This window comes from Drosophila innubila, assembly GCF_004354385.1.
Source record: "Drosophila innubila isolate TH190305 chromosome 2L unlocalized genomic scaffold, UK_Dinn_1.0 4_B_2L, whole genome shotgun sequence".
Taxonomy (NCBI): domain Eukaryota; kingdom Metazoa; phylum Arthropoda; class Insecta; order Diptera; family Drosophilidae; genus Drosophila; species Drosophila innubila.
Window position 1 is genome coordinate 17,035,013 of NW_022995372.1, and position 287,475 is coordinate 17,322,487.

The window sequence follows — 287,475 nt, forward strand, 5'->3', positions numbered from 1 at the left end:
AATCGACATTGAAAATTTCATATCCAAATTATAAGAGCATTTTGAAAGCAAAATTTGAATTTTGCAGATGAAGATATAATTGTCCTAAATTTTGCTGAAAATTTCATTCTGATCGCACAGTAAATAGCGAAGATATTCAAATAATAAATTTTGCTGTTAAATTCGTTGATGGCGTTGGCAGTAATTAAAACTTGAATATCTTGATAAAACAAAATTTATATTAACATATTATATAACAAATTGGCGTCCAATTCAGACGTGAGCTTCGGTGGCGCAGTGCGCTGAGTCCGGAGTCGGACAGTGCTTTGGGTTCGAGTCCTGCCGTGGGCGAAAGATTTTTAATTTATTTGTTCAGAATTCAATTTCATTTTATATTAAAACAAACTCAGTGCTTATTTAAAATGTAATATTAAATGTTAAAATATAAATTATTTCTTTACTTTTTTAATTGAGCACTAAAACAAGCAATATGGCCATTTAGGAGGATAAAGACATAAGTGCGAGTGGCTCAACACTTTGAGCCTTTGTCTTTTGAAAATTTTGCAATTTTGTCGCGGGTTCGATTCCCGGCAGGACAACTTTTTTTCAGCTGAATTTAGCTTTTTTTTTTTAATTTTACAATTTATTGAAATTGTTATTTATGAATGTTATACTGACATTTAATATTGAATACATGTTTAAAAATTTCATTTAAATAATTTTACATTGGTATTTATATAAACGTTAAGTTAAAATTCTATGTTAATTTCATGTTTATTATAAAATTTGTGTATGTTATGTTTCAGCTAAATGTCTTTTCCGGTCAATTATTTTACATTGATTTAACATGCATGTTTAACATGCAGTTTTAAATTCTCTGTTAAGGCACTTATCTTAACATGCCAAATGATAAACGCAGTTTATATATGAGGCTGATTCGTGGCGCGTCAATATGTATGTGTGCACAGATCTTTGGTGCACATATGGAGTCATTTTCTAATGATTAACATATGTAGCCAAGACTTTAACTGACCTTTTCAACTCTGCGGTGGCTGTGCAGATTGATTTTGGACAGTCTCAATGATGTAGGTTGTCATACCAAGCCCATTTGAAAGATCCTAAAATTATATCGGTGTCAAATTCCGGACAAATTTAATATATAAACATGGTACTTAAATATTATTTAGTTTTAGATGACTGATTTTCATAGTAGATCTCCGATCAGGCTTCCTGTTAGCACTTTTTAATGTTGACTTTTAATATCGTTGCCATTTTAATTTTACGTATTATCTTAATTTAAGAATAATATCCTGAATACACACTTAAATAAACGTGCTAAAATAAAGAATTTTAACTCTGAATTTTAGAACGATTTTTTTTGTGTGTATTTTATTATACTCTTTGTTAAGAGTACAATTAGTATCTGCAAAGTATATAAGAGACAAGCATATATAGAACTATATATTCCTAATCAGAATCTATATAACCATTTACTTAAATTATATTCTGTAATAAGTTACGCATCTTTTTATTAATTAATTTAATATGTTTAGAAAATCGGAGCATAATTAAAAACAATTGGGAATATAAAAAATTCCCTTGATTACAACTATTATTTACCAGTTTGATGCACATGTTTGAGGGCGGCATTTTGGACAAGATGACAACGGCCGAATACGAGACACAATCGCGCATATTGACCAAGGATCAGGCGCAGCAATCAAAGGAATTGGCCGCAGCGGAGAATGCTAATGCGAACACCAAGAGCAATGAGGCCAAATCGCCACCACAACACGCCCTGGACAATGAGATGATCAGCGCTCTCAACCTTCGCATGCTTCAAGGCGCCTTTATTGGTCTCGCTGTCGGTTCCCTAGCGGCAGGTGGGGAAATAAATTCCAATAAATAAGGTTCCTCATATAATCCCTTTACATCTGTAGCCCTAACACTCATGCTGGAACTCTTCTATGGCCGCTTGAGTCTCACTCAATCGCTGCGACGCTGGCGTCTGCGCTGGCTGCGTCGCTGGCGCCGGCTTCAGCGTCTGCTGCGGCAACAAACCGTGCGAATCTTTGCACCGAATTTGGGTTGATTAGTTTATCGCATCGCAGTTTTTTATGCAAATCATCAGCAATGAGATTTGGACTTGAAGCTTACCTATTGATATCCCTCACAGTGGACAAAGTGTTAAAAAAGTATTCTTAAAAATATGTAGAATATTCACACAATTACTAATTATAAATATATGTATTTATAAATCCACAGCTCATATTTTTAATCATTTTTAATCATTCAATTTAAACATTTCGAATTTAAGAAACGTATGCTCAATTTCGAATAAATAGAAAAGACTTATATTGTGTTTAATCAATTTAGAACTCTTCTCTATTAAAGATAAATTTCAAACTTTTATTTCTTGGTAGCTACTTCTAAGTGTTTAAATATTTACTTTACTTTCTGGTAACTCTTCAAAATTCTATGCTATATTTACAATTTAGAATACCTACATAGACTGTTTTATTTGTGAACTAATTCCATGTGTTACCTAGCTCCACTGTGCTTAGTTGACTCCCGCGCTGACGTTAGTTGTTTTGTCTTTGGCATAATTAATGCGTTTGGCCAGAAGACGACAAGCTGGGCTGCTGCATGTTATAATTAATTCGTTGCTCAGATTCGATGCGGGCGCAGCTGTTCAGCACTTCAAGTTTGTGTCTTAAGTCTTTTGTTTTTCTTCGTTTTTTTTGTGTTTAAGTTTTAGTTTTTTCGCGTTGTGTGTCCCAATTTCCCAAGCAGTGCAACATAATTTTCGTAATAATTTCCCACTTCCTTTTCATAAGCCAAAATAAAGAAACGAACAAATAAATTTGCCCAAAGCCTTTTGTTCCGTTGCCCTTAAAAAATATAAAACGGTTTACGATTTTCATGCTGTAATTAAGCAAAAGAAAAAAAAATAACACAGAAGAGGAAGCAGCAGAAGAAATTAATATGAAACAAAATAAACCAACAAGCCACAAATTAAAACGTCGTCTTCTTCTGTGGCAGCCAAACCAAAAAAAAATGCGACAGCCGCTCAAGAAATTGACTTTTACTTTGTTTGCCCGTTTGCCCCCAGACGAAAGAGGGAAGTGGGAAGTGGGAATCGTTCATTGTACACGTAGAAAGTGGTTCTAGCCAGTTTGTGGTGTGCTGTTCCTGGGCCTGTTCCATCATCATCATCATCATCGCCATTAACCAAAGCAGCAGCATTACCATGCGCTCTTCAAGTATCATCTGGCGCAAAAGTCAATTGATGTTGTCTTTGCCTTAACACTATCAGTTGGCTCTCGACAGAGAAAGAGAGATACGAGTACAAGTATTCGAATGAATATATTCATTTCTTCTCAACACATCTGAACTCGGCTCGATTTCAGTTTCAAGAATCCCATATATCATTGTCATCTGTCATCTTCAGGCCTCCGTCTGTGAGAGTTTTCAGTTTCGTTTGCGCTTACTTTGCGTACATTGAAGCTTTTTTTTTGTTATCATCGTTGTTGCTGTTGTGGCCTTAGAAAACGTAACGCCTTGGGGCGTACCTAGAGCCATTACTAATTATATAGTTTCTATTTTGCTTTCCAACGGAAATTTATACCCAGCCTCCCAATACGCATTAAATGGGCTATAATAATATGCTGATCGTCTTGGCAAGTCACAAAAGGGAACAATTTCGGTCTTCTGATGCGAAGGTTAGCGGATCATGTTTGTCTGCAATGTGTGTGAACTGGCCAAAGAATGATTCAGCATTGGGCCAACAGCAGCTGTAATCCCCAATTATGTCCAATTTAAGGCTGAGCTTACAATGTGAGACCTTGTGGAAGGGATGGCAATTAAGGAAGTGCTCAATGTTGAGCAAATCCTAAGATACTTGAATATTTTCATAAGATAAGTGCTCTGCTGGAACTCCTCACACTCCAGATTCCAAGGTTTTAGTATTCAAATCTGATGTATCGGATAAAATCACAATAAATTACATCAATGCTTTTATTTTGTGTTACAAAATCGATGAATTGAATCTGACAATGTATTCATTGAATTATACTTATTTAAAAAGGAAAAAATGAATTCTCTTAAGTATTATGGTATAAAAAAAAATTTACAAAAGCCTCCTTAAATTGTATTTGACTGGGCTGCAAATTTTCTTACTGCATCCCTGGCTTATGCGTTAACTGTGCGGAGGTACATAATGTTAACAGAACATTCCTCATCTGCTGTTAATGTGACAATAGGATGAACAGAACATTCCTCATCCGCTGTTAATGTGACAATAGGATGAACATTCAACTTTCTTAATAACATGTTCTTCTAATGTTAATGTGACGCCTACAGATTAAAAAGTTAACAGAATTGGCTTGTACTGTTATTTGAATATGTGTAATTTCTAGTCGCCATTTAACTGTTGTTAGTACACAGCTTACTCGAGTTTCCCAGACAAATTCCTCAAGTCGTAACGGTGTCGCCTTGGATTCTTATCGGTTTTGGGTAATTCGCTTGCCTCGATGCACAATTGGGTCACATAATCAGTTAAACTCAAGACATTTACTCGTAAACAAATTCGTTGTAACGCTTCAGTAATTTGCACATTAAAGTTAGCTTAGAAGAAATTGGATGGGTTGGGTATGGAGGACACCATATGTTAAATGGAATACACCGCAAGTGACTGATGACTCTAAAGCAGGCGGTCAGGTCTCACCAGGTGGCCAGGGGCAGTTGCTTCCTGATTGGAAGCTTGTTGGGTGCGGCATGTGGCAATATGATGGATACCCGACAGATTTCCACGGGCATTGCGAATAACGTGGTCAAAAATTTAATGTGCCGTGAAATATTTTTGCCATTTTCACAATGAGATAGAGAGAGAGAGAGGGATAGCACGACATTAAGTAATAGGCATTTGAAGCTGGCCTGGCCAATGCTGCGTATGCTTAATGTGCAGTCCAAGCAGCTGCAGTCCATTCGTTGGTCGGCATGGCTAATGATCTCGGCCTGCGGCATCGGTGGCAGCAGCAGCGGCATCCAAGCGTCAAATTAAAAGAAAAAACACTTTGCCAATGCAATTTTGTTTATAAAGCTGATGCCAAAGCTGATGCTGATGCGCAATCCAGATCTTGGCGAACGAAATGAAAAGTCATCATAATCAACAATTTTAAAATATTAGTTTGCACAAAAAGTGCAGCGACGCCGACGGCCAATGATAGTGAACTTGATTTGGGGCCAATTTTCTCTTTCATTGGCAACGACAACCACAACAACAACAACAACAACTGGCAGCCGGTTCCCGGCTTAGCAACGCATGCAAAAATGCCAATTAATGTTGTTGGTGTGTGCTGCACTTGAGGCCGGCACAGTTTTTCACAAAGAATCTGCAGTTGTCGATGGAGCAACCGATGGAGACGATGGTAACCACTTTCTAATCTAACCCACAAGCTCTGGTAATCGCCGTCTCGTCTCGACGCTAACCACAATTTTTGGGCTGAGACTTTGGAGACGCTTCGACTGGCTTTTGCTATTTTTTAAAGGCGCACTTTTCATTTCTGTGTCGTTTTTCTTTGATTTTTTTTTCTTTTATTTTTGGCGGATGCGACGTCTCTGTGCTTGGCCACTTTCCCAGACTGAGTCTCAAATGCGGAAAAATAGCGAGAGTGAAAATTCGTTGCCGACATACATAAATTAACTGTAAACTCTAAACTGTAAAAGTGTAAAAATATGAAAAGCGACAGCAAGAAGTCTATTAAGCATGAGTAAAAGTGAAAACTAACTTCGGAATTGCTATTACTTGATTTTACAATTCTTAAAATAACAACACAAGTTTGCCTCATTTAAATTCATGCAGCAAGGGTTTTCAATCTTGTGGTTAGGGCTGCAGAAAATGGGACATAATATTATTTTGTATATATATATTAATTCCATTGCAATTATTAAAAAGTCTCTATTTTTGTATTTCTTTACGTTACTTAAAAAACTATTGTGAGGAATAATAAAAACAAACACTTTTAATGGTTATTTAAAGGCTTCTAAAATTTTTTGAGACTAATAGGCCTAATTAAAAAAATATAGAAGTCTCAATTAAAAATTTTTAAGCTGTGCACATTTGTTCTTATAGTTAATTCATTTCGATTAAACTTTAATTATTAACAATCAATCGAAAATATTATTGATGTGTTTGCAGCCCTGCTTGCGGCTATGTTGATTTCTTATGCGTATATGTTTGTGTGTGTGTGTTTATCTATTACAAAAGTTGACTGTGTGTAGAGTGAAAATTTCTCCACGCACTTGCGCTGATTTAGTTTGTTAGACAATTGCGTTGCTACAATTTTTATGGGCTTTTTGAAAGTGCTTACTGCTACAACAATCCGTACATAAAACGGCAAATGGTAGCACGCCATGAACTTAATTATAATACCAACAAACAAAGATACAAATGTATGTACGTAAAGACAAAGGCAATTCGTGTTTGTAGACGTACAAAAATTACATTAACAAATGGCAGAGCTCGCCGCAACAAATGTTGAAATATTTGTTAAAAATTTAACTTTAACTTACAAATTAATGCAATGATGTGCAACGAAGCGTGCAACATGAAAATGTTTGGGCCAAGAAGAACGTTGAACCAAAAAATGAATTTGCAATCTAAGTACACGGCAGTTATTATTATTGTAGTAGTTGTTGTTGCTGTTGTTGTTGTACAGTTAATTACTCTTGTGGTGGGCATCCTCTTCGGTCTCTTCTTCTTCTTTTACTTTTGCGTTTTGCAAACGCAACATCGTTGTCTAAAGTTTTGCGCTCCAAAAAGCTGCAACGACCATTGTTGCAATTAATTTGAGGCAAATGAATAAAATATAATGGAAATGGGCATTAATTTGAAGGCTGCTGTGGTCGCCGCCAGCGCCACCGACATGTCTACATCTGCGGGTGACCCAAATTTACCGTGAGCTTTTCCAAAATGCAATGTTGCAAATAATTTGAAAGTGTAATTTATGACGGAGACACGATGCTGGACTTGGACCTGGATACCAGACAACGGCAGCCAGTTAACAACTTTCAATGCACAGAAATCAAAGCGTAGGCGGTGTTGATACTTTGGTAAAACCGGCTGTATTTTCATCGAACACTCGGTTAATGTACATATATTTACCACAGCTCATGTCACGTGCATGAAAAAAAGATTTGAATTGCACAATTGTAATTTAAATTGGAGCCAAACTTTCGCCTGACATTCGCATCTTACGTTCATAGTACTATTTTATACCGATCTGGCCATCCCCAACAAAATTAATATGGTCACACCTCAGTAACTATTTATCGATATATCGATATTTACATATCGTCTGGTTTGAAACAATGATATTTACTATTTATGGAGCTTTTAATGAAACTATCTTACAGCATAAATGTTATTTATCATAAAATAACGTTCGATATAAAACTATTCCTGCATTTAGGCATTTTATATCCCAACAGATATATTGTTAGTCTGGCCATCCGTTATATGCGCAGTCTGGCAGCACAGTGCCACGGTTTATGTGATACTGCTCTCTCCCTGGCTTTCTTCACTCTCCGTCTCTCTTCAGCAGTCCACATTCGAACGTACGAAAGAACAAACGAGCAGAAGGTTTTTGTGCTGGAATTTAATTTGTTAGAGAAAGAAAAAACAATAATAAAGTTTTGCTTTCATTCCAAACAAAATAAAGTGGATAATAAATAGATAACCGGCCGTATCTAAGCCGTTCAACTAATTGTGCCAATTTAAATACAATTAAAACCGATTTTTGTGTGCTGCGCTGGGCGTGCTAGGCGCAGCAGAAACATAATTTTTTGTGGTTGGTTGCGTAAAAGGTAAATTGCCAAATCATGCGTACCCATGTAGCTGTACGCTATTGTACTATATGCGTGCTACTTAAATGACTTTAATCGCGTCTAAAAGTGGTGAAATTACAAAGTGGTCAGCGACAGATTGAATTTAAAGTAATAATTTTGTATTCGTTTGTGATGTGTGTGCAGCGCATACATATTTTTTGTCTCATCGTCGCCATTTTTAATCAGTCGTTTTTCGCTGACGTGTGTGCTATACAGTTGTCTCGCTCGTTCGCACCGTACTAGTGGCGTCGACAGTGTTGTAAAACAACGCGCATTGTGCATTTTTTTTTAAAACAAAATTTCGCATCATATTTCAATAAAATATCAAATATTTTGCACTAAGTGTTTTGCAGTGACTACCGCGAAAAATGGAAGACCTCACCAAGAACATCATATTCACTACAAACGCTATTAACGGTCAACCGGCGACCATACAGTACCAAACGGCAGACGGCACCATCCTCAAGCAACCCAAAATAGAGGGCCAAAAGGCCGACCAACAGCCCACCTTCTACTACACAACAAATGTGAGTGCAGTCAGCGCCGGCTGTCAAATGATCCGTTAATAATTAAACGCCTATATATTTGCAATTTGCAGGGCAATGCAGCCACTGTCAATTTAGCACAGTTGGCAACCTCGGACGACAATAAGACTTGCTACATTGCACAGCCAGTGGGCGGTTATAATTATGCATTGGTAAATGGCATGCCACTGAACCAGGGCACCGCTCTAGGAATTGCCACAGTCGATGCCCAGGGACGCATACAGATTGTCAATCAAAACAAGCCCATATCAGCTGTAAGTAATTGTGACAAAACTGATGCACTTAATAATACCCTTTCATTTAAATATTTATTATACATTTTTGTAATATTCACACTTGCAGCAGACAATTTCACCACTGCAAAACACAATATCGAACATCAGCTTCAAGTGTGATGTGTGCTCCGAGATGTTTCAGCATCTGGCGCTGCTCAACGCACACAAGCGCATGCACACCGATGGCTCAGATCCACAGCAGCATAATTCACAGCAATCGAATGACTCTATAGCGGTGGTCAATGCACAGGGGATGGTGCAAACACAGAACATCATTACCGGCAACGGTCAGATGGGTCAGATACAAATTGTAGCTTCCGATTCGCTGGAGCCAGTGCAGCAATCTGTCATGCAGCAGCAGCAGCAACAACAGGCACAGCAACAACAACAGCAGCACGACAACTCCAAGTCGAGCAAGTGCATCAATTGCGGCAGTGCTATCCACCAGCAGTCGAAGCGCAAAGGTCCCAAGCAGGTGCGCTGTGAATCGTGCATGCAGGCAGAGCAGGCAGCACAACAACAAATATTTGTAGCGCCCGATGGTAAGAGATTGCTGAAATATCAATTGAGTTACACTATCATTGATAAATGCTTCTTATAATTATCATATCAAACAGGACAAATGGCGCATCCCGTGCAAATCATATCAACTACACCACAAGCGCAGGCACAACTCCAGCAAATAGTTGCCCAGCAGACTGGCGGCACGACGCCCAAACGTGAGCCCAGCTCATCGTCGGGCCATCATCCGGTCAAGAAGCGCAATTCGCAACAGATGACAAAGTGTCAAAAGTGCAATGGATCCGGTGTGGTGCTTATGGGTCAACAGCATACACATCAATCCCATGGTGGGGCAGGGGGATCTGTTAAGCAGAACTCTGTCACCGTCAAGACCGAGTGAGTTTCTAAGCAAAAAAAAAAGCTTTAATACTCTTGCAGAGCCCTATTATTCAAATTTTAAATCCTTTTAACCTATGAAAGCTATATGATATAGTGTTCTGAATTCAATCCAACTTGGTCAAGAATTATCTCAAACAATGAAACCTGTCTCATAGTAAAAATTGATTTTCAAACGATAGTTGTACTGCAATAGAAGCTATATAATTTAGTGATCCGACCTGTTACGAGGTAAGGTTCTGACTTTAAAACAAAAATACCTGTCTACCAATTTGGCATATAGATAGCTTAAAAATTAAGCGATTAGCTCGCATTGTCCATCGTCCTGATGAAAAATACCCTCTGTAAGAGTATTATAAAACAAATGTAAAATGAGTAGCTTTATTAAATAATGTCTGAACATTTGTAGAAATCCCAGTAAACCATTCAGTTGCAACATATGTGGCGGCCTCTTTTCACGCTACTCCAGTCTGTGGTCGCACAAGAAGCTGCACAGCGGCGAGAAGAACTACAAGTGCACCATCTGCGGATTGGCATTTGCCAAGGCTGTATATCTGAAGAACCATGCCCGCATACACACGGGAGAAAAACCGTACAAGTAAGTGTAGAATATAAACTGGCAAATTACTATTTATTAATGGATTTCGTTTAAATTGATACTTGCAGATGCCAAACTTGTGGCATGCAGTTTTCACAATCGCCGCACCTGAAGAATCACGAGCGCACGCACAGCGGCGAACGTCCGTATGTGTGTGGAGTGTGCGATAAGGGATTTGCGCGTCATGCCACGCTGTGGAATCATCGGCGCATTCACACCGGTGAGAAGCCATATAAATGCGAAATATGCGGTTCAGCATTTTCGCAAGCGGCCCATCTCAAGAACCACGCCAAGGTGCACTCCGGCGAGAAGCCGTACAAGTGTGAAATTTGCTCTGCGGCATTTGCCGATCGTTTTGCGTTGAAGCGTCATCGTGGCATTCATCAGAAGTATGGACAAACAGCACCCAGACAGCCGGCAGGTGATGGCATGGTAGTGCACAAGCAAGAGTTACCCGACATGGATGACGATGCGCAGCAGGAGGTGATCATCGGTGGCTTATAGATAAGAGCAACCAAAGCCATTGCCAAGACGACCAGCACAGCAACGACTACGGCAGCGGCGGCAGCCTATCAATCGGGATCGGGTACGAGTACAGGCACAGGCACGGGCGCATTTCCAACACAGCCCTATCCAGGCTATTACTATAATTTGCCAACGGCACAGGAACGGCAGGAAGAGCAGCCGCAGCAAGGCGCCGCCTTTAGTGCTTCATCAAGCTACTGAGTCGGCGCCTGTACATAAACGGGGCAGAGAAGCATCGTCATCGTCATCATCACCATTACCAGCTAGGCACTATTAATGTTATACATATTATTATTATTATTTTTATTCTTTTTTTTAAATAATGTAGTTTTCTTGTAGGGCTCCTTGAATTGGGCTTGGGGCACTCGAAAGAGTGACACCATAAACGCTTTTTTACGTTAATCAAACAAAACGAATCGAACCTAATTTATTCATAGAGTGTAACATAGATATGGCGCAATGTGTGGTACATTTAAGTGTTATAGTCTATTTCCGTATACAAAATTGTAGCTGTAATTTACACGGATTTATAAGCGAAAGGGGGGCAAGCATTAGCCGCATCAAAAGCAAATACGTAAGAATCTACGCAGGGATGTACTGTATACATCCATAATACACATATATATATACATCATATGTATATGTATATACTTAATTCGATTAAAAACAATATTAGCGTTAAGTGAAAATGAAAACAAAACATTTTAAATACAATTTATGTAAATCTAAATAAGTATTATACAAAAACACTTATAACTTTAATAAATAAATCATATTTGAATAAACTTAATGCGACTTTTATTGCCTAATTTCAGATTTCAGCTTGCCGAAGAGTTAATTTAATTGATGCTTATTTGGAAATTCCATATTTTCATACTAGAAGCAGAATAAATCAGTTAAAATTGAAATTTTTAAAATTTAGCATACTTTCAGGCAGAGCGAGAATGACTTAACACCATTAAATATCCCATTAAGAACACAACTTGTAATTTCAATAATTTTGAATGCATTTTATTTATTGTTTTTCAAGTCCTTCTTACAAGTACTAAACAACTTACAGTTTTCTTTATTTATTTACTTTATTTTTGATAGTTAATGATGCATGATATATATGTATGAGTCTGCGAAATCGGCATTTTTTTGCTTTTAAGAACTGTATAATGCATATGTTAATACAATTAATACAGGCTTCTCCTTTTTTTGAGTTTTATTTACACACAAATGTATAAATTGTCGTGTTTTAGTTAAAAAATTGGAACTAGCAAAGGAATGGGTAGAATTCTCGATCACTAAATATTTATTTTAGCTAAAACGTGAACTTCAAAAATGTTTAATTGGGCAATATTTTTGTTTATCTTTTGATTCTCAACTCTAGTATTCAGTACATAAATTTAACTAATACGAGTAGATATATTTAAGCTAACCTAGATCCGCACTTCGACTTACACATAAATTAAAAACCTAATTTAAAAGGCTACAAAATGTTACTTCCTTTGGAGCGAGCAGAACAAATTCAACAAACTTTAAATAAGGCCGTAAGCAAATAATTTGCTTTTGTTACATTTAACACATACTAGAAGGAGATATACGAGAAACTTAATATATATTTGTAGTTAGTTTGTTACATTTATAGTTGTAGTTAGAGTTTATGATGTGTTTTGTGTTCAATTGCATTATAAAAAGTGAGGTTATGCTTCAAAATGCGCCTCAGCTCATATAGGAAATCGTTTGATGTTTGAAATGCTTGCATTAACTTATTTGTGGGCACTTATGCTATACTGTTGCTCAAGTTATTATTGTATTATATAAACTTTAATGTGTTTAGTTTCTGTCTTTTATATTTTTTTATGGAAGCTGCAGAATACATGTAAAGGGGTCCTGGTTATTTTACAGTGCTATCTATCATAAACAAAATTAAGCTTTTTATGTGTACCACCAGTGATGCACATTCTTAATTATTTATTATTTTTAAACTTTGTTTTATGTGCATTTGAGCTGATCTTTTCTTTTGCGAATTTTTTATATTTCTACCAATTTTTCAATATTTTTGTCTTCAAATCTATGCTGTTGTAACGGTCAGATTATTGGCAGCACTGTGTCAATTGTTTTTTATAGTTGTATAGCATGTAGCCTTTGCATGTGACCCTAGAAAGTCGCTTGTAAGCTCAGAGATATATTGTGATAGTAAAGCTTGACTTGTTACCGTTAGTTTTTTAAAGTTATGGAGGGTATTCCCCCCATTGATAATTTTCGATAGTTTTGAGAGTTATATAGCGAGTCGACTGACAATTTTGATAAGTGTTATGGTGTACCAAACAACGAGTGGAGGGCCCTACTGATATATGTACGAGTATGTATTGTATACTGACACGCCCCATTGCTTAACTGGTAGCTAGTAACTAGTTTAGTTAATCGAAGTAACAGAACAGCTGATTAACTAACATGCATATTATAGCGTAGAGAGACAGAGAGAGAAAGGGAGAGAAGCGACTTGATAGAGACTTAAGTGATAAACAAGAGCAAGGTTTGGAAGAGATTGAGATGCGCTCACATGCGAGTGCTCTCAAGGCCAGAGCCTAGGGAATCGCCATAGGCGTTCAGGACATGCGGAGGCGTGGCATTGCCGCTGCTGCGCCTAGTGTTAGTGTTGTTAGTGTTGCTGCTGCTCGCCTTTAATCAACTCGCTTGCGTGGTGCGTGTTAGGAGCTCATCATCGTCCAGCTGGGCAAGGGCGGCTGGAGAGCCGACGTCGATGGTTGTCACACGATTGCCGCCACCATCGGCCGCCGAGGGCAGTTTGATGAACTCGCTGTCTGTGTGCACGGGCATGATGATGCACACAAAGCTCTGGCCCGTCTGCGAGTCTCGCGGATGCAACGTCACCGGATTAAACTTGTCCGTCTGGCCCTCGGTGTAGGTCTGCAGGCGCTGATAAATCTCTGGATAATGCTTGCGCAGCAGTACACCACGACGCGACAATATATCCAATATATTGGACAGTATGAGCTCCCGATTGCCGGGCGCGGTGCGCAGGCCGGGATTGAAGGTAAGTATGAGGATCTCAGTGCTCTCTGGAACGGCCATAACCGCGAGTGGTTGTTGCAGCGCCTGCTGCTGCAGTTCCAGTTCGGCGAGCACGCTCTTGCAGAGCTTCAGCTTGGCGCAACGCGAGACCAGTTGGCGTTCCCAGCGCACAGGCGCTTGACCCATGCCCGGCGCCTCGGAGACCACACAAATGGCCACATAGATGAGCATCTTGGACTCGGGCTTGTACTCTGTGCTCAGTTTCAGCAACTCCGAATAGAGTTCCAGACCCATTTCAGCTGGCATGAGATCCGGCCAGCGAACATAGGATGCCTCGCCCATGCACTGGAAACCATGCTTGATAAATCCCTCAGCCGCCTCGGCGCTGCGGAACAGAACCCGGACAACCCCGCGTCCCTGGGAAAGGCTGCCCTTGCGGGCGAGCAGACTGAGGTGACGCTGCGAGTCGACGTCATCCTTGCAGGTGGCTAACACCTGGCGGCACAGATTGGACGCACGCGAGTGCAGGCACGCCTTCCGATGCTTCTCCCAGTGGGCGCGCCGACACTCACGTGAACAATATAAATGGGTACAATTGTGGCATGACTTGTACAGCTTCTTGGCATCGGCGGGCGTGGCACTTGCCTCGCACTTGGTGTTCCGACATCTGATCTGCAGTTGCTGGTCGATATTGCCGACGCCGATGCCGCCGTTGTTGCTGCTGCTCCCCTTGTCCTGGTGGGCGTTGGAGTCGCCCAGCGATACTCGCCGATTGCTGGCATTCGAATTGGATTGGCTTTGAATTGGAGCTTGTGACTGGGATTGTGATTGAGAATGTGAGTGGGATTGGGATTGACTTTGTGACTGACTGTTTTGTTGCTTCTGCTTCTGCTGACTGGGTGCGTCACCTTCGCTGCGACGTCGTAGAAGCTGCTGCTCCACCTCCAGCTGCTGACGACTAGCTGTTTCTGCTGTAAAGTATATCAATTTACATAAATATATACCATCTCTATATATATTGGCAATTTAATTGTGTAATTATATAATAACAATAACAACAACAATGAGCATTCAATGGAACTGAGCTTGATTTCACTCACATGCTGGGCAATAATGAGGGTAGGGTATAAATTGTAGCGCAACATCTCAAAATATATATGTATGCTAGTTTGTTTTGTATGTTTATGTATTTTTTTCTCAGTGTAATTTAGATAGAAAATAAGTGAACTGAAGAAAAATGTCTGCTTCAATAAAGTTTTCAACAAAACTACGATAAACTTTAAGAAGAATTGAAGAATTAATAATAAGATACAGTTAGCACTGAGTTATATTGTAAGCCGAGTATACGAGAATATATTAATGTTTAACTGATATATAGTAGAATTATGATTAAAAATAGCTTTATATGCGTACAACAAACAAGAACGCAAGTTGTTTCGTTTTTGCCTATACCCATTTTTCCATATAATTAAGTTGTTTTTTTTTTATTTTTTCCAAACATTTTATTTTGTTGTTATTTTTTATTATTCTTTTCTTTTTTTTAATTTTTTGGGTAGCGGTTATATTGGAACAAAAACTTACAGGTTCATACCTGTCGTCGAGGACCCTGCAATGGTCGCCGTAGTCGCTTGATTTCTGTTGTTGTTGTTGTTCTGGCTGTTGGAGGAGGAGGTAGTTGGCAGTCCTAAAAGTGAGGCTAAGACATCTTCTAGCGATGCGCTGCTCAACGAGCGTTCAGGCGCTTTAGATGCAATTCGAATTGGGTTTGTTTAAATATACATTTTTTTAAATGGACCATATTTTTTTGAAATGTTTTTTTTTTGTTTTTAATAATGCACGGCATAAAATATAAGAATACAAAAAAAATTGTTGTTAGGCTTGAAAAAATATATAGCGCATTAATAAATGTTCTTACAACTAAATGATTGTCATAAATCGCAATGTGATGGATTTGTTATATTTATAAAAATTACACTGAGAAAATGTTGTTATGTTCAAGCTAATTGTGTGTATTATTTACATACTATGCATTAAACAAAAAAAGCAGCTAAAAAATTCAAATGTTATATCAAGAAATAAACTACAAAAATTAAAACATTTTGAATAAAATATAAATCAGTTTTATTGTAGCCACCTTAAGCGAGGGCTGTGCCCGCCTTTATAGACATTTGTATAAAGCACTTCATATCGTTTTTAAAAGAATATTTTAAAAATATATTTTACAAAAATTATATATCATTAAAAGTAAAGTAAGTTATCGAAAAAATACATCATCAAATCGTTCGTTGCTTTTGTAATAAAAATAATACATCGTTATTAAATATATATATAAAGAAATTAAATTTATAGCACGCTTAGTTTTTTATTTTTAAATAGTCAGATTGTAGTTTTTGCTATTGATTGTTATTGTTTACTTTTGCTTTGTTAGATACGTGAATTTTTCTAGTTTTAAAAACCAAGCCTAAAATAGAAAATTCCAAAATGAAAATATGAAATATGTTATGAGAATTGCATTGTAAATGATTTAAATTAAATTATGTCATTAATCATGCATAGCAAACTTATGCGCAGATAAGTATGCTATAAATTTGACAAGAACAAAAAGGACAATAATGGATGTATGAATATGAATAATAATAATACATTTATAATTAACTGTATGCCATAGCTGTTTGTTTATTAAAAATTAATCATAAATTTAAATAGTACTTGTATATCATTTAAAATTAGTTTGTTTACACTAAAAATTACTTATTAACTTTTTTACTATTTCCGATTGTCAATTTATATTGTTAATTGTTGGTTGTGTCAAATTTTGTAGTATTTGTCGTAATTTACAGTCGATTTGAAACTGAATGAAATGCACTTTGCACCCTAGCATTATTACAGATAACTTTATTTCTTGTAGAAAATCAAAATTAGCTCATAATACAAATACAAAGCAAATGTAAAAAATTGCATTTCAAGCTACATCTGTGTGTGTTTGTGTATGTGTGTGAGTGTGTGTAGTGTACATCTATGAAAATCATAAAGGGAATCTCTCTTGCTCTACATACTAAGCATATGTAAGTTAATATACATATATGTATATATCTAATTAACGCATTTCTAATTTTGTGGTTCTCGTTTTGTGCACATTACAAAAACAAAATTGTGATATTGGATGTTCAAACAAAGAATATATACAGTGAGTCAAGTAATTGTTTTGACAAAGAAGAATTGCACATTGTTAGTTTTAATTCAACTTTTTTGATTAAAATATTAATAAAAAAAAACCAAGAAAAGGGTTGTTTTCTTTGCAAAATAAAATATCTTTGTCAAAATATGTACTTGTTTATAACTGTATATGAGAGTAGTATGTGATTTATCTAAGCACGCCTATTGCTGTCCAGCTACGGATCAGATATATATGGTGGACTCACCGCCACCGCCGCCGACTCGGCTAAGTCCGTTCATGCGTAGTGGCGGCTGTCCAGCGGCATCCAAGTGAAACTGCTGCTGCTGATGCTGATGGAGCTGCAGATGGTGTTGGGAAGCGGGCGGGCTGCTGCTGCTGTCGATGACCGGCGTTTGTGGTGAGTCCAATGGCCGTGTGCCAACAAAGCTGCTCTCCAGCCAGCACTTTCTGTGGATCCAACAATAAATAACACACAGATTAGCTAACGTTTAATAATGACAATAACAGAAAATCGAGTAACAACAACAAAAAACACCAGGCTAGTAAAATCAATAATGTGACGTCACAGGCAACTGTGACTCACTTGCACTTGTGGCAACCATTTACGCTCTATCGCGAGGCACTAACCTCAGACAACTTTTCGATTGTTATGCCTATGAAAAAGCTTTGACTAATTGGCTGAGAGTGCTTTCAAAAATGCACTTAATAATACACTGAAATGTAATTAAGGCTTATATAATTATTTTTTTGAATTTTTTCCTGGTTGCAGAGCTCTTTGAGAAGCGCTTGGAAGCAGACGTGGCACACGAATGAAACGTCGATGGATGTGAACACACACAAATAGCCAGAGCCAAAATGTGGGATCGAGAGCATAAAACTGAGGGGGTCACTTAGCTTTCGGTTTGGGGTGTCTATGCCAACAAGCGAGCAAGAAGCGCAGACAGCGAGAGAGAGCGAGCGAGACAGACAAATAAGCATACGCCACGTTGGCTGCTGCGGATGGAGGGTTGTTGCGGCCAAAAGTGGCGCCTCGCTGGCGGCCTGATTACGGAAAACATGAAAGTTCTTCAACTTTTGCATGAGAATCCGTACATACTCTGCAAAAATTCTATGCTAGTCTTTACTGATAATAGACAGACAATATTTAAGCTTGAAAATTTATGGAATATTCAGTAACAATTTAAGGAAAATGTTATATCATAAGCATCAGTGGGTATCTCTTCAAAATACAATCTAGGTCAGGTACAATCTAAGCGATAAAACAACGCAATTTATTTTTTTTTTTGAATAACTGTTGTTTAAGTAAACGCCTATATATTTAATACACTATTAATTAAGTAATACACCAAGTAGATTGCACTTCACCTTTCTCAAAAATGTTTAAGAAATATTAAAAAAAAGGAGGAAACGACAATATAATTATATATTTTTTTCTGTACTACTCTTTAGTACAATAAGGCAAGAATAAAGTTATTTTTTAAAGAATTGTCTTGTATCCATGAAAAATTAGGAATAACCCACTGACACACATGCATCACATGTTATTTTTGAGCAGGACACCCTGTATGCGAGTTGCTCTACTTTAATATTATTGATTTTCATAATGATTGGCACTGCCACAGGACAAAGTGGGCTCCACTCGAAACGTGTTCAAGTGTCTAGCGCTGATTGCCCAGGTATGTATATGGAATAAGGTTTGTAGCTGGGCCCGTCCAGGCATATCCTGGGACTGTCGCCCCTTTTATTGGATTGCTGACATTTACATAAATTGCATGCAATAATAAATTGAGAGTGAGGCCTCTATTGCGATTTATTAATAATAGCCCCGGGAAAGGTTCTAGTGACATCTATAGACTCGTCAGATTCTAAATGAAAGCGAAATGAAAACATTTTAATTTGAATGGTTGACTATTGTGTAAATGCTAACTGATTCTGATTGTATAAAGAACCCGGCTTTGTGTAAGATATAATAATCATAAGTTGTGTGGAAGCTGACAATAATATCAATAATATAATGGACTCTCCGAAACAACTAGTAGTCGATTTCTACAACAAAATGATATGCTTTTTTCGTTATAAAATATTTTTTAAATTACCCAAAGGTCTTGCATCCTAGTATTACCCTTACCTTTAATAAAAGGTTTAAAATTTTTCCTAATTTAAGTTTTCTAATTACAAGAATCCTTGTTTTGTGCTCTAAATTTTACATCCTAACATTTTGGTACTTTAAAATTTTATTTTTCCTAAGCAATGTTTTGTTACTTTGATATTTTCAATATAAAATTGTCTAAGCGCCATCTTTTGTTAAGTGTAAGAACGAACTTTTCGCTAAATTAAAGATAATTTTAGCTGGCGCCATCTGTGGGCGAAAACATAGTTGAGTCCAAATGAAAAACATTTCTTCCCCTGGCCAATTGCATATGCAAGGATCTGACCTGACCTAATTGTATTCACATAACTTGGCAACAATCCAAAAAAAAGTTTTCAGATGAAAGTTGTTGGTTTAGTTGTTGTTGTTGTTTTTAGTGTTTTAGTAGAAGCCAGCATACAGACACACACACACGCACACACACACACATACACTCATATAGATAGATAAAGTTATAATTATGACGTGTAAATTGTATTAGTCACTGTTGTTAGCCATATGAAGGAAGACGTTGACGATGAGGATGACAAAGCCCAACATGGGAATGTGGGGGGCTCGCTTACCTCTCACGGACATCGATGATAACTGGACTGTGTGTGGCAGTTGCAGTTGCAACTGGGTGACTTTACAGGTAGCTACGCGTTGTGTAGTTGCCGGAGAGAAATGAAATTTTTGAAATACCAGATACGAAATGAAGTGGACACGTTTTGAGGGTATAGAAAATCAACAGGATATTGTATGTATATAGACATGATGGATAGAGTAGATTGGTAATAACAACTACACACAGATGGGTGGTGGGGATTGGCTGGGTATATAGAAGGCGACTACTACAACAGCTTGAACTCAATATTGTATATTTTGATTTTGAATTTGTGGCTCGATGCAACGGTTTTTTGGTCGATCCGTTGCCTACCTCGAATTGGGACTCGCCGATCGGCTGCGTTGCTGTTGTTGCAACTGCTGCGCCTGCGTCTGATCGTTCACATAGTGCACTATGGCCGAGGTGACCTCCTTGATGGAGCTCTGTATCTCCGGCGTCACAGGCTGCAGGCAACGCCCTCCATTTGTTGCCGTTGCCGTTGTGGGGGATGTTCGTTGCGCCAGCAGTGAGTTGGCCAGCCTACAAAGAATATCAAACAATTATTTTCTGATTGGAATTAAAGTTAGTATCGTATTGTTGTCTAGATGAATATCACAAAGAATATCATATCGTAATATACATTAGTCATACCTCAATGAATATCAGTTAATATAATCTGTTTTTTTTTTTGGAAAAATTTAAGTTAACAGTCAAATTAATTTTCTTAAAGAATTGAGCTAAACAAACTAATAATGGATTTTAATTTGTAACGATTTAATACGGAATCAATTTTAATGGATATCAAAATGTATGAGTGGATGTACTTAAGAAGAGAACATCCAAACAGAAAACAACTTTAGAATACAAAATCTATTGATTATAATCAATAATTATCATAACTAATTAGAACTGAAACCTTGATTATATTTTGATGTGTTGATATTTTTACATCACAAGCACAAATGGATCAAAATTTGAAAATTGATTGAATATCAAATTGTTTTTTACGTAAATATCGTTCGTTTGTATAGAGTCAATATCGATATCGAGATTCCGATCCCGATACCGATTTATAATGGTAAGTTGCGCTTACCTTTCGTGTGGCGTGCGCTGTGAGAGCTTCTCTGTGCTGCGCCAGCCGAGATAGGGCTGACGATAGGAGTTCCTCAGTACGCTGCCTGCGCCGGCACTGCTGCCACTTGCCACGGACATGAAGCTGCTGTTGATGGGAGCGCCACGAGCAAAGCTGCCACGTTGCGAGACACTTGGCGATGTCTGCGTGGAGTTGAGATGTGAGGTGGACCAGCGTGTGGCGCCCACACCCTGACCTTGTCCATGATGACCCACTGCCGCACCACTCACACTGCTGCTCTGACCGCCATGATGACTGTGCGCCGAGGGACTCAAGAGCAAGGGACTACGATCGGAGCGCTGAGATCCCAGCGAACTGAGCGAAGTCGTCTTTGAGTTGAGACCCTGCCAGCGTCCTGAATCCTGTGTGCGTTTCCTTGTAAAGTTGCCCGGCTTGTAGCCGCCAGAGGTCGCTGCTGCTCCAGCATTGCCGGCGTTGGCGACATCTGGCGACCGTGCGGCATTTTGATTGTATTGTCGGAACCAGTCGGGAATATTAAGGCGTTGCAACGATGCCTGCACCCGCAACTGATGCTCGCTCAGGGCGGCCGAATTGTGATCATGCGATTTCTGTAGTTCATTCTCAGGTGGCTGTAACAGAGAGAGAGAGAAGGAAACAACTAGTTAGAGAAGTTGATAAGGATAAAGCTAAGATGATTCTTAATTTAAAATTAAATTTAAAATTGACAAAGTTAAAAATAACTTTTTATCGAAGTAGTTGTTTCGGGATGTATCGGAGCCAAAACCGGAACCTATATTTGTTTCGGTTTGATTTCCTGATTTTAACTAAGTTTAAGTAGAAGAATTGACAAGTTAAATAAAACTACCATAATATTTATAAATTCGTCCCTATCATTCTTCTGTCAACTTATATAAAATAGCGAGCAATTTTCGGCTCAATTAAAGATTTTTACAAAAGCATTAATTTTAACAATAATCTCATCTATCTCATATCAACTTAGAAATATAAAGGAAAAAGCTTTCAGTTCCAAACATAGCCTGAATATTAACAGGTAAATAAAGTCGAAGCTTTTGCTCTTTAAGCACTAAAGCTAATTCAAATGCTCAACAGTGTGTGTCAGTCGATGTGCGTTGAGTACAGGGCATAAATCAACAAATGCTTTTAGATAACTTAAAGCAAACTTTTGCTTTTATTTGTTTGTTTTTCTAAATGGTGTCACAATACGGCCCACCAAACTTGTAAACTGGACTACTTGTATAATATCCTCTTCCCCAGGCCAAAAAAGAAAGCAGTTGCAGTTCAAAAAACAATACAAAAAGGGTTGTGCGTCATTTCTGGGTTATGAGCAGCACAGTTTTAGGTGTGCATGTATGTGGCAGACCGGACAAGTGTGTAAATATTTTATAAAATATTATTTATGAAATATATTATGTACAATAGCATTTGAGAGTAGAAGCAGAAATAAATGAGCATGACAACTAGTCGGATATAAAAGTGTGTCTTGGAATTGGAGCAATTTCAAATGCATAGTTAAGCAGCAAGTTTACATAAAGAGATTTGATTTATTAAGTGAACCTTTCTCTAAATTAAGATTTATTAAATTATGTTTTGCTACTGTAAAAATCTTTAATAAATAAATTTAACATAAATATGCAAGAATATATTTTGGCCCTGTTTTTAGCGGCAGATTGAAGTGGCTAATAAGATTTAACAAATTATAAACTTTGACAAGGTTCTTTTATGTTTCAACATGCTCAAAGTTGGTTAGACGTCTTAGTCTTCCGCACACACTCACCCATAGAGACACAGTCTTACTTACACACACACACACTCACTCACAGTTATCTCCAAGGCAAGTGCTTAATAAAAGATTTCAAGTGCATAGCAAAAACTTGAGTTAGCATCTCAAGTGTAAACAATGCTGTGACTACCAACATTTTGCCTTGGCGGTAGGGACAATATAAAAAGACAAAAGCGCATACGAAAGAAGGCAGTGAAAGAGAGGTAACAAGAGGGAGAGGGAAGGAGAGAACCTGAGACAGAGACAGTAAGACAAAAGACTGACAAAAGTTAATCACAGTCGTCATACACGTATGCAATGGCACTTCAGCGACTGCAATGAAGAAGAAAGAGAGAGAGAATGCAGGTGAAGAAGGGAAGGAGAGAGGGAGAGAGGGAGCGAGGGAGGCGTTGCATTTACTGCCAAGTCGCTGAATGTCGTCAGTTGGCGTGGGGAGCAATTGTTATGCCGCAGCTGCAATTGAATCAACTATTGAAAGTGGTGCAATGACGACAGGCGGCAAGCGGCAAGTGGCAAGTGGCAACATTTGCCATTCTAAGCTTATTTGGGTCATATTCAAATGCCGGCGGTGGCGTGGACCGGATAGGAAGGGACGAAGGGAGGGAGCTAGGGAGGACTGTTTGGCAGCTGATTTGACGTCAACATGTGATGTGATTTGATATGATAAAACAAATTGTCGCTCTCATTTACCTGATCGTATTGCAGCATTATATTCAGCTCTTACTGTTTGCGATATATTTAAAAAATATATATTTATCTATTTTATTTTATATATTATTTATTTATTTATTTTTTGCTACTTTTTCTATGCTTGGAATTTTGAAGGAAATTGCAAAAGTGTTGTGTGTGAGAAATTTGTTAGATTTGTCATGGACACTGATACACACCAATACACTACAAAACACAATTAGCACACGCACACAGACACACACCAACACACACAAATTAACACGCAAAAGGAAGTCAATAAAAGTGCCATACACACACACACACACAAACACACACTCGTAGTATGGTGAAACTGCATGCCATAAAATAGGCACACCCAAAAAATGAATAGCAAAAATGTTGCTCGGTTACAAAATGTATTTTTATATATTTGCTTCCTTTATTTATCATATTTTTTCTATTTGATTAAATTTTGATTGAACGCGCGCTGCGTTCTCCCCTTTTTGTAGCCATGATTTGACCTTAAAATTGACAGGCAAAAACGAAATAAAAGCAGGCGGAAAAAAGTGTCAAACACAAGGCACAAATACACACGCATATATGTATATACATATATATAAAAATAATGATATATATGTACTACGATATATAAGAAATACTATGGCGCAGCGCGCGCATCAATTCATATTTTATTGTCGAGGGAACGCAAGTGTTAAATGTATTGCAAAAAGGGGAAGTTGCAGGAAGTTGAGGCAAGTTCAGTTTCAGGCAGTTTGCCAAATGCGTTTTAGGACACTTTTAAGACTTCTGATTGCAGCTGTGTGTGTGTGTGTGTGTGTGTGTTTGTATTTTCGCTTAGGCTAAATGAATTAATCAAATTTGGCTTTTACTTGAGCAAACATGGCGCGCGCGACTTGCAACACACACGCAACACACACACAACACACACACGTTGGAAGCGAACACTACGCGCCGTTTGCCATTTCCGGCATCGAAATGTATGCTACGCTTTTGAATTTGTAATAGATACTGAGCTGAGGGCCAAAACGAAAGCCAAAGTCATAGCCAAAAGCGAGTGTTAACCGTATTTGTTATTATGGCAGCTTTCGCGCATGACAAACAAATTGAGACGCAACAGCAGCGAGCTTTTTATGGCAACAAAAAAGGATGCAAGCATATATAGTGCACACACCCTGTGCAGTCGAAAACACCCTGTGCAGGCGCATAAACAAAACCAATAGCAACAGGCGTCAAACACAAACACGGCGACGGCTTTAGATGAGATGGCATGACAGCTGCCTGGGAGTAGAGTCTCATTGGGTCTACTATTTATAGACCAGGTCACCACTCATCCCAGCCGCAACGACAACACTCTAAACCAACAGTTGACAGCTAGTTGACAGCCTGTTAAATTACAGAAGATTATCGAGATCGAGATGATGCAGTCTCTGACAATTGTGTCAGTGGGTTATCTCCAACTGGAGCACAGTGGATTTAATTAATGGAAAGAAGAGGGACAACAAATAATGATTAATTTGTTTTTTTTTTATAATTGAAAAAATCATTCACTTCTAGTAACTGTAAAAAAACGTGAAAAGTACCAAAATTTTTGTTTAAGTGTAATCTATGCAATTTCACCAAGATCTTAAGATTTATTTATTTATTTATTTTAATTATTTTGCTCTTGAAATAATCATTATTTTTATGCAAATAAATGAAACTTAATAAATAATCATTATTTTTTAGCAAAAAAAATAAAACTCATAGCATGATGATTTTCTTGAGTTTTATTTTTTCAAAATTAGACTCAAGGTGTTACTTTGATTTTTTTATAAGAAATATATGGACAAAACTTATATACATTACTAGTCAGTAAAGCATTTTTAAACTAAAAAAAATTTAAAAGAAATTTATTTCCAATAATATAATTATTTAATTTAATTTTTTTATAAAGTCAAAATAGGACTGAGTTTTATTTTTTTGAAACAAAGAATCAAGAAATAAGTTTTATTTTATTGAAAACTTATTGAAAACTTATAGAATAATGATTATTTCTTGAGTTTTACAAGGTTACAAGCGATGGGAAGGTCTTAGATATTAATTAATTTAATCTGAATATGGATTTTAAAGACTCTACTTATTCGAACGGATTTAAGAACTCAAATTTACAAAACGCAAGCTCATAGATTTTATTCCAAGAGCTAAGCATTAAAAAGAATGTCTTTCTTTAAGTACTTTACAACTTGAAGAAAATTGGCAATATCCTGTAAAAATGATTTGAAGTACTTATATTAAAAATAATACAAAAAATATAAGTTATATTTTTAAGTAATGTTTAATATTCGAATGTTTTACAAACAAATCTAGTCTATATATAATGTATGATGTATGAGCATATCTTAGGAACTGTAAATTAAAGCCGAAGTCACTTCGAGTTGAGGAAATCACAAGGTTAAGTAGCGCAGGGCTTTGTCGAGGAAGCGTTCCTCGGCTGAACCCTGGCTGCAGGCAATGCCACGTCGAGATTTGGTAGTCAGATGATCGTACTGATGTTTAATGGTGCTGTTGAGCAGATGATCACAGCGCTCCGAGTGCCCCAATGTCTCTGCCGAGGGTGCCTTGGCATAATCCCGCTTTAGTACCATACTGATGATACGGGAGCGTGTGGAGCGATGCTTGGGCTTGGTAATGACCTGGGAACGTGGACGCAATGGTGGCGGGGATCCGGCATAGACACCCGATTCAGCTGAATCCGAGTCCAGACCAGAGTTGGAGACGCCGGCACAGCTGCAGTAGGTGACACTGCTCCTCGGGGAATGGTCAGCACTGCCATAGGCTTCATCGCCACAGAAGTCGTAGTCCGATGGACTCTTGCGAGCCACAGGCAGAGAATCGCTGACGGCATAGGGAATGCACTTGGATTCCAAGTAGATGTTCGGCTCATCGACAGCCTCCTCGACACTGGGCGTGGGACTGGGACACCGTTCACTCTCCAGTTCCGCAATGCGCGCCTTTTGCAACTTCTGTTGCCGCCGAAGCTGTTGACGTTCGTGTCGCTCCCTCTCGATGCGAGCAATTGTCTCCAGGCTCTCCATGAACAAGCACAAGTCGCGCTTCTCAAAGCGAGACGCGTCCAGGGTATATGTGGTGCTGGTCATGCCATTGACATAGCTGATGGGTGCGGCAAAGTCGACAAACTGTGTGCAAGTGTAACTGGCCATTGTATATCAGGATGTTGTACAAATCTTGTAGAGATGCTTCGATGTGTTTGCTTTGCTGGTTGCTGGGCAACTGTTGCTAGTCCTCAGCCTCAACAAGGTTTATATAGCACACGGGTCGTCTCAATTACCTGATCCCTGTGACCCTCGAAGATGCCTGGACTGTCTACCTGTACAGGTAGGCAAGGTCTACCACCCCCTTGAAAGAAATCCCTTGCGCATTTTCATGGTAAGTGCAAGTCTGGTAATTAGGCTGTGACTGCGACTGGGAAATTCCTTGATTGCTTTTTAATTTTGGCATTTTCCAAAGTGGACACACGTGTTCAAATCGGCGTCAGGTCTCAAGCGTCATCCTGGCTTTTATAGCTTCTCAATTTCATGTGTCCTTTTGCCACTTGGCACCTTTCTACCTAACAGGTTACCATAAAATCATTTACGGCTGACATCTGTCGTTTATAGTATTCATATCATTATATGGGTCTGCATAGCTTGTTTTAGTTGAACTAAAACAATATGTTGCTTCGCCTTTTGAAAATCAAATCTGCACCTTTGACTTAACCTGACAGCAGCTGACAACTCAATATAAATCAAAGTCTTATCAAATTCATCTATAGGAATTCACATTCCTTTTAACTACCAAACTTTTCAGCAATGTGATAAGTTACACGCTCATAAATTTATAAATAAAACTGACGGAAAAACTATCAATTCCAAACTGATAAGATTATCGCAGACTAATCATTTATGCTTTTAGTTAACCACACAACAAATAGATAGCAACTTAAACTAAAACAGTTAAGTTTGGTATTTCTTTTTAAAACAGCGTATTTAAATGTTTATCAAAGCAGCAGCTAATGACATAAAATATATATACAGATTTTTCAATTGTATAAAGAACAAGTTAAGTTAATTATAATTTAATAAAAAACGAGACTCACGATAAATGATTTAATAATTTTTCGAATAATCATGAGATAATGAGCTTCTTTTAAGTTCTGGCCTAAATAATTTATAGTTTTTCTTCAGAAATTAAAAATATTATATACTTAATTAAAGTAAGAATTTTTAAAAGAATACAAATTTACCCGTATATTTAACAGGATTAGACTATTATTATAAGATAAAAGCAAACCCAAGTTTCACTTATAAAACTTGTTCAAGTCTTTAGTAGTAAATTCTGAAGATCATTTATAACGTTTTCTTAACGGATTAGAAATGAAGAATTTGATTACGATAAAAGATCTCAGCTGGATGCTTTAGGTATATACTACAAAAGACTAGGACTGGACTAAAGTGGAATGGAATTATATAGAATATCTTAAATTTAGTTTAATCCCAGCCAGACTTAAATATTTGTTTTTTTTATCACCTTACTTAAGGTAAGCCAGCTTGAATTAATCCCTTCTTATCATAATCCACTTGTTACTCAGGTAATGAGTTTGACTTTACAATAACTTTACCTTAAATTTAGTCAGCAGTCGTAGAGAAACATAATTTAAGAATATATTGCAAAATATTATAGAAATTGCAAAGTTTTGTCATAAGAAAACTTATAAGTAGTTGTGTTATAATCTAATAAATCTGTTTTTGTGGTAGTCCATAGATAAGAGAATATATAAACTGTTGATTAAGTTATAAGAAACTTCATTGCTGAACTGTTTGCTGACATAGTTTAAAGTTGAGTAAGTTGCTTTATTAGTTGACAACATGTAAACATTTTCAAGTCATCAAATGTTTACTATATTCAAAGGGCCAGACAAGAGTCATTTGTAAGGGTTGCTGATAAATGAGTGTCGAGTTAAACTTGTAGAGTCTTGTAGTTTGCGTGGTCAGCCAAAAGAGGAGCTGAGAAGTGAGTTGACTCGTCTAGACAACAGACTTGGGCGCGACAAAGTGCAGGCGAGTAATTAAACTCAATTTTGGGACGCCTCAAAATCTGAGAAACTCAGATGATTAAGAGTCTTTGTTTTTGGCACTACTGCACAAAAGACTATGGGAATAGGGAAGTGGGTATGGAAATGCAGTTTGCAGCTGTCCCAAGCGAAATGAGATTCATTTGTAAACGGCAGATGAAATACACTTGAAATATGAGAGGTCTCTGGAGAGGAGGAGAAGGAGAAGAAGAAGGGAGAAACACTTCTTGTGAAGCTGTGCCGCTGTTCAAATCCATTGAAAATTCAATTAAGCACGTAGCTGCTGAGAAATTGAAAGAGTGGAAGTGTTGCGGCACTTAACCCATTGATGCCGTTGCCTTAACGAGCTGCAAATTGTTTTTGGCCACTTAACAGCTTTAATTAATTGCCTTAAATTAATAAAGCCAGGCCCACCCAACCAGTCAAACAATTAGCAGGCGTGGTGTTTTATAAACTGATTTAGATAATAACAAACCAGTTTTTGTACCTTAAATAAGTCAGAGAGAAAAGGAAGAAAGGGAGCAAATTACTTAAATTGTTTTTAGAATGCATCAATTTTATAGAGAAGCTTCAACTGCACCCTACGGAAATATCAATTTACAAAACATAAATGCCAATTGGCAAATGACAAGCCCAAGAAGACAGCTACAAATGCACAACAAGTGGGAACAAAGAGGGGGAACAGGGGGAAGCCTCCCCAGACATGTCCACGGGTTGTTTGTCGTTCCAGTTGTTGTGCTTGTTCTTATTCTTGTTGTGTCTTGGGTGTGCGTTGATGGACGCCCACAAAACAAACAACCAAAACTTCAATTGCTTTACATTTGTTAAAGACAAAGCAAATTGTAAGGCAGCGAAGACAGTGGCGTAGTCAAAGGGGGGAGTGTCAATGCAGATAGGGGGAAGAATGAAAGAGGCAATCAGCACCTTCAAAATTACGTATAGAAAATTAAACTATGAGAGGCTTATGTGTGTAATTGATAAGCAGACAATCATGTTAACTTGAAAATATAACTAAAAAATTAAAGAAAATTTCAAACTTATACATATTATTATGTTTGATATATGAGACCATGACCTCGCGTCAAGCCCCTTTTCATGTGGAGTACATACAGTTCCGTTGAAGACCCCACCACTGACCAGAGCATACCAAGAACTGGAACTCATCTCTGCTTTCTGCTGAGCTCTGGTATCCGTAATAGGGTCAAAATAATAAAAGCGAAATGAAAACAAAAGTTAAACGGCTGCTGGTTGCGTGCCTATCAACAGTCGGACTCTGCCTTGGGAGTGCCTATTTATAGGGCCATTGTAATAACTCCATTGGCAGTGGAAAGTGATCCATGTAGCTGCGGTATGCCAGCATATACTTCAAACAGATGTCAAGCCGGCGGTCGCGTAATTATTATTAATGTGCTGCTCCCTACCATTTCATTTAATTTCCAACCCAACTCAACCAACCCAACCCAACGAAACTCAACTCAACCCAATGGAACTCAGTGCACAACACATCTGATCTCATCTAGCAAAAATTCAACAAACTATGCGCCTCTGTTTTACATTAAAAGTTATGGCCAGAGATTGTTTTTTTTTTCGCTTTTTATAAAACGAGGCGTTTACTGCTACTTCTGGGTCTACTTGCTCTGTGGGGTTGTTGAACCCTCGGCCAACATGTGGGGCGGTCTTTGATTTTGCCCATGAATGGCGTCGCTTTGATAAATGAGACCCATGAAACCTAGATACATACTACACATACAAAGTTGGGCGCCACAAGTCACCTTATATGGCTTTCACTATGCAAATTCATTGTCACCGCTTTTGTTGTTCTAAGAATATTTTCTCAACTTGATGGTTGTTAGCTTGCACTAAGCTTTCTTCTTCACTGACAAATTGCACTTGGAAAACCCACGGACACACACTCAATCAACTGAACTGAGTAAGCACCACAGATAGATAAACCCGAGCTTAAGTTGCAACAATTGTCCACTGGGAGGGGGCGTTGAAATCAGCAAAAAAAAAAATGAAAACAAGACTAGAAAATTGCAAACTAATGCTGACAATATTGTTGGGATTTCAAAGTGATAGACGAGCTTGTAAAATTTTTCTAAAATTGGACGGGTAATTGAGTTAGCAGAGCTTTTCTAGTGATCATTAAATCATAGAAAATAATTTAAGACAAATCAAATAAATAATTTCAAGAAAAGAGAAGAGAAAAGGAAAATTTAAGTTATTTTATTTTGGTATATTTAGCTAGTTAAGGCCATTTAGTCAGCTTAAACCTAAAAATATGTATAACTCTTGAATATATTCAAAAATTGAATTGATATCTATGTTTGCTGTGTAAAAATGGTCTAAATTAACGGATTGAGCTGCCTGAGTCAAGTGAGCAAACTTCTGCATTAGATATTTAACGTAATGAAAAGTATTTGAGTAGTTGAAATGGTATTTGCAGACTTTAAAGATCATTAAAATGAAGTAAAACGGCTTGATAAATTAAAGAAAATTTGCTACTTGCTATAAGAGAAATAGTTAAGGTATTTGCTAACTGATTAGTAGGATTAAAGCTGCGTATTTCTACCAAATACGACAATTGGCATTAATTATGGCACATCTGGTTAGTTTAATTGGCTTTAATAATAAGCTTTAATTATGCGGTATTATGGCTAATGTCTGGCTGTCTGTCGACCGTATATCAACTGTCTATCGGGGTGTTTATGCAAACAGCCATCCGTCATGTGGCATTTGCCACAACATTTGATGTCGATAGACGCAAATGAAAATGAATTGAGTTACGCGAGTGCACAACAAATGCAACTTTTGGCTTTATTTTAATTAAATTAAATTTAAATACACTATATGTAGTTTTCATTTTTGTTTCTGTTGCCTGCTCTGTTAATGGCGTCAAAGCTGGGCAACCGGCCAACAATGAAACTGCTGTGCAATTAACTTTGAAACAATAAAAACAATGAGTGAAAAATGTGCGGTATGCGGCAGCTGGCAGACAGTATATGCCCCCAAAAGTGGGAGCACTCGGTCAGTGGGAGTTCGTAGCACCTTAACATTTGCGAGCCTAAACACTCAAGTAATCGCGGCTATTTAAGATTTCACATCGAAAACTGGGCCAAAACACTCTATCGAATGGCTGAGTCAGCGAACAGCGAGTCGAGGTGAAAAGTGCGTTTTGCATAATTTTCTGTCAACTTAAGCAATTGAATTTAATTGCCTAAGCATGGGCGTTAATCAAGCTAATTGCTTACATCAGCTAAGCAATGTCTCAGGCTACATAGAAGCGAGGGTTGCCACACAAATACACAGAATGATAACGAGAAAAGTGATGACATAGAAATATATCAAGTTAGATGATCTCAGTAAATGTTTGAGATTGGTTTAATTTGCTTCGTTCCATTTCAAATATAAATCTGAATCATTTGTGATGACTTATTTCAGAAGTTATTATAACTAACTAATCTGGACATTCACTGTTTTCAATGAAATTATGAATTTCGATACATAGTTTTTAGTTGAATCAAGCTTTCTAATTTAAAATTTGCTTTGTTCCATTTCAAAACTAAATCTGAATCATTTGTGATGACATATTAAGATAATCACAATAATTTCAGAAGTTATTATAACTAACTAATCTGAATATTCACTATTTTCAATGAAATTATGATTTTCGATACATAGTTTTTAGGTGAATCAAGCTTTCTTATTTAAAATTAGCTTCGTTCCATTTCAAAACTAAATCTGAATCATTTGTGATGACTTATTTCAGAAGTTATTATAAATAACTAATCTGAATATTTACTATTTTCAATGAAATTATGAATTTCGATACATAGTTTTTAGTTGAATCAAGCTTTCTTATTTGAAAATGTTCCTTACTTAAAGTAATTGCACATGTGTTAAAGAGCTAATTGATTGACCCTCTCACAAGTGTTCAAATTCATCATCACCCAAAACGTTGCGTAACTTTCGACTCTGACTCAGAATGATATCACGTTACGCCACAGAGAGACGAGACGAGACGAGACTGGAATTTCAATAAACGAGTTCTATTACAAAAACGCATAAAGTCAGCTTCGAGAAAGAGAAGCTCAAGTCGCCTCGGGGATTGTTTACAATGACAACAAAGAATACAAATAACAACAACAACAAGAGTCAATGCTAAGCGTTTTATTAATAAATATGCAATAATTTTAGCGCGCTCTTTGCTTTTATAATATAAACAAAATTGTCCGTTTTGTATGAACTATCTGTCGAGTTCGCAATTTAAATGCACGAGTACAAATATTTGATTGCCATCAATCATGCAGATAGAGCTATAGAGCTATGGGGAGATTGCCAAGTGTGGGGAGAGTCTGTCCAAACTATTTATAAGCCCAACCTTGAAACAGTCGCTTATCTGTTTGACATTTGACAGTCTGTTCCGCTGTTTTGAGCACCTTAATTTGTCCAGTCCAACGCAATGATGTTAAATAATGTGACATATGCCGAATCAAGTCCGATGTGGCGTGTTTTTTAGGCAACGGATGTATCTCTTGATTTCTCATATATATACATACATGAATACTATATAATTTGCGTAATTGAAAGCAACGACAGTTTTGATAAGCCATTGGGTCATCGGAACGTATGCTTAATATGTGCTAATAAATAAAACCAAGTGCAAATGTAGGGCAACAATCAAGAGACGACGTCACTGAGAGACTGTGCAATATATAAAAATCGCAATACTTGCAAATAATTGCGAAATTTCACAAAAAACTGTTCAAAAAAAGATTATTGTGAGATCATCCAGTCATAACGAGATAAGTTTTGTTAAAAACGTGAAGAAATTTTTATTTTTATGTACTAAAATCAAACATTTCTTGGGAAAAGCTTAAATTATGTCTTAAACAATTAATATTATGCAGTTCAAAGTAATGAAATTTGAAAGCGTCAAAGTGAAAAGCTAATTCTTTACTTAAAGGATAAACAGCAACTTATATTTGAGAAGAAAAAAGTAGCTAAGCTTTATCTTTAACTATAAAATGAGTACCTGCTAAGTATTAAATTCTTGATAAACTATAATTAATGTTAGAAATATTTTAAAGCGAATATCTCTAAACTTAAGTAAGAATTGCCAAACTATGAGATACATAACTAAAGTCGGGAATAACACAGTAATGAACGGTTTTATAACTACTTATTAGTTGTACAATTAATAAAATATGAAATGATTAAAAAGTCACGTTAGCTAGGTTAGAGGAAAATCCAAATAAATATTTACTAGTTGGAAAATAAAGTGTAAAAGCATGTTTTGCTTAAGTTGATATCAAAGTCGATTAGCTAACAGCATAATATAGTTATACTCCCTGTATTTAGTTGGAACCTATGTAGATGATATCTCTAGGAACAACCACCATCAATGACACGGTTAATAAACTCGGTTGAACCCCACGGTTAGAATGCAACCCTTTAGAACATAATTTGTAACATTTATTCAAACGAAAAAAGAACTTGGAAATTATGCATGAATGAGCGGAGTTGAGTTAAAATAAATTGAGAATGGTCAGAGGGCAACTGACTGACCAATAAACCAGGAGAAACTCCACAGAGAAAAACAGGGAGAGGTGTCTGTGGTCAGCTAAGCTGTGGGGTCACTGACACATGCCATTGGGGTAAGAGCTCTGTTTGCTTGATGGATTCACAAACTGTTGCAGTGTTGCCCTGGCAAAAGTAACAAAAATTCGTTGCTATTGATTTGCACAGGGAACCTTACTGAACCACCCTGAAAAGCAAAAGAATTGATAGAACTTAACGCTCGCGAAGCTTACGAGGTGACGTGACTGAAAACGGAAGCGGATGTGGACAACAAAATCGACAAAAATACACCCAAATTTGTTGCTTGATAAGAAAATACCCTGTAGCTCTTCTAAGCATCATTCAAATAAAAAGGCAGAGCACTAAATATGTAAAATGTATAGAGTTTATTGTATTTACTTTTTGGAGAACATTAAGTGCATAATAAACCTTGCAACTCTTTTGGGTGTAGGGTATTAAAAGGTTCTGACTATAATTATGAGCAGTGAGCTTATAGCGTATGTCAGTCATAACTGCATTTGTGCACTTTATGCTTCCTGTTGAATGCAATTAAGCGAGCATGTCAAGTAATTATGACATGGGCAGCAAAAAAGAACACAAATGATAGGACAGACAGGTAAATAACAGACTATCTGATGGGTTTTCTGTCTGTCTCTCTGTCCAAATGTCTGTGTGAAGTGGCATCTAAAGGCAAAGGGCTATTGTCATGCCACTCTCTACATAATGGGCCAAGCTTTGATTATGGCCAGGGACCAGAAATGTAAAACGAACTGTAATCAAATGGGAGCCACAAATGGCAACAAGCCGCTAACAGAAGTTGGCCAACAACCAAATCGAGTTCTGGCAACAATTCAACTAGACACAAACTGCACGTGCCTCGCATTTATCAAACGCATTTCACGCCACGTTGAAGCTGATATGCTTCGAGTTTCTTCCCTCCTAGGCTAATGAGCGACCCTGACTATATAAATATTATGTGAGTCTAACCTCCATATACTACAAATAATTTACATTTTATTTCAGTTCTGCTGTACGAATCAGCTGTCGCTGTGGAACGTCAAATTCCCCTCCCTCCCCAGGAGAATTAAACTAGAAATGTGAGCAGTAAGTGCATCACATAAACTGACCTTTTAGATGTGCCCCATGAAGGGAAATTGTGTGGCAGAGACAGCAAGCAAATGTCATTTCCATTTGCATGTGTCACAGAAAATAAAGCCCAAGGAAACTCTGGCAATGGTCATGGAATTCAACCAGAGAATGAGAAAGAAACGGAGTGAATAGTTCATGAAATATTTATATACTCTAACTTGGTGATTGAAAAATGTGAATAGTATGTGAAAGAATGAGAAGAATCAGTAGATAAATAAGAACTACAAATTTACGAGATAAAAAAATATGTATGTAAAAAATAAAAATATGTAATAAATTCTACAGTTCAAGTAAGAGAATATAATATAAAATCGGAATTTGAACAAGTAAAAAACCTTTAAGAATATTGCAAACAAAACAAATGTAATAAAAGCAAATAACTTTAAAATATAATTGGTAAAAATTCTGAATAAATGTTTAAGTTCATTAAAATTGTATTTTTAGTAAGAATAATACATTAAAAAAAATATACAAAGCAAAACAAATAATATTCAGAAAGTAATTGGAAAAGGAGTCATTGTTTTTTATTACATAAAAATACCGCAATTCCTGTAGTAAAATATCTCTATCGAATAACGAAATGAAATGGACATATTGAATTATTTGTTATATTTTTCATTGTCGTAATTGTTTTTATCTTAGATAATTCCCATTGGTCTAATTTATGTAATCTATTGTACTTTATTTTGCTTTCTTTAATTTCTAATAATTTCCAAAAGGTCAAAGACCAGCTCGAAAATATTTTCATAGCGTTTTGATTGATCGACTGTCATGCATTCGGGCATTTTTAACCTTTTTCCCATCCGAAAGATAACAAATACACTCAGGCTAGAAGGGTAAACAGAATGCAAAAATACCATGAATATCGTTGTTGTTTGCGAGAATCACATACATAATTATATATAGATGTATGTGAGCATGCATAATATGCATATATGTAAAATTTACATAACTATACACAGATCTTATATATATAATACTCTCTGAGCATATGCCACAACGAAAAGGTAAACAGAACGAAAATGCAGAGTGAAAACTGAAAGATGCGGCACATTAAAATGTGATTTATATGAAAATGCCAGCAACAACAACAGCAACAAAAGTGGGAAGAAGAAGAACAACAAGGTGTGCGACTATTTTTGGAATGCAATATGGTAAGGGGACGAAGGGGAAACGCAACGGAAAAAGGAAGTGCGCGTTATTTGTCTCTCTGCCTCCTGTTGTTGTTGTTGTTGTTGTTGTTTTTTTGAGGGTGTTCAACACGAACTCAACTCAGTGGCAAAGCAGGTGTGCATTTTGGAGGGGGATGCAGCAGCTGACACTATATTTTGTTGTTATTTTGTTGTGCGCGTGTGTATTAAGTGTGTATTTCAATCAGCATTGCGTTAGCCTTGAACATTGCTTGCTGGCTGTTAACTTAATTTATTTGCCATTGGCCCACACATACACACATACACACACACACATTTAGATCGCCAGACAGTCGGCGTCGGCTTGGTAACCCAGTTTAAAAGCCAAGCTCGTTTTTCAATTCCAATTAAAATGAGCTGCTTTTGAGGCTTGGTTCGGTGGACAGTCGGACGCAGTAGGCAAATTCTCAGATTGTCAAATTGACTGAGAATGTTATGCGGAGGCTTATGAATCTCATCATTCCGAGACAAAAGAGTGCAAAATACTTTGTAGTACCTCTTGAAATTGTGCTACTGTTTGTATTTTGCATTGATCGTGACGAGTTCATTAAACTCTGGAACAATAAACATTGAAGATTCGATGGATTCTTTGACTGAACAATGGATGATCAACAGAATTTTCAATCTTCGGTTTTCTATCTATAAATTACAGCAATGATGTCATTTATAGTTTCTATACTGTTATGTTGTTATGCAAGCTAAATATGTACATATTTATTATACTGTTATTAAGCACTTTAATTACAGTATGCAAAGTAATTGTTTTGACAAAGAAAAGCGCATTATTATAAATAAAATATGTGAATGTCTGTGTGTACACTCAGTAATATAAAAACCAATACAAGCTATTATCAAATCAAAATTATCAAACTAAAATCACAGTTTTTGCAAACCAATACATACGGACTTAACAGATCAATAACAGCTGTTCAATCGGCGCTAAACTTACGCTGAACTGTTAAATTTCTGTATTTCTAGTATAAATTGTTCTAAAGTGTTATACGTGTATTAGGTAAATTTTATACTGTCATACAAGTCGACTACTTCGATTTGAACTGTTTTATTAACTGTTATACGAACTGATATACAATTGCAATACCAACTATAAAGATATAGAATTATTTCTATTATCTTGTTGTTTATGTGAATGAAACTTGACAATTTAAGACTTTTCGCACTAAAAATATGTTTTCAGCTATCTTTGATTCTCTTTGCTATTCTTTAGTCCCCTTCACTGCCTTGGCAACCGCTTTTAAAGGCCACTAGACGCATCCCCTGCAGTGTTGACATAGACCGACCTCCCCCCCCCCCTTTTTTCCTGTTAAGCGTTCCAATTCTTTACTACGCGACATAATAAAGTCCTTTAACCTTTTGCTCGAGATTCCATTTTCTTTTTGCTGCATTTTGTTGTGAGCTCTTTTGATTTGAGGCAACTACAACTTCCGCATATCTTGACAGGATTCTTTTTTATCTGTGTCGTCTGCCAGCTTAGGGCCACTTGAAGTTAACGGCTTTAAAAGGCTTTCATAATGCTACAGAATTCTACAAGTTGCAAGGCAAATTAACAGCCAGTGAAATGTGGCATGTGATTGCCGACTGTGAGTTGCGAGTACTCGTAGTTGGGGTCTAAAGCAACATGCATTCACATATTTATGGTTCACAATCGCTATGAGAATGCGATTTGGAATGTTGACTTGTCGCCAACTCATAAATTACTCAGCATCACAACAAAGTTGCTTCTCTTGTGGGCGGTGAAAAGGCAATTAATACATACGTACACATAAGTAGATATGCGTATCTACATAGATTAGCCGCGAGTTTGACTAAGTAAACACAGCTGACTGTACCATAATTTATCATAATTTTTTATTATAGACAATGTCTAAAAATACGAGTCGAGTGAGAAAGATTCTCTTGTTAAACAAAGTCCAAATCCAATTCGACAATAAACAAAGAAAACAAGATGCAATCAGTTTAAAATTCCTGAGCGCAAAATAACTTGAAAAATATCTATGTATATATGTAGATACATATAACATGTATACAGTTATTAAATTTTGCTTTTCAAATTTTTGTATTATTTTTAGATTGCAAGTTCATTTTGCAAAAGTACAAATATTATTATTTCTCACATTTTCCGAAGCGGCAATAATTAACAGATCGTGAAAAGTTGCAAATCGTTAAACATTTAATTGCTGAGTTAATCGGAATGGAAGAAATTACAAATATTTAATATACATAATATATTTACATATATGCATGCTTAAATAATCTTGACTCATCAATGTCTCATCGATGAAATGCGAACGACATAAATCAGACGAATTCGGTGGCGTGTCAGGTGAAAGTGGAGCATGCTTTTTGCCAAGTTGCCAATCGATACCAACATTCAGTATATCATTCATTGCGAGTACCCAAAAAAAACATTTGGTTAAATCAGATAAATATAATAATGGATTTGTTTGTATAATAATTTGCATACTTTGCTGAAGGTAAATGGCAATTCGAGGTGTGAATGGAATTGGCCGAAAGCAAAGCAAACATAGATTAGATACAGAGTAATAAGAAAACAGCGGTAAAGCAGGCAAATAACTGTTTATGATGCAAATAAATACTATTTAAGTGAAGTGAGGTATATGCAAAAAATATTAAATTTAAATTGTTTTGAAAATAAGATGAAATTGTTTAAGAACAAATTAAAGAAAATAAATTAGTGTTGCCAGTATAAATTTTCATTATCATTTCTCTTCACCAATTAAATACTAGTGTTTATTTAGAAATACTTAGGAATTATCTTATATAAAAAGAAAAGAGCTGATTATTATTTCATAATTTAGTCTTGAGCACTAGTTCAAATACAATTAGGATTTTCCTCATACATTTCTCACACATTCTCTAGATTTTATGATGATTTGATTTATAAGATTGTCGAAATTTCATCAACATGCGCTTTAAATTAATTAAAATAAAAGACTCATCAATTAATTTCCACAAATTTCCAGCAATTATTTCTTGAGTTCAGCTGCACCTAAAGAGCAACCCACACATATACAAAGGGAAACTGAGAAAGGCACACCCACACATTTCCGACGATACACAAATCGATTTTCTAGTCAGTTTCTAAGTTTGGGAAAAAGATGAAAACTGCGAAATGATAAATAAACTTTGTTTTGTTTAAGAGTTTCTCAATTTTCAATTGTTTACGCAAAAAAGGAAAATTACACGCTGCGAAAAGAATGGCAGCGAAATTAAAGGCGTGTGAAAAATAAATTGTGGCCAGCAAGCCAGCAGTAACCTTAGTCTAAACACAAATGAGTTGAAAATAAACAGAAATTAATTAAATTTCCTGCCTTTTGCGCACTTTCGCCAAAGGCGTGCACACTGTGTGGGATGCCACTGTAGCAGAGACATTCCGCGCTTAAAGCACAGACTAAATACCGTTTTAATTTGAATAATTTACCGAGTCTATTAGACAATAAAAAATACTTAAGCCATGAGCTTAGCTAAGCACTTAGCTAAGTACTGAAGTATTTTAATTAGTTAAAGTTACTATTTCTGCAATGTCTGAGCTGCAGTAATTCAAGTATTTAAAAGAAAGCGGTTGTTTTTCTGGCTACTTTTTTTTTGAAATATTTTCAGTTAACTTTTTCCGCAACCATGAAAAGCAAGTTGCATTTTCCGCTGTTTTTGTCGCGATTGTTTTGACATTTTAGGCAAATGTATGACAAAGAGAAGGAGAGGGAGAGAGAGAGAGAGATGTCTGCTAATTATAGACGTGCATTCGTTGAAGCAAAACAAATTGCTACAAATATGGCAATGAAAAAATTGTTCAGACATTTTACAATTGTGGCCATAGATAAGCCACTGTCGGTATTGCCAAAAGAAACAGGTAGAAAATGCAGAAACAGAGAGAGAGAGAGTTGTAGCACTTGTAAGAGCTGCAACAGATGGCAAGAGCGCGAGATTGATCTAACAGCAGTCAATAACAGCGACAGGTAAAACCATAACAGACAACAAGCAGCAGCTAAAAATGTTGGGCCTGCATTGATCATGTAACATATTAGTGTTTAAGAGAGCGCTTTACAGAAAGAGAGCAACGGATACTCGCTCAGTTTGGCAGTCAGCCAAGCGCCTTGTGCGATGTTTTCTATGTTTTTACCGTCGCCCTCACCTTAAAGATTTACAACGACTCATAAAACTAAATGAAAATAATTGTTAACAACAAATATTTGAGGAAAATGAAATCTAAGCGCAGCAAACAATTAAAAGCCCGTTGGGCACATACACATTAAATAATCATTATGGTAAGGGGAGGGCTCTTGGGTTCTTGTACTTAGTTTTTGTATTATCAGAAAGTACACGCAAAGATAAGCAAATAAATAAAGTCGCAGTAAATAAATATGAGCATGTAGCTGAAGAAGAAGAAGAAACTCTGCCGCGGTTTTCTTTAAATTTTGGGGATTTTCAAAAGATTTACCAACTGCATTTTTGTCTTATCATTAGAATTTGCTTAGAAAACAAATTTTAATAAAGATTTTAATTTGTATGCTTGGAGCAACATAATATTCACTTTCTTTTGCTTTCATTTCTGAGCAATTATTCGAATATTTTAATTTTCATTATTATTCCACATGACAACTCTCAAGCGCAACGACAATGACAATGTTGAAACATTTCCGCACGAACAAACAAATACTTACTCTTAACAAGTACTAAAACTATATACAAGTATACTGTTAAATTTGAACGGAAATCAAGGCGAAAGTTTTGAATGTAACATAGTTAAAACGTAGGAGTCAAACTTAGCAGAAAGAGACGCCAAAAAAGGGCGCAGTTCCAATAACAATTTTAAAACTTAGAAAAAATGACCATGCAAATAAGGTGTGACAGCACTAAGATACCCTTTAAAAGGCAAACATCCACAAAATTCGGAACAAAAATGTTTTTTGTTAATATGATTTATTTAAAATGCTCAAATTTGTACTAAGTATGTATATAATCTTTTAGGTATACATCAAAAATATAAACATCTTGAGTTTTATATACATTTTTATGCATTCTTTCAATTTTAGAGCACGAGATTGAGTCATCTGTTAAATTTTATTTAAAAATCGTTCTATTTATAAACAATGTTTGCATATATCGTTGTCTGTTTAATTAAAACCAGAACATTTACTGCAAAATTTGCTTTAAACTGGAAACTTGCAAAAAGTAAATGGGACCAGGTTCGATAGCACAACAAAATAATAAATAAATCTAATTGAAATGATATAGATAATATTTCTACGATTCGCAACAAAGATTAGATACTATACGTATACTTTATCGAGTCGTAAGTGCAATTTATTTTTACAAAATATCAATAAATGTTTTTTTTCAATGGTTTTCCATTGATTTCTTGTAAAATGCACACTGTATATATATTATTAATATTAATCTACATATTAAAAAGTTTCAATGTCGAGCTCTCCTGAATAAATGATGAGAAATTTCTGCACACTGCTTTACACTGACGGACAAAATATGGTGCACACCATTACGCAACAATCTCAAATTACAAATTACAGAGCAAAAGTTTCGTTTTAATGGATTTATTTAATAAGATCAAATGTAAAACAAAAATGAATTGTTCATGTCTCACAAACAGAGAAAATACAATAACTGGACTAACTTTTGGGTCAAAACTTTTATTTGGACGTTTGTTAACAAATGCCAACCCCAACGACTTGATTAACATAATGGGAAAAAAATTATACGGACAAAATGTAACAAGGCGAAAAAGCCGCAAAAACAATGCCATTTCAGAGGAGGCGTGGCGGGGTAGGGGTCAAGGTATGGGGTGAATGAGAGGTGCCACATCATTACGCACATTATACAACTAAGGTCAAGTGGTCATTGTCTCAGTCTCTGCAGAAGATGACATTAAATTGCTCGTAATTTGTTGAGGAGACATAAAAACGCGTCTGGACAAATTAAGAGAAAATGCGAGGCGACAAAGCAACAACAAAAACATCAACACCAACAACAACCAAAACGTCATTGAAAGATGCTTCAAGGACTAAGAAGTAGATTGCGTATGCACAGTTAGTCATGTAATGGTTCTAACAAAGAAAAGAAAAACAAATATGTTTAGTTTTTGCTTATTATATTTTTGATTTTATAAAAATAAAATTATATTATATTATCCATTGGGACTCATTATTTTTATAAATAAACAACAAATATTCGAGTTTTTTATGGTGGTCAAAGCAATTACTGGACTTACTGTGTGTATAACCACATATGTATACCCATTAAGTAAATCACCTAATAAATCTGAAAACAACTCAACGCGTTATGCGGGCGTTTTTAAACGCGTGCACCAAACAAATCCGATTATCGGGTGAATTATGTATAAAAAGGATACGAATATTGTTAATGAATAAGCGACACGCCTTACAAGAGAGAGAGAGAGAGAGAGAGAGAGGGAGAGAGTGGGGGTGAAAGGGCGGAATTAGGTGGAACTAAGCTGTCCAAAGCAGAAGCAACGGAAAAAAAAAGAAAAAGAAATGCCACAAAATTCACAGTTATTGTCTGTTACGCGCGAATGAATGCAGAGAGTATGGGGGAGGTGGGAAATAACAAAGAGGAGAAAGGGGGTGGGGAAATGGGAGTGTGACAATCTACCGAAATCAATTAACAGCCATAAGGAAGATCAAAGTCGCGCTCTGACGCCATTCAAGTGGAAATGCAAGAACCAGAGTGACAGAGACAGCGAAAAAAGAATTATGCAGATGGGCGAGAGAGAGAGAGAGAGAGAGAGAAGGGGAGAGCAAATGGAAATCGCTTCGTATGCATAATTTGCACATTGAGGGAAAATAAACACGAAAAGGAGCAAAGAAAACGTAATAATAATATTGTAATAGGCAAAGAAGAAAATTAAACAAGTTGAACAAAGTCTATATACCCTATATAATGTATTACTAACCCATATTATTTATCCGAAAAAATAAAAAAGAAGTCTTTGAGTCTTGTGTGTGCCATAAATTTTGAGAGATTTTGATGACAATTGCTTTTGGAAATAAAAGATTTCATTTTCCGAGTCACAAAATTCGGCTGCCATAAATTGTGTATTAAATTTCAACTTAATACAATTCTTAAATACTTTTTATTTCGTGAATTTTTTCAACTTAAAAATTAAGTATATTTAATGCAATAAATTTGATAAATTTCTCTATATATTTTAGCCTTAGCAAATCTGAGATCGCAAATAATATTTAAAACATATTTACTATGCGGTCTGAAGAAAAGGAAAACTTTAGATCTCATCTGTTTTATGGATTGTTTTGAGTAAAAAACAAAAGTGTCTGAGGAGTAAAAACTTAGAGTAGCACTTTTATGGAATCTCAAAAGAATAACTAAATTTGTTTATATGTATAAAATTGAAAATGAATACTGCCAAAGCTGCAGATAATAAAAATAAAAGGGTCCTTCTTGAGGAATAACAGTAGAAGACAGATTAAAAATAGTCACGTCCTGATGTGTCCGACAAAAACGGTTTTTATACAAATGATGAGTAATTTTTGCGACCACTGTAATAAATTCTCAGCTTAACCTAAAGCACAGATTATCTCTCTGTCCAACTGACCCATAAAACGCAACGACCCTTTATAGATAAATAGTGCATCATAAGGGAGCGGCTTTCATGCCAACTGGGGGATGATGATGATGATGTTGCACGAGACAAAAGCCATAAAAACTACTATGTGTAAGTAGTTTACCAGCCAAACCCAAATGGGTCGGAAAGAAGGATTCGGGGTATGCAGGAGATTTTCCATAAATATATTTTTGGTACTCACCAAAACATTCTTTTGATTCTCTTTATCCAACAGAAATTCCATGCTTTTGTGTGGTCTTCGGACCGATGCAATCTGAACACCTCCAGCTTGTGACGATGTCTTGATGCGTTGCCCATTGGCATCCACATCATCATCATCATCATCGTCATCATCGTCATGCTCGTAGGCGGCACTGGTGACATTCAAACGCTTGACCAGATAACGCTTGTGGGGCTGATGCATTGGATTGCATGTGATGTCCATGAGGGAGCGTGTCTTGCCCGATATAACCGTTTCGTGTGTGTCCAAATTGGTTTCGATGAGGCCCATCTTATTGTCGAGCATTGGCGACACGGCAACTGGCACGGCTGTCACCATGGTCAGGGGTCGGGTGTTGGTATTGTTGGTGTTGGTGTTGGCGCCCAGCTGATTGAACATTTGCGTCTTTTGTGCAACGCTCGCGCGTGATGGTGATTCTGTAGCCGTTCCGGTTACCGCTCCGGTTTGCGACATGTCGCGCATTGTCGTTGTCGTTTGACGCTGGCCCGATGTCAACTGTTTGGCAAATGCAGCATATTGTTGCCGTTCGGCGTCTAAGAGAGCATTGCTCGCATGGGCAGCACTGCCGACAGCAGCTGCAGCAGCAGCTGTTGACTGATGGGCAGCACTGCCACTGGCGGCTGACGAGGATAGCGCATGCGCCTGACGTGCCGGCTGCTTTGGCAATGGAGGCTTACCCGTCACCAGCTTTTGCAGTGTTGACGTTTTTGGCAGCTGCTCCAACTCGACAGCAGCAGCAGCAGCAACAGATGTTGCTGTTGTTGTTGCTTGCCGGCTGTGCATGCTCGCTGTGCTCGCCTCAGAGATGTTGCTGTCGTCGAGCATGCCGCTGCGTGGCGGTTTAAGCGGTATATGTACGATATCCTGCGATTTACCATTGCTCTGTTGCTTAACAGTCTTGGTTGTGGCAGGCTTCTGTTCCAGTTGCTGCTGCTGTTGTTGTTGCTGTTGCTGTTGCTGCTTCTTCTTGCGGCGAAGGGAGAAACGGAAACCGTGCGCGAAACGCGATAGAAAACTCTTTGAACTTGGATGCTTCTCATCGGATTTATTGGCGCGCTGCTTTTGCGGCGACTCATTGTTGTTGCCACTGGAGTGGGAGATCGCGGCATTTAGTGACTGCGACTTGGACATGTTGCCGTGATCGTGAACGTGATCGTGAACGTGATCGTGATCGGTGTCGTAACGCTGCAGCAATTGCTGCGAGGCGTAGAGTATATGATGGGCGCGATTTGTGGGCGGCTCACTTAAAATTGGCAAGTGCAGGCTTAACGGACGTTGCGAATGTGAAACGCTTGTAACTGACGCTGGCACTGAAAATGCTGCTGAAACTGGAGCGACGTTTGCGGTTGATGAGCTCGCGACGACGCGCGTTTCAAGACTGACGGCAGCAGCGACGCTTGGAACTGAAACCGTAACGGGCGATGACGACGTCGGCGACGACAGTGACGGCGACAGCGACAGCGACGTTGGCGATGTTTTCGTTTCCATGCTGGCGATGTTTTCATTGTTTTCATCGCTCTCAGCGCTGCGCTCATCGATCGCAGCCGCAACGACGCTCTCTCGCTCTCGCTCTTGCTCTGGCGCTCTTTGCTGCGTTTCTCTTAACATTTGCTGCTCTTGCTGCGTTGCTCTTAGTTGCTGCTCTTCGTTGTAGCGCACTGCAATGTTTTCGTTCTCTTTGGTGTTATAAATAACAGTGGCATCGTTGTTATCCAACAGCTCCTCCTCATCAACATCTTGCTGCTCCTGCTGCTGCTCCTCCTCATCGCTGCTCGGCTGCTCCTCCTGTGGCTCCTCCGACGATTGCTCCTGCCAGCAATATTTACTCACCACGGGACAGAAACTCACCTCCTTGCTAAATGAATTACGTGATCCCGCTGGCAGCAGAATCCCCAACGGCTTTGGCTGTGTGGTCGTCTGTGGCAGCTGATGCATCGAATTGTGTGCACTGCTTACATATATATCATCCTCCGTCTCCTGGCCACCATCGAAGGCCGACAAATTGGGCGTGCTGCTGACCAGACTACGTTGCTTGGCCGTTGTGCTCTGAAAGCGTCGCTTGGGCAGCACACGCACCGGAGCAGTCGATTTCTGGCTGGCCAGCTCCGTGTTGGACACCTGAAAGTTGCACTGTTCCAGTGACTGGGCATAGGATGTCCTCAAATTGGTTGGATCCTGATCAAATGTTTTGCCAAAGCTGCTGAAACTGATGACAGCTGCTGCGGGTGGTGGTGAAGTCACCTCCTGGGACAGCACCACCAGCTCCTTGTGCTTTTGGCGAGCCGGCGGTTTGCGTATGGTTAACTGCACATGTTGCACCTGCGGTGGATCCATTAAGTCCTGCAGTGACTTCGGCTCCGGTCGCTGCTCCAATGCCAGCTCCTCCTCCACGGTTTTGTCATTGAGTATAGATGCATTTTTGTCATAGATCTGACTGAGCTCATCCAACAGAAAGTTACCCTTGCATATGAGATGCTCATAATCCTCACCAGAAACGACACGTGGTTTCTTATTGCCACGTTTATCCATGTCCAACGAGCTGCGTTTGCAATTTTCACTTTGATCCGCGTAATCCAACAAGGTTAGATTCTGATAGCTGGCATTCAAGTAACCAGCACCAGATGCTGCACCAGCTCCTGTTCCACTGAGAGCACAACGATCGTTCCAGCTGCAACTGCGTCGTATGCGCGGCAAACTGTGGCAATCAAACTTATCCAAATCCTCGCTAGAACTGTAACCGTCACTGCTCTGGCAATTCCTCTCGCTGCGATTGGAGCGACGTGCTCTTCGGCGTCTTCCCAGCTGCTGCAGCTCGTTGGGCACGCTGCTGGTAATGGTGTTGGTGTTGGTGTTGCTGTTGGTATTGGTATTGGTATTGGTGGCTTCTGATGTTCTTGCCAGCACAGGCGAGCACTCGGCAGAGGAGCTGCTGCTGCTGCTGCTGCGGCTGCTGTGATTGGTGTTGCTGCTGTTGTTGGCCAGCACGTAGCTGTTGCTGTCCGTTTGAAAATTGGGAGACGAACCTCGCGGCTCGCGTATGTCGGGCAAACTGTTGCGCAGCCAAGTGAACGAGGCGGCAGACGACGACGATGGAGACGACGTTGGAGACGACGACGGAGACGACGATGTGGATGCTGCTGATCCGCTGGGCGATGGTGAGTGTGCGCCGCTCTCGCAGCTATTAATAGATGATGTTGGAGAGCATAGAGAAGACGACGACGATGATGTTCGTGATGCCGTTGACTGCGTCTCATTTGTCTGCTCTATTTTTGTCTGACACAAATCATTGGAGTTTTTGGAATGCGTTGCTGTTGCTGCCGCTTCCAGCAGCAGCTCCTCTACCTCTACCTCTATCTCCACCTCCACCTCCTCCTCCTCGCACAGTTTGTCGAAATTCTTTGGTATGCTCTTCGATTTGGCCCGTCGCAATGGCTCACAGTATCCCGAATCCTCAGACAAATTCTCCGCCGAATTTAATGGTAATCTGCGTATGCCGCCAGCAGCATCTTGTTTGCCTGGACAAGCACTGAGCATGCTGTGTCCACTGCTATCACTGCTCGATGTGCTGCTCGATTCCGAATCCGATTTCAGTTCCGCTTGATGCAGATTCTTGCAGGCACCAAACAATTCACGTTGCTGCTCCTCAAAGTCTGTCAGCTTGTGCAGCTCGTAATATGTTTGATGCAGTCGTCCATCGCTGGATTCATAGCGTTTCAGCAGCGATGTCGCTGAGCCTCGACGACTGTCCGGATTGCTGTGACTGCCACCGCTTCCTCCTCCTCCGCTTCCGCTTCCGCCTCCTCCTCCTCCTCCTGTGCCGCAGCTGGACATTGTTTCACAGCTGAGGAGTGAGGGTGAACTATTGCCCAGACTGTTCATGCTTTGATGCTGCTCCTGCAGCGTCATCTGTCGCTCCAGCGACTCAAACTGCACCAAGGAGGAGCTGCGTGACAGCGAATGATACGAATCATTGTCGGAATAGAAGTCCTCAAAGGTGCCACGTCGACTGCCAGTGCTGTTCCGTTGTCCCTGACTGCCGTAGCTATCGCGAGCACAGGCCTCCAGGGCCAGAAAACGCTCCAGGCTGTTGTGGGCATCCGCATCATAGCGCGGCGGTGGCGGACGACGCAGCTGCACCACATCCTCCAGACTGTGTGGCTGCTGTGATTGTAGCTGCAGTTGTTGTTGTTGCTGCTGCTGCTGCTGCAGTTGCTCATCCTGTGAGCGACGTGCCCGCTTCGGTGGACAGGCAAAGTCACGTTCCGATATGGCGTCGATATCTGCAAGGAATGGGAGCCATTTATTAGAATATTTGAAATTTCGATTATACTCCAGACTTACCCTTATTCACTTCGACTCTTATGACCGAACCCGTTTCAGACTCTGCGGAGCTCCAGAATCCGCCACAGCTGCCTCTTTGCTCATAGCCATTCCAACTGTTTTGCGCATGCTCCTCATCCTCGGACGTCTCCTCCATGATGGGCTCCAGCATTTGACGCGAGCTGGACAAGTAAATGGCATCTGCAATAATTTTTTAATTCGAATTAGTGTATATGACATATGTGAATATTATAAGTGTCTAAGCTCTACAAATTTTTATAAGTTATTATAGTTTATTATTAGATTAATTTATTATTATTTACTGCTTTTATTAAATTAAATTTTCAATTCATATTAAATATGTATTTATATTATTTACTACAATAACTAGCATTTATAATGCATTATTAACTATTAACAATGAATTTTATGTTATAATTATTATATTATTAAATTTCAACGGATCATGAAATAATATTTTTCAATTATTCATTATCATTTATTATCTCATATATATTTCATCCTTTTTATTTTATTTTATTTTATTTTTTCTTATATATAATTTTTATTTTTACTAAATATATTTGTTATTAGTATTATTTATATATTTATTATTATATATTTATTAAGGCTGTATTATTAATTTCTTATATTGTTTATATTTGTAACAGTTATTGTTTATTTATTTTTCAATATTTATTGCTAATAGTTTTATTTATTTATTTATTTATATAATTTTGTACTTAGCAGCCTCGCCTGCCACTTGCGCATCTTTGCAGCACCGTCTCCAGCTGTGACTGCCACAAAACTGAATTGCCACCAAGCGACTGTCGACAGTCAGTGCGACTGTCTGCACAGAGTCAGCCGGCCCCAGGCACCGTCACCGGCAACCTCCCGGTCCTCCATTCCCAACAACTACAACAACTGCAATTGCAATTGCAACTGTTGCAACGATCTTATCGCAACGCGCCCGCATCGGGATCGCCTCAGACTATAACTCTGCTGCTGTCTCTGGCTCTGCCTCAACGCATGAATCATGCCGCTTAATTATGCAATTTATTAATAAAAGCGTTGAGCATAAAAGTGACCAGCTGAGCATGTTTGTATGCCAATGACACTAGCTTCTAATAACATTAAATTCGATTAAATGTTTTAGAGCTAGTTCTTCTGCTAGCTCAGCATTTCTTTAACAATCCCTAAGATACTGAAAAATTGAAAAAAAAATAACAGATCTGCAAATATAGCGATTCTTTTAGAGCTTCCATTAAAAACTGACGACACTAGTTTAATGTGGTATCATGAAGTTAAATGCAAAATAAACAGTCCATTAAATAAACAGATGTTTCCATTTTCCTTGAGAAAGACTTGTTAGTTAATACTCGCATTATTCAAAGCACATGTTTCTCAATCATTCTCAATCACAACAAGCGCACTTTTACAAATCGCTCATTTACTTTAAGACTGTCATAACTCAAAAACAGGATTTAGCAGAAATCGTGCTTAGTGAATATATTTAATGTATTAACACCTTGCAATAAAAGCAAGAAAGCTTTTCTTCTTCCTCCCTCTTGCATGAAGAGTATACAAGACCAAAATATAAAGTAATTGCACAATGTAGAAAAGAACATAAAAGATATTTCTGCATCATTAATTTAAATATCGTTTTTTTTAATTACGGCAATCTTAAAGTAAATTAGAGATACTATATGAAGCTCTAAAAGCACTCCATTCATTCAGATTGTAGCTTTGAAAGCACCTAAGCAATAATATTGACTATGTAATGTATTAATCTGTGATTTCTTGCCACTTTAAGCTATTGTCATTTATTAGAGTAAGACTTAAAAATTTAAGAGAGGAGAAAAATCATTAAATGACTTTTATTGTTTTAAATGTGGAGTTTATTTTATTTTTTATTTTTTTAAATGGCGTCAATCAATTACGATAGCATACTTTAAAGCACTCGATTATAGAATTGATTATGGAAACATAACTTTCTGATAGAAAATGCATCTTATGTGTTTAATAGGTTCTCTTAACAAGAATTACACTCACCTTGCTGTTCAAATGCGCCCAGATTCCAGTTAACTGGTGTATTCAGATAACCCGCCAGATCCAAGTGTTCCATATTGAATTTGGCAAGTCTTTTAGCTCAAGTCTTACAGCCGAAATTGTCTTGTAGTTTTTTTGTGCTATTCCTAAAGCTTTATCTAGTGCTAAATAGTAAACACTAATGTATTTATATCGTTGTTGCAATGCTTAGTCTCCAAGTATCACATCGGTTCGTTTCTGATTCTTCAGGTTCTCCTCATTGAATGCAACTGAGGCACATAGTACCATTTATTTTCAATTGCCTTATCGCAATTATTTTGAGTTTCTGTGCAATTTGGCGGCAGCATTCGGTACAGACTTTTGTTGTATTTTCGATAAGCGAAAACGATATCTGAAAGCAAAAATACCAAACAATGGCAAAATGAACGTTAGTACAAATTGGTGATAAGAGCAAAAGCAAATATAAACAACAAAAATAAAAAGCAGGGTGTGTTTATATTTGTAATGCAATACCTAAAGTGCAATAAATACATATTTAAAATATTTTAGCACACCTTAGTGGAATAAAAAAGTCAATATTCAAAGTATTTTATTCAGTTCCCAAACTTTCCAAAGTATTTCAAATCATTCAAATTTTAAACATCTGTATACCACACTCAAAATAACAGCAAACAATTTTAGAACATTTTTGACCAGCTGTTAGTACAGCAAATATTCAAATGCAAACAACTGCAGCTCAAGCTTATCATATTAATATTTGCACATTTAAGTAGAAGTATTCTCTTAGTCTTCAGTTCGACGCCCCCTAACGACTAATAGTGGGCACAATAAAAAGCTGAGAGTGTTTATATGCACTAAAAATTAACTCGAATTACACTGCAATTCAATGTAATACAGCTGTAAGTGAACGTACAAATTTTGTTTAACAAAAATTAACTTAAATAAATATGATATTTTGTGCACCTGCTTTGCAAACAGTTTCCATCTTAGAAATCATTAGAAACACTTAAAGACTATTTTAGTACAGCTACTAATAAATTTATAAAAAACGTATAAGAGAATTAAATATAGAAAGCGGCAGTTCAAGTTCAGTAAATTATTTTTAGCACAGTTTAGTACAAGTTTGTTATACTTGAATGTGCTCCAAGCTCAATTCACTATTATTATTGAGTCGTGGGCGATTTTAATTGCTCCAGCCGAATGCTAATATGCAGTTCTGTATGCCGCGCACATGGCAAATGTATAAATATAAATATTGTATAATGGAAATCGGCTCCCTTCAAACTACAGTACTCAGTGGGCGATCGGCAATCGTGAGTTGAGAGTCAAGAATCGTTGTTTGCTTCGTTTTCAGCTGCATAATGTACATACATACTTGTATTTATATGCACATACTTATATAGTTAAATATACAATATATAGATTTAGCTTAAAGCATTTTCACGCCAGACTGGATTGAGCAAAACAAGCGATAACCCAATTCTCTGCCTGCACTTTCAATGTCAAAAGGGGTGAGGGATGTATTTTTATTTCTATTTGTATTTAGTTTCAATACAATTCCAAAATATAAACAGGGAAAATTTTTTGCTCTAACATCACTTGGGGCATTCGACCTGTTGTTTACTTCGCAATTTGTGCTATGTAAACTCAAGTTATTTATAATTCGATTGGAAATATACATACAATATTGCACAATAGACATGCTTCCCCTGAAAGATTTTTACAAAGAAAATTTTTTTAACAAAAAAAAATAGAGTATTTTAAAATAAGCAATTCAATTGAATGCGATGCCAAAGATATGTCAAGGCACCGCCAGGTAAACAGTAAGCGACTGACTTGTTGTCTAAACATCAGCACAAAAGATTGATTACAAAGATTTGACAGGTATTGGCTCAATAGCGAATGATTTCTCAACTAGGTATTGTATAATGACTGCTCCAAATTAAATTAGATAGCGATAATAAGTCAAATTTAGATGTTTAGTACACTTTATTATATTTTTAGTACACATGTTGTTGCTGGCGTTGTTTTTAAAAACGCTAAAAACGATGTTTTATTATATTGAAATTTTTTACAATGGAGAACTAGCATAATAGTTAGTTTTAAGATATTGATAATTACGAAAGTAGTCTTTTTTTTACTGTTTAGTACTCTTTAGTATATTTTTAGTACATATGTATATTTATTTATTTGGGATATAGCACTCACAATTCAAAACTCAAAGTATTAATGATGTTGGCGGTATTTAGTATATATATTTTTTTTAATATTGCAACAACTAACACTTTCTTATGATCTATTTCATTCTTTAAAATAATTGTCCCGATCTGCACAGTTGTCTTATCAAAATAGTGAAATTTGTAGCAATGATAATTCTTTAAATAAAGCTGACCAGAACATTTAGCACATTTTTTTATTTTTTTAGTACATCTCAAAGTTGATATATTTGAATTTCCGCGACGGATTTAACACTGACGACAACAGCTGAACGATTATTTACCACGTTGGCGCTGTTTAGAACACATTATTTTACGTCATTTCAACAGTTTTCACTTTCTTGAGACTTTCTATACTAAGAAAAGCTGTCATAACTGCAATAAATCGTGACCAATTAATCAGCTCAATATTCAAAATGTTTTGGGCTGTAAACAGAACTCTTTGACAGCTGTCCAACACGGGAAAAATCGAAATACTTGTAGGGTATCAGATGCCAGTGCTAAATCACAGCAAGAGAATGACATCAATCTTATATCTGTGGCTTCCTCGACAGCTTATCGCAGAGACAAGACACAAATGTATACAATACAAAATACGTGAAGTTGAAGGCTGTGTTTTTTTAGCAAAAATGCTCGAAAAGATAGATAAGATAGAGAAGCTACAAATGAGTATACGATGTACACAAAGTTACTGGCTAGGGACACCCTATATAATAATTATAAATCGGAAGTTATTTACCTTTGGCTTTACCAAATGCATCCATCAACTTTTTGGCCCACTAAGCTCATTAGTAAACTTTGGAACAGTGCAAAAAACAACAGAAAAACATGAGGAAGCCAAATGATATAGCCATACTCGTAGGTATATGTACATATTTATATTTATATATTAGAGTGTTTATAGGGGCTTTTCATTGTACGCGTATGCCTAGTGATAATGCGTTGTCCAATTGAGAGAAATTGTCACATGTACTAAATAAAAGCGCACACAAGTCATTCACTCGAAATAAAAAACGAAAAGTCACAAAGAGTATAAAAATAAATAAATAAATAAGTTCACATGCCAAATTAAACGAAATGCGTCACATTTCGTACTCTTCTATAATTAAAATGCTTAAAAAAAAGGTCTAAGCATCAACAAAAATAATTTTTTATATGAGAAGGGCAGGAAAATGTTCTTAGAAAAGCATAAATTATTTTATTAGATAGTCTAGCTGCTCTCCTTATTAATACACACAGTGTGTACATAAAGTATTCGGTCAGAGATTGCGGAAATTTTAAAGCTCGCGGTGTGGCCATCTGGCCTTCTGGCTGGGATCACGCTCCGTCTGCCAGTTGCCAGCAGCTTTTTTAATTGCAAAAGTTCACTTGCCACGGAATTGTGCAGTTATAAATTGTTTCACATTTTGTTGATTTTTGTATACCCCATACTAATAACGAAGCTGATGCTGGGTATGCTCATATTTATATTATATGTTCTTATTTCCCTGCTTAGTTTTGATAACTGCAATAAGAGTTTTTAGTATCTATTTCAAAATTTTTGGAGTTAAAATGAAAATTGGCACGCTAATCAACTGAGTATTTAAATCAAATAAGTAACGGGTAAAAAAATTAAAAACAATATTATGTTCTAATTTTACATAAGATTATTTTCCATATTTTTTAATCGTTAGTAGTCATGCTTAAAAATTAATAAAGCTAAAGTTCTGAATGTGACTAAAATTCTTAAACAAGCCTGAGGTATCTTCTAGTCGATCACTTTTCGGCATTGTGCACACTTTCTTGTATGTTTTCCTTTTCTTTTTGCCGGCATGGCTACGCATTGTTTCTGGCTTTTTGCTTCTTGGTTTTGCTCTCTGTTCTACGTACGAGAATCTCTGTTTATTTTGGTTCATATCAAATTTGAACAATTTCTTGTTTCTTGTTGCCAGTTGTTGGCCTTTCATAAACAACAAAGCTCAGATGAATTATTGGATAAAGGGGATCTCTCTGTTTGCATCCGACAATATGAGCACGTTTGTTTTTGTGCTCTGTTTCTCGGTGCGCCTCTTGGACGCTGTCAAATGACTCACTTGTCTCGTAATAAGTATGCCCAAAAAGAGAAATAAATATATATATAAACACTCATATTTGTATTTGGGTCTTTAGTGGTATTAGCATATACAAAACACTTTCATATCGGAAAGGCGAGCTTATTTGTACTTTGGCTAGATTACAAAATAAAAGCAGTTCTTGTACGATCTGTATACGAGTATGTTGCAAACTTTATGGGGGCGTGAATCAAGTTTAACACATTTTTAGTGCGTTTCATTTAAATGCTTATGTATTCCATTAAGTTTGTAATTCGATGTCTTATACAATTTTAAAACTTTAGATCTATTTAGATCATTAAAAAGTTTTTAGTGCTTGTCATTATCTTTGTTTATATATAGTTGAGATTTACTTTGTGCACGCCACGCCCATTGGGTACACAAAGGTCTAAGACTTTCTCACCTGTGTTCGTTAAGAATCGGATGGTTCGTTTGTTGTATTTTGTGTAATCCTTTAACGATGTGCAAAAAACATAAAATTTTTAACACTAAGGCACTAATAACTTTATTTCATATTTAGCTCGAGTGTAGACAGAGTTAAATGTCGTTTAATATTGTTATCTTTCATGGAATTGAATTGAATAACATAACAAATTGTGCGCTGTGATAAGCATAACAAACATACACATACACACACAACAAACACAATTGTCGAAAAAATTTGGGCGAATAATTGAAACTTTCGTTTGCGAAGCCGTTGCCAATTTTCGCACTGTTCGATTTAGTACTAAAACAAGCGTTCATTTAGTTCGGTCTAAAGGCGAAAGGTAGGAAAGGTGTGCGCGACAGCAAAATAAAAAGCGAAAAGTGAAGGCAACGACTAACGACATTTCCGACCGCCGACCGCAGCGTCTGAGGTGCGCTTGAGTACTACTAAAATAAAAAAAAAACAAAATAAAATAAAACACAACACACACACACACTCCATATACACACAATCGCCGTGTCGACGGCGACACGAACATAATTCTTTTGCTTTTGCCTTTTGTATGTGTTTATTTACAATTTAATATTTTTCAACGCAGCGAATCGGCAAATCGTGCGACTGCCGAACGTTGCAGCCACCGTGACGCACAGATAATAATTGTAAATAAGTAAAGCTTGCTCCGGTTCGGGAAAAGATGCTGCAGATGCTGCTTACCACATTTATGGGGCATGACGCGCCTCCTTTTCACATGAGCTGGCAAACCAAACTGGACAGCCGAGTGGTCAGCACACAGTACACGCCAAATCACTCAATTCACACTCAAAAATCAACAACAACTACCATAATCGTAAAAGTGATAACGCTTATCAGACCTTAATATATCGCACTGATTGTTTTGCTTACCAGCTATTTAATACCTGTGGAACATTGGGCTCAAGGCAATTGATAAAGTGAACAATAAGCCGCTTAAATAGCAAGTTCAGTAAAAACTTATCTATTTTAGTTTTCCTCGCAGTTGTACTAAATAATTTTAAATGCAGCTAAATTTATGTGAGATTAAATAGATAATCAGTCAAAAATATTTACTGAAATAAAAAATTAAAATTGGTCCCAAATAATAAATGGAATTAAATGTAAAATCAATTAAAGGTAATTAAAATTGAAACCGGATATTTAATAAGCTTAGAGCTGCAACTATACTAGTTGATCTAAATCAAATAAAGTGTCGCAAAAATCTATAAGAAAAATGTGGCAGCTATTAGCTGAAAATGTGCCTTAAAACCTAAGGTAAAGCTTATGGAATTAATAATATAAAATAAAATAATAAAATTATTCTATCGGTTTAACCATCTTATGGTTACTGATATATACTAATAGTTTTAAAATTGTGCCAAACATACTGAAAAAGATTGCATTGGATAATGTGTGTTCAAAACATTTGGACTTCGCTAAGAATTAAATAAAACACAACAGAATGGTCGGACTTATTGATTAGAACTGTATTTCTACTGGTCAAACCGGGGCGTCTATAATTTAGATAAAGAATAATACTAGATTTACAAGAAATATCTTAACTAACAAGAAATTAAGAATCTAGATTTTTCAAATTAAAGAGATAACAATAAAGTATGTTTAATGCAGTGATAAGTTAAAATTGTTCACTGTACACGTAGTGGCAAACATCGAGATAAAATAAAGAATGGTATTGCGGTATAAGCATATATATAGTGCACTTAAATTCAGACACAATGTTCGAATTTTCAGTGTTGCAAAATACAATTGACAAATGAATCAACGAAATACAATATAGCAAGTCCATTACTTGAAATCTTAAAGGCTTTCTCTGAATAGTTGCGCTTGAAGCAATACCAAAATCATTAATTTCCATAAATACAACAATTAGTAAAAGTGTTAATTAACGATAAAAAAATAAACGGCATATAACAAGTGTAGAAAAGCGAAAATTTTGAATTTTTCAGCCATTAGACAGAGATTTGTAGTTAATAAATCAGTCAGTGTGATTGACATTTAAAAAGCGACAGTTAAAGAGTTTTCAATCTACTCTACTTAAGACACAATACTTAACATTAAATCCCAACTGAGGTTTATTGCTCATCGATATTTCCCTCCAAATGATCTCACTGCTCGACTGTGTATACCCTATGCATAACGAATTTATTTTAACACCTTTCGCTAAGTCTTGAGTGTCTGTCTGTATTTTCAACTGATTTCGATTGTAGTTTACATTTTGTTATCCATTTTGCTGTTACTGTTGATTTTGACTGACTGTATTTTTTTCGCACACTCTCTGCCAGGCGCCAGTCAAAGTTGAAAGTGTAATAAACTTGCGTGTGAAACGCACGAAAAATTTGAACAAAAGGTGCGCTCGCATTTCTATTCATACTATTTTGCACACACTTTGAGATAGATGATTAGACTTTCACTTTCTGTCTGGCCAAGTCGTTGTCTGTGCCTGAGTCAGAGCCCCATTTGATTTGCAGCTGAATTAAAAGATTCATTAACATTTTTGCTGTGTGTTTGAAAAGTCTTTGTCCCAAAGAGTTTAATGCAAAAGTGCAAACCATTGTCGACTAGGCCAAAACACAAACACAAACTTAAAGCCGATCTCAAACTCCTCCACAATACATTTTTACACAATTGCAAGCTTATTTTGGTTTTATATACCCTGTAGTTAATGGTTAGGTAGTTTTATTTATGAACTTACAATGAAGAAGGAGAGGGTTCAATATAACAAGCTTATTGAATAATTAAAAATTATTTTGAGAGTTGCCTATCATTTTTCTCTGATGTTTGAAGATTTTATAATTATTCAATCTTAATTAAAATACAGATTTTATTAATTTTTTTTATTTAGTTCAGAATTAAGCTGGTAGAAAATGATATGTAGTATTATATACGAAACTATGCCATTTATTCAATTGTTTTATTATAATTTGAGATATATTAGACCTTAGTGCAGGGTATCTATTTATTGTGCTCTGTCGATAATCAGCAGTTTTACATGCATTTTTTTCTTGTGAATTTAGCTATTTGCAATTGTTGCGGCTTCTTCAGGCTGCCTTTTGGCCATTTTCAGTTGCGGGAAAATTACGAAATTCGGCGTTAAAGGTAGCGTAGTATTGTTTATTGTTGCAGCTATTGTAGTTGTTGTTGTGCTTGTGGCATGGTTATTCTCAGGAGTTGTGCAACGCTTTGAGATATTTCAACTGGAAGTTTTCACCGTCGGCACATTGCAGGAAGTTTTGATACAAAAAGTGAATGCAAATTGTATATAGACTCTATCTACAAGACAGGGTTTGAGTTCATAATTGATCTCGTGCTTTGTGGCACGCCTTCTGTTTTTTTTTTTTGTTGTTTAATGCTAATTCGCTTAGCTCATTATTTATCATATTTTCTGCTCTAATGAAATGTTCAAAGCATTTCATAGCAACCTTGCGGCCAAATTGTTGTGGTCTAATAATTTGATAATACTAGTTTCAGTTTCTTTTCAATTCGATTTCGATTCCTGTTTTCGTAACTATGCCAAACATTTTTGGCCCCATTGTTTTGTTGCAGTGTATCTGGTGACATTTTATGGGCAACAAATACAAATCGCTAAATCACTTGAACAAATACAATAATAAAAACAAATCTCGTGGGAAAACCGCAAAACTTGTTCAGACATTTGTGTAGCAATCTATTAAGATTGTTTCTTTCTCCCTCTATCCCAACTCGACAAACTATATAGCTCATCTTTGTCATTGTCATCGTCATTATGCAAAAATTGAGATTTGCAATCGCTCTATAAATTCGTTTTGCTTTATTGCTGTTATTATTTTTGTTGTTTTTGTTAATAATTGTGTAAATCAGCGTTTATATTGCTTACATTTCGTCATATAAACTATAGCTTGTTCTTAATGCGTCTTAACAATTGTTCTGAATGCGTAATTCTGTATGAATGAAAATATCCAGCAGCTTATTGTGTAGTCTAAATATTACAAAATGTTATATACAACAGATCTATCTCGTGATTATATCAAAGTTCGGATGCTTTACATGATTTACATGCTAATTCTGTTAAATACTGCACTTTAGCTGTCAATTAATTTATTTATGCGGAATATAAAATATAACAGAAAAAATAGAATAATTGGCATTAATTAGCATTTAATAACGAGCAGATTTACTTAATCTTAATGACCACAAAAACTGGAAACAAAAAGTTTGATAAGTAACTTCATAGCATATGCAGATAATGTTTATTTTAATTCGAAATAAAAAATAGCCCAATTATGGTGTTTATCATTTTATAATCACATTTTTAGCTTAAGAGAGACGTGTCATCTAAGTATATGAAACACCCGAAATATGTTCAGTCTGAAATAGTTCTTAGTATAATATTTTCCAAGCTAAAACTCATTATTTTTTCAACTCATTTAAAGATATGTAAAAGAATTGCTTCCGAATACACCGACAGCAGCTATAAATCAATCTTCCCGGACTTCATTCGGAACTGGATACCGCCCATTTTGTACCAGTTATGCCCACGGAGAAGTACTGAGAGTATTTCTGTCATGCTTTTAATTTTTGCTGTATGACTCTACAAAAATTCCTAACTGAAACAGGCGCAGCGCAATTTGCAATGCATAAAAATGCCATTAGGCAAAAAAAAAAAAAAACAAGAAAAAAATTTAACATTTTGAATAGCAAAATGAAGATGAGGCAGCCAAACAGGCAGAACGGCAAACATTGAGGCAGTGCAGCGATTGGAGGGGAATGAAAAGAATACTGTGTGCCAAATTCGACTTTGGAAGTAGCACAAAGATCCGCAAAAATGATTAAGCACGGGAGAGCGAAAAGAAGAAAAATGAAAAGAGAAACAATGAATGAGAATGCAGAAGAGAAGTTTCAGCTTTAACTTCAGCTTAAAGATGAAGGCGATGCCACGCCTCAGCGCTTGCGCAGCAGCAATGGAAGCGGGAACTGGGAACTGGGAACCGCGAGTGGGAGCGGGAGTAAAGTGGCACTTAGGAACCCAACACTTGGATGGCCGTCAGTCAGGCAAGCCCGTCATTCATTCTAGAGATAAGCCCAGTTAGACAGACAGATTGGACAGAATCGGAATGACGCCGGGAAAGTAGGTGGGCGTTTAATCAACAGCAACAACAACAACAACCGCAACTGCAATGGCATGTGGATCAGATTGGGGCAGCTGGGAACGTGGGTGCAGCAAAAGACGAACGTGCAACGCTTGCAGATTTCGTGCTGTCTCTTCAGTTATCTGGTAATACGAAGCCGAGTCAATGGGAAGGTAGCCCATAAATTAGACTCCGACTTTGATTTGAATTTATCGTGGCTACCTTTTGATTTCTTTATTCTGTGGTCGCTTGATTAAGTTTTATTCATTTCTTCTCATTTATTCTGTTTTGCTTTTGCATTTAAATTCGTCGTCTTCCTTTTTTGCTGTTTGCGTTGCTTTCGTAAACGAGACGACACGAAATGAAATGAAATGAAATGAAACCGCACAAGTCACAAAAATCGTTGTCAAGGAAATTAAACATAATGAGGCAAGTGGCCAGTGTACAGTTCGGTGGGAACAAGGTCATACCAGGTATATATATATTCTATATACATTGTATATTCTGCGCACTTGTGGAGTTGAAAGCAAACTTCTTGTTCTCACTCTGCTCACTTGGGAAACAACTTGACACGGCCCTTAAAGTGCAGTTATAAAATACTAAGGCAGCGAGAACAGAGAGAACCTTTGTTAGGTCAACACACAAGGAGAAGATCACAGTAAAAAAGAGAGACAGAAAAGTTCGTACCAAGGCTATAATTAAATGAAGTTAATAACTTAATAATATATAAAATTTAATAAAGCAAAAAGTCAAATAAAATTCTACAAATATTTAATGCTATAACAGTTTGAAGATTTGAAAAACTTCCAAGTGCAAATTATGAAACAAAAAAATAGTCAGTGATGGGAAAAAAATTAATTTTACAATTTTAATGCAGAATCAAATAAGAAGCCAAATAATGAAATAATTTGCATTCCGCGAGAAAATTGGCTAAGATTTGACAAAGTTATTTTCGCTTAAATGTTTTAAATGGAAAACAAATTAAATTAACTCTATTGATCATCAAATAAACAATCGAGTTTTGCAATGTATTTTTACGTTACTCAAAAATTAAGCTCATCTGACAAATATCAAAAATCGAAGCCAAAATATATATATGAACTTGGGATTAGAGTCAATTTACCTGAGATATCATAAACAACATGCCAATATTTATTGCAATCAGAGAGCAAAGCAAATAATTTTCTTTGCCTCGGGCTACCCACAGTTTTCAAAGCTGAACATATATTTTGTTTATATTTGAATGAGAGTCAATAAAAAATGGGCAGAAATTACATAAATTATGCAAATTTAGGCCAAGATAGCCAAAAGGGGTAGTCGAACTATAAAAAAAAGACCAAAACAAAACAAAGCAAAATAAAGCCAAACAAAAAGCTGCTAATAAACAAAAAGAAATCGGACCGCGTCCAAGTGAACACCTACACTTTACACATAGAGTGTGTGTATTGCCCGTGTGTCAATACTTTAGCGGACATAACGCTAGTTTTTTTTTTTTGGTTTTTTGATTGTCACAATTTTGTGAGCTTTGTGGGCTTCATTGTCGGAACAAATAGTAGCATAATAGGGAGATAGGCAGCTGTAGAGTGCAAAAGAAGTCAAGTCACTTATGAAATTATCATTTATAATATCCATTTGAATGGTGAAAGTTATGACAGCAAAAGACTCAATCAAATGCACTTAATTGCTAACAAATTAACAAAATGAATTTTCAATTAAAGCCATTGTTAAACTGTAGCCAATTGCAAAGCGGAAGCTTCAACAAAACAGCACAGCAAACCAGTGAAAATTTCAAAAGAATCGAGCCCGAGGTTCATTCAACTCTGCAACTCCACAGGTCTACAGGTCTTCAACTTTACGTCAAGTCGAATGCTAATCAAGAGCTAAACCGAAACAATTATCCTACTATGGACAAAGTAAGAGAGAGGCACAAAAAGTCAAGAAATTAGTTGGCATTACTACACATCTATGTTTGGAACGTGTCGGAATGGCCAAAACTGAAAACGTTCATTCGGTAATTTGTGCGATTTGTTACGAATTTGTTATTGGCTGAAAATTGATTCGAGCTGGTTAACTAGAGGTCAGAACAACTTGAAATTGATTTGGCAGTAAATGCAATTGATCTATAGATTAATGCTCAAACGAACAGCTTCCTTCTCACCACCTTTATATACAAATCAAGATATATTGAGAAATATTGGCCATGAAATGTATTTAGTTTTTGTTTCTTAATTAAATATATCAGTTGAAAGATTGAAATTTATGAACGAAATAACTCATCCACTCATATAATTCTATTCTATTAAATATTTAGATTTAAATGAATAAATAAGAAAACCATAATTTCAAGACTATAGTAGTTCAAGTGACCACTCATTTCTGTATTTAAAGTAATTGAATTCATTCTGTATTTTAATATCAAATGTATATAAACATTTTTTTGCGAATAAATATTTATTATAAATGTAAATCTCTTCCCTTTTAAGACATACACTATTTATATATTTTAAAACAATTTTCAGCAGCATTTGTTGTTAATTTTTTCAACCCTACCATATTTAGTGTACGTGCACCTCTACCAAGTACTTACAGATAGACATCTTTCTCATTAAAAAAGATATCTGCACAGTTAGAGAAAGAGCCTGACATCAAACTTTATTTAAAACTAATTCAAATACTATCAACTAATCTTAGACCGGATCTGACTTAAGCATTTAATAATGGTTTCAATTTTCTGTAATGTGCGACTGCAAATGCAATGTGTGTACCATATTACTGAAAGAAAGAGAAAACCAGTTTCTGTTGCCGTTTCTCAAAATATAGTTAAAGCTCTGCTGTTGCCTTATAGCATGCAAATCGACAGCATTATTAGTCATTATGCAGTCTGTGTATATGCTATGAATTAGAAACGATGGCAAGACCCCAAGATTCGAGCTCCGAAACCAGAGACTAGAGACCCGAGCCATGTACCGGTTCGGCCTTCACGCTGCCCCGCAGAGACAGCACAACTCCAATTCATTTAACGCGCCCGGCCCAAAATGGGGCGTCGAAAATTGTTAAGTGATTGAATTTGATTTGCTTGCTAGTTGCAAGTTGGTGAGCTGCCTTTTCGAAATGCATAACAATTAGTTTAGAGAGCGCTTGTTGAAAGTTTGAAAAGCTTTTCTCCAAATATAGCATTAACATTAAGCTATTATTAAGCGCTTATTCACTCATTTTTTAATCTTCAACAATATTTACAAATATGAGTTAATACTAATGAATAGTTCCTTTCATCGGATAGCTCAAGTATCTATCAAGTTTTGCATATCGATTAAATTTGAGTAGACTTTCAACACTTAATACAGGGCATACCTTGAAATACACGCTTCATTTTTTAATTCAGGTAACTTAATACATTCAGAATGGTAAACAATACTATCGAACGAGTGTATTTAAAAATTCCAAGAACTTGGTAAACAAGGAAGACCCTTGAACATATTAAGTAAATTTATTGCATTTTCAAAAAAAATCAGCTATAAACAAATACATTTTTAGAAATTAAGCAATATTATCAAATATATTTAGATGTACCAGGTTTTTGTTTAATATAAGAAAAACACTCTTAATGGCTTAGTACTGGAAAATGCTTTAAGTTTACTGGAAACAAATTTTTTTACTTGGCAAACACAAGTTAGAGTTTTAAATGATGTAATGATTCAAAGTGACATTTAGTTTCTTTCTTCTATTTGGCTTGATAACTTCTTGCTAACAAATATAAGTTCATTTTAAACTTTAAAATTTCGAAAATTAATATAATAGATACTAGACTCTATTCATAATAAATTTAAAGCTCTTTTACTTACGCAACATTCTCAAAGGTTAACAATATCTACACATGATCTTTAGCTATTTCTCTTTTTCGTAGCCAAAACAATGGCATATAAAAATCGCCAGCGAAGCATCTCATTGATGTGAGAAGATTCTCAACCATCAGTGTTTTTTCATTATTTTTTTCTTCTCTTTTTCTATGTGGTTTTGTTAACATTTTAATTAGAATTTTCCACACACGGCACTGGCAAAACAACAGCAACAGCAACAAAATACACATAAAAGACAACAATTTCTTGCCGCTTGACTGTAAATTATTAACAAGTTGAAGTAAAAAGCTCATTTCAGTTGGACAAGCGACGCACGGCATTGTCATAATATTTAAAAACCTTTTCATAACTTTATTTTCATGTTTTTTTTTTCAATGAACTTTTAACAACACCTTTTTGTATGTCAAAGTTGAGAGACAGCTTTGAAAAAAAAAACTGGTTGACTTTTATTATTTTTCAATTAGAGTCAACTTCATGGGAACAAACACGTTAACCAAGCCCAAAGCTCAACCGAATAGTTCAATAAGCCGTCTTGGAGCTGGGGCCAATCAAATGTCAAAAAGGTAACAAAAAAAAAATCTCTTTGGGCCACTGCAAAAGAGAGTGGCGACACTTTCTACCAGACTCAGTGAGCTCTAAGCCTGGCCAAGTGTGCGTGCTGTCGCTAATCAGGTCAGCATATCTACGCCTCACTATACAGTATAGAAACATAAAATAAAGAAAAAAGAAATACAGAATTTATAAAAAATACAACAGAAAGAAAAAAAGTAACATTTATTAAAAAGTTTTGGCCAAAGGCTAAGCTTCGCTGATGACTGTTCTCACCGGAGTTTGGCTTAAATGAAATTAAATGAATTAAAAGAAGTTTGTATCTACTCCATGAATAGCTGTTACTTCGTATAATAGGGCGCCCGGGGCACCGACTGGGCTCTTCCTCAAGATCCACTACAAGTCGAATGCAAACTGGGTCAGCAGCTACCAACTCTGTGCTCAGCTGCCATTTTCTATCTGCGATTGAATTAAGTGTAACGCATTATAAGTAAATTGCCAAGCGTACCGCATATTTTACTTCATTTGTTGCCCCATGTTGGGCTGCAAAACTCAATTATAGATTTATGAGTGTGAATTAACGCGAGTTTGTTTCTTCAGTTAATAATTTGAAAGCAAAAAGAGAAGAACTTAAACGCTGTACTTTGGAAAACTTGTTGTACTTTCTTTTGTTGATTAGGTAAAAATACTATCAAAATTGCAAAAGTTATTTTTGATCACGGCAAGAGCTAGGATACTAAAAATTTTTGACTACATAGATAATATAGTCTTATATGTTTACTTTAAATCCGTTGTGTCTTCAAATTATATTACTTGTTATTACCAACTTGAACTAAGTTTTTATGATACTAAATATATTAAAGAAATGTTTATTGTTGACGCCCCCTTTTGGGCTAGCAAAGGAATCATACAAATTTTAAAGAATTTTAAATGGAATCTGAGCTAAGTAAATAACAGACAATATAAAAGAGATATCCCATTGCTTCAGTTTAAAAATTGAATATGAGTCTGCAATTTATTTATAATATTTTTATAAACAGATTAAAAAAGCATAAACAATTTTAAACAAATTATATAAACGGTGAAACGGACAACCAGGCAATTACCAAAGAGTCTGATTGTTTACGGAGTTGTCAAAGTTGCCACAACATAATAAGCACAGTTAGGTCTCAAATGGCTAGCAGTTTTAGGCAATTATCATGCGGAGGTTCGGCAACGTCAAGGAACTTGTAAGAACGAGCAAAAATTACGAGCACTTTGGATAGCTGCAGATATGGCCAAAACAACTTCTATGACGACAATAAAAAGCAACTTAAAAGGTAGCTGACATTTGATGGGTTGTGGCCCGCGACTTACACTGTGCCTACTACCGCAAATATGGCCAAGGCACGCGTGATTTATGGCCAAGTCGAGTGCGTTGTGCGTTGTCTAAGATCTGTATCTCTGTCTCTGTCTTGCTCCATCTACTCATATTTTTCTGGCATTGCGTGCGGCTTTTGAGGTGGCCAAGAATGTGTATTGTATGGAGAATCATTTGTTAAGTGTTTTCGGCCGGATCGGTGAGTTCAACGCCGCTCCATTGGGATGTTGGTTACGCTTGACGGCGGCCGAAACAATTACAACGAAGCGATGTTGCAGTTTGCAATTTGCAACATGCAACAGATCCAAGCGATGGTCTATAGTAAAAACAATGCAAACACCACGCATCGCATTGCCAATCAAAATTGTTAACATATTGTGGAAAGCAAAGCCTCAAAAGCCAACTCAACAGCCTGGTACAAAAAATCAACATGGGCTAGTTAAGCACAACAACAACAACTACAACTACAGCAGCAACCACAACAACAACAGCAAACTGTGTGCACTGTGTGAGAAATCGAGGTACGAATAGCAATTGTGATTATGCTACTCCATTGTTTTACAATATTGGCTATAAAAATGTGTAGATGCATAATCCTTAAAATCTATATTAGATAATTACATAATATTTACGTGTAATGTTATTTCGAATTAAGTAAATATGATAATGTTAACAGAGTGGTATTTATGAAAAAAAAAAAAGGAAAAAAGTGCCGTTTTTGAAATAACTGGTACTAGATTTGTATACTGTGTACAGAGTAATAATTTTTTACTTTTATTTCAATTTCCTTCATGTTTAAGCTAAGAAAAAACAAATAAAAAGTGTACCCGTTTATATGCCTAACATAACATAAACATGTTAAAAAAAAAAGAAAGAAAAGAGTTACTGCAAATTCTAAGTAAATAGTATAACAGATGTATCACAATGAAATTTCTCTACTTCTGCTCCCTATAATTGTAAGAATTTGAAAAGTATTGATAAATGTAGTCAGAGGTACTAATTGCACTAATCTATAATTTTTAGTGGCCTTGACTTTAATTAGCTGTAATTTTACCGAAAACAAATTATGTCTAGAACTCATGAAATGAGTCGACTAATTTATAATAGACATTTCTATAGATTTGTCATGCCTGTAGCTATTTTTTTTTTTTGTTATTAATTTTCTTATAGAAGGCAAGCAGATGATTCATTAAGCAACGCTTAAAAGCAAAAAGAAAAACATGATTAATAATTGAAAATCCAGGCTTGTCTCTATAATTTTGAAGCGCGCTGTATCGCTTACATATTGTTACCCCTTTTCGAGTTTTATTTAGGAAACAGCTGCCTGTAACTAGTTGCCACATGGCTGGATGCTGTCTTGTTGCAGGTTCAATCAACTCAGGCGACTGAGCCAGGCTCAAATGGCCTTGTCTTGCGCATAGACGGCCAAAAAAAAAAAAAACACTCATTAACTTGACTAAGCGGCTTGACGCGCCCCTCGGATGATCTAATCGTCAAACACTTAACACTTAATTGAGCGGCGACGACTGAAACGACTTTGGTAGTGAAATGCTACTGATGATAAATCCGATATAAAGCTGCAACAACGCTAATTTTCAATGCAGGCGTGTGGGAAGTTTAAAAATGAGCTACAACATTGAATTAGTTGCATTTAGATATATATAGTAAGCATTTAAATTATATTGAGCTGTATATCACAGATTTTGAGAAATTTGGATGACCATTGTTCCTGAATTCCTGAAATCTCAGAGTTTCAATTGTTTCGGATTTACAAAAACTTCCAGTCTTTTATTTCATATAAGTTTCAACAAAATTATTAAATTATTAAGCCCCGACAATTAAATTAATAATAATAAAAAATGTTAAATAATATAACTCACTTATTTAGCGTTATAGACTGAGGTATAACGTAAAAAATATTCCAAAAAACGCAATTTCTTGACTCGATAACGATAATCCACATAAAATGATTCCAAGGAATGCATGCAGTAGAGGGGGACGCCAGGAGGGGGAAATAGAGTGCGGAAGAGCGAAAGAGATAGAGAGCACACGATACGAAACTTAAGTTACTTTATAAACTTTTCTATAGCACACATTTTCTTTTTTCTTTACGTATTTGTTTTCTTCTCTATACACGTTTATTATTGCTATTCTATTATTGAAAAACTTTTTATGCCTAGGCAAGCACTTCTTTTATTCTTCTTCTTCTTTTTGTTGTTGTTGTTGTTGTTTAGCACTCGAGCCACTTTTTTGTATACTTATAATTATTTAATTTTTTGCAGAGTCGTAGCCCGAAACGAACGCGCATTAAGATACAAGTTGTATATACAACAAAAAATAAAGGCAACAACAACTACAATTGAAATGGACGGAATGTTGTTGTTGTTGCTGGTGTTGTTGTTGCTGGTGTTGTTATTGCTGCTGCCAGCTGCGCGATCCGCTTTGGTAACTGGCGACGCTGACGACGTATCAAAAGTGACTGAAAAGCGTCGAGCAGCGTCAAGCGCAGCGAAGCTGCAAACGTGTCTTAAACGGCCAAAAGGTAGGTAAACGAATGCCCAGAAGAGACAGCAATAGCGAGAGGCAAAAAACAAAACTCTGAGAGAGCGCACTCAAAGCAGGCTGACAGAGAGAGCGAGAGAGAGAGAGAGAGCGAACCGGCGATCGAGCCAAGTAAAAGCTAATACAAAGAACGCATATAAAGAAACTGGTTATGCTGCTTGGACCGGCACAATTCTATTGACTAGTACATAACTTGGACCCGTCTGAAGAGACCCCCACCATCCCCCCTCCAAGGAATCGAGGAGGAGCAGTCGCCAACACACACTGAGCAAGGTTAATAACATCGCAGCGAGACAACGAAAAATGCAGACGCAAACTGCAACTGTGCATACAAATTCTTGTTTTGTTGCTGTTGAAATGTGAGACATACCCATTGCTACTACTAGATGGCCAACTAAATAAATTTTCAAGCTGATGCAGAGCTATTGCTGGATTGGATTGAATTGGATCTGGTCTTGGGACTCCCTAGGGTGCGCTATTGTTTGTTCTGCCTTGCTGGCTGGCTCAACACTTCCTCAAGCGAAATGCAAACCAGTTTTTCATATTTTGCAATTCGGCTGTTATTATGCAAAATAAAAACAAGTCGATTTCACGACTATAAGATACCCGTTACTCAATTTAAATCAAGCATCCTAAATGACGATAATTTTTTTTTTTTAACAAAAACTCAATGATTAGGAATAAACATAAAAGAAACAGAATAATAAAAACCTTTCATTTTCGACATGATTTTAAAACTATGGTTTTTTATTGAATTTCATGATGATATTAATTAATTTGGAGTAATTTTATAATAATATGACTACAAAAGAACTTTTTAAAGAAACTTAAAAATAAAACCGAAAGAAATTACCCAAGTAAAAAAAAAAGCTTATATATTATTGCTGAAGTTTCATTTTTATTCAATTCGCGATGAATCAAATGAAATAAGTCGAAGATAATGAATATTTTCAATAGCTTTTATGACTTCGGTGCTTTCGTTGCAACGAACACAATATTCCCATGGACTCTACCAGTACCGGGTATAAAAAGGTACCCCAATTGCGACAAAAGTGGGCGGCACGGCAAAGTATTAAATGCATACGAGCATATGTACATATATTATATGTATTTCTGTTTTTAAGTATATGACGGAAACTGGAAAACTGGAGGAGTAAGGCACATAACCAAATTCCTGTTAGTGGCTGTCAAACGGGTGAGCAAGCTGTTGACCGCATTACTCTGGCGAGCAGTACATATTAAGCTAACGACAACGGCTACGGACAAAGACAACTGGAAAGGCTAGTTATTAATAGTTACCTCAACTATGCCAAGGCATTGCGGCTAATTGGCGAACATTGGCCATGGACCGGCTAGCAACAGGTAGTGGTCGTTCCATTTGTTCCATTTGTTGCAGGCGCCGCCGCCGCCACCGACTTTAAAACCAACAAAGCTGTGGAAAGTCAACATGCCCGATAATATCAGAGATAGAAAGGCCAGACTAAAATGGGTAATTAAAGCCAGTATAAGTGAGATTAGCAACAGTTGCCAACTATTTAGCAAACATACGCTGTCGAGTGACATTTTTAAACTGTACCATATGTTTCTTCATTCGATACAATTATCATTACACTTTTCTTTCAAATGTAAAAAATGAATAGTTCAAATTGACGCGCTCATTTCAAAGCACATGGTCACACTCATCCTTATAACAGCTGTTTAATCTTGGCGCGCACCCAGTGTAAAAAGTGCATTAAATTTGGTAGATATTCGTTCAGGTGGCAGCGCCGGGAGTATTGGTAAATGCTTTGGAGCGCAGGCATAGTTTGCAGCACTGTTAGCAACTTAGCTATTTTATAGCTTCTTCTGACAAATTTAGAGTTCGATTGAACTCGAAAACTCTTCTCCAACTTATCGCAACGCAAAGTTAAGGTAGATAAGGACTTTGTCCAATAAGACACAATAATTATATTTTTATATGCCTTCGGATGCCTTCCAGCTATATTTTCCTCCAAAAAGTTGTCAGCACTTCTTTGCAATCTCAACACTGACGGTCGCAAAGCTGCCAGCACTGATAAAAATTGCAAATTTAAAGTGAATAAAATTGATGAAAATTCAAAATTTGCAAATAAGATAAACTTGGGGATAGCATTTTACTGAAGGTTTGAAGTTCGTCAGCCCTCAAGGAGAGAAGTTAGAAATTATAATTCTAAAAAAATAGAATATCATAAAATCGGAAAAGTCTAATAAAACTTTGAAAAATTAAAAAAATTCTAGCTAAAAAATACAAAAAAAAAGATTTGGAAAAGGTACTAAAACTTAGAATAACGTTTTTGGAAAAACTACCTATTTCTTATGTAAAAATAATCAAACCAGATCGTAAAATTTTACTGGATGGGCAACCCTCGGCAACCATACAACATAAGATTTTCCAAAACAAACCGATAAAATAGGCTCAGGAATAAGATGCCTTGCTGGTATTATGACAAAAAGGAGCTACGTGAGACACCTTCGATACTGGATGGGGCTTCCTACGAGACAGAGCGGCGCTATCGAAAGGAGGGCGCACGCTTCATCATGGAATGCGGCACCAAAATGGGGCTCGGCCACAACACAATGGCCACCGGTGTCGTGTACTTCCACCGCTTCTACATGTTTCACTCGTTCAAAAGCTTTCCACGCTACGTTACCGCCTGCTGTTGCCTGTTCCTCGCTGGCAAGGTGGAGGAGACGCCAAAGAAATGTCGGGACATTATCAAAACGGCACGCGGCATACTTAATGACAATTACTTCTACTCGTTTGGAGATGATCCCAAAGAGGAGGTAATGACACTGGAGCGTATCCTGTTGCAGACGATCAAGTTTGATCTGCAGGTGGAGCATCCCTATACGTTTCTGCTTAAGTATGCCAAATGCTTCAAGGGCGACCAACAGAAGCTACAGAAGATGGTGCAAATGGCCTGGAACTTTGTCAACGATTCACTGAGTACGGTCGTCTGTCTGCAATGGGAACCAGAGATTATAGCCGTTGCTCTGATTCATTTGGCCAGCAAGCTGAGCAAATTTACGGTACTGGATTGGCTGGGACGTCAGCCGCAGCATCAGCGATGGTGGGATATGTTTGTATCGAATGTTACCATGGAGATACTGGAGGATATCTGTCACCAGGTGCTCGATCTTTATCAGTCGACGCAAAAGGAAGGCCAGGAGCCCAACAGTCCGCCCCAAAAGCCACCCAGTCGTGCCGACAGTCCCACCACAATCGTCAAATCTCTGACCCTCAATTCCAGTGTCGAGTGCCAACCGCCACCACCACCGCAATCTAGTGGAAATGGTGGTGAACTGAACAACATACAGAGCATCAAGTCACTGGCCAGCGCAATTCCCGTTGTCTCCATACCGCCGCCAAATGATGCGCTGCCTCTAACCGCACCGAATGCTGTTGGCGCTCCACTGCCGCCCGGTAGCTTGAACAGTAATGCGGCCAGCTATCACATGTACCATGCACCGCCACCACCTCCGCCTCCCGTTGTGCCTATGCCGCCGTATGTGGCCAACGCCTGGGCACAGCAGCCGCCGCCTCCGACGCACTACACCACAGCTGCCCCGCCTCCACCCATGCCGCCCAACATGGGACCCGGGCCGGGACCAATTGGCGGAGGAGCGCCGGGCTACTACAATTCCGGACGCCAGCAGCAGCAGCAACGTTATCAATAAATTGGCCTAAAACCTCAAAAATGTTGTTGCAATCAGTTGTCGATTTAGTTAGGAGAAGGAATCACGTCAATAATAATTAATATTAATAAAGCGTAATTTTATTAAAACAAAACATTATTCTCACCGTTGCATTATTTTTGCGGAGTAGGAAATGGAGTCCATAGTTTTTTGGATTGGACTGAGAGCTGAGATGCGTCCTCGTCACGAAATGTAATGAGCATGTGTGTGTGTGTGTGTGCGTTTGTGATTATTTATTATAAGTTTGTTTACACGACAGCATCTAATCGTGACTTTAAATAAGTTATCATAATTTAATTAAGGTAACGAAGTCGGTAAATGTTTACAATACGTCAATATACTCAAAAATGCATGGAAAAAACATAGTAGTTTGGAAACGTATTCGGGTCTTTCATAATTCTCTTTTTCAATGAATTTTGTTGATTTCATTTTTCCGAATCAAAATTTTGTGCTAACACAAATGTTTTGAAATAAGTACCTAAAATAAAGAGCTCAATTTCACTTCGTCAAAGCTTTTCCAGACCACCCAGTCGGAATCCATTGTGTGCCTAAGCGACCTAGTAATCTGCTCGAATTTTTAAACGATGCAAAGATTTCTTATTTTAATTTGGTTAATATGAATTAAAATCCCTTCCAATCAAGTATTTTCTTCGCAAATGTTTGACTTATCCACCTGTTGTAAATATTTACCATAAAATCTTGTAGTTACTGATCATATGTTATATGTATATATTTCAATATCACGATTAGTTCGCCGTGTAAGCGTTGAATGTTTGTTCGTGTGTGCGAATTTACTTGGCTACTTACAGTTTATAGTGTATTTTAGTTTTATTTTAGTATACAAGCTAAGCTATATACGCTATACATACATATGTATACATATATATATATTTAATATATGCATACTTTATATTGTGATATACGTTATGTGTGGGCGTGGCTGACACACATATATGGTTCTATATAAATATTGCAAATCGATTAACGGTTATTGTGAATAACGTTATAACACATACATAAAATACGCGCTTAACTTTAGCGACGAGACACCGCAATTTATCCCCCAAAAAAACCTCCCAATACATCGGTGATAAAACTATTTTAAAGGTTTATGCGTGGTCAATTAGCGTGAATTGTAAATTTGTAAATAGGCAGCTTCGGCATTCAAATGCAATTAGAATATGTGCTCTGTTCTGTTCCATTATTTATCAACAATTTTCCCAAAATTTCATGCAACAAATTGTAATTAAATAAAAAAAAAGTAAACGATATTTAAACCAATAATGTTAAAAACTGTAAATTGTAAAAATTGAAATAAATCTTAACTGTTTTAAGTTTTAATTTTTAACTGATAACATTTGCTGAAGCTATTTATTTTGGTTTTTTTCAGCCGATATGCGATATTCAAACCAATTCCGCTTAAACTTTTTGGAAGCGTTAAAACCAACAGTAAACAATATAACATTTATCGGAAGAATAATATATGTAATGTGATTAAATATATCTTAAACTATATGACAGCTAGGTGACATTATGCATAATTGTTTTAAAACGCATAATTTCATTGACAGAATTGGCTTGAATGTAATACACACCTATTTAACAAGCTAATGTTATCAGTTTACATATTTTTACTATTTATTTATATTTAACACAATTTATTAAAATCACGTCTTTGGTCGAAAACGAAAACGGGAACAGATCGCTAGCAATTGCAAATTTGCATTCTCAATTAATCTCTCAATTTAAATAAATCGACAAAACGCAACCACGCATAAACATTTGTTGTGGTGTGCTCGAGTTTGTATGTGTGAATGTGTGAATGTGTGTGTGTGTGTGTGTGTGTACGTTTGTGCATGTGTGTGTGTGGCAGCTTCTAACATTTTCGCGTCAATGTTAATTCACCACAAGCATAATACTGTGGTATCATTATAAACTCGGGCAGCGCGAGTCGCGTTGATGAGATTGAAGTTGATGCTGCTGATGCCGGTTGTTGTTGCTGTTGGGCCTGCCGCACAATATGTCCAATTTTACCTGAAATCGAATGGATAATTTACAGATTTTTTTTTAGTTCAGTGTTTAATCGTACTCAAAAATTATCGCCAAAGTGCATTTATTACGGATACTTTAGAATTTAATAGTAATTTATTTGTGTGATCTGAGTGAGACCTTATATTGGAAATATTGCAATTCGTTTAAAATAAACAAGTAAGTTTTATTTCTCGATCTATGTGAACAAAATTACAGAAAATAATTACATTTTGTAATTACAAATTTAACAAATAATACATCCGACACTTAGATGGTTTCTTTTTATTTTTAAAAATTGATAAATGATTATAAAAATGGAAATTTTAATATTATTTTGTAACTATTATGAAACTTATTTCTTAGGTTGTTATTATAAACAAAAAGTACATTTTATAATTAAAAAATAAAAATTGTTACGACCGAAATTGTTATTTTATGAATTTGTAGAATTTTTGTGCAACTAAGCGAATCATACATACTTCACTCCAATTGCATTACTTACCCAGAACATTGGCGCGATGGAAACGTGCATCCAATTGCCGCAGCACGTAGAGATCGGGATGGCGTTTCCAAGCCGCCAGAATTTCAGTTACCTTGACTGGCACCAACTCAGCATTTCCAGCGTTGCTCTGAAAAATATACCAACCTCTAAAAAATTTGTTGTTTTCAAGAATTTCATTTTCTAACCCGCTTGAATTGCACATTGAGTTGTTGTTGTTGTTGTTGCTGCTGTTGATGTGGAGGCTCCTGTTGCTGCTGCTGAGTGATCAACTCGATCAGTTTCTTGAGCTTGCGATGATTACACTGTCGCTGGGAGACATGCAACAGCAGCTGCTTCAAATTGCCAACATCCGCGTCCTGTTGCGGCTGCGCTGCCAGCTGCTCAAAGTAGCCATGCAGCAGGGATGCATTGTAGGAAACGTGAAGTTTGTCCAGCGCCTGCACCAGATGATCCTCACTCAGTTGCGCCGTGGACAGGCGCACCACCAGTGGTTCAGTCGAAAAGCTTTGCTTGGGCAGCTGTCCCAATGCAATTTCAAGAAAGCGATTAAAACAAAAATTCTTAAGTATTTTAAGATAAACAAATGTTAAATATTAGTTGAAAGACATGTTTGTGATACGTGCGGATAAACAAGAATACACTTTAACCCTGATACATATATTTTTAATTTTAGAAAAAAGTTAACATATATTGATAAACAACGAGCAATTCTTAATAAAATTGAACAAAACGTCACATAACTAGAACTACAGTTTAAAAATAATAAAAATCTGTTATATACCTGTTCTGTTTTTTTCTTGTTCTTTTTAAGAAATATAAAAATAACTTTTTTTTAGCAAAAATCTTATTTTTTCTAGTTCTGTTTATTACTATGTGTAGAGAATATCTAGGTACTTAGTTCTTACTTTCTTCAAATTGATAAGTCAAAGATAAGCTTAGCTCAAATGACTATATAAGGTGCATTTTCAACGGTTCGGCACTGTCATTCCTTTGATGGTGGACTTTTAAGTTGATGTTGTTGTTTTAGGTCTTAAGGATCAGATGCAGTTGGAGCAAATTGAAGACCAGTTGGTTTAAAAAAAATATTGGTATACTGAGTTTTGGACTTCTGGTATTTCTATTGGACATAAAGGTGTCTATTGCTGACGGAGCACCGGAGAGAAGGCTAGTTATCTTTTCTGGGCAAAGTATCAACCAAAACCAGTTTTGGACTAAAAGGCAAATGTCTTAAAAATAATTTAAGACTTTTAGATTTATCTTCACGTACAAGTAGGTATTTTACGCTACTATAAAGTCTACAATTCGCATAGAAAGCGGATATTTTTAAATCTCATTTTGCAATAGTAATACGAGAGCTTGACAAAGAAAAATGCTAATTTTTTCAGCTCACCTGCACGCCGCCAAAATTATTATCACACGAAATAAACCTTTGGTTGTAATGACCCATGTCGCCGGCGCCACCCGGCGGATTGTGCCAACTGAACAGGCCGCCAAACTCATCCAAATATCCCGGAGAGCCGCTGCGACAACGCGTCTGCTCGGCACGGGCGTAGAGAGAAAGACTGCTGCCACGGCTGCCGAAGCGTCTGCGGCATTTGGAGCAGCTGCTCAGATCGAGGGCCTTGCCAATGGTGTTGGCCAGGAACTCCTTTTCCAGACAGTCCAAGCAGGTCTCCTCGCCGTTGCCCAAATCAAACTGGGTCGAGTTGCTGGCCATGGCTGCACTGGCGGCCACAACGGCCGCTGCTGCCACAAGCATGGGCGCCACATCGGATTGATGTTGTTGTTGTTGCTGCTGCTGCTGCAGGGAGACAGCACGGAAATCTGTGCAGCTGTAGCAACGTTCATCGAAGCTGGGCTGTGAGCGACGTGACTTGGAAGAGGATGCACAGCTCTTGCCGGCGGATACTAACGATGAGGAGTTGGAGAGCGTACTCAGGCGTTTTGGCTTGGCACCCGTCAGCTTAGAGTTGCACGTTTCTTCGGTTGCATGGGCATGTTCACTGGGCACGCTGGTGCTCCGACTGAAGCTGGTATAGACAAGTGTGCTGGGTAGCGAGTGTGCGAGCGTTGTGGCATCTGGAGCGGCAACATCTGCATAATCTTCATCATCCTTGACACCACACAACAGCTCATCCACATCCACATCGGAGCCAGCATCTGCATCCGTTTTGATCTGATCCAAGTTGAGACTGATGCGCGCGAATTTCTTGCTCAAACGCTGAAGTGCCTCCTGTGGCGGCGCCAGCGCCAGCGGTAGCGCCAGCTCCTCAATGGGCGAACTGTACAGCTGGCGTGTCTGTGTGGGCGTGCCCATGTGCCTTCCACTCTGCAACTGACTGTAATCGCGCTGCATCAGCAGAAGATTAGCATGTCCCGCGGCAGCAGCTGCCTCCTGTGCTGCGTTGGCCGCAAATTCCAGCTCTGACGACGGATCTGGTTCGAAATCCATTTCCAGAAAGTCCGTCTCATCATCGCGAACCAAACTAAAGTCCAAATTACGTCCACCACGTCCGGTGCTGGCATCCAATGCAGCCATGTCGAAGTCAGCGGCATCGCCGCGATACGCATAGACACAGTCGTCGGAATTGAGGGATATCTCTTCGGCATCCACATCGTCATCGTCGTCGAGTAGTATGAGATCGTCGGCGTAGTAATTGTCGCTGGCATAGCTCAGATTCTCTGTGGAGTTGTTCATGGAGGTGCGACTGGAGCTGAGGCCGCCAATGGCCGCGTCGGTGGGCGAGAGTGCTGAGGCAGCAGCTGCGGCAGCCGCCAAGTCGCAATTGAGCGGCTGCAGCGCAGTCAGCGTGTAGGCAGCAGCAGCGCCGACGTCGATGCCATTTAGCTGAATTATAATAACAACAAACAATGAGATGTATAAAGAAATAAAAAGAAGAATATGCAAACATAAAGAAAATCCACTTGCCTTATCACTGGTCTCTAGGCCTGCGATTGCTGCAGCAGCGCAGTCGCAGTCACCGTCACCGTCATCGTCGTCCGCTGCAGCGCCGTCACTTTCATCTCCTCCGCCCTCATCCTCAATGTGTGCAACACAAGTGGGCGTTACAACAACAGCGCTTATTGTTGTTGTTGTGGCTGTTGATATTGGCGTTTGTGTTGTTGTTGTTGCTGCTGCCGCTGTCGTTATTGTTGGTGTGGCAGCTGCTGGTGCTGTTGTTGTTGTCTGTTTCTGTTTCACTTTTGCCATTGTCCTTTGAAGTTTTGCCTGCTCCTCGCCATCAGGGCTGACACAATTATGCGACGAGTTGCACTCCACAAGATTGTTGTTATTACTCAGATTTAGTCGCCACAAGCCATCGTGTTTCAATTTATTTACTTTAATTTTATCTTTGCCAAAACCAAAACGATAATCGTTATCGCTCATGTCTAACTGCAAGCTACACCTTAGAGATGGGCGTGACTTTCGACAGAAAGTATCTTTATGAGTTACAGTCGCAGTCAAAGTCGCAATGTAGTCGGAAAGTGCGATCATTCACTTAAAAATATTTTTCGCTGCTTGCTTGAATCGATATTAAATCGATAGTTTTTATTTAAATTTCAGCACTATTTACTTGGTGATTTAAGTTTATGAAAATTGATAAATAAATGCAATAACTTTGCAATACAATAATAATTTAATAAAAACTAAAAACTTAAAATTAGATAAGAACCAAGGTTTGCAGTCAAAAAATACATTCCAAAAAAATACTTGTCATAAGTGAAATAAAACGAAAACAAATCCATAAGAAATATAACTATCTTTAAAATATGAAAATATGCGTATAAAAAAAAACAATGTAAACAAAAAGTGAAGTGAATATTTATATTGAGGCCTTCTTTAAATAAGTTTCCCAAACACTTCCACGCTGCGATTTGAATAAAAAATAGAATCAATTTAGTTAAATGTAGCTTTAAAAATTACCCATAGATGCAAGTTGAATTGGCGCCATGATTTGAACTGAATATAATAACCAAATTTTGTATGGCATTATTGTTATTAACTTTATAAGTTTGTGTACGTTTCTTGGGCGCGTTTTCATATGTCCACTGACCCAATAGTTCCTTTTTACCGTTGGATTGCAATCCCTGTCAAAACAAATATTCAAGGTATAAGCACGAAAATGGGTGCAAATTTTAAGTCTTACGTAAACTTCAAAGTCCTTCGGTGCATTATCGACGCTTACCATGGGTGTCATCTCCTTGGGTACATGGGTTAGAGCTATTTCTTCTACAATTATAGTTTTGGCCAATCGAATAGAAACCGTCGCGCTAGAACCTTGAAAACCGAAACACGATCCCGGCGTTACGACCGAACGTAATAAATTTATCGGAGGATTCGCATTAAAATCTAGGCCCAAAACAGTCTTTAAAATGTTGGAGCCTCCTATGGGTTTCGCCAATACATGAATAATTCTTGCCCCCAGTTCGTCCGCAGCGTAGTTGACTCGAGTATTTTTTATGGCCACTTGATTACTATATGAACTTGACTGAGAACTACACCCAGAGCCCATAATTTGTTGTTTTAGACTATAAATATCATCCAGAAGGGTCTTAAGCTTGGATTTTACAATCGAGTCCACATAAGCCTGCATTTTTGGCCAATCGCAACCTATAAATGAAGAATCTCCTAAGGATCTTCCGTTATCACTTGTGATGCAATCGAAATCTCTTTTAGACGAGCCACCGGTCTTGGTGTATTCCTTTTGTTGATTCATTAGAACTTTCTTGAAAATATAAAGGGCATATTGTGTATTATATCATTAAAATTTACAATTTATTTACCGATAAGCAGGCAACATCTTCTTTTAGCCTCGAGAGTGAAGTAACGCTGTTCTTATTGCTAAACATAAGAAAAGAGAAAAATAAAAATAATAGCACAAATGTCACAATATACGTGAAACAGATACGTCTTCTGCATCGCTGTCTTGCAATGTCCATTTCTAAGTTCCTTTTTAAATTACAGTTTTGAAGTATAAACACGTTGAAGCGTAACTAAAGTCTACTGTGATTTCAAATGATTGAACATAATAAACTTATTTGGATGAAGAGGAGGGCATGGGCAATGTTTGTTTCGTTTTCCATTGCTGTTTTTATTCCACCAAATATTTATTAAATTTTTTGCAGAATTTTTGTTTGAATTTTGTCGATTTTTAGATACTTTTTTTTTTAAATTAAATTTGTAAATTCTCTTCCCGACGGGTGACGAGATTCAAATTAAAATTCAAATGAAAACCTTTATTTCATATATTTTAAAATTTAAGATTTTCTTTATTGGTGTGGAAGACTGCCACCCGGTGAAACGGCTGCCACCCTGGAAAATTTCCCGATCTGGCTTGATTTTTTGTACTTAAAAAAAACAAGTACATTTCCGAAATTGGGTGTTTTTCATTTTTGTACTTAAATCCGGATTTTTTTTTTTGCTGGAGTTTTAAAACTGTTGATGTCATTTTTTTTTTTTTTTGAATTAAATTTTTTAACTTCTATTCCCGAGGGCGGACGAACTTCAAACCTTCATTGAAATATTAACTTTAATTTTGTCTAATTTAGAACTTTAAATTTTGTTGAATTTGTTAAATTATTGCAAAGTTTAGCAAATTTCATAAAATAACATTTAAATTCATTGCTAAACAACAGACTGTTATGGCATTTTTATCCATAGATCCATGTTTGCTCGTAGTGCTAATTTTTAATTTTTATTTGATTCAAAAAAACAGTGCCAAAAAATCTACAAATTCTAAGAAGAAAAATTAAAAAAGGTGAATTTTCTTGGATGCAACCAATTTTTAAATTTGATTAAAATGGTACAAATTGCCAGATCGAAAAATTTTGCAAGACGCCATCATTTGGGACAGGTGGCAGCGTCTGGGCATAAAATAGCTAAACTGGCAACAATGGTAAAAAAAAAAGACGGCCGATTTATTCCGCGTGAATTTAATTTCAGAGCAAAAGTCAAAGTGGTTACTTTTGCACAGTTTTACCTAAAATTTGAATAGCAAAACTTAGATGAAAATATATTTAAATTGTCAGATTTCCAGCAAAAAGCAATTTTGAAAGTTTTCTAGCAGACCAGCTCTGAAAGTAGCCAGAACTAGCTATAAAAAAGCTGGATTGACAACAGTGCTTTCGCGGAGTGTACACAAAAAAGGAAAGACTTTCTATTCAGCCAGCTGCAGCAGTTGCACGCACAACAAACGCTGGGGCTGCAAAGGAACACGAACAACATTTCTACACTTCACATTCTATTTAAAATTGTCTTAACTGTTCGAATAAATAAACAAAATAAACAAAATTTTTACTCAAAATTTGAGTGCCAATTAAAGGGCGCATTTTGGCGCGTGTGTGTGTGTGCGTGTGCAACTAAAAAGTGCATTAGAAAATCAATTGAAAATTGATTTTTAACCAGTGCTAAGTGTGTCAACAACAACAACAACTGCAACAAAATGGTGCAAAAATTTCAATCACCCGTTCGCGTCTACAAATATCCCTTTGAGCTGGTTATGAAGGTGTGTATCTTATTTGCAGTAGGCGTGTCTCATATACCGCCCACGCCCCCAACCACAAACCCAAGACTGGGATTCAGTGTGTTAGAGTCTGTGTGTGTGGGTGTTCATGCGCCTGACGCATGCTTATGTTAATTCATTTCATATCGAAATGTTGTTTTTTTTTTCAAGTTGTTATTAATTACGCGCAGCTGTCATTGAGTTCGCTGCATTTCCCCAGTCATTTTTCAGCCAGCTGTTCGCTTCTTCCGCCTGCATTTACCTCTCCTTTTCTTTTCGCTGTCAGTTATCGTCTCGCATCGCATGCAGAAGATAAATAAAATTAACCTTGGCGCTCTCCCTCTCTCGTCTGCTCTCTTGCTCTTCTCATTTGTATCTTGTTCGCTTTGCTCTCGAAATTGAATAACCCGCGTATGTAATTTCATGAATGGAAGCCGCCTTTCCAGCCCCGCAATTGTGGGTGGTGAGTGGCAGGGAGAGAGAAGGGCGCTTAGAAAAACGGTCAGCTGCCTAGTTCGTGTTTTGCATATCAGACGCGACTCATAAAGTCAGACAGTGACAGGAAATATGCGATTATGGGCAATTGTATACAATAAAAAACAATCAACAAAGAGAGACAGAGAGGGAAAGAGAAAGAGAGTCGGAAATCCAGAGGTAGACATAGCACATGACAAAAATAAAATAGACAATACAATAAAATTAGAGCTTACTTTCGTATGCAAAATATTAAATGCCCTTAACTGACAGCTATGACAGCGATATGATATAAGACCTCTCCGTAAATTACTATCTATTGGGAAATATAGAAATGTATCTTTTAGCTTGTCTATTTTTTTAAGTGATATGTAGATAAAGAGTGTATTATAACTTTGTTATAATTTCCTTTTCGTGTTTCTTTACAGTTGCTTTAATATACTAAGAACAAGTTAAGCAATAGAAAAAGTGAGATCCATTTGGTTTAACAAATTTAAAAAAAATAAATTAATAAATGTGAGATATTTTATCTTTGTCAAAACAATTACTTGACGAACTGTAGGTGCATATATACATTCGGTCTGTTTGAGTTCTGATCTCATTTCGAAGCAGATATTATCACAAATTTAAAACACAAACCAGTCTCGAAAAAAATATAACCTTGAACCTACACAGTTATAAACCCTTTTTCAGAAGCTATTAGTGAAGATGTGGGACAAGGAATTAGTTACATAGTTTTTAATGAAATTTGGTCAGAAATTTTATATCACAGAATTACTGGTTATAGACGAACTTTCTGGATATAACACTGACAAACTACAATATCCAAGACTATGCCTGAATAACAGAACCTTTAGTAAGGGTATTACCCTACAGACAATTGATAAGATTATGTTGGGTCATTGAGCGCTATCCACTAATTGGGTTTATTTTCCGATAATATGTATGCAAAAAAAGCCTTGCAAACATTTTAGTTTTATCTATGTACATACATACATATATGTATCTATCTATATATGTGATTGTGTATTTTTGTATGTCTATAGAGGTGAACTTAATTAAATTTTCCGCACAAACTGATTGCGCCGACAAATGCGCATTAATTGAGTGATGCGCGACAGCAAACAAATTTATTTATTATTATCAATGGAATTAATTTGCTTAGTTTTGTATTTAGGTACAAAAGTTGTTTTATAAAAAAAAAAAACAAATGTCATTGACTTTACAATACAAACAAACAACACACACATACAGTAAGCCTAACTAATTGGCTCAACAGTAAAAATAATCGCTTTACTTTTTTAAATTTTCCTGGTCACGTTTTAAGTCGCATGTTTGATAGAACCGGAATATCTCGTACCAAATGTTTTTTTTTTTTAAAAGCTACAAACTTAAAGGTATTAGTTAAAGTTAAGGTGAAGGCCATTTTTTAATCAAATTTCATACATGAAACTGGAGGAAATGTATTTGCAAACCATATAAATTATGAAATAATGATTCATTATGCTAAAAATTTGTTTTCTTGATATAGACATCATTTTATAGCGAAAGCTATAGACGGCAATATATCTTTAATGTCAATGAAACTTGAGTCCAGAGTTCAAATTGTACTCCAACTGCTTTAAAAGATGGGAAAATACAATTTAATATCTTTACTTATTGAACTTATCTTGTGACACAGTACTACGTACTACGGAAATAATAATGAATGAATGCCATTCTCAGGGATAGAAAAAGTTTAACGATAATCGTCTTATCGCAATGAAACTTGGTGTGGATGTCTCAAACTTAGAATTAATTCAATTTCGTGAGTCTTATCATGGATCATATAAATAATACACTTTACAAACATAGATAGATAATAATAAACCTGAAAAAACTATGAAATAAGTTTAAAAAATTTAATTTTTATTCAAAAGCATTTTTAATGTTTTGTTATGATACAATTTTTATTATCATTTTTGAATAAACATAAGAATTAATTTAGTATTTCATCGTTTTTTTTATTTATATCCAAAAATTTAAGATATTTTTTATACCAATGAACAAATAATCAAAGTTTTCGAAATTCATAATTAAATTTTAGGGCTTTCAACTGTCTCAAAAAGATGCTCAAGTTTAGATTGTTAGCCAAGCATAAACACTTCTTGTATTATTAAAAGCTTTTGAATGGAAAACACAATTAACAAACGAAAGAGATGTTTTAAATGTCAGTTATTTTTAGAAAATATTATGTTTGTTTTTGTTGTTGCTGCTGTTGCTATTGCTACTGACGCAACAGCCACAAGGCATTTGGGTAAATGCAATTCTCAAGGCCGTCAACCATTTCCATTTCGAATTCAAATGTGTGTGAGTGTGTGTGTCAGTAAGAGCCGTCAATGAGATCCGTCAAAAGTGTTATTATGCATACGTCTCATGTGCCAGAGAAATTGCACAGTTTCCTATATTTGGAATGCAGACAATGCAAACAATGGGCGGTCCTATATATTTACAACTGTTACTCGACTATCGTTTAGTCAGTAAACCAACATAGTCTTTTAATAGGCAATTAGCATTTTATATGAGCTGGTAAAATGCGGACTAAGAACACAATTTACCATAGTGGCAACAGAGTCCATGTCATAAATCTGCCACTCACTCGGCTGCTGGGCTTTTTGCTTCTAACAAGCTCGTAATTAGTTCAACTGGGACCACAGTTGAGTACAACTCAAGTGGCTGTTCACACGCTCCGACCTCTAAATAATTGAACTCAATAAGGAATATATTGACTTAGGCGTCCACAACGACGACAACAAGTTGTCTGCAAGTTTGCTTTTTCCCAGACAAAAGCCCACACGTGCCTGGCACGTACTTTTCCATCTTTCTAGAACTTTTAAAATATTTATTGCGGCTGGTTTTTAATTATGGCTCGTAGCGTGCGAGAAGACACTGAAAGGCCAAAGTCTGGTTGCCATACACGATTTTAAAGGACACGCGTTCAAGTTCGTGTTGCTGGAATTTTAAAAATTCCTGCATAATGCCTTAAAGTTATAAAACTTGTAGAATACTTATAAAAAATCAATGAAGTCGCAACGTGAGAAATTTTTGGGGCACGCAGCACATGAAAATCCATTGTGAAACGCTTTTCGAAATTATTTATGACCATATGCTGATATATTGCAGCCACATTTGTTTAAAATGCGGCGTAGAAAGTGTTTTTTTCTTGCATTTGTTTACGCCTTTTATAAAGAGATAATGAGCCCAGAATTTAGCAATAATCATAAAAAAAGAACTTGGGATGAGTTTGTTTTAATGCCTCTTGGTAAATCTGTATAACATAATTTAGATCTTTTACTGTTTATCATTCATTAAGTGTATTATGAGGAACAAAACAAGGAAAAGATTTTTAGATTAATTTAACTGGAATTCTATTTTAAATATTTATTTCCTTCAAATGCTATATATAAAAAGTACAAGAGTTATTAGCGGTTTCAACTGGCAAGTCCTTGGTTTGTGTATTTATTATTTATTGCATTTTAATGGGTTGTGCAAAGATTCCTTTGTTTTAGTTAGTAAGTGATATAAAACATTTCTTTAATTATAATTAACTACTACTGAGAAATGAATACCACTTGAAATTAATTCTATAATATATTTATTTTATGATGCTTTAATTAGTAATATTATTTACTACATAAATATTGGAACAGTATATTAACGTACATTTGTGGGTGTCGGTCTGTGGTACGAGTATTGTCTATATCCCACAAAAAAACACTCTACACGAGGTAAAAGTCTAGTGACGAAAGCATATTCCAGCCCCAATTTTGTGTTGAACAAAATAATGTTTAATATAAAACTTTTAAATAATAATATAAATTTAAAAAAAAATAACACGAAAATGGGCATACTACATACATAAAAAATACTTTTTGCGCAGTGCCGAATGCCAATTTTCGTGCTTTTATTTAAATTTATATTTTTATAAAAGTACGCCATTTTGTAAGTAAGGACTTAACGTTTCGATCGGTATATAACTCGATCTGATCGGACAATCCTAGCAAATTTGCCATACTAGCTTTATAGATTTTTAGTCGCTTTTCGCACCCTTCGAGCTGCTTTCGTCACTAGTGCGAACTGCCGTCCGCAGTGATTTATCTACTTTAACTTCGACTTTAAATGAGTAAAAAAGACTATTGAATGTCTTCTTTTAAGCTGTTTCACTATATCTTGGAAGGCAAATAAAAGAGGCAGCTGCTTTGTAAATTGGCATTCATTTTGGCAAATGTCTGGTGTGACTGCTGGTGCGACATAAATACTTGTATCTGTATCTATATCTGAATCTGTGTCTGTATCTGTAGCTGTGACGACCATGGCCTTAGGCCAAGTTCATGTCATAAATTGGCGTCTGCTCAAGGACAAAGCCATTGGCATCAGCAACTACATACAATACACGTATATGGGTGTATGTGTATGCATGTGCTTGTAGTGTAATTAATCTGAATTATTTTATCATCATTAGGCCTACGAGCGTCGCTTTCCCACATGCCCCCAAATGCCAATAGTGCTGGACTGTCAGGTGATCAAGGACGAGTGCTTGGAGAATGGGGCCAAAAGGAATACGAGTCGACGCTGCAAACTGGCCGTAGATGCACCCTACATCTTTAAGAAATTGATTGGCGTCGATTTTGTGTTCTTTCTACAGCACAATTATCTGGATATGACGAATCGCACACTGAGCATTGAAGCAGTCAATGAAAGTTTCTCCTCACGCATCGAAATCTTTGAACGTTGTCGTTACTATGCACATCCGGATAATTCGGAATGGACGTGCTTTGATCAGACCGCAACACTGGATATTAAAAACTTTTTTGGCTTTGAGCATTCCATGGAGAAAATGGGCATGAAACAGTACACACAAACGACGCTTAAGGGTAAAGAGATCATTGAGTTCTTCATCCAGCAGCTGAAGGAGGAGGGAATTACGCATGTGGAACGCTGGGTGCCACCATTGAATGCTCCCAAATCGCCAATCACTGGTGAAAATCATGATATACTGCTCGATGGTGATTTTATCGCACGCAATTTGGGGCAATTGTCACCGATGCAGGAATCCAAACTGTTGGAGCTGCGAAAAATGCTCGATGGTGTTGATGATCTGGAGCGCATGCCCAGTTATCAGACCATCTTGCGTTTCTTGTCAGCACGCGACTGGCATGTGAGTCAGGCCTATGCCATGCTCTGTGATTCCCTTAAATGGCGTCGGGAGCATCGCATCGATGAACTGCTCCAGGAATATAGCAAGCCATCTGTTGTGATTGAACACTTCCCAGGCGGTTGGCATCATCATGACAAGGATGGTCGACCCATTTATATTCTGCGTCTGGGTCACATGGATGTCAAGGGTCTGCTCAAGTCCTTGGGCATGGAGGACCTACTGCGTTTGGTCAGTTAATTAATTTACCTCAACCAAAAACTGTACTCAATCAATATTCAATTGTTGTCATCCCTTTCACAGGCCCTGCACATTTGCGAGGAGGGTATTCAGAAGATTAATGAATCAGCCGAACGCTTGGATAAGCCCGTACTCAATTGGTCATTGCTGGTCGATCTCGAGGGTCTCTCGATGCGTCATTTATGGCGTCCTGGCATCAAGGCATTGCTCTACATCACCGAGACCGTTGAGCGCAACTATCCGGAAACCATGGGCCGTGTCCTGGTAGTGCGTGCTCCTCGCGTATTTCCTATCGCCTGGACAATTGTCAGCGCTTTCATTGGTAAGTTCAAATCATTCAAATATTCAAATCGAGGCTGCAAACAAGTTCTTAACTCCGTTCATTAAATAAAGGTTCTTTGTAAAAAAAAACTATTTCGCATAATTATTTTTATATGATGTAAAGTCTTTTATCTTCATTATAAAAAAATGGAAAACTTATAAACTTGTTATCAAAAGTAAAATTTAAAAAAAAAGTATGAAAATTAAGAATATTTATCACTGAGTTCCAAAAGTTAACCCAAAACCATGTATTTGGTTTAATGAGGTATTTTATTTTTGGATAGGGTACTCTAATAAAAGATACATTTTTATTTTAGGATTATAATATACAAAAAAAAATCTAAACTTTTATTTTGCATTTATTTAATTTTTTTAATTAAAGTACATTATTTTAATGAAAATGGTTTTAATTATTATTATTTATAGACGAGCATACGCGCTCCAAGTTCCTGTTCTATGGCCCAGATTGTGGGCACATGCGGGATGGACTGGCCCAGTATATTGACGAGGAAATTGTGCCAGACTTTCTGGGTGGTTCCTGCAAGGTAATTTAAATTCAAAATTAATCAACAAAATATACCAGAATACAGTTTGTTAAGTTAGTAAACCAAACTATTGTTTATATACTCAAATATTTTATTGTTATTTTTGTAAATTTGTTTATCCAATCCCTTCAACATATTGGGCGTTCCTTAGACGCATTTATCGCATGTGGAACAAGTTAATAAAAAATACTTCACGCATTGTTATTTAGCTCAATGCGATTGTGTAAGCTGCTTCAAATCTCTAATCCTTCATCCAAACTTAGCACAACATTACCTATAGAAAGTGCCGTTTGTTTTGTTTTAATTGTTTGGTTTTCTTTATTGTTATTGGTACACTTTGTTTTTATGTCCAATGCCTTTGTATTGCGAACTATGTCAAGTCCATAAATATAAATATATGCGTTTTTGTTGCTGCCCTGCTGTCCGTGTGTTCCTTTCACATTGTGTGTACCTTGAAATGAGACAAAAGCTTAGCCAAGCAAATGCCAAACACTCAATCCACTTATCGATTATGCTTACTAAATGTTATGCCTTCCTTTTAAAATAATAGACCATGATCCATGAGGGTGGCCTTGTGCCAAAGACGCTGTACAAAATGAACTCGCTGGAGGATCAAGATGATGAGACGCCGGTTGCGTCTCGTGCTGCTTTGGCCTCGATATCGGCCTCGGCTGGAGATGCTTGCAGTGAGGGCAAACGTTTGTCTGCCGCTCATCAGCATGATCACAGAAATCTCTATAAGAGCGTTGAACTGAAGGCGGGATTCACCCATGAACTGCTCATACGTAATTCGGATCCAAAGAGTGTGCTCACCTGGGATTTTGACGTAATGCGAAACGATTTACACTTTACACTCTATCGCGTTACCGATGAGTTACCCGATAAGCATGGTACGTCAATTTATCCACCTATCAAATAATTAAAATAATCTAATTCATTTTCATATGCTTTACAGATGCGGCCGTTTCATATTTTGATCTACAGGACTTTGTTGAGGGTGTTAACTATTTCAGAGAGGAGCCAACACTCATTTGCCGGCACAAGGAGAGCGTGCAGGGATCGCACGTAATGAATCATAATGATAGCTACCTAATGCATTGGTTCAGTCCATCGGGTGCCCAACTGAACCTGTTCTACGAAGTTCTCAGCTCGGCTAACTACAAAGGATCCATGACCAGTCTACAGTCGGCATTCTCATCGAATTCATCGGCGACAAGCTCCTGCCAGAGTCGATGATATGAGCAGAATGGCCAGAGTGGCGTTGACACCCAGGCGACAACGTTGCCCTGTGCTCTCGGTCTTAATGAGGAGCAGGTTGAGTTCGATCTACTGTCGGGTACACTAATGGAGAAAAGCTTGAATCTATTCGATACGCCAGATATATTTTTTTAAGCCTACCAAATTTGCTATCTTGTTTAATTCAATATAATTCAGTTTAGTTTAGTTTGATTTTAATTGTAATTAATTAGCCCCATTTTTCCGTTTGTTTTGTCTTTTTAATAGTTTATTAATATATTTATAACAATATTAAGCCAAAAGTGAAACGAAATTTGTTAATAAGGACTTTTACATAGATACATACATATAAATACGTATATATATTATATATGGTTGTATCAGAAGATTGAAATTCAAATATCACGCAATATTCCCATTCATTTCAATGCGTCAATTAGTCCATTTTAGCAAGTATATTATATATAACAGCTTTTACATAAACATATAAAACATTATATTCAAATATATTATAATATTTATAGAGCAGCTTATTTTATATGGCTTTTTATAAACCAAATCGAATCAATGCCAGAATCAATACTAGAAATCAAACAATGAGATTTACCAATATCTTATCAATGACTACATGTTACCTAATTAGTTTAATTCCGGGGTCTAAATCATATAACATTTAAGATATTGCAATGATTTAAATTTAAATAGAAGAAAACAGACAAACATACAAAAAACTAGACTACGAAATTAATGCTGCAAAATATTAACTTAACATAATTAGTACTAAGTGCATAAAAATGATAATCAATTATAGAAACAACAATATAGAGTTTGAATTAATTCAATAGCCAAGCATATGCAGTGCATGTTATCTAATTCTGTAAGTTTAAAATAAAAATGCAAATACATGTCAAACCTAACGTTGTTATGGATGGTTATGATGGATGGACTTTGTTTAATAAGGGTGCTTGGCAGCTAAGCGTCAAGAAAAATTAACTTTAAATGTATTTAAATGTACGCGCTCCCAGTGTGACCATGTCCTAGTGTTGTGATTGACACACTTTACAACACTGCAAATATCAACAGCTGATTTATTGGCCTATTGGTATTTGGCTAAAAATAGCCAATATTTCTTGTGATAGTCGGACAACAAACACTGTTATAGAAAAGTATAATCTTGGTCAATTCAGACGTCTTATCATGCGGCTTATCTTGCAGTTGACTGTATGAATTGGGTCTGGTGTACGCGACGACAATAACGAATCTCTATTGCCAACGGATACGTTAAAATCGGGAATTATTTTAGTTTTATTGTCGTAACAACTTAGAAACTGATAAGCAGTTGTGCCTTCAAACCATTGTAAATAGCTCAAACCAATTGAATTTTGAAACAGTTTAAGCGTAGCGCTGACCGTTAACACATCACAGTCAGTCAACAGTGTGCGAAAACATGGTTGCATTTCGAGGTGCCAAGTGAGTGAATTTAATTTACAGTACTTGCAATTAGAGTTGGGACTTTAACATTGGTGCCAACTTAGCTTTTTTCTGGTTGTTTTTTATATATGAAATGGCTGGGTTGCACCGCAAATTCAGCTATTCTTTTGAACGCGTTCAGCCACAAACAGCTTTTTTCCTCTTAAAAGTTTTCAGCACTGTTCACAACTCAATTTGCAATTAGTTTTGTTTTTGTAATCGCAATGGCAACTACACAAGTTGAAAGTGCCGCGACTGGAACTAATATAGGCAATATACTTAATTCCGTTGTGGATTATTACAGAAAGGAGGAGAAGAATGTCGAGGTGACAAACATATACGAGGACAAAAAGATCTTTCCCGACTTTCGCAGTGGACCTTTGGACGAGTATCGCGATAAGGCGAGTTTCTGTTACAAGCGCCTGAATGTACTGCTCGAGGGTGAAGAGCACATACGTCTTAAGGTAATTATGACAACATACAATTAATTGTCCGCGATTGAAGTGCTTAACACGAAATCTGATTAAACGGACAGCTTAGAGCCCGGTGCAAAGTTTAATGTAGCACATTTACGAATAGAAAAACCTGTTCAGTTAATCTGTGTCCCCGCAAGTACAGTAAGTCTAGTAACCATTTTGACATTTTTGATGTTAAATAATTAGCATACTTTTTGAATTTTAAATATTATTATTTTTATTTTACCATAGCTGTTTATAGATTTCGTAAAACCAGCAATAATTATTGTGTTCAACTATTTTTAAAAATAAAACATATTTACAGTTAGTCACGTAACTATTTTGACAAATTAAAAAATTAGTATTATGTATACATCTCATTTTGTAAACAAAAAGATTTATTTTAATTTTATCTTATTTTGTCATAGTTATACAAATTTGTTTCTTGGCAAAATAGTAACTATACATACTGTCTTTTGTTAATTGAAAACTAGTTTTTTTTTTAATTTTTATTAGCTTTCGATTACTTTATCAATTGATAAAAATCTTTGAACCTCTTCAGTTTAGGCAGGTGTTTCTATAATGGATTAAGTGTTTGCTTATCAAGTTTGTTTCAATTATTCGTTCTTATCTATATACATATAGTCTAATCAAATTTGCACTTCCTTTACAAACATCCTCAGCACAAAGTTTGGCAGTGGATGGAAAAACATCCAGATTTCCAGCGTGAACCGGAAGCACCAAATCTAGAGCGTACTCGAGAGGTGGCCAACAAGCGTCATCATTTGCTGTGGGAACAGAAATTCTTCGACATCGATCAAGTAAGATAATGTGATCGATTGAACTATTAACTTCTCTAACTACTCAACTCTTTCTAGTTTCTCTCAACGCCCCATCTGATATTAGCCTTTAGCCAGGCCATCTTCAGCTATGACTTTAGTTTTTCAGTCAAGTTCTCGCTATCCAATGGCATGTTTCCCAGCACCTTGGTCTCAAACGGATCGGAGCGTCTGGGCAAATATGTGGCCAAAATATCCGATGATCGTATTTTGGGTGCTTTTGCTTTAACCGAGATCTCCCATGGCACAAATGCAAATGGTAATTAAAATTTATATTAGTTCCTTTATTTATTACAAGCTCCTATGCGATATTACATATACATGAGAACAAGACACTTAACTAACTATATAACTATACTTAATGCTTATAGATACCATTTAAGGTAGCTGCTATTTTTAGCTAAGTAAACAAAGCGTACGCAAGCTTATTTATTTTATGATCATTTTATGTACAATGATTAGTGCTTATGACTAAGTGTAAAATGGGTTTATCTACTTATACAGAAGAAAAGTTTGCTACATTTTGTGATAGGTGTTAAAGCATTTTATATATTTTTAATTAGTAGATTTATGTACTCTTTTATTGGCTTTAGCAAGATGGTCAGATGATTGGAAATAAGCGAAATATTTTCAAAGAATATCAATAAGACTTTATCAGTAAAAAGCATTACATAGATTACAGTTGAGAATAGAGGGGATTTGTTGAAAATGTGTTTGTCGTCTAGGTTTTAATAAGATCTGAGAGTAAAGTTTTTTCTAGTTTGGAATTAATAAAGATAATACGATATGGTTTGATTATAATTTTATATTTATTTTTATATAATAGAAAATTGGAGTAGTAAGTGTAGTTTTCATTCGTAAATTAATTAATTATTTGAATTTAATATTTAATGAAGACACAGTCTAGTAAATTTAATTAAATGTATTCTCTTTATAAAATCCAGGCATGCGCACCACTGCAACTTATGACAACAAAACGCAGGAGTTTATCATACACACACCAGACTTTGAGGCCGCCAAGTGCTGGGTGGGTAATCTCGGTAAGACTTGCACCCATGCCATTGTCTATGCCCAGCTGTATGTGCCTGATGGCAAGCATCAGGGATTGAATGCATTCCTGGTGCCAATACGCGATGAACGTACACTGCTGGCTTTCCCTGGCGTTACCGTTGGCGATTTGGGCGAGAAAATTGGCCTTAATGGCATTGACAATGGGTATGAATACAGAAAATATATATTTGGAAATAATATTAATATAACTTGTCTTTTGCAGCTTTGTGATGTTCAATAATTATCGCATCCCGAAAGCCAATCTGCTGTCCAAGACGGGCGATATTGATGCCCAGGGTAATTACAACACAACCATTAAGGATGAGCGCAAACGACTGGGAGCTTCCTTAGGTGCTCTGTCAGCTGGCCGCGTTAATATTACAGCCATCACCTATGTGGCACTGAGCAAGGCCGTTAGCATTGCCACACGTTACTCGGCCAGCCGACGACAGTTTGGACCCACTGACAGTAAGCTGGAGTGGCCAGTGATTGAGTATCAGTCGCAGCAGTATCGCCTTTTGCCACATTTGGCCAACGCAATTGCGATGCGCGTGGCAACATTGTGGATTGGTAATGCTAACATGGATATGACTCTAAAGAATTTGATGGGTGAGGATACGTCAAAGGTGGGCATGGAAATACATGCAATTTCATCAGCACTCAAGCCTTGCACCACCTGGGCGGCTCGCGATGGCATTCAGGAGTGCCGTGAAGCATGCGGCGGTCATGGATATCTAAGAGCAGCTGGTTTGGGTGATTTAAGGAACGACAACGATGCCAACTGCACATACGAGGGCGAGAATAATACACTCATTCAACAGGCGTCCAATTGGCTCGTTAACTTGCGTCGCAACAATGGCAACTTTGTGGATGCTTCGCCTTTGCAAACAGTCTCCTTCCTCAGTGATATGAACGTGCTGCTCCAGCAACAAGCCCAGGAACGTAACGCTGCCCAGGCTCTGGATCCACACAGTGCGTGATTATGTCTAACGTGTGATTCCAAAAAACCCTTTTCTAAAAACGTTTTTGAAAATATTTTAGATTTGCTAAAGGCTCTGGATTGGCTAACCGCTTGGCAACTGGATGCGACAGTCAAACGCTTCGAACAGTTGCAATTCGCCGGAAAGGATGCATTTGAGACACGCAACAATCTTCAGGTGTTTGCGGCCCAAAAACTTTCAATTATCTATGCGGAGGTGCGTGCAATTTGTTCTCTCTCACTGACTTCACATTATTTATATATTATTTTACTTTACGCAGCGCACCATTTACTATGTATTCTACAAATTTGTAACCGGTTTGCCAGCCTCGGCTGAGCAGCAGGTGCTGCTTAAGTTGCTGTCATTCCATGGCGCCAATTTGATAACTAAATACTCCTCGTTGTTCTATCAGGGCGGCTATTTCCGCAATAATTCGCACATTGAACTGTATCAGCAGAGCATTCTTGAGCTGCTTCCAGTGCTGAAGAATGAGGCAATTGGCCTTGTCGATGCTATTGCACCTCCAGACTTTATTCTTAACTCTCCACTGGGAATGAGTGATGGCAATGTGAGTAGTTTTCAAATTGCAATTGATTATTGTATTTAATTTCTAATTTTTTCAACAGATCTATCAGCATTTGCAGCGCACTATTGTGTCCACTCCAGGTGTTTATGAGCGTCCCTATTGGTGGCGTGATGTCACCTATAAGAACTATCTGCAGCGCGCCAAGTTGTAAGATTATTAAGGCACACTAAAAGGCTAGTAAAATAAGTCTTATGTACTAATGCTTATTATTAAGTTTTATCAGCTGAGTGCCTTTAAAATGTCCATATATAAATACATATGATCTTGAAGTTCTGTTTCAAAACAGACGTTGTACTTATAATAGCTTCTTATAATGCGTGATATAATTGTGCAATATATGTTGAACATATCTTATACATATTCCAGCTTCGCTAAACAATAAAAAACTCTTCTTGTACCTACAAATATAATATTTTTTTTTTCAATAATAACTATGGCTTAATTGTTAAGAAATTTGCAGATGTAATGTTAAAAAATTTTGTTGTATTTTAGCCAGTTAATTTACAGATTAGTCTGACTTTGACAAATGTGCAACACAAAATTAGATTGTTATGTTTGCTGTATAAATGCCATTGGTATTGAAGAAAACACTTTCGATTTAAAATTTGCATATTGCTTTTTTTTTATTAAATATGCTATTTTATCTAAATGTTGATGGCATTTTTCAAATACATTTAATACATACATATATGTTTATAAATCAAATATGTATATACACAATTTTTAAAATATTTTTTTGATTTGAAAAATGATATTTGTTGTATTTTATCGACTACTAAGTATTCTTTGTGCGTTACATTATAATCATGCTCTCTCTCGTAGGGCATTTTGTTATTGATTTTTGGGTAATTCTTTTAACTTAAATACGATCACAGTCAGGCAAACGGTTTTGTTGTTGAATAAATTAGAAATATACACAGAATTGATGCTAGCACAGATAATATACAATAGACAATTTGGTAATTAGATTGAGCAACCATTGACTTGAGTGTCAGGGCGTTCCACTGGTGCCTAAATCCAATCCAGAGCCAGTTTCTGTCTCATAGAACTCTGAGGCGCTATGCGCAATATGCGGCTGCAGCTTGGCTAGCTCGCCGCCTTCGCTCTCCGTTTGTATGAGCATTGGTATTTGTTGCGGCAGATCGCTGGTGGCCCACAAATACAAATCCAGCGTCTTCTCCGTACAATCGGCAATGAAACGCACAAAAGGTCGTATGTCACCCTCGTTGGCCAACTTAAGGAAATGATAATATTTGCTGCGCTGCTGTTTGGGTATGATAACGGGTGGATAACCAGCGCGCATGAGGAGCGTGTTCATAAGAAGACGCGAGGTGCGTCCATTTCCATCAACGAATGGATGAATATGCACCAGTTTGTAGTGGGCAAGTGCTGCATAGCTGTGTGAATAGATTTAAACCATGAGAGAGGCACCTTCAAAGTGACAATTGGCAAACTCACTTGACTGGATGCAACGAGTTGCTGTGCTCCGAGTTAAGCCAACTTTCGAAACGTTGCATTAGAATGGCCAAATCTCCGGGACCAGGTGGCACATGTCCACCCACGTAGACCTGATTGCGACGGAATTCGCCGCCCTCTATGGGATCGACATGGCCCAGCACACGTCGATGCAGCTCCAGAATGTCCTTCAGTGTGATTTCCAATCTTCAAGTACACAAAATCCATAACACAGTTATATTTTTAAAGAGTTCTTATTTTAGTTTTAATTTAATTTAATTTAATTTAATGAAAACTGTAAAAGTCCACCAGAGATATTTACTTACTTTTGTACTAGACTGGCATTAATGTATTTCATGGCCAAGTCCATGCCCAGGATTTCGTTGTGTTCGTCTATGGACTTGCCATCGACGGCCATGCGGGTTTCCAGAACGGAGCGTGTCTGGGCCAGTGTCATGGTGTTGCCCTCAATGCCCACTGAGTGATAGATGTGCTGGAAGTAGGCTTCCTTTTTGGCGCGACGCAGTGCCGAGTTGGTCTCGTGGATGGCAGACAATGCATCCCGTTTCTTGTCCAATGAGACCAAGCGACGCTCGTCCAGAGTTTGTACTACATCGGCAGTGCGTTGACGATTGGCCAATGCCTCCGAGTTGCTTGGACTGATGCTAAGGGCTTGAAAGTAGTACTGATCTGCCAGAACAATGTTACGTTGACTGTGCTCCAGAAATTCGCCATAACGTAGCAGAACTTCCGGATGTTTCGGCGCCAATGCGAGAGCGTGTTCAAAAAGACGGGAAGCCTTGACATCCTTGCCAGCCATATACATGTCTTGAGCCAGACGCAGTGCACCCATAGCCTCTTTAATATTGGTCTGCTCTGCCTCCGAGAAACTGGCGCCGACACTATCACTGATGCTCTTGTCATAAAACTCCTTAAACGCATTTAGCTCATCCACCGAATAAACCGCAAACTCATCGCGAGTCTGCAAATAATGCGCTGTGGGCAGGTGATGCAACTGACGCAACTGAAGCCTCCAGCCCAACATGGAACCGGACGATGCCAGCGCATGAAAGGCAAAGGCTGCCAGGCTGCCAGCAATAAAGAAGAATGCAAAGCGATATGTTAACTGAATCGTTGGCTCCTTTTGTTTTTGTGCTTCCTCTTTCACTTTGTCCTTCGCCATCACCTGTGGAGAAATTTCCTTGGTTAATTTGTTTCTCTTCAGTTCTTTTAAATTGCTCACCAATTGTTTTCTCCTTCTAGTTGCGGAACTGTTTCTGCTTTACATTAGTTCTGCGCACTTTACAAGGCGAACACATTTTAGGTTGTTTGTGGGCGTTTTATCAACAAATTAACCACGTATTTATTTCATGAATACCATGGCATTTGCTAGTGATGGTCACCTTAGCTCATACGATATGTTTATCACTAGGCACGTACGATGAATATTGCCACTGTTTTCTTAATTTTAAATATAATTTAATAAAATTTTGAAATGCTGTAGCTTAACAACATTTTCTTGGGTATATGTATTTAGAATAACTAAATTATGTAGTTTGCAACCAATAACTCCGCCACAGTGCAGCTGCTGCTCACATTTCAACGCTTGCCAACACTATCAACACATTTGCTTGGCGCGCACGTTTCTTAGTTTTGATACTTGTCAATAGACGGCGCTGATAAAAGTGCAGAATTTAAAATGCAAATGACTCAATAAAAACGAATAGTTTGATTAAAATTTAAATTTTGATATTAGATAAAATTAAGGTAAACATTTTAATGAAGGTTTAAAGCTCGTCAGCCCTCGGGGAGAGAGCTTAGTAAAAATAAACATTGCGAAAGCGAAAGTGTAATTAATTAACAGCATTACATTGATTAATAATAACATCACATATTTATTTCTAAGAACACTCAAAATGAGTAACTAATAAACACACACAAATTTATTGCTGTATTTTCAAATTATTTATTTGGATTATTATAGGTAATTATTGCTGTCAACTGTCGCTTAAACAATATACAAATAAATATCTCTTCTTGCGGCTTTGATTTATTGCAATTAATAAATCTAAATTTTTCAATTTTCTGTGATCAGTGTATTTATTTTCTAGTTGAGAACTCTGCAAAATTTTTTGTATCCCTTTTTTTTTTTGTGATTTTTAAAATTTACTAATAATTTTGAGGTTACCCATGAAATGAACGAGTTTTAAATTAGAATGAGAAATCCATAATGCATGGATTTTCCCTATCGGTTTCGAATTCAATTGAATTGACAAAATTTAAAACTTCTGCGAGGTCAGAAAAATTTGCATATGCAAATAGATCGAGTATATCTATCTATTTTCTTCTTAATTGTTTTGAATCACTTTTAAATACTTAAAATACTTGTGACCCCCACGCAAATGACGCGCCTCCCTCTGCTGGTTATTGCTGCTGCTGTCATGTAAGTGCAACTCATGAGCTTATATGAGATCATATATAAATTTGTAGAGTTCATTAATATATTTTTAAATTTGATTTTGTATTTTTTGATCTATTGTCATTTGTTTTCACCGAAATCAAAGCGGTCAAGCTACCGGCTTGTGAGTCACAATTGATATTATGAGCTCATTAGAAGAATCCCATACTCCACTGTGATACCGGTTCTTCTCTTAATACTATGACGTTTAATATGATCTTTGTTATTGTTAGTAATCTTTCGTTGTTTTTCCGAAATCTATACGATTTCTGCTGCTTCCATTGATAACGGCAAGGCGCTCTCTTGAGACTCTTATTGTGTCTCTCTCCCTCTCTCTTTCTCAGTCAAATATTTTCTAATAAAAGCTTTACGCTACGCACTCGGCTGTCAGTTGCTGTTCGGCAGCGCAACGAAACGCATTGTCTAGTTTTCGGTCCAAGTAGCGGTAAAAGCGACAACAGTGAAAGTGAAACGGAGCTGGAACGAAAACGATCCTGCGAACTTTAATCAATTTAGTTAGTCACGTGTCTAAATTAACAATAAAGCGCAATTAAAACGCGTACAATAAGATCTTCAGTGAGAGTGAGTACAAAATATACAAAAAGAAAACGAAAACAAGAAAAAACCAATTAAGAATTGCAGTTATACTTAGTATAAAGACATCCAAAAATAGACACCGCCTGCATTCTGGCCAACCTAGAGTGGTCCCAAAATTAGTTGTTCCAGAAATAAAATTAAGTTTGGGACAAAACACAAATGTGACCTAAATGGAGCATTGTTTTGTTCTCCTTCAAGGTGTTGATTGATAGTGAATGAAACAAATCTATACATATGTACAATATGCACGTTGTTTTTTAAGTTTAAATGAAATCACCACGTCGTTTTTTTTACGACTTATTTGCAAACATCATACCAGATGAAAGACGAAAAAATATAATTTGTTGCCAAAAAATTAAATAAAATAAATTTGATTTAAATAAGTCGCTATTATAAAAAAACGGGAAAATGCTGCGTTAAGTAGCATTATCATTATCGGTTGACTAACCTTTGCTGAACCTCAGTTTGGTGATAATTTTAATATGTGTGCACATTGAACTAGATTTCAGTTTCAAGCGCTTATCAACGTCTCGAAGCAACCAAAAACTTGGTTTTTTAATCGAGCTTTCGAGGCACGGATCTTAATATAAGTATAGCATGCAATACTTATAAATATATTACAATTATGAACCCAATTACTATTTATGAATGACATAGTTTTTTTTTCTCTTTCTGATCTACGTTTTAGTTCGACACTCCCCGGAATGAGAGTTCTGGGTGTGTGTGCGCTGCTCTTGGCACTGCTTGCCAGTTGCCAGGGCTACAACAGCTTCAGAAGCAGTTATCGGACCAGTTCCTCATCCTCATTTGGTAATGGACAATCGCAAGCTCTGCTACAGCCAACTATACAGCTCAGTACCTGGGGTGAAATTCATAAGGTTGAGGTGAGGGAATTTGCTAATCGCTTGACTGAGGAATATAATGCGATGTCCTCTGGAGGCAGCAACAGTCTGGGACACTCCTTCAACTGGAGCCGTAAGTAGTCTCGAAATATATATACCCTGTATAAGGTGTATATATTGTTCGCTTATTTTTAGACCCCGTACTTAAAAAAAGTACAGGGGTCTATTGGGTTTGTTTTACCGAATATGTGCGTAACAGGCAGAAGGAGGCGTGGCAGACCTGATAAAGTATATATATTCTTGATCAGCATCAATAGCCGAGTCGATATAGCAATGTCCGTCTGTCTGTCTGTCTGTCTGTCTGTATGAACACCTAGATCTTGGAGACTATAAGAGCTAGAGACCCCAAACTTGGTATGTAGGTTCCTCTATATTGCAAGCAGATCAAGTTTATTTCAAAATTTGGTCACGCCCCCTTTATCGCCCACAAGTCAAAAAAAAAAATTTCATATCCAAATTATAAGAACAATTTAAAAGCTAGTGACACCACATTTGGTATGTAGATTCCTCTATCTTGCAGGCAGGTTAAGTTGGTTTCTTTTTTGAATCAGACCACTATATCATATAGCGCCCATAGGAACAATCGGTCGAAAATCAAGTTTTAGTATGAAAAACTTTTTTGTTTAATGAGATATTGTAACCAAACTAATACAATAAGCTTATGACTTGGTTTTATATATCCTGTCCAAAGTTGGATTAAATCGGAGCACAATATCATATAGCTGTCATAGGACCGATCGGGCGAAAATCAAGTCTTAGTATGAAAAACTTTTTTGTTTAATGAGATATCGTAACCAAACTAATTAATTATGTATAGCAATTGGTTTTATATATCCTGTCCAAAGTTGGTTCAAATCGGACAACTATATCATATAGCTGTCATTGGACCGATCGGCCGAAAATGAAGTCTTAGTATAAAAATCTTTTATGTTTTATGAGACATTTTTACTAATATGATAGAATATGCATTTAAGTTAACTAAATATTTTTTAATTTTTTCCATTATTAGTTTTTGCCATAGTAAGTACGGGGTCTCCGACAGTCGAGTATGCTCGACTGTAGCACCGGCCGACTAGTTTGAATACAAAATTGAATAAATAACATAACATTTCTACCGAACCGATAATTTAACTAAAAAGAATCAAATTTCAATTGGAATTAAAAAAAATACATTTATAATATCACTTCTTACCGGACGTTGTCTTCTGACACAGCATCCGTCCGTCCAGCTTGAAATTTTGGGGTCAAACTAACACCTTAATCGGTTCACTTAGAGATAACATAATTAATTGAGGAAAAAACATGACCATGTTCAACAACTTTTCAGTAAATGGACTTGTATATGTGTTATGAATATATATTTTATTAGGTTTAATATACATATTAGAGATAACTTTAGACTTCCGAAATAAATCGTGACATCATTATTTTAAATTGATGTTTCAACTTGCGTTGTTGCACTATGCGAATTTACTTTTCAAAATCAAGTATACAAAATTTTTAATGTTTAGTTGAAGTGTAGTGGTTATGTCCTTATATTCTATTATTCACTTATTCCGACTCTAGCTTTCAAATTCAATTTCGGAAATCACATCACATATTTTAATAATGAAGTAAATGAAATTTTTTTAAATACTTAAGAATTTCATGGCTCAAAACTATACGATAGATATTGGCGAGTATAACGAAATATACGGGAAAAACTGTATAATTCAATAAATTTGTTTTAAATATGTATGTAATATTATAATTATTGTAATTCATCCTTACTTTTGCTAGTTAATTCTCCAAAATTTTTTTATAACATTATTCAGAATTTTGTATTTTTTTATATGCTTTGCGATCAAAATACAATTTTCAGGAAAATAAGAAAGCATTATAGAGGTAGCTAAAGCAATAGTTGCAGGGTATTATAATCGCTAAGAGCGATTGGGAATATTCCAAGGCCTTGATAGAAGATTTACTGACCCTGTCTCTATTTTAATGATTAAATCTCTGAAGTGATTTACGAAATAAGTATAAATTCTGTATTTCTAAAGTGTAAGTATTAATGTTGTTAGTATAGCTGGGTCTGTCTCTGTTTTTCTAATTTAATCAAAAAAATGGAACGATTAGGGTGACATTTTAGTATATTTTTAAACTTATTTAATAATTTGCTGTATTTGTGTCTTTATATTATCGATTTCTTTTTTATGCATATGGAATAATGTAGCTAAGAAGAATTATATTTATATTACCCTTTATAATATAATACTTTTACTATTACTAGCAAATATTCAGCAGTTAAGTGGAAAAAGTGCCAGCGAGTTGGATGCATTGTGTTTCCAGACTAGTCAGAAGTTGGTAAATGATATGCGCCAAGGACTCATAAGCTATTCCAATATTGTGCAGCCAATGTTCTTCGATGCGAAGGCAGAAGAAGTTCTACAGCGATATGCCAGTGAAGGAGGAGGAAGTCTACAGCAGACGGTGGACCTTAATCCCTTCCATCCGGTCGATTTGAGTGGCTTTGATGAGGTGAAGAACTACGCGTATCCGGCTGAGGTGAAGGTCATCGATGGCAAAACTTATGTGGTGCATCGCAACTGCACAGAGGCTACAAAAATAACAAACAATGTTGGCCAGGTTACCCATGGATACCATGTTCAGCAGCCAATGTCTCCGACCAGTGTCACCTCAACTGTGACACAGAGAGAAAATCTGCAGAATTGGATTCGACAGCGTATGGAGCCAACAGTAATGGGATACAGATCTATTGTCAATGTCGATGATAGTCGAGGTGCCGCATTTAATGCCCCATCCTACAGTCAGATTAGTGCAGTTCCCACCTTCAACCAGGTGAGCTCGCCCAGCTCGAGTTCCTCGGTGACAGTTAGTCGTTTGAATAAGATGATTACAACACACCCGGATGGTACGAGCTCTATAGATGGCTCAGAGTCTCAGCAACGTTGGGTGGATGGGAAACTCGTCTACGATAATCAGCGACCCTTTGGCCAATCCACGGTGCCACGTGACGAGCAATGGAAGCGGGAGGAGCGTGAACACTTCTTCTGGTATTTGACATCCCGGCAAAGCTTGGAGAGCTGGCAGCATCAGCAGGAGGATCGTCTGCTTGGAGTGGTTCATCGTTATCACACCACTTTGCCAAACTTGCATGAGTTCCATCGCCGGGAGCTGGCGCGTTATCATGCGTTGTTGGGTCAGTATCAGTCACAGGTTCAGGATGCCAACAGTTGGCAGCGACAGGAGCGCGGTCGTCTCGACTGGCTCATCCATCAGAATAGCCTGACGACTCAGGAGTTCGATCGCTGGCAGCGCGAGAATAACGATAAGTTGCGTCAGCTGGCACAGAAGTATGGTGTCCAGCAGGATGAACTGCAGCAGTGGCAACGTCAGGAACTGCAGCGTCTCTACGTGCACTTTAACCACGTCAACGACTCCCTTGGTCCCAGTCATCAAACTCACATTCCATCTACAAGCATACCCGACTCCAGTTCGTTGATTGCCGACAATGCCCAGGAGCAACAGCGTCTGGATGATCTCATTCGTCAGCACAATGCGACAATTGCCCAGCTGCAGAACTCGATACGCACCGATCAGCAGCGCCTGAAGGATCTGTCGATCAAGTATCAGGGTGACATGCAGAGCCAGACACAGTGGCTACGTGGGGAAGTGGCACGCATCGGTGATTTGATCAAGGAGCAAAATGAGCAGGTGACCAGGTTGAGTACCTGGCAGACCTCGGAGCGTGCTCGCCTCGAGTCCATGCTGAAGGAACATCGCGGCAGCTTGACCGGTCTGCAGCAACAGATGGCCCAGGATCGCAGCTATGTCCAGAATCTGGCGGCCCAATATCGTGTGGGAGTCGATGAGCTGGAGAAATGGCAGCGTGAGGAGCTGCAGCGATTGCAGCTGGTTGGACAACAGCAGCTGGAGAATCACATCAAGGATTGGCAGTCAGCAGTCAGCACAAGTCTGCGCAACATCATTGCACAGAATCAACTCACCATCGAGCAGTTCCAGAGCTCAATTATCAATGATCGTGCCCAACTGGAGCAGTTTGCACGGACTTACAAGGTGCGCGTGGATGAGATTGAATCGTGGATCAAGAGCGAGTTCAACAAATTCAAGTCCGAGGGTCTACTCAAGGATGTGCAACAGGAGCTGGTCACATGGCAGCAACGGGAACGCGAGAGACTCGAGACTCTGGTGCAGCACAACTCGTTGACTGTGGATCAACTGGAGTCGAAGATCAAGAAGGATCAGTCGCATTTCTTTGAGCTGGCCAACACATATCAGGTGCAAGTGACGGACATTCAGGATTGGTTGAAGCAGGAGCTGCAGCGTCTGCAAAACGAGGGTCTACTCAAGGTTGAGGCACTCAAGGATTGGCAGCTGGCCGAACGTCAGCAGATCTCCAAGCTGGTTCAACAGAACAAGTATTCCACTGATGAGTTTGAGAGGAAACTCTTGGCCGACCGTGCTCGCCTTAACGATCTATCCAAGACCTATAATGTCCAGGTATCTGAGATCGAGCAATGGATTCAATCCGAGGGCGATCGTCTGCAGCGTGAGGGACAATTACACATGGAGACGCAGCTCAATAATTGGCAGAAGATTGAACGTCAACGTCTTTTGGATCTGATCAACAAGAACGATCTGTCCATTGAGGATCTCGAGAAGAAGATCAGCAAGGATCAGACTCATCTCTATAGTCTGGCCCAACAGAATCAAGTGCGCGTCGAAGAGATCGAGCAATGGATCCAGCAGCAGATCGAGAAACTCAAGAAGGATGGCCTGCTCGAGATGCAGAGACTGCAGAACTGGCAACAGGAATGGCGTGGCAATCTGACCAACATGGTACAGGAGCGAGACTACACTGTCGAGGAGTTCCACAAGTGGTTGCTGCAGGATCGTGCTCGTCTCCAGAGCCTGGCCATGCAGCATAATGTCCAGATCGAGGAAATCGAACAGTTTGTCAAGAAGGAGGAGCATCGCTTCATCGAGATGGGTTTGCTTAAGCCAAGCGAACGTCTGACCAACTGGCAGGAAGTGGAGCGTCTGCATCTGAAGAATCTGGCACAGCAGCAATACAAATCCACTGAACAACTGGAAGCCCGTCTGCGTCAGGATCGTGAGTTACTCGAGAAATTGGCTCGCCAGTACAGCGTGCAGGTGGAGGAGATCGAGAGCTGGATGAAACAGGAACTTGCTCGTATGCGGGACGAGGGTCAACTGCAGATCGACAATCTCACCTCGTGGCAATTGGCGGAGCGTGAACGTCTCGAGACGCTGATCAAGCAGAACAAACAATGGAACGCCGAGGATCTTCAAGCCGAACTGCGTAACGATCGTGAACACATGCAGACCATGGCCTTCCAGTATCACACATCTGTGGAGGAGATCGAACGCTGGGTGCAGTCCGAGATCGAGCGTCTCAAGCAGCAGGGCAAGCTCAACATCGAGAAGTTGACGGCGTGGCAACAAACCGAACAACAGCGTATTCTCAACCTGCTTCAATCCCAGTCCAACATAACGTTGGATCAGTTCCAGGCGAAGGTAATTGAGGTTTACTAGATGGATCTCCCAAGCAATCTTTCCTTATTAACTCTGGGATCTCCTTCTTCTTGACAGGTACAAAACGATCGCAGCTTCCTGCTCAATCTGGCGGATCAGCATCATGTAAGCGTCATGGAGATTGAATCGTATGTGACGCAAGTGATCGAAGATCTGCATAAGAAGGGCAAGTTTGAGGTCGAACAGTTGCAGTCGTGGCAGTTGGTGGAACGTGATTACATCAAGTCCATGATAGCCGAGTATAAGAATGGACTGTCCACGGAAGAGTATGAACGGAAGTTGCTTGCCGATCGGGCGCATCTCAATCAATTGGCGGAACAGTATCGTCTGAATGTGGAGCAAATCGAGGAGTGGATGATTGCCGAACTCAAGCGTCTCAGAGGCAACACGGAGGCATCGCTAAAGACTCTGAGTGCTTGGCAGGTGTCGGAGCTGGAACGCCTGCAGAGTCTGGTGAAGGAGCAGACCCATCTCACCTATGTGGAGTTCGAAATGGAACTGCAAAAGGAGCGCGAACGCCTCCAGAGCCTGGCCAATCAATATTCCGTCAATGTGGAAGAGATTGAGCAATGGCTGCGCCAGCAACTCATCAATCTGAAGACAACGGGCAATGCCAAGGTCGAGAATCTAACGAAATGGCAGATTGCCGAACAGGAGCGTCTTATTGAGTTACTTTTGAAGCATCAACAGGATGGCAGCTACGATGAAGTTGAACGTGAACTGACCAAGGATCATCAACGTCTCCAGAGTCTGTCGCAAACGAATCATGTGAGCATCGATCAGGTGGACAATTGGCTGCGTGAAGAACTGAATCGTCTGCAGAACTCAGGACTTGTCGAGTTCCAGAAGCAAACCCAATGGCAGCAACAGATCAGCAGTGGCTTCAACAACTGGCTCAAGCAGCAACGGGATTCAACAAGCTATCAGGAGTTTGTGGAGTTTTTGAAGCGCGATAAGGCGCGTCTCAATGGCATCGCCAGCGATTATCATTTGACTGTGGAGCAGGTTGAGGAATGGGTTAATAAGGAGACAGCAAGACTTTCGCTGATTGGGTCGATTGAGAAGCCACAGGATAGCGTTAGCTATGAGCAGATTAACATCTGGAACCAACAAAGCGCCTCTCAGCCATGGCAGAAGTACTTGACAAACCGCCTTCGCATTGAGACGAATCTCAAGCCCATGACCTGGCAGGAATTCGAGCTGTACTTGGTACGCGATCGTCCGGCCCATGAGCGTTTGGCCCAGCAGTACCACATCACCGTGGAGGATATACATCTGTGGCTTCGGGACTCAGCCAGGCAGCTGGCCAAGGAGGGTCTCGTCACTGGCTCTTTGACCGTCGAGGAATGGCAGCTTAAGGAGCAACAATATATACAGAATCTGATCGATCAACAATTGAGCCGACGTCAGAAGTGGACCATTGAGGAGCTACAGCTGAAGCTGCTCAACGACCAGCAGCATATGTTGGATGTGATGCATCAATATCGAATAAGCATGGAAGAACTCAAAGTCTGGTACAACAATGAGCTCAAGCGTCTGTTGGATTTGCGTAGGATTGAGCAAGGATTCGGCTTGCAGTGGCAGACAAAGGAATTGGAACGCATCTACCAGACCGTCGTCCGACATCCCATCAACATTAATGCGTTGGAGCAGCTTCTGTTGCGCGATGTGAACACCCTGGCGCCACAATACCATGTCAGCGTTGAGGAACTGCGTGTGTTTATCCACGAGAAGCTACAGAGGTTGTCGGACATGGGTCTCATTGTGGATGGCACCGCTGTGGGCATCGATTGGAAGGCGCAGGAACGTCTGCGTTTGCGTCAGATTGGCGCCAGCGTTATCATCACCAGCAAGGAGCTCCTGGAGCACATCTCCGCGGACAACAGCTATCAGAATGACTTAACTCGTCTCTATGGCGTCAGTCTGCAACAATTGGCGCCGGTTCAGCGCATTAATGTGGACAAAATGGCCCAGGAACATCTGCTCGAGCAGCGTAACCTCATTGTGCTCACCTCCTGGCAGCAGAAGGAACGAGATCGTCTCTACGAATTCATTGGCACCCAGAACATGACACTGCGTCAGCTGCGCGATTGGCAGCGTCAGGATGAGGAGAAGCTTCAGAGATTGGCCCAACAATATCTGATTTCTCTGCAGGAGTTGAAGGCGTGGCAGCTCAAAGAGTTCGAACGCATCATGGCCGTCGCTCGTTACTATGGCATGACTCTAACCGAGCTCCAGAAATTCCGCGATGATGAACTCCAGTATCTGACCTACTTGAATCATCGCAAAATCTTGAAGCCAACGGAGTCTCAGAGCTATGAGTCCAAGCAGCAATGGAGATTGCAGCAGCTGCAATCCAAGTACAGTAAATACGGTCAGGAGTTGAGCATGTGGCGACGCATCTTGTACCTGCTCAGCCAGGGATTGATTAATCTGCCCGTCAACAACAACAACAACAACAACGGTGGTTACATTGTGGATCCGGGCAAAGCCGGTGCCACGGCAGTGAATAAACCCACTTTCTCCAAGGATCGCGGCGATCAACCTCCTCATGTCTATGAGGAGAACGACAATGAAGATGACGAGCCTGGTCTAGAGGGTGAAACAAAGTCTCCTTTGCCACAGCCACTGCCTCAGCCCATGCCCGTAGCATCCACTCCAGCTCCTCTGTCATATCAACTTAATTCTCCAAGTGGAGGCTTTGAATATCGTCGCCAAGATTACACCATCAATGTGCCTGTGGGCACTGCATCTGCCTCGGCCAGCGGTGGACCAACTGGATCCTCGGCCAGTGCCAGTGCCAAGCTGAGCAAATGGAGTCGGGCGGCAGGCGAGGAGCCAGACTTCGGACAACAGCAGCAGGTGGATCTGAGCTGGAGTGAGGATCAACTGGATGGTGGACAGCAGCAGCAGCAGGAGGAGAAATTCGATTGGAATGCCAACTACAATGATGGTGGCCAACAGCAGCAACAATTGCTTGACAATCAACAGGAACAGGACTTGGGACAAGTGCAGGTTGAGGATTTGACGGGTCAAGGTTATGGTTCTCAGTATGGTCAAATGCACCAAGCAAAACCAGTTGAAGCTACGGTAAATTATAAATAGTCCTCAGTTTAAAAGCCGTCCCTAATTTTTCTTCCATTTCAGACGCAACCCAGCTTTTTTGGTAAAATTAAGAATAAATTTACCGACATCGTCGGTTAGAATTCAAAACGAAAAACTGCCATTAAAACAAAAGGAAACACCAAAAAAAAAAAAAGAAAACGAATTCACAAATGGGAACGCACAAAAAAAATTCTACAAACGTTTCTTTAATCTGTTAGTTAAGTCTTAAAGGAAATGTTGTAAGTTTTGTTTGTTTGTTTGTTTTTGTGGATGGGGTCACAGTTGACCGCATCTACTACTACTAAATATACATAGATACATATATGTGTAATACTCGCTCTATAAGAACCTACCTTTGTATTTTGTTTTGCATTTTTTGTCTAATAAACTTTGAAAATATATAATTAGCAACTGTATTTGAATCGCTATTCATGCAATTCTCATCTGCCTTCATCATAAACATTTAGAAACATAACAAGCCTTTTGATAGTACAGTTTTTGGTTCAAAAAGTTTTGCTAAGATATGAATCTAAAAGGTCCTTAAGTGGATTTGATTCATGTGGAAGGAAAAGGAAATTCAATATAATATTTTGCCAGGCACTTAAATTGCGTTATAACTTTGTTAGAGACTCTTATATCGTACTTATAATCGTAAAATGCTTACAGGTAACTTAAGGTTCTTATACAAAGAAAGGGAGAGGGAGAGAGAGAGGGAGAGAGTGACTGAAGTTATAAATGAATTTTCAAAACTTAAAAGTTGAATAACTCCCAGACTCTCTTGAGTTGATCTTTACAACAGATAAATTAAATTTGTTATAGACGAGGAGAAAGGGAGAGAGGGTTAGACTCTCTATAGTTCTATAAAATCTGATCGCGTGAACAAATTTTGAAAATCAACTTGAAATTTTTAAAATAGATATTTTTTCTTCGTAAACTTGGAAATTCATTTTGGGACAATACCAACTATATATATACATACTTTTGTTTAGTTAGTTTGCGGAAGTGAACTTGGGTTAAATCCTCTAGAGAAAACTATTTTTGCTGACTCAATAAAGGTAGGAAATAAAATCAATGGAAAATCTAAAAAAACTAACATTTCTAATGCGTGAATTTGCTCAGATGCTCTCCAGTTCCGCTAATGGTCATTATATTAGATATCTTTAAATGCCTTATAGGTCTTTCGTAGGTCTCTTGTTCACTATGTCTACATTCCTATACGACTTATTTACAATAATCTTGCGTCAATCAACTAAGGTGAGCATTAGCCACACCAAAATGAGACGCACGAAATTGCAGACCATCGGTGAGCTCCTCCACAGCCACGCCCACTGCCATGGCTGGGCCTGCGCCCATGCTCAAGCCATCGCCTGTCTCCTGGAGCACATGATGCTTGAGCTGTTCGATTTGATGGAGCAGCTTGAGTGTATCCTCATCTAAGCTGTCATCCTCCTGGCGCAATTGACGCTGCTGTTCCTGCTCCGCATCAATGTCCCATTCAAGTGACTCGGGTGTGGATATGTGTGACCAGGAGTTCTGTGTCGAGGAGCAGCAGGATGTGCGAGTAAAGGAGCCACCATAACGTTGTCCGCCCATTCGCGCCAGACGTGCCACTGAATGATGACGTCCTTGGCTGACGGCCTGCGATGCTGTCGTCGTCAATTGGTCCAGGGAAGCGTAACGTGCTTGGGATGCCACCATGGGTGGTGTATCTTGCAGCGGCTGCTGATGCTGCTGCTCCTTCTCCTTTTGCTGTCGCTGCTGATAATGTCTCAGCTGCGAGTACTCATGCTCCCATTCCAGATCTAGCGATGAACTGGCCCTTGAACCTGCCAGACGCACATAGCTCTGCATTTCCGTCTCCTGGCTGGACGTCGCGGTGGCATTGACCAACTTATGCACATCCAGATTCTGCAGCTGTATATCCGTTAGTGCGCTGTGGAAACCAAAAAAAAACAAATAGACAACGTTAATAAGACCTTCCTATTTTCTAGTTCACCTCACCTGTCATTCTGTAGCTTCGCGTAGCTGGGCTGCTGATCCCAGTATCTGTCCAGGAACTGTGGGCATTGTTGCTTCCGCTTGAACTTCAATATGCGATAGACAAGACCACGTCGCTGGCAACGTTCGCTGGCAGTCGATAAAAGCTCCACTTCCGGCTCATCTCTAGCTGCTGCTCTCGCTCTGCCTCTCGTTCGGGGACAACGCCTGCAAATGGAGGACAAATGCAAATTGTATGTGATACTCTCTATGTATGTACTTATGTGATGTATATTTCACTTTTAAGTCAGTTTGTAGCATGTATCCATTTACAATTAAAGATCGTTTAAATGGTATGGTTCGCATCGATTATATATTTAAAAATGATGTGTTGTTAAAAAAAAAATATATATATATTAAACTAGTCGGCCGGTGCTACAGTCGAGCATACTCGACCCCGTACTTACTATGGCAAAATCTAATATTGGAAAAAATTAAAAAATATTAAGTTAACTTAAATGCATATTCTATCATATTGGTTACAATGTCTCATAAAACATAAAAGATTTTCATACTAAGACTTGATTTTCGCCCGATCGGTCCAATGACAGTTATATGATATAGTGGTCCGATTTGAACCAACTTTGGACAGGATATATAAAACCAATTGTTAAGCATATTTAATCAGTTTGGTTACAATATCTCATTAAAGAAAAGTTTTTCATACTAAAACTTGATTTTCGACCGATTGTTCCTATGGGCGCTATATGATATAGTGGTTCGATTCAAAAAAGAAACAAACTTAACCTGCATGCAAGATAGAGGAATCTACATACCAAATTTGGTGTCACTAGCTTTTAAATTGTTCTTATAATTTGGATATGAAATTTTTTTTTCGAATTGTGGGCGATAAAGGGGGCGTCGCCGAATTTTGAAACAAACTTGATCTGCTTGCAATATAGACAAACCTACATTCCAAGTTTGGTGTCTCTATCTCTTATAGTTTTTGAGATCTAGGCGCTCATACAGACGGACAGACGGACATTGCTATATCGACTCGGCTGTTGATGCTAATTAAGAATATATATACTTTATAGGGTCTGCCACGCCTCCTTCTGCCTGTTACGCACATATTCGTTAAAACAAACCCAATAGACCCCTGTACTTTTTTTAAGTACGGGGTCTAAAAATAATTAAAATAACATTTTTTTTTAAAAATATATTGTAATTATTTTCTGTTTATTTAGTAATTAGAGTTATTTTATGATTTTTGAGTACAAATAAAAATTTTACTTTTAGTTCATTATCCAGATAGTGTTTTTTGATATCGCTGTACTAAGTATTGACTTAAGAACTTTACCGGCTAGGAAACCGCTAAATAGCCAAAAATAAATAATAAGTTAACACAAGAAAATGGTAAAATCCATTAAAAATAATTGATCTTTTGCGGAATCAGAATCGCTAACACTTAATTTATGACTAACACCTATTTATATTTGCTTGTTTATAGACAGAAAATTCGGTAAAAAAATAAAAAATCACAAAATCAATTCTATTACATATAGAATTGCATTTGCGATTTTTTATATTTTTTGTTTTTTCTGTTTATACAAATATTTTAAAAATTTCTAAAACACTAAACTATGTTTTTAGTCAGCCTGCAAATAATATAAAAATAGCATGTTTGCAATATTATGGAGTGTGTCAAATGGGTGTCACAGCGGAAATGCCTTTCGTTTGATTTGAGTTGTGGTTTATGACCCACCCCCACCCATATACATACGTACTTAGGGCTAGCGAAGCCCCTTTCGGTCGTTGTTTGTGGCAGGCATCACGCACTCAAGCGTTGCATACTTTTAGGCTGTTGACCCTGCAAGTTGCGGAGTGGAATCTAACATTTTAAAATGGACGTAAATTATGTTTTCCAATGCAATTTCAGTTTGGTGCGTTCCACACGAATTGTACTAATTACGGGTCGTTAGGTGATCACCTCTTCCGCTTTATTCACCACCCTTTTAAGCTTGTATTGATTGCCGAGTCAGCAACACACTTATTGGATTTGCTATGGCATAGCATACTTTTGTGGCAAAGTAAACAAAATTAAATTTTAATTAACTGTGTGAGTGTGTGTCTGTGTGTGCGAGGTGCTGCGTCAGGTGGCAGGTGGCAGAGGCTTACCACAGATACCAGCTGTTGGCAGCGGGTGTATCGCAGTTCGTGGAGCTGGACGTTGAGGAAGACGATGAGGCTGCAGAGTTGGAGTTCGAGTTGGAGTTCGAGTTGGAGGCGGAGTTGGTGGTTGTGGTTGTGGCGGTGGCGGTGGCTGTGTCGGTGGTGGCAAGACAACTGCCGAGACATGAACCCATGCTCCACCGTTGTTGCAAGGCCGCCAATTGTGCCACAGTATTTGTTTTTGTTTCAACTTTCGCTGCTTTTCACGTTGTTGTAGCTCTTCCAGTTGCGTGGATTAATTGACTCACAGTGGGTGACATGACGCGTCTTTACTTTCTGCTCCTTTTCGACTACTTTTTGACTACGTCCTTACTCCTTTATTTTTTTGATGTTATTGTTTGTTGTTCGAGTTTTATTGTTGCTTTTGCACTTGCATTGGTTCAGGTCAAGGCTCACTTTTGCCACTTTCTTTCTTCCTATTATTGTGGCATTGTCTGGCTTGAGCGTTTTTCAATGTTACTCCACACCACACACACACACACTCACACTCGCACTCACACATGCACATGCACACTGAGAGCGTAACTGCTTTGCGTACGTGCGAACGTCACTTGGTGACGCACCGCATGATTCCACTCTGTTCCATTCGTGTGTAAACTGAAACAGTCGCTGCCAAGGAGACTCTAAGTTTCTGTTGTAGTACCAGCTGACATCAAATGTGGTGAGGGCGGGGGCGAGGGCAGCGGTTGACAGTCAGCTGTTTGGGCATTCAACTGTCACTTGCTGAAGTCAAAAAGGAAGCGTCAAATGTAGAAAAGCTTTCTTCTAACTGTGTAAAGTTGCGAAGCTTGCAAAGCTTAAAGCTTAACCCTGTCGCTGTCCAAGCTTCTGTTAAAGCTGCTGCTATCTCTTTGGGGTAATAATGGTAAATTTTTATTAACATAACTGTTAGGGGTGTGTGGTTAACATAACGCTGTTACTCGTTACTTACTGCTCAAATAACAAATATGTTAATAACGCTTGGGGCAGCGCTGTTAGAGCAACAGTGAAAGAGACGTTATGCCATCCTATGTAAATGTTATCAATGCTGTAAAGAAGATCTTTGTATTGCATCTATGTATCTTATGTTAATTACTCTTGGGGCAACGCTGTTAGCGAAACAGTGAAAGCGACCTTTTAAATTGTATTAGATATTTATTTGATCGTTATCAATTCTGGTTATGTTAGTAAATGAGTTACTTGTGATTTTGCTTGTATGATTGTACATTTGATATATATTGTTAAACATCTTATAGGGTCTTTCATTGGAATGTTTCCTTTTTTTGCGGGCAAAATTATTATATTTTTTAAAATTTGAGAGCTTTATAAAAATGTAAGCATTGTAAATATAATATTTTATGTTTTCGATTTTCCACGCATTTCTCTCACATGCAAGTCGTTAAAATTCGACACACTTGCACAATAATATTTTGCCTAAAATATCTTTCAAAATCTATTTAAATTTAGTAACGCACAGACATCTTTCAAAACAATTTGAACGCTTTCAAGACCCCAACAGCTATTAAAACTAACATGTGCATGTTAAATACAGAGACTGATATGTTAAAGGGCTGTGAATACTACATTTGTTTACGTTTCCAATGCCAGACCATTTGTTAGACGTAGGAGAGAGATCAGTCAGCGATTACTTCACTTGTCCATATGCTGATGAAAGTCGTATTTTTTTCTTTCGCCTGATCCCTTCTGTTCAGTGAAAGCATAAAACAAAATGAAATGAAATGCACTTTAGATGTCGGCACATGTGCTGAATGTGTTGTGTATTACTTAAAACTAATTTAGAGGATTGAAGCAGAGCAGTTCCCCTTACATACAGATGTCAAATGCATACAACGAAATAGGTTAAATTTTAAAGAAAGTTTTCTATTTATTTTTGATTCACTTTGTTTTTTCGATAAAACTTCGAATGCTCTTAGACAAAGGATGCAAGTCAGCTTTAATAAACTTTCAACATAATAGAAGTTTTACTCTTTGGAAACTTTAAGAGTCTTTTGTATTTGAAAATTGCAAGTAATATGATAATGGATAAAGTGAAAAGGATTAATAATCAAAGTACATATGAAGTAGTGCAGCATTAGCTTCTTTTGGTTCTATTTACGGACATGTATGAAAAGTGTATTACCTTTCAAAAGGAATAATAGAGCACATGATGCCATCTGCTTATCCAATCGTAATTTACTTAAACTGTATTGGGACTAAGCACCTTGATGAGCCGCAGCCGAAGTGATGAAGCGACCAAACAACGTAGCAACGAAGACCAACAACGATGCTTTCTTTCTGCATTTTTGTCTCGTGTCCGTCTGGACTTCGGCTTCGACTGTTGATGCTGCTGATGCTGCGTTCGTGTTGTCGTTCGTGGCTTCGTTTCAGTGCCAAATCGGCTGTCGTTGCGTGCGGTTGTCCTCCATATCTATATGTCGCTCTGTTGTTTCCGATTGTGTGTGGTTCGGTTCTATTCTCTGCTGTCCTCATAGACGTGAAATTCGATTGTTGTGTTGTTGTTGTTTATATGCAGCGGGCAACAGGAATAGTAATCATAATATTGTAATTGTATTAGTAATTACAATTGCGATTGCAAGCTGCTGTCCATTAATTAATCATTCTGTTATTTTAAGCAATTGCTTTTCTGTCTCTCTGTCGCTTTTCACTTGTGTGTGTGTATGTGTGTGAGTTTGTGTGCGTGAGTGCGACTTGTCTGCCGGCGTCGGCGTCACCGTGTCTATGTCTATCGTCTCTATCGCGTCTCCCTAATTAAGTTCTTGTGCAAATGTTGCAAAAACAGAACAGAGCGACAGAACATGAAAATGCGTCGCGTTCTCGTCTCGATTATCTATTTATAAATTAACATTATTTTCCGACTGCAGATAAAGATAGAGCCTTTATCAGGACATTGACACTTGGTGAGTTAACAAAAGGAAACCTTCAAATAGAAAGGGGGAATTACTCGTAAATAAGTTATCAGAAATGTACTACGATCAATTCAATACTAAGCAAAGAGGATCACATCCTTAAGTGGATTATGTTTACTCTTAAATGGATTGTGTTAAAATTTTAAGTGAATCGTGTGTGACTGTTAGGTGATCATCTATATAAATTCAATAACAAATGTATATTAGATCTGAATATATGGAAAGTTAGTGAGAGTGAAATAAACAAGTTAATACTATCCGACAAAAATATATAGAAACTAAAGACAAATGCTTTAAATTGAAAGAAGTCAATGAAGATAAAAGGAAGTTGTTGTAAAAAAAGAGCATGAGAAAAAATATCAGGAAACAAATCTGATGTCGATACTTAAACCATTTTTTCCCCCTAAGAATCGGTACCTTTCATGTAGTTTTATTACAATTTGTAATATATTAACAAGATACATGACATTATTGGACAAGTACGATTAATCACTAGTATTAATTAGTAACCTTCTGTTTTTTCGTTGTTTTCAAAGAAACTGTATTGTAGTATTAGAACTGATAGTACACAGCTGAAATTTAACCTTTTACTGAAATAAATTTTTCGAAAAGTATTGGATTCAATATTTGTTTTGTTATTAATCCGTATAAAATATACAAATGAAATATTGTTATTGATGATATGCTTATTGATGCAAATCATACGAATTATGTCAAACAAATCAAATGCATCAAATGATTTTCAACTCATTGCTATTCTCCTCCTTTTAAGTATTCGCATCATCAAAACAAATCAACATCAAGTAGACAGCAAACATCTGCTGTTGCAGATGTTTCTCATGTTGGGCATCCAGTTACTTACACGCCCATTTGCAGTTGCACCAACCGCCCTTCACCCTTTGCCCCCAGTGAGTTATTAAACACTTTGGCTGTCTGCTTTGTTTATTAATGTGTGCTGCACCAAAGCACTGCAAAATGTTGCCTTTTGTGCATTGGCATCGCTTTGTTGTTTATGTTCTGCTTCCGTTGCAGCCCCCACAATTTGAGCAGTCTTCACTTTAACTTAGCAACCCTCCCTTCTTTTTCTATAAGTCTGCCCCCTTTCTACGCTCTATTTACAAGCTGTTCGTCATGGCAATACCGTTGTATTAAACTCTTTAGCAAAGTTTTACTAAGTCTTCGAAAACAATTCGCATGAAAAATCACGCATTTCATTGTTGAAAACTTAATGCCAACTTCATTTTCAACAAATATTTCAAATTTAACACTAGACTAGCCAGAGCATTAAGTGCTATTGCTTGTGTGTGTTTGTGTGATTGATAACTTACATATTGCAGTTGTGGTTTAATAGCTAAAGGAAGAGTTATAGTAATTATCATTGTAATTGCATTTTGAAAATTTCGCTTTGTGTGGCGTTTGAGTAATTCCTCAGATACAGTAATAGAGCATAGAAAATGGATTCAGATAATAATATAAACTTGTTTGAAAATAAATATATTTTGGTTATAAGTAGCTATGAGTTTAGTGCTTAAATAGGAAATTAATGGTAATAATTTAAGTTTTTAGTTTTGAAATTTATTGATCTAAGGTTCACCAGAAATCATAAATTATCCTTTAGATCGAAATTGAAGTTTAGAGACGGAGGACTTGTTTAGGCTCTGAAGTAATCGTTATTTTTCTTAGCTTGGGCAAAACTGGAACTATTTCCATTGAAAAGTATAATGAGTGAAAAATATTAAAGGAGCTTGCCTTGGCATTACATCTTCTTTTGTAATATTTTAAGAACTTTAGAATATTATTTTGATTTCAATATATTTTCTGTATTTGTTCATGGCATCACAATATACCATTGTCATGATTGAGCCATGATATGGTAATGGGCAACTGTTGATGTACAACATTGATTTTGCATAATACCCGACTCACTCATTGTCCCGCTCGCTGGACAATAACAACATCATCTGGTATTTAACATATTTTATGCTCATTAAGTGTCACTTTAAGTGCAAACTCTTCGACTTTCACCGGATGGGCAACTACCGGCTCCTCCAGCTCATGCAACTTCCTGGCAAGGTATTTGCCATTGCTGATACCCTGTATGCGTTGAAATTATAAAAGGGGGTATAATACAGTGAAATACTTATATTTTCTGTTAAAAAAAATTCATATTGAGTATGTGAGTAATATTGTTTGCCACGTTAATTTAAAGGGTATTCATCAGTCAAAGACTTACGCAAAGTACAGTTTTTCTTGTATTTCTTGATTCTGCTGGCGTTCATTGATGGCGATCAATTCTGGTGGCTGTGATTTAAGTGCGCGTAAATCTCTGCGGTGAAAAGTGGTGCCGGCTCCTCTGCTTCTGCTTCTGCTTCTGCCGCTGCTTCTGCTTTTGCAGACTCTGGCCATTTCTCTGCTTCTGCCTCTTTCTGTGCCTCTGCCTCATGTACTGCATAGTTCATGGTTTGTTGCCGTTATTTGCATTTCATTTTTGCGTGTGGCGAGAGAAAATGTAAATTGATTTATTATGCACAAGCGACTGAATGCAGGACTTGGCTGGAGGCGAGTCCTGCACACGCAGTCTGCCACCCTCCGACTTCTTGCTGGTTTCCTGGCCTCAGTCGCGCGTGCATTTTGCCAAAGAATACAATAAGAATAATATAAAATTAAGCAAAAAAAAAGGGGTACAAGAAGGTAAATCTTCAATTGAAGTTGCCGGTTGGCAGTTGCAACCATGCAATGCCTTACAATGCCTGCGGAGGCATAAACATTGCTATCAATATTGATTTAAATGCGCTCACTATAAGGACGACAGCTTGAGGGAGAGGGAGATACCATGTGCCCATTACCATCATTGCATCCTGTCTCTTTACACCATTACTCACTGTCAGTAGCCATTCAAAGCCGTCGGCTCTGCGTTGACTTTTCGCTATTAGCCAAATTGCAAAAATCACGCGCTTAAAGTTCTTCAAGCAAATAAATACAAAAAAAAAATAAGCTAGTAGCAGCAAGAAACTACATTTAAGCAAACTCGACTGAAAGAGTCCCTGTATCTATTTTGAAAAATCAGCAAAATACAAAGACATTTAGGTATTTTAAACTATTAATTATTCATTTCATCTTCCTTTCAGTCTTTAATTTAGATCTATCTATACTTTATTTAAATAAAATAAATAAATTACATTTTATTTAAAATTACGTTGGTCAATAAATATATAAATATGAAATATATATATTTTGGGGTCTGTCATGCCTCATTCTATCTGTTCAGTGCATTTGACATCTTTAAAATCTTAAGAAACCCTATATAATTTTCAAGTACAGGGTCTACAAATCGAGAAAAATGAGAAAATGGTACAGTTTTCAACCAGCCGCAAAGTATGCAACACAAAGCGAAATACATGGAATGCCACGGCATAATAACTTTTGGCAATAATACAAAAAGCTTGCTGCCTGCCTCGAGTGAGTGCATGTGGGTGAACTGGGCCTGGTCTATTGCTGTAGGAAGTTAAGCCCCCAAATCGTTGGGCTGTGAAATATATACAAACCGTTGGGGTGAATATGATGATGGGGGTGGACGTGGGGGATAGTGTGCCTGCTCTGGCGGCTAATAGACATGCAAAATATGTAAACATGTCTCGTTCTCTCAAATGTTTTCCATACTTTTAGGTAAATTGCCAATTTCAATTGGTCGCCTTAAAGATTCTTCAAATTCAATTAAGTTTACAAATTCATTTCAATAACTTAGACGAAAGACAAACAGAACTCAACAACAAAATAGTAAAACAAAACAAAAACATAAAACAACAAACACAGCGGGGAAAACCACAACAGCTGCTGTTAAGAAAGCATCGCCAGAATTTTAATTGAAATGCATTCATATTGCAATAGGGTGAAATATCGAAAGAGGAAGGAACTAGTAGAGGGGGAGAACTGTTGTGGATGAGATGATGAAAAAGGGGAGAACTTACAGCTACAGCTGACAGAGCAAATTGCTTTCCGCTTATGACACAAGCAGACATAAAGGAAAATGTCAAATTGAAAAGATGCAGTGAAAGTTGAATGGCTTTGAGATACTCTTCAAATTTTGGCAAGATCAAGAAAATATCTAAATGAGATTTTTATTAAATTTAAAAATTCATTTAACTTCATTGATTAAATTAAATTTTTATCAATTATTTCAACAATTATTTTGATATTTAATAGCATTGGTCTATTTTTATTTCCCTGTCTATCTAGCTTTTTACTTTCTTTCTCATGATTTATCTTGCAACAACAATCATTAACTCCAGCTTGCATTCTATTTTGGAATAACTGTGTCGAAGCAACTCTATTTAATAAATCTTCCTTGTGTTTTATTTGCCTACAATTTCTTAGACTCGGATGAATTAAGGCTTAGAAAGCTAGGTTCAATTCCTCTCTGCTTTCTATTTTCCATCTTGTAACTTACTAGCTCCGCTTGCAATAAAGAAAGAGTCTAGTTAATATCTTTTGTATATAAACAAACGTGTATGTTCGTATGTAGTATTTTGTGAAATGAAATCTATTAATTAATTTGATATAATTTATATTTATGTGCTAATATACGGAAAGATGATTTTGTTTTATTAAAATTTTGAGTTTAATAAATTTTCTGACTTGTCATCAAAGAAAATTATTAATCTTTTGCTTTTACATGGCTCTAATATATAACACACCCCCGAGTAAGGGTATATATGTATGTATATGCATGTGCGGTCAGCTTCAGTTCTGTCTGCTGTCATATATCCAAAAGCAAAGCAAAAGCAAAGAACAGCAAAGCAGAACAGAGCAATGGCGCCAAGAGACTATGATGAGGGATTTGATGATGATGATGGCCGTGGCATTTTCTTGGCTTCAATAGTTGAATTTGTTGTTGGGTGAACGGGTGTTAACCGTTTTCCAAGTGCTGGACAACCGACCGAATAATTGGCTGTGGGTAGCAGGACTCCAGTTTATAGTGTGCCGTAGTCGGAGCTACACTTATCAGGCTGATTAGGTTCCACTTGCGGCGTCTGCGGTACAAGTGCAAAAGGTAGACAACTGTAAAAAAAATGTGAATATTATGAAGGAGAATATGTACATGTTAATTGGAATTGGCTTAAGAACTGCCAGCCTTAAATGTGAACTTTTACATTCCATACACGCCATGATTTCACAGTAGGTTATAGTAATTACCGGAGAGTTCGCTGGACTTCCAGAGTACGTGTCGGAAGTTGCTGGGAATTAAGCAAGCAGACGGTGACTGTCTGGACAAAGATGAGAATCCTTTGCCAGGGCTCTTGTGCTTTTATGTGCTTTGGCTTTCATTTGTCTGCTGCGTTTTAATGTTTTGACCGTTATTTTTGTTTTATGCTTGGGTTTATTATTATTTTTTCTTGTTGTTTTTTGTTTATTCTCATAGAATTTCTTTTTAATCCGCTTACGTCAGGCGAAATTCAATCAAAATTTTGCGTTGCTTTTTTCCATTCTGCCTCCTCACTCTTGTCATTGTTGGGTAAGGAGAAGGCAGTAAATAAATAAGCAGACTCTGCTTTTAGGCGCTTGTATTAAATACAGGCACATTGGAGCGTGTCCTTTAATTTAACAGAAAATTTATGTGCGATATTGATAAAAATATGCCATCATATTTAATTAAATCTTTTCCCGTCTATTTGCAGAGCGCAGCAAAAAAAAATCAATTAAATGTGCAACATTTAAATAAACCGAAACATAAATTGAACAATTATAAAACAATAAAATAAAAATATATATTTAAAGTGCGATGCAAAAAAGTGCGCGTTAAAATCATTTTAAAATATATTCACTTGAAAATTGACACACTCTTGTATACACTATTTTTTGGACAACATGTTGAATCATCTTTACGCCATTTTCACAATTATTCTCATATCCGAGACGCTGAGATCTTCGGCGCTAAGCAGCGACGGCAGCGTCGGCAGCGTGGGCGGTTCCACTGCCAACAATGGTGAGTAAAGTACATTTTTAATAACAATTATTGGATTATTTTTAAAATTATTAATGTTAAAATTATCCAATGTTAAAAGTATGCGAATAGCCTTTTATTTAACACGTAAACGTCAACTAACTAAATTAATGGTAGGTCTGACAGCGTTACATCAATTAAATCGTGCATGGTTATATTTAATTGGTTAAGTGGGTCTACGCGTTTTAAAGCAATTAAAGTGTTAAACTGAGCGGAGATTTCTGCATTTAGTCAACGATCCAGATAGAAAATTTATAAATTTTTCGATTTTGTATAAAAAAATATGAGGTAGCTCAAGCAGACAATAAGTGTCATTTAAATTGGAGCTTGTACAATAAAGAATTATTAATATTATATCAAAATAGTAATTATTGAAAATTAAGTTATAAATATACAAATGTGTGTAGCGACTAAAAAAGTGATTAACAATAAATTTACAGAATAATTTTTCAGTAACTTACACATATAATGTAGGCAAATTTAAATTCAGTCAAAATATGTGTTAGAAATATTTTTGATCTCAGGCTTATAAATTTATTTTTAAAGATCGTAAGAAAGATTTTCCTCTTCGTATAAAAACTGTAAGTTGAAGAAAAATGTTAATTGCGTTTCCAATTGATCATAAAGTAAATTTTTAAACTTTTTTTCTCCGTTATTCAAACTTTCATAACTTAACTCCATGCTTCAAAGAGGAAAAATACTACTAGCTTTTCAGGACTATTTTGAGGTGAACAAGCTAAAATGTGTGTTACGATGATTTAAATAAGGAAGTTTGAAGTTCAAATTTTGAACTATATAAAACTGAAACAATTTGCAGCATCCCAATTCATTCCACGTTATGCTCTTTGAGTACGACACTATTTTAATTGTGTTTTCATAACTTTTTATTGTATTTCTTAACTGAAAGCCGTCTCTTGCTGGTAATAAAGTTAGCTTAACTAAGCAAGTTTAAAAGCAGATTATAAATACATTTAAATGTTTATAGATTAGATATTCCATCTTAGAGTTAGTTTTCCCTATTTTTGTAATTACAAATATTAAGCATAACTGCTCTTCTCGCTCGCTCACTATTAAAATGTAACAAAAGATAAATATACCATTCATAACTCAAATGTCAACTTTTGGTCATTCCTTCTTGAGGACGCTTTCTCCTCAATTGTTGGCTAAAAACTTAGCTCAACTGCTTGGCCATTGAGAAGTTCATTAGCCAGAATTGAAGTGATGGGGCTGCTGCTTCGACTTTTGCTGCTTCCACCTAGCAGGAATTGGCCCGAAGCTAAATCAAAATCACACCCATAAAACTTTCCAGCTAATAAATGGCATGAAAACTTTTTGGCCGCTCGTTTGTCATTTCGAGCCAGGCCAACGAGGGAAATAATTGTCAATTTGTTTGTAGGCGGACGGAACAATGCCTGCCAGCAATAAAATATATTTAAGTGGCCTCATAATTGTTAACAACAACGAACACAAAATAAACAAAAGGCAGCTGCAAGTGAAATGAGCAATTATTAAGCCATGAAAAATGTAAAGCACAAAAAGACAGAAGCAAAACCAAAAAAAAAAAAAAAAATTAAACGCAAGCCAAGTCAACAAACATAATAATCAAGTTATTACTCTGCCACATACATATACTTGATGTGGGAGCAAGGGGGCGTGGCAGCTTAAAGGCATGCAAAATGCTCAACAATGAAAATATTAATAATGTTAATGAAATTCTCATTTGCTTACCATGGTGGGAGGGAGAGGACTACAAAAGAAACCAAGAGAGACAAACAAACAGAGAAGCCAGGCAATAATGCTAATGAGTAAATGTGGCAAGGGAATGGTAATAGAGGGGAGGGGGAAAGATGCCTGAAGGGGGCCAGAGAAATGCTCGGGTTAAGTTAAATCCGTGCCAGACATTCACATTGTGTGTGTGTGTGGGGGTGTGTGTGTGGGTGAGTGCGTGTTAGCTGACAAACCAAATATTTGCGCCGCTAAATAGGCAACAAAAACTGAGTGTGCCTGTGTGAGTGGGTATGTGTGTATGTGTATGTGTGTGTATGGCCAGCTCATTGTACTATGAAATTTGGTATAATTTGTATTTTAGTTTCTAATGAATTAGTTATGCGACTTTGATGACTTTTATGCAGCACGCCTCGCAGCTATGAGTGTGTGCGTGTGAGTGTATGTGTGTGTGTATGTGTGTGTATTTATACATCACCATGAGCTTGCTAATTACGCAGTCAAGTGGCCAATGCAAAGTTGGCAAATGCCGACCAATTGTAAGTGGTAGTTTCTGTAAATGCACTCAAAGTCTAAAGTTTGTTTGGCTTTTGACTTTGACTTTGTGGCTGTGTTAGTGCCGCTACATAGACTTCACTTTTCGACTATTGTATATAAAAGTTAAATTTAGCGAATCTAAGATAGTATTCTACACTTTTCACATAACTTTATAGCTTGTCGAGGGATAGAGAGCCACATTCTTAGAACTTTCGTTGCCAATGGAGATTTAGGTGATCAGCAACAGTAAAAAGAAGAACGTGAAAAAATGATGACAAGGAAGACGAAGAAAAGAAATGTCATTTTTTTATAAAAATGTATTATAGAAAATTTTTGTACTCGAGTTTTTTCTATAGCCCCATATTAAACATAAAAGTGTGTTTGATTAAAATTTGAATCAGGCTGTTACCTAGGAATATTTTTTTAAACAATAACTAAAAGCAGCCAAATAGAATTTAAAGAATATTTCATCATAATTTTTAATGACTATGGAAATTCAGAAATATTCCAATCGGTTCAACAAGAATATATAGAATCTTTTCAGAAATCAACTTAAAAATTCTAGATTTTAGGAAGATTTTATCAGAAAAAAATTCAGTTTCGATAATTTGAAAAAATAAATATATAATTTGCTGTATAAATGCGGTTCAGCTAAGAGTTTAGTTTCTGGTGTTTAATTATTTGAGTCGTAGTAAAACCGTAGATACTATAGTTAACAGTTTTCCTTATGAACGCCATTGATGATTAATAACCAAAGTCTCTTATCTTTGTAGTTGCTTTAAATTTGCGAAATGAGATTACCCAAATTACTAAATAGCCAAGCTAATTAGGCAAGTCATATCACGAGCCACTTAAAAGTAAAACCATCCATTAAAATTTGCTCACCTTTGTGAAGAGCTCATAAAATGTTTTGTTTTAATTTTTCGTAAAACGCTGACGTCACTTTCAGTTGAGTGTATCCTTCATAATTTGTACCAATTACATGACAATCTCTGTCACTCTCACTCTTTTCTTGTTTGCCGTACTACGTCACACACTCACACATATGCAGAACATTACATAAACAATTACAAAAAAAACAACAAGAAGAACAACAAACACTAATGACGGCCACGAAATTGCTAGAATTCAGCGAGGAGTTGACGGGGAAAATGGGAAAGAGGAAGCAAGCTCAGTCAGGAAAAATCAAATTTGTCAAGTGTTGAAGTCAAGTTGTTTTTGTTTTTGTTGTTGTTCTTGTTGTGGGGTTGTAAACACAATAAAAATTACACTTAATTTGGAATTTAAGTGGCGACAACGTCGAAATGTTTTCCTTTGTTAGCGTAAAGCCATAAAAAGGCATTTGGGAGTGACTGTGAAGCAACTCCCCCACCTCCAACACTTCACCCCCCTTTGTCTGTTTCATTCTCCGTCGTGTGTTGAGTGTCATTATGTAATGTGACATTTAAACAAAGGAAACTCGTGTGAAATGTGTTGATGGCTTTGTTGACATGTGAAAAGAAATGAAATGAAACTGAAAGAATCCACAGCAAAAAGTGGCCCCCAAAAAGTCAAGTGGTTATAACTATGAGCAGAGTGTGTTATATGAGAATGTATTGAATGTCAGAGGAACGGGATGAATAGAGGGGGAAGAACAAATGTCAGACACAATGGGAGTTATTTCCATAAGCAGAGATCATTTGTCAGTCCGCAAAAGAGGACGAAATCTGTTTCTTTCATTATGAAACACTCAACTGCGACAGCTGGAGGCCTGATAAGCTAGCTATGCCCCAAAATGTTGCAGGGCTTTAAAGAATTTCCCTTTCTACCCTCCACTCTACCCACTCGGCGTGGTTGAATGGCCATAAAAATAAAACGCTTTCCGCTTCACATCTTCGTGTAATGGCTGGACGGTCTTCTTTCTGCTTTATCTGTGCTGATTAGCAATTAGCACGTGTCTCTCGGCCCAGCACCACCACTAAACATTGAATTATTATGCTGAAGGTCAGCCAAGTGGCTGGCATTTTCCGCCGGACAGCCAAGTGCCATGTACCATGCACCATCTACAATGTGGCAAGGGACAATGTCGGGCATGTCCCGCATGGACCCAGATTAATGATGTGCCTGGCCCGCCACAGGCGTTGGCATTATTAGCGTTGCTCATGTGACCCTCCATCCCCTTTGGGTTGTCTCCGTCTCTGTCTCTGTCTCTGACTCTGTCCTTGTCTGTCTCTGTGTGCAGCCGCATAAATCAAGTAGATTATCAGGTAGCGATAGTCAGGGCCAAGGATTTGCATATGAAATTTAGTTGACAGCCACAAGCAGTTACGGATTTTTACTTATTCTGTCCCCCTCCTCCTAGACATATATAGTTGCTACAATGACAATCAGACAGAAAGAGACAGCACGTGTTGCTCGTTTATGTCTTGAGCGTGTTATCCTGTTATCATGAGGACCAATTAGGCGTTTGTTAAATATAGGAACATACTGTGTTCAGAACATTAGGGTTATCGACTGAAAGGTGTGAATGTCAAAGGGAATGTTTTCTACCCCTTCTCCCTTGTTTATAAATATTTAAAATTAAATTCGTAAGCAGAAAAGTACTTTAAATATAGAAACATTTAAGTAACAGGGATTCGTTTCTTTTAGTAATTTTCTTATTCATTTCAATACTTTTCAGTTGACTAATATATTGTTAATTTTTTTAAATAAGCATGTATTATAAAGTTAATTTTGGTCTTGTTCTTTTCTTTCATATTTTTTAAATAAACACAAATACTGTAACAAAATATTTTTTCAGTGACATTAAAATAATATTAGTTTATAAAAGAAACTTGTATAGATCTTAACTAGTGAATTTATTTGGTGAATCTAAAAAATATATAAAAGTAATATATCAAATTGGTGTTATTGGAAAAAAATCCTACCCACAAGTCATAAATTAAATGGAATTTATATTTTCTTAAAAAATGAAATAAAAATCGAAAATAATGTTTACATATGAGCGCTCATAAATAATTATTATAATCAGTTATTTATAAAATTACTCATCATTATCATTAATGGAAATTCTTAAAAATCAAATAATTAACATGTATTATTTATAAAATAGCTTGTTAATAATCAATTGATAGAAGAAATAAAAAAAAAAGGTTTTTTATTTTCCATTTAGTTTTCTTTTTTAAATTAAATTTAATGCTTGCTAAGTCTTATACTTATGTTTGTTTATTATTCATTCAGTTAGGCAATTTTTTAAAGCTAAATGATTCGATTTGTGTGTTCATATGAATACTCGATTAAGTACGTACTTTGAGAACGAGTATCTGCGCCTCTCGACTTGTTCATTTTGTGATAAACAAACCAATTTATAGTCAACTGTTGTTGCAGCTCGAAACTAACATAGTGAAGCACTTAGGCGAAGGCTACTGTAACACTGCTGTTGCATTGGCAGCACACACACACTCACACACACACACAAGTACTCACACGCATACACTTGCAATCTAATCACACCCACTTCAATTCACTACCACACTCCCATGCACACACTAACACTCACTTTCATGGCTATACATATATTCATGCATTCAACTTAGTCACTTCGTTGCACGCGCCGTCAATGCGCACAATGGAGCACATTGTGGGCGTCACTTTGGTGCGTGGCGTAGGCGTGTGGGCGGCGCACTAAATGACGCTGAGTGCACATTGCCACAATTCTTGGGCCATGTTGAGTATTGTTGCCGTTGCCGTTGCTGTTGGTGGCATAATTTACATGGTAGCAGCACTTGAAACAAACCATTGCATGCTTGCAGGCGAACAATGGCCAACAACTATAAGTTCAACTCGTGGATAGTGTGTGTGCGAGCGTGTGTGTGTGTAAATATGTATGCTATGATTAGCGCTATTTAGTGCACTTTAAGATGCTTAACCAAGACGTATACGTCATGCCTAATTAGCGACAGAGAAAAAGTTTTCATTGCAATTGCTAACCGCAGGTCATACAAAACCAACACAGAGACAGTCTCAAGAGAAACGAATATACAGAGAGACAGAACGACAGACAGACAGACAGACCCGACGCCAACTCAATGGTGCAACTTCAAGCTACAAATTTGTTTGGCTTTCGGTTCTCGCACAGATACTCACAGACGCCAACGGCAAAAGCAGCAACAGCAACAACATTAAGCCACAACAACAAGCAATTTGGTAGGAAGAGTTTGAAGGGTGTGTGTGTTGTGTGGCTGGAGAGGAGCAGAGGCAGAAGCCAAGCTGCTCGTGGGATGCAAAGCGCGATAATTGACCTGCAAGCGGGCGAGCTAGATATATATGCATAATATATATATATATATATATGTATGTTGGTGTGTATCTGTGTGTGTATATGTCTGTTGGCCGTGCAACTGTGCAACAACTTTCGCTTTGATAAAGGACCTTGGCGTCAAGTCGAGTCCTTTCAGTGGCAACGAGGCGTGGCCTCTGCTGCATGCCACCAAAACTAGGAGGGAGGCACCCGCATAGCATTTCTACTGCTTTAAAATGTATTTAAAACGTTTTCCGGAAATAGTTTTCATCCATTTTAACCATTAATTAATTTTATTATCAAGCAAAACAATCAGAAATCAGCTCAAAAATCCGCTGGAAATAAAGAGAAAAGTAAAAAAGAATTTAAATACACCTGTTACTCTTTTCATAGCCATTTGGGTAGAGCTAACAAAACAGATAAAACAAGCAAGTACAAAGTTATGCTCAAGGCATTTCGCTAAGAGGATATCAGAAACAAAATAACCTGCCAAATGCTCAAACAGAAAGAAATCTCTGTAAAGAATGATAAGAAAAATGTTAAAACAATGAAGAAAGCACACCGAAAAAAAAATAAAAATAACAAGCGAAACGCACAACTCATTCAAGCGCATTAAGCTAAAAAAAGGTTTTTTTAACAAAAAAATAAAAAGAAAGACAAAAAAACTGTGGGTGTGTGTTTGTGAATGAAATCAAAAGGAAAAACGAACTAGATAAAGTTGCTAGCAATGGAAAAAGGTTTGCTACCCGAATTAGAAAAAAGTATTTGTATTTTGAGAATACTTTTAAAATTAGTAAGGCAATTTACAGAAAACGGAAAGAAAGAAATTTAAATGTAAAGAATAATTCTAAGTTATGGATATAATGTCAATCGCATAATTATAAGAATTTAATTTAAAGATTTCACATGAATCTGTTTATAAATTGGCACCTCAGATTCCATAGTTAACTGACTGTTACCAAACTGTTAAGGGTTTTTCGTTTCTAGTAAAAATCAAAACATTTGGAAAACTTTTATTTTCTTTATATTACCATGTTTTTATAGAGCCATTTTATGAGGCGTAAAAATAACATTTAAATGTTAACACGCCATTTAAACGCAAATTTACACAGCAAAGGTCTAGCCTACTTTTGGGCGCCTTAAAAAGAGTGAAAAACATTTAAAAACGCTTTGGCCGAAGTGATTGACTCCAAGATACCCTGTGTTCAGCTTTAAAATACTCTAACATCTAATCGCATACATAAACATAGATTTAAATATAATAAATACATGTTCACATAATATAACATATTGCTAGCTACGGGCGTTAGAGGGCGCTAGTGTTCCCTACTATGACTAGGAGTGTAAATTTAGCATTAAAATTAAATAAATTTTAAAATTACAAGTTTTAAAATAAACTATTTGAAAATTTAAACTAAAAACTTTATATTCTACAATACTAGAAATAAAAAACTTAGATTTTGAATGCCACTTTATTTTACTTACATACTAAAATCACATTTGTCGGTGTAAATATGTATATTATTCATAAACTAGCGAACTGAATTGTGTAACAAGGGAATTGACAATAAATATAGAAATAAACACAATATTGGGACGGAGATGTCTCTTCTGCGTATTACATGAAAATTTTTGCAAAAAATAAGCCTTTCTTTATTCGATTTCATGAGCACAGGGTATAAAAAAAGTACTAGAAAACTGTGGCATACCAACAGGCGCCTGGTATGTGGTTTTTCTCCGGCAGCTCGGCAGCTTAATGGCAGCTGAGACGACCAAGCCACAAAAAAAAACTTGCCCCAAATTTATTGACGAAAACAAAGTCAAGTGGCGTGAAACTCAAACCAAGTCGTGGCTACAACTGAGATTGCAATGAACGATTCTATGGGTAGTCATCCCAACCATGTGGGTCCCTTCATGTGTGTTTACGAGCTGTGATAAGCTAAGAAGCATCAGCAAAGGCAGCAACCCGACGAGTCACATTTTGTATGCCACACGTTGCGCCTTCGCTGCAATGTTGTCGCCAGCGACCACAAAAACTAGAGCCAACTATAAATCTATCATGTTTACGCTGAGTTTGACGAGCATGTTCCCGCAGATTCTCAGATTCCCAAACTCCAGAGAGACAGAAACACAGAGAGAGAGAGAGAGAGAGAACGCAACTACACAGCACTTGAGCACAATTTGTTTATGCAAGTCGCAAGTCGAGGCTGTGAGCAAGTAAACGTTGCTTGAATTATGGCTTTGTTTATCCCAAGAAGAGAAAAATAGAAATGTCCCAAGATACCAAACTGCCGCGGGTTTTTCCTTTTTTTTTTTTTGCCATCGCAAAACGAAAAACTTTGCCCCCCCATTGTAACGGGTGACTTTCTTTTCCTCTTTAGGGTGGACAATGGGAAGGCGTGATATGTTATAGCATCATAACAATTGATTTTATTTGCCTCGTTTATTGATATCTTGTGTGTTATTTTGATTTTATATGTAAGATCGACAGACAAGCTCATAAAATGAGGCTACTCTGCACGTCCATCGTTATCTCCACAAATTGGTTTTTTTTTTTGTCGAGACTGCCCAATTTTGTTATGCTATAAATTATCATTTACAATTGGCCAGATTTCAATAAAAAGGCAGAATGAAATTCTTTGTCTATTGTAAATATAAACTTTTTAAACTCTTTTTGGTGTTTCCTCCCACTATAAATTTTCATTTTCTCTATTAGCATATTGTATTTATTTATAAACTTGTTGCAGCCCAAATTCTTACTGTCTCAGATTTTCAGAGTAACGTCCTCTCTTGCCGCTTGAAAGGAGTAAACTTCTCAGCTTATTGATTTCATTTCCCTTGCACAAATACTTTGACACTTGCTGCTGGCACTTTGACAAGCCGCAAAAAGTTCACTTGATATATTTATGAAAATGTTTTTGACACGTTTTTAATAAGGTTGTTGCTGTTGGTATTTTCTTGTTTTCTTGTTTTTTGTTGTGATGTTGTTGTTGGTATTTTCTTGTTTTCTTGTTTTCTTGTTGTTGTTGTTTTTGTTCTTTGCATACCTGAGCTTCGTGCAACATTTGCAGCGTCTGCGTTTGACAATTCGTGTTGTTAATTTAATTAAAAGCGCCATTCATGGGCTCAGCGATAGACGGTCTCGCCGTTTTGCATATGGCAGCTTGTGAGTTTGTTTTACTTTTCCAATAAAAAGTTTACAAAGTTCCCGAAACGAGCAGCAATTGCAGAGGATTGTGAAGAACAACGGGGTAATTTTAAGTGGCTTCATTAAGGCGGAGTTTAAGTAAAATAACTATGAGGAAGTCAATTGGCTGATTTTGGAAGTATATATACAAAAAAATATTGTCCTTTATTAAAGAATACAGTGATAGATGAAGTAGTGATAGATTTTTATTATAAATTTTATTCATAAGTATTAATTTTTGTGTTTTATTGTTAACTACATCAAGACTAAAATTTCTAGGACAATTCGAAGTAAAATTGAAATCATTGAATAAAATAATAAAATGTAATACGTTATTTAAAAATACAAGTTTTCAAAATGGTGTTCTAATATCAGAAAAGAAGATTTGGTAACTATAGAAAAATTTTAAATTTTATTATACAGTATTTTGGCAGCTGACTATTAATGGAAAATAAAGGTACAATGTCAGTTATTTGAATTGAAATGCCTTTTCAAGTGAAATTGCTTTGATTTCTTCTTGATCAATCAAATTTTATATAGTAAATTTATACATAAGTTTTTATAGTTGAAGGCTATACCCAAATGACCTGTAAAGTCAATCAATATATATAAACTTTGAACTTTTGCGTTTTACGTTTGCGTTTGCTTGAGAAACTTTTGTTGGTCCTGTCGTGGCCCAAAAACAAACAGAATGTTTGGTAAATAAACTTGAAGGCAAAGCAAAGACTGCAAATGGCAAAAGAAATAAAATCAAATAATGTGAAATAAAAGTTCAAATAAAATGTGATTATACGAATATGTTGTGTGGGGAGCTGTCCAACAGCACACAAATACGTGCTCAGATACAAAAGTAAACTAACGTTGAAATCTCAGAATGGTGGCGCGGTTGCATTCAGGCTGTAACAACCACAATAACAACTACAGTCTCAACACCAATGGCACTGACAACAACAATGGACAATGTGAAAAGTAGAAAAATTCATTTTCACTAGCAAAACATCGCATATGAACAGGAAAAAATAGCGATAACTCAAATTGAATGCCAATAAAGTAACATATGCGGCCCTCTAACAAATTCACACACATTTACACACTCACACATGGACAACATTGCGTATACGGAACCAGTAACTAGCAAGGCGTTGGCTGAAGGACACGCCATGGGCAACGTGAGGCGCCCCGCCGGAAGTTGGCAACGCAACGCAGTAAAAAAAGGGCGAGAAAAAAACTGAATCGGAATGCCGAGAGCAAAACTAACGAGCTTCGTTGTATTTAGCACAGACATCTCCAATGGCCCCAAAAGTAATGCCAATCTAAAATAATACAATGTGTAGCATGTGTTAGCCTCGCAGGGGCTGTTGGGTGGGGAAAGGAAGGTGAAGGGGGCGGTGCCACAAAATAGATGGGTTGCGATAACGAACTGCCACAAAACAAATGTACAGCATACAAAAAAAAACCAGCAAATATAGAAAAAAAATGAAATAAAATAATAATAATAAAAAAAGAGAACACAATCACAGTGAGTGGGAGAGGTCGTACTACTTTTTATTCTATTTCTATGTCAGCTTAGCAGTTGGGGAATGTCAACAATGTTTCGTTGACAACTATTGACACCAACATGATATTACTTATGCATAAAGCAGTCTTGTCAGTCTGAGTCATGATGAGTTGAACCAGGTTTGTCTGAGAAATTATCAAAAGAGCACTGTAAGCTGAAGGGAGCCTGTCCATTAGATTTTTTGGTTCTATAATCGACAATTTTTTCTAAAATTTAACTTTTTTTTAAATTTAATTAACTATTTTTAAAACATTGGCAAATATTAAAATTTTTTAGAATATGAAATTTAATTAACTGCCGGCTAAAATTAATTTCTTTTCATAGCGATTAAAATCCATTTAGAATATTATTTAAAATATTTATATTATATGTTTATATTATTCCCTTTAATCAAGATTATACAATTCGATTAAGCTTTGTCACATATTTGCGAATTCATTATGTGGATTTCTTTTATGTATTCTACTCGTAAATGTAACTTACTAAAAGCTATCTGCTATACGCTTTTCCTTAGGCTTCTGTCATGGTGATGTCTTGAATTAAAGCTATTTGACACATCATTGAAGGAAGCCATTGGATACTCTGCCTCTGTCATCCTTAGCACACATAAAAAAAATACTTTTAAATATGCACAGTCTGTTGCCTTTATTGTTGTTTCGTCCATTGTTATTTTTGTATATGTTATGTATATTTTTGCACAATCTTTCATTTTGTACTTTCAAAGAAATTGCAAATTTTTGAAGACACAAAAAAAGCTGGCAAAAACGTTGCCCTGCCCTAAAGGCTGAGATTTTGTTATTGGACGATGGCATTTTATTAGCACTTGGACATTTTGCGCATTATCCTAAGACTGTGCATATCGAAGTGTGGTATACATTCATACAAGTATCTATGTGAACACTCATCTCAGCATTTATTGTTTCCAGGGCAGTGCAATTTTAGCTGAATATTTGTTGAAAACTCTATCATATTTTGCATTTTGCTTAGACAAGCAGCTTTTCGCATTCAGTTTACCTACAGGCTATTCACAAGGAAATGTGTGTTTTTAGTATATTTTTTTGCAAAGTATTTTGATGTTTATTTTACGGACAAGCTGGCCGAGCACTTATCAGAAATGTAATGCAGTTTAAGTTATTCAAAAGTTCAAGAAATTGAATTTTCAGATCATTTATTGGTCTCGAACACATGCGAAAATTGCATTTTAAAAACCAAACAATTGATATGTTATTTTCAGTTACAGCAATCAAGTAATGCATCAAATAATATTTAAAATTAATAAACAAATTCTTTTAAAGCTTGCCTTTGAGTTCTCGGAATTTTATTCAGCTCAATGAATATTTTAGTATTTTCAAGAATAAAATTCATTTGAAATTTTGACACTTAAGGTTAACTAGGAGAATTTCTCCCAGTTTCCCATCTGTTAAATTGTTTCCCTTTACCAATTGTTTTCAATGTTTTATTTTGCATAATTTACATCATGTAGCTCTTGCTATTGCTTTTATTTTTATTTGTATTTATTGAGGCATGCACCCACACCTACTCACACTCATACACACCTACCCATTTACACTTACACCTTCATTAATATGCCATGATATTTGAGTACCAAAGTCTGTTGGGTTCACTTCAGTGTTGAAGGAGAAGTCCGCTTCCTGCTTCCCAACCCATTAGGCCCTCACAAATGAGTCCAAAATATGATACAGAAGGCGTGGCTTTAGCTTCGAGGCGTAAACAAAAACCCGTCTGCCACGCGTCAGTCATTAAATCAGGAATAATGGAACACACTCAACCCTCTCGCGGCTATTGAACTTTACAAGCAGCAAGCAGCATCTGTGGTGTGTGAGGTTGCGATATGGTTTATCCCCGAATATGGGAGTGAGTGTCACGTAAACAACTCAAACTCCTGGAAACAAACAGTCTGGCCTAAAGTTTTGCCAGCCAACTCTCAGCTAACATTGCTAATGAGAAGGCCATCTAATTAATATAAAATCTACACGCGTTTATTACGGAAATTGGCAATTAAACAGAAGAGAGAAGAGAGTTCCTAAAAGCTTACTTCAAAAGCGAGTGCTTGGGGCTTATGCAAAGAATTTGTATCATAGACAGTCATCATTCCCGGCTGTAGATTATCCACCTTATACAGACGAGTTGCCAAAACAGACATGCAAGTTAATACATTTAAATGTATTGCTCCCAGTCGCACATGCATTTTGGTATTGCCATCCTTCGAGCCGGCTTGCTAATTAAAAGAAAAGCTACTTTATTAATCCGGAAATTGCTAAAAGAAAACTAATTATTATTATATATTATGTGTATGCAAATATTCTTTCTTCTTTTGTCAAAAACCCGAAAAAATGTTTATTAAAATTTTTTTTCTAATATTTTTTTTTACGTGTTTTTAAATTTATGTTATAATTTAACTTTAATATAAAATTTTCAAAATTTAATATTTCTAAGAAATTTAATATAAATTCGTATCAAACTCTTTTTGCAGGGTGTAAGTCAATTTTTTATGCAGTGCCGAACGAAATGACAAACGAAAATTTTGTTATCTCATTCTTTTTCTATCAAAAACTTTTTCATCAACATTATATTTTTATATGCTAGAGAGGTGAAATTTTCAATATGTAGTAAATTTATGTAACTTACCAAAATTATTTTAAATGATACAAGTTGATTAACACTCTTTGGGCTTACCACATAGCCCGAGGGAAGGTGAAGGGTCAATTCGGTGCCTATGTAAAATTCCCGATCAATCTTATGACGCCGCAGACAAAGTTTCAAGTATGAATCGGCGCTCCGAGAGGCTTTTATCTGTGTTACTCGTAGCTCATATTTTTGCGACTGTTTTTGATCATTCAGTTGCTGATTCTTTTGGTCATACTCGTAAGTGCATCGTACCAGGAGATCACCCATGCCATCAGCTTTAAAGTTGAGTGTTTGATTATGTGCTTTAAGGTGAACATGTTGTGACTGCCATTGATTCGTTAAATTAATATTTATGTTTTTCTGATCAGATGTGTCGCCCCACATGGATACGGTGAGGTCTACTGGAGGATCATCTTTATGTGATAGGACATAATTGTAGACAGCTTGTCTGGCCATGAAGCATTCAAAGCAGTTTTCTTTACAGCTGTCTCCAAATAGTCGATGAATCAGCCATTTATAGATCTCCAGCTGTGGAACTTTCTTTCGAGATATTTGTCCGTTAAGGATACGCGCCGAAGTTTCTATATTACGGCGATGCTCCGGCCAGTTACCGTCTGTCTGCTCAGCAGGTCGGATCCAATCTGGAAAATTATGACCACGTTTGGCTGCAAGATGGTAATTGCTATTGTTCTGCATCTGCTTGCTGATCCAACTGTGAGACTCTTGTATGCGTATCATTCGAGTCGATAATTGCAACACCTTGAGCACATCAAGAGACAGCTCCAATTGATCAAGTTTTCGTCGTTGTGGTGTCACACATTTATCTATAAATTGTATATTATTGGGACGGCGAAGGAGCAGAAAATTCTCAAGTTGAATCTGCAGCCGAATGTCGAATTTTAATGGAGTTGTCTGCAAAAAGTGCAATGCGTGCAAAGCATAAGCTGTTAACCAGGTTGAGCTACAATTAGATCTTGGCTCTTCGTCGTATGTAAAGCTTCCATCACGTCCCCTAAATCGCAGCAGCGATTGAAAGCCATCATTCAACTGATCATCCAGAAACTGGCGCCAGCGATGACTGATCGAATCCTGAGTCTGGACATAGTCCCATAGGAAATAGATAGACAACAGTTTAGTGATTAACTGCTCTCCATTGTCCATTCGATCAATAGACTTGAAGTTTTGCATATGTGCAGCTATCATGTTTCCAGTCAGATAACATTTCACTCCATCGACGGTATGTTGGTGTGGCAACTTTAATTCAATAGTAGTCTTCATGTTGTGCCACCCCAAAGACTCAAAGGCGACCACTTGATGTGATATCAATTGACCCGTCTGATAAACTTCAATTTGACGAACCATCGTATCGTTCAGAGAACCAGATATTGCCGTAATATTAAGAGCCATTCTGCCAGATTTAATAGCATGTAAATGAATAGTCAAGGAGTTGGAAGTTTTGCTTTGTACGATCAGCTCTTTTTCCATATAGCTGGAGTTGGGAATAGGATTTCGTTTATCGTCGAGTAGCTGGAACTGAGTTACTTTTTGTTGAACTCTAATTGTGACATGAAGTTCCTCGTTCAACTCATTGAAACAGTTCACGGGTAATACTAAAATTTCACCTAATCACAAAGATATGATTAATTCATGGACTGAAAGTTATTCGTTAATAATTCTTACCAACTTTTATATGTTGAGGTACACTAAATTGCAAGTACAAAGGCTTACTGCTTTTAATATCTATAAAGGGCTTATGCCCAAGCAAAGTGAGTCCGACATGTGGGTCCACTAAGAAAGCGTTCAATCTCCAATTGGTGATTTCATCGGGGACACGCGTTGTCCAGTTTCGCCAGCCAGCCTTGGTACTACATTTTTATAAGCAAAGATATGCAAAGTAGATATGATCCGTTACTGTTCATAATTTACTCTAGTAATCTTAATACAAACTGAGCATTGAGTTTAAGCAAACCATCGAATTTTCGATTAAGTGGAGTTTTAAAAATTTTGAAAGACTGATAAAATTAGAATGTGGTACTTAGTTCTTGTGGGGCATTGTATGGAGTTAATGATTTGATGAATTTTTAAATCACGAATATCTGCTTACTCTTCTATGCTGTCAAATATCCAAACATCGTTAGATTCTGCTGTCATTGATGGTATACCTTGGTTATCCGGAGTGTTCGATCTCTTAAAGGGCACCTCATTATTTGAATTGTAAAATGGATTCGTACGAAAATATGGAGTTGCATTCTTAAGCTCTACTTCAGTTCGAGGACGGATATTCTTAGTAGACACATCCGTCTTAGTCTCTGTATGTAGAATTAGCTTTTAAGCTATAAGCACTCTTAGCTTAATATTAATCTGATTGCGATAATACTTACTTAAATCTAGTGGCGGAATATCAGACGCAGTTTTGTCAATAATCTCTACATGTAAAACAAACTTAGTATTATCTAACGATCTTTAAATAAAAGCACACAAAGTTAGACTTACTTATTTTGACATTAGAAACAGAATTGGCATTCGTCATTGTAACTAGACCTAGACTAATGGCTGTTGAAGTGTAATTTGGTTGCTTATTTAATGAGCCCGAACGCAGGGCTGATTTTACAACATCAAAATAACTTTCGGTAAAATCACTGTTATCCCCTGAGTAAATAACGCGACTATCCACGGCGAGAAGACCCAAAAAGGATTTTGGCACTGCTTTAATCCGTAATGTAATCTCTTCGCCGGGTTGAACTTCGCTCGGGGCTTCGATTTCAACCTTGAGATTTAATTTAAGATTTATAAATTGATAGGAATTCAAGTGAGTTTACTCACATGATCATGTTTCCATCGCTGCACTTCAATTATGTGAGTAGCTACATGTAAATCGCTTGAATTTGATTCCATCCCATAGATATTGTACCTCTTCGATAACTGTTTTCTGGGTACTTTTCTCCTCAACTGATGTAGATCTCCGGAGCCGATGTCCTTTTCGATGATTTGCTATAGTTATGTTATCTCCATAAGTCGTTTTTACAGTATCTTGTATACTAATATCATCCTCTTTAACATAAATATTCGAGCACTCTTCTGTCACATAAAGTCCATTCCTTGCACAAATGCGCCAACGTCCGAGATTTGGAGTTCGGCTGAGACGTAGTTGTGATTGAAAAACACCTTTAGTCACCACAAGCTCATCATACAGCTTGACATGAAATCCTTTGCCATCCTCAATCCAAATGATCGCTTTCATCTCCGGATTCACTGCATTCATCGTCTCATTGTGAAAGAGCACACGAAACTGTAGCAATTCTCCGGTCCTATAACGCGTTTTTGGTGTTTGAATTTTGACGAAGTTCTTAAAATTATGCCAAGTCAATTGTGTTGTGTTTGTAAAGTTCAAACCCCGAAAACTTTTTACGGTCAGCAAGTATTTGCCCTGCACCAGTTCTGGGAGCTCAAAACGATACGAGCTGACCGGCTGAAGTGGTGTCAGATTCATTTCAATACTCATGTTGATGCGGGGACCCCTTAGAAATACCTCACAACTGCTGCTGACTTTGCTCTCAAACATTCCAACAACGACACCATACGGACGACCCGAGAAGATGGTACCAGCTGCTGTTACCATATAGTAACCATCCTGTTTCCTATGAGAAATATGCAATTTATTAGACTCTTGATTTACATTTTATAAATAATTAATCGAAATTTTTCCTAAAAAACTTAAAACTTATTATTAACATTTAATATTGAATAAATTTTAGTATAAAGTGTTTTGATATGGTACATTTTCTGCGCTTACTTATGACCAATTTGATAGCTGAGGTAACAAAAAATGAAATGATGACATAATTATTTTCTAGTGGAGCGACTAAATATGTATGTAAATCTGAAAAAATCTGAACTAACTCGACGTTTCCCTAATAATATATTGTTTAAAGTTAGGAAAATAAGTTTAAAACCAAGCAGATGTAAACTTCCAGGATTTAAGGATTTATCAGCACTTTTCTATTTATCACAGATCTGATTGAATTAATCATGATTTTGAATCAATCAGATGAAAATTAAAGAAGTTTTGGTGAGAGTTTATAGAAGATTTTCTAACATAAGGAAACAATTGAAATTGAGTTTCCTATATTTTCTGCTCTGCTCTGTCTGACTTAATTGGATCTTTTAGAAACGTTTTTAATTGCCAATTTGCAACACACTGCATTAAATTATAGCGCACTTTATGGTAGCTTAGTTAGTAAATTTTACACGTATTACTTTAGTCGGTTGAAGGATAATGCACTGGCAAGGATTATTGTCCTAGAAAATGTTAATAATGTGGACTTACTCTTCGGCATTTCCCACATCCGTTTGCACCGACAGCAACAATAACTCAAACACAATAATGTAGCAATAGTAGCCCCAATAGGGTCTAAATCTACTCATGGTGAGAGTTAGAACTAAACTGATCGTTGGGGCGACCTCTAAGTAGTTCTAATTGGATTGCATTGTGTGATTTGCATGCGTTACGGTTCATTTGTGGCCATGTCATTGGTCATTTGCTGCTCCTAATGCGATTTGGATATCGTAATTTAATCGGGCAGCTTCAGATAAAGTGCATAATTGAGGCACCATCTTAAAAGTTAACTCAATATACTCTCTGGGATCTATTCGGTTGTTTTGGCAGTTTGTTTGTTGATCTTTTGGCCTGTTGGTTTGTTGCTTGTTGCTTGATGTGGCCATCAAAAGCACTTGATGTCTGAGCTGTTGTTGCTAATCGTTGCTGTTGTTGTTGTTGGTGTGTCCCGGTTAATAAAGCAGCACTTAGAGTTGGTTGAAGCCATAGTCAAAGCAATGAACGTTTCCATTGCCATTGCCATTGGTAAGGAAGCTACTTAGGGCCTTAAATGTGCTAGTATGTGTGTGTGTGTGTGTGTGTGTGTGTGTGTTATGTTGTGTGTGTTTTCTCGTCATGACCGTGATGCAGTTATGCGCATTTCCGCTTGAGTAGCTTGTATTCCTGACTTGCTTTGCTTACATTTAAGTGCATATTCACTGCCAGAGTACGTGTGTGCAGTAAGTTATGTGCGAGGGTTGTACGAAAGAAGTCCAAGCTATTTGTACACATTTTTTTAGAGATGTAGAAATACATCAAAATGTCGAAAGCTACATTTTCGCGAAAGCGATTTTAAAGTACTTTAACTCGTTAATTTTTACTTTTTGACGATATCGAGTTGAGGCTTAATCCGTCAACTATAGAGAACCAACATAATAAATGACCTACAATAATGACAAAGTTTGAAGCAGGCATAAAAACAATACAAAAAAAAAACATTTGTATTGAAACAATTGTATTATTTCCCGATACAACATATGTATTGACAACTTAATTTTTTTGTCGCGATATTTTATTTCAATATAAAACTCGATTTAAAGTATTATATTATCGTCGTCTAGAAACCAGGCAATTTTAAGGGCCCTATAACTATTTTAATAGCAGTATTTTTAATAGAATCAGTTCATCTAAATAATTATTTTGAAGTCTTTTCTATTTTCTTTAGATGGATAACTTTTAAAGCAACCCATGGACATTTACAATTGCCTGGACTGTAGTATAGACAACAATAACAAAAACAAGACCAAGAACAACATAAGCACCCACACACACAGACACACTGTTGCCATGTCACTCATTCACTCATTTACTCAGTCAAACTGTCAATGCTAGTTTCAATCTTTGTATTTTGTGCTTTCGCCTGCAATTGGCAGTCGAGGCAGCATTACATTTGCTTGATTGAACTTCTGCTCCCGCTCAACCCCTTCCCACCAAACCCTCAAACGCCTTTGTAGTTGTAGTAGTACAAGTAGTCGAATTTGATGGTTGTGTTTTGGTTTGTGTGTTTGGTAGTTCTGGGTGCTATGCTGACAGCGGCCGAAATGTTTGGCAAGCTTTTGGACTTGGCCAAAAAAAAAAAGAACCAAAGGCCAGTTTGCAAAAAGCAAAAGCCATTGAGTTACCTCAATGGACTACGAAACACGTTGTTAAATGCATAAGCAGCAACCCTGACCCACATTCGATGGCAGCCAGTGTAGATGAACCATAGACATAGACGAGCAGCTCTAAATCTTTTTGCAGCGAAAGTTCATGATGCATGCAATTTAAAGTGCACTTTTCATCAGGAAACGGAACGTAACGAAACGAAAAGTAAAGTTGAACAAAAAATATATATTTGTCTTGTTTTTTATATGTTTATTTTTCGCTTCCCAACTCATCACTTAATCCGCCAACTAGAAACAACGACAAAGAGCAGCTAAGAGCAAGACAAACTTTTCATACACTTTCTTATACGAGGTTCACACTATTTTTTTGCTTTCTATGTACTTGCAATCCTTGTGCTGATTTTATCCATACTCCAATTTTGTTGTCAGATCTCCACAAAGAGCAGAAATATTTTTTGAAATTTATTTGAACTTCTACAAATTTCATAATCAATCGTAATATAACTTCATTTTTTAGAGTGTCACTGGCTTCGGTTTGGTTCTTAGCGTTTACTTCAAGCGATTTTCAGTAGCATTTATGTGGCCCATACATCTCAATTTGGGCGACTTTGGAATTGGGTTACAGCTTGGAGTCTGGGCCATGAAATTGTCTGTGACAGCTTTAAGGAATAAGTTCTGTAGAAGAAGCGGTGCTAAATTCTGTTGTTTTTTGAGAGCATATTAATTAAGTAAGCTTTGGTTTCTGACTGTGGTACCAGTCAGCTTATCATTTCCATGGAAATTACTCAATCCACAGACAAATACTCACTCCTTTTCTCCACTCAATGCTCAAAGTTTACAACTTTAAACAGAATCCCAGCTTGGGAATAACAATGTGAAACGCACAAGAGCTGAAACCTTTCACAAAAGAGTTGAGCAATTTAATTTTTTTCTTTTTTCTTCTTTTCGTTTGGAATAAAATAAAAGTTGTTCTCTTTTAAATTCATTTAAACGCTCTTAGCGCTTTTCACGCCAACAAACCAGAGGATGTCTCCTGCTCGTCTGCAGCTTTGTGGATTGCCCGTGGTCGACATCCACGTCTCTTTCTCGCTTCCTCGTTTCCCTCCCCAACGAAGCTACAAAGTTTTGTTTCGGTTTTGTAAAAAATTTCTAGCGTCAGGGATGATGAAAAAAAATTGCTAACTTTTGCGTCGCATAAAGTAGAACTATCCGAGCAATACGAGTCTGTAATTTCAGGCTAACTAGAGTTGAAAATGTGCCCTACGGTGTGGTGAATAGAGCTCGTAAACTGACTTAGTGGGTTAAATCTTTATAACGATTAAGTATTTTTTCAATTTGAATTAATTTTTAAACCTTAAACATTTTAATATTGGCCGTCAAAGGTTCGGCATGATGATTCAGAAACACCTAAACTTAAGGTTTGGGGAAGCCTAATTTATTTGAATTTAAATTTTATACAAAAAAAAAAAATTTGTAACTCAATTTTGTTTACAATGATATTTTAACCCTATGAACAAAACTCTAAATTATTAAATGCATTAATTTAGATAAAGATTTTAATACTATATTTACAATATCTTAAGAACAAGCCAAAATCAAATTATAGGTAGTAAATTATAGAAAAAGGATGAAATGTATGTAATGATATTTTATTTATTTTTTAACAAATCACTCGCACAACGGTTCCTTAAATTTAAAACTGATTTCTTTCCAGTGAATATCTGTTCTTGTTTTTGAACGAAATTAAAAAGTTGACGACTTGAATGGTTGGTCTTTGTTGCTGACCAAACTCTGTCCTGAAATCGCCAGCAGCCCATTCATCCGCATGCGTAGCGCATGCCAATTGTGCAATTGTTGGAAAATTTCTTTTGCTGAAAACTTGTACGTTGTGACTCCCTCACTCTCTCTCTACCCATCTCTCTCTCTCTTTTTTATTTTGTTATTCTGTTGGCCATGTCTCACTTTTTAAGGTTTCTGTGACGCCGTAAGCTTTGTTTGTTGTGGCTGAAGGGGCAACTGAAGCGACCCGGTGGCAACTGTGGACTGCTGTCTTAATAGGTGTTGGCAATCATGAAGTTGCTTGCGGTTGCTGTTGCTGGACGCGAATTGGGCCAATAAATGATAGAAGAAAGACCTAGGAGAACTTTTTAGCTCAGTGCGCAATGTGTGTTTGGCCATTAGTCGCTTTGATCAAATATTTAAAGCTAATGAACAAGATGGGCGCACTGCCAACTTCTAATAGAACAAAGAACCAAAAAAACGGACACAAAATTAAATAAAAGTGGAAAGCTAAATTGCAACAGAACTAGTTTGGTATTTTCCATGATTTAAGGGCAGTAAAAGGTACAACAAGAACAAAAACCAAAAAGGACTTACCATCAACTGGCTTGCCTTAAAAGAGTTCAATCAACCTGACAAATTTCAATCAGGTTGCGGCTAAAAACAGACTAGAAACTGGCTCGGAAAGCGAGTGAGAACATTTTCGAGTACAGGCAGAGAGTCACGCCATGGCACAATTAGGATGCCGTTGAAGTTTTGTCAATGAATGAAAGCGTCTGCAACTTTTATTTAACTTGCGAGGGGTCACATGCACACGCACACATACACATACACATGAACATACATTTAGAGCAACTGTGCTTGGTCAACAATTGCTGTCTCGAACGTGCACTCACGTACAGGGTGACCACACACTCACACACACACGAACTCAAACTGTGAGTTAGGCAGAGGTAAATGGATAAACCAACAGCTAGTGGGTCGTTGGCTTTTGGCTATTTACGGGAATAGCCCTTTCGAGTCCCTATAAAGTCCAGATGTTTCCAACTTTTTAATGTAGCGTAAAATAGTTTTAATCTATGAAACTTGTTTACAGAAATTTATTTCGATACAAAACTAGATTAAGATTACAACAATATTTATCATTTCTCACTTGAACCTCATCTCATGTAAAGGAAACATATTTCTACAGCCTTCTTTTGGGCAACAATGCTTAAAAACATTCGATAGGAAGATCTCTGTCTGGAGTAGAAAAGCAAACTCGAAAATATATGCTCACCCAATTTTTCTATGCTGTCTGCTCACCATGGTTGCCAATATTTGACCTTCAAAATTAGCCAGATTAGAAAAAAGTAATATAAAGATACGAAAAACTAAAAAAGTTCTTTAGTGATAACAACCACTCAGGTTAGAGAGGCGCTGAAATCAACCCAGTAAAAGCACGAAGTGTCTTTACTGTTGTTGTTGCTTTATATATTTTATCGCAGACAAAGCGTAGAAGAGGGAGGGAGAAAGAGATAGGACAAACCATGATACAATAATACAAAAGCCCCAAAATCCAAAACAGCACTCTCACAAATTACTTATTGTCGTACTTATATTTTTTTTTAATTGTATTATTGTATCATGGGACAAATATCTAAGGCACAAACGGAACACAAGTACTATACATTCGCAACAGTTACTTTCGGCAATTTCTGCCCGTACCTCATTTGATCGAATGCCCAAAGAGAGCCAAAACTAGTGGGCCGGTGCTACAGTCGAGCATACTCGACTGTCGGAGACCCCGTACTTACTATGGCAAAAACTAATAATGGAAAATAGATTTTCATACTAAGACTTCATTTTGCCCGACCGGTCCTATGACAGCTATATGATATAGTGATCCGATTTGAACCAACTTTGGACAGGCTACATAAAATCAAGTTTTACGTATATTCAATCAGTTTGGTAACGATAACTCATTAAACAAAAAAGTTTTTTATACTAAGACTTAATTTTCGCCCGACCGTTCCTATGACAGCTATATGATTTAGTTGTTCGATTTCAACCAACTTTGGACAGGCTATATAAAGCCAAGTTTTATGAATATACAATAAGTTTGGTTACGATACTTGATAAAACAAAAAAGTTTTTCATACTAAGACTTGATTTTCGCCCGATCGGTCCTATGAAAGCTATATGATATAGTTGTCCGATATAAACCAACTACGGTAAGGATGTTTAGGACTGACTTAAATGCATATTCTATATGTATGGTTATGATATCTCATAAAATAAAAAAGTTTTTCATACTAAAACTTGATTTTCGACCAATTGTTCCTATGGGCGCTATATGATATAATGGTCCAATCGAAAAAGATACAAACTTGATCTGCTTGCTATATAGAGGAATCTACATACCAAGTTTGGTGTGTCTAGCTCTTATAGTCTCTGAGATTTAGGTGTTCATACAGGCGGACGGACAGACAGACAGACAGACAGACAGACAGACAGACAGACAGACAGACAGACAGACAGACAGACAGACAGACAGACAGACAGACAGACAGACAGACAGACAGACAGACAGACAGACAGACAAACAGGCGGACATTGCTATATCGACTTGGCTATTGATGCTGATCAAGAATATTTATACTTTATAGGGTCTGCCACGCCTCTTTCCGCCTGTTACGCACATATTCGTTAAAACAAACCCAACAGACCCCTGTACTTTTTTTAAGTACGGGGTCTACAAAGCTCTCATTTCTTGAGCAAAGATCGCTTTAGTAAAAAACCAAGTTGAAGAGTCTTTTCGATTACGTTTAAAATCATGTTCGCGGGAAACAGTTTTAATTTGACTGCCTGCAAGGAGGGATGACTTCTTAAAAGCTCTGGCTAAGACCGAATATTTTAACAAGATGTCAATGAATTTTGGCTCAAAAGATGGCATCCTTATTCGAACCATGACTGTGGACGACTACAAACAGATCGAGGAAAGAATCTATAAAGAAGAGCCACTTAATGCACCTTTTGAAAACGATCCGAAGGCAATCTCAGTCGCCATGGGAAAAAAATACGACGAATATCACATTGGGGCGGTAGAGAATGGCACTTGCTTGGTGGCAATCGATGAGGAGGATGGTGGTCAAATTGTAGGTCATGTCTTAGGCAGGTGTCAAGTCGCCAGTGAACTGAAAGAACAACTAATGGAAGTATATGCTATGAACCGAGGCGCTGTAAAAAGTATTTTTACGTTTCTATACGAAGCTGAGCTTAAAGCAAATCTTTTTGAGCGTTACGGAGTCTCGAGACTCCTCTATTCGATTATTACCAGTGTAAATCCCTTTATGCGGGGCAAGGGAATTGGATCACGGCTAACTGCAGCACTTATGGAATTAGGTCGAGCGAAGGGGTATCCCCTAATGTCAGCTACCTGCACTAGTTTCTATTCGGCTCGTCAAAAGGAGGCCATGGGAATGGAATGTGTTTACGCTATAGCTTACGAAGACTTTAAGGATGAAAACGGAAGAGTACAGTTTCGTCCCCCAGCACCTCATACCCATGTACGTGTCATGGCTATCCGGTTGTAAGCAGTTGACTTCTATATATTTTGTTGATTTGTTGTAATTTTTATGAGCATTAAACTGGATTATGTTTGGAATAACTCCGAAAATCTTTTTTGAATTGCAAATTTAGAGCACTCTACTTTAATAGCTTAGATAAGTCATAATAATTTAAGTCAAAAGCGCAAAGAGGTAGGTAAAATCAGACAATTTCGATTGCTGTTGTGCTAGTTGACTGATAAGATCAGTTAAACATAGTAATCGCAATTAAAAATTCGTAATTTATGACGTGATAAGCGGATTTTTGTCTGCGATAAAGAACAAGTTATTTTATTGTTGAAACTGAATCATGGGCGTAAGGCAAGACTTTCTCCTTTAAGTTTAATAAATATAAACTCTCTTAAAAAAAAAAACAGTTGCAAAAATGCACAAATTTAATTTTTAAGATTGTCCTTATTTGTGGTAATTTTTTAATTAATATGTTATACAATATATACATTTTTGTGGTGGTACACCCAATAGCAATTTAGGGTGACTGATCCGCATAAAATAAATTGGTCTTTGAACAACATACTTGGGTTTCGGAAGTTTTGCATGTTTTTCTTTCTTATCAAACCAAATTTGGATATGATTTTCATCATCATATTTTATCGGACAATCTGCCGACTGCTTTTTCTTCTTTAAATGAAGACGATTAGCCAAGCGGCTTCCAGGAGGAAGATGACTGTGAAGCTTAACTTAAATTGTCCTTTGGTTTTGTGGTTTAGTCGCGTGCCAAAGTTACCTATGACTCAGGCCAAGAGAGGTACGTACAACATTTTGTTCAGTGCTGTCGCAGACTCAGTTTTGGTCAGCGATAAGGCTGTTCATTCAGTTCATTCAACAGCTGCCGTCGTAATCGACAAACCGACTGACCCCTGTGCTGAACCACAACATGAACGCCTACAGCTCTGCCCCTCTCCTATAAATCCACCACTGCCTTTCGTAATCATGCAGCAGTAACAACGATATTTACATTGCGACTGCAGTGAAACTAAACCACGATGCACAATGGGAAAAATCATCCATCTAGCGGAGATTAATACAAATTTCAAAAAGTTTCTAAATTTTTGAAAAAGTATTTTATTAAATTACTTATATTTACAACTATTATATTTGTCAGCTTACATATTGATTTGCTATAACTGCTATAATTGCTTATAAAACTTATTAAATTAATTATTATTAAGTTAATTTATAAAGATTTGTAAGCCTTTTATATAAACTATTTATAATTAAACTTTCCTATAAGGTTAATATTCCGGAAAAACTATGATATTAAGAAAAGAGTATATTTTCAATATTATTAAACTCCTAAGCCAAGTCGCCCACTGTGCGATGAAAGGCAATAGGAATAACAACAGCTGCCTTTTCAGTTAGTTGGCAATTCAAAGTATTCGCGAGATGTTCAATTTGTCGCTGTTATTTTGGTTTCCATTGTTGTGGTTTGTGGCCAGACCTGTGGTGGGGGAATCGTTGCCCAGACTAAACGCCAGAGACTATCAGCTCGACTTTTTGCGAGCTTTGGCCGACCTGGCTGAACAACGGGCCGAGCTAAGCCTCAACGATTACCTGCAACAATTGGAGAGTGATGCCAGCTATGGCAACTACAGTGGGCAGTTGGCCTTCGCCCGCGCCTCCCACAAACTACAGCCCAAGGTGTTACTCATTAAGCAGCTGCTGGACGCCAAACATCACTCCCAACTTGATCTGAAGCACACTTGTGTGCTGCGGAATTTACTGTTCCTCAGTCGCCTTAATCAGCAGCTTCGCAGTGCAAGGGAATCAAGTGGTCAGGAGATTCGTCAGCTACGCTTGCATCGCGTCTGTCAGCAGTTCGAGCGACCTCGTCCCACTGTGCAGCATAGGGAACGCCTGATTAACGACCAGACAGTGGGCGCAGCTTTGCAACAATTGAATCTCACACAGAGCTTATCAAATGGAACTAGCCTGAGCCTAAATGAGTTTGGACAGCAGCTCTACGAGCGTGTTAAGCTATCGGGATCTGAGATTATAGACAACTATGTGCTCATGCTGCGTGATCTACTGCAGAACATTCTCGATGCTGATCACGTTGATTTGGCTGAGAATTCGACGCAGTTGGAGCAGCTTATACAACAACTCGACACAATGCTGGCCATTCCAGATTTCTTTGAGAAGCGACAGAGTGTCTACTCCTTTATCGAGCGTCATTTAGCATCGGATCATGAGGTGACGAGTCAGGGCACCAATTCCAAGCAACGTCTGACCGAACATTTACTGGATCAACTGAAAGCCAAGGGCCTGGATCTGTTTGTCATCTTTCTGTTCAGCAACTTTGAGTTCCTCGAGCACGTTCACGAGCATTGGACTCAACTGTTGCCCCAGACGCCCACTGTGCTGTACGACGAGACAAATCGGCAGCTGTATGATATCCAACAGCTTTATGAGAGCTTCAAACTGGACACTGAGAGCTTTGCTAAGTACGAGGCATACTCACAGGCATTGAAACGCCTGCACGAACGCACAGTGGAGCAGGGACAACAAAATCATCACATTTTCGAAATGTTCAACAATGCGGCACAGAACGTGGGCAGCGTTACCTTCAACATGATTAAAGCCAAGTGCAAGGAGTTACTTTAGGAAATGTTCGAGAATGCATATATAACTATAAGTAAGGCTTGATGTTCAAACTGAGAAAATATGCTAATAAAAATGTTGGACTATTTAAAAAAAATTATTTAATTACAAAAAAAAATAAAAATAAAAATAAAAAATAATTTTATATAAAAAAGAAGCAAAACTTGGGTTCAGGTGCTTTGTGGTTCGAGCCATCGATCCAAATCTTCGAAAAAGTGTTGTGGGCTTGAAGCCTTAGTAAATATATAAATATTAAGATAAGAAAGCTGTTGATCAAATAGATTTAATAAAATAGATTCTACAACATCTACAATATCCAACAAAGTATATGCTTTGATGCGCTTGGGAAACGTTAAGGTTCGGGTTCATTTTAGGGATGTCTGATTAAACGGCAGACAGTTTAATTATATTTTGTTTTTGCTTGTTGTAGTTGTAGTTGTTGTCAGTGGTGAAGGTGCTTTGTAATATCCGTCACGGTGCTGGGTGTTGCATCGAATGTCGCTTTAATAGCGCTCCAGGCACTCTCAAATTCAGCTGAATCTCTCTCTCTCTCTCTCTATTTCTCTCTCTATTTACCTCTCTCTCTCCCTCTCTCTGTCACACGTGCTGCATGCTTTGTCCTTTGCCGCATTATGCTGATGCTGATGTGGTTGTTTATCTGATGCTGCCAGTGGGCTAGTGGCTCTGGCTGCAAACCTAGCTGGCAAACTAATGACTGTTGCTGCCGTTGTCGTTAGCCCAACCCAGCTAATTAATTGCCGTCGTTGCAGGTGATTAGAACTTCAATGAGTTGCAGCAGCCGCAGCAGCGGCAGCGGTCGGAGCATCAACAGAGGACCAGAAACTAACGCTCAAGGGGAGCATTACCCGAACCCACAACCATAATGATTGGAAAATATGTATTGCTGTCAGTATGTGCCCTGGATGTGTTCTGGATGAGGCCAATTGGCTTTAGCCTGTCCATTACTGTGGCTGATAATCCAATATGTTTGAGTTCCACACAAACGACTGCTCCCAAAAGCACTCTGTATTACATTTTCACAAACATGATTGAGCTACTGAGCAGATCGAATAAATGCGTGGCAAGTTCTTGTACATGACAATAATTACAAACTTGTCATGTCTATGTCCAGTACTTAATTGGACTATGGGAATTATGGAAACCTTAAGAAATCCAAAAAGAATGTTACACAGTTATTTATCTTGATAATTTGAAAAACAATTAATAATTAAATCAATATAGTTGTAGAAAAAAATGTTAATTAAAAATGTTAAATTTAGATAATAAAATTAAATCTGCATAGAAGATTTTTATGTTCATGTCTAGTTCTAGGTATAATTAGATAATTATTTATGTTGATGTGGGCAGAAAATTTGGATATACTTCTATTTAATATTTTCTCTTAAATTTCATTGGCCTATGTAGGTAAACGCATCTTTTTAAATCAAATTATTATTACGTATTATCGTATTCAATTAATAAATCCCTTTCCCGTACGTGTTGCGGGGTTGATTCAAATTATTTACAGCATTGTTAAGTTTTTAACTCTTGGTTGACAATGTTTTGGGTAATTTATCAAATTTGATTAAGTACAACACAAAAATTTAACATTGATTTCAACTTGAACAAAGCGTTCTCTTGTGTCAAACCATTTGCACAACATTTATCACCTTTAAAGCAGGCCAACAAAAGCTGTAACCCCAATGGTGCTCAATGGGTCTTCAGCACACAGGGCCATAACAAGTGGCATTTACAGCTGCAATAATAGCAACAGTAAAAACAATGCAACCGAATGCAATTTCACACCAGGCTAAACATCAGCAAGGGAACCCAATTCAGGTCCCATCCTGATCCAATCGTCGGACAATGGTTCGAGCTACAGTTCGACATTGGCATTGGCTCTCAAAAGGCGCATAGCGTGAAATTTAATTATGATTTATTGTTTGTTTTAGCCTTATCTGTGGTGTGTGCGTGTGCGTGTGTGTGCATGTGTAAGAGTGTGGGTGTAACATCCTTTGCCAGCCTCAAAACTTTTATGAGATACTCACACTTAATGCATATTTTATTGACAGTTTTCTGATCGGATTTTTTCTGTTTGTTGGCTGTCAAAACTTTTGGTCTGCTGACGAGTTAATCGCTCCGACTTGCGCCTTTATTGCTGTTAATTCTTAAGTGCCTACATAAATCTTACTAAAAAAATACCCCAGAGTCTTTAAATAACAAAGAGTATGTCAAGTAATTGTTTTGACAAGGCAAAAAGCTTATACATTTGATTTTTTATTTTTAAAAAATTGTTAAACTTAATGAATCTTATTATTTTATTATTATTTTAAAATTATTCTAAGAAAAATAAGAAACTATTAATATATTTATAAGTATATTAAGATTTTTTATTTTGACAAAGCACTTACTTGACATACTGTATGTCGCCCCTCACTTTGTGGGCGAAGCTATTTATAGACAATGTCTAAATAAAAGGAAAATTATATGGAAAGGAAAAGCAATTTGAGTTGTTGTCTTAATTACTTATGTGTGTCTCTGTCTTGTGTGTGTTCTTATTTATTGCAGTCATTCTGGAAGATCCCGAATTCACGGACGTCATTGATAACATAACAGTACCCGCGGGACGAAATGTCAAATTGGCATGTTCGGTGAAGAATCTAGGCTCGTATAAGGTAAGTTAATAATAGCAAATATAAGTGTATATTAATTAGAAAAACCTAATTAAGCGGGATTGCTTATTTGAGCATGATGTGCGAGCAAATACCCTCTTTCTTAGCTGTTTAGAATACAACTCAAGGTTAATAATTTGATAAAAATGTATTAAGAAATTTAATTTACGAAATTAACAAATTATTAGTTAAAGCGGTTTGTTTTTTTTTTTTTGAGTGTGATGACAAGACAAATTTATTGTATATTAAGTGAACAATTTAAAAACTTTCCGTAATGTCAAGTCAACTTGATCTCGAGAATAACTTTATGTTAAAGGAAGTTTATTGACTGACAGACATAAGACCCAGCAGCAAACTAATATACCGCTGTCTGAGCTTCAATACATCTCTAGGGCATTCAACAACAACGACAACAACAACAACAGTCTACAGCAAACCTAACCAAGTCAAGGTCCAGAAAACAGCAAAAGCAACAGGCAGGACGCCTTATGGTGAATGGACAAGAAAGGCCAACGCATTGAACTTGTTGACATTTTGAACTTTGCTCAACAATTGACTAGTTGTAGTCATAGTCGTTTCAGACCCTGTGCTTAAAGGGTGCAAAGGTCACATAGTTCGGACGATAGTAAAAAGACCGTAACATACATGATTATAATCAACATCCAAGTCGTTATAGTCATTTTAATTTTATTTAATTTTAGAAATATATATTAATATTTTGAGAATATATTCGTATATTTCAAATTCTACAAAAGTTGCTGACTTTTATTACCAATTTCAGTTAGACAGGCTTTGGTGTATTACATGATAAACACAGGCTCTCCCACAGTCGGGTTTGCTTCACTGCAGCCTCGCCTTCTAGTTGTTTATAAATACATTGTGCGCTTCATGTTTGGTCTTTGCTCAGCGCTTGACAGCACAGATAAACAAAGTCCACAGAGCTCAGCTCAGCTTAGCTTCCATTTTGGCAACTGGACAACAGCTTTGTCTTTAATTAAGTGATTTATGCTGAGGTCTTTCTGGACTTGGCTTGCTGCAAAACTCAGCACGTTAATCAGTTCTTGGGGGCCAAAGGATGCACTTTGAGAGCCACTGAAGAATGTCACTGTTCAATATTCATTGCATATTTTTAGGCTGCGCCTTATCTGATATGCATACCACTCGATTCTCGCTGGCTTTATGTGCCTATGTGTGCGTGTGTGTGTCTGTGTGCGTGTGTGGGTGAGTGTATGCCCGGCAATTTAAATTTGCATCCAATTGAATTTCCATAATGTGCGTCGACCGAAACGTGCATAAATTTCATTTGACACGAGAAGGCACGAGTCTATTCGCCTCATCTTTTATCTGGTGAGCGCATGTTATGTGCTCGTAATAATTTTTATGACCCTTAAGTTTGGCATGCAATCGCTTCCACTCTTTCCAATCTCATTTCCTTTCTCCTTCCTCCACAACCACTTAACAATGCTCAGGATCTGGACTGCGGACCTCAAGCGTACAGTGTCGCCGCAGGTATGCTCAAAAGTTAACCAGCAGCAGCAACCACAACAACAAAAATAGGAGAAGTCACAAGAACAACGCGTAGCTGCAATAAAACGTGACTTTGCATGCAAAATAGTTGCGTAGCCGTCAGCAGGCAGGTTACATTGGAATTGATTTTTATATTCTTTGCCCTGGGTACATTAACTTTGTTGTCAGATTCGATTGCAGATATAGTTCTCCAACCAAAATTGCACAATCTGAAATTATAAATCAAATGCGAGATATGTTGATTTGATTATTTGTTTATAGCTCTTAATTGTGCTTATCCTTTGAAATCCTACAAATCCAGGGACTGTTTTTTTTCTCTCTTTATTTTGTTGTTATTTTCTATGGGGTTTACGTCAAAATATCCGTTAAATTGCTATTAAATCCCTGACCAAATACGACTTAATTAAATATGGAAGATTGCCCGGTATCCGTTTTATTATACAGATAGTAGTATTTCTTAGCTCTTTACTTAATAAATTAAAGAAACTAGATGGCTTAAATTGCCTTACCTGTAGAACCATTTCTAGCTCAGTTCTCAGATCTCAGTTCTAAAAAATCAATAATACAAATATAATTAATAAAATTCGTAGCCTTACAAATTTAAATTATGTTGTGGTATTCATATTTTTAACTAATATTCTTACGTCTAAAGTCCAAGAAACGAAATAAATTTGCAAATTTGTCAAAGAATCAAGGAAGTCTTCTGTGCAACCAATTGGATTTCCTTCATTAAAGATTAAATTCGATTCTTAACAGTCTAAAAGTTCTTCAAGTTATCTTTTAAATTTTAGCGATAAGCTTAACCTTATATTTTTTATAGAGTATGTTAAACTCATTTGTTGATTTTGTTTGTAAGAGTATTCCAGTTTCGGCTATGAAACAGCTAGTTTCGTTTTCTTAATTCTTTTTAACTGCTGCTATTCTTGCCATGCAAATATTTGAGCTGCGTGTAAATTAACTCGCGTAGTTCTTCGACGCTCTTTTAACACGTTTACGCTTAAATTGTTAATATTTCGAGCGTTGCCTTCGCCATTTAGCGTTTACCATTTGCCAGAATTGCCAGGATTGCTGAAACTGTCGACAGCCGGGCTCATATTCTAGCCATGTTCTTGTTTGTATTTCAATTTTGCAACGCCTACACAAACAACCAGACATAACAACAACAACACACAACCAACATGAGCATAAGTTTAGTTTTGTTATTGTTGCCGTTGTTGTTATTTTTGGTGTTTGCTTCGGAACGAACCATAAACATTTTCAGAGCCATAATAAAGTGTGTTTATTTTAGCTCTGGCTAAAAGTTTTTTGTAGTTTTTTTTTAGTTGTTGTTTAAATTTTTATGACTTCATTTAGTGGCCCACAGTATAGTTGTGGCCCAAAGTAAGAGCAGAAGACAGAGAGACTTTTGCCATTACGCAAATTGCAAATTGGCCATTCTCTGTCTCGTCTATCGACTTGTGCCATCAGCATATGCCTCAGCTCCAGCTTTAGCATCCGCTACAGAAATGACAGCAGCCATGCAAATGAAGATAAATATTCACAGATTTTAGAAACACTTAATGGAAAACTACTCGTAGCTTTCCATATACAGGCCTGACAAAGCTGAATAAAGATAAAAAATCGCAAAGCTGGCGAATTTTACAGTTTATTTCATAATTCTTGTGTTAAAAATATGATGATTAACTTTCATAATTATCACATTTAACATAAGTGATAAAAAACCAATTTGTATTTAATATACAGTTTGAACAAGTCAATTTAAAAAATTAAAAGTGCGATATGTGCTATTTAAAGCATTTTGATTTATTTATTTATAGATCTCATGTGAAGTGTTAGAATATGTTGCCTTTGGTCGGTATTCTGTTCATCTCCCATATTGTCTAGTGGTTAGGATATCCGGCTCTCACCCGGAAGGCCCGGGTTCAATTCCCGGTATGGGAATATTGCTGAGTAAAAATGCAGACATCCTTTTACTTTTATTCATGCCTTAAAAATGTTTTTTTACGTCAAGTCAACTCTGTCAACAAAAAATTATTTAATATAAAAAAAAACAATTAAACACAATTCTTAAAAGCTCTGATAAACGTAAATACATACATATTCTTAGGTATTCCATGAAAATACGTCGAAACAAAAGCAAAACACAACTATCTGCAATGGAATACAAATATTTGAATATTTCTTTAATAATCCGATTTGCATAATTTTTTTTTTATGTTTATAAAGATATGCAGAACAGATGTTCCAATATGTAGAGACTTACATAGAAAAACTAAAAAAAAAAGGCCTGACAGTTTGTCGAATTTTGGTTCATGTAAATTTTTGCACCATTTTTTTTTTTTAATTTTTCACGGTTTAAAAATCTGTAATTCTGTTGCCTGTTCATACAATGCAAGATAAATAACATTTTCAATAAAGGAAATGCATTTATTAAAATGGCCAAAATTTTTGAAAAACATTGTAATGGAACGAATGGATTACCCATGCTCATATAATTCAGATCTATGGAACTGTGGTGATCCCTGATAATCCCTAAAATTTGCGTACTTGACTAATGAGTAAATTTGTGTCAGATATTGAGTGTCGATTTGCATAAGTTAAATTAAGGAAATTCAAATGCACGGAGCAAGTTCAAGTGCTAACAGCTGCGATGCGGCAGAAATCTCATCTCATAGATTTTCATTGCACTCCCTTTCTCACTCTCTAATTCTTGCGCAGGACATTGCAACCATAAATGGACTTAAATATGCTTAAAATTTTAATAGCAGATGGAAAGCCTATTATAAAGTCACAGGCCACAGGCCACAGTAGTTCAACTTTGCCTTGACTCTCGCTGGCATTTTCGAAACCGAATATTATTAAGCCAAATGTCACACACTCAAACCACAGCATCAACACGGTTTTATTCCCCAAACACTGGGTAACCATTCAACAAAACTAACAGCAAGATGACTGAGAAGGAAAGCGGGTCAAATTTGGGTCTACATATTATTTGGCTTTTCAACCTATTCGCTGGCGTTACACGAGTCTAATTAATTTCATTCGAATGACCCCAAAGACTACCAAAATGCGAAATGCAAATGCAGCGAATTTTCACACTTTAAAATGTGTCCGTGTACCAGTTTTCGTTCATGCATTTTTATCATTTTTAGCATTTTAAGCTTTAAGCTTTGCATACTTTATTGATTTGCATTGGAGTTTATCACTTGCAGTCTTTTACCTTCGCTATTCGTCTGATAAACTTGCCTTCATTAATATATGCCGTTGTTGTTGTTGACTTTCACAGAAGAGATAGCAGAATAGACGGTAGTGGCAACTACTTAAGCAAACTACAGCTGCTTGATTTTTATCCAACTGAAGCTGAAGCTAAAGATGCCAAACAGTCTGAGACGACGAGCCAATGTAAATAAACACCATGGACTACAACATGGTAAGGGAATTGAAAGGGAATGGCGTCTCGTCTGGCGTGTCGCACGTTTTCATTGCAGACATTGAAAAATTAACCAATATCTGTCTATGTTGCCTGACACTACGTCGGCAATGCTGAAAGCTTCTAGTGGTTCCTTCATTGGATCAGCTTCACATAACTTCTCATTCCTCCCCGACTTAAATCGTGCATCGCGGCAGCACAGAGGTAGCCTCATGGAGGCAATGCATATAATATAGTAGAAGAAGCTGGTATAAGTTTCTGTCAATTAAATATGATCTAAGAATTAAGTGCATCCAGATGATGATGATGAGTAGTTCGGCTCACGGCATATCATTATCAATCATCGCAGTCTAAGCATTGTAAATAATGTACTATATATAACAGTGCAATAATCTCTATTATCGATATTAATATTTAGATTATTGGTCAGGAGTCTGTAATTTGAAGCGTTTGTTTTATGCAAGCGTCTCTTAAACTTTAAGTTGTCTTATTGAAACTTTTCCCAGGTACGACTAAAATAACTGTATCTGACAACTATATAATATAGCTGTCATAGAAGCAATCGGTCGAAAATCAATTTTTAATATGAAAGCTTAATTGTTTCTTGAGATATCTCATCCAATTTTACAGATTGTGTAGTTGGTTTTTTTTTTAAAACCTAAATAAATACTATAATTGTATTCTTATCTTATAACTTCTCCATTTTTTATTGGTAAAAACAATTCCTCAACAATCAGTCCAATAATATTCCAAGTTTCTTGTATATCTTATCTTTGTTGATGCATTTAAGAAGTCTTATAAATAAGTACTACAATGGTTGGTCATATAATCTCTTCTTTACTTCTTTAAGTAATAACAATGCTCCGATTACCTAGTTTTGTAATACTTATTATGCCCTTCTTACTAAGCCTCTGGATTTCATCTAGAGCGCAAACTAGTGACTTTTACTAACTATCTTGATCTACGCGTCCTTCTTTATTCACTTCCTTTGTGTGTTGCTGAGTTGCCCTCGTCGCATTGTGTGCTCTTGTTGTGTTCTGTGTGTGTGTTGAAATTCATCATCGAATGGTTGTTTTGTGTTTCTATTTTTTTTTCATTTTACATTCAGCACGTCTTACCAATGTAATACTCTGTACGCTTAAATTTCCATAAATTGTTTGTTGCTTTTGCGTGAAACTATTGCATAAGCAAAGGCGTTCAGAATGCTCGTCCTGGGGAAGCATCAAGGCACCGAAGTTTTGTAACAGCAACAGCTGTTGTCACATGTGGCGACAACGCGAACGAACTTTACCAATTTGACCAAAACCGAACTCAGAGGACATCTTCTGTCCTTTGTCGTCTGTCCTCTGTCGTTTGTCGCTTTGTTGTTAATCCTTCATAAAAATTGATGATGATGGAGCCGAAGTTTGCCAATAACAAATGCTGACACTTTTTCGTCAGCTGCTAATAAATGATCGTTTGATATATATTTTAATGTTGGGAATAATAAACGGACTTAAAACATGCTGATTATATTTTGATAATAGCAACCAGGCATTTGCCACAAGGGCTCTGTAAGATTTTCCACAGCTCCTCACTACATAACAAAAATTATTTTGTGCCAGCTACTTATTATTTTTATGCTATGCATGATGGAAGAGTCAAAAAAAATCGCTCTAAACGATCTGATGAACGCTAGCAAGAGACCAGCCTCAATTCAAATACTTCCGAGAATACTTATGATACAAATTACAGTTTTAAAAATATAAATGTTTCAGTACCTTTAATAAAAAAATCTTTACCTGTTTTTAACAAGAAGCATGAAAAAGTACCAAGTATTTCGTCGGTCAGTGTAGATAGAAATTAATGCGTTTCATTTTATTTTCTACTCGTTTTGCAGGTGGCGTGGATGCACTTTGAGCAGTCGGCCATTTTGACGGTGCACAATCATGTGATAACGCGAAATCCAAGGATTAGCGTAACGCATGATAAGCACGATAAGCATCGCACCTGGTTTCTGCACATCAACAACGTGCAGGAGGAGGACATGGGACGGTATATGTGCCAAATCAACACGGTGACGGCCAAAACCCAATATGGCTTTGTCAAAGTAGTCGGTAAGTGAATGTGCGTGTGCCTGAGTGTGCGTGCGTGTGTGTGTTTGTGTGCGTGTGTGTGCGTGTGTTAACTTTGTCAGCACATCTGACATTGAAATATTTGTTCTGGCTTTCGACTCGAATTACATGAACAACTCGTCGCAACTTAGACACATGTCCCCTGCATATTTCATTTCATTTGCCAAACAAATTGTAGCCAGGTATTAGTTGACCCACACGGCCCTCAAAGCTGTTCGGGCCTTGTTTTAGTCAGCAAAGTAAACAAGCATACAATTAAATTACACACAAAGCACTTTATTAAGGCAAACAAACATTCGACTTTCCCCTTTTGCCAGCCCATCTGATTGTTTGTCTAACTGTCAGCCCATAAAAGTATGCTTTAAAAAATTGCAATTCAAATGCCGTTGCTCACATTCACACCTTCACACACACACACACACCCACACAGACACCCACACACATGCACATTTGACATTTCCGCATGAACAATGGCATTCGTGTGTGCATTTCTGTCTCTCTCTTTCTCAGTTTGTCCACATTGCTGTTGAGCATGGAAGGTCCCAGCAGGAATCCAGCTTGGTAGCAAGCATTCGCCGGCCTGTCTGCCATTTTTGCTAGCAATATTTTGCAAAAGTTTACCCAGCATATAGTAGATAAATATTATCCCATATCAGCATGAAACTTAAATGATTTGACAACGTCACTGGTAGTCATGTTAAATGCTGATGCTAAAATTCAATCAGTTTATCTATTTAGTAGGATTTAAGCAGATGATTGCACTGCTTTAAAGAATTTAATTGCTTTATAGTTTTAACTCCTGAAATGTTTGCTGACCAAAAATCTAGTTAACGAGTGTTCAAAAAATAATTTATTATTTATAGGCTACAAATTCCACAGTCTTTGGAGTGTCGAATTTAGTTTGTAAATTTAAGTTTCATTTTTTTGCAAATCATATTTTTACCAGAACTTTTCACAAAGTCTATTTAGCTGACAGTGCCGCAAGCAGAGTGTGGCATACACCTAAGTGCATACATATGTTCTTCTAAGCTTTACATGCTTACATAGCGTTGTAATATGCCTGACTCTACACATATTTTTTTTCCTCAGTGTGTTATGTTTGTGGGCTCTCTGATAGCACTTTCAAAAAGCCGTTAAGCACGCTTCAGTGTTGTAGAATGCTTAAATAACACGCCTCACACGCACCACACGCGTGTTCTGGCAATTTGACGTGGCGTGGCCAAAACGGCAGCAACAGCCGCCGGTCTACGAATTTTTCTGCTATTTTCTTGTCATTTTTTTGTTGTAAATTTTTTTAACATTCTGACGATGCCCACACTTATCTCACACACACACTAATACATATGCTGGGCACACGCTGATGTGGCAAAAGTCCAGAAAATGCAATTTTATCAGTGGAAAAAATAATAGTGGTGTGACAACCCAGCTCGCTGGTCAGCAGGCAAAACAGAAAACAACAAAAAAATTAATGAAAATATATAAAAAAAAAAAAATTAAAATATGCCACAGCAATTTTAATACCCGCACTTGGAGAGCACTTTAGTAGGGTATAGTAGCTACTGTGCTGCACTTGTGACAAACATAGAAATTTATTCAATATTTATTTAGTTAAGTGAATTTAGATAAATATAATCAAAGATAGGTAGTTTTGCTAATAGATAGTTACTTAGATTGATAAAGGAATGGATGGTTTTGAAAAACAATTTAAAAAAAAATAAAATTTGGGTTTTTTTTTTGAAATCTTTATAAATGGAAACTTTACAGCAAAAATGCTGCTGATCTCTTTTCTTATCGGAAAACGTTTATGTTTCAAAAATGTTTGATGTAGACTCTCTAAAAACATTTAAATTTTGAACATGTATAAAATAGCTTGCCAATATTGGAATGCTTTTATAGTAATTGTCTAATCTCTCTTAGTTTACCCATTTTGCGAAAGGTTGCGAAATGATGTACGTTTTAATGTCTCGATATCCCGCAGATATTCCCCCCTTAATAGTAATGTCTCGATCACGATCGTGGAAATGCCCATATATATATATATATATTTATATATGTATGTTTGTACTGAAATAAAATGTCTTTTAGGTTTGGGTAAATCACAGTCATGTAGTCATAAAATTGTTCTTCTTTTTTAAAGTCTGTTGTTTTTTTTTACTACTTTTCTGACCAGCCTAAACTAAAATCCTGCTACGTGCAGCATATGTGTCCTTGTCTGTATGTCCTCGCGCATTTGCATGTCTGGCTGTGATTCTGACTCTGTTTCTGTGTCTATCCCTGTCCGTATCCGTCTCTCTGCCTATGGTCCGTGTTGTCCATGTCCTAACTGTTGCATGGAACAGTTTTCAGTTTTGCAGTCGACTCCTCCGCTTCGTTGCCATTTGTTTGCGCACATATTTTTCAAGTTTTGCCACAAAAACTGATTTATGTGACTGCCGCAAAACGTCTGTTGCCCCCACTGTCCACTATACTGCTGCTTTTCCCCATCCATGCCCCGATGTGCTGTCCAGTGCGTTATGCCCAGTGCCCTGCATGTTTGTCCACCGGATGATGTTGATTTGTCAACTTGAAAAGCGAATCTCATGCGAAATTCCAGCATTTCCTAGAACTTTGAAAACTTGGATACATTTTTATTAGATTTATAGGTTAACTTTGCAATTGCCGCAAGGCAAGGAACTACAGCCAATTGAAAATGTCCTTGGTACAAAAAACAACGGCCACAATGAAAACAAACTAACCAAACAATTAACAATGGCAACTGAAATCTGCAAACTGTTAAATGGTTAAACAAAGTCCGTCTCTTGACATTTTTTTATCGCTCTTTTTTTTTGCACTTGCCTCTTCCCTGGCTGTTTTATTGGGTGTGCGAAAAAAGAAATACAATTTTAATCACAAACCATTTGCGGCATTTCACGAGTGTCCATCTTATTGTACTAAGAAGGCTTAAATCTGTGTGTATATGAAGTGTAATGGAAGTCGTTCTTATATGTTAGTAATTCATACGCTCTTAGCAAGAGATTATTTACGGAATTAATTATCTGAGCAAGTAGATTTTAAAGCGGCTTTTAAATCACTGAAAAGCTTTTAACATAATTAATAAAAATTTCTGTAATTACAAAATCATTCACGACTGCACTTTAAGCAACTGATTAAGCCAGATACTCAATTATAATTCCGATTTGTAATTCATTATTCATTATATACATATGCTTTGCTGGTAAGAAAACACGGCAAATAAATGTAACTATATCAAATAATTATTTTACAGAGTTATCACATGTCAAAGAACAAAAAGCTTGCTGTGCAAATTATTTAAAACAGTTTGAAAATCAAATGCACGCATCCCCCGATTTGCAAAAAAAAATTCAAAAAAAGCTTACGCTTAACCATAAACACAAATTTGAGATTGTCAAATATAACTAAATAAAATCAAATGAAATGCATTTCATTTGCATACCAAATCCAATTAAGTCCAACAAAATTAAAAGCTGCTCAATAGTAAAAAATAGTTGTTTGGAATAGGAGAGCTACCTCATGTCCCCTTTAGGCAGTCAATTTAACAATTTAAGTGGTGAAAAAAATGATAATTACATTGTGCAGCAAATGTAATGAAATTAAAACGTTGCATTTGTCGTCTAAATAAGGAAAAAATACAGCATGTTGTTCGGCAAACGAGTAAATAAATAAATAAATAAATAAATATCGGAGAGCACAACATTTGTGAATTTAATTTGCTGAGCCAAACAGAATACGCCAAATTCGAAACGATTCAGATGAAATGAAATCTACACTAGTCGGTGCAAAGGCACGAAAATATAAAATGGTGGGATGTGGCGGGATGGCAAAAACAAACATTAAATGCTTTTGAATTTATGAGCCACGCACACAAAATGCATTTAAATGCGGCTCCAACTGGCAGCGGCTGTTTGTTGCTGTGTTGCATGCTTTGTGGCGCCCCGGGGAAACAGCAACGGTGTGAGTGCAATTGGGGGGAAATACCCAACTCAAAAGTCGGCCAAATGACCGCACAAAATGCAAAACAACAATTCAGCACGGCAAACAAGAACAACGAACCAGCAAGAGAACAACTAACAACAATAACGAAAACGACCACTGTACAATGTTTACTCTGTTGGCGCATAATTTTTAATTTCTGCTCACATAATGAGGCAATTTATTAAATTCAATTACAACGATGACATTCACTAGCAAAGGGAGGAGCTGCAACTAGGCAACTGAGTTGGCACCTTTGTAATTAACTATTCCAACTCTGTGTTTATAATTAAAAAAAAATAACCTAATGGATTACAACACCTCAGACAACTGAAAATTTAAGCTAAAATGAGTATTATACTATAATAATTATAGTTAAAGTAGTAGAAGATTAAGCTGAATGTTCAATAGATCATCAAATAGGATCACTAAAAGGAAACCTAGGAGGTTCATCTGTGTGTTTTACTTCTTAAATCATTTAATCGACAAATATTGCAAATTTTGCCAGAAAAATCAAAACCATCTGTTAGAAAACTGACGAATGCAAAGAGGGCATTTGAGAGTCGAATATATATGTCCTAACGCTTAACAAAATTTATGACTTTCATAATAAACATGAATAGAGCTACGAGTGCGGTAAGGATATGAAGACTAATTGCCGCTCATTAGATGGTTGGATGGTCAGGTTATTATCAGCGCTGTGAAAAACTTTGATAGCGGACTTGGAAATTAAATAATTTTTGCGGCATTATCTCAACTATTTTGATCCCCTTCGCCAATTATAAATTATAGATGCAATGAGGACCACGTTTTCGTGGTTGGCTTTTCGAGCATGTATCCTGACAGGCCTCAAAGTCGAACTTTGCTCATTTCTTTGACATTTGCTAATTAAATTTCCAGTTTGTATGTGAAAAGTTTACCCGGGATAACAATATATGAGCATGAACACGTCTGTATGGCAAAAGTTTGTGAGCTTTCTTCTTGTCACCAGCTGCTAAATATCAATAAAGAAACTAATATGTCAAATGTGGTGGGGGACAGGACAACAGCTGCCCAAGGAGCGATTCGGTGAGCTCGTGTCCGGCTCGGCGATTAGCACATCAAGCGTTTATTAATAGTACAGCAAATGGTTCGAACAAAGTTTTCCTCCCTCTCTATCTCACACTCTTTTTCTCTCATCAGGCTCATAAAGGTTCTCGGCATTATGAGCCAGCCGAGAGATGAAGGAGCCAAAGACAAAAGTTTACAACGCATAGAAAAAGTTCAAGTAATTGCAACTTTTAATTACAGTTTGGTTTTATGCGGCATGTCCCCCCTAGGGTATGAGAGTAAAAGGTAAAGATTTAACCTTAACTGGATGGTCTTAAGAAATCGTTACCAAGGAGATTGACATCGGAGACTTAAAAATTAAATTTAGAAGGTGAATTCAAGTTGCGTATTTAAGGGTTCATTGTACAGAGATTATTAATATAGTAGAATTTTAAAATATAAAATTGTAAAACAATATCAATAAAATTTCAAAATAAAAACTCTTTCCAAATCTATCTGATCAAAATCTAAACAAACATAATTTCTTATATGGAATTTATTTATGTATTAAACATTTAATCAGCAAAATAAATTTAGTTGTTTGCAATATTCTAATCAGCTAAAGTATAGAAAATAATCAGAAATGAAATCAATTACATTTAGCGAGATATTACAATGCGCTTACTAATTTCTATATATATTTATTTACATATAAGACCGTGTTCAGGCTTCAATCCAAGTAAAAATATTGCCAGCGATATATTTTGATTACAGACATCGCTTGGAATTTTAAATGAGACGAACTGCAGCTGCGGCTGTCAGCGAGTACGACAGTCCTCTTCCATGCACATGTCCAGTACGCCGTTGATCCGTCAATTCGTCCAAGCCATCCCAATGTTTGTCCGCGTGTCTGACTTTGGGTCTATCGAAATCCATAGCCTCTAGCTTTGTTCGCTTTGATTTGCATAGATTTTTCATTACAGATTTTGCAGTTTGAAGGGCAAAGTATTGAGACGATGGGTAAAAGAAAAAAAGGGTTTGACAGAAACGTTCAGTCAGCAGTTGAAAGCCAGAGAACAGCAACGTTGTTTCGCCGAAGGCTGATGACAATTTGATGAAGGTTGACTGCATCGATTTTTAAATTAACAGAGTCGCCCCAGAAGTTAGCCAGGCCAAAGACTTGTCGCAAAGCTAATTAGGCTTAAAGTAAAATATCTCCCGGGACAAAGTTAAATCGGCGCGTCAAATTCAACAATGCGTGAAATGCTTTTTTTACACTAACCCAAAGGGAATCATGAATTTGTTATATTGGTTGACACTAATCGGACCAATTGTAATCTGATCTACACAAATAAATGCCATCATTTTGTCTTATCATAGTGAATTAACCTTATAAGAAAACATTATTACTATACAATAAATTTAATTTTGATGCCTTCCAGTAAAACTTTAGCTATTCAAGATTCTAAGAACAAAATGCGAATGTTAGCTTGTCTGTTAGCGTATATGAAATTCGTGATTAGAATTTTTGTATTTTGTATCTCTGTCCACTTTCTTGGCAAAGATGTTTGCCAAAAATGCAAAAGTTTTTGCATTTAAATCAAGAGCTGCTTGCTTTGAGTTTATGTTTAGCTGGCATGAATAATAATATCCATTTTACCGCCTCCTCTCCCCTCGTTTTTTTTACAGTACCGCCAAACATTGACGATGCGCTGACCTCCAGTGATGTGATTGTCCGTGAGGGCGACAATGTCACCCTGCGCTGCAAGGCGAAAGGCAGCCCAGAGCCGTCCATCAAATGGAAACGGGATGACAACCATAAAATTGTCATCAACAAAACGCTCGAAGGTAAGTTCAGCTTACACTTTCCCTTCTTAAAATTCAGAACTCCATTGCATTCTGCGTTGTTGCAGTGAATGACCTGGAGACGGACTCATTGGAACTGGAGCGAATCTCTCGCCTTCACATGGGTGCTTATCTCTGCATTGCCTCAAATGGTGTCCCGCCCAGCGTCTCCAAGCGCATCAAAGTCAGCGTCGACTGTAAGTCATCAATAGATTGAATCAGCTCTTGGAAGTTGCTCTAAAAATTCGAGTATTTGTTTTTTATAGTTTCCCCAATGGTCTGGATTCCACATCAACTGGTGGGTATTCCCATGGGCTTCAACGTAACACTGGAATGCTTCATCGAGGCAAATCCCACATCGCTCAATTACTGGACGCGAGAGAATGAACAAATGATTACCGAATCTTCCAAATACAAGTGAGTTATTTAATTTAAGCAGAGCGGTATCCGAAATCTACAAACGAAACAAACTGTCAGTGCATTATCAGCTTTATTAAATACAGAGATTTTATTAAATCTGTTCATATAAAGCAGAAGTGTATAAAATTTTGAAAAAAAAAAATTCCAGTTATATAATTTATAAAACTTCTAATGTTTTGACCAGGGATCGCAAAAGAAAATTGAACTTTTATTCTCTGGTGAAAAAGTACAAAATTTATGAATGTGAATATAAGTTATTTATCAACTTGTAAAAGAAACATTGCCATGTGTCTGTCCGTCTGTCCGTCTGTCCGTCCGTATGAACAAAAGGATCTCAGCGACTATAAAAGGAAGACTAACCAAATTTGGCACACATATTTCTATATAGTTACCCCACGCAGATCAAGTTTGTTTCTTATTTAATTGCGAAAAGCAATTAAGATACTACAGTTTTTATGATGATTATCTATTATCCCACTGATTCGCATTAAGATCGGACAAGTAGAACGGCAGATATGGCGATATATATTTTCAGAGGAATACAAGTATTACTTTTATATATATTGAAATAAGTAACGGGTATCCTATGGTCGGGATCTCGACTATAGCCTTTCCCACTTGTTTTTATTAAAAAAAAAAAAGAAAATCTATTTGTATATTATCTGAAGTATATTCAACATTTTACTTTATACCGTATTGTGAGCGAAGCTGCGGGTATTTTTGTTATATTGTGGCATATATATTTATTTCTGATAACAGAGACATTGAGCTGTGCTTAAGTGTAAAGTACTGCCTAGAGGTGAAAACAGTTTGTCAACGATAACGACAATGGCAAGATCGACAAATCGTCGCGGATTTAATGAACTGCTGTTCCTTTTACTTAGTCTTTGGGCGAGTTGCCAGGCAAGTCGTCCTGCTAATAAAGGTCTCGATACCCTTCTGGCGAATCAGATCCTTAGTTATGTGAACGAAAGTATTTCCGCGTGCGATGATTATTATAAATATGCGTGTGGCAATTGGGGAAAAAAGCATGAGAGTGAGGACTTTTATGAAATTACTGGACTGATCGATCAGAAGGTGAATGAGAACATTGTGACGCTAATGGATGAGCTGGAGAAGCGTTCGCTTCAGCCCAACACTGTGGAGGCAAAAGCCTTGAGAGTCTACCAAACCTGCCGACGGCCAATAAATGGATCGCGATTGAGTAAACACTATGTGGAGCTAGTGCCGCCAAATGATCAGATCTCCTGGCCACAGTTTACAACCAAACCTGATCTCTGGGCGAGCCACAAGTTTAAATGGATGGAGACATTGGCGCGATTGCGACGATATGGCATGACAAATGTGTTCTTTCAGCTGGAAGTAATGCCACACTTGTTTAACAGCAGCCAATTCATAATAATTATCGACAATCCGAGCTTCGAGCAGGAGAAACTACGGCTCAAGTCACTGAGGATTACCAATATGAGTCTTCGGTTACTTGGCGTGGACAGACGCAGGATGCTGCGTCTTGCGGTCAAGGTCAAAACATTGGAGACCTCGATAATCGATCTGGCCACAGCGAATGAGGACGAAGAGAATTACGAAGACATAAGTCTGCGTCAACTGGAGGATACGACCCGAGGCAAATGGCGAAAGTTTTTGAATATTGTTCGAGATCGTAGATTAGCTGCCGACTACAAAGTGAAAGTGAATAATATAGAGTATCTCACTCGTCTGATCGATCTGCTCGATAACTATGATCGTGAGGTGCTTGCCACCTACATAATGCTTCACTTTGTGATGCACGTACAGGATGAGTCGATGGAAAGTGATGAGCCCATCGCCTGTGCTCAGGAAGTGCGACGCAACATGGAACTAGCTGCAAATCTGTTCTACGAGGAGCGTTTCATTGATCCGGACAAGCTGAGACTGCTTCAGGCCGATGTAGAGGATCTTTTTGGTCATCTGCGTAAACAGTTTCTGCTCAAACTTGACACGAATTATCTGCACTTGTATCCAAGTCAAATTGACATGCTCAGACTAAAGATGGATAAGATGACATTCAACATTGGCAACATTCCACAGAATGTGAATCGTTCTCAATTTGTGGCACAATTCTATGCGGACTTGCAACTGTCGGAGGAACAGGACTATGCACGGATTCATCTGCAACTTCTCGAGTTTCGCACAAGTCGCTGGTTTGGCCAGCTGGAGAAGCCAGCTTCGAATTCGAGCGACTTCTTCTTCATTTCCGACTCGAATTCGGCCATGAGCTCGACTCCATATTACATGCTGCGCCAGAATCTCATCATTATACCTTATGGGATTCTGCAAGAGCCCATCTTCCATCAAGATACCCATGATATCTTCAAGATCAGTCTGCTGGGCTTTCTGCTAAGTCACGAGTTAATGCATGGCTTCGTCTCGGGCGGCCTAGTCTTCGACTTCCAAGGAAATGGCTACGATTCAGGCGCTGAACTCAGCGAGCTAGATCGTTACTCAGATGCCCTGAGATGTCTCAATCGCAATGAAACCGATTATATAGTTGAACGTGAGGCGGACATTGCTGGCATACGATTGGCTTATGATGTCTACTTTGGTCCCGGCTCAACTTTTAGTCAAACGCAGCCCAGTTTTACGAGCGTACCGCTCAAGCAGTTCTTCTTCCTGAATTTGGCGCAGTTCTTCTGCGGAGATGCGCCAGAGAACGCGTTTGAGGAACATGATGACGATGAGATGCGTCTCAGGCAGGTGCTTATCAACTTTCCAGCCTTTGCCGATGCCTATAATTGTCGCAAGGATCTGGATAATATGCATCCTTCTAAAAAGTGTCGACTGTGGTAATTAAATTGATAAATGTTTCTAGTCTGAACTCTAGATTGTGAAGAATGTAAAATGCTAATAAATAATTCTTATCATTTATGTTGTCGGGCCGATTTATGATCAGGTTCATTTTAAATCTCAACTTATAAATTTAGTTTTAGTGCTATCAGTCGATCTTTCAGATTTTGACAAAAATATTGATGCTTATTTCAATTATTTCAAGTCATTTAAATGTGTAGAAGAATTATTGTTTAAATAAAAGTTGTGTTGTACTTGTAAAACTTTATGTATTTTTCAAAAATAAAAATAAAGTGAGAAAATAACCTATTATAAATCCAAATTTAAAACTGTGTGTCCGTAAATGGGGCTAAAAATTTGATTACCTTCATTCAGACTATATTTTTAAGACATAATCTACTTTTTTACCTTACCTGAAATTTAAAGGAGCTAGTTATATTAAAAATACAAAGATCCTGGCGTGCTTTAATTTTATTTTTACTTTAATTTTGATATCATACAGAAAATGTTTTAAATTTCGGACTGAAATCATACTTAGATTAAATAGATTTTGTTATCTGTCAACTTTAACTTTTGTGCACTGTTCTGTTAATTTGTTATTGAACTTTGAATTCAAATTTCCATTACTGATAATCTAAGCGTAATCTTATACACAGTCTTAGTTTTTATTCCCGTTACTTAAAAAATAAGTAAAAGGGTATATTGTGTTCGTTGGAATTTATGTAACAGGGAGAAGGAGGCATCTCCGACACTATAAAGTATATATATTCTTGATCAGCATCAATAGCCGAGTCGATATAGCCATGTGTGTCTGTCCGTCTGTCCGTCTGTCCGTCCGTCCGTCCGTATGAACAAAAGGATCTCAGAGACTATAAGAGATAGAGATACCAAACTTTCACTCACAGACTTCTATATACCCCACGCAGATCAAGTTTGTTTCAAATTGAAGCTACGCCCCCCTCCGCCCCCGCAAATAGCGAAAAACCTTTTGCTCGTCTATTTGAACAAAGGGATCTCAGAGACTATAAGAGATAGCGTAACCAAATTTGACAGACAGATTTCTATATACCTTACGCAGATCAAGTTTGTTTCAAATTTAAGCCACGCCCCCCTCCGCCCCCGAAAATCGCGAAAAACCACCACACCCACAGTTTTTATGATAATACGTTTTTTGTGAAAATAAACGTTATCTATTAGTATTATCTATTATCCCACTGAACAGTATTAAAATGCCGAAGCTCTTGAAGCAAAATTAGCTCCTTAGAGTTTGCAATAGTTTTAATATTATTAGACTTAACAAAAATGCATCAAATAATTCTCATCTGAATCGCATTAAGATCGGACAAGTAGAACGGCAGATATGGCGATATAATGTTTTCAGAGGAATACAAGTAATTTTTTTTTAACAGTTTTTTTAAATATATTGAAATAAGTAACGGGTTTTCTATGGTCGGGATCTCAACTATAGCGACTTGTTTTTATTAAAAAAATGAAAATCTATTTTTATATTATCTGAAGTATATTCAACATTTTACTTTATACCGTATTGTGAGCGAAGCTGCGGGTATTTTTGTTATATTGTGGCATATATATTTATTTCTGATAACAGAGACATTGAGCTGTGCTTAAGTGTAAAGTACTGCCTAGAGGTGAAAACAGTTTGTCAACGATAACGACAATGGCAAGATCGACAAATCGTCGCGGATTTAATGAACTGTTGTTCCTTTTACTTAGTCTTTGGACGAGTTGCCAGGCAAGTCGTCCTGCTACTATAAGTCTCGATACACAACTGGCGAATCAGATGCTTAGTTATGTGAACGAAAGTATTTCGGCGTGCGATGATTATTATAAATATGCGTGTGGCAATTGGGGAAAAAAGCATGAGAGTGAGGACTTTTATGAGATTACTGGACTGATCGATCAGAAGGTGAATGAGAACATTGTGACGCTAATGGATGAGCTGGAGAAGCGTTCGCTTCAGCCCAACACTGTGGAGGCAAAAGCCTTGAGAGTCTACCAAACCTGCCGACGGCCAATAAATGGAACGCGATTGAGTAAACACTATGTGGAGTTAGTGCCGCCAAATGATCAGATCTCCTGGCCACAGTTTACAACCAAACCTGATCTCTGGGCGAGCCACAAGTTTAAATGGATGGAGACATTGGCGCGATTGCGACGATATGGCATGACAAATGTGTTCTTTCAGCTGGAAGTAATGCCACACGTGTTTAACAGCAGCCAATTTATAATAATTATCAACAATCCGAGCTTCGAGCAGGAAAAACTACGGCTCAAGTCACTGAGGATTACCAAGATAACTCTTCGGTTACTTGGCGTGGACAGACGTAGGGTGCGGGGTCTTGCGGTCAAGGTCAAGGCATTGGAGACCTCGATAATCAATCTGCCCAAAGCGAGTGAGTACGGAGAGAATTACGAAGACATAAGTCTGCGTCAACTGGAGGATAAGACTCGAGGCAAATGGCGAAACTATATGAATATTGTTCAAGATCGTAGATTAGCTGCCGACTACAAACTGAAAGTGAATAGTATAGAGTATCTCACTCGTCTGATCGAGCTGCTCGATAACTATGATCGTGAGGTGCTTGCCACCTACATAATGCTTCACTTTGTGATGCACGTACAGGATGAGTCGATGGAAAGTGATGAGCCCATCGCCTGTGCTCAGGAAGTGCGACGCAACATGGAACTAGCTGCAAATCTGTTCTACGAGGAGCGTTTCATTGATCCGGACAAGCTGAGACTGCTTCAGGCCGATGTAGAGGATCTTTTTGGTCATCTGCGTAAACAGTTTCTGCTCAAACTTGACACGAATTATCTGCACTTGTATCCAAGTCAAATTGACATGCTCAGACTAAAGATGGATAAGATGACATTCAACATTGGCAACATTCCACAGAATGTGAATCGTTCTCAATTTGTGGCACAATTCTATGCGGACTTGCAACTGTCGGAGGAACAGGACTATGCACGGATTCATCTGCAACTTCTCGAGTTTCGCACAAGTCGCTGGTTTGGGCAGCTTGAGAAGCCAGCTTCGAGCTCGAGCGACTTCTTCTTCATTTCCGACTCGGATTCGGCCATGAGCTCGACTCCATATTACATGCTGCGCCAGAATCTCATCATTATACCTTATGGGATTCTGCAAGAGCCCATCTTCCATCACGATACCCATGATATCTTCAAGATCAGTCTGCTGGGCTTTCTGCTAAGTCACGAGTTAATGCATGGCTTTACCTCGGCCGGCCTAGCCTTAGACTTCCAAGGAAATGGCTACTATTCAGGCGCTGAAATCATCGAACTAGATCGTTACTCACATGCCCTGAGATGTCTCAATCGCAATAAAACCGATTATATAGTTGAACGTGAGGCGGACATTGCTGGCATACGATTGGCTTATGATGTCTACTTTGGTCCCGGCTCAACTTTTAGCCAGACGCAGCCCAGTTTTACGAGCGTACCGCTCAAGCAGTTCTTCTTCCTGAGCTTGGCGCAGCTCTTTTGCGGAGTTGCGCCAGAGAACGGTTTTGAGGAACATGATGACGATGAGATGCGTCTCAGGCAGGTGCTTATCAACTTTCCAGCCTTTGCCGATGCCTATAATTGTCGCAAGGATCTGGATAATATGCATCCTTCTAAAAAGTGTCGACTGTGGTAATTGAATTGATAAATGTTTAGTCTGAACTCTAGATTGTGAAGAATGTGAAATGCTAATAAATAATTCTTATCATTTATTTTTTCGGGCCGATTTATGATCAGGTTCATTTTAAATCTGAACTTATAAATTTAGATTTAGTGCTATCAGTCGATCTTTCAGATTTTGACAAAAATATTGAACTTATTTCAATTATTTCAAGTCATTAAAATGTGTAGATGAATTGTTATTGAAATAAAAGTTGTGTTGTACTTGTAAAATTATATATACTTTTCAAAAATAAAAAAATTGAGAAAATAACCTATTATAAATCAAAATTTAAAACTGTGTGTCCGTAAATGGGGCTAAAAATTTGATTACCTTCATTCAGACTATATTTTTAAGACATAATCTACTTTTTTTTTACCTGAAATTTAAAGGCGCTAGTTATATTCAAAATAAAAATATCCTGGCGTGCTTTAATTGCATTTTTACTTTATTTTTGATATCATATATGTATTTAAGGTACTGAAAATGTTTTAAATTTCGGACTGAAATCATACTTAGATTAAATAGATTTTGTTATCTGTCAACTTTAACTTTTGTGCACTGTTCTGTTAATTTGTTATTGAACTTTGAATTCAAATTTCCATTGCTGATAATCTAAGCATAATCTTATACACAGTCTTAGTTTTTTTTTTTTTTGTAGTGGAACTATTACCTTAAACTTATACTTGGATCTAGCCTTAACTTTACTCAGAGCCATCAGATTTTTCATTAGTAGACTCTGCACTTTTGTTTGGCCTGCATTTTTGTGCGTCGTTCACAGCCGAATTCCCGGGAGAATTCTTCGTAGTTGGCCAAAGTTTGTAGCACCCGCAACTCGTCGACAGCATGTTCCAGATGTTGAGCATGCAGACTGAGACTCTGCAACTTGCCACAGAAAAACTGAGCAAAGCTGATGAAAAAGCGTTGCCGTTGACTGAACTGTGGCAAGAGGGGATCACGCGGTTCCTTGCGATCCATGAGCATATCCTCACCAAAGTAGGTTTCGTAAACCAGACGCAGTGCCTCGTAGTCGGCCAACTTCTCGTTGAGGGATCTCGAGCCGGTTGCAAGTTGTTGTTGCATGCAGTTAAGACTCTGTGCGAATCGAGGATTTCCAGAAATCTCCTCACTTGGTCCCATGATATTGCCCACGCTGTCGTAATCAATGCCGGAGCTATCGAAGCCATGGATCAGTTCGTGGGCCAGTGCAAATCCAAGCATCGCATGCTGTTGAAGATCGCTCATGTTACGATGCCAAACGGGCAACTGCAGCATTCCATATGGAAGCAATACCAGATTTCTGGGCTTCACATAGAAGGGGGATGAGCTGCTGCTCAGCCAATGGTCCATCAAATAGCTGACATTGTTGGCATCCGACTGGGAGCTGCCCAGCAGCAGCTGATGATTCTGCTGCACTCGCAATCGAAGCAGCGCCAACTGATTGCCATAGAAATTGTGGGCATTGATCTCCACACGTTCATAGTAATCCTCCACAAAATTGGTGTCATTTAGCTGAACGAATCCCAGTTGCAAACGCATCTTTTGCAGCTTCTCTCGCAGCACTTGTACAATTGGCGGTTCCAATTGCAGACGATTCTCGGTGAGCAGCTGATCAAAGCGCAATTTCAGCCGACTGAACATATCACTGATGATTGGCTCGAAGCTGGACTCATGGAATCGTTGGCCAATTACCCAACTGGCAGCCAAGGGCATGGCCCGTCTCAGGCTGGCAATGCACTCGACCCGCGAAATCTCCGCGGGACCTTGTTGCTTGAGGAAGGCCAGCAATCGGAGCATGATGTAGTTGCAAAGGGTTTCGGGTTTCTGGCGCTGCAGCAGCTCATCCAAGGCCCGCAGGTAGGGCACATTTTGAATGATCAGTGTGGAGAGGAGATCCAAGTTCGTGTCACGCAACTGTTGCATGTAGGGCAACCATTGCAGTTGTGGCAAGTACTCGGCCAAGTAACCCAGCTGCATTTCCTTGGCGCCCTCATCATCCTCCAGCTCCTGCAGTCGATGCAGCTTCCGCTCAAAGGCATCAACCTGTCGGGCCAGCTCATTGGCCACACGCTTCGTCTGACCAATGTCCAGGAGCAGCTCTATTATGGCACCCTCGCCCATGGGCGTGGTCTCCATCAAGCTGGGCTTGTCCAGGTAAACGCTATAGCTGCTGGAGTCATCCCAACGTGGCAGCACCTGCTCCTTGAGCAGCACTCCGTTGAGACCAAATAAACGCAGTCGTCCAATTGTGGCCAACCAATGGAACTTCTCCGGCTGCCAGCTGCGACTGAGCAGTGGCCAGTGTGTCCCATTACCCGGCTGCAACAGTTGCAGATACTTTTTCAGATTGTAGGGCTTTAATCGCTTACACGACCGATAGTAACTCCTCATCTTCTCATGCAATTCCGGCTGGAATTCCTCCGTGCTGCTGCTATTGCCACGTCTGAGCAGATGTTCCAACTGACGATTGAGCACATAATCCAGCACACCAAGGGTATCACTGGGCTGCAGTTGCGCCTGTTGCTCCCTTTGTCCGTGTTGTTGTCCATGTTGTGGGCTGCGATGCGTTTGCTCCTCCTGCTGCTGCAGTTGCCAATTGCCGCAGGCGTACTGATAGAAATTCTCGCACGGACGCGCCGTTGTGTCCATATAGCTCTGCACTTGGTTAGCCAACAGCTCCTGGATGCTCGGTGCTGGCCGCGTCTGACGGCAACTGGTGGGCGTGGTGCGCCATGTGAGGGAACAGAGCAACCAGGCAATCAAACTGAGCTTCAGCATGTTGCTACGATATAACAAAGACTGGAGACTAGAGCCTAACTCAAACAGCTGGCGGTACGAATATGCAACGCTAAAAAAAGCAGGTTGACTGCCTGTCAGTCTTCATCGTAGAGCGGCACAGTGGGGCAAATGTGCGTAGACCCAAAACGAAATTCAATGTGAACTTTAATTTCATTTAGCTAAGCGCGTCCCTCATTTATTTGCGACTTTCAACTTGGCACTGCGGCACAGTGGTATAAAGATGTAAAAATGCGTCGTCTAGCTTAACACAAAAATGATCCTAAATGTGCAAATAATTCAAATACCCAAATTTATTTGTGTTTTATTAAAATGTGAGTGGTCGTGGAAATAGCCTATTAATTTGATAAGCATTACAATTTTAAGGCAGTGAGATACATTAAACTCTCATTATATAAATTTCATTATAAAATGAGGGCCTTTGATCCAGCTTACTTTTTATTGATCCTTTGTACCTTCTTTATATAGTTTATTTTTAGTGTAAATGATTTAAGTATCACATTTTTTCCAACGCTATAGTATACTTGCATTAAATAATGTTTGCTGAATGAGGAAACTAAATTTGCTTTTTGAAATGAAAACAGCACCCTATTTGATTTAGTGTTGCAACCACTGTGCGCATGGCATTCTATGTGCCGGGTCGCATTCTGATTAGTCTTAAGTGGACTTAAGCCGACTACGCTTATCAGTTTCACCTTGGCCTTGATATCTCTGATTGGTGCTCAGTGTAACTGCGAAACTGTGACTGCTCGCTGCTGACCTATAACGACGCAATCTGTCCGCGACCCACGGCGCAATTGCTGTCATTGAACTTGCCCAAATTATGCGATGTGATGTGATTTGAAAATGTTGTTGATTCATATTTGTACATAGAACGATTTGTTTACACATATTCTCTGTTCTGTTTTGTTGTCTCATTGCAGAACCGAAACGATTCCGGGAAATCCATCGTATAAGGCAACGATGCGACTGACGATAACCAATGTGCAGGGCAGCGATTATGGCAACTACAAATGTGTCGCCAAGAATCCTCGTGGCGACATGGATGGCAACATAAAACTCTACAGTAAGTGCCACAGCAATGTGTGTTATTTATACTTTTTAATATTGGCCCGTAATGCGTAAGCCAGCCGCAAAGCATAATAAATAACAAGGTTTGACCTAAACGTGCGCCTCTCTCTCTCTCTCTATGTGTGTGTGTGTGTGTGTTGGGTTACGGCGCAATTGAAAACTACACCATTTGTGGCTTTAATTATGGTGGCCAAATGTGTGTAAATGTGATCGCATTGCTTCTGACCATTTCACACACACATGAGTGTGCTGAAACTCCATCCAAATAATGTGGTCATTAGGATTGGTCAGGCAACAAAGCCAAATCAGTTATGTTATACACAAAATGTCAAATTTGAGGCAAAATCAACTTCGACGAAGATTTAAGCTCTAATAAGGCTATTTATTTATTTAGTATAGTATAGTATAGTAATGTTTAACAATAACTTGCTGTTGCTGTGTTTTATGCCGTGTTATAAGTCGTTATATTATGAAATTTGTGACATTACTGGAACAATTATTTAGAAAGAGTTGAAAATTTAAACTAAACTAAGTTAATTTTAAGTTTAATTTGCAAGTTAACAAATCTGTTGCAATTTAATTTCACAAACTATGTAACTTTTCAAATATAAATGTCGTTTTTGCCTTGACATTTCAGCTCCATGAGCTTTGGTTACACGTACATACAGTAGGCTAAATGTGTGCGCTGTCAGTTTTTAAATGCAATTGCAAATCGATATGACAGTTGGGTCGTTATGGCATATGATACTTAAAGCTGTAGGCAGCTAACACGTCGTATGCGCGATAGTTAAAAGGCTGCCATTGTTTTGCTGGGCGTGGGCCAATAAAATGCCAATAATCTGTCAATTTGCTAAATCACTCCCCGTTGGTGGGCCATTAAAGTATCAGAAAGTACGTAACTTTGATTCCGTTTACAAAGGTTCATAAAACAATATAAAATATCAGCTCGTTTCGTTCCATTGAGCCACAAATAAAATCAAAATGAAAATACAAAAGAGGGCGCCAGTAAAAGACTATAGCCAATAGTGGCCAGAAATTGTCAATGTGAAAATACGACAAGTTCATTTTTTTCCTTTTTTTTTTTTTGAGCGCAAACGATAGAAACTCAGACGGCAGCCAACAAAAGTACAATGGGGTGATGCTGCTTTACTACCAATTAAAGGTAACAAAGAGCAACCACAGCAGCTGATAATAAGAGGCGACAATAATGCCAACACCACGCCGCAACACAATGCGAACAATGAACCTGTGACAATTTTATTAAGTGGTCAGCATTCCAATGAAAGTTGGGAACATCCCTTGACATTGCTCCCTATAAACAGTTAAGGATTGGAGCTTGGCAAGGCCAAGTGCCAGACGCCGAGTGCCGAGCACTAAATCTCATAAATTTACTCTACAAATTGCCGTCGAATAATGATATGGTAAAAAAAAAAATTCTCTTAGAAAAAGCAATTGAAAATGGCAGGCGATTCAGCCGTTGGAAATTTACCAAGACTAAAAGTGAAGGAAAAGACCCGAAAATGTACTCTTAGTTAATACGTATAGTAGGGTGCATTAAGTTATTCAAAAATGGTAACCCAAATTCGTAATCTACGGTCAAATCTGGTATGTGTTCACCGAGAAACCATAGTTCTAAAATCAATTCTAATTTTAAATTGAACCTTTGACCTATTAAATTAAGCTTAATAATTTTTATGGATCAGCTACAAATTTCTCAAGATTTATAATGAAGAATTTAACTAATTTAAATTTTAAGCTTCAGAGTTAACATTCATTAATGATAAGTAGAGCGAATGGAGAGAGTAATTAGAAATGGCAGTCAATTAATTGGACTTTTAGATTAAGAATAATTGCATGCTCGGAATATTTTACCTATTAAGCGTTTATCGATGCAGACAGCTTAAACTCATTTCATATCATCTTTCCTCTTTGCAGTGTCTAGTCCACCAACCACACAACCACCGCCCACAACCACAACGTTGCGTACAACCACAACAACAATGAACTTTCTCTACGATTCAAACACACCCTTCAATGGCTTCTCCGGCGGAGATGTGCCTACGAATTCGGTGATTTTGTATGATAGATGTGAGTAGTTCAAATAAGTTGACAGTCACTTCAATTGTTATAGTCTAATCATAACTTTCAGTGGGCAATAAATACCAATCGAATTTAAATGAGATCGGAAAATCTGAACAAAAACTGATGGGCAGTAATCCGGATAGCTATGACTGGTCCAAGGGCAAACGCAGCGGTGGGCGTGTCCGGCGATCTGTCGGCTGGCTGATAATGCTTCTCACGCTGCTGGCAACACAGTCGCATCATTAGGAAAATCAAAAGCAAGCTGTATTATTAAAGTGCCATTACCAAAAAACAAACAAAGTTAGAAAAAATGCCAAAACTGAACAGAGAAAAACTTACAACTTGCAACACACGTTACAACAACAAACAAGAATTTATTTTATTAAACAAGTTGCCAATAGCACGGCGGTATAATTTTAGTTGACTTCGTTTTCCTAACCCAATACAAAAACAAAAGGGAATATTCTATTGAATTGCTCAAATTATTATATACAAATAAGTGTAAACAAACGGTAATAAATTAAGTAAAAAGCTGAAAATAGTGGTGAGCCGTTAAGCGAATGCTCTTTCCCAATCAACAAAGAATTGTCTGAGCTACTGCTTTAATATTATTTATTGGTTTTCAGGCAGTTATACTGCCGCTTAAGAAAGAGATATTCTTAAAATACAGATATGAATTAATTAACATTTGCAGATAATATATAAATGTTTGTTCTCAAAGCAAAATTAAATTGATGTAAAGTCAACAATAGTCTAAACACATTATACTTTTCGTTTTCTGTTTCAGAATAATTATTCTTTTCAAAAAACAATTCTTTAATCGATATAATAATAACATTATTTACAAATCTGCAACTTATGATTCGGTTTCATTAGACATAAGGACATAGTAGTTCTTTTCGTAATTATAACAACAATTCTGGTGGGAAAGGGCTTTTGACATGTGTTGCTAAAAACAATTTAATAACCAATATAAATAAATCAAGCTGAAAAACTTAAAAAAATCACACACATACAAGCATATGTAAATAATTAGACACACACAAAAACACAGACATGTTTTCACAAGACAGACAATTGTAAATTATGTATTCGGTATAAGCATTACGAATAATTGCGTTTTAATTTGTATGATATTAGACAGCATTATATATAATTTTACAACATGCACTACAAACATCCTCCCAAGTTGGGACACTAATCAAAAAAATATACTATTAAACTGTTAATCAACACACAATTAATTTCAAAAGAACACAAGTATTTATACACATATATATATATATATCCCAAAACTATGTTCATGTATTCAAACGGCAGCCTAGATGGAAAAAAACTTAAGTAAATTAAACTAAACTATATTATATTTGAGTACAATACATACATAAATATATCATAGGCTTTAGTTTGTGTTTCTAATTGATAAGAGTGATAATGTACATTTAATTAAATGATCCCCCAAATGGCGGAATAAAGATCATTAGAAGATTGCTTCGCATGCAAAAAAAAAGTAAGAAATATAAATAAAAAACACACATTTATTCACAATTGATTAATTGGGATTAATTTATAGATGAGTGAGTATACAAATTATTTCTACTGATTCATCATTAATGGGGGCATGAGCATTTGGGTCTCACCATCATGCGCATCACTTTGTGTGAGTATTGAACACCCCGCGAAGTACTCCAATACATGCCTTTGTTAGTCAGTTCACTGCCATAGGACCCGTTTAAGTAGAGGCCAAAAAGATTGCTATAGGAATAGATTGCATCAGTACACTATAAATTTATAGAAAAAACCCTGTAGACTTACGACTCTTCGCAGTTGTAGTACCACCAGGCACCCATTCGCAAAACCGCACAATTGCTACTGCTATTAACATCGTTATCGTTATCATGCGTTGTGAATTTTCTATTGGCGTGGTTTTTTAGTGAATCTCCCATATCTCCCACATAGGTGCCTAATTTGGCCATAACATATTTCTCAGTCTCGGTGCCAATCAGGAACTCGTCATACTTCGCAAAGCGTTTATTTCCGTCAAAGTCCTCAAGATAGATGTAAAGTTCGTGCGGCTGTGATATGGTTATAGCATGCAGTTTATCCAATCCGATAAAGAAGTCGCCTGTCAGATTTCCAAACCCACGTTTATACTCTGCCCATCCTCGGTAGAAATTTAGATTGTCATTACTCCGAGATGCAATCACCGTCCAACCAGGACCGGCTATATCGGAATTGCAAAGAATTTTAAATGGTTCAAGCCCAAAAACTTTTATGGTGAATATGCCATTCGAGTCCCTGTAAGCTGGACAGGATGAGCGTAAAGTGTTTAAGGAGTAGATCTCATTCGAATCTAAGACTTTTCTAACAATATCAACTGCTTTAATTTCATTTCCAGGAGGCGTACAGTTGTTATAATTGTTCTTTAGGTGATTAACGAACAAATCATTAAGTTTACCCAGCTCTCTGTACAATCTGAAATCAATAGATTAATATTTATTTGTTTAATAGACTAATCATAAAGTTAAATTTACCCATAAATTAATATTAATATAAGTAATTAGAGTGAAAATTATAAAGAAATTTTTTTTTGTATTCGTATTTATTTGTATCTTCAAAAAAAACGTCTTTACGAGGTAAAAGTCTAGTGACGAAGTCTTTCCCCAAAACTTCTGGTATCAAATTTTGTGACGTACAATTTTTAATATAATATATAAATTTAAAACAAAATATATGAATTAAAAAAAATTACATTCTGCACCATGCGCAAAAAGGTGGAGCTTCTCATTACATAAAAGCTAGTTTTTAAAACAGTACCGAATGCAATTTATTTTGTTAATTTATATACTTTGTTTTAAATTTATATATTTAATTGATACTTTGAAAGAAGGATATTAAAATGCTTATAACGCGACACACATTTTGTGATATAGTATTTTACTTAAAGTAAACCAGCCAATAAATGTAACTCCTTCTTTGTATTTATATTTGTTTGAGATAAGGAAATAAAAATGTATATCAGATATATTTGTACACATACCTCAAAATATTCGAATTGCTTTCGCCACTTTGCACTTCATGGTAAGTAAAGTTCACTCCACCCTTCAATACAGGGATGTGTTAATATACATACATTGTGTTAAAGTATATTTATATATTACCAGTAATCCATTTAAGGAATGATCGACTGCAATCGCCTGTGACAAGCAGCACAAAATTACCACGAAATTACCGAAAGTGCTCATCGTAAGACGAGTTGCTACAGACTAAATAAAAGTCTTTGATGCTTGGCATTTTATATACACTCTTTGAGTCGTTTTGTCGACTTTCACATATTCACATTTTGCCTTTCAACCTTGAGTTTCTGTTGCTGTGCACTTGATAAGACATGTTTCTTAAATCACAGCTAGATATGTATATGTGTATGGTTCTGTAATAATATAATTAAAGCATTTCTACAACGGGGTTTTTGTTTTGGCAAAAGTGGTGAAAAATGACAGTAAGCTCGACTGTGAGATACCCTCTCCCAATTTTGCAGCTCAGAAATCATAAAAAGGACTGCAACTGTTTTACAGTTCATAAAGGCTGCGACAAATTGAGCATTACACACACATACATACAATCTCTGTAAATATTCAGAACTATTCGCGGTAGCGATTATCGAGTACTTCAACTCGATCATTTTGTTTACGATCTATCGAGTTGATTAAATCGGTTTCCATGAAAACATCGACAACTCACAAGAGTTTGTTTATCGTAGTTTATTTGCAGAACTAAATGATCTACAATCGAAACTTTTCTTGAAATTAAGCACTTACCGGTAAAGGTCTGTTATCGGGGGCCTGTCCAAAAAAAAAAAAAAAAGATTTAAATAAAAATAGAGGCGATTTATTAGATCTCATAAAACAAAAAGTTTTTGATACTAAGACTTGATTCCCGCACGATCGGTCCTATGACAGCTATATATTGTATCAGTTTGGTTATGATATCTCAAAAAACCAAAAAGTTTTTTATTCTAAGACTTGATTTTCGCTCGATCGGTCCTATGACAGCTATATGATATAGTGGTCCGATTTGAACCAACTTCGGTAAGGATGTATAAGACTAACTTAAATGCATAGTCAATAAGTTTGGTAATGATATCTTATAAAACAAAAGTTTTTCATACTTAAACTTGATTTTCGACCGATTGTTCCTATGGGCTCTATATGATATAGTGGTCCGATCGAAAAAAGAAACAAGCTTGATCTACCGTTAATATAGAGGTATCCACATACTAAGTTTGGTGTCACTAGCTTTTAAATTGTTTTTATAATTTGGATATGACATTTTATTTGTCGATTTTTAGGCGGTAAAGGGGTGTGGCCAAATTCTGAAATAAACTTGATCTGCTTGCAATATAGAGGAACTTACATACCAAGTTTGGTATAGCTCTTATAGTCTCTGAGATCTAGGTGTTCATACAGACGGACGGACGGACAGACAGACAGACGGACAGACGGACATTGCTATATCGACTTGGCTATTGATGCTGATTAAGAATATATATACTTTATAGGGTCTGCCACGCCTCCTTCTGCCTGATACGCACAAATTCCTTAAAACAAACCCAATAGACCCCAGTACTTTTCTAAGTACGGGGTGTAAAAAGTTGTTTCCTGCTAGTTTTTCCAGAAGTTTGGAGATATAAGCCCTGAAGTGTAAATATTGGGTTTGATCAGTGTTGTTTTTAGTAGCAATATAATCAAATCCGGAGTTAACTAATCTGTGTAGTATGTCTACTAAGTTTACTTATATGTATGTGTGTTAAAATTGAATACTTGGAATTCTTTTATGACCGGATATGAGTATCAAAATATATAGATATACTATCAAAAGGGAAGTCGAGGGAACGGTGGCTGCCAAAAATTAAGTTTATACTGATAGAAGAGTTCTTATATAAATAAGAATTATATTTATGAATCGGTCTGTTTGTTTTGCAAGTCTGCAAGGGTGTATGCGAAGAGGCAGGGCAGATCGGGGCCATTGCTTCCCCCTACACTCATTATAAAAATTTTCGTAGCTTCTTAAATTCTCCTAAAGATATATTTGAAACACATCAAAAAGCAATAACCTTACTAATACTTATTACTAGTTATATAACCTTGTACAAGCTTATACTACTACTTATACTTAGTCTAAGTTAATACTTTTACTAATACCAATACTAAGACTTATTGATCCGATTGTGTTTTTTTCATCATTTAATAATTTTATTAATTCCCCCTTACTTTTACATTTATATTTTCATCGTTATTTTATCATTTCAATTATTATTTTAAAATTTAATTCAATATATTTTTCATAATTTTATTTTAATTTTAGTCAACTGTTCTTAGTTGACACTAAATAGATAAATAATAACCAGTTTCGAGCTCTTGATATTTTATTAACTGAAATGCCTTGAGAATGAATTCATGATATGATTAACTTGCTTAACATATTTGCAGACTCAGAAAAAGCAGTTTGATTCGAACAAATATCTCGTGTTTAAGAGAGGTTAAAAAAATTCAACTGAGGTTTACAATTAAATATGCGTTAGACACAGTAAATAAAATAAATCAACTAATACAATTTATGAATATGGCCAAACAGATGGGAAAGTATACAAATCATTACCAATTATTCATCATTTATAGCCACAGTTGCATTTGGTTCTCACCATCATGCGCATCACTTTGTATGAGTCGCCTTTCAGATTTCCAAACCCACGTTTATACTCTGCCTATCCTCGGTAGAAATTTAGTTTGTCATTACTCCGAGATTCAATCACAGTCCAACCAGAACCTGCTAGATCGGAATTACAAAGGACCGGAAAAGATTCCATTCCAAAGACATTAATGGTTATAATGCGATTAAAATCTTCGAGATTCGGACCGGAAGAGCGCGTAATGTTAATGTAGTTGGAATTCGGATTTAAGACTTTTCTAACAATATCTACCGCTTGAATGTCATTTCCAGGAGACGTATAATTATTCTTTATGTGATCAACAATAAAATCCTTAAATTCATCCAGCTCTTTATGTAATCTGAAAAAAGTAGATTAAAATGAATATTAGCATTTTGAGGAAATGTCAGAAATTACACTGTGCACACATACAAAACGATCTATTTTTGCTTTTTAAAAAATGATTTCAAATGTTCGGACAGTGTGAGAATTGATAGTGTAACGTGAATCACACGATTTGGTTGAGAAAGATGGGATAATTTATTGTTTAATGTGCACTCATGCAGGACTCTACTTTTAATATCAGAAATATTTCTACACATACCTCAAAATATTTGAATTTTTTTCGCCGCTTTGCAATTTATGGTGTTGGTCGTCACTTAAGTTTTCTTTATCATTAAATATCAGAAAATCCATAGAGTGCTAATTGTAAGACGAGTTGCTGGAGACAACATATTTTAATTATTTACTCGATTTTTTCTTAAACCTTATACACAATACTGATAAGTTATCAATATAGCGGTAATTTACATATCAACTTTCTGTTGCTTGTCACTTGATAAGGCTTATTATCAAGTAATTGCTCTACTGGTTAAGTTTTGTTTATTTTCACTCTATTCAAAATGCAAAAAAAAAGATTGGATCTATGTATTTATTTGTGTTTTTATTTCTGTTTGTTGGTGATTGCTCTGCAGATTATCAGATTTTGGGCACTCCTGGCTTATTATTTAAATCACAGACAGGCAAATGTCCATGCCACTGCAATAATATAATCGTATATCACTGGCAATGGAATTCTGAGAATTGTAAATATTTTGAGATTGACCCAAGAACATATAAATGTTTATGGTTGTGTGAGACGATTCTTGATTTTATTTGATTTCGTGTTTGCGCAGCACTTTGACTACTAGAACGTGAAATTGTTATTGAGTCCGTGGGCGTTACCCACTTTAGTGCAAAAAGGCAACATTCAACTGCACATTGGACAGCATCTGACAATAGACAGAGACTTTGTTGCTGCATAGCTAAGCCCTTCATGCTGCAGCTTGTATGTGGCCCACAAAACCAAAGGCAAATATTTTGACAAGCGCCGACAAGGGCAACTTGACGTTTCTTGTCCTACGTGGCGTATGCGCAATGCAAACACAAAAGAGCCTTCATACACTCCACAGAAGAAACGAAAATAGACTCTGGGAAAATTTGGTAAAGTCGCTGATGATGCATTCAAAATTCTACTTGACAACAAAAGCTAAATGGCCCAATTGAACTGCAAGTTTTACCTCATTAAACAGTCACACTTTAACTGTCAAACGCATCTTAATACTTCAAAATGCTTTTGATTGGCATAAAACTTGATCTGCTTGAAATTTTGTACAGTTTAAAAAAATAGTTCAGGGAATTGTTTGAACAACCTGGTAATCACCAGGAATATAATATACATTTATATGACGTGTATATTGATGTAATTGCATTTTTTTAGAATACAACTTACTGATCATTTCGCCTTACTCACAATTTTAAGTAAGTGCCAAGTTCGGGAGAAAAATGTACACACAAATTTAAAAGAACACTTTTTAATTGCGACCTATTTTAAATTCATCTCATTATCTGTTGTAATTTTCTAAAGTTTAGTAAATTTTTATTTAAAGTAAAGCCAATTGCTTTTTTATTTGAACGTTAATAATATTTTATTTGTAACGATATCGGACTTATAGAATAACAGTCTTGAAAGTAAAAATATAATGCATGTTATAAGTCTATTTATTGCTCTTAGTTACTATGGTTATTTAACGTTTATGTGTTTGTTTGATTAATGACATTAATTTTTAAAATAACCTAAATTTTTGTGTTTTCATGTTTCATTATGTTATCAGTTAAGTCCTGATAAAGTTCGTAATTAATGACTAAATATTTTTGAAAACATCCTAAAAGTATGCATTGCTTGCTTTAACTTTTCATAAAGTTTATTAGGAATAAAATTGTATTTGTAACATTAGATGTTAGTGCCTAAAAGATACATATATAATTACAATAGATTGAAAGGGAATTATTTGAAATGCATTGAATTAAACGGCGACCGCGCGTTGATCCAGAAGGGAATCGATGATCTTGTTGATGTGCTCACTGCAACTGCCCAGACAGACGTCCGCATATTCGATGAGGAACTGCATGAAACTCTCGAGTTCCTCCATGGAACAGGCACGGAATCCATTGCTGCGAGCGATATTGTCAATGGTCCGCAACTTTTGGGCATATTCCGGCTTGTTGCGGCATTGTTTCAGCGTTGCTTCATTGTGCTTTGAGGGCAACTCGTAGTTCCTTATGCGCTGCTCCACACTTTTCAACTTGGTTTGCTGCTGTTGCAGTGTGTGAAGCATTTGTGGCATGGTCATGGCTGTGGGCATGATCCTAGGCGTTGAGCGGATGACAGGCAGCGTCTTATCAAAGAGCTCATCGAGCGGCACCGCCTCATAGTCTTGGCTAAACAAATCCGGCGAGAAGGAGAGTCGTCCGCTATTGTTGCTAAAACTGTCCGACTCGAATTCAGTTTGATCGAGATCGCTGGTCTTAATGGCATTGACAGAGTTGTTGCTCTGGTTATTCGGCCAGGCGTATTTGCTGCGTCCTTCCAGTCCATTGCTGTTGCCCGTCTGCAATCCCACGAGCATGCTGTAGTTGCTCTCAATGGAGAACTTGGGAGTTGTGTGCCAGAACTCGGGAATGCTGCTGAACTCAAAATGGTCGACACCAAAGCGTAGCTCCTGCTCCACATCGGAGCCGAGTTCCGTGTCAAGGAAGTGGAATAGACGCTCGATCTTCTCGCTGGACAGGTGCTTGCCGCTGAAGGGCACGGCAAGGTCGCCGCTGGCAAACCAGTAATGGGAGAACCCCTTCACACTAGGCGGACGTTCAGGCATGGATTTTGTCTCCTGCACGCTGCCATTCGACCTGGAAAACTTGTGTCCATCGATGCCAAAGGTCAGCTCACGGGTTTCCCAGCTCTTCTGTGTAAAGATCTCATACAGCAGTCGCAATCGCTCCGACGTATTGTAAGCAATGTCCAAAGAGATTGTAAAATCTCCAGCGCTAATCCAAAACTTCGAGCAGCACTTGCTAGCCGGCACATCCTCCAGCTGAGAGGAGCTCATCTCCACAGTCGGTGCGTTGGCAAAGAACTCGCGCTCACTGCATGTGGGTGTGGTCGGAGTGTCCGAAGTGGCAGCCAAGTCCAGTGGATGATCCTCCCGAATCACCTGCATGGCCAACGAGCTGCGACGAGACTTGTCCAACTGTCCAATTGGACTAAAGAGCTGCTGCTGTGCGGAACTCGAGGCATTCCGGCCCTTAACTGGCGTGGAAAAGCCCGAGGGCTTCGCATTGGTCATGCCCAAGGAGGGACGACGCAGCGGACTGCCATCCATGGCATCATTGGAGCAGGTCTCAAAGCCCTGATCGATGAAGCTGTCACGCAGCTGTTGATCCAGCGATTGACGCGGTGTCTGCGATGGCGACTGATCGCTGTCCGCATTGGGAGATGGCGACGACATCACCGTCAACGTATAAGCCGACTTGATCTTTCTCGGTGAATTCACCTGACGCATCAGCGACTTGTCCAGCTCAATGTAACTCTGCTCCGGCAGTGGCAGTGCCAAGGGAAGTGGTGCAACTGTAGTTCCACTTGCGGTTGTAGGCTTCTTCTTCTTTTCCTGCAATCCTGCTGGCTTGTAGTCGGAGTCGGAATCGGTGCTGGTCACCGCATTCGCTGTGGCCTCCACGATGGAATTCTCCTTCTTCCAGGTTAAAGTGCGACGCATCTTCTTCTTACGCGGCGGTCGCACGGGTTTGGTAAAATCAAAGTCCGTCCCTTCGGCTGGCGATGCTGGCATTTCCGGCTGAGATTCATCGCTGGTTATCTGCAAGGGATTAATGTGTTTCATTAGTAAGTAACAAAAATATATATTAACAAAATATAGGAAAATTCTAACAGTAGAGTTTGTATTGGTTTGAATTTAGTGACAGGAACCAAAATGTTTACAATTTTTAATATATTCAAAATAAGTAATAATTAAATATCAATATAAAAGTCATAACATAACTGTTATAATTGATTGGGACGTGAATAATTTAAATGTAAGCTTTTTTTTAAATTTCAAAATCCAAATGAACTTTTAAATAAAAGTTACAATTATTTCATTATTCATTATTTCCAATTTATAAAATGAATTAAAAAGTGGAATTATAAATAAAATTAGTTTTCTGGTATAATTTGATTCATACTGAAATTATTTTCGATTTCGTAATACTTCTTTGCGATCACTGTTTAGAGAATTTCTAATTCCAGACGTTGAAAGACGCTACTTTTAAGAATTTCTTATGATTTAGAACACTCACCTTGGGTAAAGTAGACAATCCGGATTCACTCTCATCGGCATCGGACTGCTTGCAACTCGAGGAGCTGCTCGATGTGATGCAGTTGTTCTGTGCCTGGACAAGACTTGGACGTGGTGCTGGAACTGGCGGTGCTTGGCGTTTCATTTTTCGTGGCGTGGGCGTGGCTGTTGTTGGTGTTGGTGTTGTTGCTGCGGGTGTGTTTGTTGTTGTGCTTGGTGGTGGTGTTGTCGTTGCCGTGTCCACATCCTTTTCCTCCACAGAGCTGGATTCCTTTGTCTGGCTCTCCAGCTCCAGCTTGGCAATGGCTTCCTCGAGCAAGCGCTCGACGGCTGACTTTTGGCTTATGTCGCCATAATCGGAGTTGATCGTGGCCTGTTTGGGCATCTCATCGCTGCTGGCAATCTCGATAGTCTGGTCCTGGTTCGAGACGCTGGTTATGTCAAAGAGCACACCATTCTCGGCACTTAGCCAGCTGTAGAAGAGGCTCTCCAGTGGCTCGTTTTGAAAAAATGGATGACTATCATTGCCGGCACGCTCCTGACGTGTGCGTCGGATCTTCTTGGGCGGAGCATATGCCTCCGTGGGCAGCACACTGCGTATGGCCGACAGATTGCGCTTCTGCGTGTTGGCCTGTTCACGTGGCTCCATCTGATGACCGGACAGGGCAATGACATGACGCTCCGGACTGGGCTTGATCACCACCGTCAGTGTGCTCACATGCATCGAGGGTGTGACGGAGGAGGATGCGTTGGATTTGGCTGCACTTGTTGGAAGCGGCTTTGGTGGCGTTGCTTGGAGTGCACACTTGGCCTCCAGCTCCTGGGCCAAATGCTTGACACTCGCTTGTTGCTCGGCTATCACTTCTCCACGTGCCATTTGCTTCTTGGCCTGTGCCTTCAGATCATCCGCATGCTCATTAAATTTGGGATGCTTGGCGGCGATATCACTGACGAATTTGTTAAAGAGCAACACTTTATCCTTGACACTTAGCTCACGGAAGACATCCTCGGCCACCAGGCAAGGTCCATGTACCATCGATTGCTCCTGCTGTTGCGGCTTCTGCCTGGGTTGAGGTTGTGGTTGAGGCTTCGCTTCCGGCGAGAGTGAGAGTGACAGCTCATTCTGCAGCATTGCGTATTGGGAGACCTCGGTGCGTCCCACTATCTGATTAAACTTGGAGTTGAAGAGCTGTGCCATCTCCTTGACCTTCATGGGCAACATGGAGCTGGTTTTACCGGCTCCACGAACAGCTTGAGGCGTTGCCAGCTGTTCCGGCTGCTGTTCATATTTTTGCTTCAACTCGCTGATCTTCAGCTTGCAGCTTTCCAGCTTTTGCTTGGGAGGAGCTGCCGGTTGGCTTGCCAATTTGGCAATGACACTGGCCACTTTTCCACTACAATTGTTGAGGGTTGCGGCCATCTCCTTTCTTGGCGATACGGGCACCTCTTCATCAAAGTATTTCATGAGATTCTCAATGCTGGACAAGTCCAGATCGGTGATTTGAATGCGTGACGGCGCCACATAGGAGTTCTGATGCTCTAGAGCGCTAAGGAAATGATCATCATCCACAGAGGAGATCTCAAACAGTTCCTCCCTCGTCATCGTTGCACGGAGCAATCCACTTGCATCGCCCACATCGCCATAGTGGGCGTGGCGGGAACGTCGCTCCTCAATCTCGGCATTCAATTGAATCAACTCACTCAGATCGGCACTGTTCATGGCGGCCGTATCCAGGACAATCTCCTGCTGCTTGTGATTATTATTGGGCGTTGAATTGCTTAGCACCATTTCGAATTATTTCTCTTGCGTTCTTCACGTTAGACGTTTCAGTTTGTAACTGTGATCGGTTGCATTCGTGCAGCGGCTTTTAAGGAGCACAGGTCGAATCTATGCAAATTCTTTTGATACCTGCCAATCCGGGCTAACATCAGGTCAGGTCATATAATCGCGGCACAGCTGCAGTTTGGGGTTTTTACCACCCCTAATGCGATTAAATGCCTTCCTTCCAGGAAACCTGAGGATGACAGTAAAAAGGTAAAACAGGTAGATAAAACAGTCTCCAGAAATTTGCATGCACTCGACGTTAATAAAATTGACAGATTGCGCTCCTTGACTTGAGACTTAAAATTGGGTATAGCTTAGGATGAACAAAGGTGTGGAAAGTTTATTAGGGGTTCGTAGATTGGATTATATATATTTACACAGTAATGCGACAGTTGCAAAAAATATATTTCCAACTTCAAATCCTGGACATATAATTATCCACAACATGTTATTAGTTACTAGGAAATATAACCAACCGATGCTTTTCAGTATTATTTCTTCACTTAATATTGAGTTTCAATTTAAAAGTTTTATATTTCAGAGTTGTTGTTTTGTGAGTGTTTTTAAAATAACTGACAGCAAGTTAACATTATAAAAAAGAAAAATGGAATTATTTTTTATTGGTATTTATTATTCCAGTATTTCAACATTTTTTCGAAACATATTTGGAATCCGAGACTTTGCATTTATGCTGACAAACGAAAAAAAAAAAATAGAAACAAACTGAATATAGTCGACTCTACTTTTAAAGCGCACTCTTTAATTGGTTATGTTATTTGAGAGAGATAAAAAGAAATGCGCAAAGAGAAATGTGCAGAGACAAAAGGGCAGGCAAAAACAAAGAATTGAAGACAGAAATCGGCGAAAATTCTGATAATTACCAGTTACAATAGCCGTTAACTTTTGCCAAGCGCACCTCGTCTTCTTTCTTTGAATTTTTTTTGCTTTTCTTGCTTGCACTATTTTTCTGTTTTACATTTGTTTGCCTAGCGAAATCAGCTAACGACTCAGCTAACTAGTGTTGATGCATCACGGGGCCAGAATTTAGTAAGACCCGCTATTTTGCGAAATGATCGTAAGAAAAATCTTTAAATTTTCATTATTAAATCTCAATGGAACTTCAAACGGAATGAAATTTTAAAAAAGAATGTTAAAAGAAGGCGACTAAAAATCATAAGTTTACATTTAATCCTATATTGTTGCAAGGTTCATAAGAAAACTCAAAAACAAAAAAATAAAACCAACTAGATCATTTGTTAATATTGAATAAAAAGTTCATAATTTGTTCGTTTTCACTAATTATTTTATCAATTATATTAACTAGAATAACAGTTTTAAAGGTGAATTGCAGCAAATGGTTCTACCTTCAATCATGCAATGAAGACTTCTCAAAAGCTGGCGAGAGTCACCGCAAAATGTGAGTACTAACAAGACCTCAGAGAGTTGTGCGCCACAATAAAATTTACAAACAAAAATTTGAGCATGTGGAGCTTGTGAGAAAGCTCTTGGGAAGGGCTTTGATTTCATTGGATTTGAGGCAGTCATGGTTGCTCGGCGAAATGGTGACATACAGCTCGGTGTGAGTGTCTCCAAGTTGAGCTGAAACTTTGTTAGCATCGCCATTGCCGCCTTATGCAAATCAGGGGACAAAGCAGTAAACGAGTGAGAGATTCAGGCAGGTGCTAAGCTGGAATTGATGCTGAATGTTGATGATGACATTTGTGAGTTGGTAGCGCACTTTATTGCGTCATCATCATCTGGGACAGAGTAGAGTTTAGTCTTAAAATCGACCATTTCAATTTGCTAATAGCCACGTGGCATATTTCCACGCATGGAAAATTGTCTAGACAACAAATTTGCTAAACAAAAAAACCCAAAAATTGTTAAAAGGTTTTACACATTTCATTTTTTTTACTTGTTATCCATTGTCTGTTTGTTTGCTTGTTTGTTTGTTTGTTTGTCTGTTTGCTACGCTTTCAATAACTTTAATATATTTTCTGAGGGGCTCAGTCGGAAATTGAATTACTTGAGTAACGGGAGAATACAAAAATGAAACTATAAATTGAAGAGAACTTTAGCGCTGACTTAAAGTTGCTGAAAAACCGCAAACATTTATTGCTACACTCTGTAAAAATGACAACAACAAAAAACAGTACATGCAAATTGCAACTGGGAGTGGAGAAGGCACAGCAGGGGAGGAGGTGAAGAGGCCAGAATGTTGAGTGCATGCGTAAGTGAGCATTTAACAAGGCAAACTGTTGGACCCACAAAGAACTCAACCCATTTGCGGGTTACTTTTACTTTTTATTCGCTATGAATCGCAAAGCACCGCAACTTTGTATACGCTTACTAACATCCTGTTGTTTATTTTTTTAATAAAACTTCTTTTCTCGACCGAAAAATAACAAAAAATATATTTTATTGTTAAAAGAACTTTTATTGCTTCTTCTTCTTAAACTCTTTATATATTTGTTATAGTAAGCAAAATTTAAAATTTCAGAAAAATAAATGGTTTTTAAATCACAAAAAACAAGGCTTATACCTTTCCGCCAATTAATTATACACGTGATTCATAAAAAAACATATTACGTGATACTACAGCAAAGCTATCTTTCTATTCTAATTTAAAGCTTTTCTAGCTCCAGCATGTGTGAAATCTTTGCTTTTCCCATGTTCTGTTTTACAAAAAATTGTTTCGTTATTTCAAGTAACTTTTTGCTGAAATTATTGCTAAGAATATCTATATTGTTGTTATTTGTTTTGCGACTAACTTAACGACTAGTATTGACTTAATTAAACTTAATGAAATGATCAGCAATATAGGCAGTAATTAAGCAAAAAAAAAAAAGCTGTGTATATTATTTAAATTCCAACCGCATCCAAACACTTAGCTTAACTGTAAACCTTGCCCATTATAGAGTATCTGAGTTGGGCTGTCTGGCTGAGCTCTTTCGCGGCTCAACAGTGACTTGCCAGGCGTAATTGAATTATGAAATTCGGGATTCGACAAGGCGGCTGATACCGATGCATTGAGGCAGGCAAAGAGCCAAGGACAGAACCAGGGAGATGAGGCAAGTGTTGAACTACCATTGAACCGTTTACTTTCAGCATGCTTGCACTTTCGATACATATACATGTATACAGTGAGGCTTGAATGTAGACTCCTTGTGGCAAATAATTTTCGCGTTTCACTCATGTTAATAAATTAATATATTATAATGCAATTTTGCTTTATGTCGACCAACAATGTCGCGCTTTTGCCAGCACTTAATGAAATATGTGGGGAAAAAAGTGATATTTTTAATAAAAATAATTTTCGTAAAGCTTTCACTTTGATATACATACACACAATACACCCCTCGCTTATCCTTTTGCTGTTGCTGCTTATCAAATACCTTTTAAAGTTGTTTTAAATATTCCACATAATTTGTATGCCTCTCTTTCTCTGTGTCCACCGCTATTTCTCTCTGTCAATGACAGAGAAATTATGCCAATTTAAAATTCAGAGCGCTTTAAAAATAATTATTAATTAAAGCGTTGTCAACTTTACTTAACTTCTCTTTCTCTCTCACTCTCTCTCTCTCTCACACTGTCTATCTATCTATCTTTATCACTCTCTTTCTATAACTCTTTACCTCTCTCACATTGTGTGGGTGAGTTAACAAATTGCAATTTAATTAAAATTCAATAATTTGAAGGCAAATGAGGCACATGCTTTAGTGATTAGGTTTTAAATAAACTTAACAATGTGTGTATAATGAAATAGTTGGTAATCATAAAAATAAATAATCTATATTTATTTGTTATTTACGGTGTAAGCCTTTAATTTAAAATAACACTATAATTTTAACTATAAGTCGAACGGTAAAAAATTTACGAGACTATTACAAAAAGCTTTATCCACGCTTGGATATACCTGTTAGCAAGATATTTTCGAAAACTACCGATGGTCTGGTTAGAAAATCAAACGTTCTCAAATTCATCAGAATTAAAAAAAATTGTTTTCCTGATTCGTTTAAAATGTTTTTTGAATTGTTTGACAAATTATAAAAGTAAATACTTTTTTTATACGTATTTAATTCCAAAATCCATTGTTGTTCAAATTCATTTATAGTTAGTGCACCTTTTCTGCCCTTCAACTTCGCACGAGCCTCATTAATTTAATGGAATAAACATGTGTTCCAGCACTCAACAGTTGGTATAATAGAAGTATTATTTCGTTCAGGGAAATCAGTTTTTAAAATTGATGTAAAAATACATCGATGCTCAAGAGTCCAAAGAGAAGAGAATGGCCAGGCCCCTCTCGAATGACAAAGAATCTAAGAGCTGAGTTAATGTTTTATATTATATTAACCATGGCAGCATATCGCAATGATTGACGGTTCTCTGACCCTAGACCGAACCTCTCGTGCTTAAGGTTAGTCATTAATTGCAGCCCCAATTGCGTCATCCGTTAATTCAACGACCTGATAAGGCGAAAGCCGAGCGACTGCGGCTACGATGACAATTAATAACTAAAACATGAATTGAAATCACTTTTTTGTTCAATACAAGCAGAGTCTTTTACACAGCGAGAAATTAAGCAGTATAATATAGAAATATGTGTTTAAAAAAATTAAGCCCGACAAAATATGAATTAGAAAAATCCAGACATAATATTATCAATGTTGTATCCTGGAAAAGAATACATTTTTGTTTTCAAGTTTTATTATAAAAATTATTTTAAATTCTATTTTTTACAGTTTTATCTTTTATTACAAAAGTAAAAAATATTCATTTAACCAAACTTTTTTCTAGTATATAAAACGCAAAGTAGCTCAAATAACTTTATTTATATTTTTACCATTTGTCAAATTACAAGTTGGAAGAACTAAAGTCATCTCTGGGAGAATAAGTACTTTCATATGGACTTGTTAGCGTTTGCAGCGCTCGGGCATTTTTTACAGTGTACTCGTACCATTGATAAGACGGCTTCGTACGAACTAAAAGAAAAGACGTATTAAAACGCTGATAAGCAAGCAAAGCAAGCGAAAAAAAACTGTAAAAAGCGCGCTGCAAGAATTTTAACACACATAAATGTATGTAAATCAATGTGCGTTTGTATGTGTGTGCATGGGGCCAGTGAATTAAATACGAATACATAAAAATTGAAAACGCGTGAAACGAGTTTTTAGTTGATTTTTAGCAAGCGGCAAACGAGCAACGAAACAACGAAACATTCTCGAAATCGAGACAAAAGTTGTGAAATACAAAAGAATAAGAAACCATTGAAATAAATATTCTCAAATCAATATTCTGACATGTGTGCGCCTAAACAAAACCAACAACAACAACAACAACAACAACAACAACAACTGCAACTTGTGCCGAGAACTGCAGGCAACTGCATAAAAAACTGATTAAAACAAAGTTAATTTTAAAAATAATAAATAAGAAGTTATATACATAAGAATTGTGTTTGATAAAATGCCACGCATTTGGGGGATTTGTTTGCTGCTGGCAAGTGTCCAGGCGCTGCCCACGAATCACCTGAATCAAAGTTGTCGCCACTCTGGAGTTGATCCCTTGGAGGAGTCGCCATGCAGCAGGGATATCAATTTGCAGTACATTCAAAGGCTGGAGAGTTATATGCGGCCCGAGGTGGATGCCTGTCAGGACTTTCATGGCTATGCCTGCGGCAATTGGAGATCGGTGCATGGAGCCGGCGTATCCGCCATGTCATTGAGCGGCTCTCACATCGATGAACGCTATGTGGATCTGTTCGAGCGTCTGCTGAGGGAACGCCAAGCACCGGAGCATCGTCTTCCGATGTTTCCAAAACTCTTGCAATATTATCAGAGCTGTCTGGCTTTGGAAAAACCACGTCTCCGTCGCTATCTGAAACTTTTGCCGGTTCCAGCTACCAATCATTGGCTGGAGCTGTTGGCGATATTGGGCCGACATGGTTGCCATGAACACTACTTGAAGATCGAGGTGATTCATCACAATTCCACACAGCACATTGTTGTGATCCAAGCGCACGAATTCAATCTCAGCCTGAATCTCAGCAGAACTATATACACTGCCCTGAGGCGTCACATGGACAACAAGTTGCCGTCGTTGTCGCAGCTGCGCATTCAGTTCCGACAACTGGAGGAGACACTGGAGCGTCTGTCCAGGCCAAAGAACATCAACAGCGAGGAGGAGACGCTCACCATGTACACACTGGATCAACTGCAGCGGGATCTGCCGGCTCTAAACTGGACATATGCCTTGGAGCTGCGATTGAATGGCACCTACGATGGGAATCATCAGCTGCTGGTGGATGAGCTGCCCAGACTGCGTCAGTTGATCGAGCATCTAAATCAAACCGATGCTCGACTTCTGCAGTTGTACGGCTTGGCGAGATTCCTGCAACATATGCTCCAGTTGCCACACAATCCACTGACCAGTCTTTCCAGTTCCAGCTCCACTTCCAACTCCCCTTCAGCTGTTACCTGTGTGCAGCACATGCGAAAGACACTTTATCTGGCCATGAACTATGTCTATGAGCACACCTACTACTCGAGACAACGTGCTGCCGATGAGCGCGTCATCTTTGGCGTCTTCCAGGAGCTCAAGTCCCAGATAGCCCAGCAAATGGAAGAGAATGAGTTCGGACTGGAGGCCAACTTGCTGGAGGCACTGCAGCAGAAGGTGCAAGGCTTGCGTCTCAATATTGGCAACATGCCGCAAAATGCCACTGATCAGTTTTATAGAGATTGGGAGAATCGTTGGCAAGTCGGCGGTGATTTCTATCGGAATCACTTGCAGAGTCTGCTGCACTATTATGACCATCTGGCGGAGCTGGAGCGTACGCGGAATGCCACGATGAGGCAACTGTTTTATAGCTTCAATCATCATGGTCCCACGCTGCTGGACAACATTGATGCCACACCGTATTTCTACTGCCTGAGCAGCATCATCATCATGCCCTATGCCTATGTGCAGCTGCCGTTCTATCATGCTCAGTTCTGGCCAGCGCTGCTCTATGGCGACTTGGCCAATACCCTCGGCCACGAGATGTTCCACGCCTTCGACACATACTTTGTGGATTATGATGCGCAGGGTGTGATGCGCAACTACAGCGATCAGTTGCGACTGAATAGTCAGTATGTGGCAGGTGTCAACTGCCTCAACGACACCGATGTCCTCATGTTGAACGAACGCACGGCAGACGTTAGTGGAACGCGCCTTGCACTCAAGACATACATGCAACAGCCGGCGGAGAGACGCCACAATGGACACGTGTATTTCCTGCAATTTGCTCAGTTCTTTTGTGGCGAGGAGGCGGACATGTTCCATGACCCGGGCAGCAAGAGATTGAACTATGCCCTCGCACAGATGCCCGAGTTTGCCGAGGTCTTCCACTGCGCCCCAGGAACACGTATGAATCCTGTCAAGCGCTGCCAATTCTGGTAGCGTCAACTCTTGTATAACATTGTAGAGTAGCTGGTGTATAGCTTTAACTAGTTAGACCAACAAGTATTGTAAATAAAAGTATGCTTAAGTAACTGCTGCTTCTCTCACTCTTACTCTTACTCTTATTCTCTCAATCTCTCTCTATTTCTCTATCCATCTGTCTTTGGAAACGTGGAACACATCAGTATGCAGCACGCGCATAGGCTCACAGAAATCTTTGACAGCCAAACAGTTGGTAAGCTGCGACTGCGGCTATGACTGAGATGGGGATGGGAATAGGGGTGGGAATTGGGATGGGGGCAAAGATAGCTCGCAGCCAGCGAGACAAGTTAATTTTCAATTACGTGCACAACGTGCGAAGCGGAGCAAAAGTTGAAAGCCAACAGCATATGCGACTGTTTTTCTTTCTGCCGGTCTGTGTACAACACTGCAAAGCACAGCAGAAACATGGGCATAAAACAGGAAGATTATCTTGGTCATTCCGAAGATATAAATCTCTTACCTGTGTTCTTTTTTCAACCGATCTTCTGTATATATATACATATATATGATATAGTATTTCAATTTCAAAATAATTAATTGGGATTAAAGAATACTATCTGCATTTTTGCATTTATATCTTAAAAAAAAAAAGTTGGGACCTTTACCAAGTTTAATTAAGGAAGCTTTAAAACTAAGAGATAAACAGACTGGCAATTAGGCGGACTCAAATATAATGCTTTACACATTTAACGACATAATGATAATCCCCCTCGGAAAAGTATAAAAATGTAGCCACAATAAATTTCGATACATTTAATTTATTTTAAATAATTTACATAAAATATTTTCAAATTATGTAAGTACCCCATTTGGCTTAGTGTAAGTCAGACCAAAACATTCAACATTTAACTCATAATCAATCAATATTTTTAAATTTTAAAATGAAAAGCCTTTAGTTAAAGAAAACTAAATAAATAGACAAACTAAATAAACAATTTATTTTTAAATGAGTTGACCAAATTTTAAAAAAATTAGCCTCAGAAATGGCAATGAAAATTTATTTCTTGCATTAAAATTTTATTTAGAAATGCACAATTTTTGGCTTAAATATTTCTCAATGATTTTAGATAAAAGACATTTCGTCAGTCAGTTTGTATGGATATCAGTTGGGAGGGAATTCGAAGAGCGTTGCAAAAAACTACCAAGGTGAAATGTGAAATATGAAATGCCGAGGCAGCATAAAGAATTTTCTCGTTGGCATCGTCATGCATTGAAATCAGGCAGAGATAGCACACAAAGAGCGAGAGTATCGCTTAAACAGCAGCACATACAGTCACATATCAATACTCACGTACACAAAGACACACACACACACACATACACATACACACATGCTCAGTGTGCGTGTCTTCTTTGCCGGCACGCTTTTTATTTATTTGCTAATTAACGCGCTTCCTGTGCAGCCTCTGCCGCTGTCGCAACAGAAGCAGAGACAGAAGCAGAAGCAGAAGCAGAAGATGAGGCTGAAGCAGAATTCGAATCGAGAGCTCAACGCTGTCGCTGTAGATATGTTCACTTGGCAACTTGTTGAAGGTCGCTATTTAGCATATTACTCATACGCCGCATGGTCCCACCCAGTCACCTGGCAACCGCAGTTGGCGCTCCACATTAATAGACCATTAACAAGGCACCAGATGCAAAATACAAGTACACAAATACAGGAGCTAATCCAGGAGCTCAAACGTTGATTAAGCAATTCCAACAATGTATTAGATACAACTGTAATGCTCTAGAATATCACAAAGTATCAAATTAGTAAATAGTATTCACAGTTAAGCAACATTTAGTAAGCAATTTCAATGTAAGAGTATAAGAAAGTCAACTTTAAAATTAAAAGTAATTCTCACGAATTTGCATACGAATAGTATTGAGCAACGAAATGATGAAATCGACCAAGCACATTACCGATAAAGACGCTCTATAATTATGTTACATGATTATTCAATTTGTATTGATTTCATTGAACAAAGTTAAAAGGTCAAATTCTAATGACATGCTAATTGGAGTTAGTAATAAAAAACTGCCTACTGTAGTTTTCATTATCAATTTTAAAACACTTAGTTTCTTATTAATCCACTAGGTATTCACATTTTTTAACAATGTTGAGCTGACTAACTCAAATAAACTCCATTGAAAATTAATATTAAAACATTGACATTTAATTCGACTTTATTTAATAGAAACAGAATTATTATTTTTGTAAAGTCATAAAAGATAATAAAACCATTTCAATTTCATTATCAATTTTAAAACACTATAATTCTTATTATTCCACTAGGTATTCACAATTTTTAACAATGTTGAGCTGACTAATAATCTGTTGAATTTTCAGTACATTCAGCTAGTGTGATTTACTCAAATAAGCTCCATTGAAAGTTAATAATAAAACAATGGAATTTAATTCGATTTTTTTAATGGAAACTGAATTAATATTTTTGTAAAATCCTTAAAGATAATACAAGATTTGAAATTGAAAATAAATACAAATACTGAATTGTTTTTGATAAAATTATTCAAATGCATTTTCTAAGCTTTTTTCAGTTGTGGCTGTAAATGTTGGATGAACACTAAAGTAATAAGCTAGTGTCATTTCACTTATTTGTCTGTAATCTGGGTGTATTTATACAAATTCAATCTAGAATATAATAGAAATAATCAGACAACTCATTCAATTCAATTGAATGAATTGCAAACGTTGTTATATAATCCATATACCCAGCCTTAGGGCTTGTATGGGTTTATGCGCATTTATGGAACTGTCTCTGTCTAGTTTTCTCTGACTGTGTGTTGACTTAATGTTTAAGTCGGCAGTTTGTTCTGTCGCCGGGTTCGAATTCTCAGTTTGCTGTGCTTGCGGTTTACTCGAATCGCCGACGACTCGCGCGACCACACAAATTGATATTCCATGTGAGATTTGTTCGCTTTGTGTGTGTGTGTGTGTGTGAATGTGTGTATGAGGCTTATCAGTTGGCAATTTCATTCATTCATGTAAGTCAAATTAGTTGTCGTTGCTGTTCTGAATCGTTTAATAATTAAGTTTAATTTTAAACTGCTTAGCGGGCATTTCACGTGTCCGAGTGACGCAATTTGAGCGATGAATTGCGTGTAGGCAAACCACTAAACCGCTCAGCCACTGAACCGCTGAAATAAGCACAACCAATCAGCTCACAGCAAGCCACTCGCCTAGTTGGTATTATGACCAGTTCAATCCTGATCCGGAACTTTTAACTCTGCCATCTGTCACGTGTGACTGTCGCTGTCCGGACCTTGCACCGTACTCCGTTGATGATCCCCTTTTAAATACACGTGATGACCGTTTAAAGACTGTTTGATTGTTAGACCCCGTACTTAAAAAAAGTACAGGGGTCTATTGGGTTTGTTTTACCGAATATGTGCGTAACAGGTAGAAGGAGGCGTGGCAGACCCTATAAAGTATATATATTCTTGATCAGCATCAATAGTCGAGTCGATATAGCAATGTCCGTCTGTCTGTCTGTCTGTCTGTCCGTCTGTCTGTCTGTCTGTATGAACACCTAGATCTCGGAGACTAAAGAGCTAGAGACACCAAACTTGGTATGTAGGTTCCTCTATACTGCAGGCAGATCAAGTTTGTTTCAAAAATCAGCCACGCCCCCTTAACCGCCTGCAAATCGACATTGAAAATTTCATATCCAAATTATAAGAGCATTTTGAAAGCCAGAAATTCCAGATTTTGCACAGATGAAGATTTAATTGTCCTAAATTTTTGCTGAAAATTTCATTCTGATCGCACAGTAAATAGCGAAGATATTCAAATAATAAATTTTGCTGTTAAATTCGTTGATGGCGCGTTGGCAGTAATTAAAACTTGAATATCTTGATAAAACAAAAAATTTATATTAACATATTATATAACAAATTGGCGTCCATTCAGACGTGAGCTTCGGTGGCGCAGTGTACTAAGTCGCGGAGTCGGACAGTGCTCTGGGTTCGAGTCCTGCCGTGGGCGAAAGATTTTTAATTTATTTATGTTCGAATTCAATTTCATTTTATATTAAAACAAACTCAGTGCTTATTTAAAATGTAATATTAACATTAAATGTTAAAATATAAATTATTTCTTTTACTTTTAATTGAGCACTAAAACAAGCAATATGGCCATTTAGGAGGGTAAAGACATAAGTGAGAGTGGCTCAACACTTTGAGCCTTTGTCTTTTGAAAATTTTTGCAATTTTGTCGTGGGTTCGATTCCGGGAACAACTTTTTTCCAGCTGAATTTAAGCTTTTTTTTTTTAATTTTTACAATTTATTGAAATTGTTATTTATGAATGTTATACTGACATTTAATATTGAATACATGTTTAAAAATTGCATTTAAATAATTTTACATTGATATTTATATAAACGTTAAGTTAAAATTCTATGTTAATTTCATGTTTATTATAAATTTATTGTGTAAATTTATGTTTTTAGTAAATTTGTCTTTTTTTGGTTTTCAATTATTTTACTATTTGATTTAACATTTAGCATGTTTAACATGCAGTCTTAATTTATTCACGTTAAGGTTTCACTTATGCTTAACATAGCCAAATATGCATAAACGCATGTTTATATATATGAATGCTTAGCTAGAAACTTCTTTTGTCTTGGCGCGTGCCAACATATGTATGTATGTGTGCACTTAACAGATCTTTGAATTGCACATATGGATGTCCTGCTCTTCCTAATGATTAATGCATATGTATGTCTATTTGACTTTAAACTGACTCTTTTTCAACTCTTTTGTGCGCGCTGTGTACAAGTGATTTTGAATTTGATTTTGTTGTGCTACCAAGTGTTCCATTTTAAGATAATTAGATAGTAAGTACGGGGTCTCCGACAGTCGAGTATGCTCGACTGTATAGTTGACTTCCCATCTTTGAATAAATCTAAAATGAAATGTTTGTTTGTCTGTTTGTATCAAAGAAAAAAGCTTAGATGTTCAATATCTAGAAATGTTTGTTCCGACGCTAGTTTAGCGGGAAAACGCTAAATCCCGCTAAAATTTAAACCTCAACAGTTTCCAAACCATAGAAGCTACAGATATGTTCTATATATTATATATATATATATATTCTATATATAGGCGTACCTTTAAACTTTTTTTCTAAAGTACTCAGGTGAAATTTACAGGTGAAATAAAGCATTTTAGCTTACATTTTGGCGATTTCTGACAAAACGGCTCTAACGATTTCTGTTATTTATGTTAATTATGTTGTAATACGTACAATTTTGCTTGTTTTGGTATTTGAAACATAAATTTTGGTTGAGGGATTTGGAAGATATTACCTGTTAAGTGAATAAATCATGTTTGACGAAAAACTTTTTGGTTTTATGAGATATCTCAACCAAACTGATACAATATACATTTAACTTGGTTTTATATATCCTGACCAAAGTTGGTTCAAATCCAACCACTATATCATATAGCTGTCATAGGACCGATCGGTCCAATATTAAGTCTTAGTATAAAAAATTTTTTGTTTTCCTTGATATCGTAACTAAACTAATAGAATATGCATTTAAGTTAGACTTATATATCCTGACCAAAGTTGGTTCTAATCGAACCACTATATCATATAGCTGCCATAGGACCGATCGGGCTAGAAATTGCTTTCGTCACTAGACTTTTACCTCGTGTAGAGGTTTTTTTGTGGGATTTACTATATCTTAACTTTAATATTTTTACTAGCGCAAACAAATATGTTTCAGTTTGTTAGTTAATATTAACATAAGAGGCCAGCGATCCAAATTTTTACCAACTGCTTCCTATTAAACCGCAATGTTTTCAAAATAGAAATAAAAAAATGGGCAAAAGGCGCGACAGAAAAAACAACCAGAGCAACAACCAAATAAACGGAGTAGGCAGCAGAATCTGCGGCTAAATTCGCACGTTCAAGTGTCAGTGACAGCAACGACAACGACAACAACTCTGTTTTGACAGGGTATCCACTTTGTTTCAACACATAGAAACTCAACTCCCCATTCAAGGTCCAACTCTTTCTCTTGTTCCATCTCCAGTTACCCAGCAACGGAAACGACAACAACAACAAAAAGTAGCATGTTTATTAAACGGCATTTTGGCAATTCCCAAAGAGTCAACGGCAACAATTTTTGTGGTTTGCCACATTGTTTGCAATTGTTTTTGGTGTTTGCTGCGATTGAAATTGTTGTTGTTGTTGCCGTTGTTATTATTGTTGCTGATTTGTTTACCAACTGTCGCAATGTTTGCCTGTAATTGTTAGCCACCTCAGTGTTATGTTTCTAAAAGAATACACACCCAAACACAATCGACATCGAATTTCACAGACACCTCGATAAGTTGATTTACATATTAAAGGCAACAATTTAATTAGCTATGTGCATTATTTTAATTTAATTCTGTCAACATTTATAGACTCTAACCATTAATTATTAAGGCAGCTGATAAGAGAGGCGCATAAAGGGTCAGCTGAGGATCACCAGCGAGTAATCTTAGCACTATGGGGACTTTTTCCATTTCTGTTGGAATAATCCCATTCTTTTTTGAATAATTAGCTCGCTTATGAAAAACCTGTTACTTTTTAGCTACAAGGTCTTTTATTAGCACCTTTGAAATTATAAGATCAATTCTAATTTTTTTTTCTGGTTTCCTTCAAAGTTTTAAGACTCAATATAAAATTTAAAAGCTGACAATTGTGTTGTATATCTGTCAAAAAAATGCATGTACTATTAAAGTAACAGTCCCAGACATAAGTTGAGCGCCTTTTAAACCACCATGTTCATTATAAAACAAACATAATTTACAAAATCTACTGTAAAAGCAATAATCAATGCAGTAAACTGTGAATAGCAAACAATAAATAGAACAAATAAACAACAATCAACTTTGCAAACATATTTCCAACGTCCACCAAATATTGCAGCATTCGAAATTATGCAATCATTTATTGCATTTTTCACAGTACTCAAACGGCAATTGATGATAGAGCTACATAAATAGGCGAATTGTGGACATTTTGAATTTTTGGTATGAATTAGACAGTACTCGACTTTTAGATACAATTTTGGATATTGCATCTTTAAAAATTAACATTCATTTTCAAAATTGGCATGATTTTTTGTCAGAAATCGAGTGAGAAGTGTTTTTTAAGCAAATTGCTATACAAGGACTTGATTAAAAGTTGAAACCTGAGATTTCAAATTTTTGAAAATCACACTTACCATCGAAATTATATCATGGTCGAAAAAAAATTAAATTTTCTAAATGCACAAAATTGAAGTGCAGAGTGAATAAGGAGAATCAAAATCAAAATCGAACCAAGTTGCTCCAATGTCAATATCGATTTTTTTTTTACGATGGTTCCTGTAACCATATAACCGAAACCGTATACAAAGAGGAAGCTACAGTATTTGTGAATATGTGTGCGTGTGTAAATGTCCCTGAAAGAGAGTGCAATTAAATAACGGTCAAATGCAGCAGACGGGACATTCAATGATGACGAAGATATAAACAGCACTGCGTTCTCTGGTTTCATATGCAACGGTCAGTTGATTAATAATGTTGCCAAACGTGTATGTGTATGTGTGTGTGTGTGTGTGTGTTGACATAATTGCACCATATGAACAAACAGACAGCACACGAAATGCGTAACAAGCTTTTGAAGCCCAAAACGTGCTTGAGAGCAAAACTTTCGATACGATGCTTGTTGCCATATTTAATTGCAATTTGCAAGCTGCGCCCAAAAGTCGACAGCAGTTTTTTCTCTCGCTCTGTTTGCATATTTACAGTGCCCCAAAAAAATATGCCGTCATACAATTTTAATTAGTTTTGACAATACGCCTCCAGCCACACTTCCCATCTAAATGAAAAGCTGACAACAGATCTCAAAGTCACGCAGGCGAAACGGGTTGATGATGTTCAATAAGATGATGAGATGATGACGTCATCAGCATCATCAGCTGACTTTAAAGTCTACAACACATTGACGAATAAAACCGTTAGTACATATACATATACAGAATCTGCGATGGCCGCTCATGTTGGCAAATAGATGAAAAGCGACTTCGTCAGGTCAGCGTTGATTATTGTCAAACAACGAGCGAAGAAAAGCAGCTGGAAAACAGTTGACGACGTCGTTGTTGTAGTTGTCATTCTGCTTTACAACAACCATGATCGTTGAGTGGAAGTCAACATATAGTAAACCAAACAGAAAGACAGTAAAAATGTTACAACTCATCATGGAAGACTTAAATATACCCTAACAAAAAAAATAACAACATGCTGCAATTCACAGCAATTCTCAATTTTAGACAATTCCATCATGTTAATTCATTGGAGAACTGTTTTGATAATTTCAATGAATTATGGGCTGAGTCCATAATTTTTAAAATAAATTAAATATGTCAATAAGCGCGAGTTTTTTTTATCGATTGCGGAAAATTTGTTTTTCCGTGTAATAAATGGGTCCTATGGGCTTTAAACTTCTTTTTAAAGAATATATATTTTTAAATTGTTCCACAGTTTATAAAAATGTCATTTCCATGGTTGATAACCGCAGATCAATTTTACAACAATAGTCTTTTTAGCATTCTCATATAAACAAAATTCTTTTGATAATTTTTTGGCTTAAAAAGACAGTTCCATTCCAAAAATTAGAAATGGCAATTAAGTAACTGTTAGCTTAAACCTTAATGGCCAATGGTCAATTCAAAATTTTAGGGTATATAACCAGAAGGGGATAGAGAAAGAGATGAAGGGAGAGAGAGTCCGACAGACAGACAGTATAACCAGGACATTTTCACTGGCTCAGGCTCGTAAAGTCAAACGACGTGAAGAAGCAGCTTGACACACACACGCATACATACACTTAGCCATAGTCTAACACTAACACACACCCAGACTGGTACACATTTACACCTACACACACACATGAGATTTAATGTGACTGTCAGTTAAACAGGCAGAACTGCTGGGACTCTATCTAGAACATTTTATCGCCAAAGCTCTCACTGCGGCTTTTATTTGTCAAACAAAGTATTTTTATTGGCTTTTCTAGCTGCTCCTCTGCCAGACAAGGACAGAGGGGGCGACGTGCAACGGGGTATCAGAGCCTGGCGCGTGTTTGTTGTCTGCTAAATACTCGACACTTGGTATGTGATTGAAATAATGCCAAGCGATAATCCGTGTCTTATTAAACGGCTCTAGAAGGCGCGTCAGCAAGCACGGATTTGGGTCTGGCAGGTGATGCCCCATAGCATATGTTACCACATACACGTACACTTCCATACCGTAAGCATACATACGTTTTGACCCAAAACTAAATGAAAATCAGCTACTGTGACATTTTGACAACCGTTTAAATATCTTGCTAGAGCTGGCATTCTTTTTTCTTGTTTATTAATTGAACAGGATATTTAGACAGCATATACTGAAGGCAGCATATACTGAAGGATATAAATTCATGAATAACAAATTTATAATACCTTTATAATTTATTTTCAATTGAATTCCTTTAAAATTGCAATTAAAATTTCGGAGAAAAAAAATCATAAATTTTTAAATTTTTTTAATGTAAATTATTTTAAAAAATATGTTTGTATCATAATAATTATTACTTTTAAAAGTGTATTATATAGACCCAACTTAAAATTAGTTATAAAATCTATAGAATTAAATCGTGTTATAATTTATAAAGATTAATATTATGTTTTATAGTTGGTTATTATTATAAATTTAAAAATGCTGTGTGCTGTCAAAACTTCAATATTAAAATGTCAAATATATATGTTGTTATAATATTATTATTATAAATATTTACATAAAAAAGGATAAATCTTATGATAGCAGCAATATATACTCAGTTACTTATCCCATATCTCAGCTGAAGTACACAGAAAAGTCTTACCTGCTTGCACTGTTAGCAGCAGTTTGATTAAAAATGTGATCTACATGCAACATTTACCCTTGTCAATATACGTTGACTTGCTTTAAGCCAAGGTCAGCTTGGATATTGATAAGGGTCAACGGATAAGCCTATTAAACTATCAAGCTGAGCTATCAGCTCATACAGTTGAACTTCTAAATAGCGAAAACGTTAATAAGCCAGTGAGCTACCAGCTAATATCAAAATCCCATCACAATTGCCCCTCCTTGCCTACAAATTGATAATCTACCACTACCAAAAGCAATTTTCGTTGGCATCAAAAGAGAGAAGCAGAGAAAGAAAAAAAACCTGAGATACCTCATATAATATGCATAATGAAAATTTGCGTACTCAAAGCGAATTGTTGTTTGGTTAACGTCAAGTTGTTAGCCAAACTTGCCGTGTGTCCTGGAATTATTAAAAGGAGATCGGAAAATATGGGCAAGTGAAGAAGCAGGCAGTCCGTGTTTGATATTAAAATGCGTCAATATAAAAGGAACATTCGATTAAATCGCGTGCTCTGAGGAGGCAGGAGTAAATTCGGAAATCCAATCAGTTCTTTCCGCGCCAACCTACAACAACAATGCGGATATGGGGGCGTAACGACTGAAAATTAGGTAAATTACCGCATGTGTCGGTTTTCGGTAACCGGCTGCGGGTATACAGTCTACACCATGTTTAGCCCAATTCTCACACTCCCCCACACTCTCAGTGTGTGCCAAAAACAATGCCGGCTAAACCGCGACAGGCCGCAAATTTAGACGGCGCCGACAGACCGAGCGAGAGGGAGAGAATGTGAGTGAAAGAGAGGAGGAAACCTTGGAGTAATTTGGCCCATTTTGGCCTCAATGCAAACATCGCCAGCGCGGCATTAAAATTTCGATTATCTAACGCCAAGAATGGCTGCACAATTTAATGACTGATTTGTGTATTGTTTGCCAAGCTGTCAGTTGAAAAAAGGGAAAGCCTTAAATTTGCCCACATTGCGTGTTCATTTTGTTGCAAATAAACAACAACCGACAAATGCAACAACAATGAATAACAAACAGCGAACAAGAAATGTCGGCGACAAGTTTGCTTTTCATTTCGGGTCTCCCATGTTTATATACATAATATTGCTGGCGGCTATAAACTTAATTTGCTGATTACAAAGTAACCTCATCGTCATAATTTATATGCCAAGGTGATAAGGGACAAATGGTGCATCAGCTTGACCAGGACGACTGACACTCTTAAATGCTCTACTCACTGACAACTTACATTTTCAGCATTCTCGCATTGGTGTAATTCAGCAAATTAATTTCAAACACATCTATTATTGCATTGCTAAAATTTCGATATCGACACATATGCACTATAAAAATAAAAAAAACTCTGATTTTAATAATTTGACTTGAAAATTTTATTTAATAAAAATAGATTTGGAGAAAAATATATAATGGCTATTATTACAAATAATATGTGCTTTTTAAAGCTAAGAACTTCTGGTTCTCAATGCATTTTTTTGACGAAATTTCTTGCTCATTTTATAATTATTTAATTTCATTTTTCCGATTAAAACCAGTAAATTATTAACAGATTTGTAATTAAAATATATTTTATTATTTCGAAATAAAATTTCATTCAATAAATTTTCTTAACAAGCCTTATTATGAAGTCGAAATACCCGAATCATTATAGCTATTTTGGAAGAGATTTTAAAGTAAAAAGGCACTGAAAAAAACGGTTGTTAAATAGCAGCAAATGGTGCCCAAGCGGCTCCTCTTCAATGTCTTTTGACTGCTAGGCATTTTGAGGGTAGGGTCAAAAAACAACAGAGACATCTAATTACCCAAAAAATGGGTCGCATCTGTTTAGTTATTGTGAAGTCATGAGAGCATTTGCCGGACACACATGGATCAAAAAAACATATGTCACACATGACTGGACACTATGCATTTTAAACTATCAAATTAGCGGGGCAGCCAAATATGTAACATGTATATGTAGTGTATGAATGTATGTCTGTGTGTAATATGTTTTCCTAGTACTAACTACTGTACTCGTATATATGCTGACCTTTAACTTCCTCACCCCATTACAGTTTTTCAATTAAATGAACCAAAGTAATTTTGAAAAAGCGCACGCGCCATTTTTAATTGAATACTCTACGGAAGGGTATCTGGACTAAGTATCTATTAGACACTATCTAAAACATAGACTAAGCGGTAAGAGCTAGAACACTGCATTTGTAAAATGCAAAATAGATATTCGACGGTTTTTATTTGTTTCCGATTTGCTTGAATTTCATTTTCAACGATCAATGCCAGAAATAAATGGAATCGTATTTCACCCGAATTTATATTCCAGCTAAGAAAATGAACTTGATTTTAGATGACATTCCTTTTCATTGTATTTTCATAAATTGAAATTGTAAATAAATAATAACATACATAATTATGGTCTAAGGATATGTGTAAGTGAACTCAGTATTCGCGTTTGTTTTTAAACTTTTTGTTCTTGCTTTTCCCATTTATTTATTTACGCTAGATCCCAGGCGACTGTTAGCCTCACCTGAACCTGGCCATAACCCCAGCTGGCGCAGCTTTTTTATTTTAGATAAAAACGTAGTACTGAACAACAACAACAAGCGAGACAACAACAACTGTTAACTAAACTGCTAAAAAATTCAAGCACAAATATTTGTTTCTTGCTTTGTTTGTTTGCTTGTTTGTAAAACTAATGAAATTTTTGCAATATTAGCCAACCGGCTGCTGACCCCAAAAGACAACAAAAAACCAAAGCTTGACCCCGAAATAACAACAACAAATGCAATAATAAAAAAAATTAAAAGAAAATACAAGAAAAGACAGCAAAAATTTAACACCATTTCCCCACGACCTGCACGACTAGAAGATGCCCTGTGAAAGAAGATACACAATTCTAAGGATAGAAATAAAAATGAGATGATTTGGTGATATTGGGCAATTTATATGATATCTATTAATTATTGCTAACGAACTCTTATTACTTATTTAAGAAAATTAATAGAATATCTGAACATGAGTGAAAGCGTAAATTATTTGAATAGTATCAAAATTAAAAATCAACATAAAAAAAGTTCGTTAAATTAAAGTGATCATAGTCGATTGATAGGCTTGCAGTTGCCACCAACAATCTGTGTAACAGACAACTTTATAACTCATAAACCGCACGGGCCATAAAATATAAATATATCTATATACTACTTATATATGTATGTCTGTCTGACCGGCAAAAGCAGCTGGCAAAACGCAAAAAAGAAAATGAGAGGAGTAAAGGACAAAGCCAGCGGGCGCAGTTCGAGCGACAGTCAAAGATTATTATATCAAGTCACGTTTATGAGCGTAATTTCGACAAGACGCCCAGCGACAGAGCCACTGTGTATGGTTTGGTGTAAATATATATACATATATATGTATTTATTTCGCAGACAAGTCCCAAGTCCCCTCCGGATGCTGCTTGTTAGAACGACATTGCAGCAGTTAAGTCGTAGCCCTCGGCCAGTCAATAAACCGCTAAAAAATAACTCAAATGGCAGTCAAGAATTCCATATTTGGGCAAGCTAAGCTAATAAACCCCAAAAGTATATTATATAAACTGTTTAAATATATTCGTATCTAATTTGAATCGAAACACCTAACACCTTCATAATGTATAATGTACAACATATCATTTATTTTTTTTTATTACGTTTATTAATATTATGAGCACGCTACATGCTATTTAAAGCATTTTCAGTGCAATTTAAAAAATTAACAGAACAGGTTAGTTACGGATTTTAAACATGGCAGGGTTGAACCCAGTTATTTTTCAAACTGTAGTTCTAAATATGTGATAGCTCAGCGACTCTAACAGCTGAGCCACGGGACCACACACAACACATAATTATAATAGATTTGTCAACTAGTCAAGCAGGAGACTATTAATATACACTAAAATTTTTAAGTGCTTTACAATTAACAAATCTTGATTGTGACAAACTGTTAATGGAAATAAAGTTCATGTAAATACATTGATTCATTGATTTTTTAATATTTATTTTGAAAAATCCTGTTGTAAATCAAGTATGTATCTTAAAAAATTTAATTATAAAACATTCAAATAATTCTACAATAAGTGAATGAAAAAAAAATATCTTTCTCTGCTTCTTTTACCCTTTAAGCGGACAGTAGAACAACTTTAGTAAGCAATTCTACTGCTTGTGCAAAGTCTATGTTTTGCTATAAATTTATAAATAATCGAAGCAAGCAGTTTTCAATACGCTATGTTTTCACAAGAAAAACTTAGCTTATCATAGAAACATAGAACTATATGCTATGATTTTAAGAGCGATGTTCTATTTGCGTTTCGCGCGATATTTATTAATGGCACTTTCGCAGTTAACACTGCTTGCATCGACTTTACTGCTTGCAATATTTGTACTGCTTGCGATGCTTGTACTGCTTGGAAAGCTTTTACCAAAGCTCCAACCAAGCATTTGCGATACACGCCCTTCAAAATGGAAATGCTAACCCTCCCGAGAGTAATGTGAAAGAACAAAAGATATTTTTGCCAGCAAATGCTTTGCATATGTCAAGCCAAGTCCAGAGCTCTACAGTATCCACCAGACCATAAACGGCAGGCAATAAACAAAAATAAAATGCACATCAAACATAAGAGCGTCCGACCATTGTCGTTTTTATTGGATAGTTTAACCAAAGCGCCTCAGCGCATAGCGCCGCCAATAGAAATGGGGCACATCGATCAGGCCAAAATACAACACCTCCAGAATGCCAATGATGGAACAGCCCAAGCAGAGCTGACAAATGGCACCAAATGAAACTGAAAACAAAATTTTTTAAATTTTTCAATTTCCAATACTTCAAAATAATAATATTATTATTATTTTAATAATAATGTGTTTTGTTAATGCAAGCCGTAATATGAAAATGTACGGCTTGCATTGACATAACACTGCTTTGTGCAACTGCTTTGCACTGCTTCTCTCTCTAAACCTTACTGCTGAAGCTACATGCCTTCTGTGCTACTAGTATTATTATAAATAATTTTTTCAAGTGTCTTTCTACATATATATATTTTTAGACTCTCTGTAAAGCGAAATCAACGTACCAATTAAGTCCATCCAGCTGTATATCAAACTGGTTTTATAGACCAGAATATTGAACCGCTTGTAGTATATGTCGAGAAGCATTGATCGATTCTCTGGTCGATAGGATGTCCTGTCACTGACATTGACCCGTTGCAAGGGTCGTTGGACAAATTTGCGGACATCATTAATCAGGGTCAAAGATTTGCAGTTGTGTAGACATTCACAGATGAGTCCCGATTCGGCATGGGCTACATATGAATGCTCTCCAGGTTGTTCGTAGCTCTCCATTTCATGATTGTGAGCTGCCAGACAGGGCAAATCCTTCAGCTGGCAGGCAACATGATCCGAAGGTGGATAGAACAAATCCAAAGTGCAATTGCAATAGCGCAGCATATAGAGTTGTTGGCATTCCGCAAAACAGTTTTCCATCATATACTTGAGGCCCTGAAGAGTGTGAATATTATCGCTAACATGCTCATAGTCCTGCAAACACATCCTTTGTTGGCTGTGCATGGAGTAGGTATCTTCGTCATAGAAGTGATAAACAGCCCTGATGCCAATGGTGCTGTCCATATCCGGAAAGAACTCAATGGGAAAATCGAACCACACATTTGGCTCCAGAATATTGAGCTAGTTAATTCGAAGGGAAATACGTCAAGTTACTATAACAATATAAACTTGAATAAAGACTTTTAAACTCTGTAACACAGTACACAAATCTTTAAAAAAAAAACAAACATAAATACTCGTAAACTTAAATTCTAAAAACAGAATAATACATTAACAGAATTAATTCCGGTTTATTAAGTATTAAGATTTTCAACTTCTTGATCTTAGATTTTAAAAACATATCCAGCGAATATTTGCTTGGAAAAACAGTTTCAAACCTGTACTCATGTCTAGATTAATACTGAGTTTTAGTAGATTCAAGATGGATTTCACTTTTTAAGGATGTTACTGACAATATAAGAATAGTATTGGATTTTAAGAACCGCAAATACCTAATTCAAACTTAATTTTAGTATAGTATTTTTTTCTATTCGTGTACGCACCATAAAACCTTTAAGCTCTACATTTTCCGGCGCATGCTGTGCCTCATTTAGCCGGAGACGGACCATCAAGCCAGACCCCGAGCCAATTTCCACAATGGCACGCTGCTCCACTTCGTTAAACGCCAGACAAGAACCTAGGGGCAATCTTCGGGGCCGAAAGAGTTCACAACAATCTCGAGATTCAGTCTGCCATCTACATTCTGCGAGCAGTTCATCACAACGCCAGGCCATCTCAGTCGCAATCCGGGTGAAGTTGAGATGGTTCAGCGTCTGCAGAGGCTGATCCTTCAGAGGAGCAAAGACATCAAACCGAGCAAAGCTTAGGGCATCGTAAGCGGTAAGGACACGCTCCAGGAGCGGCTGTTGAGCAAGGCTTATGTTATATCGCTGGATTATTTGCGGCAGACGAGACCAGTTCAATCGGTTCTTATTACAGACCACAATCACTGGGAAGGCAATGTTCTGAATTGGCCAATGCGAGTCTGCGATTATCGTGTGAAAGTGATGTCGCTGATGTCTCTCTCCCAGCAAATAAGCTACATAGATGAGCACAGTCAACGCAGAGAGCAATGCCAACGCCCAGAGTAAGCTAACATTGTGGTCCAATCAATCTTAGTATCAATGCAAGTTAACACTTCCCTCATCTAACTCACCGCATTCGTCGACGCATTGTAGGCCAAAAGAGCTGATAGAAACCATGTATATGGGATCCAATTGTGTATCGACTAATGAACTGCATCCATGTCACATTGTCATAACTAGGCTGTGCTTGCTGCTCCTGCCAAGCCTGAAGTTTCCGACGCTGCCTTATCACTCTTCTCACTTGGCTGTGCTGCATTTTGTGGTCGACATTTTTCTTCAGATTTTGCTTTTTATAGCGACCCTAAAAGATTCTACATGGGACACCCTTACACAACAAGGACTTTCAACTATAGAATTTGGAAATACATGATATTAACAAGAATTTCTTAAAGGAATTCAACAAATACCAAACTCATTTTAAAATTTTCATATCTATATTTTTAATTTTATTTTGAAACAGTAGAAAAATAATGATTTAGTAAAAACTTATCAATTATTTAATTAAATTACATTTTATTGGATTGAAAATTCAAAGAAAATAGAAAAATCATTTAAGAAATTCAAACATTTTTTGTGTCAAATTGATAGATATAAGTTCAGCATCGAACCGAACCTTTTTCAAAATTAAGAAGATTGTCAGCCTTGATGTATACTATGTAATTACTTTTTTAAGTAAATTTTCCGATCAACAGGATTTCAAATTAAAAAAATTTTATTTTTTTAAATAGAGTATGAGCTGTTCTATATCATATTTGAGTTCATTCTCCCTAATCTCTGTGTGCAAATCATTTGCATTCAATTGAATTTGTTTGTCCAATTAGTTTGACATATATATTGGGTACAAATCATTGATGCAAATCAAGTCAAGTCAAATCTCCAGGGCACTAAAGAACGAGCAATGCCGCGTGGACATCGATTAGGGCTAACTTGACCTTTGTGCCAAGCTGTCCCCAAACGAGTTTAATAGGCGTTTAACACGTTAGCGCGACCCAGCGACATGGTCAGCTATCCAATTATCTACAAAACATTCCGACACATAGAGAGCTTTGCTATAAAAGAAGCCAAGTGAGTGGAAAACTTATTCAGTTCAGTTAAGTGTTAAGCCAGTCATGACTCTGGCTCATTATCCTACGGCACGGCCAGAATTGAAGCCCCGATTATTGCCTCGTCGCTATCAGCTGTTGGGTCAGATGGGTGACGCCGCCTGGCAGCTGGCTTTGAGGTTTGGCAAGCGAACAACGATCCATGGATTGGACAGACTGCTGGCGTCACGTGCCAGTCGCTGGGAACGCTTCATCTGGCTGTGTACTTTTGTTAGTGCCTTTTTGGGAGCCGTCTATGTGTGCCTGATACTTTCGCAACGGTATAATGATGGCAACTTTCAGACCGTGGTGGACAGCACGCGATATCCGGTTTATCGCATTGCATATCCGGTTGTCACCATATGCAATCGCAATCGTCTCAATTGGCAGCGTTTGGAGCTGGCCAAAAGCCGTTTCATGGCCAATGTCAGCGATGCATTGCAGTTGCAATTATTTGAGAGGATTATCGGCAGCTATGATGACATGTCATTTGGCCACTTTCAGTCCTTTGACCGACTGCGAAATGAGCCCACACAGCAGCTGAGTCACATCAACTTCAGTCTCGTCTACGACTTTATGACCTGGACCTGTGACGAGCTGTTGACCGACTGCAAGTGGCGTCATTATCCCTACAACTGCTGTGAGATCTTCTCGAAGCGACGCAGCAAGAACGGTTTGTGCTGGGCCTTCAACTCCCTGGAGACCGTCGAGGGCAAACGCATGCACCTCCTCGATCCCATGTGGCCCTGGCGAACCGGTTCTGCTGGACCAATGAGTGCGCTCTTCGTACGCGTTCTCATACATCCGCAGAAACACTGTCCGGACGGGCATAATGATAAAGGCATCGAGGTCATGCTCACCGAGCCATATGTCTGGCACAATAGTCCATATAGCGTGCCAGCCAACACACAAACATCGATTGAAATCGAACCCACAATCTACTTTTACGATAACGATACACGATCTGTGAGCTCCGATCAGCGTCAATGTGTCTTTGATGTGAGTTTCTTTCTTTCAATGATACCCTATTTGGATTTTGACAAACACACTGAAAAAAAAGACCAAGTTCTAAAATCAAGAACATTCATCTTAAATATTTTGTTCTTAAAATAAGATTATTTTAAGACCAAATTACCAAAGATTATTAATCTAAAAAATCTTAAAATCTTAATATAAGAATAAAAATCTTAAATTGTTAGGAAAGTATAAATAGGTACTATTTCGTGTCAAACAAGTGATAGCACCGTGGCGCTCTGGTTAGAGAGGCCGCTTCAGTTGTGAAGCAGTAGGCGGCGGTTCGAATCCCCTCGTAACAAATTAAATTAACATTTATAAAATTACTAAAACAGAATAAAACATAAATAAATCAAAATTTAAAATAAAAAAAAAATATAAAAATAATTTTCATTTTTTTTTTTTTGATTTTAATTTAAGAACATTTATTCTTAAAATAAGAACTTGGTCTTATTTAAAATGTTCTTAAAATCAAGATGTGTTCTCTTAATTCAAGAATTTGATGTTCTCGACGCATTTTTTAGACCAAAAATCTTAGTTCTGAGACCAAAATCTTGATCTTAGAACATTTTTTTTATCAGTGCAGGAATTAATAACAAAACAATTTTCAATTTTCAATTGTTCAGGAACAAGATTTTTTTAACAAATAAAAACATTTATGTACGAATTTGATTGTGAACAATCTAACTTCAATTTCAAATAACATTAAGAATAGTGAAATTATTAACAGAATGACATCTTAATTTTTCCTCAAGACATTATTATTTAAGCAACATTGAGCTCCAATAGTTGTAGTTTTGAAATATCCAATATCCAAGCAAAAACTTTCTTCTTTCGCCTTAACCATTACGTTTATTTTATTACTTTTTAACAGTTTAAGTCTAGATTTATCCTAACTTGCGCTTTGTAAATGTTTTTCTGATTTCAATATCCTATTTATTTTATCTAGCCTATTTTGGTTTCTTTAATTGATTTCTGTAATCTGTTTAATCTTCTTTGCAGGATGAGCACAACAGTCGCGATTTCAAGTCACTGCTGGGCTACATTTACATGATTGAGAATTGCCAATCGGAGTGCCATCAGGAGTACTTGGTTCGCTACTGTAATTGCACAATGGACTTGCTTTTTCCGCCGGGTAAGCACGTTTCATTTAAACCGCAACAAGGACTTCAAGCTCTGCTCTCCACTTGCAGGCCAGTATCGTTCCTGCCGTTCTCAGGATTTACTCTGCCTGGCGGAAAACAATGGTATGTGTTCTCCTCGCTCTTTCGCTCTGTCTCTCTCTCTCTTCCTCTTTTAGTTGACCAAAAATACTTCTAAACGCCACACAGATAGACTACTCTACTCACATCAGCCAGGAGAGGAGCATTTTGTGCGTAACAATTATGAGGGCATGGTATGTAAGTGTTTTCGCAACTGTTACTCCCTGAACTATGTGAACGATGTGCGACCATCATTTCTGCCGCCGGAAGTGGTTGGCAATTCATCATTTGTGGACTTGGATGTGCATTTCCGCTTTGAAACCCTTATGGTCTATCGCACCAGCTTGGTATTTGGATGGGTCGACTTAATGGGTTAGTAAAAGCCAAAAGAGAACAAGGAATTGCCTTTCAATTTTCCATTTCGGACCCTGTACTTGAAAAGTGTAAAGTGTCTATTAAGATTGTACAAGCGAAATATTGGTATCAGACTGGATAGCTCAGTATTTATATTCTTGATCAGGAACACCAGCCGTATAAATAGCTAGATCTCAGAAAATACTAGAACAAGAGAGTCCAAACTTGGTATGTAGGTTTCTGTGTATCCTAATCAAATTTAAAAAAAAATGTTGGCCCAAAAAATTTTGAAAAGAACATGTGCATACTTAAAGGTTACTATTTTTTATATGTGTGCTGAAAATCTCATTGCAATAGTAAGCAACAAATCCCGCTTTAGAAATAATAATTGTATAATTTGTATTTTTGTTTGCCAAGCTAGTACAGGGTCTCTTACAGTCACAGCCTTTGACACTAGACAATTCTTGCTACTTCAATTTAAATACCTAAATACATGTCTTTACAGTCAGCTTTGGTGGCATTGCTGGACTTTTTCTGGGCTGCTCGCTCATTAGCGGCATGGAACTGGCCTATTTCCTATGCATCGAAGTGCCGGCCTTTGGCATGAAGGGACTGAGTCAGCGATTGCGTGGTATGCGTAGAATGGACATAGAGGTGACCACGCCCACATTGAAGATACGACAGAATATGTCCACTCAGCTGGAGCATTATATAATGCAATTCAAGGCTGAGCAAGGGCCGCAGAAGGCAACGGCCCAATTTAAAAGGTGGCAACGCCAAACGTTCGCCCATAAACATGTTATTAGCAAATGAATAATGTGCACAAATAAAATATGTATTTGCGGAAAATTGGTGCGAGTTCGAGTTGCAGGTCGCAGACAGGGTTGGGCTTGGGGTCAGTGTCGGGGTTGAGGTCGGGGTCTGGATCGAGGTCTACCCAAGTGGCTGGCAGCCGCCGCAGCTGGCAAGCCAACAAACAAATTGTGCTCATTTTTCAGGCTCACAGAGAGGATAGTCCTTGCAACTCAACCTGGCTGTCTGTCTGTCTGCCTGTCTTGACTGTGGCTCAGGGTGTGTGTGTGTATGTGTGTTCTGGCCGCACGTTGACAGCTTCATTGCCAGACATTGTTAATCAAAATTGAGGTTAAGTCGTGCTCCCAAGTGGTCCGCCTGGGCAACTTTTGCAGTTTATTGAGACATTTACTTGACTTTCTGAAAGGCGAGTGGAGCCCCAAAACCCCTTTGCAATTAAGCATAGTTTGTTTGTTTGTCTGTGGTTGTTGTTATTCTTGTTGTTGCTGTTGTTGTCTGTGGCAGTTGTGGTAGGTCAGGCAGCCACCAGAGAGGATCCCTTGGGGCAGCGTGCGAAACCGCTTAGCTTGGTTTCCCTTTAACTTCTACAGTATTTAGTGTGCGACATGTCTACGGGCGTATGCGTAATTTTATTTATACAACAATCCAAACTGAACTTTAAATATACACCACACGAATACAGAACTGTGAATTGTGAATTGCGCGACCAAAAAGGCACAGCAGGCAATCATTTTTCATTTCCATGTCGCGACGGTATTACTATATATGTATGTGCCGTGACAAGGGGTGTTTTTTGAGGCAGTGAGAGGGGAGTGTGTGGGGATTGTTTGACGCATACCTGCGATATTGGAATGACGTCAACTGGGAAATGTTTTGTGATGTTAGAGTTGTATGTTGCGCGGATACGCTGCAAAGAAATCTGACCAGAAAGTGCTGGAAAATAGGAAGCACTCCAATGTAATAAGGTCCAATTTATATTTATTACAAAAATTTATTTACAAAAAATTCCAGAGTACAATTGAATTAATGTAGTTTAATGAAAATAGGTACTGTATAATTATAGTTATATTGTATACTTTTTGTATATCAAATAAACATATGAAAAGACTCTTTTAAATGACAGATGAGATTTTAATTAAGTAAATATGTGGTAATATATATAAGTATTTCTTATAGCTTCTGAAAGATTAACCAAAATACTTTTTTGTTATAAAAAATAAATATTTGCAAAAATTTAGGCATCACGATTCTTGACAAGAATATTAAGGAGAAAGCTTCTGCTTTTGCTAGAAGAACCTAAAAATGTAGAGAACAAAAATGTTACACATACGCCTTGTGAAACTGTTGCTCTCCTCGTTTATGTCCAAACCACATCGTTGTTCAACCAAGCAAAAAAATAAAATTTTACAATAAATATAATCACATTATGCTTATTGAAATTCAAAAGTTGTAGATGTGTGAATGGGGGTGGAAATAACTGTAATTGATTACCAAATTAGCTGCGCACGAACAGTCAAAAATCAAGAAATATATTGCCCGACGACTATTGAATAGGTATTATAAAATATTTTCACATTTGATTTATGTCAAGCGCACAGAATTTGCTCAACTCGTCGACAAAGAAAAATGCCGAATACCAAAGGTAGCCGAATGACAGGTAAGCCAACCATCTATTCATTCAGTCAGTCTGTCAGCCAGTCAGTTAGTTGGTGAGTGAGTTAGTCAAGTAAGTTGTTAAAATATTTGCGCTGTCAGTCGTTATTTGGCGTAGTTACGCTCAACTTGTCAAATTGTGTTGGCTGCAACTGAGGGGAATGCAACAAGAGGCACATACAACCAAAGACATCCTAATAAATGTCAAAAAAGAGACTTTCAAGTTGGGAAGAAAAGCGGCGGCTGTCAAAGTGGCAACAGTTTAACATATTCGTGACATAATCTGACACAAAGCATGCCACATATGTGGCAACTTTACAACTTTTGGCAGCTTAATCATGACAAACGAGCCTCTTAATTGGTTTAAAATGTGCGTAATAAAAGAAGGGATGACAAATAAATTAGTTGGGTTTGTAGAAATTAAGCCAAATAACAGATATCTGATATATGATACAAAATTAAAGATGCCAACAACTTGATTTTCGCGAAAGCGTTAAGCAACTACTTTAACACGATTACATTTTTGACGATCAGTCGAGTAAATGAAATCATTCTCATGAAATATCGACAACTTAATTTATTATCCTTCTTTTCTATACTTTCTCTTGACGATTTTTCGAATATTTCCAAATGTGGTAACTCTGTCAAATCTTAACAGATTCACTTGCTAAATGTCAATTTTATCATTATTTGGTCTCTTACTTGACTTGCATAAAATTTTGAACTCTGTACATTTTTTTTTTTATATTTTGCCTTGGATGCTTTTTTGAAAACTTCAAACTGTCGCATTTTTGTCAAAACTTAACTAATTATCTAGCGAAAAATCAATTTTATCATTTTATGACCTCTAATTTGACAATGCATTCAAATAGGAAAATTCAACTTTTTTCAGTACTGTGTGTTTTGGGAAAACTTGATATTTGTAAGTCGACTTGGATTCGCATCACTCGTAATTTATACGAAGTACTGTTTGACTCAAAACACACATTTACGCCTAATTGATTTACAGCCGGAGAGAGTTTCCCCCTCCCGCCTTTAGCGGTTATTATGCACATTTATATGGTAATGGGGCTCTGGACTTGAGCCCACTTAATTGCAAGCACTTGTTAGTTAATTTAAAATGCAAATAAGCCTAGCTTGTCCAATGCAAGTATCTCTGCCAATGCCACCAATGTTGATGTTCGCATGTACAAGTATGAGTCCCCATATGAACGTTAATCGAGCACGACAGAATTTCTCGCTCAATGTGCATGCAATTTAAACTTTAGCAATTGCCAGACTACACGAAAATTGCACTAGCAAAACAAGCAATTTTCCATTGCATATAAACAAGCGTTGAGTCGGAACAAACTCGGTACATAAAGAAGTTAAATCAACTGAAAAGTTCGTGAAATGTGAATGTAAAGCCATAAACAAAGATTTGATTCTGTCATTTGAGCTCTAGCCAACATTTCCGAATGATTTGCAAAAATAACAAAACATATTTTATAGTATATAATGAATTACACAGTAGTCAAAATATGTCTTTCATCAAAATCTTTAAAAGCGAACATTCAATAAATCGGATGAAAAACAAGATTGAAAAAACACATCTAGTGGAAATTAAAATCCCAAATTCAAGGCTTTCCAACTTGGCACTTGGTGTTATCACTGCCCACACTCTCAAATCTTGACAAAAAGAAAAATTATTTAAAAAGAAAGTCTCAGATGCTCGAAAGCTGCTGTTCATTGTTATTGCAGGTCACAACAATTAGACAATGTTTTGAGAAGCGCACTAAACCAGCAGGCGACGCTATAAAATGGTCAGCTAACGGTGCTTTATTGGACCAACAGCCATTTTGGAAAATCTGAGTTGGCTTAATGGTGACCAAAAAATTGTCATTGACTGGCTGCAGGTCGACGCTAATGGTGTCCAATGTGAAAGCAGGTAGATGAGAGTTAATTACCTCGGTACTGGGAGGCAGACAGCAAAACAGTGAAAAAGACGAGACTCAACTGTCATTGGGAGAGCTTAAGTTACGGCTGAGTCATGGCCGGGTAACTTATTATGCTTGAGTCTTGGGCCAGCTTTCAGTCAAGTCATCTGCAGGAAACTTTTAATTAAAAATGTCCTCAAAATATGTAATATATGTTAGCTACGTTTACAATACACGCGCATTTCCCCCAAGGTATTGACCCGACCAATATCAATAGCTTTAAGGCTATTGTGCACAAGCTAACAAGTCGACCAATTGGCCTGAGACTAGCAAACCAAAGATAGAGCCAAGAACCAAACAACGAGCAGTTGACCTTAGCAATGGCTGCTCGTTCTACTTCTACTCGTTACCTGGCCAACAACATGGCCCAATTATTTTGCTTCACTGAAGCTGAAAATACGCAACACACTTACACACAACCACAAGATTTAATAAGCCACACGACACTAGATCCAGATACCTCGGCGTATCTATGAAAACGAACAAGTCGTGTGTCATGTCAAGAGTGTCCTGAATAATTATGCAGCCAGAAATGTGAAATAAATTCATTTTAAGAAGCCAATTTACAAATACTCTTGAATTCAAACGCATAACTAGAATACGAGCTGAAATTTAATTAAATTCAGCAGTCTTATATAAACTTTAATTGCCGCATATTAATAGTGCTAAGTTTAAATTTAAATGTGATTTGTTGTAGTAAAATTCGGTTAATAAACTTATATGAGTGCGAATTTTAGAAATCATAAACAAAAATCAATAATTAAATGTTTCGCGAACTATCCCGGGATTTGTAGTCGTAAAATATACAAAATAAGTATTATTTAAAATAATAACTAAGAATTAGAATGAGCGTCAATTTTTAAATGTTTAATTTCAATTATTTCTTCGACATTTAATAATTAATAAGTCTCAGTACTTGTAGCACTGGAAAGATATCAATAAATTCAAATGCAAGCAGCAACAAAAAAAATATATTTTTTTTGCATGTACAGTCTTATGTTGCAACAAACCGCATGTTTTAGTTAATAAGCCCGTTTGTTGCAACAGAATAGCAAACACACATGATTTATGATATGTAAGTTGGACGAAAACAAGTTTACTTATGCTTCCGTACTTCTATCCATCCATCAAAACGTCTCCAGCTGCTCGAGAACCTGTGCACAGCGACATCAAAAGCAACCACCAGTCACCTTTCTTCCATCTCCTGCCACCCTCCTCAAAGTAGACTAGGAAAAATGAATGAGACTTGCTGTTTCTATTAAAATATTATTAAAAGCATAAAGAAAGCGGGCTTGCCGCGTTGACAATTCGATTGTTACAATATTATTGCATACTTTGTGGCATATTTGGCTCATAAAAAGGCATTGTGGACTGCCTTATCGGCTTTCGGCTGAAGGATTTACTTGATGAAGTTGCACTTTGATGTCGCACAAAAGAAAATTGCACCCGAATCTAAAGCAGACGGCATTTGCCTTTGAAATATCGCTAGCAAGCGTTGCTTTCAAATGAAATATCAAGGACATCTGTTACAGAGACGCAAAGATGTTGGCTACTCAACTTTGGGTGTATATATATATATGAGTGTGCGTGTGTAAGCTCCCAGTGGACGCAAGATTAACTCTTATTTCATGCAGACACACTCAGGGGCAAGAAAGTGGAAGAGCATGATAAAAGGACGAGGAGCAGTAGAAGCATCAGCTAGGAAATTGCACAATAAGCCAAAGAGCAGAAAGTTGGCGTTGTAATGCCCGGCATTCAACAATAAAATGCAAATGTCACTTTGAATGTTTCTTATAGCAAATATATACAGGGTCACTCGCTTAGTTCAACATCAATACAATCCAAGTCATAATACGCCAAAGTCTTTTAAAATATCAACTGATCTGAAATATGTAATACACGTTAAAACAAATCACCACGTTTCTGAAAATCTTCTCTCTTCATTTTCTTAAAATAAAATCACTTTTTGTATTATATGAGGCTTAATAAATTAATTAAATTAATGCAATTAATCTGAAAGCATAAGATTAAGTCTGTTGGGTGCCATTTTTCAAGATCATATATAGGCCTAAGCTTAAATAAATATTCTACAGTGCTAAAAATGTCCCCTCTTCCGTGATTTACTCAACTCATTTGAATAAAGCAATTGTCTTTCATTAAAACAGCTGAGAATGTAGACTAAAATAATTTTCTACATATCTTTAAATTTGTTTTTAGATAACTCACCCTGTTTATAAAGAAAACTGTGCACAAGCAATTTCCTGTAACAATTTTTTCTCAACTTTTTAGCCGGACACCGATTAAAGGCTTAGAGCACTTCAACGATAAAGCAAAAAGTAGAAAAATGGTAAAATTCAAATACGATTTCGTTTTCCTATTGCATAAATCACACATCCAACGTCAGCAAAAGGAAAGTTTTTACTACTCTGTGGCACACTTGCCCTTGACATTTCTGCTAAATGATGATGATGTTTGAATTATAAGCCTGTAGCTCGGTACTCGTACTTCTGTCAAAGACCGATGACAGTCGCTGACATTCAGAGCGTGCCAGTCAGCCCAGACAAACTTTGATCCGATCCCAGCTTGAGTTGAGATACAAATACTCGAATGCAACAGCTATTAATTTTGCATTGCATTGCAGTCGTTGCGGATTTTGTGGCATTTGTGACAGCCATGCAATGAAGTTATGTCCTGGCTACCTGTTCCCCCATCCTTGTTCCCTCATCTTCGTTTCCACCTTTTGCAGCTGTCTCAAATGTCAGCTATATGTTTGTGTGTGTGCTTAGTCTAGACAATGTCTGGTTGGCATTATCAACACATTTATATGAAATTTAATCTAATAAAATAGTCAAATATGCACGCACTTACCCCCCTGTCTGTCGTAGAGCGTCTTAAAGTCTGCGGTCGCCTTTATTGACCTTAAACTTGTCAAGCGCTGGAAAGTGCGCTAAGCTTTTTGAATAATTCACAAATATATTTGCCATAAAAAAGTGTCGCTGTCGCTGTCGCCATCGCTGCTAACAGCCCCACAGACATTAATACATAATAAAATTTATGATTTTTATAGCGGGCGCACTGAGATTTAGACTACTTCCCCGCACCCCAACTCGTCTCACTGCCTAGCGGCCACGGCTGTCAACTTAACGCGTGCGTTGACAGTTTCTTTTTGGCTTTCTCTCTCTTTTCTCCCTCTTGTACTCTGTTTTGCGTACTTTTTTTTCGCTTTTTGGCACCTTAAAAGCCAAAACCGTAGCCGTAACCAAAACCATCGTTGCACGCTTTCAACTTTTCAATGTGCTTTGCATTTCTAAATAGTTGACGGCGTCCAGGTGACACACAATACTCGTATAATATAAAAGTAAAATGGCTCCCAGTGTTGGTTTTTTGGTCTAGTCGCGGATCCACAAGCCAGGACACACCGGTCTGGCACGTGGAGCACGACTGTCGACGGAAAGTTAATTTCGCGTTGTATTTATTATTTATGTGCATTACTTTGGCCCTCTTAAAAGATTTTCACTTAACGCCAACGGCTGTGCCTGCCAAGCAAGCAAGCTTTTTGAGTAAACCGTGATTAATGGATTTTATAATATAAACATTAACAGTTCCACAACAGATCAGTTCTCAAAAAAAAAAAATAGCATATGAGACAAAAGTATAATTTACTATTAAACAACATTTATTTGTAGGAGTTTGTTGAATTGTAGAACAATTGATAATCATATAACATACAACAACCCTGATCCCACCTTTTATACCTTTAACTAACTCTGTTGTTCACACCTTTGAGCTGTCGTAATACACAATTAAAGCAAATTTAATTAATGCTGCTTGCAGGCGACTCACTCGAATTTCAATTTGCCTATGTCTTTGTCTAATTGGATTTGCACCTTAAATGGGTTAATGATGCTACGTTCCAGACAGACAGACAGACAGACAGAGTTCTCAGAAGATCTTCTTCGATTGTCTGCAGCTTAAATTCGGATTAATTTACACTTATTTGGGTGGCTGAGCGAAGCGCTTTCCAATCACAATCACAGTTACAGTCACCGTCAAAGTGTGCGTTGCGCATACGCCCCGTCGTCTCCTTTGTGAGCGTAATCATTTGGTAAATTTGTGCTTCTGTCTTTGGTAGTGGATTATAAGTAGTATGAGTGTGCTTAAATTTGCTTTTAATTAGTGCTCAAGTCGAGGGGAGTAAAGTGGCTCCGGATAGCAATTGGCACAGCATGTGCCTCTACCAGCTGTCTCTCTTGGCCAAAGCCAGAACAATGCGTCAAAGTGTTGTATGCAAATAAGCAGAGAGGCGGCAGTTGGGCCTGGTATCTTTGTCGATGTCGTCGTCATCGTCGTCGTCGTCGTCTGCTGCTGCTGTGGTGTCTTAAGCCACAGCACATACTCCCACCACATTCTCCCAGTCCCTTGGCGAATGTTGCAAAATGGCGGGCGGTCGACGGACATGTTTGATTGCAAGTGCATGTTGTGTATGCATCGTGGCAAGTGACCGGCAAAAGCCGCAACTGGAACATGAGCAGGAGTAGGAGCTGAAATTGGAGTGGAAGTGGAGCTGAAGTGGTTGCATGGTTCGGATCCCTGGCAAAGCCTGTCAGAACATGTGCTGCATATTAAATGCGCATATTCACAAATGAATAAAGGGAAGTCAGCTGCAAAAGCAAATGCAACCCAAACTGCGCACAAACTACGCAAATGTTGCCGATTTGATTGCTATTCAGATGGAATCCTAGATCAGAGAACAACTCATGTTCCTCAATATGATTGCTTACATCAATTGAAAAAAATTGCCTAAAAATACCATCATTTTTGTTTTTTGATGTAACAAAACATCATGTACTACAAAAGTTTTTTTTATTAAATTAAACTAGCTAAAAAAAAGACACAAGCTGCACTTTTAAATTTAGAATCTCTGCTTAAAATATGGCTGCGTCAATAAAATTTTCTCAATTGACAATATGAATTTTGCACAATCTTCTTAATATTTTGTACATTAAAATAATTAAGTACCTCAATAATACTCTATTTTCCCGCGAATTATTTTGTAAAATAGTCAGATGGGTAGCTATAAACAAGCTAAGATGGCAACAATATACAGCCTTTGCTTGTTTTCGATATTTATTAACAACATAAAACCCATAAAATGCACATTCCTGACATATTATTATGGGTCTGTCTTCCAATTTCATTTATCGTTGTCCATTTGCAATGAGATTCAAAGGCAAGTAAAAATGTTTAAAGACTGTAATTAAACTGCAATTTTGCACTGACGAGGACTGCGTTGACATTCAGTGAAATGAACTCCCCAAAGGATGCCCTAGGACTTTTCATTGGCGACCTTAACCAACCTAAAGTCACAAGTGCTGAGTGTAAAACTCAAACAAGTTTGTCAGTTTTTGGAGAACATAATAGCTGAACATAAAAACTAAAATTTTAAAAGTAGTTACAAAACAGTTTTAAACAACAATTAAGAAGTGTTTAGGGACACGATGTTCGGTTCTAATCTGGATCAAAAGTAAAACGAAACGCAAGACAGAAGTTACTACTCTATATATATTCTATATATTACGTAAGTAAATTATATATATCTGCGATAAGAGTCTTCTCAGTGAGATATGATGACAACTGAAATAAAAGCCAACTTTCTTTGACCGAAGAGCAATTAGTTACATACTTTCCACAAGTTTAAAATACCATTAACTGTAGAGTACAGTCTAGAGACAGAAAATGGCCGTCGACGAGCGCTATGCGCTTGTATTTTCATTAAAATCAAAAGTATAATTAAATTCTCGGAGCTCAACAAAGCTGACCAAGCAAACGAACACTCCGGGTCATGGAGTCGCTGCACACATGCTGGGAATTTGTTTGTTATGACAGCACAACAACTGTAAATGGAATATTTTTTTCCGCTCTCTGCGTTTTCCACACATGCCAAGGATCTCGAGGGACATCGTTGGCGTTGACCCGGGAGGAAGGGGAGGAAGCTCAGTAAGTCTGACCATTAGACATAAACGTGTCACATGTGTTTTTAAATTACTGCTAAAAGTCATTTGGCTTACTACCAGTTTTATATTCAGTTTTTCCTTTTAATGAAGTGCACTGATTAATGCACATTAAACCGACACCAGAGGCAAACAGAAATAAATTCAATGTTTTCTTCGTTTTTCTGTGGCTGTGACAAAGTTAGTTACAGTTGAATTGTGACCAAGTATCAGAATAATCAATAATTTAAGCAGTTGCATACAGCAACAAACATTCGCACTGGTGTAGTAGTCAGTCAAGAGCACTTGTATAGATTTATGAGCCAATTCAACAGCAGATGCAACAACAGCATCAGCAGTTAAAGCGGTTGTTGGCAAAGCCCAGCATTTTGTTCAGTCAATAACATTGTTTAAACTTCACTAACGGCATTTTTTATCTGCACACACTTATGTTGCACAATCAAACAATGCACATACATATGCTATGCAAATACTTATATGTATGCGAGGGTTGCCATTTCAATTGCAAAAAAAGAAATCAAAAATTTATATTCCTTAATACTCATTGTATTAAATTGAAACAAAATAATATTTAACATTAAAATTTGTTAATTAAAGCATAATTTTAGATGAAATATTCTGAAATATTGAACTTACCTTTTGTTTTTATAATACTTGATAGAATCACAAGTTAAAAACGTTCAGAAAAAAACTAGAAATCAGAAAAATAATTAAATATTAATTAATTTTATATTTTTCAAATTAAATTTTTATTATATATAAATAAGTTTTAATAATAATTACATGAAAAAGAACAATTATTTAAAAATTAAATATGATATAAACTATATTTAATCACAAATAAAAGCTTAAATAATTAAAAAGTTATATAAGACTGTTTTACAACTTTTCGCTGCCTTTGCAAACGCCACTAACTTTTGTGCCTGCCCTCGCTTAGCTGACAGCTATTGATAATTGTATATGCATATGCATAGTGTTTCTCCCGCTTCTAACTCCCTTTATTTTATTTGTACTTCAAATGTTAAAAAACAGACACACTTAATATTGTTTGCCAAATGTGGCAAGCATTGTTGTCTCTGCCTCTGCCACCACTTGAAAATTCCCTCTCTCTCTCTCTCTCTCTCTCTCTTCTTGACTGACACAATTCTATGTTGTTGCACTTTAACTGTCGTTTTAGTTCAACTGATGTCCTGCAGCCAATTGTTGTGTCCTTTGCACGAGTCGTGTGCTAACTGGATATTTGGCTTATCTCTAGCCTTTACCCTGGCCCTAACCACAGCACAAGATTTATACACTCTGGTCCAGCGGAAGTACTCCTATTAGAAAGCAACATAACAATAAAGGAGTATCTGTAAATACTTCCTTGTTGCTGTGACATGGCAGGAGATGTCGAAAAAAAATATGACCTGCCAAGTTGAATTTAAATATATTGCCACAATAACCACAAGCATTTCATTTCCATTTCAGTTCACTTGTATTTAGTTGAGATACAAATTTTATGCGCTGTGCAATTATGGGATTGTAAATCTGTACAAGGCAAATAAATCAGCTTTATTACCGGGCCGCCATATTTACAGCTGAGCAGAGCATTTCATTTGACTTATTGTTGACATGCTTTTAAATAAATTGAATTCACTGACAGATCCACAACAGCCAACCTGAAGAGAGACCTGAGACCTGCAAACCTGCAAGCCTGGCAACTTGGAACGCGACCTGAGCTCACACTTGGCAAACATTTCTCGAGGATTTACGAGTGTGGCCATCCCCAACTGCCACATTGTTACTTGCCACTTGCCACTTGCCACTCGCCGCTTGCCGCTTACCTGTTCTTATAATGCCAACAAACTGCAAATTGCTACAAAATCACTTAACTGTAAATTTTTATAGCATCTTTTTTGCCATGTTCCAAATGCAGAGGAAAACAAAGCCATTGGAAAATTGTGTCTTCCAAAATGCGTTTTCGCCACAATATCGTCGTGAGTTTTATTTATTTTGACTTGGCATGAGTTATGCAACTTTAATGAGTTTAAGTTTTCAAAAGTACTATTCAATTGGTTTAGGCTTTAAGGCATCCAAACAAAATTTAAACCGTGGTTCTTTGGTTAAAGTTGTCGAATTCCCACATATATAAAAACTGGGCTCGATTCTCACCCTGACAAGCTGAAGGTGAACAGTCCAAATAAAACGAATTTAAAAATATTTGAATGCAGAATGTATTTAGAGGCCATATCATGATCGAGATCAATATCTAGTAGAATCTAGAGGAAAATATTTTTTAAGACATTAACAAAATTGAAATGCAGAATAAAATAACATGTTAAATATTGTTTAAAATTACATTCCAATTGAAAATCGGTTCAGTTTTGATCAAGTTATGACAGCCTGAAGTTGGTCAGACTTCGGAGATAGTCACTTTACAAGTCAAGATTTTTATCCAATTCTTCATGATTTTTTACAAAAAAATGAAAGGTCTCAGAATCAAGTTTAAAGTGTTGTTTTATACTAATTACGATATAAGTAGTTGCTTAAAAGTGAAAACTTGAGATTTAAAATATTGAATTTTCAAAATTTCAAAGGGGGGACCCTTACCATCAAAATCGAATCGAAAAAAAGTTGAATATAGAATGAATTTAGAGGCCAAATCATGATCAAAATGACATTCTGTTTGAAAATCTATTCAGTTTTGATCAAGTTATGACAGTTGAGAGTTGGACAACTCTTTGACCTGGTTTCAAGTTCCCAAATATTAAAACGCAAATTAAACTTAAGAGTCAAATCAAAAGTTTATCATTTTCTTTGCAAGAAATGCTGTCGAAAATGATTTTTGGAATGTGTTTGAATAAATTGTACCCATTCCCCGTCAATTCTATTCGCTCTCTCTCTCTCTCTCTCTCTGGCGGTAAGCGAAAACAATTGTCAGGGCCATCGTCACTCAGAGCAGCCATTTTGTTGTTGACTGTTAAGAGGTCCATTGCGTTTTATGATACGAGCATTGTAAGCATTGCAAAAGCGTTTCGAATGTTTGGCTTTGCCGTGTTCCTGTGTTGCTTTGCCAACTTGGCAGCTTGGCCTTTTTGTGGCTTTCCGGCTATTTTGCATTAAATTGCAAATGTAAAGCAAACCAAATTGTGATGAGGTCTGTATACCATATGCATTGTGCTTTGTTACGTTGGCATTTTAATTGAAGTTTTTACACACTGTGTGTAGAACTCATGTTTGTAAAGGATGTGCGTGTGTAACACATTAAAGCGTTAAATGGCCATTGCCATTGCCTGTTTGTTTGTTTTTTGTTTGTTTGCTTTTGCCTCTTTTTTCGTTTGCTTGTTATTGCCGTGCTATGCATATCAAATGAATGAGACGACCGCCATCCAAGGGTCGCTTAATGTGAGTGTACATCATTACATCTGGAATATGACACCTGAGATTGCACGAAATGAGCTGGACAAAAGGGCAACAGATGGACTTTGGTGATACTCATAGTCTGTGGTTGTAATACATATAGCAAACAAAGATGGGGACAGTTTGAGTGTGATTGCTATGGAGAGTGGTCTAACAAGTTGGAGTACACATTACTCTTATTTAAATGAGATACTTAAAAAAGCTTTAATCAGCACGGAAATCTTTTCTCTATTTCTATATCGTTTAATCAATCAACAACTCTACTTATTATTTTATATAGTTTAACAACAGGTTTAATGCTGTCTTTAATCAACACATAAGCTCGATTAAACTATAAAGAATAGAAACATATACTTTTTTAACATTTAATCGTTGCCCATTCAATCATATCCACTAAACGATTAATTCTGAAATAAAATTAATAAGCATTAAATCATTTAAAATTTTTAAGTTTTCATATCAATCGTTATTCAATCAACCAATCAGTTAGCTGGTGGAACATTTACAAAGAAGCAGTTTAGAGAGAGACAATTTGGGGATACAAGAGTGGGAGTGAGAGACTTGTCTTGTAATAATAAATATAGTTTCTAATTTTATTTTTAGGCTATTTAGCAATAACCTGTATAATTATTTATCAACCATCGCTTCAAGTCACTTTAACAACAAATTAAACCATTAAAGCCAACTTTTCAATCAACATCTTATATAACGGGCGTATTGGCACATTCACAAAGAAGAAGTTCAGAGAGAGACAATATACGGATACAAGAGTGGTACACTTGGCTCATAATGTATATACGTGTATATATAGTAATAATAAATATAGTTTCTCAATTTGTTTTTAATCCCTTTAGCAATCACCTGTGTAATTATTAATCAACCATCGCTTTATGTCACTTTAACAACAAATTAAACCATTAAAGCCTACTTTTCAATCAACCTCTTATACATACGTGCATATTTTACCGTCCCCTACCACTTATTTATATCACTCATAAGCTTCAGTTAGGACCAGGAGCTTACTACACTTCCAGGTGCCTCGATTGCCCACTTCATAAATAAACAATTAGGCTCCGCCTAGCGTGCAACATTTGTATGGGTTCACATGCCACTATTAGGTCGCCCCTCTCTCCTCTCCCCTCACCGAACCCTTGGCTAATCGTCCAAAGCATGTAAGTTCCTTTTATTTGCCTCAGCTGACTAAGCTATTTGTTATACGCCTTACAGACAACCCGCTGCTCCATTGGAGACCTACATAATAAGCGTTTAATAACCACATAAAACTGAGAACTGTCTGTTGGGACTTAGTTCCATTTTAGCCCTTTGCCCTGCACACGTTTACATATCGAATTTGCCAATGTATAAAACAGTTTCCGCTTCCGGCCATTTTGTCTGTCGTCTCTATCTCTTTCTCAAACCAAATTCAAACCGTTTGCAACTTTTGTTTAGGTCCAAAAACTTACGCATTATTGTTGCTGACTGCCAACGTGGCCTTAACTCTTGAGTGTCTGTCTCTCTCTCTATCTCTCTCTGTCTATTTCCTGTGTGAGTGTCATGTTTGTCATGCCCCGCGGTCGCGTTTGTCTGCAAAGTTTGTCTTGCAAATATCATTGCCTACCTTGCGGCGCAGTGGCAGCTTAATCAAATATGCATGTTTCTTTTTGTTTGCTTCACTAATAAGTGTCATAGGTTTTGCGCAGGTTGCCATCGACTTGCCCCCTGGCAACAACAATAGCAACAACAATAACCACTTCAAATGTCAGTTAATAAATTGCAAAACGTTTTTCTGCGAATTGACAAACCAACAATTCAACAACAACCCAGCAACCAACTGCACTTAATGTCACTGACACACACACACACACCCACACACACACATACACAGAACAGGAGTAAAAGCTCTGCCCACGGCAGACAATGAAGTTGCCGCTGTTGACATGAAGCGTGACGAGAACAAGGACTCCGACCCTGCAACTTAATCCCGTACCGCGACAGACATTTACAAATAAACAGCGCTAAATTATAGGTGCCTTGTGGGCGACACCCTCTTCCTCCCTCCGGGCCAAAACCAGAGATAGAGAGATATAGAGAGAGAGAGACAGAGATGGAGACTCAGGTGTGGTGGTGACTGTTCCTCCGACCACTTGTAAATAATATGGCAGAATACACCTGCAGACGACGTCGTCGCCACCGTCTAACTTTTAACTACAACAACAATAAAACAAACAACAACAGCAACAACAACAGTCCCTCGTTTACCAATTACAGCAGCAACAATTCCCTGGCAAACAAACTTTATAACATCGAAACTTGTATGATCTAACAATGTAACGAGTGCTTATTTATATAACTTATCAAATTATTTATAAACTATAACGAAACATTAACTAAAGTTGGGTGCATATATCTAGAATAGAATGAGTTTCACAAAATATCCAATTGCTGAATTTTGAAAAAGTTAATATATAGCTTATAAACATTAAATGAATAATTATTGAGGGTAATGATCAAATTATTGTAATATTTCAAAGCTTATGAGCTAATAAAGATTTCGAAGAAATTCCAAATTAAACGGCTTGTTGCCAGGTGGCAACACTGGTAAGGTATTTACTAATGACTTAATGATTTTAAAGAAATTAACCATAGGATAAGAGGTCGAGATGAAATGCAATGAAAACTCTAAGATTTCAAAGATTTCTCAGTTAACTAAAAACAGAAATTTATCTAACTGACTGAAGTCTTAGCGATATTTTGATCTTGGGCGTGAAAATATACCCTTCCCGAGAGAAGTACAACGCAGTTGCAAGCACGTTACAAAACACAAAGTTCAAGTTGACGCTGAATTGCACTTTGGCAAGAAATGCGGGCAAAGTTATTCAGGTGAGGCTTTCCGCTCTTCGCTTCCCGTTGCCAGTTCGAGTTGGCATGTTGCAACAACTATTAGGCTGACATTGTTGCAATTTTTATTGATGATGCAACTGGCAAGTCTACAGGCAATTCATAAGAATAAGTACAAGTAACGATAATTACAATACTAGTACGTTACAAACGCTTTTCGATCTTTGAAAAAGTTTTTCAATTAAATTGATGCTGCGACAATCAAAGCCAAAGTTGTAAATACCTTTCAGATGCGTTGACAATTAATTGCATTGCATTCATTTCGCTCGACGAGTAATGAGTGGGCGTGGCAAAAGGTAACTGAAACGTGTTAAAACTTCTTTTCAAAAGTTTCCTTTGCCTGTCACGTTGTTGCCTAGCGCGAAAAACTTGCGACAGAAACTTGTTGTTTCTGTTGTTTCTCTGTCTTTATGCTTAGCTGTGAAATTATCTCTTTGTAAAAGTATTTGGTTTCTTTGGATTTTTTGGGATGCGACCGCATAACCTTAGACCAGGTCAGTTCTTCCCTCTAGCTCTCAACGCCGAGTGCTATAAATTTAAACTTTACCGACAAGGCGTTATTCCTATTGCTCTTTTAGTTTTAGTTTTTGGTTCTGTTGGTTAAGAAGATGACAATACCCCAACGGGTTTTAGTGCAAAACAATGAAGTTTCCTTGGGTTTGCACTTAAAAAAGTTAAAGCTATATTAATGTACAGATCTGAGATAAAGTAAACTGTACATGAATTGCAAATTAAAATATAATAAAAATTTATTACAATTTAGACAAGCAAGATTAAGTATTTTATGGGAAAAAAGGAGGTAAAACTGTACTCAAAGCTGTCAAGAATCCAATACATAAAAAATAAATTAAAGTCATTCAACAATATGAATTAAATATTTTTTAATTTAAAAAAATTTATAACGTAATATTGTTGATTGATATGAAATGAAGTCTTACAGATATTTCGCTGAATGGTTCTAAAACAAACAAATTAAGAGTGGGAGATGCTGATTTTATCTATCTTGGGTTAAAAGTGAGATCTAGTATGCGGTAAAGTTAAATTTATAGTTTTAAAACCTAAGTTTAATTGGGCTCTATTAAATTAGTTTAGATGATGTACTACTGGTTACTGGTTTACTTTCTTATCTCTGTAATTCAGATGATTTTATTGAATTTGTTGGACAAATAATAATACTGTTAATAAATATTCAGTTTAACAGTAAGCATTTCAAATTGTTTTAAATTGCAAATATATTCAGTTCTATTACCTCTTGATATCTGACGTTAAAACAATCAACAAAGTCATAAATCGCTAATTAAACGCCTTGTTCACTGCATATAAAGAGTAAGCTCATTTATTTAACCGCAATCACTCTCGCAACTTGCTACCAATTTTATTGGACATTTGTCTTGGCCAAGTCTAGAGTCTGATAGCTGCAGCTGCAACTGGGTTGTCCTTCAGACAGTGCGACGTTTCGTGTCAGGATGCCAGTGGCAGTTGGAATCGCATGCGTCTGGCTTGAAATCTCTGATTTAATGGTGTGGAAAATTAGAAAACGTTTGCATTGCTCCCTGACCCCCTGACCGGGGGTGTAATCGTCTGGCAGCTGTCAAACCAACTGGCCTCGATTTTCTAGGGTCGCGCCGTTAAAATGTTTGGCATTGGGACAACTGCAGCAAATGGCTAAAACGGCTGCCAAATTGCCAGTTGCCAGTTGCCAGTTGCTGGCTGTGAAGATGCTGCTCAGGTGCTCGAAAATTGCATCTAATGACTTCATAAATTAAAGCCAACACAGATACGGGTGTGTTTGTCTATGTGTGTGTTTGTATGTTTGTGTGTGTGTGTGTGTGTGTGTGTGTGTGTGTGTGGGGTGTGTCTGTCTTAACTTTATTCAAATAAAGTTGTCGGCTTTTGTAGCCGCTTTCGTGTGCATTTTTAATGAAGTTTGACGTAGCGGTTTTTTGTTTCAAGAAGCCCAAAGCTTACGCCCCACCCACGGCCACGGCCACGCCCACAGCTAACGCCCACATCTTTAGCGGTCGGCAATTTGCCAAAAGGCTCAACTTTTGCAGCTCTCATGCCACTTTATAGAAGCCTCTGCAACTGCGTCTCTTACTAATAAATGTGTCTGTCGGCAGCTCCACAAAGTGTTTTTAATTAGTTGTGTTAGCTTTCTGCAAAAAGTGTGTGTAATAAAAATAAAGAAAAAAAACTGGTTAGCTCTTTCTTTTCTCGCTGCCTCTAACAAGTTGCGTGTTCATTTTATTGAAACTTTTGTTGGTTATCCCTTTCTTAATAAATGTTGTACTAATAAAATGAGCTCCCATTTAGGGAAATGATGGATAACGAGCGGAGATTCTATCGTAACTAACTAAGGAATCAAGTTAAATTTCATTTAACAATTAAATTTAAAGGCCAAAAATAAATTTGTAAGCCATGATTTAAAAATTAAACTTTAATTATATAAATTAAAATCTGTTTTTGTTTGGCATTTATTTTATTTTTTCTAAATTATATTTTCTACAGTTAAAAACTGTAATGTATATATGTTAATAAATAGATGGAAGGGGAAATTTTCAGGCGTGTAATTAAATTGCAAAATAGAAAACAAGCTTTAATTTTAATAATTACTTTAATACCTTTTCCGCCAATGTTGGTTTACTGTGATATTTTGCATCCATTGAAAATGTTTATCTATTAATCAGCATCAATTTCATGCAACTGCCAACTAAGCTACTTAAATGGCCGGTTAATTTATCAAAACTTTGCATATGCTATATCATTTTGAATTTTGTTAGGAAAATTCTTTTTTCCTGGCAATTTGCCAGTTGGTTGCACAGCACAAGGTAGGAAAGCGGGTTACCAAAACCAAATTCGCCTGAATTTCGCAAAGTACTTAAAGTCCAAATATTTGCAATAAATTTATAAATGCAAAAATATTCAAAAACATTTACAAAAATTATTTAAAATGTATTTTGAAATATTTAGTTAGTAAACTGTATTTGTTGTAACGTATATTTTCTGATAATGCTTGACGATTTTAATCTTTTGCAAATAAAGTTTGAAAAGTCATCAATTTTATTGAAATTAAAGGAATATCATTTAGTAAATTACTTTTGCTTGAGCGATGTAATGAATATTCATTGAATTTGCCTGGAAAGAGCAGTGTAACTAAATACTCTACCTGTCTCTGTTCTTGTCTTTGTGCGTGCCAAACCGCATGTGTAAAATGTGTCATAAACATTTGTTGTGTGTGTTGCGATGCATGCCAAAAATGGCTCAAAAGCTCACACAGAACAGGTGCCAAGTGGCAGGTAGGTGGGTGGGTGTCAATCTGGCTAGCAACTGTCAAGCAAAAGTCAAAACCATAAGTCAAACCACAACATACGGCTCAAGGTGGTTGCATCTCTACGAATTTGTTTCTGCACTGTGTGTTGGTGTGTGTGTGTGTGTTGGCTTTTGTGGCTTGCAAGCCACAGGAATATGCCATAAAGAGTCTGAGCCATTTCAATCAAGGCAACTTTAAGCCGCCTTGAAGTGTACAGACGTTTTTTTTTCCTATCTTTCCGTTAGTTACATTAGGCTAACTGAGGTCTAGGCCATTTAATTTATGCAAAATAAGAGCACAAAATAACATTGCCTAATGCTTCGCTGCCTTTGATCTAATGCGAAGGCGTCGCCTGACAGAGGCACAGGGCCCTGGGTTAGGATTAGCAGCCCTGGCTAGACTACGAGTGTAGCCTAAAATTCATGGGGGCTGTTAAAGTCTCGTTTATTTTTGAAGTTTGTTTACATTTGATTTTTGTGACATTCTTTTACATTTACTTTCACAGGCAGGCTGTAAAAATGTGTGGCGCTATCAAAATCAGAGCTTATATTGCCCACGCACGCGCCGATCCGGAAACGGAAATGGAAATGACAACCAGCAGACGGAAGTGTTTCTTTCAGTGTTTGCTCTATGTTTGTTTGTGCTCGCAATTCAATTAAACTCGCCCTTCCCCCGAAACGAACTTAAAGCCATTTTGAAGCGTAATGTCCTAATCAGATTTGAGGCAATCGCATGAGCCACTGGTTAATTATAAGTCCCCGTCTCTCACGCCCCCTTTTTGACACGCAACGCCCATAAGCTCACACCTAATTAGTGAGGTATGTGTGAAGGGATGTCAACGTTGTGTGTCCTCGTCGTTTATCGTCAGTGCCAAAATCTACATCAGAGATATTTGCAAAATTTACGGCATTCATTCAAGAGTCTAAAACAAACGAGGTCTTGCACATGAAAAATACTACTCAGAGGCGTTCCTAAAGGGGATTTAATATGTACGTATGTATAAATTTATAAAATTATTTCATTTATATTTATATTTATTTATTTATTCACATATTTATTTATTTATTGTCAACTAAGAACAGTCGACAAAATTATATAAAATCAATCAAAAAATATTAAAAATAAGCTTAGTATAGAGTTTATATCAACATACAGGGAAAATATCTAGAATATAGCGAAAAGCTGTGGAGTTGTAACACTAAAATAAATAATTAGAAATTTATTAATTTCATTAAATTTTTCAAATCAATTAACCCCTCTGTTAAACATTTTTGGGCTGTCACTGCTTTTTGCCCCTTGACTCTATTCATTTGACCATGTTTACCAAATGAATGCTTCTAGGAAATCAACGGTAATGTGAGCTTTTAATGATGCGGAAGCCCTCTCCTCTGCCCCTGCAACCCCATTTAGATTTAACACCCGCCTTGTGGGAAGTACACACCCCATTGACAGGCAAGAAGGGCAAACAATGCGCTGATTTATGACACCTTGAAATGCAAAAGGCAAATCGCATGTTAATTACATTTTGGCTGAACACACACGCAACATGAGGCTGAAAAAGTGCAACGTGTATTGCCCTCGGCTATGCAACAAAATGTTGCAACAACTGCCCCTCATATTGGGTTTCACATTAATATTAGCTTGTCAAAACAGTTAGCTGTAAGAAACTAGAGACCATGTGCCGCTAGCTCTCTCTCTCTCTCTCTCTCTCTCTCATTCATGCTCTCTCTCTCTCGCTCACACTTTGCTGCTTGCCACAGAAACCACATGCAATATACTGGCAGTGGCAAGCAGCAGGACAGCAAACTGAAATGCAATACCAACAGGCAATCAACTGGTGTTTCAGTTTCCATTAAGCCAGAGCCCAACATACTTCTACTCCCCTCCCTCCCCCCCAAACGCACACCTGACAACGTCTCGAGTCTTAGTGCTAACCAAGACCATGAGAAGAGCCAATGAGTTGGGCCAGAAAGCCCCATGGACTTGCCGCCAAGCGCTACAAAAAATATCCCAAAACAAATGGAAAGCATTTTGAGAGAGCAAGGACTCTCACTGGAAAGTCGACTGGAAGGGTGGGAAAATGTACCAAATGCGAGCAACCCCTTAAACTGTGACGTCATTTGGTATGTTTTCTTACTACCCCTGCTATATTGAGGGGTGGCACATACCTTGACTTAATTGCCGCTTGACATTTATTGCTGTCCAGTGTGTCATTCGAAGCACAGCCAGGAGACCGGAGACAGAAGACAGTAGACAGAAGACAGGAGACAGGAGAGCACAGACAGCCCATGTCCGCGCATATATCACGGGACAGCTAACACGGTGAGTTGGTAGTCCAGGTCTATTGATATGGACTACCAAACGAATCTGTTCCGATAGCTTGTTTGTCACTGCGAATTGAGATTGAAATGCGAGAGAGATGCGAGAGTGAAGGACATGTGAAGCAAGTCAAACATTGAGTTGTTGACAGGAATATATACATAGCTATATATATATTTATATACAGATAGAAACACAACTATCCTCCATATAAAGCCTTACTTATAGTTTTAATGCGAAATAAATGTAAATATACATAATGTTTTTAATTAATTCGGAAAACAAAATATATTAAAAGAAATAAACAATTTAAATCTTTTTTAATATTTATTAAAAATTGAATTATTTACTTATTATTATTTTATTTAACTAAAAACAAGTGAGCACTTAAATCAAAAACAAAAATGTTTAATTGCATATAAAACATGCAAAATTTAAATTGACTGTTCAATGTCCAACTTAACCAACTTCCTAATATTATGCAAAAAAACAAAGATATTTAAATAGTTTCTGGTTTATTTGAATTGACAAATATTTAAAACGAAGTCTTATCAGTTATAATGCAGCATTCAGCAAAATAAATTTTTTTATTAAAGTATATTACAATATATTCAGCAAATGTTGATGCACTTTAATCAACAGCATTTTAATTTCACAGCAAATTTTAAATGGAAAAGCTTAGAATTGTATTCAAATAAATATATATTAATTTTGCGGGAGTATAATTTGTAATACCTTCAAAAAAAAAAATGTAAAAATCTCACTTACAAATAAGCCTTAAATACATACAAATATATCGCCTAAGTGATTAGTTTAATAATATATTCCAACAAAGATAAAACCAGTGTATGAATTCCTTTAAGCTCTTTACAAAATTAAAACGCTAAAAAGATATAATTAACTAGTTGCAAGGAATGATCTTGAAAGTTGGTAATTTACAGAGCTGTCAACAATTAGATATCATAGAAAAGGCAACGACAATACAACAGCAATAAATGTATATAATGATAGGCATTTATGGCTCAAACAGTTATTATGTCGAGTGTTATAAGGACAACAGGAACAACACTAATGACAACATGCAAGGATCAACCATTTGCAATGCAAATATGTATTTATGAAAATTAAATATATATCCGTTCACTTTGAAAATAAGCTGCGATTCAATTGCCACCCAGAGGCCAAATACGAGTATGTTAGCTACAAATGAGTAAAAATGTTGTGGGGAGCGAGTTAAGCCCAGAGACCAGAGAAACAGAGAAGTATGGGCGATGGCAACGTAATGCTTTGGACGGGATTAAAGCCAAACACGCGACCAGCCAAAACATATGCCAATAGCAAATAAGAAAAACTTGAGAGTGGGGGAAAGTGGGAGGGATCAGCGACAGTAGCACGCAAATGGCATGAACAAAAATAAACTGATAAGCGACAGGCTGAAAAAACAATAGCCACAGGACAAGAGAGTGAGAGGGAGAGAGAGGGGCAGGAGGAGGGCTGGCGAATTATGCAAGGATTCAGCGAAAAAATGTTGCATGCGACGACAGCGACAAACAAATAAACAACACGACCAACCAACCCAACCAACCAACCAACCAACAAACAAACAAACAGGCAGACAGACAGAGAAACAGAGAAACAGAGAGACAGACAAATAAACTGACGCTCTTTTCTGACAAATGAATGCGAGACGACAGCAGTGTGAGACTCTGTGAACAAGAGAGAGATATAGAGATGCTATACCTAATGGGGGAGAGAGAACGCGCGACTTTTGGGCAATGGAAATCAATTATTCATGCGCTTGGCCACGCAGCTAAAAAGTATGCAAGGCATGCGACTGCCTAACGCCGTCGCCGCTCAAAGGTATGCAACAGTTTTGCAACCGCCAACAGACAACTGACACTCCTCCCGCCTCCCGACCTCCCCCCATCATGGCTATAAGCGCATCCCTGCCCCATGATAATGTCATTTGTTTGTGTTTGATTTGCGCCAACTGTGATTAAAGGGCAACCGGCAGGCGGCATGCGGTAGGCGGTACAAGGTATACGGTATAAGGTAGGCGGTAGACAACCCACGTGCTACTGGCAAATAAAGTTTAATTTAACAGTGGCCAAGCAAGAAGAATGAAAATTCAAGCCGAATGATACATAATGAACACTACATGCTCTTTAGAGTTCGCAATTATTTATTATTCTATGTCAAAATTAAGCATTCCTAGTCACAAAAATATCGTCAGATTGGAGTTTTATTTTAAAATATTTTTTTTTTTTAATATTTAATTATAGATTATCAAAACTGAATATATTATGTACTTTTGGTAAACCAACAACATTTTTTGAAGTAGTTAATTTTTTTTTAATTTAGGGCTCGTCTTATTTGAAATGAATAGAACAAAATGTTTTCTACAATCATTCTTAAGGCCAGACTTTTTTTATTTCCTCTACTTAATTTCTAATAATCATTTACAAATATATATATATTCAATTTGTTATAGTTTTAAGTGGTTAATTCAAAAGTGGTGCCACTTTATTTTTCACAATTGTATTTTCAGTTGCAATTCTCGTCACTTATTTTATACAAAGTAAAAATAATCCACTCCAAGTTCAGAAATTATAAATTACTAATTGGTTGTTAATCTCTTATGATAATACAAATAAGCATATGTTTATAAATAATGGTCGTTCAGTTTGTCAACTATTAATTTCTGAAGATACTCGTACTGGATCGTTTACTATGTATATATAAAATGTATAGAATTCAATTGAAATATCCATAAAATAAAAATAAATTTACTACTAAATGTGCAATCTATCTCACATGCCTTTATCGATTTCATAAGCCTACTCAGCTTCTTTCAAAACTTCATTAATTTATTCCGCTCTTCTCGACCTTTCTTTTATTGCTGTGGCTTCTCTCAGCCTGTCAAAGTCAATAAGAAAATGCAAATACCTTGTACAAAGCTCTGCCTAACTTGGTAGGGAGTCCATTGGAGGGTACTAATTAAATTTGGCCACCGGCGACAGCTACTTTGATGCACACAGATAGGGACATGGTAGCATGAATCTAAATATTACCAGGAGCAAGAGCAAGTGCAGAAAGAAGAGTGCAGGAAGCATTGAGCTTAGGCAGAGCTGCTTTCTTCAATGGCAAGAGAATGCATTCCCATGCCTGGCATGCTTTCAGGCGTAAAGTGTTTGATTATGGTCATTTATTCAGTCCTGTCTGCATCCCGATTCGGTTGTTGTGTCTACTTTTGGGCATCCGCTTCTCGCACTCACCAAAAAGAGAAAAGAGAACTTCCATTATATTTTGTCCACACAAGACCCGGGAGAGGGGTTGCCATGGATTTTGGGTTCGCATCATGTTTGTGTCTGAGCGTACGATTAAAATCGCATACATCAGCGCTGCTCAATGGATCGAGGGGGGAAAAGGAGGAGGGTGACACGGTGACGGGGAGAGGGTGGAGCGCGGCCAGACAGCCGTGGCTTTGGTCACTAATTTGTGTGCAATCGGGCATTCAAACGTTGTTGTTTATTAATGCATTCCGTTTAACGTGTAATGTAAAATGTATGCTGTGTATTTTTACATTTGCCAACAAACTGAAAAACTAACGAAAAGTCAGATGCACATGCAGCGAGAATCTCGAAAGCATCAAACGTACAGAAACACACAAAAAATCAAGAAAAACTAACACACGAGTTAATTAAGCCGTCATGAACTGCAAAGGCACGTGACATGCACAATTGTGCTAGTGTGTGCCTGTGTGTGTGTATGTGTGTGTGTGTATGGCCGATGGCAACTCAAAGGCAAAGCGCCAAATATGGCAAACATGGCGAACTGCCCATTTCTGTCCTCGCTTTCTACCAAACTCTCTCTCCTCCCACCCAGGCAAAAAAGCAACTGGTGATGCGTATTGCAAGGCGAGGGAAAAAAGTGTCCTTAAATGGGAGAATGGGCAGCACTCTGCACAAATTCTGTATGTCTATTTTCTATACCTTTTTTTTAAACAACCATACCGTAAAAGACAAAACGTTAAAGCAAAGTTGAAAGAAAATGAATGATTCATTTGCAGTTCATGTTAAAGTTAACAGCCAGCTGTCAACTTTAAGCCCATTTTCTGTCGACTTAAACTATCTGTCAGATGTTAAAAAAAAACTTATGTGAATTCATTTTTATAATTAACAGGCATTGTGACTCTCATAAGTTTTAAAATAAAATACTCATTTACTGATTTTTTTCGATTTGTTCTTATACCTATACTTAAAATATAATTCTCATTCTGAATTTTTTTTTTTTATATTTAAATTTTTATTTAAAATAAAATACACTTAGTTTTTATTTTAAAGCAAAAGTTACGATATAGGTATTATAATATTAAATACGATTTTATTATTAACTTTAATTAAAAATGTATTACCGAAAGACTCTAATAAACGTATATGCATACCATGCACTACTTTTTTTCTTATTGCAGAGTGTAAAAAACTATGCTAAATTATTTCTTATCTTATTTAACAACCAACTTGAGTTTCACTCTATCTTAGACATGATTAAAACATGATGCTGCATTTTTATACCTTATCAAATATTTCCTATTATAAAAGCAAGTGTAATTAATTTCCCTGCGAGCATGAACGCGAAAAGATTACTCATTAAATTAAAACCCAATAAATTGTGTCCACTTTTTAGCACATGAATGTCCTGCCACATTACTCCGAAAATAATTTAAATAAGGGGAAATTAGATTGTCATGGGTAAAGGAATAACTTCCTTAAATATCCTGCGAAAAAATGAGCAGACAACGAATCCAGAAATTACCCGACCCAACAAAAACAGGGTGTGTGTCCGATCTATCGGCTATTCAATGAATATTGTTCGAATATAACAGGGTTCACTGGTTGATACTTTAATCAGCTGAGATACGTCATGTAAAAATTAGATTTTGTTTAATTCAGGTTGTGAAATGGAATTGTAATTAAATTGATTCATTTTGCTGAATATTCGCAATTCTAATCAATTAGATTAAGTGCTTTGATTTTGTATACATTATACTCAATAGCAAAAAATCACTACTTTCCCACTTTTAATTATACTGAAATGGTGTAATTTATATGGTAGAATTTACTGGTTGATAACTTGAATCAGCTAAGACACGTGTGAGTTTTTCAATATAGGTTGTGTACCAGAAATAAAAAGATATGGTTCATCTTGTTGAACATATTTCACGTGCTTTCCTCTTCCAAGCAATGAAACAAAGTGCATTGATTTTGTAACTAGTAGAATCTATAGCGCTGCCCACTGTCACATATTAATTATACTGAAATGGTGCTCAAACTTGTATTATATATGTATTATCAACGTGCATATTTTATCAGCTAATTTGACAATGTATTTTGCGCTCAGATAAGAGACTTTAAATTTAGCTTAGAGACACTATTTGTGCCTCAACACGCGTTAGACAAACGACTATATCATCACTATCTGTTTCGTAAAATATATCTCTTGTGTATACAAATTTTAATGAGTTCCTGGTATGTGTATCGCACATTTTTATCTTAATAACAACACACTTGTAAAATGAATAAATAGTAAATATCGCGTACTTGCTAATCACTCCGTTGCGCTTAGTTATGAATGTGATAAGTACATATTTTTTATTGACCCCTGAACAGGAGAATATCCAGCAATAATGCTCACAATACAGTTAAGAGCAGGGTAAATTAAAAGCTGCGCCTACTTTTAAATAAAAGTTGTTCCCTCGACAAGGGAATACAAAAATGAAGAGAATTCAAAAATAAAAGCAAACAAAACTCTCAACGCGACGGAGAGACTATGAAACTACACTGTGATGTAATTAAAGACACAGTGGTTCAATACTTATTTCAACTGTGTTAAACTCTTTTTTCACTTTATAAAATATTTTTAATGTATTTAATTGATGTGGAAAGCAATGACTGAAATTTGTGTGAATAATTAAAATTAATCAGGAATCAACTGGGGACTATTTCAAAATTTAAGGACATTTCATAAAATACAGCGCTGAAACTTTTTTGAATTTGGAGTAAATATAAATATATTGAATCTAATATTTGGTAAAAAGATTTGATATTTAATATAGGTTATAAATCGTATTTAAAAACTTTTTTAAATTTTATAAGAATATTTAATTTATTACCTAGCTTAATTAATTTACACTTGATCTACTGTGCACTGATATGGTTTTTTATTGTTATTGTTTTTACGATGACACTGACAGTGAAAATGAGAGCCAGAATGTCGTCGAAATCGCGGCAAAACTCACACAATTTCTCCCAGCAAACTATGCGCATATAATAGTGGGTCTCTAACATTAATCAAAGTAGTCGTTATCGGAGAGTGATCGTCGCGTGAGGCCCGAGAGTTCCCAAGCTAGAAATATAAATTTTGGAAAAAATAAAATCGGCAAAATGGTGATTATTACTAATGAACAAAGTATATCTGTGCCAGAATATCTGAACGAAGCCTTCTTTGTGGATACCTTGGAGGAGGGTTTGCGGGAAACAAAAGTAACGATCTACGAGATCAGCTTTGAATGGGGCAGCAATCCGGGGGATAACTATTGCTCAGCGATCTATCGCGTGCTCTTGAACTTTGCACGTTGGACTGACGGCAAAGAGTCAAAGAAAAGGGAGAAATTATCGCTTATTGTGAAAACAATTCCCATTTCGGAGGGTACACAGTTCCTGGAGGATGTCAGTGTGTTTATCAAGGAGAAACAGACCTATACAGATATATTGCCACGCTTGGATATTCTTACCAATGGAAGCAGATTCGGTGCCAAGTAAGTAGAAGAGCACAGAGAAAAGGAAATAGGAAGCTAAAACTTTATCTTACAGATACTATCACTCCATGAAGACGCCCGTGCAGACGATTGTATTTCATGATCTGAAAGTTGAGGGCTTTAGAATAGCCTCCCGTGAGGCAGGTTTGGATTGGGCGCATGCCTCATTGATACTGCAACACCTGGGAAAGTTACATGCCACATCCATGGTGCTCGCTGAGAAGGTGACGAATTCGACAAGATTTCGTACTTAAAAAATATTAAATACCATTTGATAATTTGCAGGATCCGGAAATAGTCAATAAATATCAAAGTGGAATGCTTAGTGAAGCTACTTTGATGAAATCCGATACCTTTGAGAATATGTTCAACGGTTTCCTTAAGGGCCTCATTAATGCCACAGACAGTTGGAAAGGCTATGAGAAGATAACGAAGCATCTGCAACGTTTCTCCAATAACTTTCGAAATAATTGCTTGTCTGCATCTAAACCGAAGCCGGAAGATCGTTATGTGGTTCTCAATCATGGCGATATGTGGACGAATAACTTTATGTATGCCTACGACAACGAATCGCAGCCTGAAGTGCCAACCCGCGCCATCTTTGTGGACTTTCAGCTCTCCTTTTACGGCAGTCCCGCCTGCGATTTGAACTTCTTTTTGAACACCAGCGTCAAGTTGGAGTTGCTGCAGCAGCGTCGCGAGGAGCTAATTCAGGTCTACTATAAGGCTTTTAAGGAGGCCTTGGAGTACGCACGCTTCGAGCATATTCCCACCTATGAGGATTTACTTTGGGAGCTGCGCAGCCGTGAGATATACGGAATATTCGCCTTATTCGCTTTCCTGCCCATGGTTACCCTGCCTAAGGAACTGTCCCATGACAATACCATTGACAACATGAACGATGAGAGTTACAAAGCCAAGAAAATGGATGCAATCTTCTCGCAAAAGTTTCTTAATGATTATCACAAATGGGCTCTTAAACGTGCCGATGAACTGGGCGTCTTTAACGATTACTAAGCTAATGCTCCGACAGCAAGAAATGGGTTCATCGACTGAGACAATCTGACCAGCACAATATTGAAAGCTAATTGCTATGTCATACACAATTCAGATATTTATAGACCAGAGATCAATTAAAATGATCTAACATAAATGTGTTTCTTCAATTAATATAATATACTTTTTTATTGGGAGGTTTATTTTTAGCAAATATTGGAAATATAAGCGGTATATAGTTGTTACTGTTAGAGTAAAATGGTATGTTGCATACATATGTAAACGTTCTCTTTTATTATTAACAATTGTTTTACTTAATCGCATTTTGCGTTTTTAAGCAACGACTTAAATGTTCAAATTATAGTTTTTCAGCTTTGTATAGTTAGTGCTATATAATTGTGTTATGTAAGTTGTTTATCCGTTTAATTGGGTAAAGCTATTATTTGATTTCACAATTAAAGTCCCTAGATTCAAAGAAATTTATTTTCCCAGACTATTATTTAATTTCTCAATTAAAGTCCCCTGATCCACAGAAAACTAGTTTCCTAGACTTCAATACTTGAACACAATAAATTACAGAGTCGAAATTGAAAAGATTTTCATGAAAATATTATCTAGATTGGTGGAGTTACTATTTTATGTCATTTGCATTATTATATATATTAAAAAAACTTGACATACGGAATCTCATAGTGGAACTCTTTTAATCCTGCACTGAAATATCTAAAAGCAGAGTGCATCAAAAGCTGTTACCGCTAATCCCAAAATAAACGACGAGTCATGGAATGCCTTTCTATTAAGCCAATCAGGCCACAGACAGATGCATCCAAAGATCTTCCATTAGGGTCAATTAAAAACTTACCATAGATCACTCTGATTTTCCATATAAAGCAAACAGTTTTGCCGCCGAACAGATTCAGATTCAAAGATAATGTCGGTTACAACGGAGGCACTGCCGCTTTATTTGACATCGCAGTTCTTCAGACGCACCCTGGAGCACGGCCTGCAACAGCAGGATCTGCAGGTGCTGGATGTCCAGTTGACCGATCTGACGCGCGGTGGAGAGAACTATTGTAGTAATATCTATCGGGCCCATATCAAGTATCAGACGGCGGAACAGGAACTCGTCGAGTGCTCACTAATTGTCAAGTGTATGCCGGCCGAGAAGCAGGCGATCCTGGCACGTCTCCACATCTACAACAAGGAGAGTGTCTTCTACATGCACATTAAACCGAAGCTGGAGGCGCTTATGTGGCGGGCCAATGACAGCGAAGAGCACTGGATTTTGGGTGCCAAGTAAGAAACGATCGGAATGTTATTTTCTTGAAGGAACTGAGAGTTTAATATGATTCCTTTTCTTATTGAGTACAGACACTTTTACTCAACCACGCAGCCAGAGCAGACCATTATCTTTGAGGATCTCTGCTGTGAGGGTTATCAGCTGAAATGCCGTCAACTTGGCTTGGATTTAGAGCATGCGATGCTGGTGATGCGCAAATTGGCCCAGTATCATGCTCTGACGATGGTTATGGCAGAGCATGAGCCTCAAACGATCATAGATCGTTATCCATTTGGATTACTCCACATGGATGCCATCAAGTCGCAGCCTTTTACGCTGCTCTTCGGCACTCAATTGCTTAAGTTGGCGGCCCTGATTAACGACTGTGAGGGATTTGGGGCTATAACAAGGAAACTCTATCGATATCACGAGCATTTCACGGAGCGTGTCGTGAAGTCAGTTTATCCACTGCGTGGAGCGTATAATGTGCTCAATCAGGGCGATCTCTGGGTGAACAATATATTCTTCAAGTACGATGAGCAGTATCAGGTGCAGCAGGTGAAGATTGTAAGTAATTGGAGCAGAGTTCTCAAGAAGTCTTAGCTCATTCAAGTCTCTCCCAGATTGATTTCCAGCTGTGCTTCTACGGCAGCCTGGGCTTTGACATTAATTATTTCCTAAATACCAGCCTAGAGCTGGATGTGCTGAAGACCAAACGTCAGCAGCTAATTGACGCCTACTATGATGCTCTGGTGGAATGTCTGAAAAAGCTGCCCTGGGGAAAACCTCTGCCCACACACGATGACATCTTGGCGGAAATACGCGCCCGGGAAGCCTATGGTTTCTTTGTGGCCTTCGGTTTCTTTCCTCTGATGAGTATGATTGGGGTCGATTCCGAAGATAACTCTTTGAAGAACTTTCACGATGAGGAATTTGCCAGACAGAAGGTGCAGCTCATGTTCGAGGGCAATATACGCACTCTGGAAAGTCTCAAGTTCACATTGAAGCGTTTAGATGACTTGCAACTATTCGATTGAACAATTTCCCCCAGTAACAATTGCATATGATTACGAGTATTATAACGGTTGCATGTGCGAAATTTTCAATTCAAATAGAATTCAAATTGCCACACTTAAATTGTCTTCAATTAATCAACTGTCGTTTTGTTATTTCAAGATTTAGCGCCAGTGGGAAAATAATACAAACCCCTTATTCTATTTGCGATTGCATCACTTGAGTGTCATGGTCGTCGAATAAAGTATTTGTAAAAGCAAATAACTGTACTATAGTTAATTGGATGTCGTATAAGTTAATTTTTATATTAAAATCTGTTAAAATCAGGGAATAATACCGGAACCGGCACCGGAACCGTTAACCGAAAATAAACGTTTCATTTTAAGTACCGGCACCGGAACCGTAACCGAAATTGGTTTTCTTATAAGAATCGGTACACTTTTCCAAAAATTATTTGTTGTTTTCTGTTTGTATATCATTTTGCTTATTTTGCTTTCTATTAAAAACTAGTTCAAATTGAAGATAGGTTTATCTCGAGAAAATACGGTCATATAGTACGTATGTATGTACAAATCCGATCATTTATTTTGTTTTATAACGTTTAATTATTTATTGTTTTAATTTAATTACTGTAAAATTAAGAGAATAAATTCTAAAGTCAAGCCAATTTGACAAAGATATAAGGGTTCGAAGCTTTAAATTAATTTCATGCGATAAGTATGCGAAAAAATATAAAAAATAATATAAATAAAGTATCCACCGCTTCAATACTTAGACCAATAACTTGTCAGCCGACCCTCGTATGTAATGCGAGCCAAGATGCATCTCTGAGCTGTCACTCAATATTAAGAGCTACTCAACAGTAGCTGATCAATATTTGCCATGTCTCTCACTCATTATCTCTAATATTATGTAAAGGGTGTCCCAAATGCAGTGCTACAATTTGGATAGTTCATGGCGGTCATGTTTGCTTACCGATTTTTGACTGATAAAGTCAATTGTATTTAATTTAATCGTGGTGGGTCTCACGTTCGCCTAAAAGTTGTACAATTATTTATTTTTTCTACGCAAATTTTCATTTACTTAAAATTATTTACTGAACAAGCGATTAAAACGCCTCGTTAATATATTCGTTGTGATTTTGAAAAATGTGAACTAAAAAATAATTACTTGTTAATTTTACATTGCTACAAGGCAATGAATTTTAAAGGATTTCATCCCCGGAAATATATGAAATCAATGCAGTTGACCTCAATTTCAAAAAGATGGCGCAAGACCTGAAATTCGAAATCTTATAAACAAACGTGTTTTATTTACATTTAAAGTTATATCGTTGGTAATGGGACACCCTGTATTTTTAATTATTTCAGACAGAAATTATCATAATGCAGACTACTCAAATATGTCGTGATAAATCTAAATTAAATTAATAATGATATATAATTATGACAACAGAATTTGAATTAAGGTGTTCAAACAAACAAGCCTGATAGAAATTTAGATAATAAGCGAAAATTAAATAGTGTTAAAAAAAAAGAAGTTTTAATACTATTCGAATAGGAATAGGAATAGTCAGACAACTAGAGAAGAAGTGTATGTATACTAAAGTCTAGAACTAAGGAAATAAAAAATTACATGAGATTAGATAAGTTTAGCTGATTCATTATAAGGCTCTCAACGCAAAACAAACAAAATCATAGAGAACTAGTGGGCCGGTGCTACAGTCGAGCATACTCGACTGCCGGAGACCCCGTACTTACTATGGCAAAATTAAAAAAATATTTAGTTAACGTAAATGTTTATTCTATCAGATTGGTTACGATGTCTGATAAAACAAAAAAGTTTTTCATACTAAGACTTGATTTTCGCCCGTTCGGTCCTATGACAGCTTTATGATATAGTGGTCCCATTTTAACCAACTTCGGTAAGGATGTATAAGACTAACTTAAATGCATATTCTATAAGTTTGGTTATGATATCTCATAAAACAAAAGTTTTCATACTAAAACTTGATTTCGACCGATTGTTCCTATGGGCGCTATATGATATAGTGGTCCGATCGAAAATAGAAACAAGCTTGATCTGTCTGCAATACAGAGAAATCTACATACCAAGTTTGGTGTCACTAGCTTTTAAATTGTTCTTATAATTTGGATATGAAATTTTCTGTCGATTTTTAGGCGGTAAAGTGGGCGTGGCTAAATTCTGAAACAAACTTGATCTGCTTGCAATTTAGAGGAACCTACATACTAAGTTTGCTGTCTCGAGCTCTTATAGTGTCTGAAATCTAGGCGCTTATACAGACGGACAGACAGACGGACATTGCTATATCGACTCGGCTATTGATGCGCTGATCAAGAATATATACCCTATATAGGGTCTGCCACGCCTTCTTCTGCATGTTACGCACATATTCGTTAAAACAAACCCAATCGACCCCTGTATTTTTTTTTAATACGGGGTCTTAAAAGAGAAAGAGAGAGAAATGAGCGCAAATTTGTTCTGGCATCTGTCTTATCTGAATAGCACTCATCGCTAATTGGAAAACTGATTGAATAGCAAATAAGTAAATAGTGTTAAATAATATAAGTTGGCAAAATCTAAAAAGTGGGTGGGCCTTGATAGGATAATTTCAGAGACACGGGCTGTCTATCAAATAAACAAGTCGATGCTACTCGTATATAATTATAATGAGATGTAAAACAAAACCGAGAAAATTAAATAACTGGTTTAAAGTATTCCATGTGTGTCGCAAAAAAAAGGTCGCGTGTCATTGTCTATATAAATTTGTTACAGCCTATTAAATGAAATTATAAACATTTTTTATTGTATATATATAAACACACATATACTTAGTAAATGATTAATTACGTTCAATAATGCTCTCTCTCTCTCTCGGTGTATCTCATACTATAAAATAGGCAACGCATCGTTGATGCTTTTCAAACCATTTGAGATTACAACATGTGTAGCATTGTATACGATCAGGAGCTAGAGGCATCGCCACCCAGGCATCTGAGTGTTTCCTTCTTCGAGGAGGTGCTGGAGACGGCATTACGCACTTCGCGGATTCAACTGGTTGGAATCTATTGCAGCATGGGCAGCAGCACCGGGGAAAACTATTGCAGTCAAATCTATCGGGCATGCATGAAATACAAGTTACAAAATAACATTAAAGATTCCCAGAAGGAGCAGCAAATGGCGGTTATAGTGAAAAGTATTCCACGCAATGAGTCGGTGGAGTTCATAGAGGATTTGCAAGTGTATTTAAAGGAGAAGATCACGTACTATGAAGTGCTGCCCCGCCTGGAGCTACTTATGAAATGCAAACGACGCTTTGGACCCAAGTGAGTGTAAACAATATGAGATAATAAAAAATAAAATATGCATGCTGGGAGATAAGTTAATATATTTCAAAAAACAACTACGGTTATCATTCTAAAGATTTTTTTCGTTCAATTCTTTCTGAAGTTCAACAAAGAATTCGCATATTTTCTATTGCAAAAAATATACCTTTTCTTACAGCTAAACTTGTATGCCCGTTACATAATAAATAAGTAAGCAGGTATATTGTCGAAGATAATCGAATTTTCCCCACAAATATCTATTTTCAGACTTTACCATTGTCTTAAGGCGCCGGAGAACGCATTGGTGTTTGAGGATCTCAGCCAGCTGGGTTATGTGATGGCCTCACGAGAAGCGGGTCTGAATGAGGCACATTGCCGCTTGGTCATGGAACGTTTAGCGGAATTTCATGCTGCCTCTATGGTGCTGGCGATGTTGGTAAAATAATAAGAATAATTTTTAATCTTTGAGTAGAATCAACTCACAATCTATTTGATTATTCAGGATACGGAAATCTTTGAAGCCTATGGCGATGGCATGTTGTCGCCTCACGGTCTGGCCAAGGACAAAGGTCTCATATTAAGTTTCTTTAGCGGAAACGGACATCAGCTCCACAAGTTGGTCAGCAGTTGGCCGGGATTTGAGCGCATTGCGAGTAAAATTGGAAAATATATGGAACACCATCGTTCGAACTTGGTGAGGGCTCAGGCACCGCTGGACAAAGAAATCAAGGTACTTAATCATGGTGATCTGTGGGTGAACAACATGCTGTTCAAATACGACAAGGCGCAGCAGTTGCAGGACGTGATCTTCATAGACTTTCAGCTGAGCATTTGGGGCAGTCCCGGCATCGATCTGAACTACTTCTTCTACACCAGCCTCAGTTTGGATGTGCTAAAGCACAAGCGTCCACAGCTGCTCAAGATCTATCACAATCGACTGGCGGACACGCTGCTCAATCTGGACATGGGCGTCCCTGTGCCCAGCTACGATCAGCTGCTGGCCGAGGTGCATCGCCGGGAGAGCTACGGCTTCTTTGCCGCCTATGCCATTCTGCCCACGGTGAGCCAGGACAAGGCACAAACCGCGGACAACAATTTGGAGAACTTCAAAGACGCCGACTTTGCCAGGCGAAAGGTGGAACAACAATTCGCCTCCTCTCGCGTAAATGAAACATTGCGCTACGCTTTGCCGCACTTTGAGAGTGCAGGTGTATTGGATTAAATAGGGAATAGCAACAACATGAAAAGCACTCACCCGTCCAGGCGTCCTTGGCTTAGTATATGGTTATTTCACAAGAAAAGTTGAAACCAAAATACAATACAGTAGTATAAAAATATAAATAAAGATTTTTAAGAATTACGCGCACTTTTCACAGACTTGTTGCTGGTCTTTTTGGATTTACCGTCGCAGTACGAGCTTTTTACAGTATTGCCAGACTTTTAGTACTGACAATAAGAGGCTGTGTCAGGGTTGACAGCTTTTAAAAAACAAAAAAGCCTAAATTTTTGAACAAAAATATCAGAAAAGAATTATTTTCTTTTTCATTGTTTTTTTTTTTTTAATCAATCCAAGCTACTTTTTATGCTATTTTAATTTAATCATGATCATAATTGAATAATTTTTTACAGTAATCGACAAAATGTCTATAAAATGTCTATCATTTATTGAATTGAAATGAAAATTCGATAAATTCAAAGCATTAAGAAGATAGACAGAGATAGTTTTCTAAATTAATATTAATGTACCAAAATGTTTGCTGTAACAAAAATAATTCAAACACTATAAATTCCTTGACTTTTATAATTCATGAGTATGATATAGATTAAATCAGAAAAGTTAGATTTAAGTACAGGAAGATGTTAGCTTTATATGAAGCAAGTATCGAACGATTTTTTTTTATAGTAAAATATTTTTTTATTCGTTTATATAAAATACAATTTTATGTTGTTTAAAATTGCACAAATTGTCTCTTGTGTTTATGAAATCACCATAGAAAATACGCAAATTAAATAAAAATGCTGCGTAAAAACATTTCAACATTTCAACTCAATTGCATACATGCAAAAAGAACTACTTATAATTATTACAATCATCAATATCAATATCTCACATCAATTATTTTCTCACAATATTATTTAAAGGCATTCTCATCATCGTAATATTTATATAATCAATCAATTTAACACTAGAATTAGGCATAATCGTTACATAAACGCTGTTTGTTGAACCGCAGCTGGAGTTCCCAAACCGATTTATATAATTAATTTATATAGCTTAATTAACTAAAACTGTACGACTTTACGCTTATGTAAATGTGCGGCTTCTAGTTATTCATTGCTGTGTTCCTTTGTTCCGCGACTTGACCAATGCTGAGTGAGAGGGGGGAGGCGAGAATGATGGATTGAAGCGATTAACTCCAGACATCGGCTGAGTAGCGTTTCTGTGCTTCCATCTTCTTCAGATACTGCACGGCATCCGGCTCGCTCATATTGCCTTTTGTGGACAAGATTTTCGTCAGAATATTTCTAACATCTACGGCCATGTTCTTGGCATCACTGAGAAACGAAAGGCATATTAAAGATGACATCAAAGATCGAGTTTCTAAAGATGTTATAACTCACCCGCAAATGTAAAAGTGTCCCTTCTTCTCGCCAATCACATCCCATATTAGATCCGCATCCTGTTCCAGCAAATGCTGTACGTAAATCTTCTTCTCCTGGTCACGTGAGAAAGCTGCCTTCAGGTTGAGCGTGCCCTTCTTGACCCACTCCGCCAGCTCGGTCTCGTAGATGTAATCTTCGCTGCTCTTGCGGCAGCCAAAGTAAAGCACAGACTCTCCCACCGTTTTGCCCTCATCACGCAGATGCTGACGCTCTTGGATGAAGCCACGGAAGGGAGCAAGACCCGTGCCCGGACCCACCATTATGATGGGCGTCTCGGGTTTTGTGGGCAATCGGAATTGCGATTTGCGTATGAAGACAGGAACCTTGACCTCCTCACCGCCATCCTTGGGTTGCTTGTGCTTGAGATACGTGGTGGCAACGCCTTTGTTAATACGACCCGTGGCCGTCTTGTATTCAACGAGCACAGCCGTAACATGCACATCCGTGGGATGTAGTTTGGCGGACGATGAAATGGAATAGTAACGTGGCTGCAGACGTGGCAACAGCTCACAGACATGATCCAATGGCGGCTTGCAGGACTTGATGTCCTCCAAAATGTGCACCACATTACGGCAGGCATCCTGAATCCAGCTTTGGTACTTCTCCTTGCCCTCGGGCGTCAGGGAGGCCATGCTGCGCAGCAGCTGCTTGTCCGTCTCATCCGTGCAGTATTCGGCCAACTCCTTCAGGATGTGCGTACGAGGTATGGCAGTTATCTCCAAGTAATGCGTCAAAGCGGTGCGATAAGTGGTGGGACAGGGGAATGGATGCTTCTTGCTGCTGTCCGTATCGGTGTTGATTAGCGAGAACACCGTGTCCAAATCAGCCGTACACAATTGTCCAAGTTTCTCCACCAGCGACTTGTCGTTGATTGGATACATTGCCACATGATCACCGGCATCGTAACGCATCTTGGAGCCATCAATGTTCAGCTCGATGTGCATGCAAGAGCGACCGCCGCCCTTGTGCAGCTCCCGATTGACACGAATGGGAGCCAGGAAGGGATTCTTGGCATCAAACGGTGGACGCTGATTCTCCATCGAATGCAAACGGGCAATTTCACCCGTGTAAATGCGATCCGGCTGCACATCGGGCTGTTCCAGCAGGCGATACTGCCGGATCAGCACCTCTTCGCCGCTTCCCTCAATGCCAAAGTGATCACAGACGGCGGGCCAGAAGCGATCCTTCCACGTGATGAAGTCATCCTCAATGCTAACAAAGATTAAACACATTAGTACAAGTTGTTCTCAGATTATACTTTGTGGCAAATTAACTAACATACATATTTTTGTGCCCTGTGCCAAATTCATTTTATTGATTAGGTTCTTCAGATGAAAAATTAACACACTTTACTTTACATTAAACACTTTTTATGGTAGACTTTAAAAATATATTAATTTTTTTAATCTACCATATAAGTTTAGGTGTTTTTTTAGAAGTGAGCTCACATTTTTTATCAGCAAGCTTTTAAGAAAATTTAATATTTTCAAATTTTTTAAAATCATGCTCTATAGTAAAAATTCAATTTTTTAAAATGCTGTCACAGACATATTGGTTGATTGTCAGTATATATTTTGTAGTTGATTTAAAAGTGCCACATGCAGCTACAAAAATATAGTAATGATAAGAAACCAAGAGAATTCTTTTTTTTGTTCATTGCAAAATAAAATATGTTAACTTTTTTTCAGAACAATTACTTAAGTAACTGTGCATTCACTTACTTGGCATCATCGTCGCCCAGACCCAGCTCAAAGACACGATTGGCGCCCAGTTCCTCCAGACGCTTATCCACATAGATCGCGACTTTATTGTAGTGCTCGTAGGTTTTGTTGCCCAGACCAAATACCTGCAAAAATAAACAATAACAATAAAATGTTTGATAACAATTATGAAGCACATAATGATCTATTACCACATGCTGGTCTTTTGTTTTTATGCGTTTTGTTGCTTTATTACATAAATTATTTAACAAACAGATCAAAGTGCGCCCCATCCATTGACATCGGCAAGTGCCAAGGCCAACAGCGACGCCAACGGCGACGCCGACGTTGACGCGAGCGCCAGCGCAGGCAAATGTGTTCATAATTGCCGCCCAGGTTTTGTTTTCCGCAGCAGCTCTCGAAGGTTATATGTATGTGTTTCACATATCAATGTTTTCATTCAGCATTTCGAATTATTGTAATTATCGGAAATTCGCATCGAAAGCAAAAGCAACAAAAACAGTAAACAATATTGCGCAACAGATGTTTTGCGTGTGCACGTTTCAATAACAGCTGTTACGTGACAGTGACTAGCTAACATGACTGACACATCTGGTAGGCACTTAACAGAAAACTTACATTGCCCTTGCTGTTAACTAAGAGCAGCCGCCCATGTTGTGACGTCACAAACCTAATTTAAGTTCTGTTACTGATTATTAAGTTGTTGTTGAAATAAAACAACAAGCATTCACGATTTTGGGTGTCTGCTTCAAAAATAAATAAATACTGTGTTTGATTTTTGTCAGGGATTGGGTTTTTTTTTTAATATTATGAAAAAATTTTGGATTATTAAATAAAAAAATGTTTACGAATAAGTTGAAGTGAATTTTTAACTTAGCTGGTAGCTGTTTTTAAATTAATTACACAAGTTTGTAATTAAATAAGCAGTTTAACTGATCACATGCTAGTTCTACTGCAAAATTCTTTCTAAATTGCTGACAATTATCTGAGACCTGCAACAATTCGAGTATAGCGGTGTTAGTTATTATTACTATCATTAATACTACATTAAAATCTATAATAAATGCCGTTCAAGCTTGACTGGCAAATATTGTAACGACTGACATTTTTTGTTTCCTGCTTTATAATTCATTGTTATCTATTATTTATATTCGATTGTTTATAAAATACTCAGACGAAAATAATGTTAAGCTAATTACACAGTCGACACGGGAATACAATAATAAATAGATAATGGTTTGCTATCAACAAGCCAATGCTAGATAAGAGGAGCAGACGAAAGGCAAATTCGAAGGCCAAACGATTCACACAACACGACGCTGGACTTATCAGTTAGTTTATTTGTTAGGACTATGCACTTACCGCATAATTCAGACCCGATAGGTCGACATCGCCGCTGGTAATCCACTCATAGAATTCCATGGCATTATCAGTGGGATCTCCCTCGCCATAGGTGGCCAAACAGAAGACCGCCAAAGAGTTCTCAATGTCCTTCAGCTGCAGCAGTTCCTCCATGTCACATTCCTCGGGATCAGCAACCATGCCTTTAAGCCGATAACGAATGCCCTCCTTGGCCAGACGCCCAGCAAATTCTTCGCCTGTGCCCGTCTGTGAGCCATAGAAAACAACCAAACTGCGACCCGATGCCTTCAGTTTCTTGATAAACGAATTATCCGTCGATGCCGTGGTGCTCACTGTGGTGGGTCTGTCCAAACAGAAAGAGAGAGAGAGAGTCAATTAACATCTGTTAACTAATAGTGATAGTAACAGATTACTTACTGTATGGAATAGCTGCGCACAGGTTCCTCCTCCTTCTTGCGACTGCGCAGAAAATAAAAGGCCGCACCGCCGATCAGCACTGCCAGCAGTGCCACATCAAGTAATCCCAGGAAGGGCTCGTCTCCACTAACGGCGGCTGCTGCTGCCCCATCAACTGGGAGTTGCTCACTGGCCATGATTTAAGATCTGACTGGAACGAAATACAAATATCGTATAAGAATGATTTTGTTGAGTGTGCACGAATATGAGATACTCAGCACACAGACGCTTAGATATCCTGACAATCACATAATCTAGAATTCATAGGTGTTATTTTTATATAAATTTCGTAGAACACGTAAAAAATTAAAAATAATAGGGATCTATTGAATTTAACTATCGTGTAGAATTTAACAGGGCAAATCTGAACCGTGTTATGCATATCCAAAATTGTTACTTTTGTAACTGATTTTATTTGATTTCTGTGCATTTCAAATAATCTTAGATCTGCCTGAAATTTTTGGTGCTTTTAGCTCTTACCAACTCTGAGATATAGATGTTTGTTCAAACAGACAGGGAGTCGGACAATATCTATTCAATAATAAATACACTTTATACGGTCGCAGATGCCTCCTTTTTATATTTGTATGCCTCTAATAAAAAGCGAAAAATTGTGTTACTTTTTTTTAGTTTTGCATACACTTTACGCACGAGCACGAAAACCAAACAATGGGGGCACTTAGAGGAGGAAGCGAGAGAGGGAGAGGAAGAACATAATTTGCATATGGCACTTTGATCACACACACTTTTAATGTATGCCACGTAAGCCAGCAACAAAATGGAAGTCCCTAGTACAGTCTTTGGAGTCTATTTTGCATGCGATCGGAGGCGCCTAACGGCAAACTAGCTTCCGCACTTGTTCTAACGGTACACGCTCGCACTGTCTCACTCACACAGTCTATCTATCTATCTGCTTCTCTGACATTGACACTGTAATGCGTTTTAAATTGCTTTCACATTGTCTATTAAAATACAACTATTATTTATATATTATAGCATGCCTCTTTTTACTTGCGGTTAATTAATGATTTCATTTTTTTTTTTATTGTAGTTGCTATTTGTTAAGCAGTTGCAGCAACGCGAGAATGACGCTCACCTTCGACTGTTCGACTTTACAGCGCGCTGTTAACTAACAGCTCAATTCACTGCGTCCAAGAGTTTTTATGCGTCAAACGCATCGTTATCGTTTTCAGGGAGTAAACTGCTAACAATTATCACTTCTGCACAGCAACAAATAGCAACGCCTTCTGTTATCAATTGATAACGATTCCGATTTCATTTGAAATGATGAAAGTATAAGCAGTGTTTTGGCAATGCTTAAACAAAAAGCCGACCATTGACTTTCAGACCACGTGAAATCTATTTCAATAGTATATTGAGCTATATTTAAGTTTTGTTTACTTCAACCCTTTATCTAAAGGTCTACGAGTGTCATCAAAACTGCCGAAAATTGTGTACATACATATACGTATATGTACACTCTTCAAAAAAAGGAACATTTGTATTGACAAAACAATATAAAATGTAAAATAATAAAAGATTAGCATATTCTTAATAAGAATGTTGAAATGAGTGCTTGTATAAATTCAACTTCTATTTTCCACAAAGAAAAAGGAAGGGGAATGTCTTTCCGGTAAAGAATGATGTAATTAAGATTGTATAAGTTTATAAATAAAACAATACCTTTTTTTAATTTCATTAAACTGAAAAGACTTTAAAAAATAAATAATTTTCAAAATGACTTATAGAATGGTAATCTTTATTATTTATTAAATTTATTAATTTAATCTTAAATTTTAATAAAAATAAATAAATATCAAATATATTTTCAAAGAATACGAAAGTGAATTAAGCTTCGGTATTTCTAAAGATTTTTTTTTTTTTTGTTACCTGCCCTTACAAATTTAAAGTAAGAGGATTCGAGCTAGCTATTTATCATGTTGCATCTTATCATATTCATCATATCGCATTACTAAAAATTGCATAATTTATAACTATAACATTAACATATTATATATAACATTAATACTGTTACTGTTTAGGATTATCAAAATCAATAATTTTGCCCCAGAAATGAGTAGGGAGCTGTCAGACAAATTCAATCTGTCAATTATAAAAAACACGTTGACTTTGCACCTTGAATTCTGAGCAGGTTTTTCTTAATGTGTAATGTGTGTGTATTTCGAAAAGGTGCGTTTGTATTTTGCATAGAAAATGGTCGTGCAATATTTAGTTCTTGTTACTGTTGCTGTTGCTGTGGTCAACAAATGGCAAAAAAATAAATATTAAACATGTGACAACGTCGTCAACGACGCGTATGCAAATCAATCGTTTTTCGTAGTGTTTTGTCGTCTTCCATGGTTTAGAATTGGGAAAGGTGTTCTATGGTCAATCGAGTACTCGCTAAATTCGATAGATGAAAGCAGCAACAACAGCAACAACTTCAACGATTACGATTAAGTTACAACAGCGGAACAAGTGATCAATTTTTTTAGGTCACAATTGGCAAGGTGTGTGACGCCATCGGTTTGACGCATGGAGACCAAAAACTCATAAACATTCTTTTAATGAAAAGGTTTTGTTTTATCAAATAAATAAACACAATACGATAGGGACATTCCCAAAATAATATTATCCGTAAGTTTTTAAATAAATCTTTAGTTTAAAGTTTAAACTGTTTATATTTTTACATATAAGTACATACATTAAAAGGTTCTTTTTGCGATTCACTTATTCGTGTTTATCTTTTTATAATCTCATAAGTCATAAGTCTTGTAATCTTATAACTCAGAATAGGTCTGACTAAAGATCATATCTGAGTTGACTATGATCATAATACATAAATATATTTTATCTAAGAGTATGTTAGACTTAAGATAAACGTCTTTTATCAAAGTTTAAGAATTTAAGTACATTTTGATAAGAAGTGAATTAAATAAAGACACGAAACGCATGCAATGCATATTTTTTATATAACAAATTAGAATCTGTAGATATCATAAATAGATCAAAATTAGCTATAAAAATTTTTATGTTAAAATGGTCGTGTTTTTAGTGGCATACTAGTCAGACAGGTCAGGCCCAAAGACCCAAATTTAGGAATTTACTAAGCCTAAGGCTCGACAAAATTTCAATCCGATTAATCTATGAAAACGTACTCAACTCCCAAAATAATCTTCAATCTAGTCAAAATAAGCCCCAAATCGCACAATATAATAATCGCATGCTGAGTGGGCGAATTTATAAGTCAGTTGCCTAGAGTTACTTATAGTCTAGTACATCCAATCTCTTATTACTACTAATACGATGTGCCTACGTGTCCAAGTTGCGAGTCATTATACCAAATAGTAAGCATGAGTGAGCAGTTTTTCTGTTTGGATTTTGTTATCGCTGAGAAATGTTGTTGTTTGCCTCGACGGGGTATTTCAAAGTTGGCTACTTAACTGATTTTTGGCGAAAACTATTCTATAAGCATTAATTGTCTGGTATTAGATTGTAGGACAAACCTTCACTCTAAGCATACTATTTGGATACACAAAATAAACTCATGAACAGTCGCCTTTATTTGGTTCAATGTCAAATCTATCGGGCAAATGTATTTTGTGTTGATCAATAACACAAAACGTGCAAAGTGGAAACTTCAAATTGGCGAAAAAAAAAAAAAAATAACGTACACTAATATATGAATAAAACATTTTTAAAAGGGAAATCATATCTATATCTATCTTTATATACTCGAATTAATTCAATAGAGCGTGAATTTTAAAGTTTTGCAGTTAACAGACTTCTGTTAATGCTCTGACTGTTAGTATAATAGTGGTGAGCATTAGCGAATGTTAATATATAAACAAATGATTATTTTTAGGAAATCTTTTTTTTTTTTTTTTACATTTACATCTGTTACTCAGCAGTTCTTTCGATATCTCCGCTCAGCTGTGTAAACTGATAAAAACACAAAATCAGCTGAAAGTGAAATGCAAGAAACCAGTTTTTTATTGTAATCAAAGATATCTTACCGATTGCATCAGATAAAATACAACAAGAGATTTAGTAACTGTGAGATATTCATATTTTCTGTAATATTTTCTTTTTTTTTGTTTAGGGTGTGCCTTTAATATTTCGCTAATGATAACAACAATTTTATTGAATTAAATTGCACTCACTCAAGCAATGAGAAGATGGGGATAGGAAGAGAGTGTTAGAGCGAGACAGTCTGGTCAAATGTAACCTCAAATTTAACGAACATGCAACCTGTTTGATAGGCACAGTCCACACACTGTTAGAGCAGTAGCAACAGGTAATGAACTTTACACTCCATCGGAAGCATTTGCTCGTCTCGCTTGCACACACGTACCTCTCAATTACTGTGCTCATGTATGTATTTCACATACACACTTACGTGCAGGTATTGATCTCAAATTGTTGTTGTAACCTTGACCATCAAATGCCGAACAATCGGCTCAAGATAATATGTGTATCTATAATGCGTAAGACTTACTTTAAGAACGATCCGCTGCTGAAATATCTGTGCATGCGCCTTGGATGACTTTTTACAGATTTTTGATTATATTTAAATATATTATATTTTTTATTCGATTTTTGTCTTTTTCGTACACGTCTTGCGTTGACGTTGCGCGAGCGCTTAATTTGTTTTATTTAGTTAAAGTTAAAATGGAAGTGGAAGCCACGACGACGGGGACGACGACTGTAACAGTCGTATAAGCGGACCTATACATACATATGCACATGTATGTATGGCGTGTGCACACAGATATATCTATGTGTGCGTATTGAGCTAATCACTGTGTAACGCGTCTACGTCTTCGTTCAGCTGTTGCTCGACTAATAAACTAGTGTCGGGTGTGTAGTTAGGGTTAAATTGATGTAGTCAGCCAATTGATATATATATTTTTTGTTGCTTATTTCGGCGCAATTATAGGAGAAAATCACGTCCGATCAGCAGCTTTAACAAAGTGATACTGTTGCATGCTGTTATTGCTACTCAAATGGTACTGTTGCGTTTCGCTAATACTTTTCGTCAAGTGAGTAAACTCAACGAAGTATACGCTGTTAAGCGTAGTACGCAATTCATAAGAAATGAGCAAAACTTCAATATACTTTTATTATAAAAATAGTAAGCATTAATAATAATTATAGCTATCTTTGGTAAAATTAGCATATCGATATTTACCTACAATGAAGAAACAAATATTTGTAACAGTTCGTTGTTAACATTCGATGCCAATATGTTATAGATTGACCATCTCTAGCAGCCAGCCATTGTACTCAGTCGCTAATTCGATACCACTACCAAAACTACTCTTTCGTTTTAGCTATTTTTGTTAACTTTTTAATTTATTAGTTGCAACGACTTTAAATTAGTTTTAATTATTAAATTTTAATGTTTAACGTGTACACAACTGTGTGCGAAACAAAGTGCCTTACTAGCTGTTCGCAAACAGCTTGAAAAAACCAGCAACAAAAGCCAATTGTGTAATTTACATGCAAATGTCGTTGGTACCTGCTGGCCAACAACAACAACAGCAGCAACAGCAACAACATATCAGCCAAAGCCAACAGCAGCAGCAGAAGCAGCAGCAGCGTGTCTCACGCATAGTTCCATACGGAGCGTGTACACAACGGCACGGAAATGCCACTAAAATTCTTTAAGAAATGTCGACAATATAATGTGACGTCCAAAAGTTTATTTGTTATATCTGTGCATCATTTGCTAGGTGAGTGTGTGTGAGTGTGGGGGCGTATCAGCCCAAAAGCACTAACAGCAACAACAACAACAGCAATCAACCAGACCAATACAAGAAGAAGAAGAAGAATATCAATAACAACAGTTTCAATTGCTCGACTCTACACCAATTACAACAGCAACAACAACATCAACTCATATAAATGAAAGTGCAGCTGACGCCAAGTTTTTTACACTTGTTGATTTTTTTAGTCATTTGCGCGTTTTTAATTGGAAACATATAATTGTGTGTGTTTGTTGTATTATATTATATGGCCAACAACAGCAGATAAGCAATGAGTTTATCTTTGGCTTTCGTTATGACCAGTTTTTTGGAATTCGCCTTTGCCAAAACATATCAACAGCAGGCAACAACAAATATCAGCATTTTTTATTATTATGTGACTTGTTGCGCCTCTGTTAGCTTACAGCGTCGCAATGTTAGCGGTTAACATTGAGTTAGCTTATGCTAGAATGACATTGTGTTAAAGAGACATCCTGTAAACAATGATGTTCACATTATTAGTGCAATTTAAAAATAATAAAATTGTAAAATAAATTATGAATGATTTTCATACAAAAATTAAAGTTAATCATTATTAAATATGGATTGAAGAAAAATTGGAAGTCAAAACGTATTCTCTTACAGGATATCCACACAAAAAAAAGATTATATCAGTTTTTCTCAATCATTTAATTTTTTAAGACTTAGCTCTCAACTCTTTTTGCAAAAAGCCTAGAAAATCCAAATGTTCCTTATTGATCAAGTTACGATCAAATGTTTTTCTCAGATTAAAGTCAACACTTTCAGCAAATGTAATCGTATTCCCGTACGCTGTTAATTAACAGAGGGTCGTTTAAGTCAAAAAGAAAACAACGCGACAATTTCCGTCGGTGGCTCAATAAAACGTATAAGGCAATCCACGAAATAACGATTAGACAACAAAAAACAAATATCTGTGTGTACATTAGCATATTTGCGCGTGCTCAGTTGTCAAGCGTTGTTGTTGTTGTTGTTGTTGTTGTTGTTGTTGTTGGCTTTGTCTTTGAAGTCTAATCTGTGCACGTTTTGTATCTACAAAAATGTATCTTCTTATCCAACAGATAGCTCGAGCACCGTCGACTGCACAATCAGCTCGGAGAGCAAGGGTCAGGAGTGTTTGGATAATGTGTGCCAACGTTTGCTCATCCAACAGCCGGAATTCTTTGGATTGCGCTATCTGGTCAAGGACAAGGAGGATGAATACAAATGGATCGATTTGGAGCGTTCGCTCAGCCGTCAGCTGGAGAAATATGCAGCTGCAGCAAAAATGTATCTACGTGTCCGTCATTATGTGACCACGGGTGTGAGGCATCTAACGGATGAGGCGACACGTTTCTACTACTTTCTGCAGCTGAAGAGTGACATCTACGAGGGGAGAATTGCCTGCGATATACGCACGGCAATCCTCCTGGCTCTCTACTGTCGTCAGGCGGAATACGATAGCTATCAGGGCGACAAGCAGTCCAAGGATTATCTGAAGAAGTCCCTGGTGCTGCCGCGCAACATGCAGGGATTGGCCAATGACGACAGCATGCTGGACGGCCTCATCATGGAGGTGCTGCAACAGCACGCCGGCTTGGCCCATCTCAATCAGTGTCAGGCGGAGGAAATGTATATTCAGTGCTGTCAGCAGCTGGATGGCTATGGCGAGGAACGATTTGCTGCCAAGGATACGCTGGGCAATGATTTGCTCCTTGGCCTGGCCATCAATGGCATGGTGGTGAATGCGGACAATGGGCGACAGTACTTTCCCTGGAAGGAGTTCCACACGGTGACCATTGACAAGCGTACGATTAAAATCGAACAGAATAAACTCGACGGCGATGGCAGCATTGTGGGCAGCTTCATCTTCAGTGAGGCGGACATTGCTCGGTACTTTTGGAAGCTTTGCATTACGCAGCACAAGTTCTTTAAGCGTTACATTGACACGGACACGCCCTCCAGCCTGGGCAGCAGTGGGGCGGATATGGAGAGCAATAATGGTGTCTCCATGGCAGCCGATAGTGTTGGTTATGTGGAGTATGATTATGTTGCTGTCGCCGAGCAGCAGCAACAACAGCAGCACCAACAACAACAACAGCAGCAGCAGCAACAGTTGCAGCTACAACAGCAACAGCAACAACAACAGCAGCAACATCAACAATTGCTCTCCTCCAACATTTCCTTGGCCGCCAGTCACAGTCAATTGTTGGGTCAGAGCAGCAGTTGCTTGGATCTGAGCAACAACAATCTGCACAGCAGCAACAGCATGTTGCACCACAACAACAACAACAACATCAACGGGAGTACCACTCTCAATGCAGATTCTCACGAGCGGGAACGTTTAAAGGCCATGCTGCCCACGTATCGTCCAGCACCGGATTATGAGACGGCCGTGCAGTTGAAATATCGCACACCATCCGCCGAGCTGCATAACGTGGCATTGGCACTTGCCACGCCCGGCAATGCTGCCGCCTACTATGCGGGATCACAGCCTGATGTCCACAATTCGGTTTATGGCGAGAGTTTGCTTTTTGGCCATCACTTGACAGCGGCACATCGCTATCCGGATGTGGCACAGCCGGCAGCGGCATTACATGCCCATCATCATCATCTCAACTTCTATCAGACACAGCAGCAGCAGCAGCAACAACAACAGCAGCAACTACAACAACAGCCAGCTGCCTATTTGGAGCTATCACAACGGATGCACATGATGCGGCACAAGGCGCCGCCTCCATATCCAGTTAATCGCTTGAGTTCGTCATCCACGCCAGATCTGGCAGTGGCCACACCACGTCCACTGCAGGGCTACCGCAACTATGTGTCCGGCTCATCGCCAGATCTTGTGTCCAATCGCAATCTGCTCAATGGCGGCCAGTTTGTGGCCTTGGCCACAGCGGGCGGGGCAGGAATTCACGGTGGCAATGTGCCGACATCATCGGGTGCCACCATGCTGCATCAGTATCCGTACATCGGCCTCATGGGTCACTCGCAGCCATATCTGCCACCGCACGGCACCTTCGAGAACCTCAACATGATCGAGGAGCAGCCGTCCATCATGTCCCAGCTGCGTCAGTCGGCGATGAGTCAAGCAGCCGCAGCTGCAGTAGCTGTCCAAAGGTGAGATGAATCTCCAGAATCCCTTTAATATGTTCCAGGAATTGCAAGTAATAGTTATGAATTTAAGAAAATCCCAGAAATGCCTAAACTTTTTATTTTACAATTTTGGCTACACGTTTTCATTTAGGCGATAGAATCCGACTGTGAGAGACCCTGTACACAATTGTTAAGAATCTCATTATGAGATCGTGTGTGGTTTCTTTTGTTAGTTTTAAAAAATTGCAAATCAGTTGCTTAAATAAAGCTTGTTTTTAATATATAGATAAGGATCAAGAAATAATTTTGTTTTAAAAATTCGAATTGATCCCATCGAATCTTATCCATCTTTCAGCTCACCAACTTTGCCGCCGAGTGGCTATCGCAGTTCGGCTCCTCCTCCGCCGGCGAGCAGTCCGCAACCGGGAGCAGCGACGCCGACGCCAACGCCGTTGCAACGCAGCGCGATGAATGGCTCCATTGAGCCCATCTACGAGAATGTGCCACTGCCACTGCCACAGCGCGCCAGCGGCGGCAGCAGCGGTGGCCATGCCAATGCGGATGCCATGCGCCAACGCGCCTCCTCCATTCAGTCAGCGCCGCCGGGCGTGGCGCCTGTGCCCGCTGCACGGCATGCCAATAATCCAAGCAACACCAACAACAACAACATTGTTACGCTCACTGTGAACGCACAGGCGGACGATGAGATTACCAGGAATATTAAGAAATACGGCGCTGATCGAGCTGCCAGCACGGAGCTGCAGTTTCTGGAGCCGCAGGCGCCTCAGCGTGCAGCTCGTGCTGCAAGTGCAGCGCCAGCCATTGGTGCCACGCCCCCGCCGCGTCAACATCGATCGACGGCCAGTCTGAACAAGTCGACGGTGGATGTGATTTCGCCAGCGGGTGACTCGCTGCATCAGCAATTCAGTGCCATGAATCTGTCCGCCAACACATCAGCGTCCACATCATCCATGTTCAACTCGACGCTGGACACCACCGGCTCCTCCGCGGCCAGCAAGGATGTGAAGCGTCGTCGGCGTTGGAACATTTTGTCGCGCAGCAAAACGCCGGATAAACAAAAGTCCGCCACATTGGGACGCGAGAAGGCGAACACGTCGGCGGCTCAGCATGCCAAGCTGGCGACCAAAATGAAGCTCGCCCAGGACGATCTCAATCTGCCGCATCGTTGGTCGACAGGCGTGAGCAAACCGCAGCCCATTTCAGGGCAGTATTCCAAGGATAAATTGGTAAGTCTGTTGACTCTTTAACATGCTTTACTCCAGCTAAAAATGTATTCAGATGAAAGGGAACAATTTAGACATACTATTCTTGAAACTAAAAGTTACATTTTTATTATAAAATAAATAAGATGTATATCAAAGTTTTTGTTCTGAAAATCATTGTCTTTTTATAATGTTTTTTCAATTTTGATTTGAAATTGTTATTATAAAAATTGTTAAAATTAAAAAAAAAAACTTTGAAACTTTAATTTAAAATTTTTTATATACTAGTTATACTATGATTTTTTAAATAAAAATTTTGATTTAATTTTTCGTAAATTATTTAATAATTTTGAAATAAGTTAAGAGTTATTTATTAATTTATTCGTCAGTGCTTTTTAAGAGTTATTATATTATAATTATATTTATAATTTAATAATAATTAAACCTATATTGTTATTTAAAAAATCATAGTATAACTAATATAAAAATAATTGAATTCATATTTAAAAAAAAAACTACGTTCATAAATCTGACTGTTTTGCAGTGCCAGATATTAAACGATAAGCTGCAGGATGCGCAGCTCTTCATGGAGTTCGAGCGCATACCCAAGAGACGTGAGCATGCCCAATATGATTGTGCGCTGCTCGAGGAGAATGAGCTCAAGAATCATGATCCCAATTTTCTGCCATATGATGATAATCGAGTTCGTCTTACACCATCCATGGATAATCGACATGGCTATGTGAATGCCTCCTATATATCGGTAAGTTTGCTTAATCCTGCAATGAATGTTTGTACACCCTAGTATAATTTTCTCATATTTCGAAAGTTTGTATTTAATAAATATGTAATTCAATTAAATAAGAAATGATTTTTTTTTAAATATTATTTATATTGAATTAATATATGTTTTTAACTGCGCAGGCCACTGTCGGGACAAAGCAGCGATTCTATATTGTCGCTCAATCGCCGCAGGAGTCGCAGACGATGCGCATTTTCTGGCAATGCGTGTGGGAGGCAGACGTTTACTTGGTGGTGCAGCTGACGGAGGATATGAGCTACATACCGCGCAGCAGTCAAGAGCGCATGGAGTTTGGTCAGGTTGGTGGCAGGCAGTTAAACTAAACTAAAAGAATATCTAATCAATTTGCTCACAGTTCCAGGTTTATCAGGAATTCTCACAAACTACAGATCGGTGCACCACCAGCAAACTGCGTCTGTATCATGCACCTTCGCGTCGCTATCGGTCCGTGTGGCATCTGCAATACGCCGATTGGGCGGAACAGAACTGTCCACGGGATGTCAATCACTTTCTCGACTTTCTCGAGGAACTCAACTCAGTTCGATTGGCATCGACCGACGAGGTGCCACCGGGACACAATACCAATCCGCCAGTGCTCATCCATTGTCTGGAGGGTGGCGGACGTTCCGGTGTGACATTAACAGCGGATCTTTTGCTCTATACGCTGGATCACAATGAGGTAGAGTCGATAAGCATTTGTAATTTAATTAAATGTTAACTAAACGATGTTAAACTGTTTCAGGACTTGGATATACCGCGTGTCATTGGCCAATTGAGGCATCAGCGGGATAGCATTATACCATCGCTAGCGCAATATAAGTTCATCTACAATCTGCTCATCACTTATCTGAAACGCACGAGGTTGATCTAATTTTAATTCCCTCCCAACACTGGAAAATCGTAGTATTTTTGCAACTTAAGCTTAACCTATGATAAACTAAAAAAAATCGAACAACTTTCTTGTATCCTAGCATTATTTAAGGACCTGCTATTCGTATTCTTCATTAAATTAGGATACGGTAACTGATCTTCCAATCGGGCAGCTATCATATATTATATACTATACTATATATACCACTTTTTGATCATATTTTGTATTAACGTTGTGATCCCAATTGTTAATGCGTAAACTATGAATTTGTTAACAACATTTAACGCGCCCCACCCGAAACGAAACTAACATTTGTGTTAATTATAGTGCATAGGTTTAAAGCCAAATTATTTATACAATTTTTTTAACTGAACCAATTGATATGCATTACGCAACGCAAAGCAATAAAAATTGATTATCAAAATACACTTCCAACCAATTTCTCGCCTTTTTTCTTTATAATCAAAGTCGTCGTGGATTTTCTTTTAAATACTGCATGTATTTGTTTCTTTTTCTTCCAAAGTAATTTGCATAAGATATATCTATATTGTATATAATTTTAACATATGTAATACCCATACATATAGAATCTTAGACGAATTACATAAGTTGAATTTAAGATTCAAAATGATTTGTAAATATATTATTTATTTAAGCAAGTATTCTTTTCTTTTTTTATGCGCTAATCCTTGGGGAAATTTTTTAAGCCAAATTTCGATTAATGTGATTAGAATTTAGAAGGATGATATGCCTTTTAGAATATTTGCAAAAAATATAAAACGTAGAAAAAGCCTCTTTATGAAAGAATTTGTATTTTAGTTGAAAAAGTCTTAGGTATATTATGAAATCTTTTGAGGTATTGCTAGATAGCCTACATCTTCTCTTTCAGTCTATCCAAAAGATTTATCAAGAAATATTCCCCCAAGATTATAATCTGCGCTTTAGCATTTTTTATATGAGATTTTAAATTTTAATTAAAAGTTAATACAAGCGAAAAAGCACAAACATTATTCTCATTTACATTTAATTTAATTGTAAGCCATAAAAAGCAAAAGTTTCGTATCTTAAACATAAAAGAGCACAAATTACACAATTGTACATTAAACATTTAGCATTTTCTTTGATTCTTCTATTTTTTGTGTTGTTTTTTTTTTAATGTTGCATCCAACAAATTAGGCTTATTGGACTGCACTTTGTTCAGGTTTGTATATAGGCCATGTATATATAGAGATTTCTTGTATAAAGTCGTACGTATATATAATGTATATTAATATGTATACAACAGGCAATGAAATATATACATACACACACAAAAATATTGGAGTCCCTTAAGTGTGAGAAGTATGTTTACAATAAATTATTATTATTATTTCGAGTCTCAGGTTTTAGGTTGTTTTTGTTATTGATTCTGGTTGGTTTCGATATTCTTGTACTATCATTCGTGTTTCTGTCTTTTTTTTTCTTGAGTTACATAGATTGCATTTGTCTTTTTATACTGTTGATTAAATAATAATAAATTCAACGTTTGGAAAATATTCGAAAAATCTCTCAGCTTATGAACTAAATATTTGGAATTGGAGCGAAGGTTTTTTCATTAAATTGCATATATGTATATATATATATTGATTTATATATAAAACTAACATGTACATAGATCTTAAGTATAGATAAATGGAATACAAGCGAGTGAGTGAGTAGATCTCAACTCGTTCTTGTTATTTTCTTGTTGTGCTGTGCAAAATTTTGAAATTGTCTTTTTTTGTTGTTTTTTTTTTTTTTTTTAAATGCCGACTAAAAGTCTTCAAAAGAGTTTTTGATTGTAAATTCTTTTTGTTTTGATTGAGTCTGCTGGTTTCGGTCTGCCTGCAGACGTTTCTTTCATTTCATTCATTTGAGAAGGCAACAACTTTGTGAATTATACTTTTTGTTTTTTTTTTTTGCATTAGCTTTTTTGTTGGGTGAGGAAAATGTTTACAAAGAATTGTGCTAAATTAAATTTAAATGTAGGCCACTTAAAACGAAACATAAACGTAGAGCAAAAACTAAACTTTATGCACTTAATCTAAGAATACGTGACAAATGGGTCTTCGAACGTTGATAAACGGGATATGAACATGTATGTGTGTTGTATGGGTGGGTGAAGGCAACATCTTCTTAATGTTATGTGCCACTTGTATATATATATATATATTTATATATATAAGTTTATGTTGTATATGACGTATGTGTGTGTTTGCTGGCGATATGGAAACCACAACCATTAACAAATTTTGGCATCTATATATATGCTGAAATGAAAAAATAAGCATTTGTTATTGTTCAATTGCATTGTTTTTGGTTAACTCACAACTAATTAAATTAACATTTAGTAGTTAAAACAGCACAGTTTGATTTATTGATTCATGGGTGGCATGGGACATATGGTACACTTGGTGCTATCCATAAAATTTGGCGGGCCACCTGTCAGAGAAATAAAAGATATTATTAGTGAACAGTCAGAATTTGATTTAGTTTTATAAAAGCTAGGTCCATTAGGAAAAACTTATAAATAGTAATAGGCGAAAAATGGTGCAACTGTTCATAAATATAACATATAGATTATATCGACCTATTTTTGCGAAATAATCGTAAGGGACATTGTTTTAGAAATTGGCTATTTGATGCAAAATTGATCTAAGATGCTTAACTAATCAAAGAAACCGTCTCCTGAAAAGTTTGTTTTTGTTTCCAAAAATGGGTCGATATATCATCTATATTTTGCGAAATAGTTACTTTGTATAACAATTTTGTGCATTTAGCGAAATTGGAAATTCAAAAACGAAAGACATTTAAGCTATTTGACGAATTATTTATTCTATTTTGAAATCAAAAGTGTGTATGCCCCAGAAGGCGACATAGTATCGCCAATTTGTCACTAGCCCTATTTCATGATGATTTGAGAGCAGTCTCTATTTTTTTGATAACATGCAGATATCATTGCTATTTTTAACATAATAGACTTGATAAATTAACTTTGTTATTAAATATATTATTTAATTACAGTGGTTATAACTATTTTCTAACTTATAAATTAGCCTATAGTGAATTTACTTAATTGAATCTTCTATCTTATCATAGAGATCTGCTCGCAATGCTGCAACAGCTGCTGCTTTTGGTGGTTATCGTTGTAGTTGCTGCTGGAGACTGGAGTTTGTCGAGAACCCGACTTACCATGCATGTGGTTGAGGTGCCTGTTGTTGGCATTGCTATGATGATGATTGTACAGGCTGCTTGTGGTGTAGACAGGCGGCGGTGGTGGTGGCATTGCCAATTGTTGTTGTATTTGTTGCAATTGCTGATGGCTTCGCATATGCAAATAAGGCGCAGGCGGTGTGGGTAACTGTGGTGGTGCCTGCATGTTGGATGATGCTGGTGGTTGTGGATGTGAATGTGGTTGTAGTGTTGGTGGTGGTGGTGTGGGAGTGCTGGGTGGTGTGCTAGTGCTCTGGCAGGGACTATTTAAATTCCGTGTGACGGCATTATTTGAAATCTGTTGCAATAGTCGACAATCGGCGGCCGTGTAAACTGGTGGCGATGGTTCATTGAGTGGTGTTTGTTGTTGATGTTGCTGTTGTTGTTGTTGTTGATAAGTCAAGTGGTGGTGCTGCTGCTGGGCGTAGGAGCCATGCCCACTGTCACACGATGAAACCGAACCTGTTGGGTGTTTGTTTTGTGGCAATGAGTGAAGAGTAAAAGTAGCGTAAACTGTGTCACAGTGCTTGAGAGAGTGAGTTTTTGTGTGTGTGTCTGTGTAGAGTATTTGTTTGTGTGTGTGAGAGAGACCAATAACCAATTACCAAAGCAGCGATAACCAACCACCAAAAATGCAAGCACTTAGCAAGCGAGGGAAACTAAAGCGTAAACAACAATTTAATAAAGTTGGCCAAACTAAAGTTAAGCTACAATTATGCACTATTATTAACTAGATTCTAATATGGATCTTAGGTTTTAGTAGCAGCACTAAGCGTTTAGTTCTTTTTCTTTATTTTTACTACATCAATTGGGATCAATAAACTTACCGGAAGTCACGGATTTGCGCAGCGGTAAGTCACGAAATGTCGTCACACTGCTGCTCTCCAGCGATAGATCCACCGAAGGCAGCGGCGGTGGAGGGGCGGGCGTGTCCGAATGGGACCGCTCGTGTATCGCCCGAGCGGGCATAATGTTGCCTAGAAAAAAAGAGAAAATAAATAAATATTGGTTAAAGTTGAGCAACATTCTTTAATTTTTAATTTAATTTTACATCCATATCCATAACAGGAACTTTTTTCTTTCTTACTACTCTGATTCTTAAAAGCGGATATAAGTTAAGCAGAATTTTATAATTAGTTTAAATTTACAATGCCATCATTTCCAACCTAAGGTAATTTATTTTAATATTCTCTAAACAAATTCATTCAGGAAATAATACCGGTATCAGAACCTTAACCTTAAACTAACTGTTTTATTTTTATTACCGGAACGGAAATATATATTCTTTTTTTAAGAGCCAAAAACCGAAATGTTTTTATTTTTTATTTTCTGCGTGTATATAATTCAGATTTATAATAAAAAACAAGTGGGCGGTTACAGTCGAGCACGCTCGACAGTATGATACCCTTGTGCCCAGGTACTCTGTACTGAAATTGATTTTCGACCAATTGTTCCAATGGGAGCTGTATGATATATGGAACAGAATTAAACCAAATTTGTACAAAACCAACTTAAATGAATATTCTAAAAGTTTGGTTAAGATATTTCAAAAAACAAAAAACTTTTTCATACTAAGACTTAATTTTCGATTGAGCGTCTCAGTTGTATCAGATTGATTAAGATATATCAACAAAAAAAAACTTTTTCGTACAAAAACTTCGTTTTCGACGTATCGTTTCTATGGTAGGCGTATGGTATCCAGGAGCATACATACTTCTGAGATCGAGGCGTTCAAACAGACGGAGACGGACATACAGGCGGACATGGCTCAATCGACTAGGCTGTTGATCCTAATCAAGAACATATATACTTTGGGGGGTCTACCACGCCCCCTTCTGCCTGTTACGTACATTCTGCCAAACACAAAATACCCTTTTTCGCAGATTTTCAATGGGATCAGGGTATAATAACAAACATGTTGACTTGTAAAATTGAAGGGACAAAGGCTCGACAACTTAAAAAAATTCATAACTTTGTTAAAACTGGACCGATTTGCGCGTCTAGATTCTGGCTTAGATTTTAACGCAAAGACTTCCCCCTTTGGAATTTTGAAAATTCAAAATGTATAAGACAAAGGTATAATAACAAAGGTATAATAACAAACATGTTGACTTGTAAAATTGAAGGGACAAAGGCTCGACAACTTAAAAAATTAATAATTTTGTTAAAGCTGGACCGATTTGCAAGCGCGTATAGATTCTGGCTTAGATTTTAACGCAAAGACTTCCCCCTTTGGAATTTTGAAAATTCAAAATGTATAAGACAACACTTGAAACTTGAATCTGAGAACTTTCATTATCTTGTAAAAAATCGTTGCAAATTGGAAAAAATGTATTGACTTGTTAAGTTGCTAGGTCAAGGATATGCACAACTTGCAACTGTCATAAGTATGTTAAAACTAATCCGATTTTCAAACGGAATGTCATTTTAATCATGGGTTGGAATCTAAATTCATTCTGCATGCAAATTTAATTAATTTCGGTAAAAAAAATGTATTCTTTGGATTTTAATGTAAAGGGTCTAAGAACTCACAGTGTAGGGTAAATATATATTAGATCTACAGTTTGTTTTGTGTGTTGTTTGTCAATCATTTAGTCAGCTCAAAGAGTTTTGTAGAAATATCAAAACTTCAACAAAACTGTTATTAAATAATACTTCAAATATTTTACTAATCGCTTTCTGAGGATACTTTAAGCTGAATTCCATGAAGATAAATCTTGTTTGGTTAACTTTAATCCGGAAATGTTCGCAGAATCTCGCTAATCACCGGATTAATAGTTTGAACTCTGTGTTTTCTTACCTCCAGATGCCAAGCGTCGATGTGCACATGGACTGGGACTGGGAGTACACTGTGCATTGACGACGCCTACAGAGACGGCAGCAACGGCCACGCCTCCAGAGGCGGGTGTGCTAAAGCCATGTGCGGCATGAAGATGATGCAGGGGCGGAATAACGCCCGGCAGAGCCGAATTGTGGCGGGGCACAAATGGTTGATGCGGCCGAATCTTTGAGGATTCCGACAAGGAGAGCATCTTCTTTACAGCCTGCGGGGAGGCAGTGCCAAATTTGGGTCCATTATTGTGCAACTGCTGGCGACGCTGATGATCGCTGGTGGAGCTGGTCGAGCTGGTGGTAGAGAGTGTCGGTGAGCTGGGATGTCGCTTGCGCAGCGACAGCGATGAATTGGGAGCCGAGCTGGAGCTGGTGTGCGAATAAATGCTAAGCTGATCCCCGCCAGCATTGATGCTACCAGTTCCAGTGCCGCCAGCGCCAATGCTGCCACTTCCTGCGCTCCGATGCGAGGTATTGCCATGTGAAATGCTGCCCGAGTAGGTGGATCCATGTGGAGGCTCACACTCGAGCGACAGCTTGTGGAGCAGATCCTCATCGCTGAGTATTTTGAGACTATTGAGATATGCCTTGACGCGACGCACCATTTGTGCCTCCTCAAACATTTTCTTGGGATTCGGCGCCGCCGTTGACTTCTTGCGTCTCTTGATCGTAGCCTGTCCAGCGTTCGCCGCAATGACAGTTCCCGCCGCCGCGTTACTTTGCGACGCGGACATTTGATTGAGGGAGAAGAGCGCATTCGAGGGCGTTTGACCCTTCAGCTCGAGTATGGCCAGCAGATCGTAGGGGGAACTGCACATGTGCGTCAACAGACGCACCTCTTTTGACAGCATGCGTAGTTTCTCAAAGTTAATCAGACCATCGACGCGTGTATCGTTGCCAAGATGGATGAATGTCAAATCCTTCTTCACAATCGGATAAAATGGTATGATGGGATGTTGGGCAAGCAACTCGGCTGACACCAGTTGCCTGTACTTGGACATGTTGCGCGATGGATCCATTAGGTCCTGCAGATCATTGAAGAGACGCTGATACTTCGAGGGCAACTTCTCCCAGGTGAGACGCAGTCGGGAGACGGCACCGTGTCCCAAACCCGAAATGATGGCAAACATGGAATTAAAATTCCTGCATTCCTTGCAGTGTCGTGCAATCTTAATGAACTGTTTCACGATCTTCATGCGTCGCACGATGTTGTGCTCGGCACAGATTTCGCTGACCACCCAAAACATTTCACGATTCACCAGCTCCGAGAACTTACTGAGCATGGGAACACCGTATTTGGACTGCAGTTCAAAGAGCTCATCAATGTACTCCGTGGACTCGATTTGCCGGAAGTTGGCAAAGTCCTGCAGCGTCAATTGTATGGCCAGCTCGTAGGCATTCAACTGCAGGAAGTGCACACCAGATTCACGCACCAATTCCAGCGCCAACTCATCCGGCACCAGAGGCTCAGTGCTGTCGTTGAGCTTGAGATAATATCGTGCAGCAAAGCTAATCCTTTCCGCCAGATTCTGCAGCTGATCGGGCAGACGACGCTGCTTGACCATGCCCCCCTCGCCCACACTGACCTCACATAGCGAGAAGTTTGAGCTGGGATCGTGAATGCCAAATTCCTGCAGTGTCAACATGACAACCTCGTGTGCCGTGGTCTCCTTATAGATGAGCACGTATTTGCACGTCTGATCCGATTTGTACACCTTGAGCACATGCTCCGGATAATCAGGAGGCAGCATGGAGCTGCTGGTCAGCGTGCTGGCGGCTGAGGGTCGATGCAAATGAGCCTGCAAATAGTTGACCTATTGCAAAAAGATAGTATAGATTAGTGCACAATTTAATTATATTCGTTATACAATTATTTAATTGAATTAATTATCATTCTTTCATTAAATCCCTTTAATAAATCAACAATTTTTGAATTCTCGGGTTACCAACTAAATTTTTAGTCTACGAGAAACTATTAAAAAAATAAAATACAATTTATATATAGTTTACCTGAAGTGTGGCACTTGGTTCGCTGCTGTTGTCATAGTTGAGACTGCTCAGATCTGGATTCGATTGCGATTGATATAAACGACCCGTGTTGCAGTTGCCATTTGTTGTGGAATTGCAGCTGCTGCTTCCGGAGCTGGCGGCGGATAGCTTCGCTTTGGACTGCGGCTCATTCAAGAGCGTGTCGGAGCTGTCATTGAGACTGCCCACATGCGGCTGTTGTTGTTGCTTATTGAGTAGGTTCATTTTGGCCAAAGCCTTTTGCAGACGCCGCTTAGGAGCAAGCGTCATAAAGCCTCCTGGTTTGGTATCCTCAGCGCTGCACTTCTTGGCCGAATTCGAGTTGACGCTTTGCAGCAAGTGTTGCATGAAATTTGATGCCATGTTGCCTCCACCACCTCCGCTCACAGGCGGCGTCTGGGGCGGAGCACAGTCCGGTTGGTCGAGCAACATGTCTACCGAGCTGAGCCGGACCATATGGGCACGATTTGTTAACTCCTCGGTGGTGCTGTCGCTACGCCCATGTAGCTTGGCAATATCATTGGCGCAGATGCGCCGTGGACTGCGTAAGCTTTTAAAGCTCCCAGCGCCTGAGGTGGAGATGCCCCCGCCAGTTGCATTATTGCCACTGCCATGCTCCAGTGCCTGCATAATCTCCTTGAAACCCAACAGATTGCTCTTCACCTGTATGCTCAGATGTGTGGTGCCCGTGAGCAGCTCCAGCGCCCGTTTGCTGGTCACATGGTCCAGCGATTGGCCGTTCACTTCATGGATTTGATCGCCACGTTTTAGGCCCACATCCTGTGCCTTTGATCCCGCCTCCACATGCGATATATATATGCCCACAGAGGCATTCCCAGTGGCAGCGGCAACGCCGCGCAGCTCGTAACCGCCAATGATTTGAAAGTTGAGCGGTTCATCGCGTGAGGAACGCGTTAAGATGCAACTGCGCATTCGCGCTTTGGCGGCACACGCAATGTGCAGCAGACGGAGCTGACTGAGCAGCTTCTTACGCTCCAGGCCAGCCTCAAAGATCTCCAGGAACTCCATCATTTCGTGATCCGCCTCAAAGTCGGTGAAATGATTATTTACCCAGAGCAGGACGACTCGTGTGACACGATCCCGCAGCTCTTGCGTCTTGTGTGGGTCCAGCTGTTCCAGGTCGAACCAATGCAACAGTTTGCAGGTCACCTCTTGGGGATTGTGGATGAAAATGCGATGGGTAAGCAGAAAATCTTCAACATATGTGGGATCCGTCATGGAGTTCTCCTCAACCAGCTGCTGAAGCAGTCGCTCCGGGGTGCCTCTAATAACCACATGACCTCGCTTTGTATTCAGATTCGCAGTGGCTGCTGATCCACTGCCCGTTGTGGTTGCACTCTCCGCCCCACTGCCGCCAATGGATCGCAGCTCGGTAACCATAACAACGCGTCCATTGTCATCCTCATGCCTGCGGGTATTCTCCTCACCTTGATGCTGTATGCGATAGTAATCGGTTTGGGTGATGCACACAAATTGACAATCATCGCATTTGGTACGCATCACGCCACGATGATACAATTTATCCATGGTGGGCAGTATTCCAAAGGAATCGCCCATCTGCAACTCCTCGCGTGTGCCATTCGCATGCTCGATCTCCACAGCGCCATTGATCAGCACCGACCACGAGTCCAACTCCTCGCCATCGGACATGACCACTGTGCCCGCCTTGTCCACTACAGCGAAGACCATCACGGAGCAGAGAGCGCGTCTCACAGCGAGCGTTATGTTTGTGAACGCCTTCAGGCCCTGTGTGAACTCCAGCAGTATTTCCACATCGTCCTCGCTGCGCTCCGACGGATCCTTTTCCAGGCAATCGCGCACTGCATCACGCACATTGAGACTCTATGAAGAAATTCCATTCAATTGCATATCAAACATTTGTTTCCCTTGCAGAATATACAATTTTTATCTGATTTCTTATACTGATATATGTATGTTATAGTAGTTAGATGTTCAGGACAATACCAAATTTCGAGTCTCTGATATGGGCTGTGATATCTCAAGGAACTATAAAAATTATCATACGTAAGGTTCATTTTAGCTCGATCTTTTCCATGACAGCTGTATGATATAGAAGCTAGCTTTTAATTAAATTTTCTTCATACCAACTACACACTATATGAATTGAGGTTAAGATATTTTAAAGAAAATCAAGTTTTTCATACTAAAGTTTGATTTTTGACCGATTGTTCAGCTGTATGATATAGTGACGAAAAATATATATTAATGCCCATCAAGACAGCTTAAAAACTGAGTGAGTACTTTAAATCGAAACGGAAGGACATGACATTATTGACTCAGCTCGTCCATATGATCATGAGTATATGGTATATACTTTAAAAGGACTGCCACGTCTACTTTAATGTCTTACACATTTCGTGACCAAATTATATCAAATTAATTATGTATTCCCTTAATTTTGATCAACTCACATCCATGCTTTCGGCGAGATCCTCCTCATCGGAGTCGACCACAGACTCGACGAGGCCGGAGAGATCGATCTCCTCCGCCTCCAGCGATGAACCGTATACAGAGGCCATTGTATCGCTGCCACTGTACGCTGAACTCGTGTCACTTGAATGCGATCCCCGGTTGCATTTTTGATGCAATTCTGGTCGATTGATTGCGTTTGTGTTGCCGCTGCTGCTGTTGTTGTTGTTGCTGCCAACCACCGTTGAGCTGGCTGTGCTATTGGGTGGATACTACGATATAGAACAGAGAATGAAAATTGAGAAATATTTTAATGGGTCTACAATGGGCATAAGATTAAAAGTGATAATGCTTACATGATGTCTGATATGATGATATGGATCCATTTAAAGCGCTGCTTTTGCTGCTTCTTCTGCTGCAGCTACGGCATGCCAATCAGTTCTATGATATGTCGTGAACTTTAGACCGTCTGCTTAAGCTGTAATACATTCAAAATGTAATATATTTCAAAATTAGACAGTTTTTTTTTTGGGAAATATTATTTTTTTTTTAGTTTTAAAATTTATTATCCCCTTGGTTGACTGAACAAGACTATTTCTATATAAAGTCTGCTTTCATTATTATTCAACATTAAAAATCCTTATAATCAATAAAAAATTCAAAATAATTATTATTTTGAATAATATTTATATATATAAATTTAACACTTTTTAATTCTAATTTCAAGATTTTTCTTTACACAAGTTAACTTTAATAATAAAACTAAATGACATATATATATATATATATATATATATATATAAAACGATTATAAACTATGAAACATATTTCCTTCTGTTGAGACTGAATTCACCTAATTAAGTTGCAAAAGATGAAATCTCTTAAATCTCTCGACGTGAAAAAAAAAACAAAATTGCTGTGTGATTTTATTGGTTAATTTTTTTGTTGGTTTGTTTGTTTGTTTTTTTTTTTCATTCGTATTTTGCTTTTGTTTTGCTGGCCGCACAATTTGCAGTACACACAAACATACATACTAACACACTTTCATTTTCAGCAGGCGCAACAGCAACAACAATGCTGCCAATAAATTAAGTCAACGCTGCGGCTGCGACGACAACAAAACAAAAAGTATAACAAAAACACAACAGATACTCGTATAAAAAAAATTCTCATGCAATTGAGTCTGCGCTGCAGACGCTGACGCCGACGACAACGTCGACGCCGACAGCAACACAGGCTGTTCAGGCGTGTGGGTATAAATATGTATGTATGTATGTACATGTGTTTGTGTATGCGTGTGTAGCTGCTTGATTGTTTTGTGTGTGTAGGGGGAGCGAAAAATAATAAAATAAAAAAACACGAAAATTGTAGGCGACGACTTCCGTTCGCTGGATAAGCCCCCATTACCATTACATCAAACATCAAGAGCAACTTATTGTAAAATCAAAGTGTAATAAATAAACACTGTCCACACAAACAGACACATGCATACATACATACATTAATAGCACACATACTCTAAATATGGGCGTGTTTGTACAGTTCAATGATTTGATGTAGGCTGCTTTTAATACAAATTGTATGTATATACAAAGCTTTTTGTTTTTGCACTTGCTAATTATACGCACTTTTTATTTAGACACACATGCAAGTAATTTTCTCTCGCTTTTGTGTTGCTTTAATACGTTGCTTCTTCTTTTTGTGTTGCGTACGCTTTGCATAAAGAAATTTCAGCTCGCTCGCTCCCTGCGCATTGTTGGAATTTCACTCACACACATATACACTTACACAGGCACACGCGCATAGTTTTTCAAGCAGAAAAGCTGCAACGTTGTAGCTTCGAAAATATTATTTTTGTTTATTATTTGATTAGCAGCATAGCTGCACGGAATTTAAATGAACGTAATGCACTTTAATAAACAAATTTTGGAATTGTAAATGCCATTTTAATTTAGAAAAAATGCACAATGGGTCTCGCCGCGCCAGTGTTGCCCAAGTCGATATATACTAATGTCGGTCCATCAATTGTGGTGGCGAACCGATATTTTTTTTTAGCACATTCTGTTATCGAATTACAAAATTTACTGTTACTGTTACTAAACGACTCATTTTTGCGTTAACAGCTGTCACTTAACATTTTCCTACTAACTTTGGCGGCAAAGTAATTAATTCAAAAAATTCAATGCAACAGAAATTACAACCCCAAGAAACAGAAACCTGTCTTTTTATATTAGCAAACAAGGTAAAATTTACCTTATCTACAGCTCCCCACAGGAGTAAATGAAAAAAACTGTCCACAATATACAAACAAATTTGTATTGAAAATAGTGACTCCCTTGGGAATTTGAGCTTCTGTCGTAATAGCAAAAGAAAGGGAGAAAAAAAGGGATCAGGATGTGTACCAATTTCAATAAGCCGCTTCGTCTTAATGCAAAGCAAGCGACTTAAATGCATGTTTGCGCCATTATTGATGACCTTAGAAAGCAGCCGAACCCAACCCCTGGATCTAGTAGGCCACATAAAAAACGCAACATGTTTCGTTTGTGGCTTTCTTACGCGTTTCTCAAGGGTCGAGACAGGGACTGGGTGCACAAGGGTGTGAAACTAGCGCGTCGAATTGGCGAAGGGTGCAGGACACGTGGCTAACACACACACACACACACACACACACACACACACACAGGAATACACAAAGACAGCAAAGAAAATAATAAACATAAAAAGCAAATCCTTAAGGTGCAGTGGGCTATTTTTTCTGCTCAGCACCCGCAAGTCAGCGGGCACAACAGGGTCACGCTGAGTATTGCGTACTGGGGGAAGAGAGTTGAGGGCGGGGGTGTTGTAGTTGATGACTTCATGTCCCCAAGGCGTGCAGCAGGCAGTGCAACGGCTTTACCGTTACCCACTGACATCGTCTGCATTTTTATGGCTTGCACTGTGGACCGACTTTATGGCTTTTAAAAAAATATTAAATTTGAATTTTATTTATGTTAAAAGTAAGCAACCCTCTCGATATTACTATGTTTTATAGCTTGATTTTATGCAATAGTATGTTTACTTAACTTGAAGCTCTGTTAAATTTCAATACTTTTCGTTAAAATTAATGCTTAACAAGTTATAAATCGGATAAACCAGTTTAAAGCAAAATCGCTGTTGTACATGAGAATCAGCTGAGTTTTATAATAAGTAATAATTAGTTTTAAAAACAATCTTCACTAAATTATTTCTCGCGTTAAAACTAATGAAAATGTTGTGTAAGTCAACTCGATTACATTTAAACAGACTTTAACTAGCGTAAAAACTTGTATATGTAACTGAATTGCAATCAAAATGCTTATCGATTACAAGTCAATTAACATGAACGCTGATGATAGTTTTGTTTACTTTTACAGCACTGTTAATATTAGCGCTTTGCAATAAAATAGCAGTTTGATTGAATTCTCAGATGAGTTTTGCTTTTACTTAAACGAATCAATTAAACTATCTTATATGAAAATACAAAAATTTAATGAAAAATATTGCTCTGTTAGTTCACCAACTTAGTTGTTCATTCTCAACTGAACCATAAAATTCACATCAAATTTGTTTTAGAGACTCCTGAATACTTTATTAACTACATATTTTAGTGATTTCATGATTGCTTATCCATATGTGTGTATCTACAATGTTACATATGGATGAGTGGTTA

The 287,475-nt window shown here is 37.5% G+C and overlaps 27 protein-coding genes, 1 long non-coding RNA gene and 1 other non-coding gene across 38 annotated transcripts in view; 17 read left to right on the plus strand and 12 right to left on the minus strand.

The window, feature by feature from the left end:
* LOC117779902 overlaps positions 1-2,104 on the plus strand; it is a 13,010-nt gene extending 10,906 nt beyond the window's left edge. Inside the window, 2 exon segments of the mRNA XM_034616246.1 lie at positions 1,603-1,862; positions 1,920-2,104. Coding sequence (XP_034472137.1) covers positions 1,603-1,862; positions 1,920-2,071 — 412 coding nt within the window. The 3' untranslated portion in view covers positions 2,072-2,104.
* A 5,450-nt stretch (positions 2,105-7,554) lies between these two features.
* LOC117780346 (zinc finger protein 492) lies at positions 7,555-11,118 on the plus strand. Its single transcript, XM_034616837.1, has 7 exons — positions 7,555-7,845; positions 8,210-8,393; positions 8,465-8,665; positions 8,754-9,228; positions 9,304-9,583; positions 9,993-10,181; positions 10,250-11,118. The coding sequence occupies exons 2-7, from the start codon at positions 8,235-8,237 to the stop codon at positions 10,683-10,685; spliced, it is 1,740 nt and encodes a 579-aa protein (XP_034472728.1). The 5' UTR covers positions 7,555-7,845; positions 8,210-8,234; the 3' UTR covers positions 10,686-11,118.
* Positions 11,119-11,695: 577 nt separating this feature from the next.
* On the minus strand, positions 11,696-68,613 carry LOC117780345 (serine-rich adhesin for platelets). Of its 7 annotated transcripts, XM_034616835.1 has the most exons (10): positions 55,209-55,645; positions 50,503-50,890; positions 48,472-48,651; positions 45,745-48,410; positions 44,092-45,072; positions 20,734-21,362; positions 19,974-20,180; positions 17,153-17,355; positions 15,322-15,471; positions 11,696-14,701 (listed from the first exon to the last, which is right to left on the minus strand). In XM_034616835.1, the coding sequence occupies exons 2-10, from the start codon at positions 50,573-50,575 to the stop codon at positions 13,383-13,385; spliced, it is 6,408 nt and encodes a 2,135-aa protein (XP_034472726.1). In that variant the 5' UTR covers positions 50,576-50,890; positions 55,209-55,645; the 3' UTR covers positions 11,696-13,382. The 7 variants fall into 7 exon arrangements, 6 of the variants coding, with proteins under 6 accessions (XP_034472726.1, XP_034472723.1, XP_034472722.1 ...); XM_034616832.1 differs by lacking the exon at positions 55,209-55,645 and adding an exon at positions 68,017-68,613 and having other exon boundaries at positions 44,092-48,410; XM_034616831.1 differs by lacking the exon at positions 55,209-55,645 and adding an exon at positions 55,947-56,055 and having other exon boundaries at positions 44,092-48,410.
* LOC117780347 lies at positions 25,534-27,089 on the minus strand. Its single transcript, XM_034616838.1, has one exon. It carries the CDS (start codon positions 26,422-26,424, stop codon positions 25,648-25,650), a length of 777 nt encoding a protein of 258 aa, XP_034472729.1. The 5' UTR covers positions 26,425-27,089; the 3' UTR covers positions 25,534-25,647.
* A 2,461-nt stretch (positions 68,614-71,074) lies between the features above and the next one.
* Positions 71,075-72,506, plus strand: LOC117780937 (cyclin-K). The gene has a single exon (XM_034617633.1). The coding sequence runs from the start codon at positions 71,144-71,146 to the stop codon at positions 72,392-72,394; it is 1,251 nt and encodes a 416-aa protein (XP_034473524.1). The 5' UTR covers positions 71,075-71,143; the 3' UTR covers positions 72,395-72,506.
* On the minus strand, positions 72,471-78,371 carry LOC117780936. Its single transcript, XM_034617632.1, has 5 exons — positions 77,875-78,371; positions 76,336-77,793; positions 75,131-75,463; positions 74,946-75,072; positions 72,471-74,446 (listed from the first exon to the last, which is right to left on the minus strand). Exons 1-5 carry the CDS (start codon positions 78,331-78,333, stop codon positions 74,289-74,291), a joined length of 2,535 nt encoding a protein of 844 aa, XP_034473523.1. The 5' UTR covers positions 78,334-78,371; the 3' UTR covers positions 72,471-74,288.
* A 352-nt stretch (positions 78,372-78,723) lies between these two features.
* LOC117781033 (SUN domain-containing protein 1) lies at positions 78,724-79,894 on the minus strand. The gene is made up of 4 exons (XM_034617749.1): positions 79,731-79,894; positions 79,094-79,672; positions 78,871-79,034; positions 78,724-78,814 (listed from the first exon to the last, which is right to left on the minus strand). The coding sequence occupies exons 1-4, from the start codon at positions 79,884-79,886 to the stop codon at positions 78,787-78,789; spliced, it is 927 nt and encodes a 308-aa protein (XP_034473640.1). The 5' UTR covers positions 79,887-79,894; the 3' UTR covers positions 78,724-78,786.
* A 1,168-nt stretch (positions 79,895-81,062) lies between these two features.
* On the plus strand, positions 81,063-89,624 carry LOC117781457 (protein real-time). The gene is made up of 6 exons (XM_034618220.1): positions 81,063-81,451; positions 86,424-87,347; positions 87,420-87,678; positions 88,104-88,222; positions 88,773-89,112; positions 89,178-89,624. The coding sequence occupies exons 1-6, from the start codon at positions 81,389-81,391 to the stop codon at positions 89,456-89,458; spliced, it is 1,986 nt and encodes a 661-aa protein (XP_034474111.1). The 5' UTR covers positions 81,063-81,388; the 3' UTR covers positions 89,459-89,624.
* A 1,144-nt stretch (positions 89,625-90,768) lies between these two features.
* On the plus strand, positions 90,769-95,244 carry LOC117779446 (peroxisomal acyl-coenzyme A oxidase 3). Of its 2 annotated transcripts, XM_034615649.1 has the most exons (9): positions 90,769-90,928; positions 91,233-91,392; positions 92,067-92,204; positions 92,262-92,481; positions 93,167-93,437; positions 93,496-94,244; positions 94,314-94,468; positions 94,533-94,820; positions 94,879-95,244. In XM_034615649.1, the coding sequence occupies exons 1-9, from the start codon at positions 90,906-90,908 to the stop codon at positions 94,987-94,989; spliced, it is 2,115 nt and encodes a 704-aa protein (XP_034471540.1). In that variant the 5' UTR covers positions 90,769-90,905; the 3' UTR covers positions 94,990-95,244. The 2 variants fall into 2 exon arrangements, with proteins under 2 accessions (XP_034471540.1, XP_034471539.1); XM_034615648.1 differs by lacking the exon at positions 90,769-90,928 and having other exon boundaries at positions 91,120-91,392.
* Positions 95,245-95,702: 458 nt separating this feature from the next.
* On the minus strand, positions 95,703-97,746 carry LOC117779447 (protein adenylyltransferase Fic). Its single transcript, XM_034615650.1, has 4 exons — positions 97,537-97,746; positions 96,620-97,479; positions 96,297-96,500; positions 95,703-96,235 (listed from the first exon to the last, which is right to left on the minus strand). The coding sequence occupies exons 2-4, from the start codon at positions 97,474-97,476 to the stop codon at positions 95,830-95,832; spliced, it is 1,467 nt and encodes a 488-aa protein (XP_034471541.1). The 5' UTR covers positions 97,477-97,479; positions 97,537-97,746; the 3' UTR covers positions 95,703-95,829.
* Positions 97,747-100,036: 2,290 nt separating this feature from the next.
* Positions 100,037-109,348, plus strand: LOC117779811 (tiggrin). Its single transcript, XM_034616131.1, has 4 exons — positions 100,037-100,323; positions 102,520-105,809; positions 105,885-108,917; positions 108,975-109,348. The coding sequence occupies exons 1-4, from the start codon at positions 100,053-100,055 to the stop codon at positions 109,029-109,031; spliced, it is 6,651 nt and encodes a 2,216-aa protein (XP_034472022.1). The 5' UTR covers positions 100,037-100,052; the 3' UTR covers positions 109,032-109,348.
* Positions 109,349-110,052: 704 nt separating this feature from the next.
* On the minus strand, positions 110,053-113,789 carry LOC117779812. The gene is made up of 3 exons (XM_034616132.1): positions 113,088-113,789; positions 110,934-111,137; positions 110,053-110,865 (listed from the first exon to the last, which is right to left on the minus strand). Exons 1-3 carry the CDS (start codon positions 113,273-113,275, stop codon positions 110,178-110,180), a joined length of 1,080 nt encoding a protein of 359 aa, XP_034472023.1. The 5' UTR covers positions 113,276-113,789; the 3' UTR covers positions 110,053-110,177.
* An 8,123-nt stretch (positions 113,790-121,912) lies between these two features.
* On the plus strand, positions 121,913-180,028 carry LOC117779903 (neurotrimin). Its single transcript, XM_034616247.1, has 9 exons — positions 121,913-122,030; positions 152,516-152,622; positions 159,456-159,672; positions 166,399-166,557; positions 166,623-166,751; positions 166,821-166,971; positions 177,217-177,359; positions 179,300-179,452; positions 179,514-180,028. Exons 1-9 carry the CDS (start codon positions 121,913-121,915, stop codon positions 179,690-179,692), a joined length of 1,356 nt encoding a protein of 451 aa, XP_034472138.1. The 3' UTR covers positions 179,693-180,028.
* LOC117779464 lies at positions 135,992-137,172 on the plus strand. Its single transcript, XR_004617009.1, has 2 exons — positions 135,992-136,292; positions 136,352-137,172. It is a non-coding gene; the product is annotated as an uncharacterized LOC117779464 (long non-coding RNA).
* LOC117779463 lies at positions 148,733-149,989 on the plus strand. The gene has a single exon (XM_034615668.1). It carries the CDS (start codon positions 148,733-148,735, stop codon positions 149,948-149,950), a length of 1,218 nt encoding a protein of 405 aa, XP_034471559.1. The 3' UTR covers positions 149,951-149,989.
* Trnae-cuc lies at positions 156,016-156,087 on the plus strand. The gene has a single exon. It is a non-coding gene; the product is annotated as a tRNA-Glu (tRNA).
* On the plus strand, positions 167,788-169,878 carry LOC117779462 (membrane metallo-endopeptidase-like 1). Its single transcript, XM_034615667.1, has one exon. The coding sequence runs from the start codon at positions 167,803-167,805 to the stop codon at positions 169,798-169,800; it is 1,998 nt and encodes a 665-aa protein (XP_034471558.1). The 5' UTR covers positions 167,788-167,802; the 3' UTR covers positions 169,801-169,878.
* LOC117779461 (neprilysin-1) lies at positions 173,928-176,275 on the minus strand. Its single transcript, XM_034615666.1, has one exon. The coding sequence runs from the start codon at positions 176,273-176,275 to the stop codon at positions 174,227-174,229; it is 2,049 nt and encodes a 682-aa protein (XP_034471557.1). The 3' UTR covers positions 173,928-174,226.
* A 936-nt stretch (positions 180,029-180,964) lies between the features above and the next one.
* Positions 180,965-182,700, minus strand: LOC117780685 (ficolin-2). The gene is made up of 4 exons (XM_034617312.1): positions 182,608-182,700; positions 182,487-182,548; positions 181,262-181,921; positions 180,965-181,201 (listed from the first exon to the last, which is right to left on the minus strand). The coding sequence occupies exons 1-4, from the start codon at positions 182,689-182,691 to the stop codon at positions 181,057-181,059; spliced, it is 951 nt and encodes a 316-aa protein (XP_034473203.1). The 5' UTR covers positions 182,692-182,700; the 3' UTR covers positions 180,965-181,056.
* A 4,674-nt stretch (positions 182,701-187,374) lies between these two features.
* On the minus strand, positions 187,375-191,828 carry LOC117781877 (uncharacterized protein DDB_G0284459). Its single transcript, XM_034618756.1, has 2 exons — positions 189,825-191,828; positions 187,375-189,346 (listed from the first exon to the last, which is right to left on the minus strand). Exons 1-2 carry the CDS (start codon positions 191,610-191,612, stop codon positions 187,499-187,501), a joined length of 3,636 nt encoding a protein of 1,211 aa, XP_034474647.1. The 5' UTR covers positions 191,613-191,828; the 3' UTR covers positions 187,375-187,498.
* Positions 191,829-196,763: 4,935 nt separating this feature from the next.
* Positions 196,764-199,185, plus strand: LOC117781957 (endothelin-converting enzyme-like 1). Its single transcript, XM_034618849.1, has one exon. The coding sequence runs from the start codon at positions 197,115-197,117 to the stop codon at positions 199,086-199,088; it is 1,974 nt and encodes a 657-aa protein (XP_034474740.1). The 5' UTR covers positions 196,764-197,114; the 3' UTR covers positions 199,089-199,185.
* Positions 199,186-213,721: 14,536 nt separating this feature from the next.
* Positions 213,722-216,054, minus strand: LOC117779904 (pickpocket protein 19). Its single transcript, XM_034616248.1, has 4 exons — positions 215,870-216,054; positions 215,217-215,805; positions 214,185-214,794; positions 213,722-213,896 (listed from the first exon to the last, which is right to left on the minus strand). The coding sequence occupies exons 1-4, from the start codon at positions 216,052-216,054 to the stop codon at positions 213,766-213,768; spliced, it is 1,515 nt and encodes a 504-aa protein (XP_034472139.1). The 3' UTR covers positions 213,722-213,765.
* Positions 216,055-216,907: 853 nt separating this feature from the next.
* LOC117781619 (pickpocket protein 19) lies at positions 216,908-220,295 on the plus strand. Its single transcript, XM_034618402.1, has 5 exons — positions 216,908-217,879; positions 218,897-219,029; positions 219,088-219,141; positions 219,226-219,468; positions 219,956-220,295. The coding sequence occupies exons 1-5, from the start codon at positions 216,908-216,910 to the stop codon at positions 220,261-220,263; spliced, it is 1,710 nt and encodes a 569-aa protein (XP_034474293.1). The 3' UTR covers positions 220,264-220,295.
* A 27,876-nt stretch (positions 220,296-248,171) lies between these two features.
* On the plus strand, positions 248,172-249,821 carry LOC117781575. Its single transcript, XM_034618343.1, has 3 exons — positions 248,172-248,646; positions 248,702-248,870; positions 248,932-249,821. The coding sequence occupies exons 1-3, from the start codon at positions 248,273-248,275 to the stop codon at positions 249,661-249,663; spliced, it is 1,275 nt and encodes a 424-aa protein (XP_034474234.1). The 5' UTR covers positions 248,172-248,272; the 3' UTR covers positions 249,664-249,821.
* A 739-nt stretch (positions 249,822-250,560) lies between these two features.
* LOC117781361 lies at positions 250,561-252,072 on the plus strand. The gene is made up of 3 exons (XM_034618108.1): positions 250,561-250,938; positions 251,014-251,488; positions 251,545-252,072. The coding sequence occupies exons 1-3, from the start codon at positions 250,574-250,576 to the stop codon at positions 251,956-251,958; spliced, it is 1,254 nt and encodes a 417-aa protein (XP_034473999.1). The 5' UTR covers positions 250,561-250,573; the 3' UTR covers positions 251,959-252,072.
* Positions 252,073-254,855: 2,783 nt separating this feature from the next.
* On the plus strand, positions 254,856-256,771 carry LOC117781360. The gene is made up of 3 exons (XM_034618107.1): positions 254,856-255,282; positions 255,550-255,718; positions 255,785-256,771. The coding sequence occupies exons 1-3, from the start codon at positions 254,900-254,902 to the stop codon at positions 256,502-256,504; spliced, it is 1,272 nt and encodes a 423-aa protein (XP_034473998.1). The 5' UTR covers positions 254,856-254,899; the 3' UTR covers positions 256,505-256,771.
* A 413-nt stretch (positions 256,772-257,184) lies between these two features.
* LOC117782320 (NADPH--cytochrome P450 reductase) lies at positions 257,185-266,466 on the minus strand. Its single transcript, XM_034619413.1, has 6 exons — positions 265,984-266,466; positions 261,447-261,636; positions 261,030-261,372; positions 259,668-259,792; positions 257,905-259,158; positions 257,185-257,838 (listed from the first exon to the last, which is right to left on the minus strand). Exons 2-6 carry the CDS (start codon positions 261,620-261,622, stop codon positions 257,694-257,696), a joined length of 2,043 nt encoding a protein of 680 aa, XP_034475304.1. The 5' UTR covers positions 261,623-261,636; positions 265,984-266,466; the 3' UTR covers positions 257,185-257,693.
* A 323-nt stretch (positions 266,467-266,789) lies between these two features.
* LOC117779496 (tyrosine-protein phosphatase non-receptor type 21) lies at positions 266,790-273,684 on the plus strand. Its single transcript, XM_034615714.1, has 7 exons — positions 266,790-267,220; positions 268,333-270,373; positions 270,705-271,596; positions 272,117-272,335; positions 272,497-272,673; positions 272,730-273,053; positions 273,117-273,684. The coding sequence occupies exons 1-7, from the start codon at positions 267,136-267,138 to the stop codon at positions 273,243-273,245; spliced, it is 3,867 nt and encodes a 1,288-aa protein (XP_034471605.1). The 5' UTR covers positions 266,790-267,135; the 3' UTR covers positions 273,246-273,684.
* A 519-nt stretch (positions 273,685-274,203) lies between these two features.
* Positions 274,204-285,793, minus strand: LOC117779495 (rap guanine nucleotide exchange factor 2). Of its 3 annotated transcripts, none has more exons than XM_034615711.1 (9): positions 285,416-285,793; positions 284,144-284,265; positions 283,790-284,059; positions 281,319-283,199; positions 279,277-281,122; positions 277,304-277,453; positions 276,456-276,938; positions 275,593-275,705; positions 274,204-275,533 (listed from the first exon to the last, which is right to left on the minus strand). In XM_034615711.1, the coding sequence occupies exons 2-8, from the start codon at positions 284,171-284,173 to the stop codon at positions 275,638-275,640; spliced, it is 4,728 nt and encodes a 1,575-aa protein (XP_034471602.1). In that variant the 5' UTR covers positions 284,174-284,265; positions 285,416-285,793; the 3' UTR covers positions 274,204-275,533; positions 275,593-275,637. The 3 variants fall into 3 exon arrangements, with proteins under 3 accessions (XP_034471602.1, XP_034471603.1, XP_034471604.1); XM_034615712.1 differs by lacking the exon at positions 285,416-285,793 and adding an exon at positions 284,641-284,663; XM_034615713.1 differs by lacking the exon at positions 276,456-276,938.
* Positions 285,794-287,475: the final 1,682 nt, after the last annotated feature.

Coding starts and splice junctions, on each gene's coding strand:
- LOC117780346 (XM_034616837.1), top strand. CDS start 8,235: ATGGAAGACCTCACCAAGAACATCATATTCACTACAAACGCTATTAAC. Junction 8,394..8,464: donor CCTTCTACTACACAACAAAT/GTGAGTGCAGTC, acceptor TGCAATTTGCAG/GGCAATGCAGCCACTGTCAA. Junction 9,584..9,992: donor TCTGTCACCGTCAAGACCGA/GTGAGTTTCTAA, acceptor GAACATTTGTAG/AAATCCCAGTAAACCATTCA.
- LOC117780347 (XM_034616838.1), bottom strand. CDS start 26,424: ATGGCCAGTTACACTTGCACACAGTTTGTCGACTTTGCCGCACCCATC.
- LOC117780345 (XM_034616832.1), bottom strand. CDS start 50,575: ATGGAACACTTGGATCTGGCGGGTTATCTGAATACACCAGTTAACTGG. Junction 48,652..50,502: donor GGGCGCATTTGAACAGCAAG/GTGAGTGTAATT, acceptor AAATTATTGCAG/ATGCCATTTACTTGTCCAGC. Junction 17,356..19,973: donor TCGGCGAGTCCCAATTCGAG/GTAGGCAACGGA, acceptor TTGGATCCACAG/AAAGTGCTGGCTGGAGAGCA.
- LOC117780937 (XM_034617633.1), top strand. CDS start 71,144: ATGCCTTGCTGGTATTATGACAAAAAGGAGCTACGTGAGACACCTTCG.
- LOC117780936 (XM_034617632.1), bottom strand. CDS start 78,333: ATGAGCGATAACGATTATCGTTTTGGTTTTGGCAAAGATAAAATTAAA. Junction 77,794..77,874: donor GCCTAGAGACCAGTGATAAG/GCAAGTGGATTT, acceptor ATTATAATTCAG/CTAAATGGCATCGACGTCGG. Junction 75,073..75,130: donor TCAATGTGCAATTCAAGCGG/GTTAGAAAATGA, acceptor TATATTTTTCAG/AGCAACGCTGGAAATGCTGA.
- LOC117781033 (XM_034617749.1), bottom strand. CDS start 79,886: ATGGACATTGCAAGACAGCGATGCAGAAGACGTATCTGTTTCACGTAT. Junction 79,673..79,730: donor AAGATGTTGCCTGCTTATCG/GTAAATAAATTG, acceptor TATATTTTCAAG/AAAGTTCTAATGAATCAACA. Junction 79,035..79,093: donor CGAAGGACTTTGAAGTTTAC/GTAAGACTTAAA, acceptor TTGTTTTGACAG/GGATTGCAATCCAACGGTAA.
- LOC117781457 (XM_034618220.1), top strand. CDS start 81,389: ATGGTGCAAAAATTTCAATCACCCGTTCGCGTCTACAAATATCCCTTT. Junction 81,452..86,423: donor CCTTTGAGCTGGTTATGAAG/GTGTGTATCTTA, acceptor TATCATCATTAG/GCCTACGAGCGTCGCTTTCC. Junction 87,679..88,103: donor AATTGTCAGCGCTTTCATTG/GTAAGTTCAAAT, acceptor TATTATTTATAG/ACGAGCATACGCGCTCCAAG.
- LOC117779446 (XM_034615648.1), top strand. CDS start 91,153: ATGGCAACTACACAAGTTGAAAGTGCCGCGACTGGAACTAATATAGGC. Junction 92,205..92,261: donor AATTCTTCGACATCGATCAA/GTAAGATAATGT, acceptor AACTCTTTCTAG/TTTCTCTCAACGCCCCATCT. Junction 94,469..94,532: donor TTTCAATTATCTATGCGGAG/GTGCGTGCAATT, acceptor TACTTTACGCAG/CGCACCATTTACTATGTATT.
- LOC117779447 (XM_034615650.1), bottom strand. CDS start 97,476: ATGGCGAAGGACAAAGTGAAAGAGGAAGCACAAAAACAAAAGGAGCCA. Junction 96,501..96,619: donor AATGCCAGTCTAGTACAAAA/GTAAGTAAATAT, acceptor GTGTACTTGAAG/ATTGGAAATCACACTGAAGG. Junction 96,236..96,296: donor AACTCGTTGCATCCAGTCAA/GTGAGTTTGCCA, acceptor CTATTCACACAG/CTATGCAGCACTTGCCCACT.
- LOC117779811 (XM_034616131.1), top strand. CDS start 100,053: ATGAGAGTTCTGGGTGTGTGTGCGCTGCTCTTGGCACTGCTTGCCAGT. Junction 100,324..102,519: donor ACACTCCTTCAACTGGAGCC/GTAAGTAGTCTC, acceptor TACTATTACTAG/CAAATATTCAGCAGTTAAGT. Junction 108,918..108,974: donor CAAAACCAGTTGAAGCTACG/GTAAATTATAAA, acceptor CTTCCATTTCAG/ACGCAACCCAGCTTTTTTGG.
- LOC117779812 (XM_034616132.1), bottom strand. CDS start 113,275: ATGGGTTCATGTCTCGGCAGTTGTCTTGCCACCACCGACACAGCCACC. Junction 111,138..113,087: donor GCCAACAGCTGGTATCTGTG/GTAAGCCTCTGC, acceptor CTCCATTTGCAG/GCGTTGTCCCCGAACGAGAG. Junction 110,866..110,933: donor GCGAAGCTACAGAATGACAG/GTGAGGTGAACT, acceptor TGGTTTCCACAG/CGCACTAACGGATATACAGC.
- LOC117779903 (XM_034616247.1), top strand. CDS start 121,913: ATGTTGAATCATCTTTACGCCATTTTCACAATTATTCTCATATCCGAG. Junction 166,752..166,820: donor CATCAAAGTCAGCGTCGACT/GTAAGTCATCAA, acceptor TGTTTTTTATAG/TTTCCCCAATGGTCTGGATT. Junction 166,972..177,216: donor ACCGAATCTTCCAAATACAA/GTGAGTTATTTA, acceptor GTCTCATTGCAG/AACCGAAACGATTCCGGGAA.
- LOC117779463 (XM_034615668.1), top strand. CDS start 148,733: ATGTTCAATTTGTCGCTGTTATTTTGGTTTCCATTGTTGTGGTTTGTG.
- LOC117779462 (XM_034615667.1), top strand. CDS start 167,803: ATGGCAAGATCGACAAATCGTCGCGGATTTAATGAACTGCTGTTCCTT.
- LOC117779461 (XM_034615666.1), bottom strand. CDS start 176,275: ATGCTGAAGCTCAGTTTGATTGCCTGGTTGCTCTGTTCCCTCACATGG.
- LOC117780685 (XM_034617312.1), bottom strand. CDS start 182,691: ATGAGCACTTTCGGTAATTTCGTGGTAATTTTGTGCTGCTTGTCACAG. Junction 181,922..182,486: donor AGCAATTCGAATATTTTGAG/GTATGTGTACAA, acceptor TATTGATTTCAG/ATTGTACAGAGAGCTGGGTA. Junction 181,202..181,261: donor TACTACAACTGCGAAGAGTC/GTAAGTCTACAG, acceptor CTATTCCTATAG/CAATCTTTTTGGCCTCTACT.
- LOC117781877 (XM_034618756.1), bottom strand. CDS start 191,612: ATGGTGCTAAGCAATTCAACGCCCAATAATAATCACAAGCAGCAGGAG. Junction 189,347..189,824: donor GATTGTCTACTTTACCCAAG/GTGAGTGTTCTA, acceptor AATCCCTTGCAG/ATAACCAGCGATGAATCTCA.
- LOC117781957 (XM_034618849.1), top strand. CDS start 197,115: ATGCCACGCATTTGGGGGATTTGTTTGCTGCTGGCAAGTGTCCAGGCG.
- LOC117779904 (XM_034616248.1), bottom strand. CDS start 216,054: ATGCAGCACAGCCAAGTGAGAAGAGTGATAAGGCAGCGTCGGAAACTT. Junction 215,806..215,869: donor ACAATGCGTCGACGAATGCG/GTGAGTTAGATG, acceptor CCACAATGTTAG/CTTACTCTGGGCGTTGGCAT. Junction 213,897..214,184: donor CAGCTGGATGGACTTAATTG/GTACGTTGATTT, acceptor TTTTGTTTTCAG/TTTCATTTGGTGCCATTTGT.
- LOC117781619 (XM_034618402.1), top strand. CDS start 216,908: ATGACTCTGGCTCATTATCCTACGGCACGGCCAGAATTGAAGCCCCGA. Junction 219,030..219,087: donor GGACTTGCTTTTTCCGCCGG/GTAAGCACGTTT, acceptor CTCCACTTGCAG/GCCAGTATCGTTCCTGCCGT. Junction 219,142..219,225: donor CTGCCTGGCGGAAAACAATG/GTATGTGTTCTC, acceptor AACGCCACACAG/ATAGACTACTCTACTCACAT.
- LOC117781575 (XM_034618343.1), top strand. CDS start 248,273: ATGGTGATTATTACTAATGAACAAAGTATATCTGTGCCAGAATATCTG. Junction 248,647..248,701: donor GGAAGCAGATTCGGTGCCAA/GTAAGTAGAAGA, acceptor TTTATCTTACAG/ATACTATCACTCCATGAAGA. Junction 248,871..248,931: donor CCATGGTGCTCGCTGAGAAG/GTGACGAATTCG, acceptor GATAATTTGCAG/GATCCGGAAATAGTCAATAA.
- LOC117781361 (XM_034618108.1), top strand. CDS start 250,574: ATGTCGGTTACAACGGAGGCACTGCCGCTTTATTTGACATCGCAGTTC. Junction 250,939..251,013: donor CACTGGATTTTGGGTGCCAA/GTAAGAAACGAT, acceptor TATTGAGTACAG/ACACTTTTACTCAACCACGC. Junction 251,489..251,544: donor AGGTGCAGCAGGTGAAGATT/GTAAGTAATTGG, acceptor AGTCTCTCCCAG/ATTGATTTCCAGCTGTGCTT.
- LOC117781360 (XM_034618107.1), top strand. CDS start 254,900: ATGTGTAGCATTGTATACGATCAGGAGCTAGAGGCATCGCCACCCAGG. Junction 255,283..255,549: donor AAACGACGCTTTGGACCCAA/GTGAGTGTAAAC, acceptor ATCTATTTTCAG/ACTTTACCATTGTCTTAAGG. Junction 255,719..255,784: donor CTATGGTGCTGGCGATGTTG/GTAAAATAATAA, acceptor TTGATTATTCAG/GATACGGAAATCTTTGAAGC.
- LOC117782320 (XM_034619413.1), bottom strand. CDS start 261,622: ATGGCCAGTGAGCAACTCCCAGTTGATGGGGCAGCAGCAGCCGCCGTT. Junction 259,159..259,667: donor CTGGGCGACGATGATGCCAA/GTAAGTGAATGC, acceptor AATCTTTGTTAG/CATTGAGGATGACTTCATCA. Junction 257,839..257,904: donor GGACACTTTTACATTTGCGG/GTGAGTTATAAC, acceptor TTCGTTTCTCAG/TGATGCCAAGAACATGGCCG.
- LOC117779496 (XM_034615714.1), top strand. CDS start 267,136: ATGCCACTAAAATTCTTTAAGAAATGTCGACAATATAATGTGACGTCC. Junction 267,221..268,332: donor ATCTGTGCATCATTTGCTAG/GTGAGTGTGTGT, acceptor CTTATCCAACAG/ATAGCTCGAGCACCGTCGAC. Junction 271,597..272,116: donor AGTATTCCAAGGATAAATTG/GTAAGTCTGTTG, acceptor ACTGTTTTGCAG/TGCCAGATATTAAACGATAA.
- LOC117779495 (XM_034615711.1), bottom strand. CDS start 284,173: ATGGATCCATATCATCATATCAGACATCAT. Junction 283,200..283,789: donor ATCTCGCCGAAAGCATGGAT/GTGAGTTGATCA, acceptor ATTTCTTCATAG/AGTCTCAATGTGCGTGATGC. Junction 276,939..277,303: donor GCGCAAATCCGTGACTTCCG/GTAAGTTTATTG, acceptor AACACCCAACAG/GTTCGGTTTCATCGTGTGAC.